General features: G+C 43.8%; 15 protein-coding genes across 26 annotated transcripts in view; 7 read left to right on the forward strand and 8 right to left on the reverse strand.

The window, feature by feature from the left end:
- PDP2 (pyruvate dehydrogenase phosphatase catalytic subunit 2) overlaps positions 1-15375 on the forward strand; it is a 259441-nt gene extending 244066 nt beyond the window's left edge. For both annotated transcript variants that reach the window (XM_083370756.1, XM_083370755.1), the window contains one exon: positions 15337-15375. The gene's annotated coding sequence lies outside the window, so the exon portion shown is untranslated. The remainder of the gene's footprint in view (positions 1-15336) is intronic.
- PSKH1 (protein serine kinase H1) overlaps positions 1-20771 on the reverse strand; it is a 24782-nt gene extending 4011 nt beyond the window's left edge. Inside the window, exons 1-3 of the mRNA XM_083370762.1 lie at positions 20703-20771; positions 16848-17866; positions 1-1942 (exon numbers count right to left, since the gene is read on the reverse strand). The exon at positions 1-1942 is cut by the window's left edge and continues 4011 nt beyond it. Of these exons, the coding sequence (XP_083226888.1) occupies positions 1625-1942; positions 16848-17768 (1239 nt within the window). The 5' untranslated portion in view covers positions 17769-17866; positions 20703-20771 and the 3' untranslated portion in view covers positions 1-1624. The remainder of the gene's footprint in view (positions 1943-16847; positions 17867-20702) is intronic.
- A 14217-nt stretch (positions 20772-34988) lies between these two features.
- NRN1L (neuritin 1 like) lies at positions 34989-44335 on the reverse strand (the record flags this gene model as incomplete). The annotated part of the gene is made up of 3 exons (XM_083370655.1): positions 34989-35274; positions 36452-36617; positions 44281-44335. The coding sequence occupies 3 exons, from the start codon at positions 44333-44335 to the stop codon at positions 34989-34991; spliced, it is 507 nt and encodes a 168-aa protein (XP_083226781.1).
- A 5212-nt stretch (positions 44336-49547) lies between these two features.
- On the reverse strand, positions 49548-82674 carry EDC4 (enhancer of mRNA decapping 4). Its single transcript, XM_083370631.1, has 29 exons — positions 82527-82674; positions 80263-80413; positions 79473-79584; positions 78373-78472; positions 77993-78182; positions 76874-77021; positions 75285-75389; positions 74528-74637; positions 74010-74096; positions 73469-73564; positions 73232-73334; positions 72887-73067; positions 72120-72192; positions 71849-71940; positions 70306-70502; positions 69171-69259; positions 67776-67929; positions 66043-66509; positions 64680-64778; positions 63230-63382; positions 62028-62064; positions 60263-60443; positions 58327-58482; positions 57704-57819; positions 56028-56193; positions 54658-54844; positions 53114-53333; positions 51721-51884; positions 49548-50558 (listed from the first exon to the last, which is right to left on the reverse strand). The coding sequence occupies exons 1-29, from the start codon at positions 82600-82602 to the stop codon at positions 50366-50368; spliced, it is 4203 nt and encodes a 1400-aa protein (XP_083226757.1). The 5' UTR covers positions 82603-82674; the 3' UTR covers positions 49548-50365.
- A 2399-nt stretch (positions 82675-85073) lies between these two features.
- Positions 85074-98936, reverse strand: NUTF2 (nuclear transport factor 2). The gene is made up of 5 exons (XM_083370875.1): positions 98820-98936; positions 93671-93794; positions 93293-93364; positions 91871-91969; positions 85074-87933 (listed from the first exon to the last, which is right to left on the reverse strand). The coding sequence occupies exons 2-5, from the start codon at positions 93767-93769 to the stop codon at positions 87820-87822; spliced, it is 384 nt and encodes a 127-aa protein (XP_083227001.1). The 5' UTR covers positions 93770-93794; positions 98820-98936; the 3' UTR covers positions 85074-87819.
- A 2157-nt stretch (positions 98937-101093) lies between these two features.
- On the reverse strand, positions 101094-104515 carry THAP11 (THAP domain containing 11). The gene has a single exon (XM_083370909.1). The coding sequence runs from the start codon at positions 104333-104335 to the stop codon at positions 103490-103492; it is 846 nt and encodes a 281-aa protein (XP_083227035.1). The 5' UTR covers positions 104336-104515; the 3' UTR covers positions 101094-103489.
- Positions 104516-106877: 2362 nt separating this feature from the next.
- CENPT (centromere protein T) lies at positions 106878-126174 on the forward strand (the record flags this gene model as incomplete). Its single annotated transcript, XM_083370263.1, has 15 exons — positions 106878-107073; positions 109223-109316; positions 111107-111240; positions 113596-113712; positions 113908-114465; positions 115642-115863; positions 117228-117461; positions 117922-118155; positions 119149-119382; positions 119849-120082; positions 120543-120776; positions 122157-122253; positions 123469-123633; positions 123913-124017; positions 125526-126174. The coding sequence occupies 15 exons, from the start codon at positions 106878-106880 to the stop codon at positions 125653-125655; spliced, it is 2988 nt and encodes a 995-aa protein (XP_083226389.1). The 3' UTR covers positions 125656-126174.
- A 90-nt stretch (positions 126175-126264) lies between these two features.
- TSNAXIP1 (translin associated factor X interacting protein 1) lies at positions 126265-145570 on the reverse strand (the record flags this gene model as incomplete). The annotated part of the gene is made up of 17 exons (XM_083370286.1): positions 126265-127603; positions 128787-128893; positions 129428-129545; positions 130796-130905; positions 131512-131673; positions 133588-133716; positions 135152-135282; positions 135792-135951; positions 136274-136443; positions 136791-136926; positions 138459-138655; positions 139499-139592; positions 140328-140451; positions 142635-142735; positions 143749-143836; positions 144911-144937; positions 145542-145570. 17 exons carry the CDS (start codon positions 145568-145570, stop codon positions 127345-127347), a joined length of 2142 nt encoding a protein of 713 aa, XP_083226412.1. The 3' UTR covers positions 126265-127344.
- A 1045-nt stretch (positions 145571-146615) lies between these two features.
- Positions 146616-186577, forward strand: RANBP10 (RAN binding protein 10; the record flags this gene model as incomplete). 2 transcript variants are annotated; one of them, XM_083370511.1, is made up of 14 exons in its annotated part: positions 146616-146844; positions 148413-148524; positions 155131-155183; positions 163590-163757; positions 169150-169172; positions 170993-171177; positions 172252-172364; positions 173833-173941; positions 175079-175227; positions 176164-176359; positions 177549-177673; positions 178907-179052; positions 180585-180696; positions 181680-186577. In XM_083370511.1, 14 exons carry the CDS (start codon positions 146616-146618, stop codon positions 181808-181810), a joined length of 1851 nt encoding a protein of 616 aa, XP_083226637.1. In that variant the 3' UTR covers positions 181811-186577. The 2 variants fall into 2 exon arrangements, with proteins under 2 accessions (XP_083226637.1, XP_083226638.1); XM_083370512.1 differs by lacking the exons at positions 146616-146844; positions 148413-148524 and adding an exon at positions 154737-154740.
- Positions 186578-192404: 5827 nt separating this feature from the next.
- LOC310645215 (C-signal-like) lies at positions 192405-207678 on the forward strand. Of its 2 annotated transcripts, XM_083370770.1 has the most exons (7): positions 192409-192598; positions 194850-194901; positions 195950-196137; positions 199803-199961; positions 201694-201756; positions 205683-205727; positions 207483-207678. In XM_083370770.1, the coding sequence occupies exons 1-7, from the start codon at positions 192443-192445 to the stop codon at positions 207594-207596; spliced, it is 777 nt and encodes a 258-aa protein (XP_083226896.1). In that variant the 5' UTR covers positions 192409-192442; the 3' UTR covers positions 207597-207678. The 2 variants fall into 2 exon arrangements, with proteins under 2 accessions (XP_083226897.1, XP_083226896.1); XM_083370771.1 differs by lacking the exons at positions 201694-201756; positions 205683-205727 and having other exon boundaries at positions 192405-192598.
- Positions 207679-208982: 1304 nt separating this feature from the next.
- On the forward strand, positions 208983-226642 carry LOC310644928 (uncharacterized protein). Its single transcript, XM_083370264.1, has 12 exons — positions 208983-209161; positions 210453-210504; positions 211306-211493; positions 212659-212817; positions 213941-214045; positions 215004-215092; positions 216455-216470; positions 221991-222072; positions 223145-223332; positions 224154-224312; positions 226082-226186; positions 226468-226642. The coding sequence occupies exons 1-12, from the start codon at positions 209006-209008 to the stop codon at positions 226579-226581; spliced, it is 1413 nt and encodes a 470-aa protein (XP_083226390.1). The 5' UTR covers positions 208983-209005; the 3' UTR covers positions 226582-226642.
- Positions 226643-232761: 6119 nt separating this feature from the next.
- GFOD2 (Gfo/Idh/MocA-like oxidoreductase domain containing 2) lies at positions 232762-244344 on the forward strand. 4 transcript variants are annotated; one of them, XR_014493436.1, is made up of 5 exons: positions 232762-232949; positions 234858-235203; positions 237971-238840; positions 243483-243811; positions 244147-244344. XR_014493436.1 is itself a non-coding variant. In XM_083370759.1 (4 exons), the coding sequence occupies exons 2-4, from the start codon at positions 234867-234869 to the stop codon at positions 243512-243514; spliced, it is 1239 nt and encodes a 412-aa protein (XP_083226885.1). In that variant the 5' UTR covers positions 232762-232949; positions 234858-234866; the 3' UTR covers positions 243515-244344. The 4 variants fall into 4 exon arrangements, 3 of the variants coding, with proteins under 3 accessions (XP_083226885.1, XP_083226886.1, XP_083226887.1); XM_083370759.1 differs by having other exon boundaries at positions 243483-244344; XM_083370760.1 differs by lacking the exons at positions 243483-243811; positions 244147-244344 and adding an exon at positions 239926-240325 and having other exon boundaries at positions 237971-238914.
- Positions 238562-248669, reverse strand: LOC310645213 (uncharacterized protein C16orf86 homolog). 3 transcript variants are annotated; one of them, XR_014493437.1, is made up of 8 exons: positions 248030-248669; positions 246547-246666; positions 245459-245616; positions 244358-244566; positions 243069-243230; positions 242602-242765; positions 238722-238880; positions 238562-238585 (listed from the first exon to the last, which is right to left on the reverse strand). XR_014493437.1 is itself a non-coding variant. In XM_083370769.1 (7 exons), exons 2-6 carry the CDS (start codon positions 246664-246666, stop codon positions 242611-242613), a joined length of 804 nt encoding a protein of 267 aa, XP_083226895.1. In that variant the 5' UTR covers positions 248030-248669; the 3' UTR covers positions 238641-238780; positions 242602-242610. The 3 variants fall into 3 exon arrangements, 2 of the variants coding, with proteins under 2 accessions (XP_083226895.1, XP_083226894.1); XM_083370769.1 differs by lacking the exon at positions 238562-238585 and having other exon boundaries at positions 238641-238780; XM_083370768.1 differs by lacking the exons at positions 238562-238585; positions 238722-238880 and having other exon boundaries at positions 241594-242765.
- ENKD1 (enkurin domain containing 1) lies at positions 238926-261120 on the forward strand. 2 transcript variants are annotated; one of them, XM_083370763.1, is made up of 8 exons: positions 238926-239988; positions 254111-254254; positions 254585-254809; positions 254984-255156; positions 256198-256356; positions 257892-258061; positions 258596-258732; positions 259558-261120. In XM_083370763.1, the coding sequence occupies exons 2-8, from the start codon at positions 254170-254172 to the stop codon at positions 259716-259718; spliced, it is 1110 nt and encodes a 369-aa protein (XP_083226889.1). In that variant the 5' UTR covers positions 238926-239988; positions 254111-254169; the 3' UTR covers positions 259719-261120. The 2 variants fall into 2 exon arrangements, with proteins under 2 accessions (XP_083226889.1, XP_083226890.1); XM_083370764.1 differs by lacking the exon at positions 238926-239988 and adding an exon at positions 248896-249372.
- A 2054-nt stretch (positions 261121-263174) lies between these two features.
- Positions 263175-276144, reverse strand: PARD6A (par-6 family cell polarity regulator alpha). Of its 3 annotated transcripts, none has more exons than XM_083370766.1 (3): positions 275700-276144; positions 271319-271541; positions 263175-264464 (listed from the first exon to the last, which is right to left on the reverse strand). In XM_083370766.1, exons 1-3 carry the CDS (start codon positions 275760-275762, stop codon positions 263674-263676), a joined length of 1077 nt encoding a protein of 358 aa, XP_083226892.1. In that variant the 5' UTR covers positions 275763-276144; the 3' UTR covers positions 263175-263673. The 3 variants fall into 3 exon arrangements, with proteins under 3 accessions (XP_083226892.1, XP_083226891.1, XP_083226893.1); XM_083370765.1 differs by having other exon boundaries at positions 263175-264467; positions 275700-276140; XM_083370767.1 differs by lacking the exon at positions 275700-276144 and adding an exon at positions 273002-273144 and having other exon boundaries at positions 263175-264467.
- Between the last annotated feature and the right edge of the window lie 7460 nt (positions 276145-283604).

The following is a 283604-nucleotide window of genomic DNA, read 5'->3' on the forward strand; positions in this document are numbered from 1 at the left end:
CACTTGGGCTGACGTAGAGAATTTAAAAAAGCATCTCTGGATGGTTATTTTCAAAGCTAGGTTCAACTACTGGTTGGTCTTTCGCCAGCCTTTGCTTCACAGGGGAGTCTTCCTATGCTGCAGAATGAGGTAGCAGAATTAATTGGACCACTTGACCATGCAGGCAGGGGGTGCCACTCTGCATCCATTCCCAGTCAGCGCCTCTGCTCCCTGATGGGCTAGCTTTGTACGTGCAGGTAGATGCATTGTCTATATGCAGCCATTAAAACCTGACTCTCCACGCCATTGGAAATTAAAGGATTCACGCTATCGTCAAAATTCCATTTGGCTGTATAATCAGGCTTTAAACAAGGATAGGAGAATTCAACTTTCCTTCAAGTTGGTTCGTGATTTTGAAGATACATTTTGATAAACGTGCAAATCTTCTTATTATAACCATTTGCATTACTTCACCTGACTTTATTTAAAACATGGCTACGGTAGGATTACTGCTTTTGGTTTTGGACTCTTTGTTTGCAACTGTACTTTTTTTTTTAAGTGGGTTAATCCTTTGGGGTCTGTGCAGTGAAGAGTATTTGTGGATCTCATTAAACTAGGTAAGTTAATGAGCCTAAGTTGTATTCTCTGCACATTCTATAGGCAGACATAACAGTCAAAACGTCAACCACAACATTTGATGAGAGTTTTCTACTGCTCATTCTGTCACTGTAATAGGACACCTACTAGTAGCATATGATGTTGGAAGACAAAAGTTGTTAAGGTTCTTGCAGTCTCTGGGAATGTGGAATGCCGAACCACATCCTGCAACTTTGGCTGACGTGGAATGATAACAGGGATTATAACAATTCATCCCAACATTAAGTGGGGGGAAAAAAAACACCAAAATGAAGATCAAAGCAATGCCACAAATACATAAGAGGCAAGAAGGAAGAACATCCCAAGCCATTTCCAGCTAAATGTTGGCCCAGATCTAGTGAACATCCCCCCGCCAACTTTAAATGTTACTAGAATCTTTAGGGGAAAAAAAGTTTAGCACAGTCCAAGAGGTCGCACTGATAAAGAAAATTGATCATCCCTTTGTGCACTCCCGGAAGTGCCTCAAGCTCCAGGTGATTCCAGAACTTAAGCATCTGAGCCTAGAGTGTATTCCTATACGCATCTATGCAGAAGTCAGCCCCATTAGTTTAATCAAGCTTATTTCCAGGTAAGTGGGCAGAAGATCGCCTTCTAAATCTCTCAACTATCAGACACTGTGCCACCAACCATTGACTTTTGGCATTAAATAAGCAGTGGTAGCACGGATTTTAAACTGAGTGAGGATTTTCCCTTCCATGTTATTTCCAGTATTTCAGACCATCAGATCAGAACTTGACCCCGGGAAGGTCAAAAGCAGACATTCCTCATTCCCCACCGTGGCAGAGGTACTGTACGGACCATGCCCAGGTAGGGCATTTTCCCCAAGGCACCAATGTCCCAATATATCCATTTCTTTCAAAACAGAAAGACAGACGCAAAGACTGAACTTTCGGAGAGGAAATAAGGCAGCTGGAGCACTGAGCGGACACCCTGCGGAGCGCGCCCCAGTGACGAAAAGAAGGAAGCAAAATAGTCTCTTGTTGAGCTGTCAGCCGTTGTACTGTTGCTGATACCGCAAATTCAGTTCTCGCAGTTCCCTCTCCCGCACCCGGCGAGACTTGTTGGATTTGGTGGAACGGCTGGAGCGGGTGGACTGAGCCGATTTGGTGCTTTGGCAACGAGACGACGCCCTCTTGAGGAGATTCTGAGAGATGGAGCGGTGCAGGTTCTTCATGGAAGAAGAGGCCGCCATGCTTACCACCCAGGGATGCTTTAAGGCTTGAAGTGCCGTCATCCGGTCACTGGGATCCACCGTGAGCAGGTGGTCAATGAAATCTTTAGCAAGATTGGACACGCTGGGCCAGGGCTGAAAATTAAGGAGAAACAAAGGGACGGGGAAAACATTAATTGTGGTTAGAATGCAGCAATGCAGGCTAACTCTGCCCACAGCCTGGCGTTCGATCCTGACAAGGCTCAAGGTGGACTCAGCCTTCCACCCTCCCGAGATCGGTAAAATGAGGACCCAGATTGTTGGGGGGCAACATGCTGACATTGTAAACCGCCCAGAGAGTGCCGTAAAGCACTATGAAGCAGTTCATAAATCTAAGTGCTATTGCTATTAAAATTGGCGATAAGCAAGCCAACTTGTTTTTCTTTAAATAAGGAGTTTTCTCCTTTGCACTTGCAAGCACCATATCATTTGCTCTACCTGAGAATTCCTTTGTCTACGGACTGCGAACTGTGACTTACGTTGGATTTTTCCTACCCAAGTGATTCCCAGGGACAACCATTGCAAACTGTAGCTCCAGAAGTCGAGTAAAACAGGGGTCCCCAAACCCTGGTCCGGGGACCGGGACCGGGCCGCAGCATGCCAGCAACCGGGCCACACAAACAAGCAAAGGCCCATCCGCAGGATGCAGGCAGCACACAAAACCAACACACAAACCTTCCGGTCTGTAGAAAAACCTCTCTCCACGTAACTGGTCCCTGGTGGCCAAAAGGTTGGGGACCTCTGGAATAAAACATCAGTAGGGACTGAGAATGGGATTCTGGTTAGAGTGTAGAATCAATGGATGTTCAATAACACCTGAGATTAGGTAAAAAATTTGTTTAATATCTATCGTGGTCTCTCCATGCTCCTTCCAGACATAGAATTGACCGTCTTAATTAGACGGATACACAATTTATACTACTGGAGCTGAAAAGTGGTTTTGTTTATCTATAGCACAAATTCATTTCCAGCAGCAGCAATGCCAAGAGGAAAAGGAGTACAAAGTACCACGCAGCTCCTGCAATTTCACATTTGCACAGAACCCATGCTGAAACATAACTCTTATCTATCATTTGATCAACTATGTTATTATTATGAGCAGTACAATAATATCCAAAATAAGAATTTGTTTCATCTTCAAGAATTTGGTATTGCCTTCTATCTGCAAAACAGTTCCCTATTCAGGAGTAATGAACAGTTTATACCTCTCTTCTTGATCTAGATTTTGTACCTAAATATAACAAAACAAAAATAAGGACCCTGTTTGTAGTTAGGTTTTAGGTGAGATCACAGACTGCTGCAATGTTAAATTTTTTAAAAAATGCTAGTTGTCATCATCGAATAATCAATGTTAATGTTTTAATGTTATTTTAACAATTTAACCGAACAGTATTATTTTCACCAAAATGTGAAGCAACTCCTGAACAGGGAACTGAGACCGGCAGCAATAAATTATCCCCTTCAATCTGACAAGCGAGTCAGCATTACCGGCTCAGTTAAGGGGCGCTAAACAGGAACAAATTCTCAAACAACAAAGAATTGGATTTCTTATCCTTTCAATTACTGTGCCATCCTCTGAAATGGTAAGCAGAGAGCAGTAGTAATTAGAAATCTCTTCTAGTCAGCAAACACAAATTGGTTTATTGATCTGTTTATCTTGCTGGAGGCTTCACCTGCTGTACAGTATGTATCTTTGGTTTAATTTAATTAAGCTACCCTTCTGAAGAAAAGGGAATATATATATATATATATATATATATATATATATATATATATATATATATATATATATATATATATATATATATATATATATATATATAAACCCTATTAAGGTTAGAAGTGAAATGAGCTTACTAGCTTCTTTGCCTACAGCCCATTAAAATGACCAGTTTCTAGGATGAAATAAATGAGAACATGGCAAGCTGGCCACAGAATCTCAGTCTCATGAGCTTAATATTACTTCTTTGTATTATTATTATTAGTAGTAGTAGTAGTAGTAGTAGTAGTATTTGCTCAAGGAGAGCTGCATTAGACGCAATGTTAAAACAGGCCTTTGAACTTACTCGTATATGGTACCACTTAAATTTCAAGCAAGGAAAAAAGGATGATTGGTATGCAACAAGTTCATGGATAGGAAAGTGGCTGGGCTCCTTTCCCCATCTGAATCTTAAACCAAAGCAGAACCCACACAATAATGTTGCTTGAATATCGTGGCTTAATAAGATGGTCTAGGTCCGTGGTGGCAAACCTATGGCATGGGTGCCACAGGTGGCACACAGGGCCCTCTCTGTGGGCACGCACGCTGTTGCCCCAGTCCTAGGCCTTCAGCTGGGTTTTATAAAACATTTTCGCTTTAGGCCGCTGCTGCCATGTGCACACAAAAGAAAAGGTTCAATCAATTTCAACTTCTCACAGGAAAAAAAAAAGATCTCACAAAGTTGGAATTGACTGATTGAACTTTTTAGTCCCACCCAGTCTGCCGTTACCACTGTAGGCACACCCACCCAATGGACCACAACCACCCAACGGGCCATGCCCACCCAGCACCTGACGATTCATAAGTGGGTTTTGAGTTGCAGTTTGGGCACTCGGTCTCTAAAAGGTTCGCCATCATTGGCTTAGGTCATACAACATGATGCCAAGACAACGGTTCGGTTCCAAAAGCAGCACCACAGGTTATTCAATGTGAACTTATCCTTGCCTGACTAGGTGCAGCTTGGCGCCTGGTCAACCATGCAAGGGTTTACATCCATTTTAGTCTGGAGCGGGTAAGCCCGTAGGAAAAAAATGTGCTACAGTATTTTGCAAAGTTGAGATATACCTTAAGGTTCTAATCAGCTGGAATTCCAATTCCAATTCCCAAAATTGACTCCTTTCTTCCTCTTTGTTGTTCCAAGCTCAAAACGTAGAACAAGCAAGCAGCAACAACAACAACAAAAAAAAAGCGGAATGGGACTCAGCAGCGGTAGATAAAATCCATAGCTGTTGCTATAAACATTCAGAGCCTCATTAACGGGCTTCTGTGTGGAGATACTGTTCCAACAGCAAGCACCAAGGACAGAAGAGGCTTGAAATTCATTATTTTACCTGCTGATTTATACTGTATTGGTCACGGTTCCCGATAGTCATGCTTTGGTTAGCGTTTCATAATGAATTTCCTGAAGAGCTATATCCAGTCTTTCAAAAACAATGTAATGTACTCATTCAGTTATTCACAATCAAAGAATGATCTACTGGAAACTACAGCCTGCATGACATCCCTAAATCCTTTGTTAATTCATTTCTATTTCACTCTTCTGCCTTTTTTTTCTTATTTCCTTATGTATCTTCTTTAAAACGCAAGGTTTTGCCAACGGGTTTGAGGAACCCAGAGTGGGATGGAGGCAATCAGGTGGCTTGTTTGACTGACTGCTGTCACCGGGTTATGGTTTTTATTGTTCTATGTTGGCTTTTTATTTTTTGTAAGCCGCCAAGAGTCACTGAGAGTGAGAGGGCAGCAATATAAATTTTCTAATCAATAAATCTCATATAAAAAAGCAATAAATATAGGGATGCGGTGGCTCAGTGGGTTAGGACACTGAGCTTGTCGATCAGAAGGTCGGCAGTTTGGCGGGTCAAATCCTGAGTGCTGCGTAGCAGAGTGAGCGCCTGTTACTCGTCCCAGCTTCTGCCAACCTAGCAGTTCGAAAGCACGTAAAAATGCAAGTAGAAAAATAGGGACCACTCCGGTGGGAAGGTAACAGCGTTCCGTGCGCCTTTGGCGTCTAGTCATGACCACGGAGATGTCCTCGGACAAGCACTGGCTCTTCGGCTTTGAAACGGAGATGAGCACCGGCCCCTAGAGTCGGAAACGACTAGCATGCATGTGCGGGGGAACCTTTACCTTTACCTTTACCTTTAATCAATAAATAATAGTTAACTGTCCTTTTAGAAGAGGGGGAAAAAAGTTCCATCACACCTATCAGAACATTCTTTCAAGGTTTCAAAGATGCTCCCGATTGGCTCAGTCAGTGGGAAGTTAAAACTTAGGAGCAAGGTTTAAGGTTGACTGAATACTGAAAACAGAACTTGCTGTTCTGTAGCTTTAACTCCTGGCCGGTCCTTCTCTGTCAACCTAATCCACTTCAAGCTGGGAGGGCGTGAAGGGTGTTCAATGAAATTTTAAGAAAGGATAAGATATAAATGTGACCAGTGGTGCATACATTTACAGCAGGGGTCTTCAAACCTGGCCCTTTTATGACTTGTGGACTTCAACTCCCAGAATTCCTAGAAGTCCACAAGTCATAAAAGGGCCAAGTTTGAAGATCCCTGATTTACAGTATAATATGAAACAGAGTAGAAGCTTCAACAAAAAATTGCCATTCTATTTCAGTTTGTATGACTGGACAGCTCAAGGCGTCCCAAGTTCAGGGGAAACAGAGGCTTAAATATATTGACTGAAACAAGCAATATTCTTGTTCTGCACACCGAAGAAAAGAAATAAGTACTACTAAGTAACAGATTGCCGGTGAAATGGTTGCAGTCAGCGAAAGACTTAGCAAGCTAAACAGTGAGAAATTGTATAATATACTGCCTGGGACATTTGGAAGCTACAGCTGATATTTGCAGTAGCTTAACAGGCACTATCTTCTAATGAGTCTTATATCCATTTTGTCCAGCTCACCTTTAACAATGCATATAGCTGACAATAAATAAATGACCGTGCCGCAGAAATGGCCAAAATCTCGGCATATGTGAAAGATCACTCGCAACAAAGATATATAGTGGAATGGAGAAGATGGATTGATTATATTCAGAATAAATATGGGACTACAAAGTATCATTTAGCATAGGAATAGTTTTTAGTCATTATAATTAGAGGATATATTATTTATCTTTTCTATGGTTAAGGAGAGTTAAAGTGCGATAGGATTTAAAGAGTAATTATAGTAATTAGAATATTTTAGATTGAGATTGTGTGATGTAATACCCTGTATTCAGTTCTGGGAAGTCGGGGGGGGGGTGTTGGGAAGGGAGGGATGGGGAGGGGGGTAGGGGAGATGGGGTATATGCTCTTAAAATGTATTTTAAAACTTTTCAATAAAAAATAAATAAATGACCGTGCTGTAGAGTAGCCGTATTGTACGTCCAAAATTGTCACAACCATGTTAAGAAACAATCTATAGCGCAAGTCACTTGGCCAAATCATCCGGAAGGCTTCTTTTATATTGGCCGCCCTTATTGATCTGTGAATGTTTTAACAGCCAAACAAACCAAAATGAAATTTTCACAGAGGCTTGTCCAACCGTATGTATTTAAAAGGAGGGGGGGGGCGAGAGATTAGGATATTTATTTAAGAAAATGTATATAGCCACCCAACTCACGGTCCGGAACTCCGGGTGGTTTTCAAAGATAAAAATCTCATATAAAAAAAGCAATAAAAAGCAATAGCCTTCCCCACCCCCCACCAAGTCCCCTAATGACAGCAATCAGTCAAACAAGCCGCTTCATGGGTTCTATCCCATCTCGCTTCCCCAGGCCTGATGGCAAAACCAGGTCTTCCGGTCTTTGTGAAAGAATTTCAAAATGGGGGCCAATCTTATTTTTGCGGGGAGGATGTTCCACAGGAAGGGAGCTACCATAGAGGAGGCGTTTCTTCTTGGTCCCATTAAACCAGGGGTAGGCGACCTTGGCTCTTTTATGACTCGTGGACTTCAACTCCCAGAATTCCTGAGCCAGCCACGCTGAGGGGAAAGGGAGAAGTTTCCAAGCTGAGCCATGCTGGCTCAGGAATTCTGGGAGTTGAAGTCCACAGCAACAGCAAACCCCCCCCAGCCCTTCTTTCCTCCTCTTTCTTTCCTTCTGTCCAATCCACACCCACCTCAGCTTCCCTCTCCCAGGGCAGGCTCCTGCAAAGCCTTTCAGCCAGCCCCGCTACACCTACTTCTTTTTTCTAACTATATGTGGGGGTGGTGGAAAGCGAGTAAATTTCAGCTAGTCAGACGTGGCAAAAGTGAATTGGCTGTAACCAATACAGAGACCCTGGCTCCAGTTTGCCATGTCAACTGATAAAATACTTTCTCCATGGGTAGTGTTTTATTTGGACACTTTTGTTGTACAAATACATTTTTCTTGCTCTACAAAGTGGTGAAGCTGAATGAATCCTTCAGTACTACTGTGTTTATGGTCAGGTTTGTAACAACTTGGAATTTCCTTAGTCTTTGCTAACATCATTTTACAACAAGTACCAAATAAGTTCTAAATCAGTCATCTGAAATACCTCAAAACATTGACTTACTTTGTAGGGAGGGACATTCTGTACACATGCTATCTAAACTGCCGGCATATGTCAATACAAGTAATTCCTCTTGTATTTATACAACCCAGCTTGTGAATGCAGCAGCAGGTGTTCCTATGAACCAACAGCCAGAAACCTCCTACGCACAATCAACTACCTGCACAATTTTATCAATCAGCCTTGATCACTTGATTGAAACAATTCTCATGGTTGAGGAGAAGCCTGCCAATCCTCCAGAAAAGCATTTAAGTCCAAACAGCAAAACAAAATCTTAACAGAGAAACATGTCTCTAAACTCAGCCCTTGCACTCTCCCAATGAGATGGGAGACAAAGTGACCCGCTGACATTAGCTACGTATACTGTAGACTGTATAATGGACTGGGGGGGGGGGATAAAGGAGATGCAAAAGGCAGAGCCTGAACAAATGGTTGATATTTTGGAACAATCAAGGAGATAAAGAAGAAAGAAAGAGAAAAAGAAAGAAAGAAAGAAAGAAAGAAAGAAAGAAAGAAAGAAAGAAAGAAAGAAAGAAAGAAAGAAAGAAAGAAAGAAAGAAAGAGAGAGGACTTCATGAATTCATTTTTACAAGACACCTTTCTTTGTCTCCTGTTTTCCCAAGAAATCATTGCCAAATACTAGAATGGTAATGAAATGACTTTTGACATGGTCATTTTTCTCCAGTGCTTTTCAACAAGCAAATTTACTACAGACTTTAAACAAATGAAAATAATAATAATACTGGAAACAAATGCATCAAAATATTCCAAAAATCCTAAAATTTGAACTGAAACCACAATATTCTTATCAGCTAAAATTCCAGAAAACATAAATGAAAAATATCACATTTTGCAAGATAAAAGCTGCAAGCTGCAAGAACTACGTAGTTGATACTACGTTGAAAAAAGCAAACTGTGGACGATATCAGATGGGGAGACCAAATTTGAACATCCATTTGGGATTCTATAAAGACTTCTGTGTTGGCCAGGAAGACCTCCAAGGTCCCTTCCAGTCCTATGATTCTATGTTACATGCATTTTAAGAGACAATGTGTCGACCCTTATAGATAATGAGGTTTGTTGTTAGCTACAAAGTCGTGTCCGACCCACTGCGCCCCATGGACAATGTTCCTCCAGGCCTTCCTGTCCTCTACCATCTTCTGGAGTCCATTTAAGCTCACACCTACTGCTTCAGTGACTCCATCCAGCCACCTCATTCTCTGTCATCCCCTTCTTCTCTTGCCCTCCACCTTTCCCAGCATTAGGCTCTTCTCCAGTGAGTCCTTCCTTCTCATTAGGTGGCCAAAGTATTTGAGTTTCAACTTCAGGATCTGGCTTTCTAAAGAGCAGTCAGGGTTGATCTCCTCTAGGACTGACCGGTTTGATCGCCTTGCAGTCCAAGGGACTTGCAGGAGTCTTCTCCAGCACCGTAGTTCAAAGGCCTCAATTCTTTGGTGCTCAAATGAGGTTTAAAGGTAAAGGTAAAGGTTCCCCTGCACATGCGTGCTAGTCGTTTCCAACTCTAGGGGCCGGTGCTCATCTCCGTTTCAAAGCCGAAGAGCCAGCGTTTGTCCGAGGACGTCTCCGTGGTCATGTGGCCGGCATGACTAGACGCCAAAGGCGCACGGAACGCTGTTACCTTCCCACCGTAGTGGTCCCTATTTTTCTACTTGCATTTTTACGTCTTTCGAACTGCTAGGTTGGCAGAAGCTGGGAAGAGTAACAGGCGCTCACTCTGCTAGGCGGCACTTGGGATTTGAACTGCTGACCTTCTGATTGACAAGCTCAGCGTCCTAACCCACTGAGCCATTGCGTCCCTAATTAAATGAGGTTTAGGAAATGGGAAATGCTAGAAGTCTTGGATTGTGGATGAGGGTATTGTAATAGAATCCTGAAAGCCTGTCAGAGCCCCTGTCTGCTTCAATTTATACCTAACACAATCCAGGCAGAGTTGGGTTTTTTCACACTTTCCACTTCCTCAGAATTCAAATATCTTTTCTGTAATGCTGGGTGCTCTCCTCTTCCTTCTCTGAGTCAAATATGCATTCTACCACACTAGTATGTTACAAAAATTAAGTCGAGAAATAATAAATTTCCTTGACAACATCCAGTCGGGGACTACCTTTCCAGTTACCACAACCTGAATCTAAGCAGTTGGAAGCAAAATAAATTAGTTTTATTGCTAGGATTAATCCCAGTTAAATAATTTCTGTTCTCATGGTCAACATGGAGTGGGCAAAATTCAAGTCCACAAAGGTTTTTTGCCCAAATGCAGCCTCCTCCACCCTCGTAGGAACATCTTACGTACAATCTTCTGATTTAACTGCAGCCAAGGTTGCAGGCAAACAGGCCTGTGGCCCGTTTCAACTTTGAAGGACCACAAATGCCAAATGAATCTGTACTTTCTCCCCACTGCCTCAGATCTGCAATCAGATCAGCACAAAAGGGAGCAAACTCTATGTACATTAGTTTGTGAGATGGACAGCTGCACTAAAGATAGGGGAAAAGGAGAAGAAAGCTTCAGAGTGAGCGTTTGTCAGGATGAAAGCAAAAACACATTTCTTGGTAAATGGATTTCTCTTCTAAGAAATGGTAGAATCCTCTCAAGGCCCTCTTAAGAGTAGAATATTGTAGTCTCCATTCCAGCCAAGACTTTCATGGATTTGTTACTTCATTCTTGCATGCACTTGAAAACTGAGCCCTCAGTCTAGGTATCTGTAACACTAACTGGAAGCCAAAGGCCCTCCAACTCCTGTTGGACTCTCCAACCTCCATCACTCTGCTTATTAATAGGAACTGGAAACTAACCATATCTATAAAGCAGGGGTCTCCAAACTTGGCAACTTTCAGACTTTGGATTTCAACTCCCAAAATTCCTCAGCCAGCCAGGGCTGGCTGAGGAATTCTGGGAGTTGAAATCCACAAGTCTTAAAAGTTGCCAAGTTTGGAGACCACTGCTATAAAGTCATTGTTTCTCATTCCAGAATGAAAAGTATCTTACAGGGGAAGAGCCACTGTAGTAAAGCAGTCTGATTAGAACAGGTAAGGGCCCAGATTTCAGCCCAGTGACTGAATTTGGATTAGTAACAAATAGAGTTGTTGCTATTAAAGCAAAATGAGAGGAGACCTCCTTGTAAGATACCTTAGGCATCTAGAACAGAGGTAGGGAACTATGGCCCCTTTAGGACGTGTGGACTTCAACTCCCAGAATTCCTCAGCCAGCCGTGCTGCTCAGGAATTCTGGATGGTTGAAGTCCACAAGTCATAAAAAGGCCAGAGTTATAAAATATAACTCTGGATATATATAAAAAACCTAATCCAGTCTCACAATTTAGATTAAAATTACCAAAATTTATGTATGATTTCTAAGGCGGCCTTGGTTTCATCATAGTATATTATCTTCTGTACAAATTTTACATTTGTGTATTACACCACCAAGTCAGTACTTCATCAGTGATGCACAACTGTGTGTTCAAGGCAACATCTAGACCAAAACTTTCTCAAGTGTGTTCTGCTGTCAAGGTGCATTAAACTTTGTATCAAGCGGAAGTGGTATTCATTAGAAATAAAAAGCGGTGAGTCACAAAATAACAGGGAGGGAATGACATTGGTGGACCATATTCCCAGACAAGATGACAAATGTAAATGACCAATTTCAACCACTCTTCCAGATGATGCACCCTCTGCCTTTTAAATGATGAGGAAAAGTTTATAAATTGCATTTTGCTTTACTTTGAATCTACCCTGAGAAAGATTCCAGGTGGGCTTTCTTCACTTTTTAGTTTTAGAGTAATACAGAAAAACAAATCCTGAATGAAAAGAAAAGCAGAACCGATGCATTTGTTTTATTTTACCTTCTTCTATAGCTTAATGTGTTATCCATAGCCTTTTCTCTTAATATCGTTATTAAATAACAGGTGGGATTTAATAGTGACTATTTAAAGTCAGCCGTTGAGCTTCACGCTTCCTGAGATTTGAAACCAGGCCTCTCTAGCCCTAATAGTCTTGTATAACATAATGTCTTCAAGATAATCTTTTGGTTACCTGCATGCTTGTCAATCAAGCTTTTGCTTTTGTGGGAGAAAGCAGGAAGACAGCTCCTAAAAGTAAAGTAGACAAACATAGCTACAACTACAACAGAATAACTGAGCTTCAATAGGAACATATGAGCATTTCTTTTAATGTCTGCAAACTTATTAGATCTGCAGACATTAAAAGAAAAAAAAATCATAAATCACATCCTAATGAGAAAACCACACAAAACCACACAATATTCAGTGTTAATTAGAAAGAAAAATGTCAAATGAAATGACGGAGTAGAATGGAATATCTTGGACGACGATATAATAGAACTATGTACATGAGCACTTCAAGTAGGACCTGTGGAAATAATTGCAACCTGCTACCGAAGCTGCACTTTTGCCACATATGGAATCTATTGAGCGATTTCAGATATTTAAAACATTTTGTGTCATTGTGAAGACTAAAGCTGGGGAGGGGAGGGCAGGAAATAAGCAATTAGACCAGATGTTATGAAAATAAGATGCAAGACTGAGAAACAAGTGGCCAGAAGTCTATTACCATGTAAGAATAGGAGAAAGAAACATGAATTTTAAAGAGGGTTCAGGAATATACAGAAGCTTATTATCATTAGGGCTTCTTGTGTCTGCAATACAAGCAACTTACCTATCCAAGTTCCCAAACAAAGATTTATTGCTTTGGGTGAAAATCTAAGGGGACAATCTTAGTGTAATACACCAGTATAAACAAAAACTAGCTGCTCAGACTGTTTGTGAAGGTTAACAGCATCATGTCCTGCTCTTTTGAGATGTGAAATACATGGAAATTGTAGTACATATTTAAAATCAATCAATCAATCAATCAATCAATCAATCAATCAATCAATCAATCTCTCTCTCTGTATATATGGGACGCGGTGGCTCAGTGGGTTAGGACGCTGAGCTTGTCAATCAGAAGGTCGGCAGTTTGGTGGGTTGAATCCTGAGCGCCTGTTACTTGTCCCAGCTTCTGCCAACCTAGCAGTTCGAAAGCACGTAAAAATGCAAGTAGAAAAATAGGGACCACTACGGTGGGAAGGTAACAGCGTTCCGGGAACCTTTACCTTTAAGTAAAGGTAAAGGTTCCCCCGCACATGTGTGCTAGTCGTTTCCAACTCTAGGGGCCGATGCTCATCTCCGTTTCAAAGCCGAAGAGCCAATGCTTGTCCGAGGACGTCTTCGTGGTCATGTGGCCGGCATGTCTAGACACCAAAGGCACACCTTTACCTTTACCTTTACATACATATATACATACATACATATATACATAGATTCCTTCTTTGCCCTGCTGTCCATCACTCCCTGTGATGTGGCCCCATTTATAAATTAGTCAAAGATACAGGAAGGTAATTTGAGGATAAGTCTACGTTGAGTTTTTATTATAGGATACATCCAACCATTTGATTTCTCATCTGGAATCAGCAGACACACCAGAAAGAGCTTTTCTGCTGCGTATTCCAAAAACATTTTTTTCCTATGGAAAAACAAAGCCTTCTGCTTATTTAAATAAGCCCTGATGAAGCAAAGAAGCTGCAGGGTGCAGGGAAAAACACAATTAGTTCCTAACAGATAAATTGAGCTGATGCTACTCTGATAAGCACTGTAACGCAGGAAGCTAAGATCATCAGAAGTGTTTGTAGTCTCTCTCCGAGCTGCATTAAATTTCCCTCCTTGGTCATCAACTATATATCATCCAGGAGCCAAAGAATAATAATTAGGGCAGTTGAAGTCAGCAGAACCTGGATGAGTTATTAGAGTAGTGGCCATTGATCGCTTAATAGCCTCTTGAAAATAGATCCTCACTTCAAGAATGGAACCACACTAGGAAGACTCCTGCTGCCACACTGGCAGACAGCAAGTGCAATACAGACAGTCCTCAACTTAAAACAATTCATTTAGTGACCGTTCAAAGTTAGAACGGCACTGAAAAAGGGACTTATGACCATTTTCACCTTCATGACCATTGCAGCCTCTCCATGGTCATGTGATCAAAATTCAGATGCTTGGCAACTGACTCATATTTATGACGGTGGCAGTGTCCTGGGGTCACGTGATTCCCAATGGGGACGCCAGATTCATTTAAAAACCGTGTTGCTAACTTAACAGCTGCAGTGATTCACTTAGCAACGGTGGCAAGGAAGTTCATAAAACGGGGCAAAATTTGCTAAGTAACTGTCTCACTTAGCAACACAAATTTTGGGGTCAATTGTGGTTGTAAGTCGAGGACTACCTGTAGCTGGTGTCAGATTTTTCTTGTCAATCTACACTTCAATTTTTATTTCGCTGACAACAGTCTCGGCAATTTTATTTACAAATTTGAGCCCAGTCTCATTTTTTGAAAAGGCACTGGTTTTGAACAAGTGGAAAAGGAGAAAGATCCCTATTGCTGAAATACTTCTTTGATACAAGAGCTAAACCTCTTGAATTTTTTTCTCACAAAAAGTGCATAGGAAGTTAACTCTGCAATGCAAAACAGGAACGATGCTGAGAACAAGCAAATGATAATCCTTTAAAAGAAATTAAACATTACGCCAGATTGTATGTAGTGCTAAGTCAGAGCAGATGATACCACTCTAATGGCAGAAAGTGAAGAGAAACTAAAGAGCTTCTTGTTGCGGGTGAAGAAGGAGAGTGCAAAACTTGGGTTGAAACTTAACATTAAGAAAAGCAAGATCATGGCATCCGGCCCTCTCAATTCCTGGCAAATAGATGGGGAAGAAATAGAGGTAGTGACAGATTTTATTTTCCTGGGCTCCAAGATCACTGCAGGGGACTGTAGCCAAGAAATTAAAAGACGCTTGCTCCTCGGGAGGAAAGCCATGGCAAATCTAGACAGCACACTAAAAAGCAGAGACATCACCCTGTCAACAAAAGTGCGTATAGTCAAGGCTATGGTCTTCCCAGTGGCAATGTATGGCAGTGAAAGTTGGACCATAAGAAAGGCTGAGCGCCAAAGAATTGAGGCCTTTGAACTATGGTGCTGGAGAAGACTCCTGCGAGTCCCTTGGACTGCAAGGCAATCAAACCGGTCAGTCTTAGAGGAGATCAACCCTGACTGCTCTTTAGAAGGCCAGATCCTGAAGCTAAAACTCAAATAGTTTGGCCACCTAATGAGAAGGAAGGACTCACTGGAGAAGAGCCTAATGCTGGGAAAGGTGGAGGGCAAGAGAAGAAGGGGACGACAGAGAATGAGGTGGCTGGATGGAGCCACTGAAGCAGTAGGCGTGAGCTTAAATGGACTCCAGAAGATGGTAGAGGACAGGAAGGCCTGGAGGAACGTTGTCCATAGGGTCGCGATGGGTCGGACACGACTTCGCAACTAACAACAACAACACTAAGTCAGAAGTTAGCAGAGTCTACAGACAATTATTTGAAAATATGGGAGAACACTAGGGATGGATATTTATCTTTCTGCATGCTAAGAGGAAGACTCTTAATAAACTGTGTTTATCTTTCTTCCATTCTTGGCTGATCATTAAACAGGAATCATGTTTTATCAACTGCTAAGAAAGTTACCAACAAATCCTTTGTTTTAAATCACATTTTGATTTAGAAACAAGAATGTGGACAGCCAAATTAAGTTGTACATAATTCTTCTTCTGACTCTCAGGCAGGAAGAGAAACAAATAGACAGTGCAGAAATCCGAAGCTTCACTTAGGTTTGTAAAGAGCCACTGCACCACAATTTAATTTTTTTGTTATTACGTAAAAATACAGTTAGTGAGAAAAGTCAGCTCTTGAATCTAAGAGAGGTAAGCTCAATAATCAAATAGTTTTGGCAAGACACTGTAGCTTTGTATTTTTGATATACATTTCATGGAATTCTGATTTAAGCCTCATCAAAGGAATTTAAAAGTCAATGTATTTTAATTCGAGTTACCATACTCAGTAGGAAGCTGGAGATCATCTATAAAAGATGTTTGCATGACATAACCTAGGAAAACATACATAAACAACTGGTCAAATGAAATATCAAGAAATCTGACCTGGCGCACACCTGAAAGGTATCTCCCACAGGCAAAATTTCAAGAACAAGATTAAGAAATACTACGTATTCGTGTATCACTGTATTTTGGTTGAGTATTAAGAACATTACAGCTGCACAGTGCTATTAAGTTCTTTCGTCCGTTACTATTTTGGAACTATCACACCGCAGCCTCTTGGGCCATCTGAACCATTCCCTGGCAACAGGCATATTCCTAGAAGAGACCCGCTTGTCAGAGCAAAGCAATTCAGAAAAAGCAGATTATCGCCTTTGAGAAGCGATTCAAATATCGAAGACGTCACTGCAATGACATTACAGAGACAGCACTATTCCTTTACCATTCCTTTATCTCCTTTAATTAGATTTGATCCTGGAAGAAGCGCCTCTGCCCTCTATCAGTGGGGATGGAAAGATTCCCCTTGTTGCGGTATTGATATACAAAGTATTAAACATATTGTGCAAGATTGCCCAAGTCGTGCGTTCTCCAGTTCCCTAGAAAATATGCATGAACCAACACCAGAGGTAATCGCTTGAATAGCTGAATTGGACATCCAGTTATGAGGCCAATGCCAAACCCCCGGAGTAGTTTTACTTAAAATTACGAGGTTTGTGTATATACGTTTACTTTTCTTCTGGCATGTCCTCATCACACACATCATCATCCATCAACTCTTTACTCACCTCCCCCGAGTAACTGTATTTTCCTTTGAGAATTTGCCGATACAAGCGGGTGCGATTATCATCCTCAAAAGGCATCGTCCCACTTAGTAGGATGTACGAGATCACCCCAAGCGCCCACATGTCCACAGAGTTAGTGTAAGGCTTCCTGATCAAGATCTCTGGGGCAATGTACTCTGGGGTCCCACAGGTAGTCTTCATTAAGCAGTCATCTCCTTTCTTCCGAGCACTCGCTAGCCCGAAATCTGTGATCATGATTTTGGAGTCCATACCTGGGTGATAATAGAGCAAGTTCTCTGGCTTCAAGTCTCTATGAGTTATGCCCAACGTATGCAAGTATTTAACCCCATCCAACACCATCTGTAGCACTCGGGTGGCGTCTCTTTCCGTGAAAGAGCCTTTAGCAATGATACGATCAAACAATTCGCCTCCTGTGGCCAGCTCCATCACCATGTAGACACGCTCCTGAGTCTCAAAAACTTCGATGAGTTGGATGATGTTGGTATGCCGCACCCGGCGTAGCACACACAGCTCCGATTCGCATACTTCTCTGCCCTCACGGTATTTGGTCTCTATCAGCTTGATTGCGTAAGGTTGCTTGGTAGCTTTGTGCTCCACTCGTACCACGCGACTAAAGCTACCTCGGCCAATCAGAGCTTTGATGTCATACTTGGCTGTCACTCTGGGATCAAATTTGGCTCGGTACTTGGCCACTCTGTTCTTACGGGGCTCCTGCTGTTCCACATAAGGATTGGTGTGACATGGAGGAGAAGGAATGGCAGATTTGATGGCATCTCCATCACCTTTGATGAAATGTTTATAGATGTCAATTTTATAACCAGTGTAGGGCTCGACCTTTTTAACAAGATCCAAATGAACATCCTTGGGAGGCTCGGGAAGTACTTTACTGGTCCCACAGCCCATCACTAAATGGTACTAGTCATCCATCAAAATGGTCTCCCGGGATAGCACCACAGCAACCATGTCTGGAACAATTCCAACCATTGCAACAACCCAGGAAGCTGAAGAGAAAGAAAGAACAATCAGTGTTTTGTGGCTCAAGCGAAAGCTCCCTCACCTAGGCTTAATTCAAACATCAGGAACTTTTTAGAACTATAAAAAATGCTGCAGCTAAAAAAATATCCAGTTTCTATGCTAGAAAGTGAAGCGGTAGGCGTGAGCTTAAATGGACTCCAGAAGATGGTAAGAGGACAGGAAGGCCTGGAGGAACATTGTCCATAGGGTCGCGATGGGTCGGACTCGACTTCACAGCTAACAACAAAATGCTAGAAAGCATTAGGGCTTCAGTGTTGATACAGGGAGCCCTTGACTTACCACAAGTCAGCACAAAATTTATGTCATTAAGTGAGACACTTATTGAGTTTTGCCCCATTTTACGATCTTTCTTGCTGCAATTGTTAAGTGAATCATTGCAGTTGATAAGTTATTAACCTGGTTAAGGGAATCTGGCTTCCCCATTGACTTTGCTTGTCAGATGGTCACAAAAAGTGATCACATGACCCCGGGACACAGCAGCGGTCATAAATATAAACCAGTTTGTCAAGCGTCTGAATTTTGATCATTGAGGCAGCCCTTCTCCTTAAAACAGTTTAGGGCGGGAGACCCCAAACTCTTTAGCTCATCAAACGCTTCATGAAGTCTCAAATTGTTTGTGGACCCCTAAACATTATATAACAACAATTTAATAAATGGCACTTTGATAGTATAAATAGTAACAGTGGATAGTTTCATCAATCCTTGGGGGGGTGTCAATATTAACCATTTTGGGAAATCCTGGTTTAGGAAGAGGATTAAAATTTATGTTATACATAGACAGGTTATTAGTTTAGAAAACTTTTTTAGTTTTTAGTTTTAACATTAATTTAAATTTTCTGAATTTTATACATATGCACTCATGCACAAGAAACGTTTGAATCTTTCCAAGTAAGTTTACCATACATATTTCAGCTATTTGCAAATAGACACAAAATCTGGGAAACTGAAAGATCACCCCATCTTTTGAGAATGGCAGAATAAGTACAACTTTACAAGCATATCAAAATGAAATGCAATACAGGTAGTCCTTGACTTATGACCACAACTTGTACAGGCATTTCCACTGTACGTTATTGTGGTTATGAGCTAAATCAGGCCCAATTTCACAATAATTTTTGCAGTGGGCGTTAAACAGAGGCTGCTCCCCCAATGGGGCTTTTTTGCTGAAAAATAGCAAAAAAGGTGCAAACTTCAATCACATGACTGCAGAATACTGCAATGGGTCATAAATGAGACTGGCTGCCGAGAGACCCAACTGCGATGATAGGTGATGTAACAGTTGTAAGTGTGAGTAAAGGTTGTAAGTCCTTTTTTTTGGTAAGGCCATTATAACTTTGAATTGTTGTTAAACAAAATGGTCATTAAGACATAGACTTCCTGAGGATGATAGGTGATGATAGGATGATAGGTGATGTAACAGTTGTAAGTGTGAGTAAAGGTTGTAAGTCCTTTTTTTTTGTAAGACCATTATAACTTTGAATTGTTGTTACACAAAATGGTCATTAAGACATAGACTTCCTATTTGAAAGCAAGCAGTTTTAGAAATTCAGTGTTACAAGTTTAATACATAAACCTAAACTTTTTTTAAAGCCAAACCCTATGTACAGGATTAGAATAATCATAAGGTCCAAGAAAGAAATAGCAATCAAATTTTGTAATGGATCAAAAAAGGTGGGAGACTTCTGTCTAGATTAGAACATTCCTGTCCTTTTCTCCCTTGCTGAAGCTTGATTAGCCCGAGCATCTGAATCCATCTCTCACTACACACTGAGCTGTGATTACCTTATTTTATCCAAGGAGACCCGTGTTAAAAGAGTTTCACAAGACACACTTAACCACAAACTAACGACACAGACTGGATCAGTATCTCACACACACCGCTAAAATGTGGTAGACCAAGAGCGTCATACACAAGGACAGGCCTGACTTCGCAACATCTCAAAAATTAATTTTTTTAAAAAAAAGAGACCAGAGCTTAACCATGAGAAACATATTTCACCCACAGGTTCAATTCCCAGTCTCCCTAAATCAGCGTTTCTCAACTTTGGCAACTTGTAATGTGTGGACTTCAACTCCCAGAATTCCCCAGCCAGCAATAAATAATAATAATAATAATAATAATAATAATAATAATAATAATAATAATAATAATAATAATAATAATAATAAATAATAAAAATAAAAATAAAGCTTTGGTAACAGGTTGTGTGAAAGGGTTTGTAAACTTTAAAAGACCGTGTTAGATGAAGGGAAGGGGGGGGGGAAAGAGAGGGGGGTTTATCTGGGACAGATTCCTATTACCCAAATATAAGATTTCTATATCTGTTTTTTAAAAAAGAGCTAATTCTAGACGTTTTTTTCCCCCCGGCAGGGATCCACCCCTCCCATTTCTCCTTTCTTGATATTTCCCATCCTGCCTGCTGAAGCATCTCCTTCCCAGACGGGTTGGGATAACGGGCCAGCTGGGAATTATGGGCACTGGAGTCCCGACACAACGGGAAGACAGAGACGGGCTGGGGGCAACCAGCTGTCAGAAGAATGCGGCGCTGTGTTTCCCAGACCGCCGCCTTGGGCGGGAAGAAAAAAAAAAACAACAACTCTGCCCGGGGGAACAAGGCAGCCTGAGGGAGCCCCAGACTCGCTACCAGGCGGCGGCAAGGGAAAACGGGCCTGGCCCGCGGACCCGGGAGAAAACAAGCGCAGGCCCGCGAGGACCGAGGCCACGCCAAGCAGGAGGAGCAGGGCAGCGAACGGCGCCCCGTCGAGGGCCGGAGCTCGCCGGGCCGCCCCGAACGGACTCACCTCAGCCCGCGGCCGGGAGGGCGCCGGGTCCAGCCCAAGCCCACAGGGGGTTCTGGCCTGGCGCTGGCCTCATGGCGTCATCAACGCGCGCGCTCGGAAACACAACGCGTGGGACGAGGCCGCTTTCCTCTGCGGTGATTGGACGGGCCGAGCTGGGGGCGGGACTTTCCCTGGTCCTTATTGCTTAGAGAGGGAGGGAGGGAGGGAGGGAGGGAGGAAGAGTGTGTGTTGGGGGGGGCAGAGAGGTAGGAACAGTTAGCGACGGTTGCTAGGGAAACTTAAGCCCCGCCCGTAGAGGGCTGTCATTCTTCTGTTTGCCCTGTCTCTCTGCAAATAGTTTTCTGTGTCGTTTGTTGCACGGTTGTTTTTTTTTAAAAAACGCCTTTATTTTTTTTGGAAACCTGATTTCTGCTTCCCCTTTAAAAGAAACCTTGCCGTTTTGGAACGAGTGGAGGAACACGTTCTTCGTTGTTGTTGTTGTTGTTTTAACGTTTGTACTGTTTGTATGGTTGCTTGATTTTGGGGAGGGTTAGTTTGTGCTTTAATTGCAAACCGTCTGGAGTCACGAATGTGTAAAAGGCAGCTGTTGAATACATGCATGCATGCATGAATGAATGAATGAGTCGACAAATGCGGAAAACAAAACTGCTGTGAAAAAAACTTAATTTGGATGCTGTGATATGTACATGCCATTTATTAGCCCAATAAACTTCTCTCTCTTAAAAAAAATTTTTTTGTGGCCACACAGTCTTATTGATGGAAATCCTTCCTCTGATTTCTTTAAATTTCAATGCCCAATTAATAGCCCCCTCTTTTTTTACACGTGGACTGCCTTATTTGTCCTTTAAAGATCTTTGGCATCCTGTTCTGGATTAAATCCCTTATTAAAATCCTTTTGATTGAGAGCAAGGCTTTATTTTTCATACACTTCAGTTTGATATCCTTCTGTTAATTGAGGCAGTTAATTTCTTTATGGGAAATAGTAAACTTCAGAGTCTCATGTGGCATCGCTGGAAAAATGCCTTTAATACAGTATACTCCAATATTGTCATGATAATTGGTAAAAAAGCAGTTCATAATCCCACTGATATCAAATCTAGAAAAAAAGTCTGTGAATACTTTATTGATGGGGTGGAAAGCTTTTATTGTGTGGTTTTATAAACAGTATTTCTGTATTCATCATATTTCTACACTGCCCATCTTTCCTAAGTGACTCCAAGCTGCTTATAATAAAATGATTACTGTAGATCCAGATTCTTTACAGCAAACACCGCTTTTTGCCAGGGTCACTTCTGCCCACTTCAGATTTTTAAAAAAATGTTTTTGTGGCATATTTTCTTTTTCCGTTTTGCGTAGTATCCTATATTTCCATATTAAGCTCAGATTGTGCATATCTTTATAATAAGGGTTACCAGTGGGGATTTGCTACAAGTGCTTAAGATCCACCCAGGAGCATCCACTCAAAATGGCTGAATGTGTGGCTATTACTAGCTCAAATAGTTTCCGAAAGAATTCAGGTTCATCCGCAAAGGAAAAGGTGATCAACAGCGTTTTGTTGGCAGAAACTCTCTTACAGCTAGTCCTTGACTTACGACCACCATTGTGCCCTAAATTTCTGTTGCTAAGCAAGACATTTGTTAAGTGGTTCTGTCCCATTTTACGACCTTTCTTGCCACAGTTGTTCAGTGAGTCACTTCAGTGGTTAAGTTAATAACACGGTTGTTAAGCTTCTCAATTAACTTTGCTTGTCAAAAGGTCACAAAAGGGGATCGCAGGACCCAGGAGACTGCAGGTGTCGTAAATAGGACTCACTTGCCAAGTGTCAGGATTTTGATCAGGGATACTGCAACGGTGGTAACTGAAAAATGATCATAAGTCACTTTTTTCAAAGTTGATGTTGAGGATCTCAATCCTCATCCTCATTGTAGAAGATGAAAAAGATTAAAACTTGAAAAATTCTAATACAAACATGGACATATTAGGTAGGAGAAACATTAAATCTGTCTGAGCTTCTCTCCAACACATAAATTAAGTATTGTGTTTGTGTGTATATATATATATATATCGCACAGACATACACAGAGACATGCAGGCAGACACAACCCAAATAATGATTCTTCCAGGGTCAGTATATACACATCAATCCTTCTAAAAAGTTTTCCAGGGCTCCTTATCTTGCCCAAGGGTCCACTTTCATCCACTCAAATTGTTATCGTCCTATTCCTTTTTTTCCCCATTGTCCTTCAAAAGTAGATTTTTCTGCTGTCTCATAACACAAAGGCAGAATATCTAGAGATGTGGCAGAAAATAAAGTATGGAAAGTCTTAGGCTCTCGGGAATAAATTATCTAGTAACCTCAACAGGACCAAACCATCAGCTCCAGTAGTATTAGCTCAAGGGATTGGTAAACCATTATAAGGATATCTAAATAGGAAAGTTCAACCAAATTGCCTAACAGTAACACTTGGCCACAAGTGATTTGTATCTTGGACTTCAAATTAGGTAATAAGAACTGGAGAACCAGAGCAAAAGGACCATGATGTTAATTATCCCAAAGCACCAGTTGCTTTTACAGTTCTGAATATGCTACCCCCTGACAGTTTCTGCTTTATTTTGTATGTTATATACTTCAGATCTGAATTGATATCTTAAAAGACTGTAACCAACAGCTTATTTATACATCACGGGCAGACTTTTTTTAATTAAGTCCCAGTATGTTGACCAAGCCACAATAGACTGGATTCAAATGACATAGTCAAGTAGAAATCATTGTTTACAAAGTGCAGCAGTTACACACAATAAACCTAACAAACAGGATGGCTTAATACAGCACATAAATTCAGTCTCGGTGTCCTAAATTGCCATTCTTATAAAGTCCAGCTGCTAGCTTTTCTGCCCAGGAATGAGGCTTTGAACTTACTGAGCTATTTCTTACGTATTTCAAGATTTGGAAGTCTGAGGTTTTATTTAGGACTCAATTAGAAGAGACTAAATCAGTCCCCTCTGGCCTTTCAATTTCACTAGAGATGGGAAGAAAATAATTTAACTTACAAACTGAATTTCGTGTTAGCATTATTCCAAACACACTCAACTGAAGAAGTTTCTTGGAGGAGAAGCGAAACGTCTTCAAGGAAAAAAAAAAGGCAGTCCAGTTACCTTTTGAAAAAGCACCTTTGGGACAACCATGACCTGGATGACTGAGAATCTCCACAAGCATATTCAAAATATAGTATTTTCCAAATTTTATAATGCAAATATTACTTTTTTTTTAAAAAAAAGAGTACAATAGAAAAATGACTGTACAAGAACTGGACAGATTCACACAAATATTATGTGGTGTGATAAACAAGTACAGGCAAATGTTTCCTTATGTTGGAAGAAATGTGCACCAAAATTAATACAGAATTTAGAGATTCTATTTTTTTTAAAAAAAGAAAAATCTTATGAATGAAGGCGAATATATATACCCCAGGACAGGGGTAGGCAACCTTGGCTCTTTTATGACTCATAGACTTCAACTCCCAGAATTCCTGAGCCAGCTATGGGAGTTGAAGTCCACGAGTCATAAAAGAGCCAAGGTTGCCTATCCCTGCCCCAGGATAATGTTGCAGGATCCAATCTGTGTAGGTCGACGGGACCAGAGATTTAATCTTCCGAGTTTTAAGACTCATGCTGAAGCCCATCCTCAAGGAACTTCTCTCTACCATTCTGGATGGGTTGCAGCATGAGTCCAAAAGCTTGGAAGACTAAATCTCTGATTTTGATGACCGATTTGTTCTTATTTTTTTTAAAAAAAGCTTACGTTGGATGATGCAAACTTGATATATGTGGAAAATACAAGAAACTGACATTTAGCTATCCTCTGAAGAGCTGGTGGTGCTGGAAAGCATTCCAACATTCCAAGTATCATTTGTAATTCATTGTAACTCAGAGGAACAGCCTTGGTCTTAACCGTTTACTGTGTTCACTAACTGCTGTCACACAGCTGCCTGGAATAGGCTACCCATCTGGTGTCTAATCTCTGAATAATAGCTATGGCAGAGCCTCTCTTTCTTCCCCACAACTACCAATTTTGAATCAGAGCATCATCCTCTTCCTTTATCCTCCATCCCTCCCCCAGTCTAGCATCTACAATCCTTTCCAGTTCAGAAAGAGCTTGTCCCTTAGCGAAGAGACAAGGGGTCAGAGAAAGAGATAATGTCTACAAAGCATTTAATCTTCTGCCTAAGAAGCAATAGAGAGCAAATTAGGATTGACTCCAATTAATTTGCCTTGATGGGCAAAATCTGGAATGGAGCCATTTCTAAGAATTAAGAAAAAGGCAGAGAGGATAAAGTAGGTCACTGGAGGGTTTGTTTTTTTTATGGACCAGGAAGGCAGTTCATTTCTGTAGCATCTACCCAATGCTCTTAAAAGAACTGTTTTTCTGGGCCAATTTGAATTATTTGTTCACCAAGCAATACTAGCTTTGAGATAGGTGGAAGAAGGGAAGACAATCTTTGCTCACCACAGTGTGGATTTAAGTAAGAAAAGTTGGAAGGAATAAGTATGAATGGGCAATGGGGAAACAAGATACATGGTAGGACTATGCCTGCACTCTCTTTGGTCTGGGATTACAAGCGGCTGTTTTCCCAAAGAGATTTCAAGTTCACTTTACAAATAACGTCCTTTCCGCTGTAGTTTTGCCAGAAATTATCAAAAAGGGGAAGAAAGGATGTCAGAGAGATAACGAGTATCTCCATCTATGCAGGAGAGGAGAATTTTAGAAAACGTTAGAGGGCAGATTTTGACAGATTATCAGTGTTCCAGTGAAGAACCCATCACACATTTTATCATGAAGATAAAATTAGAAAATTTAAAACCACAAAATTTGGCTAATTCGTGGTTCCAAATACATCAAATTCTGCATTCATTGCCGTCCAACCGTTGGGATATAAGAAACTAGAGAAAAAGTTTTAGTGTTGTTGTTTTCTTGAGTTGGATTCATGTAGTTTTGTTTCAGGAGCTTTGGTGAGTCCTGCTCCTTTGAGAAGTTATAAATTGCCTAGAACTATGACTAAGATGGCAGGGTGATGGTTGCTGTTGTGTAGATGAAGGTGTAACATCAGCAATGAGTAAACAAGCCTCAGTACCTTGGACAGCTCTCTATTAGCAAATGGAAACCCATTTATATTCCTATTCCGCCAGGCTGTCCTCCTTCCAAACTTCACTCTTGTGTATATGGGGATGCTGACTTTGTGCATTGTACACACCCAGTTTTTAACAAACTATGGTTAAACAAAATACAGCTTGGGGCGATGAGCATCTACTCGGATTAAGGCTTGCCTTACTTTCTCATCTCTGTGCTCCTAAAGCGTCCCTTTCCAAAATGTCTGCCAATGATTTGGGTATCAGCTGCATATTTGTTACAGCTTAGTGGTGTCTTCAGGTTGTGGAGTTGGCATTCATTATCCAAGCATACATTTGGCCCTTTTGTCGTGATTTAATTAAGCCGTGCCAGACCCAGGTTGTGTTATCTATACTGCATAATAGCCCCTCTCAAATCATCCTGCTTTCTACACAGCATATTCTGAGTATATCAGTATACAATTGGAGCCAAATGAAATGAAACTAGAATAGCTAAAAAGGAGAGCTCTCAGATCACTAGTCAATAACATCTGATGGGAATGCAGAAAGAGCGATGAATAGGCAGTAGAAAGGATTGTCATGGCTTCAGTTGTTTGTCCAGGCAACAAGGACATGAACCTCACTTGATCAGACCCTTTGCTTTGATTTCACATACAGAATTTAGGAAGCCCAACGAGAACTGACCGCTATCTTCCTCCTCCTCTTCCTCCGCTTTCTGTTTACTCAAAATTCTACCCAGGTAATCCAACAGTTTCATAGATGCTACATTCAATACACTATCAAGAATTCCAAGCTGCCAGGTTCTTACAACATTTTTACTTGGATAATGCTGCAGAAACTTATTACTTCCAAAAATGCACCAGATACCAATAAGGGTGAATTGAAAGCATTATGGGTGGTTGGGTGCATATACCAATGATCTGATACCATGGTAATAATTGGCAGGAGTTTGGGATAGTCAGCAAAATGAGACGAGCAGATCCTCAATTACCACTAAATTAATTTTTATGCCCATTGAAGAGAAATATTCCACACTAGCAACCTAGAAGTGGGAAGGCCATTGCAGTCTTAAATAACCTAAGATGTGGTGGAATTTAGAGCTGAGCTGAGGTAATGTAAGAGAAGGAATGGCAGAATCTGGTGGTGGAGTCAAAAGAGAAATCAGCCTAGAATCTCTACGTAGCCACAAATGGACTAGGTCCAAGCTGCCTTAAATTCTGTTAAACCCTAACACCAAAATAGTGCTAACCATTAGTTGAGTGGATTCCTGTGCATAGGCATGAACTATAAACTTCACGTATGGTCCTGATTCTTCACTCCTGATCGACTTTGCCTGAAACTTCCACAGTGTTTGTGTAGTAGCTCTGTAGTGACTTCATTAATCCAGTTAAGATTCCAGTCAATAGGTGAGTAGCAATAAATACCACTCTGATCAGCTCCTTGTGTCGTTTTTGGTTACTTGCACCTGACAAATTGCATTAATAAGGTGTAACGGCACTTCTTCTTCCAAGTCTGTAGGATTACAGATGAAATTTTACATTAATGAAGAAAGCTTTCCTGTCCTTTTATTGGGCACCTCGGTTAGATTGAAAGGATGCAGTGGTGTTCTCGCAAAACAGCTGCAACATGAACCCCTGGCTGCTCTTGAGGTATCTGCTTCCTTGGAGAAAGCCAACAGGATAATTTTATGGAGCAAGAAGGTATATTTTCAAAGAAAAAAAACACACCAGGCTGCGATTGCTGATACAATTTTATAAGAATGTAAATCTCATGTGGGACATAAAGACATGGCTGGGAATAAAGCTGTGCTGGAAGCTGATGCTTTTTGCTTTTCTTATTTTAAATTATTTTTCATTTTTAGAAAGTAAAATGGATCTGGATAGGCATGAAGGAAGATGTTGTGAACCGTAACATTTCAGACCCCAATATTCCATACACAGTAATTAGCTCTCCCTTCCTTTCCTGCCACTAAATTCTTCCCCAGCTTTGCACAGATTTTCTGTTATTACGGTGACCATTTTAACATCATCATGGTTATGTTCACCTTCCTTTTTTTCATTCATGATAGTTCTCCTTCCTGAAGAAGAGCCTGGAACATGTTTTCTCTGACTTCCTTCATCAAAACTGCCATGTCAACAACCACTCACAACTAGCAATAAAGCCACAATTGGAAGAATGACTGAGCACATGAGTTGCTAATTCATATGAAGCAATAGTGAGAATATCTCGAATTAGTAATAGGTCCAGGAAGTGGTATCCTCTGATCTTCACCCATATTTGCAGCTTAGCTGAATCCTTCTGGGATCTCAGATTAATTCACTCTTAAACACAGGACTGTCAGTCCTGTACGTGAAGAACGGGCAGATTATCTGGTCTGCCGGCTACCTTTAAAACATTGGATCTGCTCTATTGTCAGAGGACAGTGCCTGGGTCCTTCCTCCATGTCTCCAGATAGACATCTATTTCAAAATCTGCTAGTGGAAAAGTTATTGGGCCAGTTTAAAAAAGTGCATATATTAACATGAACACTCTTGTTAATAAAAAAAATACCTGACTACACGTACAGTGTGTGTGCAGAAATAAAAGGAGGGGGGAAATGTTGCACGCAGGGTGTATATCAGGGGTCTCCAACCCACTGGCTTCAGCCTGGTACCAGGTCCGTTGGGAACCAGGCCGTGCAAGTGGTGGGCCAGCGGGCAAGCGCACGAAACTCCACTTGCACAAATGAAGTTGCGCACGCCTGCTGCTTGTGTGGAACCATCCCCCTCCCCCTCCTCCCTCCTCCACCACCGCCAACTGGTCCATAGAGCAGGAAAGGTTGGGGATCGCTGGTGTAGATCAAGGATCCATTCCCATGCGGCCACTTGTACAATCTGGGCAAAAGACCCGCTCAACAGAATGAGCAAAGGAGGACCTGAAATGCACGGAGGGTGGTTTGCTGTATTTCGATGCAAGGCGTAGAATACAGGTAGTCCTTGATATACAACCGTTCATTTAATAACTCTTCAAAGTTAGCACGGCACTCGAAAAAGTGACTCTACAACTAGTCCTCACACTTAACAACTGACACAGTATCCTCAAGGTTACGGGATCAAAATGGGTTGATTGGGAACTGGCACGTACTTATGTCCATTGTAGTGTCCCGGCATCACGTAATCAGCATTTATGATCTTCCCATCTGGCTTCCAGCAAGCAAAAATCAACCTGGGGATGCCAGAGTCGCTTAATGACTGCACGTTTTGCCGCATGGCCAAAAAAAAAAGTCATAAAATTGGCACACTTAAAAGTAGCCTTGCTTAACAAGAGAAATTTTTGTGTCAGTTGTGGTCATAAATCAAGGACTACCTTACATGCTGCCATTTAAGGACAGGGCTGACTGAAAGCAACACACACACACACACAAACACACACACACACACACACACACACACACGTGTAGAGAGAGAGAGAGAGAGAGAGAGAGAGAAACAACCTGGAGCTTCCAGAGCTTGAAACTACTTTGTGAATATTGGTGAAGAAAGCCTGCGTCTCCCTTGCTGGTCCCAGCACACCTGATTCTATAATAAGGCCTAACAAGGAAGAGGCTGCTCGTCCCCGAAGCGTGCCAGCACAGAGCAAGAGATGGAAATAAGCAAGCTTCAAGCTCCCCGGAGGCCTCCAGCTCTTGTTTGTGCTTTCAGCAAACACTGAGCTCATGGCCTCCGGAGAGATCAGCCTGCCAGTCCATGTTTCTCCCACACTCAGACCCAAAGACAGCAGACAGGTGGACAGCCGAGGATTTGTGAACAGCTTGTCAGGCAATCAACAACATGAAGTCCCTCTTGCTAAACCTGGATGCTCAGACTGCATCTGACCACTTACTTGGTGTTGCTGGGACCACCGATGTGGTTCTGGAGGCCCGCACAAAGCACAACATGAATGCACTTGCAGGGATCCCTTGTTAACCTGGGCTTTCCTCTGCTAAGATTGCAAATTCTTTGTTCCTAGCACAACCTATAGAGAATGTTTTAACCATTTAACCAGCCCGGGGTGGATGGGTGGGTGGGGGTGGGAGGCAGTATGGAAGATGGTCTGCAGCTGCTCTGAAGCTAACCTCAAGTCAAATCATCCCATAAAATGAATTTAACCATTACGTGCACTGATTCTGAATCTAAAACAATCTCCCCCCCTTTCCTATACCCTTTTTCTCCTCTTTCTTCCTTTGCCTTCCCCAACTTCTGCTGATTTTATTCCTCTGCTGGTAATTTGCAGGGGGGAAGGGGGGGAGAGGCACTCCTGCTGGAGAACATTTTCCAGGATGATTTGTTCCTTTAAACTTTAAAGAGACGGGAGATTAGCTTCAGAGTAGCTGCAGAATTGTTTGTAGTGCTTTCTCTGACGAGGTTGGTCAAAACACGTTCTTGTTTTAGATAGTGTAGACCAGGGGTGGGGAACCTTGGCTCTTCTGGGAGTGGAAGTCCACAAGTCTTAAAGTTGCCAAGTTTGGAGACTCCTGCTCCATAGGATGAATCGCAAAAATCTGCCTCTTAACCCAAATTACCACAGAGAAAGAATTAATGCCCAAAGGATACAGAAGAAGCCATTTCTGTACATTTAAAGGCCACTGTGGCCACCACCTGATACCGCATAGCAATATTTTTTATTGCTCGGATTGCTGAAATAATAGAAGGAATAGTAAGTTGCTTGCATTGTTTCCCAGTGGGTGGATGAATTTTTGGAGAGAATCGACTGATTTCCCAAGCCAGATTCCATATGGAAGCCCTCTGTGCTGATTACTTTTCTAATTTTGCATCCAAAGGAAGCAAACATGACAGTTAAGAAAGATAATGAAAAATAGGCATCACAAATACTTTCTCCCTTCTCCATCAAACTGCACAACCAAGTTTATGAGGCTTGATCCTAAGCTTACAATAATGCCTGGATAGATGCAGCACCTAATTCAGGTGTCTACATCTGGGCGCATCAATAAATTTTGCAACATTCTGTAAATAAGATCTACCTTCCGGCTTCGCCAGAATTAAGCAGGTATCCCAAGCAATAAAAAGAGAAAGATGCGTTGGACTCTATTTGATTATTTCCCTGAGGCCCTTGACTCCCTCCAAACTAACTCATCATCAGCGACAATAACACTTGAAATTCCTGTTATAATAGATGGCAAACAACAGCAGGCACAAACACACACCCCAGAAAGTGCTTGAAAATGAACAGCATGGCTGCAGACCAAATGCATGGATTTAATTGGACCAAGACAGGGGTTAACTGCTCAGTGAAGGTTTTAAGCAAATAGGAAGATTAATTAAATTATGGAAGGGAGCTATGGCAGCACCAGGCCAAGAAACTAAGCCAAACTGTTAATACCCAGATGGGGAGGAAGGTATGTGTGAGTTAACTTTCCCTCTCCCTTGCAAATCAGTGCTTGAATGCATTCTTTTTGTGTCCTGTATTCCAGAGTACGAGGGGGTAAAGGACCTTTTAAAAGAAATTTAGCACAGATGTTCTTCTGCTGTGTCTTCTACATAATTCATGGGTGAGTGGCTTCTCCAGAAGTTGCTTTCTCTCCCTTTATTTCCGGACCATAAATGACAGATGAGAGATGCACTTTGACCTTCTGGAAGTCAACAGCTTTCTCATACTTACAGTTCAAAAAGCTGTGGTCCTATTCTATCCATCTTGAATAGTAGCTTTCTCAGGAAACCACGTTGCTCGTATGAGACTTGCTAAAATGCGAAATGAACCTGCAAGGTCCTCTTCGGGACTCCAGTTCTAAATTTACAAAATGTAGAGGTTTTCCAGGATGCACATGCCAATCTGAAATCTGTTCCACACATTATCCTGCTTGCTTTGGTCCCTAAGACTCCGATGGAGCTGGGAACAAATCCTGTCGAGCAATAGCAATAGAAGTAGCAGTAGTAGTAGCAATAGCACCTAGACCAGGGGTAGGCAAACTCGGCTCTTTTATGACTCATGGACTTCAACTCCCAGAATTCCTGAGTCAGCTGACTCAGGAATTCTGGGAGTTGAAGTCCATGAGTCATAAAAGAGCCGAGGTTGCCTACCCCTGACTTAGACTTATTTACTGCCCCATAGTGCTCCACAGCACTCTCTGAGCGATTGACATAATCTGGGTCCTCATTTTACTGACCTTGGAAGGTTGGAAAGCTGAGTCAACCTTGAGCCCTGTCAGGATCACGCTCCAGACTGTGGGCAGATGTAGCCTGCAGTACTGAATTCTAATCACTGCACCAAGGCCTAGAGCAGGGGTAGGCAACCTCGGCTCTTTTATGACTCATGGACTTCAACTCCCAGAATTCCTGAGTCAGCTATGCTGACTCAGGAATTCTGGGAGTTGAAGTCCATGAGTCATAAAAGAGCGGAGGTTGCCTACCCCTGGCCTAGAGAGCTACTTGCAAATAATATAGATCATTAGGGGCTTGATTTGGCACTAGATGGACTCACAATGACTTAGGATACTGATTACATTCTCCCTTTAAAGTTCTTTAAAGTTTAAAGTTCTTTCCTCAACTCAAAGTCTCTTTTTTGAGTTGTAAACCTTGGGCTTCCCTCCAAGCTTGCTGATATTTCCTGGTGGTTGACTGATGTGGTTTTGGTTGTATATACAACACTGAGATCACAAATACTGGAAACAGGAGAAAGGATAAGATCTCCTGTTCTTACATTTTTCTTGGCTTGCTTTCTTCATGACCATCTATGTCAAGAGCAAAAGAGAGAAAGCAAACGATGACCATGTACTCAACGAGAGTTTTACTGGCTTTTCTAATATTTGAAAAACGCAATTTTTTTGTAAACTAAGCAAAAAGATGATTTGCAGTGTGGTGCACAAGGTGAAGTGTATGAAGCCTTGTGTGCAGCACAGGGCAAGACCAAAATAAAAATAAAAATGCAAAAACGCCTTTTAATAGAAATATAGATACACATTTCAACAGCAGGTATGAATGAACAAGAGCTGAGGATTTCATTCTAATCCAACAAGAAGTGACGAGACATGAAAACGTCTTTGTAATATAGAAGGGCCATGTTGGAAAGATATCTTGGTATCTGCTCTCCCGAAAAGGATTGTGGCCACCAAAACAGTTAAGACCACCACATTTTACCCATATCCTCATATTATCTCACCTCTGTAAGGAAACAGAGAATGCAGAGTGCTCAAAATTAGACTTGCAAACAGCAGTGACATAATATTACATGCACCCTCTCGCTGGTAGCAAGGTCAATAGACAAGCTATACTGTCATCAACCATACAAGTGAGACTACTAGCTATGTCCAGTGGGGAGAGAGGTGGTCTGAAAAAAAATCATTCTTTTTTTTTAAGCACACACAGCACTGGATTCATTTTGCCTTCAGCTGGCCCAAAACTGGAGAACCCAAAATGGGAAACATAAAAGTACCAAGTGGGTAGAAATAAAATAATTGCTTTCCACAAAAAAAACCAACCTACAGATGACCTCTTCTTGAACAGGGAAAGCTATAAAATACGTAGCCACCAACAGATGTCGGTGCACATAGAATGACTAGCACACAGAGCTAAGTGGCTGAGCTCATTGAGGACCACCACACTGCCATGTAATCTGACATGGCCCAGATTGTCCTTCATAACGAGGTACTACCAAGAACATGGGAAACAAGGACTGTGGGACACTGGAACACGTTTGAGCACCTTTGAGACAAGTTCCCTGGTGCGGGTCTCTTGAGTAGGGCGATGGTTCAGTGAGTGAACACCTGCTTGGTATGGAGAATGTTCTGGAATTAATCCCTACTGTTTCTAGGGAAATCTGCAAAAGCTTTGCCTTCTCCCAATCCATATGCACATCAGAAAGTTAAAGGGTCTAATAGTGTGACTCAGTATGCAGTCCAGGGTGAAGGAGAAGAGGGTGAGAAACACGAAGCGGAGAAGAGAGAAGGACAAGACCAAACAGAGACCTGGATAAAAAGCTGCAACTCCTGGTAGGTGCTAGCTTCCATGATTAGCATGTGTAAGGAGAGAAGGTGCACCCTTAGCACAATCAAAGTTATTCATCCAAATCAGTATCTGGAGCTTATGGGAATCTGGATGGGGAGGAACAGGTTTAGGGCCAACCTTCGCGAGATGAAGTGACTATGGATTTTGAGACTTCCCAGTTCCAGAGCTTTGCCATCTCTGCTTCTGTACGGGATGCATTATTTGGGGAACCTCTCAAACTCACAACTGCTGCTTAGAGAGCAGGAGGTAGCCATGGCTTGGGGTTCTTTCACAATGTTCATTTATGCAACCATTGCAACCAATCCTGAACTGGGAGGCCCCGTTTATGGCCATGCCTTGGCTTATCTCCTGTCTGGATTTCTGCAATGCAACCAACGTGGCACTGCTCTTGAAGATCACCTAGAGGCTGCAACTGGCAGCAGCAGTGGCCATAGTTATCAGTGCAGCTTGGGCTCTCAATGAACACCACTACTTTCTGAGTGTGTTGGTTGCCAGTGAGCTTCTAGGTACAATTGAAGGTGCTGGTTGTCACTTTTAAAGCTCTTCATGGTGCAAGGCCTGATTTTTGTGAAATCACCTGTCTCCAACTGTTTTTGGCATCTCCAGTAAGATCGAACAAGGTTGGCATGCTCCAATTCCCGTCACGTAAGCAATGACATCTTATGGACGCATACTTTCACTGTTATTGCACCTGCCCTAAGGAAGAGTATTCTCCCAAGATCTGGATGACCCCTCCCTACCTTTGGTAAGGCTTCGAAGACCTGGTTTTTTTCCCCCCACAGACATTGGGTCAGGAGGTCTTCTGAACCTGTCCAGATTGGTTGTGCTTAGTTATTATATTGCCTCTAGTGTAATTTGTTTTGCATTTGATTATATTTTTATAGTGTTGTTTTGATTGTTTGCTGCCTTGAGTTATACGTTGAGAAGATACATTGGCTAAATACATACACCTGAAGTGATTTTACCTAGGCAGGTTCCAGGCAGGCAAGCCACATGGCCTCCTGTCCTCCTACACAAGAGACTAGATGCCCTACAATCAGGGCACACCAGGCATTGCCATCAACTCCTAAGCATGACAACCTTCCTCAGAAAGAAGCAGAACAAGGTTCTCGGTCCATACTGTGGTGGAGGGAGGAGGAGGAGGAGGAGGAGGAGGAAGGATTTCTCCACTGCTCCCAGACTAAGCAAAGGGTACCAAAGCCATAAGAGATACAAGAGTCAATCTACCCATGAGGCTGGGCCAGAGAAGAGAGGCTGCCCCCCTCAAGGTCTCTTGATTGGTCTCATCTACACCTAAAGCCTTCCCATCGCCGGCCAGTTGGGCCCGTGAGCTGCAGAGATCGTGCAGATTGCCTTGGAACTGGATCTTTCGGGACTCTTGCCGAAGGGACTCCCAGATGTTGGCTGCCTCTTCAGGACAATTGGACAAAACCTTGGTGGCACAGGCATGGAAGTCATCCCAGGACCTGTCGGAAGAGCAGGCTCAGTGAGGATTAAGCTCAACCTATACTGAAGCAACAGAGAACAAAGTGGGAGCACGATTCTATTTGTAAGAGTCAATGGTTACATGGCATCCTCTTCTATTTTAGGTTCCCCCCACCCCAGGAAGGGGCTGGTGTTAGCAACAGTCTTGGCTGCATGACTAGCAGCCAAGATAGCATTGGCAAAAATCCCAAAGTGAACACGAGTACAAAGAATCAGTTGTGGTTAGTGTAACTGTGGTGCAAAGTGACTGTAGACTGGGCCCAGCCAACTAAAATCCGGTTCCCGTGTCATTGCCTGTATTTCATTCTACTGCTCTGGCCTGATCTTCCTGGATGCATTAACATTGCACTGGGAGGACATGAAGTGTACTCTGCTTCCTCAAAACCTTTATCGTCTAAAATTATAAAGAGGCAACTCCTACAAATGCACACACTTCTCCCCTGCAACCAACTATCTGAGGAAAGTTGTGGGGTTTGTATTAATGCGTGTTAACAGAAGAGCAATTTGAAAATGCCCCACCCGCTCCCATCATTAAAAACCCTCTAAAGGCCAAAAATGGGTCAAAAGTTACACCACCACCAAATGGCCTCTCATGTCCACTTACAAAATTCAGAGGCTGAGCTCTGGATCTTAATCTTCAATTTTACCTAAGCAATATCTCAGTCGAGGATGCATTAGGTGAAATACCAATAGGACTGCTGATGGAAAACAAGCCACAAATAAATCCATTGCAATGTATGGACTTAGCTAGTCAAGGCTTATTTAACAAAGAACAAACCTTCACTTGGGCAATATTTTGACCCAATCTGATCACCTGGTCTTTAAGAGGTGGGTGCAGGTAAACTGAACATTGCAGTTCTGGGCCCTAGATGCTTCTGAAGTCCAACCTTTGGAACGCAGTGATAGCTTCTCTAGATTTAGGGATGACCTTTGAGTTCACCGCTGGGAAGAACAAGGGAGTTGTTTGATCTCTTTCTCAAAACTGGTGTCCCTATTTTTAAAGTTCTGTGCTGAAATATCAAACTTGGGAAGGCTGGAGTCAGCAATACCAATTTAGACGGATGAATAGCTGAAGGAATCTTCTTGCCTAAGCTTTTGAGATGGCTCCACAATAACGTTTCTACTGATGGGTACCAGAAGTGATGAACCTGCACTCACCTACAGATGGTGTTCAACTCCTCTTGATCCTGGATGGTGTCATCCTCCAGATCCTTCTGAACATTTTGTGCCATGCTGTCTCCAAGGCTAACCAGGCACTCTGCAAATCCCTTATAGATGGTATTGCACTTCCAGCCAGCTGCATTCGCTGGCTGTCCCACTAGCACTGCAAGGAAGTTGAAATTGAGATATTCAGACTGCGTTACCTCCAATAGCTTTTCCCAGTTCACGCCTTTATACATGTGCAAGACTATAATTCCCATAATTCCTGAGAACCATGCAGGATGGGGTGATGGAATGGTAATTAAACGTTCCTGGACTGTGTCCAATTTTTAGAGACTAGCATTCATCAGCCAGCAGAGCAGTGCTGGCAGGATAGGCCAGAGTGGCAAATTGAAAACTTAAGAGACAAAACATCTCATACAATTAAAATACATATTTTGGATAGCTTCAAAAGCTATTTCTATTCAAGAATCCTAATGTATCCTGAAGCACTTTAGGCTGGTACAAAGCTCTGTATTTTTAGCTGTTAATACAACAGTGAGGGATCATCGCCTAGAAGTGAAGTACGTACTTCATGTAGAAAGGGCACTTGTTGCATCCGGCATCCTTCTATTGAAATGTTTAGGCATGGATAATGATTATTCCAAAAATTATAAGGCAATTTTCTGTATTTCCTGGAAAGTATTTGCTACGGGCAATCCAATGCTGATGAAATAATTTTAAGCTGCATTAGGGGCCGGAAAAGGAGCAGTTAACTATCTTCTGTGTTTCTTTAGTTTAAATATTTGCATATATAGCCAGGTTTGATTTCTGAACAACCAAGAGTAGGACTCTGAGACTGTTTGATATGGACACTTATTGAATGTGGTGCAACATTTAGGATGCTGTTTTTGACAAATGGTTAGAACCAGCTTGGTTTAGTGGTTAAGGTTCCAGGCTAGAAACCAGGAGATCGGGAATTGTAGTCCTGCTAGAGGTGCAAAGCCAACTAAGTGATCTGGGGCTGGTCACTCTCTCTCAGTCCTACAAAGCAGGTGATGGCAAGCCACTTCTGAAAACTTGCCCCCCAAAACTTTGCAAGGACAAGTTCAGGCAGTCAACAGAAGTCAAAATTAAATCAAAAGGCACTAAAATGTTTCGATGTATAAAACCCTTAGTGGCTCAGCTGGATACAAGCAAGCATTCACCAGGACTTCTGTCACCCAAGACACTAAAAGCTGGAATGCCAGGAGGTGACTCAGAAAGACAAATAACAGAATGGAATAAGAGAGCTGGAAGGGACCTTGGAGGTCATCTAGTCCAACTCCCTGTTCAAGGAGGAGACCCTGGACCATTTCAGACAAATGGCTATCCAATCTCTTCTTAAAAGCCTCCAATGATGGAGTATTCCGACAACTTCTGAATGCAAGCCTTTTCACAGGTTAAGTGTTCTCACTGTTAGGAAGCTTCTCCTTAATTCTAGGTTGCTTCTCTCCTTGATTAGTTTCCATCCATTGGTTCTTGTCTTGCTTTCTAGTGCTTTGGAAAAATAGCCTCTCTTCTTAGTGGCACCTCATTCAAATATTGGAAGACTGCTATCATGTCACCCCCAGTCCTTTTCTCTAGACTTGCCATACCCAATTCTTGCTACCATTCCTCATATGTGTAAACCTCCAGCCCTCTAATCATCTCTGTTGCCCTTTTCTGCACTCTTTCCAGAGTCTCAATTTCCTTTTTGTAATATGGTGACCAAAACTGGATGCAGTAGTCTAAGTGTGGTCTTACTAAGGCACAGGTGTCAAACTCGCCGCGTACCGTGACGTGTCGTGACGTATCACAACTTTTTTTTTGCATTGCCGGAGCTGGGGTGGGTGCGGCCTCTGTATGATGCAACCAGCCTGCGGGCCGGAGTTTGACACCCCTGTACTAAGGCTTTATAAAGTGGCACTAGTACTTTACGTGATCTTGATTCTTTCCTTCTGTTAAAGAAAAGCAAGATTTCAGAACCTTGGACAGCTCCTAGAAAGCCCTGCAAGAAACTGCATTTGCGCTTAAATACCAAAGACAACTTTTCAATAATAAAGGTAAACTACTACCTAGGAGTAATCTGAATCTCCAAATCATGAACAAGATGAGTGATTGAATTCACACATCATCTCAGCTAAAAAGTCTGGTATTCCAAGTATCAAAACTGGGTCTGCACAATGCCCTAAGGCCTAAGCCAGGGGTCGGCAACCTCGGCTCTTTTATGACTCGTGGACTTCAACTCCCAGAATTCCTGAGCCAGCTATGCTGGCTCAGGAATTCTGGGAGTTGAAGTCCACGAGTCATAAAAGAGCCGAGGTTGCCGACCCCTGGCCTAAGCCAAAAGCAAATGATCACAATATGGTTTAACCTTATCTGGAAATTTAACCAAAATAGGGTGCCCAGCATTTTTTGACGGATTCATTTATTTTGTTGTTTTGAACCTGTCCCATTGCTGAACTGCACCCACAACAAACTAAAGTAGCCCTCAGAGGGGGAAAAAGTGCCCACTTTTAGGCTAGAAAGACAAATGATTTTTGCCTGTACACAAAGCAGCTGGCTAGCATTTCCCACCCGCCTACCAACAGCATACTTCTATTTAGCCAACGAGATTGAAAGTAACAAGGATTTATTCAGAATGCAGAATAAACATTGTCCCAAAGCAAATTGAGGTAGTTGTCTTGTACGGCAAATTATGAGCGTCTCTTGAGAAGAACTCAGAAAGATAAACAGCCTGTCTTACCTTGTAAAAGTCTAAAACCATGCCAATAATTACCACCTCAAGTGGCTATTAAAGATACATAGGCTGTGTTAGCTATATATTTAGAAGGTAAAGACTTAGTGTCTTAGTGCCTCAGTGATTACAAAAGGAAAAAGCAAAGCCCTTTGTCAATCAAAGCAACTTTAAGTCACTTCTTGTTATCAATGGGTAGATGGAATGCAGAATAACAGAACTGGAAGGGACTTTAGAGGTCTTCTAACCCAACCCCCTGCTCAAGCAGGAAAACCCATACCATTTCAGACAAATGTTGTCCAATCTCTTCTTAAAAGGGTATATACTGAAGTCACGGTTTCTATTAATTAGCTATAGAACCCTGCAGTAGTTTGTATGTAAGAGTGACAAGCAAACCACAAACAAAATAATCAAAATTGGAAACTGTTTCAGCCTAGCCCAAGGCCATCTACAGGCAGTAGCCACAGCAGTGGCAGCTCATATTTGTGTAAATTTTTTTGGCTTGCTAAAGGTCTCCCTTTATTCTTTGTTAGCAAGCCAAACATACATACATACATACATACATACATACATACATATATGTCAAATGTTAACTATTTAGATTACCTTGCTAGGCCCCAAACATGGGGCAAATCTTTATTTCCTGTTTTCAGCCTATCTTGAAGGCCATCAAACAGGCAGTAGTCACACCGGACAGCTCATATATTTGTGTAAATTACTAACAAAGAATTAAGGGAGACTGAAATGCATTTCTAACTTATTCGTTTTCATCAGTCAGCCATACCCTTCTGAGATATATATATATACAGACACACACACACACATTACAACAGATGGTTGTTTGATCTTGCAAGCTTGGAGGCAAAGAGCACACAGTTACGATCTTTTGCATGAAACTCTGAAAGCTACATTATACAAATTGCCATTTTGACACACTTCTCACCCTCAGAAGAGAAAATATTTTATCTGGACTGTATTACAGCAATCTTTCCCCAAGAAGGCACTTTCCCACACATTGCGTAACAAACCCATTCTGATCTTTGGTAATTGAAGAGTTTTCAAGATCATTTGGAAGACAGCCAGTTGGAGAAAAGTGACTGAAACACATGGCATTTTGTATTCAGATCCCTAGATAATGCCAATCACCCAGCTCATGTCTTATTTAAATTGCAATCATTTAAATACACACATTCACACACACACACACACCTTCTGGGTCCGCCAATAGCATCAGATATGAAGCATTAGGATTAATTATGCTAATTCTATCATCAAATCATAGACAAGGCAACATCAGACTTATTGCTCCAGACTTTTTCAGACCATGAGGATTTTAGTATCTCGTCTGATATTAAACAAGAAATAATGAGTTCCCCCAAAACCAAGACAGGAAGGAAATTACAATTCCACAGGGGCCTCCAGAAAGACTCGCTTGATCAGGATCCTGTAGAATTCATTTGTTTTTCTTTTCTTAACAGATTTTTTTTCAATAAGACAGGGAAAAAATAAGGGACGTTTACACACAGAAAACAACTTGGCTTGGGTGTTCCTTCCCACCCTTTGATTAAAAAAAAAAGTGAATGGAACAGGAAATTAAACATTTTCAATCTAACCGACTGTTAATTTTATTTTAATATTGCCAGTCACGTTCTGATGATGCTGTACTACTTCTAATAATAATTGAAAGAGGGGAAAAAGGAAACTCAGCTCAACTGATGCCAGAAAATGTAAAGCAGCAGAAGCTTATTAAAAGATCAGAAAAATAAAAGATCATAACATCTATTGGAAGCATCTTGGGATAGCTGACACCCCCTTACCAAAATGTATTCTCTTTTCAGATCTTTAGCCCCCTCACCCAATTTATCTAGTGTTCATCTTGTATTTTTCCCTCCTCCATGACCAAAACAGGAAAATGGAGGGCCTGCTGTATTTCATTCACACACAAAGAAACACACACACATACACAATGTTGGGGAACCCGTGCCAATCACTGTCTTTCTAAATTGATGATCAGGACTATTGCAAGGAGTGAGGTGGTACAGATCTTGGGGACTGTAGATAAGTATAAATTAACAAGTGCCAACTGGAGTTGGGAGACCTGTGGCCCCCTCCAGCAAGTCCCAACACTGGCTGCTCTTATGGGGCCCTACAGGTAGTCCTTGACTTACAACCACAAGGGGCCCCCAAATTTAAGTTGTTAAGCGAGACATTCGTTGAGTGAGTTTTGCCCTATTTTACAACCTTTCCGGCCATAGTTGTTAAGTGAACCGTTGCAGTTGTTAATAACAAGGTTGTTAAGTGAATCTAGTTGTCAGAAGGTAGCCAATGACCCCAGGACACAGCAATCGTCATAAGTATGAATCAGTTGCCAAGCATCCGAATTTTGACCGCGTGAGCATGGGAATGCTGCAACAGTCGTAAGTGTGAAAAATGGTCATAAGTCTTTTTTTTCAGTGCTGTTGTAACTTTGAACAGTCACTAAATGAGCTGTTGTTAGTCGAGGACTATCTGTATTAGCAGACAAGTAGTTCTGTTCTGTGCAATGCAGTTGATCTCTAATATATTGCACAGACCAATTGCCCCGTGGACACATTTTTCACCCACGAGAGAAGAGAAAAAGTTTTATCTGGACTCTATTACAGCAATCATTCTCTGTCCCAGGCTATCCTTTCCCCCACACCCAGGCATGCACAACCTCACACAGCCCCTCACCTGAAGCCTCAGCCTCTTTTCAAAAGCAAGACACTCTCCTCTTCCAATCATCCCATCCTTCCCTGAATTAAGGAATAGCAATCTTGCATCCCAAATCCTGAACCTAAATCACCCAAGCCGGATAAGACTCATCCCCAACATTAGCAGGAGGAAAATTCACAGAATTGTTTTTAGGATCCGGGAGAGGACTGGACCCACCCCTTCCAAACGAAGATGAGTTTTTTGTGAAGCCCGGTAGACATTTTCAGACTACGGTAGTAAATGCATTTTATTAAAAGGCACCAGCTTTTGTGAGCCGCAGCAATCTTTTAGCACAAAACTAATTTGCTTTTAAATTGCAGCTGAGGGTGGGGGAAAAAAATCTCCTTATCTTGACCATCCCTTCCCTCAGATATTGGGGGTGGGGTGGAGGCTGACTGCAACCAAGGCAGAATCTGTGAAAAGTCTCAAGCCCAATTCTGTCTTCTTCGTTTTGCAAGGGGTAGGAAAGCCGGAGTAAGAAAGAAGGAAAGAGAGGAAGGAGCGGGAGCTGGCAAAGAGGACACGTTGAAGTTCCTCCTTCCACTGGCAAGCAAATTAGGGGCAAACCCCAAGCAGCCCCCTCTTTAATTTTCAGCCAAGAAGGCAGCTGGTGCCACCGAGGTTGAATCGAGAGTGAGGCTGATCCAGCCCCCCCCCCCCGCCTCGAGGGCTCCCCTATTCAGTTGGGGGAAGGACTTTTGGAAAGTCAGCCGAAGGGCGTCTTGCCTCTTTCGCCCTTTCGCAGGATCTTGGGAACAAGGAAAATGTTGAACTTGCCAAAAAAAAGCAAAAAGCAAAAAGCGAGGAGAGGTAATCAGAGCGGGATGGGAGAATTCTGCAGCGGCAGCGAAGGAAAGAAGGAAGAGGGGAGGAAAAAAAAAGGGGGGGTCCTCGAGAAGCCGGGACGCTAGTCTAACCCTCCTCCGCCTTGGCGACGGTTGCAACTTCCAGCCAAGGGGAGAAAAAGCGCTCCCGAAGTTTGGGAGCCACGGTTCAGACGGAGGCTTAAAAGCCCTGCCCTTCCTCCCGCCGCGACCTCCAGACGCGCAGAGTTCCAAAGCCCCATCATCCACGGAGGGCGCCGCCAGGTGGGGGTGGGGGGATGGGGGGGTGGGGAAGCTCGAGATCTGACACTCCGGGACTTCAACGCATCCTTGGTGGAGCAGTGGGCTAATGCCTCCTTAAGTAACACCAGCTGCCTGCAATTAGTGCAGGTTCGAGTCCCACCAGGCTCAAGGTTGACTCAGCCTTCCATCCTTCCCAGGTAGGTAAAATGAGGACCCAGATTGTTGGGGGCAATAAGCTGACTTTGTGTGTGTGTGAAAGCCCTAATAAGCAGGCATATACATAGAATGAAGGCTATTGCTAAGCTTGTAAGCCGCCCTGAGTCTTCGGAGAAGGGCGGGATATAAATGTAATAATAAAAATAATAATAATAAAATAGTAATAATAAAAATAATAATAATAATAAAAAAGCCTTGGTGGAGCAGTGGGCTAATGCCTCCTTAAGTAACACCAGCTGCCTGCAATTAGTGCAGGTTCGAGTCCCACCAGGCTCAAGGTTGACTCAGCCTTCCGTCCTTCCGAGGTAGGTAAAATGAGGACCCAGATTGTTGGGGGCAATAAGCTGACTTTGTAATAATGCCGCTTCCCCCCCTCCCCCCCAAAGCCCTAATAAGCAGGCATTATACATAGAATGAAGGCTATTGCTAAGCACATTTGATTTGTGCTTCTTAGATTGTAAGCCGCCCTGAGTCTTCGGAGAAGGGCGGGATATAAATGGGATTAAAATAAAAAAAAATAAAATAAGGGAAGCTGCCTCGCCGGTGGTCCAGCGCTGCTCGGCTGCTGTAAAGCCCGCGACTCGGCTGTCTCGACCCGGCAGTCAGCCCCAACGCCGCCCGGACCCGCTTTTAATCCCTCGCCCCAGCCGACGCAGGGACCGAGAGAGGAAGAGCCTCGGTCGGTTTCCAGCCCAGGTTGCACGCCATTCAGGGGGTGCAGCGAGGAGGGGTCCGCCCCGCGCCTTAAGCCTCGGCCCAGCAAATCCAAGGCGTCCCCACGTGCCAGTCCCGTCCGTGCCCGGAGACGGATCCGCGCAAGTTGAAGCCGGGCATATCCTCGCGGCTCTTCCCAACTCGCTCGCCAGATGGACGGGACGGGCAGTCGGGGTCCCGGCAGACACGCCGCCCCGCAGCCCCCAAAAGGGACCCCGCATCACCCACCCACCCACCCATCCCGCCGTCCGCCCCCTTCGCCTGGAATGCCTGGGCCCTCCGCTTTGCGCGCTCCCGTCCCGCCCGGTCCATGTTCCGGTCCCGGTCCGGATCCCGTCCCGCTCCCTTCCCTGACGCACCCAGATGCAAGGCCAGCAGCAGCGCCAGGGACCCCAGCGACGCCCCGCAGCCCATGCTGCCTCCGCCGCCGCCGCCGCCGACCGACCGCTCGGGAGGGAGGGAGTCGGGCTGCAGAAACGCCCAGCGGCTCCGGGCGGCCGCTTCACCCCGCCTCCGGCTCCGCCCCGACCCGCCCCGCCGGCGGCTCGGGGGCCCGGGAGTGGCCGCTGCGGCCCGGCGACTCCGTTCGGCCTTTCGGGAAGTTGAGCACCCGCCACGTGGGAGCGCGTGTTGGGGGGCCCCGTGCACACACACACACACACACACACACCAGAAGTGAGTGCGGGAGATGGTTGCAGAAGACGGGCGAGTGTGTGTGTGTGTGGGGGGGGGTTGGACTAGATGACCTATAAGGTCCCTTCCAACTCTTGTTATTTTAATTCTAAGTGGTTATGAGCTGTGTTGGGGGGGGGGCCGTGCACAGACACACACACACCCCAGCAGTAAGTGCGGGAGATGGTTGCAGAAGACGGGGGTGGGGGGGGGGGTTGGACTAGATGACCTGTAAGGTCCCTTCCAACTCTTTGTTATTTTAATTCTAAGTGGCTTAAGCCTAAACTGGCGTGTCTAGCTGCCGACGCGTGCTTGAGTTTGGGAGGCTGGTTATGAGCTCTGTGTGTGGGGGTGGGCGTACACACACACACACACACACACACACACACAAACGCCAGAAGTGAGTGCGGGAGATGTTTGCAGAAGAGGGGGGGGGTTGGACTAGATGACCTATAAGGTCCCTTCCAACTCTTGTTATTTTAATTCTAAGTGGCTTAAGCCTAAACTGGCGTGTCTAGCTGCCGACGCGTGTGCTTGAGTTTGGGAGGCTGGTTATGAGCTGCAGGATGCCAGTGACCATATGCTGTTCACAAAAGCAAGTCCCGCGGTTCCAGTTCAGCCTAAACTGTGGGTTAACCCTGGTTTTTGGGTAGCCACAAGGAGGTGAGCTCAGGTGGCGTGCTAAGCCACAAACCGTATTATGGTTTATTATTGCATGTGAAACCCCTGCAGTGGTTTTTCTAGCAACACCCAGGCACCATTAGATCTGATTAGACATAGTTGTCTGGTTCACACCACTTCAAACTTTGGATTCTAGTTTCCGAACTAGACTGGCTGGGCTACAAACCTTTTGGCTTAGGGAAGTCAATGACCACAATGACCACCAAGAAGGATAGCCCAATCTGAAGGGATCTGTTTTGGGCAAGAAGGGGGGCAAAGTTACTCGCGTCCGTGGCAAACCTTAAGCCACATGTGCCTCCTGGGTGGTGCTAAATGAGTAAGGGCGGACTGGTAGCCAGACATCCGCGAGGATCTCCTGGCTTCACACACAACTCCACAGTCCTTTTAAGGACTAAAAAATCACAGAAATAAAACTGGGCAAGAATTAGTCCTTTCGTTGTCCTTGCAAATCTTGCACTCCTGAAGAAAGAGGCATTCCTTGAAGGCTTACTCCCCAGCCCCCCTATTCTGCTTTTCTCCAAAGAGAGTCAACCCAGCCCAGCCTTAGAAATGCATTTCAAACCCCCAGCCTGATAGGAAGCCAGCTGGCAAAGAAACACTGCCCTTCTTTAATCCTTAAAGCGCCCCCAGCATCCGTTTATCCTTCCAGCAGTAGCCCGGCAGGTGGAACTAGAAAAATAGGCATAACCAAGTGGGCCCCCCTGTCCCAATCTTAGCGGTATTTGCCAGCATCTCCTCTCCTAGAAGGGAAATCTCCTCAAGCTAGCCTGCTTTGGCCTTCTGGCTGTCCCTCCCCTCCCCCTTCCCAGATGTGTTTGCCTCTGACAAGTACTTAACCTCTTTAGCAGCTGTTTTCGTGGGCAGAGGAGATCAGAGGGGATTTACAAGGTGCTGTGCAGGACACACACACACACACACCGCCTCATTTAATCTATATACTACTAAAACTTTCACGTCTGTAACTATGAACTGGACAAGACTTTTTGAACCAAAATACCTCAAGTGGGCTAACGTACAGAATGTGTCCAAAATCTGGGACCTATTGACTCCTGTGGAATTGAAGTTTGGCCACTTTTATAAAGCCTTTTGTGGCATAATACAAAGTGTCACAAAGCATCTGCAGCGGTCAGCTCCTGATGTTTGACTGTGTTATACAACCCCACGTGGGCTACTTTCAAGGCAGATATCTCTAGAAGGGGGGGTAGGCAACCTTGGCTCTTTTATGACTCGCGGACTTCAACTCCCAGAATTCCTGAGCCAGCCATGGGGAGAGGGGAGAGGTTTCCAAGCTGAGCCATGCTGGCTCAGGAATTCTGGGAGTTGAAGTCCACGAGTCATAAAAGTGCCAAGGTTGCCTACCCCTGCTCTAGAACATAGACTAATAAGAGTTGGAAGGGCCCTTGGAGGTCCACTAGTCCAAGCCCTCTGCTCGAGCAGGAGACCCTGTGCCATTTCAGACATAGGGTTGTCAAGTCTCTTTTTGAAAGGCTTCAGTGATGCAACACCCGCAACTTCTGAATGCAAGCTATTCCATTGGTTGATTGCTCTCACCATTAGGCATTTTCTTCTTACGTTTTAGGTTGCTTCTCTCCTTGGTTAGTTTCCATCCATTGTTTCTTCCCTCTTGCCATCTGGTGCTTTGGAAAAATCTCTTTATCTCCCTGAATTTTTAAGAATTCTCCAAGTATATTACAAGCTCTGCCACTGTTGGAGGAATTGAGGAATCAGGTAAGGAAATCTCTCTGAATCGACAACCCATGAGATCATGGATTGTTAGTCTGATATTAAAAAAATGAGCCTGGCTCCTTCCCTGTTGATTTTACAGAAGACCCTTAAAATCTGGTTGTACCATTAGGCCTGCTGACCCCATGGGACCAAGGATATATTGAGGTGACTCCATTGTTATTAACATCTGCTGCTATCTCTCAGCCTCTTGTTTTTTAAACAAGTTTTAATAATCATAACTGCTTCTTATATATTGGGTTTTAGTCTTGTTGTACACCCCCCAGTCGCTTGCCCATATAAATTTGATGAGTAAAGAAATAAACACCCTTTGTGCGCACACAGCCTTTCGCTGAAATGCATCATTTTACCGAAAGAAATTTGCTTTTTAAATAATCACTCTGTTTTCAGGAATGGGATTTGCGTTGTTCCTGGAGTTGAGAGGATTGGTCCAAAGACTGCCCAGCTGGCTTCAAGGTCTAAGGTGGGAGTAGAACTCTTTTAAGTCTCCTGGCTTTTCACCCAGTGCCTTTAACTTTCCGGCAAACTGACTTTCATAGACCAGATTACAAAATAATAAATAAAACATTCCAGGCGTAATAGCAGAACTCTCCCATGCCGTTGCCAAGACAATCACATGGACGCATCCCTGGAGCTATGGGGAATCAAGATCATCTCCAAGGTGTTTTTACTTATCTTAAGATGATTCTACGCATAAGGTCCAACCACCCCATTATCACTTCCTCAGCCCGTGGCAAATGGTCAAAGCTTTTAGTCCCAGGGCTTAGTTCAAGAATACCTTCTTTGCACCTGAGAAGAGTCAAGAACTCTTTTCCAAGCAAAGCCCACTGCAATAATAATAATAATAATAATAAAAAGGGAAGCCACAACATGACACATCACAGCCGCTTCTAGAGCCCGGGAATATTAGATGTGGAAACTTCAGAAAAAGCCTGATGCTCGGATGAGATTAACCACCTGTTCAATGGCTTTCTGGCTGCTGGGTGAGGAACAAAGGGGGATCAGAAAGGGTCAACTGCCAGCGTGACAAACCCCACGTTGGGAGGGATGGCTTCAAAAGGACCATGGGGTAGAAGCTAAGGGGAATTAGCTTGGGAGGACCAACACGAGGGCACCTCAGGAAGGAAAAGGGTGATGCAAGGTGACTCCACTCAGGAAACGGGCCAAGGAACAGGCAGGGTTGGGATGACTTTGATCCCATGTTGTGTCTCTTGGAATAAACAGCCAGACTACTCCCAGACTGGAAGGAGGAAACCTTTTTTTGCAGTTGGTGCTGACCTCCGACAAATCTTTTTAACTGTTGTGTTTTGTATTTTTATACTTTTGTCGTATTTTAATTACGTCGTTTTCTCATTTTAATATTGTAAACTGCCTAGAGTTACCTTGTGGGAAAAAAGAAAGAAAGAAAGAAAGAAAGAAAGAAAGAAAGAAAGAAAGAAAGAAAGAAAGAAAGAAAGAAAGAAAGAAAAGAAAAGAAAAGAAAAGAAAAGAAAAGAAAAGAAAAGAAGAGGAAGGAAGGAAGGAAGGAAGGAAGAAAGGGATGAAGAGGAAGGAAGAGGAAGGAAGGAAGGAAGAAAGAAAGAAAAAGAAAGAAGGAAAGAAAGAGGAAGAGAGGAAGGAAGGAAGAAAGAAACGGAAGGAAGAAAGGAAGAAAGAAAAAAAGAAAGGAAGAAAGAAAGAAAGAAAGGAAGAAACGGAAGGAAGAAAGAAAGAAAAAAGAAAGAAAGAAAGGAAGGAAGAAAGAGAAAGAAAGAAAGGGAAGAGGAGGAAGGAAGGAAGAGGAAGGAAGGAAGGAAGAAAGAAAGAAAGAAAGAAAGAAAGGGAAGAAGAGGAAGGAAGAGGAAGGAAGAAAGAAAGAAAGAAAGAAAGAAAGAAAGAAAGAGAAGAGGAAGAAAGAAAGAAAGAAAGAAAGAAAGAAAGAAAGAAAGAAAAAGAAAGAAAGGGAAGAAGAGGAAGGAAGGAAGAGGAAGGAAGGAAGAAAGAAAGAAAAAAAGAAAGAAAGAAAGAAAAGAAGAGGAAGGAAGGAAGAGGAAGGAAGGAAGAGGAAGGAAAGAAGGAAGAAAGAAAGAAAGAAAGAAAGAAAGAAAGAAAGAAAGAAAGAAAGAAAGAAAGAAAGAAAGAAAGAAAGAAAGAAAGAAAGAAAGAAAGAAAGAAAGAAAGAAAGAAAGGGGAAGAGAGGCAGGAAGGCAAAGCAAAGAACAGCCATCCCTCATTTCTCCCTTCCTGCCCAGTGGACTGGCAGAAGCAGGAGCAGAAACCCCTCCCAAGGTCTTACCTGATCCCTCGAAGGCGGCTTGTCAAAGGAAGCCCAGGGTTGCACGTTCCCAAGTGTTCCAAATCTCAACCCAGAGTCACTGAGAAGCCCAGCGGTCGGTTGTCCCCACTGCCTGAGGTGCTTGTTTCCTCCTAACCATGACTTCACGAATAAATAAGCCAGAGTTTTCTGGGCTGATGCAATACACTGAAAATACATTGTATTTTAGGGAGCGCCCTGGGACCCAACCAGGACCTCGGGATGAGATGAAAGAGCTTTTTCTTTTTCTTTTTTCCTCCAAAAAAGTCATTTATTGAACTTGTTTTTAAACATTATTCAAAAATGAAAGAGTAAGATTCTAGATAAAAAGAAAAGAAAATATGTGGTGTGAACACAACCTCCCCTCCGACTAAAGCAGGGGTAGGCAAACCTTGGCTCTTTTACGACTCATGGACTTCAACTCCCAGAATTCCTGAGCCAGCATAGCTATGCTGGCTCAGGAATTCTGGGAGTTGAAGTCCATGAGTCGTAAAAGAGCCAAGGTTTGCCTACCCCTGGACTAAAGGAACTGTCTGATCTGTAAACATGCTCCACCACGCTGAGTAACAATGCCCCTTCCACGTCCCAAATGGGAAAGGGGGCCTTTGCAATCTGCCCCCCCGCCACACACACAGCGCAGGGGGAGGCATCGCTCACTACGGCTGCCGTGACTCGACGGCCTGCCCGCCCTTTGACCTTTCTCTGCCAGGCATGGACTCCTGCGAAACCCCAGGCGACCCCCCTCCGGGCGGCAGGCTCTCCAGCGCCTGGGACGTGGGACCTCTGAGCTCTGAAGTGGGAGGAAAGGTGGGATTCGGGTTTCTGCAAGTACAAAAAGAGACTTGCGCGGAAAGGAAGAGTGTCTGGAAGCGCAGGGGACTAACTCGCCGGGTTAGGATTCATCCCACCCTGCTTGGCGCGGAGACGCTTTTTTGTCAGCAAAGAGCTCTCGGAGGAGGAGGAAGAGGAGGAGAAGGAGGAGGAGGAGAAGGGCCAAATGGAAAAAAGAAAAGCAGCCGGGACGGGCGCCGTTGAGCGAGAGCCATCAGGCCCTGTTAGGACATGCTGGACGTGACCAGGCCTTGCAGCATGATCATCAGGCGACGGGCGGGCTTGCTCACGTTGTTGTGAGGCTCCACCTGTAGGAACTGGAAGAGTTTCTGGCGCACCTGGTTCATCATCGAGCCCATGTGGTCGCGGGTGATGGGGTCGCTGTGGTTGAGATGCATCACTGCCTCCTCCAGGTAGCTGCAGGGGGAGGGAGGAGAAGACAGCCCAGAGTAAGCAAGCTGTTCTGGTTGCCATAGAGACCGAGTGCCCAATAACCGCCCTGCCCCGCCCCATCCCCTGCCCCGCCCGCCCACCTACAGGGCCACCCACCGCCTCCAGGGCCTGCCGCAGATCACCCAGGCAGCCCTGTACGTGCCATAGTGGCCACACCTTCTGCCTGCACCCCACAGTATCATTTGTGCGCAACGGGGCGCAAGGGCGGAGTCTTGTCCCTGTTGCCTGGCTGCCCTTTGCTTGGCTGCGCTGCTCCGCTTAGGCCACACCCAGGGGCAACTCTCCTCTGGGTGGGGCTGCTGGTAAGGAGGGGGCCGTGGGGAAGGCAGGGCTGGGGCGATGGCGCGTGTGCCCACAGAGAGGGCTCCGAGTGCCACCTCTGGCACGTGTGCCATAGGCTCGCCACTACTGCCATATGGTCAAGGAGAGCCTGGGATGGAATGTGGGAGGGAGGGAGGGAGGGAGGATTGCCGAGTAAGCGGCAGCTCAACCCAGATATTATGTGTGAGAGAAAGAGGGTGAAGACGGCACCTCCCAAATAATTCTCAGAGTATATCGTAGATGCAAATAGTAGAGTGCTCAGTCTGGCCACATTTTGTCTCTAGATGTGAAACAACAGACAGCTCAGCTTGGAAGAATTACCGTCTATTATTTTTGGTTTGGGGTCTGACGTCCGCCTTTCAATTTGGAAGAATGGGTTTGCTTAATGCCTAGGTCACTTGCTTATAACGACCGCAGGATTCACTTAACAGCCGGTGCAATAAGTGTTCAGAAAAAAATGGATCCGGTCACCCGTGTGCCTCAACTTACAACCACGAAGGTCAGGTTTTCAATCGCAAACGTGGTTGTTTCGAAGAAATGCCAATGTGGGTTTGTGTTTGGCCGCTGGATTTTCAGCTCAGAAGCCGCCACAGAGGCAGTTGGCAACTGGTGCCTCCCGCCCAACAAAACCAAAATTGCACACAAAATAACACTGTGCATATACGGTTGCTCTCCCTTTCCCCAATTTGGATTCCCCCCCCTTTCTTTTTAAAAACCACAGTCTTGCCAGAGGAATTATCTTCTGTATCCTTTTGAGAGCGAGACAGGGCCCGCCTTCCTGTACACACCACCAAAGTTTACTCACTTAAGTTTGAGCTCTGTCCGGGAGCCTAAATCTGAAGAGAGCTGCTGGATGAGAGACAGGAGGACTGGCTGGGACAGAGGACAAGGGTGCTGTCCAAAGACTTGCTGAGGGTCAACTGTCTCGCAGACGTAGAGGACCAGATTCAAATCTGCCGCAGTGAGAGCCTGCAAGTGTGAAAAGGGGCATACAGGAGATCCCGCGGAATGCTGGGACATTCTGATCCAAACAGGGAAAAGCACTGGGGTGATTATTTCCCAGAATTGCAATCCCCCCACGCTCCATGATTCGAACGCTCACTTTTCTGCTCTCGAGCGCTGGTGGCATTCCTGTCCCAAATAGCACGAGCATTATGGAATTCTTAAAACACCCAGAGGTGCCACAGAGGAGAAGGCAAAAGAATGCCAAAGAGGCATGAAATTGTTTGGATTGATCCTAAATGCAAAAGGAGTCAGTTAGCCCAACGTGGCACCTTCAAGACTGCAGGCCCTACTTATGGGTGTTTGAAGGGTTAGGGCTGGAGAAAGGAATGCAAACAGATAAATCTGACACCAGCATGTTGATGTTTATACAAGGAATTATCTATTATTCTGCATGTGTACGTACTGTGTGTATGTACACGCACGCACGCACACACAAGCTTGACAGCATACAAACATCTGCACCTTAAAGCTGGAATAGGCAACATATAATCTTCCAGATGTTACATATTCCGGGGGGGGGGGGGAACAGAGAGAGACAGAGAGAAAGAGAGAGAGAAACAGAGACACACACAGAGAAAGAGAGAGAAACAGGGAGAGACAGAGACACAGAGAGAGACAGACATACACAGACACAGAAACAGAGAGACAGAGACAGAGAAACAGAGACACACACAGAGACAGACAGAAACACAGAGACAGAAAGAGAGAGACAGAGAAACAGACACAGAGAGAAACAGACACAGAGACACAGAAACAGAGAGACAGAGAGAAATAGAGACAGACAAAGAGAGACAGACACACACAGAGACAGAAACAGAGACAGAGAAACAGAGACAGAGATAGAGAGAAATAGAGACAGAAAGACAGACACACACAGACAGAAAAAGAGACAGAGAAACAGAGAGAGACAGAGACAGAAAGAAGACAGACACACACAGAAAGAGAAACAGAGACACAGAGACAGACACACACAGACAGAGACAGAAACAGAGAGAGAGAGAGAGAGAGAGAGAGACTCCTTTTTTAAAAAAATGACACCAGGAGCTGCAGCTCGGAATCCTTAGCCTTGAAAAAAAACCCAGTGGTTTTTCTTCCTTAAGCCCTGCAACTGGTGCCCAGAAGGCCCAGTGGGAAGGCCTTCCTGTGGGCAGTTGGGAGAAACTACCTGGCCATCGAGTCAGGAGGAGGCATACCTGCTGGAAGGCTTGGTTCAGGTGTCCCTGCTGCAAAAGTTGCAGTATGTGAGCCTGCTGGGACTGGAAGTCTAGGTGGGTGGCAGGGATGGGCGTGCCCGCAGCCGAACGCATGGCCTGCATGATGCTGGAGGTGACAGCCGCCTGCTGCTCCTTCATAGCTGTGCTCACCTCCCCCTTGATGACTCGCTGCACCTGAGCCAAGATGGACTCTTGCATGCTGGACAAACGGTGGAAAAGAAGAAGGTGAGGGGGGGGGGAAACGGTCACAGGGATCCGACAGCACAGAGGGTGCGGAACACACGGGACAAAACACATGTTTCGCACTCGCTCAACGCTTCTTATTGGGTATATAAGAAGATGCGGCACAACAGAATAACTGGCTCCAAACTTCCATCCAAACTTTCTATTAGGGCCTACCTACCTAGCGAATGGCTTCCCCAACCTGGAGCTTCTTTCAAAGTATCAGACTGAAATTCCAAAGAGAGCATCAAGTTTAATAAGAAGCTGCCACGTCTCCCTTTACAGGGATGGAATGGGCAAAAAGGAACAGCTTGATTATTCTATTTTGTGGAGCCACTGAAATTCTAGGGAGATTTAATGTCGATGACAGGCAGTAATTTTTCGCACCTTCTCCTAATTTAGGGGTCACCAACCCCTGGTCCGTGGACCAGCACTGGTCTGCAGCATGCCAGCAACCAGTCCGCACAAACAAGCAAAGCCCCATCGGCGGGATGCAGGCAGCACACAAAACCACGCACTCTCCGGTCCGTGGGAAAAAAAAACTTTCTCCACGGAACCGGTCCCTGGTGCTCAGAAGGTTGGGGACCTCTGTCCTAATTGCTCTGAGCACAGAGACTTTTGGCAAGATGAGGGAAATGTTTCAATTCTAGATGGAGGGAAGCTCCCAGTGCTGAGAAGTCTGGCTAATGTGAAGAAGTGGTAACCCTCCAGTGTACCAGGACAGTCAGTCAGAAAAGACACGGGGCTCCAGATCTCTCAGTAACATATAAAGGTAAAGGTTCCCCCGCACATGTGTGCTAGTCGTTTCCCACTCTAGGGGCCGGTGCTCATCTCCGTTTCAAAGCCGAAGAGCCAGCGCTTGTCTGAAGATGTCTCCGTGGTCCTGTGGCCGGCATGACTAGATGCCAAAGGCACACGGAACGCTGTTACCTTCCCACCGTAGTGGTCCCTGTTTTCCTACTTGCATTTTTACGTGCTTTCGAACTGCTAGGTTGGCAGAAGCTGGGACGAGTAAAAGGCGCTCACTCTGTCACGCGGCACTCGGGATTCGACCCGCCAAACCGCCGACCTTCTGATCGACAAGCTCAGCGTCCTAACCCACTGAGCCACCGCGTCCCTTCTCAGTAACATACCAAGGCTCTAATTGCATCAGTTGAGCTTGTGGATCTTGTCTAGGATCTACCAAAGGAACCCACAACTCTTAATCTGACTCTGTGTGAGTACACGATGGGATATTGCAACAGTAGGGGATAATCAACTCCTCCTACAGATGGTGCCCACCTAGGTTCCCATGAACTCACTTGCCCACAATGACGTGAAGCTGATGCTGAACCTCAGAATGCACGCTGGCTGTGATGGTGGATGCCAGTTGGTCAGTTGTGCTCTGGAAAGAGTTGACCATCTGCCGGAGCTGGCCCAAGAGAGTGTCCCGGGCTTCTTGTTCTCGCATCTTCTTATTCTTCAACTGAGCCTCCAACTGAAGAATATCTAGGAGAGAGAATGCATAAAAGTCCAGTGGTGTGACTGAAGCCAATTTTCCCCATATCTGCCGTCTCCCAATGCTTCTTTCTCATCAACTTTGCTTACAATCTCTGGTTGTAAAGTTTACAGCCGGTTGCTTATTTATTTTATTTATTTTATTTTAATCCCATTTATATCCCGCCCTTCTCCGAAGACTCAGGGCGGCTTACAATTTAAGCACAAACCAATGTGCTTAGCAATAGCCTTCATTCTATGTATATGCCTGCTTATTAGGGCTTTCGGGGGGCCCCAAGCGGCATTATCAACCCTTCGAAGTTACAACGGCCGTGGAAAGTAAATTTACAACCCATTCTCCAAGTAGATTTGGACTTATGACCATGTGGTTCTCTTCATGACCGCTGTCACGATTGTCGTAAAAATAATTGTAGAGTGAGTCTGATCGTGCGGTGACCTGGCCTACAACCACAATCATTTATGACCGCAAGGCTCCAACGTGGTTTAAGTTGGGGGCTACTTGTAATGTTTCTTATGCCCTCACTCTCACCCAAACATTGCACTGTTTTTCAAACTCTACCACAAGGCATAGGAAATTCATGAATTTACACGAATCTCACCAAATGTCTTGCCTGGATTATCTGCTGTGGATTTTCTGCTCGGACAAAAAAAGTGCAATCTCGGGAAGCCGTAGACCTTTGCCAAAATACTGGAAATGTTCCTTTGGCAAAGATTTCTCCTGAATATTCTGAGATCATTATTGGTCCAGAGAAGCAGGGCAACGCACCCTATTCAAAATCTCACTGGAAACCCCCCTTCCCCTTTCAAGAACACTGCATTTGAGTCTTGCTCAGCGAGGTTATCTTTCAAGCCAAGCTGAACAACAACAAAAATCTCTTTCAAAAGGCTCCCAGGGGAATTATTCCAAATGGAAGAGATTTCCATTACTGTGGAACCAATCATGATGTTGTTGGTGTTCAATAAATGGCCAGCTGGAGACTTCTATCAGCAGAAATAGCTGAGAGACATATGCCCCCCCCTCAGAAGCTCCACTCTTAGATCACGCTCTAACATCCCTAAACTCAAAAGCTGTTCAACTGACATTCTTTCCCCCTGCTTTAGTAAACCCTTACTCCCATTTCCTGGATTGGCAGCAAAACCGCTGGGAAACAGAAGGGCAGTGAAAACGACATACATTCTTGCGTGCCTTGTTTGAAGGTGTCGTTGATCTGCTGGAACATTGACTGGCAGCTCTTTTCAAAAGCAGGTAGAACTATACTTTGAAAGGCCTCCCGAAATGCGGTCTGCATGGGCACCTGTAAGGTATCGCTGGCTGCCCGAGCGATGGTGTCGGTAAGGTTCTGGAAACCAAGGAGGCAGAAATCCCCAAAGCTTAGATTAGATAACATTTATTGTCTTTTTGTTTTTTACTGTGGGCACAATGGCACACCTTAAAAATGAAATTTGGTTGCCTGCACTCCATGTGTGTATACAACACACATTTAAACATACCATAAACAACATACGTGTAGATCTACGCCCTTACGTAACATATAAATATTAATCACTGTCCACCTCGAATACATAACGGGAGGAGGAAGCTTTAGCATTCACAAGGTTTAGGCTGTATGGAACAAAACTGTGACCGAGTCGGGATGTTCTGCTTCGGATACCAGGGAGCCTCCTCCTCCTCCCAGAATGGAACAAGGAAAACAGGTGGTGGAGAGGATGTGTAGCGTCCCTGTTGTGATTCCTCGCCAGCCCGTGGATCTGGCAGCTGAGTCTGAGGACTCAGAGGAAGAGGAGGGGCCTAGAGTGACATCAGAGTCAGAGGAAGGCTGAGGAGCTCCAAGGCGTACAGTCGGACGAGGAACCGGGCCCCTCTACTCGCGCTCAGGCTGAGACACAGCTGTGCTGGGAGCCTGAGTTGGACAGTGGTGATGAACACTTGGGACAAATCCCGGGTGCATGAATGCGCAGGCAAGAGAAGCGAGTAGGACAGAGGAATGCAATGGGGCGGCTCCAGAGGCAAAGGAGAAGGCATTAGGAAGCCATGCCGTGGCTGCATAATAAAAGGGAAGGTGTGGGAGGTGCTGGTTGCCAAAGGCAACCGTTCAGGACTTGTGATGAACTGTGTTTGTTTTTCCTCAAGTCTGTGAGTAATAAAAGGGGTCTGGGTTTGTCCTGCGGTTCCTGCCTGCTTGATTTGAAGAAGGGTTTTCTCCTTGTGAACTTAACAAGAGCTCAAGTAGGCTGGGACAGAACAGTCCCAGACAATCTTACAAACCCCACTAAAACCCTGATAAAATGATCTCCGTGCAACCGAGGTCACTAAAGAAGTGGTCCCTGCTCTCTCGTTGGCTGAAGCAGTAACCCTGCCGATTTAAGGCTGCTTATGCGGGCGGTCCTTGACTTACAACCATTCATTTGGCGACTGCCTGAAGCCACAACGGCACGGAGAGAAGCAGAACGATGACTGTGGCAGCATCCGCAGAGGCACACGATCAAAATGCATGTGCTCGGCCGTCAGCGTGCACTTGACAATGGTGGCGGCACCCTGGGGGTCATCTGATTGCCGTCTGTGACTTTCTCGACAGCTTCTGACCAGCAAAGTGAATGGGGAAGTGGGGTTGGCTCAACCATTGTGTCGTTTTGCTTAGCAACTGCTAAGGGATTTGCTTAACAGCTGTGGCCAAAATAGTAAGGTCGTAAAACCCGGCACGACTCAAATGAGGAGCTGCCTTGCTCAGCCATGGAAATTCTGCCCCCAGTTGTGGAGGTTAAGTTGAGGACTACCTGTAGCTTCAGCTGAAAGAGGGGCGTAACCTGAACAGAAGCATCAGCAAAGAATGTGCTCGTACATGCTCTCACCTTCGATTTCACCAGTTTGGCAATGTTCTCCTTTAGTGTCCCTTCGATGGCTGTTAGCTTATTTGCAATAGTGTTACTCAGCTGTCCAGTGATGGGATCCAAGCTCTTAGATACACCTGTTTAACAAGAGAAGACCAAATCCTTTTTTTGGGGGGGTGGGGGTGGAAGGAGTTAACTGTGTAAGAAAGCCTGCGGGTGAACACTCTCTGAAAACCGAGGGGAAGGCAACATATACAACTCCTCGGATTGGAGAGCACCTCCCAGCGGCCTTCATCTGGCTTATCTTAGTTAGAATTCACAGGCCCTGGAGTTCAACACCCTCCGTTGCCCATCACAGCTATGAACTGTTAACATTCACATTTTTTTTAACTGCCATCTAATGATCTCTTGGAAAGAAAGGAACCAGGAAAAATAAAAATAAAAAAAGCTAATGGGCGCTGTTGAGAAGAATCAGAAATGCTTCTCCTGGCAATCCAAACCATGCCCTTGAACCGGATCCACCTTATTTTTTTTTAGCGTCTCTAACTCAAAATCCAGATCCTTGAGAGAAACGGCCTACGAGTGACATGTTCTCCCTGCAGGATCTTTTGCAAGCAATTCATCATCCGCTGGGCAAGACTTACACGGGGGAACTGTCTTTTTCATCTCCTCGCGGATGGTCCTCTCCAGTCGATTGCAGGCAGCCGTCGAGAGGGACTGGGAGAGCTGTTGGGAGAGGTGCTCCTGCAGCTGCCCGCTGCGCTGCTGACCTTCCGCCAGAGCCTGTTCCAGCCTCCGCTCTGAAACTTAAGAGTTAAGGAACACGGCGAGGAAAGGTAGGACAGGCTGGGCTCAGAGATGCCAAAGATAGCAACAGCAATGCCGGGAGCGCTTAGACTTACGTACCGCTTAATAACGCTTTACGGCCTTCTCTAAGTGGTTTACAGACTCAGCATCTTGCCCCCAGCAATTTGGGTCCCCATTTTACCGACCTCAGAAGGGAGGGAGGCTGAGTCAACCTTGAGCCGGTCAGGATCGAACTGCTGGCAGTCGGCAGAATTAGCCTGTGATACCGCATTCTAACCTCTGCGCCACCACGGCTCTGATCAGACTCCATGGCAAGACTTCAGATATACAACTTAGTAAGGCTTCACTTGAGAGCCAGTTTGGTGTAACGGTTAAGACACCACGCTAGAAACCAGGAGATGGTGAGTTCTAGTCCCACCTTAGGCACAATGCCGGCTGGGTGATCCTGAAATTTTTTCTCAGCCCTAGGAAGCAGGCCATGGCAAACCATTTCTGAAAAACCTTGCTAAAAAAAAAAAACTTCAGGGATCTGTCCAGGCAGTCTCTAAGAATCAGAAGGGGAAAAAATGGCTCAACAAGAGTTATATTTGGCTGAAGGCTCTCAGACACACTGTAAGCATGGCTAGCTAGTAATTTTTGCAACATATTAGGAAAAAAAACCACTAAGCAGTTCTGTGCAATTCCCTAGTCTGATCCTTCTTTTCTTTCAGAGCCATCGTGGTACAGTAGTTAAAAGAGCTGGCCCAGAAATTGGGAAATCCAAATTCTAGTCTTCTTTAGCCCCAGCTGCCAGTTGGGAGATGTTGGGCTGACCACTCCCTCTCAACCTTAAATAAATAACTGCAACAAAGAAGTCGATAAAACAAAACCTCTTGTTGAACTATGTCTTAAGAACTAGGAGAGCACCGTTAGGGGACGAAAAATAACCATAGCAAGTTCCTTATTCTCACCCTCTCACATTTTTATTGACGTACAGACTTTTTTTTTTAATCCTTTGTTCCTAGGCCTTGGAAGATAGCATTTCTTTGCTGGCAAACTTGGGCTGTCACTTTCACTCCCACACTGGCTACAAACCCCTGACATCGCCGGGTAAAAAGCCTGGGTGGTAGACAGTGTGGGGGAGGGGGGGGGAAACAAAAAAACAAAAGATGATACTGCCCAGAACAAAGAAAAACTGGTTGAGGGACAGCTGTCAGTACAGAAGGAGTCAGTTTCCTGCAAAGAAACGGCAAGTTCTTCCTCGCTAATCGGACTTAGCTAAAGATGAAATTCTTCATACTGTTTCTCCTTTTTTATTTGGTACGGAATTAAAAAAAATAATAATCAGTGCAGTCAAATTTTAACCTTTTAACCTTTCCTGCTTTCTCAATTTTTCAAGTTGTTTAGAGCAGCGTTTCCCAACCTTAGGAACTTGAAGATGCGTGGACTTCAACTCCCAGAATTCCCCAGCCAGCTATGCTGGCTGGGGAATTCTGGGAGTTGAAGTCCACGCATCTTCAAGTTCCTAAGGTTGGAAAACGCTGGTTTAGAGAACACTGTTTCCCCCCCCCACCCCTCTGTTTTATGACTCTAATCCCTTATTATCTGGTTATGAGGTGTAAATACAGCAAATAGGAAAGAAAAAAAATCAGTACTTCGAGCAAACGGGTCCTCCTCCTTCTTCCAGCCAAGTACATTTGTGTGTAGAAACACGAAAGTCTACAAGAACACAAAGACCACCAAACCCAGTGCTGAACGGGACAAATTCCGGTTAGCCTTTTCTAGGGAGGATACGTTCCTGCTCGTGCTGGGAGTCGATCACCCGCTCGATGTGACCCATAAGAGAGCTCTGGACAGCATCCAGGTGATCTGCCAGCCTCTGCATCAGCTCCATCTGATTCTGTCTCAGTTCAGCAACCTCCCTTTGCTGGGTCCTGAGCAGAGACATCAGCTCCTCCTGGTAGCCGGGAGCAGCCTAGAGGGAGAAGGCACAAGATAAACACCACCATGCTGTGGTTTTCAGTGGATCTTGCTGTTTTGTTCAGAGAAACCCAATTGAGTTTGTCCCTCTTTTTTCTTTTATATGTATTTTATTGATTTTTCCCATTTCACAATCAAATATTTAAAAAAGCAACGCATTGTCTGGGTCAATCAGTAATTCAGTGATCTACTTAAACCTTTCGTGTAAGTCTAATATTACAACATCCAGTATTTCCTCTCTTTTTCTGGCAGTACCTGGCAAATACAAATACGAAGATGTTTTTATTTAGTTGATAATAATAAGAGTTTGTCCCTCTTGTAGAGAATGAACTGGACTCGCCCACCGTGGTCATTTGGGAGAATGGCAGAAAATATCCATAAATGACACCAAACGAAGAAACATTTGGGAAGAAGTGTTTATTTCAATTAATGCTTGTGGCCTTGGGATCAGAGGAACTACACGGAATTGCCCATGTTCTAATTTGCTTTTGTTAATGCAGATTTCAAAGCTAATGGTGCCTGGTGCGCCAGTTGCGGCCCTATCTAAGCCGGGATGATCTATGCACGGTCACTCACGTGCTCGTGACCTCTCGTCTAGACTACTGCAACGCTCTCTACATGGGGCTTCCCTTGAGGACCACCCGGAGGCTCCAACTGGTACAGAATGCAGCCGCGAGAGTTGTGTTGGGAGTCTCCCGATACTCCCATGTCACACCTCTGCTCCGTGAGCTGCATTGGTTACCAGTTGTCTTCCGGGTGAGATTCAAGGTGCTAGTAATGGTGTTTAAAGCCCTACATGGCAGGGGTCCGGAGTACCTTAGGGAACACCTGCTGCCGGCATCAACTTCCCTCCGCCCTGTGCGTTCCCACAGAGAGGGCCTCCTCAGGGTGCCACCGGTCAGAGAATGTCAATTGGTGGCCCCCAGGGGAAGATCCTTCTCTGTGGGCGCCCCGGAACTATGGAACCAGTTACCGGTTGAGCTCCAGACGGCGCCCGATCTTCGCTCCTTTCGCCGCAATCTAAAAACATACTTGTTCGAACAAGCCGGCCTGGCCTGAGGGGGGATTGGTGGGGTTTTTACTGTCATTTTATTGGGGTTTTTATTATGTATTAACTGTTTTTTAATGGGCATGTATTTAATTACTTTTTAACTTTTGTAATTTTGTGTTTTATTCTTGCCCTGTACACCGCCCTGAGTCCTTCGGGAGAAGGGCGGTATAGAAATATTAATAAATTAAAATTAAAATTAAATTAATGTATTGTACTACTTTTAAAGAAATCCGTGTGGCTAAGTTTAACTGAGGCTTGACTGGGAGGCAATTATTCCAACAGGCTTACTGCCTGACTGAAAGAAGGAATCAGGTGAGCAGATCAACCCTCAAGTTTCAAATTCTTAAGACAAGCGTGATCCTGGGTGCGAGGGATCAGTACAAATCTAGGAAGAGAGCCCTAACCACTGATATCACTGCGTGACTTAATTTCATCCCACAATTCTAAACCTTTGCAAATCTGGGGCGGGAGGGGAAGAAGCAGAAAGGCAAATAAACAAATAAAATAAAATAAAGCGTCTGCACTAACCTGCTGATCAAAGGACCCTGGGGACTGTGTCGCGTCCCTACAACCAAAGAAAAGGGGTTAAGCAAGACATTGTCAGGAAGATCATTACAGCTTCAATGTCAACAGATCTTCTCTAAACGGAAAACGAGCTTCTTCTGATTAAATTTCTCACCCCAGTAACTTCGAGTCGTACCATGACGACAATAAATGGAAGCACCTAAGTTAAAAAGCCCAAGGACAAATTCCTAGCTTGACCCAAGATAACGGTCTTTTCCAACTTGGCCCCTCCCCAGATGTATGGCAGCGCAACTGTTTGCGCTCTAAAGCACAAGGAGATCGATAGTTTTAAAATAGGTTGAATGGTAATGGTGGGCTTGAATATCACACTTGAGATTGATTGATAGCTAGATGGCCAGACAGACACACAGATAAGAAAGTAGCTAGTATCTCAAAGGATTCCTAGTATTCCACATATGTCACCCCTGTCTTTTAATGTTCTAAACTCAGGGTAGAAGTATAATTCCAACAAATGTCTAATGGAGATTCTCAGTCATCCAGCTCGCAGTTGTTCCCAAGGTGCTTTTTCACGAGGCAACTGGACTTTCTTGTTTTGCTTTGAAGATGCTTCGCTTCTTATCCAAGAAGCTTCTTCAGCTCTTCTGTTCCCCAGCCATCCAGTCAGAGCTGAAGAAGCTGCCTGGATGAGAGGCGAAACGTCTTCAAAAAAAAACCCCCAAGAAAGTCCAGTTTCCTCCTGAAAAAGCATCTTTGGGTATAATTCCAACAGAAGACTTGCTGGTTGGCAATGCCCCCTTTTGGAGCTCTGGAAGTAAGGCAGTGTATGGTGACACTCCTGGTGAAAGAGGGTATAGATCAGGAGTCTCCAAACTTTAGGACTTTAAGACTTGTGGACACCAGCTCCCAGAATTCCTCAGCCCAGCAGCTGAGGTATCCTGGGTGTTGAAGCCCACAAGATTTAAAATTCCCAAGTTTGGAGACCCCTGGTAAAAGATGTGACAATGATGAGACTAAAAGCTTTTAAAAAATGGTTTGTATGTGTGTGTGTGCTTGTATGCATCTCTCTCTCTCTCTCTGCCAATCTTATCATCTTTCTTTTTCTTTTTTTCTCTTTCCTTTCTTTATCATCATCATCATCATCATCATCATCATCTACTTCTGACTGTCTGCCTATGACTGTCTACCTGCCTCTCTCATACACCAACCTGTCGTCTTTCTTCCCCTTCCTCTTCAGTTTTGGGGAAGCCCGAGGAGAGACTTTGGCTTTCCAGTCCTTCACCGGCAGCCGCTGGACGGTCATTTTGGTTGTGAACCCGCCGGAAGTGGCAGCCAAGCTCGCAACTTCATCGTCATGATCGCTGCAGAGGGAAGAGAAGGGAAAGAAGGCAGCTTGCCAGAAGTCCCCGCAAATGGTATCATAACGACAGTCTCGGATCAACTTTCGCTCAGCAGTGGAATACGGCGGCATTTATCCAGGGTGAATTTCGGCTATGATTCTGCCGTCCAAAGAAGCAGCTGATGGATCAGTTTTCCTTAACAGGGCACCCTGTTCTTTACCAAGAGAGCAGGGCATCGAGGCAATCTTAAATGCATTTAGTGTTTGGTTTCCTGCCATTACAATAGTGACCATTGGATCGATTTTCAGAGGATTCTATTCAGATCCTCTCCACCCAGATCCCAGTGCCACCTTGTATTAGCCAGCAATCCTAGTTTCTACTGACAAGCTGCCTCTGACAGGCAAAGGCCAAGAAGAAGAAAGCATATGCTGAGCTACTGAATCTCAAATGTTTCTCTGGCCAGGATGAGATTGCATTCATTTGGCCTCAGACAGGTGTGTGTGTGTGTGTGTGTGTGTGTGTGAACGTATCATTTGGAGATTCGATCTGGTCCAATCTCCAAATCAGATTTCCAGATGTCAAATTCAACTGATCCGAGGTAAATGGATCCATTTTCTAAATCGGATTTCAATTCCAAATCGAATGGGCTATTTGAATCAAATTTGGCCCCACAGGCGGCAGCCCTCAACTTACAACAGTTCATTTCGTGACTGTTCCAAGTTACAACAACACTGGAAAAAGTGACACAAGCATTTTTCACGCTTATGGCGGTTGCACTGCAGCATCCCCAGGGTCACGTGATTGACATTCGGATGCTTGGCGACCGATTCGTATTTACGACGGTTGCAGTGTCCCGGGGTCATGTGATCCCCTTTTGGGACCTTCTGACAAGCAAAGTCAATGGGGAAGCCAGATTCACTTAACAGCCAGGTTACTAACTTAACAACCGCAGCGATTTGCTTACCAAGTGCGGCAAGAAAAGTCGTAAAAAGGGGCACTTAAATTTCTCATTTAGCCATATAAACTCTGTGCTGAATCGTGGTTTTAAGTCGAGGACGACCTATATTTGCTAACTATTCCTCTCCAGAGCAGAAGTCACTTACTTTTGTAAGACCCTTTAAAATGCTGCTAGTCCTCTGAGAATTAAAGCCCTGTCTTTATTTCTGAAAATGCTGGGGAAGAAAAAAAAAGTGTGTCTCTAGACAGCCATATTCCCTACTACTGGGATTTTATACTAGACCGCATTTTCCTCAAATTCATTTGCTTTGCCTCGCCAGAAGCTTCAAGCGAGGAAGAGGGAACGGGACGCAGCCCATACCTCTGCTCGGCGCTAGCATCCTGACTGTCATGCTGCAGGAGGCGGTAGCTGTGCCTGTGGCAAGAGCTCTTATGCTTCTCTTCCACTTCATTCCTGGGGCTGCATGGAAAAAAAAACCATCAGGGAGGCAGGTTGCATCAAAGCCAAATGCATTCTGCTTTATTTTCAGGCACCGAAAATTAAGCACACAGACACCCAAGAGCCACTAGGGTTTTCTTTTCCAGCCAAAACGGCTCTGCAGGATCCATATTTTATTTCATGCTCATCCCAAATACAGTCCTTAGATGCCTATCTTGGATAACGGGGTTGTTTAGATAGAGGAGGAGGAGGAGGAGGAGGAGGAGGAGGAGGAGGAGGAGGAGGAGGAGGAGGAGGAGGAGGAGGAGGAGGAAAAACAGGGCTTGACTGCAGATCACAACCCAGAGGTACAGGTTGTCCTTGACTTATGATAGACCCAAGTTACAACAGACCCACCAAAAGGTAGGCTTTAATCCAGAGGCCCCCAACCTTTCGGGCACCAGGGACCAGTTCCCTGGAGAAAGGTTTTTCTGCGGACTGGAGGGGGCCTGGTTTCACATGCTGCCTGCATCCAGCTGTTGTGATTCAGGGTCAGCCTGTGGGTTTGGCAGTTGGGGAGGAGGAGAAGGGGTTTGGAGAGCCTGCAGAGGACAGTTCTGAGGCTTCGCAGGGCTCTCAGCCAGGCCCCTCTCATCTGGTTACTACCCAGACCCAGCTGTGTGAGCCTGACAGTGTGGATGAAGATGACCCACAGCTGGCCTTGTTCAAGGATGCCCAACACAGGAGGCAGTCAATCAGGAGTAAACAGAGGAAGGCAATGGGGCACCTCGGAAGGAGGCAGAGAGAAGCCACGCCTTGAACTGTTTAAAAGGGGAATGTGTGGGAGGGCTGGTTTGCTGAAGGCAACCGTTTGAATAGCTCCTGTTTTAGTGGTTCGTATTTTGTTTTGCTCAGTTTGCTCTGTTTTGGATCTGTTTTGTGTAAATAAATTTGGCGGGCTTACTTCCAGCCTTTTGCCTTTTGTAAAGGGGTTGTCCCTGCCTTTTCTGCAGGGCCGGTAGTAGGCTGGAACAGAACACCAGCAGATGGGGCTTGACTTGTTTGCGTGGGCCGATTGCTGGTATGCCGCGGACCGGTGCCGGTCTACGGACTGGGAGTTGGGGACCCCTGCTTTAATCATACCTCTGATTTTCCTAAGATCAGATCCCTGTCTTCTTCCACAGAGAAGTGGATTGAATAGTCCTGCACACTTTCTTTAATTTTACGGCGACTATGAAAAGCAAGCAAGGGAGGGTCAAGATGGGTATCCTGGCCCCGGGGAAGAGGGATGGCAACCCGGCCTTACCTGTCTGCCATAGTGTTCCTGGTCTCTCTGGTGATGTCAGGAGCGGCCGGCCAGGGCTGACTCACCCCGCTATCCAGCACCACGTTTTCCTGAGGTAAGGCTGCCTCCAGCAGCGAGGGGGCGGTGAGCATGTCCACCTCGCTGGGGGCCATGTCCAAGGAGTGATGGCTGGGCTCTGAGCTGTGACGGTTGCGCGGAGAAAGCAAGTGGAGAGCTGAGGCTGCCGAAGCCATGCTGTCCGTGTGATGGTTGGAGTCCAGAATTTCGACCGGGAGGCCAGACGGGGCTGTCCCGAAGCTGCGCTGCAGGGTCTCCGAGGCGATTTCAGGGATGTCTTGGGACATGGCGGTCGAGGCGGAGGAGATGACATCCGGGGAGCGCTCACGAGTTGGAGAGGACTGGGGCACCACCAGAGGCTCCACTTCCTCCTGTGCCAGGGCCAAAGGAGGAGGATTCCCTGTGGAAACCTTGAGAGGAAAGGCAAAGAGAGTGATCCGCTTGTAGCATATCTTACACCAGGGGTCTCCAACCCCCGGGCCATGGACATAGAATTGACCGTCTTAATTAGACGGATACACAATTAATACCACTGGAGCTGAAAAGTGGTTTTGTTTTATCTATAGTACAAATTCATTTCCAGCAGCAGCAATGCCAAGAGGAAAAGGAGTACAAAGTACCACACCTCTCTCCACGGAACCGGCCCCTGGGGCCCGAAAGGTTGAGGTCCTCTGCCTTAATACGATCCTGGAAAGTTAATCCAACATTTCCTGCCTACCTTCCCCTTTCCATTAACAGGCCTGGATGATAACGATGATGGTTTAGGTCACAAAATGTAAAACGAACATAGCTAATACAGAAAAAAATGGTTTTGAAATAGCTGGGCAGAATTTTCGCAACTACCTTATAACCACGTAAGCCTTTGTTAAATTCTATGGTCGTTCCACATTTTCATCCCAGCGTTCCAGACACGCCTTGTGGATCCCAAATATTATTCTGGCAACCATTCAGCAATAAGGGCTCATAAGAGACTCATTGCCAGTTTGAGTTTCATAGCTGAGCAAGAACCAGAATTCCAGTTATCAAGGTCGCCATGTAACCCAGATTCTCCCCAATTTGGCCACAAAATCCATGCTCTCCAGTGTGTGTACTGTATCTGTGTCTCTCTCTCTCTCTCTCTCTCTGTGTGTTAGTCTAGAAGGCAGCAGACTAGGAAGATGAAATCTCCTCCATCCATTGACTGCTTCTATTGCAGTGACTCTTATTCTTAGGAAAGATTCCCAAGTGATATGAAAGAACTGGCAGCTAATTGCACACACCAGACAAAATAAATAAATAAATAAATAAATAATGGCCTAATAAAGAGGATTCCAAGACTGATAGATCTGCCCTTAAAGCAAAGTCATCTTATGGAGCCCAGCAGGCCTTCTTCTCAACGGTGGTTCCTGCCCTGGCTCAAAACTCTGCAAGTCTTTGGAAAGATGGGCAGCCATATCAACGTTTCCAATCAGTCAGTCTCATCTCTTTCTCGCTGCAATTCCTACGGTCTACTTTTTAATTTTATATGCACAGTGAGGGTCTGCTTAAAAACCAACGGTTAAAAAGTGCAAGGAAGTCAAGGCCCTCGCTCAGCACGGCCGATTCGGCTTGGGCAAGGAAAGGCGCGGATGTTTCAAGGAAGGGCGTGGGGGAGAGTGGAGAAGAATCAGAACGGCCTTGAGGGGAATCGACCTTACCGGGATGGGGACCTTTGGGGTCAGTTTCTCAGGAAGGCCAGGGAGCAACACAGAGTGATTCCGCGGGCTTGCCTGGAGACTTCCACTGCTGCCACTCAGGGCGAGATTGGCATCGAGCTGGATCTTTGGGCTTAGGGACATGTCCTCCGATGGCCTAGGGCGGAAAGAAGGAGGAGGAGGAGGAGGAGGAGGAGGAGGAGGAGGAGGAAGAGCAGTGTTAACAGATAAGATCCTTCCATCTCTTCCCATCAGAAGCAACTTGGGAACGGAGTTCCCAGCTCTGCCCTCAGCCAGGACCAATGCTGGTGTTTGAGAGCATGCTAAGCGCTGCATTCCCAAAGCACAAACATAATACAGGCACTCCTCAACTTTCCAACCACAGCTAAACTCCAAATTTCTGTTGCTACAAAGCAGTGGTTAAGTGAGGTTTGCCCTGTTTTACGAGCTTTTTTTTTTTTTGGCCACACTGCAGTTTTTTAAAATGACTCACAGGGTCATTAAGCCAATCTGGCTCTCCCACCCCTCCCCCTGACTTTGCTAAGGTTACCAACGGCGACCCCAGGAGAGTGCAACCGTCATAAATAGGTGACAGCTGCCAAGGGTCTGAATTTCTATCACGTGATCTTAGGGATGCTGTGATGATCGTGTCATGGTTCCGACGGATGGAACTCTTCAAAGAACTTTGAGGCATTGTTTACCTTAAAGAATCTTTATTCGAGCAGCATAGCATCGGCACGTACGTGGTCGAAGCCAAAATCTGAGTTCCCCTCTCCTGAGCACATAGTATCAAAGCACAATTCCCTCCTCTGATTAACAGTCATAAATCACATTCTCCATTGAGTTTGAAATGCAGGCTCTCCCTCCAGTTCTCCAACCCAGCCATTTCTTATCATCTCTTATTTCAATAACCTTGGTTCTCACACTAGGTTCAGTATTGTTATGTCTAGCTAAACTCCCGTGCACATTCCTCCTCCTCCCCCCCAGCCCAGTATCATCTAATTCTAACTCTTAATTCTAAGAGAAAAACCTAAGAAGGAAAATGGTTGCATCTCCATACGTTGTCAAAGCAAAAACATCTGATGTTAGCAGCGTTGACAGATCGTATGTGTGAAAACCCGCAAGCCCCTTTTTTCCAGGGCCTTCCTAACTCTGAACGGTTGCTAAACAAATCGTTGTGAGTCGAGGACCGCCTGTAGCTGACCATTTCATTTGTCTGTGCGCTGATTATTATTATTTTTTTAACGCTGATTCTGGCCAGCTCCCAATGAAAAAAAAAGTTATTGAATAAGACACATAGTACAATGGACCCAAAGCCCTCTGAACTGGCCTCAGTCCTCGTCCTTAATCAAAGTCATAATTACACTTCAACCCACGAAGGAGGGGTGTGTGTCTTACCTGGGAAGGGGAGGCTCTCCGACGGAAGTGCTGCTCATGGTGGTCACAGCAGTGAGGGAGCTAATGCTACTTCCTGGAGACCCTGTGATCTGATACAGACAAGAGTGCATTATTTGGGAGGCAACCAGTGTAGAATCAATCACACGAAACTAGGTGTCAGAATCCATTTATATCACATTCATAAATGTATGTTTAAAATATTGTGACCTCCCTGGATTCTGCCATGTCTCCAAGGGGGAGAGGAGAAGAGGTTTATTCAGCCTTGGCCGGTGGCTGCATTCAAAGACCAGGGAAAACCCTTTTGATCTTAGGACAACAAAGGAGGGGAAGGGAGGGGGGATCTGGTTTGTATCTCCATTTGAATCTGAAAAGGAAGGAGGCAATAATCATAAAGACAGGGGAAGTTCCCTCTTTCCCATGAAAGGGTTGACACCGAAGTTTAATTGATGTGGGTCTGACCAAATGGGTTTTGAGGGGAGGGGGTTGAACCGGGAACTCTTTATAAAGCATAAGTTGTAACACAATGCCAGATCCTGTCTTGTATTTCCACAACCGATCACATCCTAGTAAAACCTCCTGTTGGACAAGCCCTGGCTCCAAGAGTTCTTTATTTTCCTAAGATGTGGATTGGGGTGGGTCCTGACACTAGGCCTTTGGATGCTACTTAGCAATGGGGGAGGGAAGACTGGGGAGTGTCGAAAACCAAAGCTTAAGAGCTATGGTGCTTTATGTCTGCTCTCTGACTTCCAAGGGGCTCACGATCTCCACTCTAGTACTAGGAGCCTTAGAATTAGCGGTGGCTTTGAAAATCAAAATGAAACTACCACCTCCCCCCAAAAAAATCAATTAGAATTTTTTGCCTTGAGCACCAGCTAATTCGCTCTTCAAAAAGCTTCTTAAATGACCGTGCCATCCATCCATCGAGGCCTCCCATTACCCCTCAGAGCCCTTCCGGGCCTCGATGGCTTCTTTTCTTGGAATCATTCGTGTCCAGGAAATAACGGATGAAGCCTAAACAGAATCTCGACTGGGTTCTGCCTTTTGCACGGGTGAAGACGGCCGGTGAAAGCGGCCACAAACCCAGCCCGGGAGGGGACCAGAGGCTTCTCCTTGAAAGCGTTCCGAAAGCGCTTACCTGCTGCAGGGACGCGCTGGGAGTCATGAAGGCGTCTGGAGTCATCAGTTTGGGCTTGGTGTCATTCGATGGCGGGAGGAAGTCCACGGGCACGGACAGTTCTGAAATGCGTCGCAAGTCCGGCTGGGAGCCGTGGATGGATCCTTTCTCAGAGCCCCGCCCTTCCATGCCTATGTCGGCCAGGTGATCAGGGAAGGCTTCAGCACCCAAAGGGACAGGTTAACACAAAGGTGTCGCAAAGAAAGAAAGATACACGGAAGCTTCCTTTCAGTTAAGTATGAATAAAGAGGAGTCACAGCAAGCTACCTATCCTGAAGACAGGGCAAATAGAAAAAAAACCCAAGACCTGATTTTTAGAAACCCAGCCTCTTTCTTCCCTTAACCCTCCTCTCTACAACCAACCAGGGAAGGCAGCAGTCTGTGTTACTGGGGCAGAGATTCTGTGATAATTTTACATTAGTAGTTTGAACTAACTGTATTGTGGTAGTGCAAGGGTCTTCAAACTTGGCCCTTTTATGACTTGTGGACTTCAACTCCCAGAATTCCTCAGCCAGCGTGGCTGGCTGAGGAATTCTGGGAGTTGAAGTCCACAAGTCATAAAAGGGCCAAGTTTGAAGACCCTTGTGGTAGTGTTACGATAATCACTGGTAGAGGACCAGTGACTATTGATCCAGTTTAAATGTAAGTACTTTTTTCCCCCTTTTCCTTCTTAGTTTGTATGCTTAGTTAGCTGGGATTATCCTCCTTTTTTAAAAAAAATAAAATAAAGCTTTCTTTAAACGTGTAAAAATTATTTTCTTAATTGGGTATGTATAAATTTTTTTTTAGTTAAAAGGAGGGAGAGAAAGGGAAAGAAGGAAAAAAGAAAAAAAACTCCTCCATATTGTAAATTCAAACTTGTAAACCAAGTATATAAACAGTACAAATGCTGTTTATAAATATATACACACACAGTAAAGGTAAAGGTTCCCCCGCACACGCGTGCTAGTCGTTTCCGACTCTAGGGGCCGGTGCTCATCTCCGTTTCAAAGCCGAAGAGCCAGCGCTTGTCCGAGGATGTCTCTGTGGTCATGTGGCCGGCATGACTAGATGCCAAAGGCGCACGGAACGCTGTTACCTTCCCACCGTACTGGTCCCTATTTTTCTACTTGCATTTTTACGTGCTAGGTTGGCAGAAGCTGGGACGAGTAACAGGCGCTCTCTCTGTTACGCGGCACTCAGGATTCGACCCGCCAAACTACCAATCTTCTGATCGACAAGCTCAGCGTCCTAACCCACTGAGCCACCACGTCCCTTTCTATCATCTATCTATCTATCTATCTATCTATCTATCTATCTATCTATATCTTTCTATCGATATCTATCTATCTGTCTATCTATCTATCTATCTATCTATCTATCTATCTATCTATCTATCTATCTATCTATCTCTGTCTATCTATCTATCTATCTATCTATCTATCTATCTATCTATCTATCTATCTATCTATCAAATTGCCAGTCTTTATAAACAGCAAGCAAGAAACAAAAGAAAAAAGCTCACCAAAGTCTTCCCGGGAACCATGGGGAGGGACAGGAGTGACCGTATCTGGACTATGGAGGGGCTGGAACCTTATCTGTACATCTTGAAGGGCCCTGTAACGTTTAGGCAAAGGACTTCAGGTTACACACTTTGCCTAGCTCCCCCAGGGCGCTCGCTCCCCTGAAATCTGCAATCGTACAAAGCTAGTGATGCCCCCACATCAGCGCCTCCCACTTTCATTTCAAGTAGAATGGAGGCCATAGAAAAAAAATGAGAGGGCGAAATAACTTACTTGGTGTGGACACAGAAGAGCTTGATCAGCACCCCTGCTGCCGATCCTGAAGCACCAGAACCTTGAGTGCCTTCTGAAAAAAGGAAGAAGCCGACGGAAGAAAATTAATCATCCCAACCTGTCATCACCAGAGGCAGCCAAAGCCGCAAAAGAATAGCAGAATCTCCCAGACCTTACATTCAAATAGGAGGAGTTTATGAACCTTTTTGGTTTAACTAAAGAGCCACGCAGGTGTTTTCCCCCCCCCCTCCCCTCCACCAAAATGCTAGAAATCATTTAAGATGATCCCAACGTTAACAGGTGAGGAATTTAGGACTATAAAAGCACGTTTAGCTTCACATTGTGCAGCTTTTGCTACTGGAAGTTGGACAATCTAAACAAAGGGGATCCTGCAAACTGATGGAAGAGGCTATTCGTGGTCTATACCAAGGGTAGGCAACCTTGGCTCTGATGACTCGTGGACTTCAACTCCCAGAATTCCTGAGCCAGCCACGCAGAGGGAAAATGGAGAGGTTTCCAAGCTAAGCCATGCTGGCTCAGGAATTCTGGGAGTTGAAGTCCACGAGTCATCAAAGAGCCAAGGTTGCCTACCCCTGGCCTATACAGATTTATGCAAGAAAACCACTGGCTGGAGAACCTGGGCAGAAGGTGAGAGTCTGCTTGGGCCAACCTGCCAACTGCACGAGAGAGGCCTCTGTCTTGATCACGCCCAACTCTTGTTCTGGGTCCAGAAAGGAGGTCTCCTGAGGCATCCATCACTTACTTACCAGCACTCAGGCCATCACTCTCCTCTTCTGCTGAGAGGACCTCTGTGTGCCTCAGTCGGCAGCGGCTGACCATTTGGATGCCGAAGCTCAGAACTGGATGGGTCAACAGGAACTCTGAGATGGAACTGAAGTAAGCTTTGCCCTCTTCTTGGTTCTGGACCAGTTCCATCACATATAAGACCTGTGGAAGGCAACCTGTCGCATCAGAGGCTGCAAGAGGAGGCACAGTCTCACCTTGACTCGGGAAATAGGTACAGCCCAGCAGAGCGGGAGAAAAGTCGATTCTTCTCCTCACTCCAGCTAGGTAGCAAGAGCACTTATATATACATATATACTGCTCCATACCTTTCTTTGCACATCGCTCAAAATTAGATACTCGGCTGAGAGATCCAGGCAGACCTTCAGACTGGGAGGGACGCTCACAGAGCTAAATATATCCGGAGAAAACCTGAAAATTGACCAAAGACAAGAGTGGCCATGACACCCTTCTGAACTTACTGATGTCCCTTCTTTTTTTTTTCCTGGAGATCGGATTCTCGTCCCTTAATTAAATAAAGCAATGTTGGCTACAGGAACCCTTACTGAATAGTCTGGAGGCAGGTCCACGAGACGGTGCACCACATCTTCAGTTCTTGGTTCTGATCTGCTCCAGTGATGAGAAACCTCCAAAAAGGAACCCTGCGGAGATGAATGGACGGGAAGAAAACTGACTCAAGTGCCTACAAAAAGGACCGTTGTGAAGAAAACGCGGCTTGCAATGCAACAGAGGGGAAAAAATAAATAAATAAATAACCCTCCTCCAGCCCCAGTAAATTAATATTGTTAATTTAACTTTAGCAAGGTTTGGGGTAAAACTTAGGAACACTGAAAGATCTTATCTGGGGATCTCGGATATTCTAGAAAGTTTTGCTAATTACAAAGAGAAAGATATCTCTTCCGTCACATTCGACAGGACCCACTAGAACAGAGCGCAAATAACGCTGTCGCAAATTCACTTTCGAGGCTCTTTCCGCTTTTCTGTGCCTAGGACCCGCTGATGAGATGGCAAAGGAGAGCGCAGCTGTTTTCTTGCCCTGGCAGTGGGTTCCTTACCCCCTTCACATAGACCGGGATCATTACTTACTCTGGATCTTGTTTTTTATGGTTGTCACAGAAGAGCAAACAGGAAAGAGGCTTGCCATCGTGAGGTTTCCATTCATGGAGGCACCGACTGGAGAAACAAAACAAACCGTGGTTGCATTCACAGATCAGCCCAAGCCAGAGTGTGTTTTAAACGAGCGTGCCACTTCCGGGTTTAGTGAGACGTGAAAATGGAGCAGACGATTTGACAAACCTACTTTTTAATAGTTGTAGCAATGAAATGGCTTCTACGCTTGTCGTACTTCTCTGGGAGGGGTGCTTGGTGCTCTCTGAGCTGGGTTGTTTTCTCGCAGACGTTTCATTAGCCAAACTAGGTAACATCATCAGTGCTAATAAAGGAGTGAAGTTTGCTTTTTACTGGTACTGATGACGTTACCTAGTTTGGCGAATGAAACGTCTGCGAGAAAACAACCCAGCTCAGAGAGCACCAAGGACCCCTCATTTCAAGCCTGAGCTACAAAACATTCTCCTTTGTTGACAGTTCTCTGTTTCCGAAATTACCTTGGCTCATCTTGTCCATCTATGTAAATCTGCCAGAATTTGACATAGCCATCGTGGCTTGCTGTAGCCAAGACAGTTCCATCAGGAGAAAGCGCTCCCTCACTCAGGCGCTATAAAAGAACAGGGGGTTAAAAATATAGCAGTTATCTTTAACGAAGCGGCACAGCACAGTTGAACTACAGCAATAGGCATCTTTCTGCTCATTTGACCCAGGGATGGGACAAGGCTATTTTTTAATAGCCTTTTTTCTGATAACACTTGGAAGGTCTGTTTGTTCCTAAAAAAACAGATATCCTGGCTGAAGAAGTCATAATGTTCCTATTGGTGGCATGCTTGTGCCCATTTTGGACAAGCAGTTACACAAATTGGGAGGTGAAAAACATCATACGATATCAGATCCAAAGGATTCAGGATCAAAAGCTAAGAAGAACCTCATCTGAAACGGATGATGTGAGGACCACTGATCCTGGATGATCAATGTGAGGACACTTCAGCAAAATCCTGAGTTTAGATTTAATATAAAACTCTTATTTTCTCGATCCCAACTCATTCACACTCCCGGCTTATCGTGTGCAAACACCAGAAAGAACTGCAGGAGGATTTCTTGCTTTTAGTGCCATCGGCCATCTAAATGAAGGCCAAAATGAACACTTGAGGTTCTTGAATTAAGACACACAGAACAGAGAACTATAATACCCCACTCAGAAATTATAACAGGCCATAGGCTCCTACACCAAGAGAACGGCCAAATATTTACCGTGCTATGACCCTTCACCACAATGTAGCCTTCTTTGATGTTGGTTACTTCCACTGGCCATGAACTGTGGTTGGCTCGGATTATGTCAAGGTCGCAGACTTCAGCCTGCAACACAAAGGGGAAAAAGTGAGCAAAAAGAGCACGCTGAAGCTCCATAAGGAATCATCCCAACAGGTTGATGTCTATGGTGATTCTCAGCCATCCAGGTCATGGTTGTCCCAAAGGTGCCTTTTTCAACTGGACTTTGTTTGTTCCCTGAAGACATTTCGCTCCTCACCCAAGAAGCTTCTTCAGTTCTGACCGAATGATAGGGAATAAACCATGGAGATAGGAATGAGGAGCGAAGCGTCTTCAAGGAAAAACAAAGAAAGTCCAGTTGCCTTTTGAGAAAAGAACCTTTGGGATGTCAACAGGTTTATTTACCATTCATTCATTCAGCCACCCATCTTGTTTCGAAGCAATTCTGGACAGCTTATAGCATAAAAAATATTAGAATCACCAAAGATAAATACTCCTAACCCAATAAAATAAAAGTACCCTCGAAGTTTTGCAGATTTCTCTTAAGTTCTCTAGATAGCTCTTCCTCATGGGAAACAGCTACACGAGTCAGTAAATCAGGGTGGGCAATTAATTTCCTCAAGAAACTGCTGGGACTGCTGTGGAAGGCTGAACAGGGCTGTGAAGGTGCATAGACGCGCATGCAAGCGCAGACGTAAGTTGGATTCTGTGCCAGCTTGTGATCCCGGCAGCTGAGTCCGGGGAATCAGAGGAGGAGGAGGAAGGCTCTGATGAGTTACCAGACTTACAAAGTGAGGAAGAACCTGGCCCCTCCACTTGTGGTCAAGCTGAAAACCAGCTGGGCTGGGAGGCAGAGTCAGACTCGGAGGAAGCACAGCTGGAAGACCTCAGAGACGCTTGGAAATGTAAACAGGTCACACGAGTAAATCAGAGGGAGGCAATGGGGCGACTCCAGGGGAGAAGGAGAAAGCAGTGAGAAGCCACGCCTTGGGGGCTGCTTAACAAAAAGGGAATGTGTGGGCAGGGCTGGTTGCTGGAGGCAATCGTTTGCAAAGAACTTCTGTGTCAAGAGATGACGGTCTATTTATTTTACCAATGAGTTATTTCCTGTTGGCTCGTGCTGTTTTGTTTGTGGACAAGGTCTGTAACTTCAATAAAAGGGGTTTATTTATCCAGTCTACTGCTAAATTAGGGGTTGCCTTGTGAAGTAGCAAGGAGGTACGTAGGCTTGAACAGAACAGGATGCTTGGCAAGTAGCTCACGGGGGCAGTGTCCCGGGGTCATGGGATCCCCTTTGGCGACCTTCCAACAAGCAAAGTCTATGAAGGAGCCAGTTCCTAACAACCGTGTTAGGAACCTAACAACTGTGATTCACTTAGCAACTGTGGCAAGAAAGATCACAAAATGGGGCACAGCCTGTTGAAGAACAGAAATGTTGGGCTCTGTTGTAGTTGCAAGCTGAGGGTTACCTGTATTCCCACCGCTGCTTTAAAAAAAACAACCAACTTTACGCTGAGTAGCCCTTTAGCACCATTTCTGAGGGAAAGAAGGAAAACCGCAGGAACGCTTACCCGATCCTCATGCAGCAATGCCAGAGTCTGGCTGCCTTCTTCACAGCTCTCCTCATTCTCATCAGGGATGAAGGGACACCATATTATCCTCCGAAAGCTGTTCAGAGGAGTCCCGTCAGGCCGTTTGATGTTCACCAAGATCTCTTCTCTGATCACCCAAGTTAAGGAAGACCTCCATCATTCCCCTTTTACAAAAGCCTCCCAGAAGTTCCATTTTAATGGCTTTCCAGTCGATCTCACATGGGTTTGGAAATAAATACAAGACTGAATGAGAATCTGATTTAATGCAACATCTTGTCCTTATCTTTTGGCAAAAGTAAAAACCTGCTTCCACTTCTAATGGTCGCAACAAAAATGTTAAAACTATCAGTGGCTGACCTAGCAGATTATTAAACCACAAAATCATTGGTTTAACGCACTGTGTGAACCTAGTCGCTGTGGTTTATAAACCATGGTTCATTCCTTAGAAGCATGTGTGAATTAGGCCACTAAGGACTGCGCAATACCGTAGTCAAAAGAAGCAAAAGCTTATGTGAACAACCAATGCATTAAGTTAGGGGTCTTCAAACTTGGCCCTTTTATGACTTGTGGACTTCAACTCCCAGAATTCCTCAGCCAGCATGTCTGGCTGAGGAATTCTGAGAGTTGAAGTCAACAAGTCATAAAAGGGCCAAGTTTGAAGACCCCTGCATTATGTTTTCATCACTGTTTTTTAGACTGGGCAGGAAAGCTCCATGTCTCCTATCTTTTTTTAAAAAAAATACTTGTGTAAAAGTCACAGTTAATATTGAGAAAAATTCTTAACAGGAAGACTAGAATGCAAGAGTCTAACTCTAACCCTAAGCAACTTAAGTCAAGATTTCAAATTTTGCATACTGAAACCAAAAAGTTCAATGACCAGTTCTGGCTTGGAAAATTAAGTAATGTAATAATGCATTACTGTATTTAAAAAAAAAACAAGAAGGAGGAGGAGGAGGAGGAGGAGGAGGAGGAGGAGGAGGAGGAGGAGTCAGCTCTTTACAACAGTAGTCAGGCTTTGCAAATTGTACCACGGACTAACTAGTTTATCTATCAATATTACGATCCTTTGCCATCAGGCTTAACATTGAAGAAAGATACTGGATTTTTCCATTCTCCATAGACAGACACCAGACAAAGACATTGCCAGCTTCATCCAGGCAGGCCAACTGGTTGGAGTTAAGGTGAGCAAAAGCCAGATCTGCCACACCACCGGTGAAGCCTTTCAGAAGCGTCCGCTCAGCTGTGCTGACACTCAGCACCCGCACCATGGCCGAGCCACTGCTGGCACCTGGAAAAAAGGGCAAAACAAACCTAGTCAAGATGGGTAGAGCAATGCTAATTCCTCTTTCTATTATAGAGATGGAACAAGGTCCAGCACAGGCTGCTGGGCAAAAGCAAGCTGCAAAAAAAAGAAAAGAAAAAAAAAGGCCAACCTGAAACTTCAGCATGGACAGTAGGAGGATGGGGAGATGTCTCACCTCGAATAGCATAGGCCAGGTAGGCATTTGAGACAGCAATGAGGTTGCCATAGTAATATTTCTGCTCCCAGTCATATCTGGCTACTGGCTGGATTTTAACCTGGTGGGGAAAAAGGAAGACAAGCAAAAGTTGTACCATAGGAATCAATTCAGTACCTATCAAAAAGGAATACCATACCTGTGGCAGGGGTAGGCAACTACGCCCCTTTGCAACCTGTGGACTTCAATTCCCAGAATTCCTGAGCCAGCATGGGAGCTGAAGTCCACAGAACGTAAAGGCGCCATTGCTGCCCACCCCTGATCTATGGGTGTTCTACGACAGTAAGCTGTGAAAGTGAGAAGGAGATGGCCAGTGTCTAATTTGTAGTAGAACGTGAAAAAGAAACAAATCAGCAAACAGGCAGGTTTACCTTGTCAAACCACTTCTTTAGAATATTTTAAAATGCTTCCTAGCAACGAGGAATCAGGAATGATACGAAGAAGGAAAGAATACTGCATGCAGAGATATTGGACAACAAAATAACAAACCTTTTGTTCCTTCACAAGACATAAATAAGAAGCTGACATTATTCGAAATTACAGTTGCACACGGATTGACAAGATGGGTAATATAACAGAGCGATTTTAAGGGACTTTGCTAAAGAGACTGACTGACTGGCAGAAATATACATGAAGGCAGAGTCCCATCATTAATTTAGTATTCCAAAAGATGTTAACATTCTTTGGGGTTTTTATCCAAATAACTCTAATGCATAGTGTTTTCCTACCGGACCGGTTTGTTCACAGATAACCTCTGAGGGGAGAAAGGCCTGAAGTGTGTGGATTGAAAATGGAAAGAGAATGGGGGGAAAAACTGCAAATCTCCTATGCATTAATTAAAGTGCCTTCCAATCAATCTACCTCTCTTGGACCACAGCCAGCCAATATATCAAGGCCATATTCTCTAGCACAATGTCTGAACACGTACCCAGTATAACATCTGCATCTTCTGCCAATGCTCAATTATTTTTTTACATATTTTACAAGCTTTTATATATATTTTTTTCTATTATAATACCAGGATCGGTATGAGCTACGAAGGTGGTGGTTTTTGTATTTACCTTATTGCTTCCTCTTGCTTTACTGGTGATGCTGGAATCACTGCTGGCCACTATTTCAACATCTTTAGCAACAATCACCATACATGTGGAATTATCATCTCCAGAGAGGCAGCTAAAAGGTGGCCGGGGGAAGGCAGTAGAGAGAAAAAGAAGTCAGTTTTCAAGATATTAAGGGTAATTTCTTTTCTGTGAATTGTTCAGAGTCAGGACTGCGCTCACCACACACACACAGAATCAAGCAGATGACATTGCTACTGCCTTGTAGAATTCCCAACAATGTATTTTACAGATCCAATGGAATAAAAATGGGCAAAAGAAAACAAACCAGGAGCAGCAAGAACAATAATCCAAAGAACGAAATGAACCGGGAAGAACAAGCCTCAACTGACAGTGACTGCTCTTTACAACGCTGGTTTCTCCTGTGCTCTTCTAAATCAGCCTTCCCCAACCTTACAAAGCCTTAATATAAGGGATGCCAGTTATGCTGGACTTCTACTAACAGAGTGCCTCCAAGCAATATGGCAGCCAAAGTTTATTTGGAGAAAAGCAGATTGGAAAATGTGGCATTACACATCGATTGGTGAGGCACGTCAATAGATTCAATCCTAACCCCAGAAACTATACACAATTTTACAAAGCCCTAATATAAGGGATACCAGAATGGATGGAAATCAAATCTCTGTAGGAGAAAACACTTGCCAGGATGCTTCTTGATAAGCTTATTCCAGAGACCACAAAAATCACACATATTCTGGCCTTTCACTTTTGCCTCACCAATTAAGATACCTACATAACTTGCTTTTCCTGTAGTGCTCCCAGAGGAACAGTTTGTGGAACAGGCTTAGTTGAGGAGGAGCCATCTCCAGCTGCGGTGGGATCTGGCACCAAAAGACCATTGAGGTCACCATTATATGAACTGGATGTTCTCTGGTTTTCATTCACTGACCATGAAAGATATGAAGAATGGGGAAACAGAGAGAAAAACATATTTATTTAGTCTTGTCAGAGTTGTATATAGTTTAAATTAGCCTGCCCTTACTGAAGTACTGTGTACTGCTGATTTATAAAACAGTAGTATTTTTCATAGAGCAAGGCAGATTTTAGGTCTACCTACAACACTTAATTCCAGAAGTCTATTTTGGGCAGAGAGAGGAAAAAAGAACTGTCTTTCCATTCTTGCTGATTTTTTTGGGAGGTAGAAACATTGCTTCTCTGTTACAAATCACCCATAGATTTAAAAGTATATCCCAGTCTACAATCTATTTGTAGGGCTTTTTAAAAAAATGAGTTTTAGATAAATTGTTTTAAATAGAAGCCAAGTGAACTTCAACTTTAATCTATAATATTACATCAAGCATTTCGTTCATGGCCAAATTATTGACTCTTTCTAGAACAGCTTTCCCCAACTTAGACTTTCTCCAGATGTGTAGATTTCAACTTACAAAATTTCCATTTCATGATTTCCTCAACTTTTCAAGGGCTTTAAATATTCCCACAAGACTTTCAAATGAAGTATATCAAGCTACTATTCACTTGGTTTCTATTTAAAGTAATTTTATCTAAAACTCATTTTTAAAAAAAACTGTACAAAAGCACATAATTTTTCACACAACACAGAAAGTATCAAAACAATTGTCCAAGTATTATCATATTGCAGTTTTTATAAAAGCTGCACTTATTATTACCACTCTAAATTGTCAAACAGCAAGTAAGGTTTGACAAAAGAGGACACAGAGATGAGCTAGCATTAATTCAATTATTCAAATGATGTATTTGTGGTTTATATTTACGATTTTACACTAAAAGTCAGTCCTCAAAATAAGCAAAATGATTGTTATTAACCACACAATGTTACAGAACAACACAAGCCATTTTCTAGGCTGCTAAGCATGTAAATTACAACATTCTGAGTACAAGTGGACAGAATAGTTTAATGAGGGGACTTTGGCTATAAGGATGAATATGCAGAAATGTATCAGCAATGCTTTCTTCTTAAAAAAACACCATTTTTAAAATGGCTTTTTTAAAAAGTGCAAATATCTAATTATTAGATTATTATTAAAACCAATAATTAAAACCAGATAAGCATTAATTATGTATGAAATCAGTACACTGACTTAGTATCTTTGCATGAACCCTTAAATTTGGGTGTGTGGAGGAGTCTTTGTAGGAAGCATGTTGTGTGAACAACTAAATGGGTTGGAGAGACAGCTAGATGAATTTAGTTAGCACCAAACAAAAAGGCAGGTGGAAGTTTAACCTTAAATTTGAGTGTGTGTGTGGGGGGGAAAGGTCTTCTTTAGATAGTCTGCCTATATTTTAACTGCTGTGGAATTCTGGTGTGTGTGTGTGTGTGTGTGAAGCCCACCCATGTTAAAAGAGGGCAAGGTTAAAATACGCTGATTTAGAGGATTGGATATAAACTAAAAAAAAGCTGAAAACAGAACAGAAAATATGGATTACATAAGCGAACATTCATCAACGACATCTGAACATATAGAATACTATGTTCTGTACAGTGCTAGGTATCGAAGATAAAAGCAAGGAATATATTGACGCTTTTTATTCCAGGAGATCTCCTGTGCCCTTTTTCATCGCAACCGGAGATGCTCTGGACTTTTTACCCCACTGGGTTTAGTGGGAGCTGCTCCCCAACCAGTTTGCACAGGAGAGCAGCCTACTATTATTACCCCATTATTCGCTTGGGCTAGGGCTGAGTCCCTGCGGATTTGCTCCCACGCAAAGGCACCGGGTGTTACAACCCCGAGGGCAAACCTTTGCCTCCGCCTGCCCGGCAACCGGGGCCCTTCCGACGGGGCAATGGCGAGGAGGGAAGGGCAGCCGGCTTCCCTGCAGGGCGCCGGATTGGGGAGAAGCTGCTTCTCTCCTCTCGTTCTTCCCGGACGGCGCCAGCGCATCAGCCCGGAGGAAGGAATGCCAGCCCGGGCACTCGCGCTGCCCTCCAGCCCCCCGAAGCGGAGCGTCTCTGCCGAGCACCAGACCCCGCCCGGAGCGCCGCAAAGGCCGCCGCCCGAGACCCGCGCCGCGGCTCACCGCCCGGCCGATCCAGCTTGAGGATGTCGCGCAGGTGCTGAGTCGCGTCCTCGATGTCGATGCTGGCCGAGGCCATCGGGCCCCGCCAAGGCCGAAGCCGCCTCTCACGTCCGCCCGCCTGCCGCCCAGACAGGCCGAGCCCGACTCGCCCGCCCCCACTTCCGCTTCCGGTCCGCGCGGCCTTCTCCTCCCGTCGGAAACCGCATCCCGGCGCGCGGGTTCCACCCAGCCTCGCCGCCGAGGGCGTTTACAGGAGTGGGAAAACACGCGTCGAGGGTTTGTGTAGAAAAAGGGGCGAAGCGGGAGCGGGGAGTCCTTCTTTCTCTGGCCTTACATGGCTGGGCTTTCCTTGAGCCCTCCAAAGCGACAGGAGACCGCCGGGCTAGGATTGCAGGGAGGCGTCTTTTTCAAAGAGTAGGGCGGCAGTCCAAAGCTGCCTGGTTCTCTCTTATTGCGGAGATGCCTTTGGGCTGCATCAAACGAAAATATAGGTATAGATTCTCCTTGCATATATCTATATACAGCCTCATACAAAGATGCGAACACATCCCGCCATCCCCTCCCGCCTTCACCAATGTACACGTTACTTTTTCAGACCGACCCATCAGCTGAGACTCTCAGATGTATACATTGATTTAATCAGTAAGTAACCAAGTACTTACAGATGGGGACTGTAGCCAAGAAATTAAAAGACGCTTGCTCCTGGGGAGGAAAGCCATGGCAAATCTAGACAGCACACTAAAAAGCAGAGACATCACCCTGTCAACAAAAGTGCGTATAGTCAAGGCTGTGGTCTTCCCAGTTGCAATGTATGGCAGTGAAAGCTGGACCATAAGAAAGGCTGAGCGCCAAAGAATTGAGGCCTTTGAACTCTGGTGCTGGAGAAGACTCCTGCGGGTCCCTTGGACTGCAAGGCGATCAAACCGGTCAGTCCTAGAGGAGATCAATCCGGACTGCTCTTTAGAAGGCCAGATCCTGAAGCTGAAACTCAAATAGTTTGGCCACCTAATGAGAAGGAAGGACTCACTGGAGAAGAGCCTCATGCTGGGAAAGATTGAGGGCAAGAGAAGAAGGGGACGACAGAGAATGAGGTGGCTGGATGGAGTCACTGAAGCAGTAGGCGTGAGCTTAAATGGACTCCAGAAGATGGTAGAGGACAGGAAGGCCTGGAGGAACGCTGTCCATAGGGTCGCGATGGGTCGGACACGACTTCGCAACTAACAACAACAACCAAGTACAGCAATTCTTATTTCTAAATGTGCACAGGGTTGCCCCATAAGGAGTCTCGGGAAGTCCTGCTGCTTAAGAAGTTGTATGTTAAAACAGCCATTTCAGTGATGCACTAGCTCCTCTCATTAAACACACTAGAAAATATTTCGTATTTTCTCTCTGCATAAAAAAAGCATGTAAACACTATTCATACAGGGAGTCCTCGACTTACAACAGTTCATTTAGTGAGTTCAAAATTAGACCGGCACTGGAAAAAGTGACTTAAGACCATTTTCCACACAACCATTGCAGCATCCCCATGGTCATGTGACCAAAATTCAGATGCTTGGCAACTGATTCATATTGATGACAGTTGCAGGGTCCTGGGACCGTGGTCATCTTTTGTGACCTTCTGACAAGCAAAGTCAAGGGGAAAACCAGATTCACTTAACCACGTTACTAATTTAAGAACTGCAGTGATTGACTTAGCTGTGGCAGAAAGGTCATAAAATGGGGCAAAATTCACTTCTCAACAGAAATTTTGGGCTGTCCTGTGGTCGTAAGTCAAGGACTACCTGTATTTAATTTGACAATACAATGAATTACCAATGATACTGATAATATTTGATCATGGCAGACAAGTGTAGAAACGATATGAAAATAAAAGGAGAAACTTCTGCATTATTGTACTTATTATCCAGCTTCTCCCATAGAAAGGTAGAACAGCTTTGCTGAAGAGCTAAAGACTGTTCCAGCAAACAAGTCTCTAAGAAACATGATGCACCACAGTTCTCCATTAATCTTAGATTTTATGTTCTTGCAGAAAAGTTGTGAAATCTTTGCAACAAATACAGGAATAGTTTTTTTTACAGTAAACTTTTCTTCAAGAACTATGAAATATTGAAAGCTGACCACCCCATTCATTTCTCAGTGGCTTGTGGCTTGCATAGAAAAGTGGAAACATTGTGGAGTTGGAGTAAGTCTAGAATGGTGATACTCTGTGGTGGAAAATTACAGTACAATTCAGTGTAGGACTGTACAATACTTGACCATAACATCCTAATTAGGACACATGTGAAGACTTAACTCTCTGGAGAAGGCTATCTTGCTGGGAAAGGTGGAAGGAAAACAGGACAATCAGCAGAAGGTGGATAGACTAGGTTTCAGAGGTAATGGAGATGACATTGGAAGTTTGAAGGACCAAGTTAGGCAGATTATTATGATTGGTTCCAATGTACTATTACCCCAACAGAAGGATCACAAACCAAATTACTGTAAATTGTTCAAGGTATGATACATGTAAGAGGTGCTAAAATTACCTCTTTATTATACATCACAACATATGTAACATAGAAATGGCAAACTTGAAAGTTTTTTTTACTAAACTATATATTGCTTACAGGTATATAAAGAATTATTTCTTTGGCAGGCAAGCACCAAAATTCAAAGAGGATAATTTAAAAGCATTTTTATTTTAGAGTGATTATCTCTCGCTAGATATCTGACCACCTTTTCATGGTCATTGCTTCACTATAGTTAAAACAGCACCTGAATGCCTACCTTCATTTTTATTTTTTCTTCAATTTCTAAGCTTAGCCTTACAAGAGAGTGCTTGTTGAAGAATTTTATTAGTGCATTTGCCACAGGTACAGTCTTAAACAAGCCAAGATTACACAGCCCATAACGGAATAGGTAGATAACCTTACTCCACAAAACTTCAGCATATTTATTGGTAAAACTAGCAATGCTCTGCAAACCAAGCTTCACAATATTAAAGTCTGCTTTCTTCACCATGTACATCAAGTATTTATTAAGCAGTGTGTAAACTGTTCTTGAATACATTGTTTCCGGCAACTGAATATTATACTAGCAAAGTTTTAGAGCACTTTTGTATCAAAGTGAAAAAACAGGAGAAAGAACTCTAGAGCCTATGACTTACATATGTGGGCCTTGAAAATGTGTTTGTTTCTTGTCCAGAATTTTACAAAAGCAGGTATGTGCCTGGTGAACCATAAAATACAGTAGATGGGTTGTGAGCATAGTGAGTCACATCTACACAGACCTGATCTACGCATATCCCAACAGAATATCCCATTTAGTATTTTTATAGAACAGTTTATTTAAACAGCAGTTCAATAACCTTAATCTATTTACATGTCTTCTATATTCCCAGACCAAATATTTTATTATCCTTTCTTGCAGCAACTAATGTCTTTAGGATACATTTTGCCCTTCCAGCATGCAAGTTTAATTCAGAAATGGTTTAGATGAATTTTCCTTCCTGCAGCTTGGACCAGGGAAGAATGCAGCCAGTTCTTGCCTCCAGCTAAAATCTTAGCTTCACTTAGGGAAGGGACAATTTCTAATCAAATGCCATGTGCTAATACTGAAAGCTGAAGTAGCCACAGTTCACAGCGCGTGGAAAAATAGTCATTTCTTCCTTATGGATGACAAAAGGCATTCCTTATTTGCTTAACTAAAAAGAATAAAGCCTCTTTAGGCAAAATGTGTTCCTATGAATACACGTTCAAGGTATTTTTCTAAGGCATTTTGTTTATGTATGGCTATTACATACTGCTTCATTAAGGCATATACCTATTCAACCAAAACATGATACCATGCAATCCTTCCAAACATTCACTAGCCAATTTGAATAAGGTGATGCTGAGATATCCAAATTAAACTTTTCTTCATAAAAAGAATCTTGTCACCAGCTTTGAATGCTATTCAGCTGGTGTGTACAATTGCAATTTCTTAACAGGCACAGGCCTAAATTAACAAATTTGAACTCTGTTCTTCCAAAATTGAGCATCAATGATTAAGAACTGCATACTTTTTTTTGCTGTTCATTAGCATGTGGAATTAAGGCTCTGTTAACCTGATTGCCAGAAAATAGAATGGCATAAGGCCTATGAATTCAAGATTTCCCAGCTCGTATTAAACATCAACAACAACAATCTGGCCATTTTGAAGATACATTTCTTTTCTGTAACTTTTATCAGCTTTGCAGCAAATGGTACTTCAAAAAGGACTTCAAATACTGACCCAACTGGACCATTAAAATCATGCTACTGATGGCCCATGGCTGTTGTTTATTGCAACCAGAATATAGCAGACACTTGGGACATCAGAATAAGTAGCAGGCAGTATGGAATGAGAGGTGGTACTCTACTGATCTGGACCAAAGTTAACATTTGAAACTGGTGCCCTGAAGATGCTGAATGCAATGACTCCTCAGCTTTTGAATATCAAAAACAGAATATCATCATGATGCCGACTAGGAAAGGATAACATGGAGAAATAAGCCTCAGAATAAGCACATGCGCATTGTTGGTCTTCACAGTCTTTTATCTATATCTGCATAATAGTATGAAAAAAAATTGACTTGAGGTTCAGTATAATAAACTTGCTGCTCATGTAGTTAATATAAATCTACCATGATTTTCAGGGAGAGGTAAGATTTCCCATTTCAGGTTTGAAGCCATTATTCAGTGCCACATCCACCTAAGCTTCCAACCAAAAGCAAACAATAGCACAAGGCATATGTGGAAATTTTAAAACTTATTATGTCTGGCCACATATTCCCAAAACTAAGAATTCAGAGAGTTGGAAATACAAGACTTTCCACTTACAGACTGAAGATCCAACAATTTAAACTGTTAAGAAAATCACATGGTTTTATTGTATAATGTAGCACTGTAACATGTGAACAACAAAAAAAAGATCAATTATTTGAGTTGGCTTCAGGCTGGCTATTCTTTAATATCCTTTTGTTTCTTTGGGTTATTAGAGAAACTTGTCAGTACAGAAACAGAATCTTTTGTATTATGGATTCTTCCCAAGGCATGCTGGTAAAACATACCCTTCCTTTGTCAAATGCAGCTAATTCTAACTTCCAAACATCATGCACAAGGAACTCTTCTAGTGGCACAACATAAAACTCTTCGGAAGGGTAAGTCACAAGTCTTGCTTGCTTGCCATGGTGTGCAGGTTTGTGTATGATATTTGGAATGTTCCATGGTGTGATTAATATTGGTAAGAAGGAGAGGAGGAAAAAAAAGACAGGTGCCTCAGGGATGCCATTTCAACCATAGTTGTGCAATGCTAGCCTGAACATGTCATTGGTGCAAACCCAAGCATCATTGATGTTCTTTAATAGAAATATCTGGTGGAATCCGATAACAGGATCTTCATCGGCCTGCCAAGACAAATTAAAAATAAAAATGTTAGATGCTTTTGAGCAGTACAACAAATTCCTGTAACTGGAATCAAATGTTGTCATGCATAATTCTTGCCTTACCAGCAATTCTTTTTGACAGAAGCTAACATTTATCATTTTGTCTCTGTGCAAGAACACAACATGCATTTTTAGTCATGATGATGCAGAATGTCATGAATAATTAAATACCGCTGGAAACTTAAGTGCAGTTCCTGACTACTGTAATAATTACTCAACGTCCCCCAATTTAATGTTTTTCAGATAAGTTTCCAAAAATTCTCAACCAGGAATTTGGAACAATGGGTTCACATGACTCCAGCATTCACTTAACAACCATGATGATTTAGTTAATGACTGCTACCAAAAGTGTTGGTCTGGTCAAGTGGATGCCCCAACTTAGAACTACAACAACTTAAATCCAGAAATCTGGTCTCAATTGCAGTCATAAATTGAGGAATAGCTTTAAGTTTAAAACTGGATAATGAACTAAAGTTTCAGTGATGTTTTTATGACTACCTACGGTGGAATCGTGTCTTCTCATAATCATTATGAAAATTAACTGCATACACTCCAGCAAACATAATACTTTGGGGTTTTGCAGTAGAACCAAGTAAAACCTTGATTTACTAGGAACTTCCTACAATGGACTTCACATTAAATGGATGAATTTTCAATCCAGACCAGTGTTTCTCAACCTCTTTAATGTGCAAAATTCCTGTACTAGCACACTGGCTGGGGAATTCTGGGAGTTACAAGTCCACACTCTTAAAGTTCTCAAGGGTGAGAAATACTGATCTAGATCATTTATGTACTAAATGACCAATTCAGTGCAATTACTCTCTAATGTAACATACATTTTATACAATAGACATTTCCCCAATTAGTCTGTTAAAACAAGGTTACACTGTAGCTATTATTAATAAGTTGAGGTACATGGCATTGCAAGACTAAGGCTGTATTTCCACATTGTACTAACTCTTATGCTTGTATGTTTTGTAAATCCAGTCAGTGCATATAAACCATATTTGTGGCTTAGAAGAGTGTAAACTCACCCAGCTGTGACTTAGATAATTATGGTTAAAGAAATTGTAGCTTAGCACAACAGATCGACTAGATCTACATGTTAAATATTTGCTAAAGATAAGAATGAACCATGGCTGTGGATAGCATGTTGTCAGCAACAGGCAGTCAGGGTTAAACCAAACTAATTTGTGTTCTGGAACTGGAATTTTTGTGCTGGCTTCATAAATCTTTCCAACTTCCCCCCAAAATAGCCTGAGACAATCCTTACAATTGTGTGCCTAGTCATGCTACCAACCCCTGTGGAAAACTCCACTTAGAAGTCAAATCAGCTTCACAGAAGCATCTTGATATTTCAGAGTTCCCAGTCGGTACATCATGTTGGCTGGGAACAGCTGTCCAACTTATTGGGATAGTGCCAGATTAGGGAAAGTCAACACAGAACCATAGAGGAGAGATGCAAGAGCATCTCCTAAAAGTTAGTCCTTCTGCAACCAAACATATTTGTTTCTCTCTGCACCCAACGTGGAAGAGTGCAGAACAGCATGTGGCCATTGCTTGTACATCCGAGCTATCTGAGTCCTTGTGGTTTCTGAGCTTAGCTGTTTTCTTGCAGACATCTCATTACATCACCTACAACTAGGTAAGATCACCTAGCACTGACCAGGCTAGTTGAATATTTAAACTTCTACAAGAAAAGAACCAAGCTGAGAGCACCAAAGACTCCACAGTTCAACCCTGAGCTACAAATACTCTTTTCTATCGATTCCAAGATCCATCCTTTTACTGTTCCACTCTGAAAACACCAGGCCAAATCCACTCTTTAAGCCCACCTTTTCTGTGACGCCTTTTGTTTAACCCTTGAGTCCTCCTTAACTGAGAGAAGGCAGTCAATACAATTGTGTTTGCCCACTCTTTGTTTTTTGCATCCCCCTTCCTTATGAATGAAACTTCTGGGCGTTGAGACAAATGTCTGTTTATGAACTGCATGCTCACAATGGATTGAACCGTTAAGCTGCCCTCCGCCCGGGGACCCTGGTGTAAGAAACAAGTTGCACAGCTGCACCTCTAGGCACGAATGCAGACAGTTTTCAGACATAACAAGGCAAGCTTTCATTGTATGCCACGCCAACGTTCCAGACTTCTAAGCAGCACTGTATCCTCAAGGTGTTAAAGTAGCAACCGACTGCTATCAAAACACTACATTAACTAATTGGCAGCTGCTTCTGCAAAGAAAACTCCACCGCTACTCATTTCGAGTGTCATCAACCTGAAGCAATCCACACTGTCATACTGCAACCCTCCTCAAGTAACACACAAGCAATGTTCATGCTGTTGCAGGATCAGGTGGGGCAGAGGAACAAGCAGAATGCTTCTTACTCAGAGGGGCAGCGAAGATCAGAGAATGAGGTGGCCAGAAGGCTAAACATTGTGGAGTGCTAGCCTGAAGACTTCATTGGTGCACACCCAGGCCCCTTGTAAGTTTTTCAACAAAAAGGTCTGATGGAAACCTAGAATTTGGTCATCATCTGCCTGAGCAGGACAGGAGAAAAACATTTATGATTTGAAAATCTCAAATGCCGGAATCTTGACAGAAATCTGACAGGGATATATTCTTGGCCCCTACTAACATCTACGGGGTTTTCTATTCTTACTGAATGTTCAGAAGAAGCAGTGCTGTAAAAAGAGGAGCAGGGGTCACACGAAACACTAGGGCACAAGAGAGCTCAGTGTGACTCATCATATTTATAGCTACTTACAAGCTACTCTCTCCAGTTAATTGTTTATTATTAAGAGCAGATGGACCGTGTTATTGTATTCAGTTCAAGTCTTGAAAACGCGTTAAAAAAATGGCCAAATGGGATGCAACTTTGTAAGCCTGTTGCAATCGTGTGTTTTTTTCCTGCTTAGTGACCATGGTGTGTAACAGTGAAGGTGCAGGTCCCAACTGTGGTCACTAAGCAAAGACTACTTGTAAGGTTTCAAAGACAGCAACGAACACCTTGAGTAGCCCTCAAGAGCAACCTGGCAACTAATTCTCCCACCACAGCACTGGTGTAATATGGTCATATCACAGCTGCCCAGACAGCACGTAGACGGCTACGTTTTGTATCAGCTGGAACTTCTGAGTTGTCTTTCAGGACATCATCATAGCCAGTGAACTGTAGTTAAAAAATTGCAGATTTTGCCAATTCCGCTATGTGGTTTGCTCAGCTCAGAATGTGCCCTCCTTATCTCCAAGTTGCACTAGGCTCATTTCTAATGTAATATGCTGTGCCCCATAGAATATTAGGAATCCTCTCTTCTGCCTGTTCTATCATGATGGGGTAACAGGATTTTTTTTTTGCACACGACTTCATTAAGAGACTCATTAAGAGGCTCGGAATGGTTTGCAAATAGCTCTGGCCCTGCTTTTCAATTGGTTGCAATAAAAAGATATTACTCTTGATTCCTTCCTAGCAGCCACCATAAACAGTCTTTGCAGCCTGTTCTCACTGGGCCCCAATTGTATGTTATGCATAAAGGAAGAGAAATTATAATAACCGCAAGGAAGAACCCAGTCACTTAATAGTTGAGTTGGGTTTGTGCACTCAGCTTTGCTGACAGAATCAAAAGCAGACTGGTTTATCTGGGATGCTGTCTTGAGACATTAAGGCTGGCTTAGGCTATAGCTGTCAAAGTTCTGGCAATCAAACTGAGCTATCAAACAGGTGACGTAAACAGGTTGTGAACGGATTCTTAACTAGCACTCGCAATCAACATTTCCAATCTGAACTCTCACAATACTGTCTGGGGAATTGGAAAGTGAAATTCACTCATTTGGGAAGCACCTGGATAAGAAAAAAACTGTTCCAAATATTTCTTCCCTGCAACCCAGGCCTGAAAGTGGACTTACTTTAAGTTGTCCAACTACCATACTGAGTATACAGCTGTCTGGAGTAGGCTGATGATCTTGGGATGTGATGCTGTGCTGTATTTTCTGAAAAGGAAGGCTCTGGAAGAGAAGGGAGAAACACAGAAGGATCTACGGGTCACCCTCGTTTAACAACCACTCATTTAGTGACTGTTCAAAGCTTAGGACGGCTCTGAATGAATTGCAGACACGAATGGTCTTGGGCTGGCTGCAGCAATCCCATGGACACAGGATCACCATGGGCAACCTCCTTTGCCAGTTTCCTACAAGTAAAGACGATGGGGAAGCTGGCAGGAGGTCGTATGTGGTGACCCTGTGATGGCCTTGAGAAATGATGTGCGATTCTCTTAACGATCTCAACCGGAAGCGTGGGGATTTCCCTCGTTAAGCATCCCGGTTGTGCAGTGTTGCAGCCTGCAACTGGCTCACTTCGCAATGAAAATCCCAGTCCCAATCACTGCCATTATGTGAGAACGACAGGGAGTCCTCGACTGGCGACCGTTCAAAGTTACAACGGCATTGGGGAGGAAAAACGACTCGCGGCCGTTTTTCCCACTTTCAACTGCTGCAGCATCTCCTTGCGGTCACATGAACAAAATTGGGCCGTGTGGCAAGTGACTCATATTTATGACGGTGGCAGTGTCCCGAGGTCGTGTGATCCCCTTTTGTGACCTCCTGACAAGCAAAGCCAATGGGGAAGCCGGGTGTACTTAACAGAGCAGTCCCAAAACGTTCCGGCTATGCAGACTGGAGGCAGCAGTGGGGGAGGGGATGGGTTTGCATGTGCAACCTAATTCGCACAGGCGCAAATGGATCTTTGCACGGTCATTCGCATGGCCATTTCCCAACAGGCTGTGGGGCCGGTCCGCGGACCTGGGGTTTGGGGACCTCTAACTTAACAACCATGTTACTAACAACTGCAGTGATTCACTTACCAACTGTGGCAAAAAGGTTGCAAAACGGGACAGAATTCCATCTCATTTAGTTGTTTTGGGCTCAACTGTGGCTGTAAGTTGAGGACTACCTATACCTGAAATGCAGAGGTTTACGGGGTAAATGGCACCCCTTTACCTCCTGGGAAAGACTCTTATCCAAATTTGTGGCGGACTTCTCTTTGTACATTTTAAATAAAACTCCCGAGTGATAATAGTGTGCCATGAAAACAATGGTGCTTACTTACAGGAGAGTAGATTTAGATGAAAATATTAAGATGCCTATGTCCAGGGCATAAAGGTCAATTAAGCCAAGAGAAGGCACCTCATGGCCTGCATGCAGCTGCCCGCCCAAAGAAATCTGACTTGCAAGGTGACATTTATTTCACTGTAGAGCTGGGACAATTTCTAGAATTTGGGAAAGGGGATATCTTAGGCTGAACATTAGGACTACAACGTAACAGAAACTTACTGAGAGTTTTTCAACAATAGCTACTTTGCCCTGAAATTGTAGTCCTTCCCATGTAAGGCATGAGGCATCTATCTGAAACAACAAAACAATCATCTGCTTAGAAGAAACAATATTTTGTACGCTAGAAATAGTAACATATTGTTAAAAATAAATTAGTAATTTCCTCAGAGTCAAAACTAATTCGAGGCAATCTTTATATATTAGATAAACACAATATATTAGTGACAAAGAGTAAATACAATTATGCTTAAGATTAAATTAATCGTAAGGTATTGCCAAACAATCTTGTGAGAGTGCCAGCATTACTGACCCCAAAGGAAGAGGGAGGTAAATGATAAAACAGCCCACAATAAAAACATCTGTTTCAGAGTTACTTACATATATTGATCCTAACTGAGTCCTGTCTGTATCAAATAACTGATAGTAATGCTGTACAAAGCTGGAACCAATCTGTTCCCAAATAGGTTTGTCTCCCATTCTGAATTCTCAGTGCAGCCAGCAACTGGAAGTAGAAGAAAAACATAGGATATTTGCCTTTATTATGGACAGGTTGATGAAACCACTGACCTAGTGTGTAGCTGTTGTAAAAGCAGACAAATTCCATGTAGGAGAACATAATGAAAAGAAGCAAATATTATCAACATCTATAATGTGACAAAACATAGAATACTGTTTACAGTTCTAGTCACGCCATCTGAAAAAAAAATTGAAGCAGTGGAAGGAATGTGAATATACAATGAAGTTGCCAGGTTTGAAGCCTGATGCCTTAACTACTACACCAGGGGTAGGCAACCTTGGCTCCTTGATGACCCGTGGACATAGCTGGCTCAGGAATTCTGGGAGTGGAAGTCCATGAGTCATCAAAGAGCCAAGGTTGCCTACCCCTGCACTACACCAAGCTGGCTGTTTGCAGTTAGCATAAAATGAAATACGGAATAGCATTCAGTTGGATGAAGATGCTTTCATCAAATTGATGGGTCAATTCCTTTTAAAGCAAGTACGTTTAATAAACATAATGTCAATTACCAAAAAAACCCAGTACAACTCTTTTCAAAAATAGTAAACTATGCCTCCTTGTGAACCGCAGCAAAGCTATCCAATCAAGTTATAAGTAGACAGTCCTCAAATTACAACCAACACTGGAACTGGAACTTCTGTCATTGAGTGACGTGACCACACCTCTTACAGTCGTCCAGGTGTGGCTGTTAAGCCAGGACGGTGTGATTGTTAGGCAAGAACCTCATGCTTCTTCTGCCCTGCCAGGCTCATCTTTTCTTTAACAATCTACCACTGAGGGGGGAAAGTAAAGAAGAGCTGAGTTGTGATGGCTGGGAAAGGAAGGCAAGCCACATGATGGAGAGGATGGGGGCAAGGGGAGCCAATCTGAAAAAGACCTTATGACACTTAACGATTTTTAAGATATTAAAAGTTTAAAGGCCAAATCCTCTTCTCCGTCACGTGGCTCACTTTTCCAATGGCCAGAGGTGTGGAATGGGCAGCTTTATGAAACTGAAGGAACCCCCTGGCGCGCACGGCTGCGGAAGAGAGCAGGCCACGAGCAAAGGTATTTAAGCTTTGATTGAGGGAGAAGGGCACCTGCTACCTTGCCTGGCCATGCTTGTGATTCCAGGACCCGTCTGTCACCACCAACGTCCTGAAAGATCGCCAGTCCTGGACACCATGCAAGAACCCGGCAACCTAGGTATCCCAGTGCTGACAGCATGTACGGCAGTGCCTGAGGATCTTTGTGAATGGGTGTTGCCTCAGGTGACATAAGCTGCAGGAAGCCTGTGTTTCTCCCCTTCCTCCAGTTGTTCTGCCAACACCCAAAACAGTCTCTCTCTCTCTCTGCCATCAACTCTCCTGCTTTGCCTGCTGATGGAGAGCGGGCAGCTCCCTTTGGCAAACAGGGCTCCGCGACCCCGCCATGCTCACCAAGCATATTCCAGGGCTGCCCCTTAGCCGGTGCGTGGATTCCAGGCCACCAGCAGGAGGAAGATGATGGTGGTCAGTTGCGGGCAATGAGGGTAGCAGGGGTATGTGGTGGAGTGCAAAGATGGTGGAAGACAGGTGGGGTTAGGGGAGCTGACATCCTCCCGCGGTCAGAAGTGCAGGGGCCTGAATTTTGATCACATGACAGTGGAGGATGCAATGGCCATAACTTTGGGGACCAGTCCTAAGTCCATTTTTTTTTCAGTAGCATTGTAACTTCAATCGGTCACTGAACAAATTATGGCCATAAGTCGAGGACTACCTGTAAACCTATTAAAGACGGAAATGGAAAAGAATTCCCCTAAGATGATCCTCAAAAAAATCCGCCTGATTAGCACACCGGAACAGCTGCATCATGTTTCCTGAAACGGCTACAACCGTTTAAAAAAAAAAAGATTAAGGGGTCAATTATTCTTCACAACTACTCAGGAAGTATTTAGATAGCTCTAATGGTGACAAATGTTTGAAGCAGAAAAGAACAAGGTAAAAGAAAGATTGTTGAGCGCTCAGAACAAGATAGCTTAATCTGTCCAGTGTTTTGCAACAGTACACACAGCTTGACTTGCACATTCATTTTAATCTGGGATTAATGTGACCATGGAAACGTGGTCAGACAGTTGAGAAAGGTTTTCAGATTCTGGCTAGCTGGCTGTTCTTTAAAATGCTGGGCAGCCACCGTAAAATATCAGTGAGCTTCTCCTACTTTAACCCTGATGTTTCTAATGAAATGTAATGTTACCTGTGCTTAGAAAGTTCAGCAGCGAAAGGAAAGCACAACCCATCTGCAAGGCTGACCAAACTTTTTCAGGGCACAGAAAAGTATGTAAATGGAAAGGCAGTAAGATTTTATCTTATGAAAAGCAAACGAACGTGCCAATACCTCTAGATTTTTTTGACAAACTGAAGCCCATGACATAGCTGTAAATTGCACATCTCTTCAGAGTGATTGTGTGTCTGGATGGAGAATAACAGACTTCTGCTGAACCCTGGCAAGACTGAATGGCTTTGAGTTTTGAGGCCTTACAATTGTAGGACTATTATTATTTTTGATGCTGGATGGGATGGCCTTGCCCCAGGCCTCATGTGCAATCTGGGGTTCTTTCTGGACTCATGACTCCCGCTTGAAAAGCAGACGGCAGTCGGGGCCTTCACCCAGCTTTGTGGAGTTGTACCTGCATCAGGGGACTCTGCTCACTGCCACTTATGCCTTAAGTCACCACCCAACTGGGCAACTGTAATTGCTCTACATTGGGCTGCCCTTGAAGAGTATCTGGAAACTTCAGATGGTGCAAAATGCTGCAGCGTGGACAGTTGTGTGTGCTCCTAGACTGGCATACAACACATCTCTCCTCCACAAACTGCACTGTTGGCCAGTTTTGCTTCCAGGGCCAATTCAAAGTGCTGGTTTGATCTTTAAAGCACTTTGTGCCATGGTATTTGACTATCCAAGAAACCATCTCTCCTCAATTACATCTGGCCATCCCATCAGATCTTGCAGAAAAGGCATGCTGCGGGTTTAAGGAACTACACTTGATAGATCCCAGAAGGCAGGCTTTCTCTGCCACGGTGCCCACCTTTCATGGAATTTCTCCTACACTTATAGAATCTTGTCAGGAAGTGAGGTTAGCTCCATCCCTGTAAACATTCACGAAATCTTCGGGTCAATTCCTTTCAGCCCAACCCACCTGAGAAGGATATTGTTTTGGGGGCGGCAGGGGGAGAAATAGGAGGGAGGAGCTTTATGTATGTTCACCGCCCAGAATCACTTTTTGGTGAGATGGGTAGTCTTGAAAATTTTTATTTATAAAAATCACTGTAGGCAAGTCCGTCAGAATACAGAAGCTCAAATCCAGCGATTTTACAATTCCATTCTAATTTTTTCCCCTAAAAGAAAATGCAGTCTAATCAGCCTACCTTCTGGTTACCTGCACTATATTGCTTCTTCCAATGTAGATACAGCAGCTCTACTTAAGAATTGCCAAATTTTGCTATCTGGATTTTTTTTTGCTATCCACATCAAGGAGCCTTATATTACTTTGCATTTTGTTCAGAGTTTGCTAAACTGGTGCTATTGTGACAACTCCTGAGATCCTCATCCAGCCAAATAACTATACTTACAGAGGGAACTTCAAGAGTTATAACTGATCCGTTCAAAAGGCATCTGATTGCAAAGGTCTGCATTAACTACCAAAGTGTTTGGCATGTGACTCTTCTGATCGTGTAACATTTATAGACATTTAGGTTTTATGTTCTATATCCCAAAAATTAGGAAGCTGCACATATTTACTAGTCCTTCCCTGCTTGAATATCTTTCGCATCTTTCTCAAAGCTTAGGATTCTCAAAAAATGGATGATTCTAAGCTGCCGATTTCATGTCCTAATTCATTTATGCCAACATATTTCTATTACATTTAGTACGGCAGCTCAATTTTATAACTTTGATGCAGGGTTTTTTTTTGGCACCTCAGCTTATACTCTCTTACTGTTCAGTCACTGCTAAGTTTAACCACTTTTATAGATCACTCAAGCATCCCGCTATTTTTCCTTAGAAACATTATTTAGGAACCCAATCTGCATTTGTAATTTATCTTTCCACGAAATCGAGAAAGAACCCTTAAGAAACTTCCCGTTAAGAGGTAGCTTGATATACAACCAAGGTTTCTCAAACTCGGCAACTTTTTAAAAGATCTGGAGTTCCAACTCTCAGGATTTCCCATGCTCTTTGGGGTCTTTCTGCAAAGTCCAGACATCTTAAAAAAAGTTGCCGAGTTTGAAAAGAGGCCCGATGCACACCTACTTGAAAAGAAGACGACAAAAAGAGGAAGAAACCCCAATTCTACGTCTAAAAAAAAAGTGGGAATCGCTTTGCCGAGAAGCGCGCTGCTCCCCCGAGATCGACGGCACGCGGCACCCGTCCACCACGTGCACAATCGACACCAGCCATTCCCTTAAAAAAAAAGATCCATTACTATCTTTTTAAGCCTTACAAATTTAAGGGGGATAACCCGAGGACTGGAGGGCGGGGGCGGCTTCGCACTCTGCCCAATTGCTCCATCCCGAATTCTGGAAAGCAGCGGCCGCAAAAAAAAAAAAAGAGAAGAGAAGGCGGAGAGGAGGGGGGGAAGCAATTCCCAGCCCAGCCCAGGGACTTTCAAATTGCGCGCCTCCAGGAAAAGCACGTGGCCGCCCAAGACCACCCGGGCGCGGACCTTGCCCGTTCACACGTGCATTTCCCCGCAGGCGCCGAAGGGAGGAGGGGGGCAGGTCTCCCGCGGCGGGCGGGGCAGGAGAAGAGGCGCCCCGGGATTGAGAGAGACTCTCGAGGCGGGGAGGCGCCGAAGGGCTGCGGCGCCCCGACACGCCCTTTCCCGGCCCTTCCCTACGCTGAGGGAGGCTGGGGGAAGAGGGGGCAGCGCCCAAGCGCAGGCCCGCGGCCTCAGCCTCTGCAAAGCGGGTCGCCTCCGCGGCCGGGCCTTCCTGTCGGCCTCCCCGCCCGCCTCAGGCGCCCCGCGGACCCCGCGCTGCGGCTCCTTACCAGGCGGAGGGCGATGGCGGCGGCGGCGACGAGCGGAGCCCGAAGCCCCCGAGCGCAGCCTCACTGTCTCTCTTGCCGCTTCGCCCGCCGGCCCGCCTCTTCCGGCCACGCCCCCCCGCCTCTCTCTCTCTCTCTCTCTCTCTCTCTCTCTCTGTGTCTGGCGGGCGCGGGGCACCATTCCCCGGGCTGCTGGGAAGGCGAGTTTCTTCGCGCTCCCTTTGCCGTCCAGCCTTCGGCGGACAAAAGGCGGGGCACTACATCTCCCAGCAAGCACCGCGCGGGGAGGCGCCCGACCCGAAGGGGCTGCTTAGGAAGGGGATTGGGTGCCAAAGGCTGGTTGTTTTATCTACGGCCTGATTAGAACTGGGAGCCCGGCTCGTTAGGAGGGTGCTTGGCTGGCTCTGAGAAAGTCCGGCTTGGAATGACCCGTTATAAAGCAGCAAAGAGGTAGCAAGTATTTGAGGGGAGGATATTTGCTGCCTGTGATAGCAAACACCGGAGGACTTCAAACTTGGTCCTTTTACGACTTGTGGACTTCAACTCCCAGAATTCCTCAGCCAGCCTGGCTGAGGAATTCTGGGAGTTGAAGTCCACAAGTCCTAAAAGGGCCAAGTTGGAAGACCCCTGGCAAACACGATATGCCAGCTCTTTGCTTCAGCTCCGCCACTTATGGGTAGTTCTCGACTTACGACCACAACTGCATATTGCATTTCTGTGGCTGAGGGAGACATTTGATAAGTGAGTTTTGCCCCGTTTTACGACCTCTCTTGCCTCAGTTGTTACATGAAATCACTGCAGTTGGTTAGTTAGTTACCCGGTTGTTAAGGGAATCTGGCTTCCCCACTGAGTTGTCAGACGGTTGCAAAAGGGGATCACGTGACCTTGGGACACTGCGACTGTCATAAATAGGAGCCTGTTGCCAAGCATCTAACCTTCGGCCATCACATGTTCATGGAGATGCTGCAAAGGTCCTAACTATGAAAAACAGTCATAAATCACTTTTTCCAGTGCCACTGTAACCAATTAAGTCGTGGACTACTAGTAGTGTAGTCCTGTGTTCTGAAACAAAGGTCTAGAAAGTAGCAAGTATTTGGGAAAAGAACATTTGCAGCCCGTGATAGCAAATACCAGGGGTCTTCAAACTTGGCCCTTTTATGACTTGTGGACTTCAACTCCCAGAATTACTCAGCCAGCATGCCTGGCTGAGGAATTTTGGGAGCTAAAGTCCACAAGTCTTAAGGTTGTCAAGGTTGCAGACCCCTGGTCTAGAAGGCCAACACCGCTATGAATATTTCTGCCTTGGAAAAGGATTGGAACAAAACTGATCTAGTTCCACAGACGATCTTGTAGCACACATTCGTCATTTTAACCACTATGTGATTAGGAGGCTTTACAAACCTGAAAAATTATGATTGAGAAAGGCAGGGTCTGTTAAACGAGCAAGAACGGAATGTAAACAGTCCCCACAGTGAGCATCTTTATTGAACGATCCTACCAAAGGGTCAGAAAATCACAGTGGAAACTTTTGTATTCTTCAGAAACTTTTCATCAGTTTGAATCTGAACTTTAATCATCCTGTCGTGCATTAGTACTTCATCTCTCCGAATTTTTTATCTGCTGTTTGCCATGCTGCCAAAAGAATTCTAGCGACTATAATACTAACATACTGTATCATGAAGATGAGCATGCTGGATGATGCAAAAAAATGGTAAGAAAAGGCTGATGGTGAAACATGGCAATTGCACGGGTTACAGTTTTCAGAAGAAATGTGGGAAGGGGTAACGCATTCAAAGCAGAGGTAATACATTCTTAGGTATGGTCATACATCTCTTCGATTGCTGAATATAAAATTCTTCCTAATATGATATCCAAATACATACGTTTGCAGGTGAAATGCATTGCTTTCTTCATTTACATCAAAGGGGGGAAAAAGTACTAAACCGCTTTAAACCACAACTGTATTCACAGAACTAGCCAAAACAAACTACATCATGCCTTAAAAGACAAAGAGTTTTCCTTAGTTTTGATTTAGCAATTGGGTTTTCTAAAACATGATTTGTTTGTTTACATTGTTTGAATGCAGACTTTATATATTGAACTGGCAGGCAATTTACTATGGTAAAAACATGGACAGTAACTTTACTGTTATTCCAAAGTTAAATTAAAATTAAAACGTTAAACTGGCTTAATTATCTATGCATTAGATTTGTCATGGAAAAGAAACTGGGATAACATTTTCTAGGCTCCATGGACAAATTGTACACTACAACGTAACAAAACAAAATAGATTTTATTCAAATTAAGCATATTTGTTAGCACCTCAGGATAACCAGGAAAATAGAACAGTCCAACATAGATAATCAGTTCAGCAGTCCAATCAACTGAACATGTTTTAGTGCATAATGATGGTAGAAAAGTACCACATTGGTCACAACACACACCTTCAAAACACTCTCAGCCAGCTAGAATGCACAGGCATTTATTTACAGAGAGAAAACCAATGTATTGCCCAAGATCCTAAAAGGTAAATATGAGCAAAACAAAAAGGTGTGTGCTCAAACCTGACCTAAATGCAACACTCAATAGCAAAGGTATTCTGTATCAGAAGTATAGGGCAGCACTGAAATTTGCTAAATTTGGAGTTAGTATTTAAATCCAAAATAATAGCAAAAAATGGACATTGTTCTTGGAACCTCTACTCACAAAGACTGGATAAGAGTTCTCAATGACTACAGCTGAGAGTTTGTACAACCCAATGAATGTAAATCCTAAATTTCTACTGTCACATCCTATACAGTCATTTACACCAACTGCAGAAGAACAAAAGAACTGGGTGAATCTTATGATGTAGTATAATAGGGAGAAAGAATAATCACATTAAACATATACTTTCATCATAGTATGTTTTCAAGCTTTAAAATTTAACTTTAATTGTGGATGTGTACAACATATATAACCAATATATGACTGTGGTTCCTATTCATATTGATGCTGAAAAAAAATACTATAACAGCTGGCCATTCTGTTCCTCATCAATGTCATCAAGTCACAGCAGCTCCAACAAAATAAACATTTAAGCCTGGAAATGCAAAAGTCAGTGTGCTTATTAATAAGATGATGCGAAAAAATGACAACTTAGGAAAAAAACAACCTGACTCAATGTTTTACTGTTTCCTTCCTTTTAATTTAACCAAAAGTTTGATATCTCCTAAAGAGCTGAGAAAACAATGTATTATGGTACGTATTTGAAATATATTCCAAACAGAGGCACTATGTATTTAGGTGGGTGGATGCAGAAAAATTAACGTCCTTTTGTGACAAAAGTTAAGTCCTTCTTCTGCCTCACACATCTTTTGAGACAAATGGCAACAGTTTTACAGAGATATAAGCACTGACTTCCCCAAATCAAGTTATATCAGGCTACAACCAAATCACTAGTAGGCTATATGATATTATGATTAGAGTTTTATAAGAGTTGTAGTTTTACTGCATCTGGAGAATGTCAGGGTGAAAAAACTGCTTAGGACTTGAACTCTGCACCCATTCCTCTCAAATTCAGTTTTCAATCTATGCGCATGGCACTTTCTTCAAGATTTGAGGAAATATATTGGATTCAGAAGTAAGAAAGTATGTGTCATTATGGGAGGTTAACCTCATTGCTCTTATGCTAAGGAGACTAAACCCCAGAAAAATATAAAGGAAGGCTACTGCTCCTTACTGGTTTTCCAAGGGAAAAATACATTTGTTGGAAACAAACAAGCAACGTTTGCATGCCCAGGACATGGATTCATGAAATGACAGAAAAGCCACAATAACTTTGACAGCTGAAAGAGAAATAGAAGCAAAAACTAACTCCAGTGGCAATATGGAGATAACAAACATCCTCCTCCTGATATCCTCTTTAAATATTAAGGATTTGTTTTGACAATAGAAATGGCACACTCTGCATCAAAAGATTCTCAGGGGTGGGGGCGCAGCGGGCAGAGAGAGAAGAATTGCCTACAACTCCCTTTCATAAAAAGGAAAGATAAATGCACTGATGGCTGTGACTTTTCACATGACATTTTCCGCAAAACCATCCCAGCACAACGCTGTGACACAATGCCCCGGCCGTCTTCATTGACTCCGGTATGAGCAGTTACAACTCGAGTGTGCCTCTCTAAGAAAGCAACCGATTCTTTCCTCAAACTTAGCTTTGTACAACATGTGGCTTGGCTGCAGGTGGCAGACGCTAACAGTCTAGCTACACGAGGGCAATGCTAAAAAGGGATTCGTTCCGTAGGAGCCGGTATCACCAAGAGTACCACAGCAGCCACGGACTTGCCACTGTGCTCAGAACAGTATATAATGCCAGGAGTATCAGCCAGAGCGACCAGAATCCCAGGCCATCTTTTTAAAAGTATCGCAGCAGAGTCTCGGTGGGATAAATGTGAAGGGCTTGTCTTTAGGTCCCGTGAATTAAATCCGGGCCACAAAGGAGCCTGGGCTTCGGAAGCAGAGAACCAGGGGCTCACAACTGGTCACTCCCTCGTGGCAGGGTAGAGCTGCCTAACCAGGGCGAAAAAAGTCATTCGGGCAGCTGCCTGGAGCACCATTTGTCTTTCTCCGCCCTTGCAAGTCTTTGTTGCCCAGATGTAAGATCCCCTCGGTCCGGACATATTCCCGGCGCCTCAGAGGCCGTGGCGCTTGCGGGCCCCCCCAGCCAAGCTGGCGGCATGCAGCAAGCGGTCCTTCTCCCTGATCTCCTCCCGCAGCTGAGATTCGGCTAGGCGGAGGCGCCGGATGCTGCCCTTCATCTCCTTCATCTTGACTTCCAGCAGGGCGATAATGTCCCGCTGCTCGTTCAGCTTGCGCAGCAGCTCGTCCGACGTGGTGCCCGAGGAGAGCGAGTAGGAATGATCCGGGGGAACGTTCAGCAGAGGCCCGTTCTCGGCCAGGAAGGCCAGGTGGACCGGGGGCCCCATCAGGGCGCCGGGACCCCCGAGCTCCACCTGCATCGTCAGGTCTATGGGCTTGACATCCTCCCCGGGGAGACCACCGGGCCCGACGCCCCCTCCTCCTCCTCCTCCTCCAACACCACCACCCCCCGCCGCCCGGAGGAGGCCCTGGCCCGCCTGGCCGGACGCCCCCTCTTGCAAAGTCAGCAGCACCGCGGCTTGAGCGGCGGCGGCGGCGGCGGCCGCCTTGGCAGCGGCGGCGGCGGCGGCTTGGCCGGGGGCGTGTCGGGGTCTCCGGGCGCCGCGGGCCCCTTTGCGCTCGTTGACCCCCCGCAAGGGGAAGATGGTGGGGACGCGCACCAGGTAGGACTTGCGCCCGCCGGGGAAGTGCTCGGAGCAGACGCGGTGGCCCGTGGTGGGCTGGAAAGTGCTGAAGCAGCCGCTCACGCCGGCGCGGGAGACGTTCTTCAGCCAGAGGCGGCGCAGCTCCGCGTCCTTCGGGAAGGTGTAGAAGTGCAGCGCCTTGTCCCGGTGCGAGTTGTTGTAGCAGCCTGGCACGCAGCACGTGAACCCGGGCATGGTCTGCGCGGGGTGCCTGCCTCCTCCTCCTCCTCCTCCGCCGCCTCCTCCTCCTTCCCCCGGCGGGCCCGAGGCGGCGGGACTACAGATCCCACAAGGCCTCCCGATTGCGAGTCCCAGAAGAAGGCGGCGGCGGCTGCAGCTCCTTCTCCGGCGCCGACGCCACAGCGGCAGCCTGCCCTCCCTGAGAGCCCAACAGGAAACGGAACTACCCGCCCCACAAAGCACCGCGGCGACACCGGAACTCTCTTTCCCACCGGGCACCGCGAGCCCAGGCTTGGAAAAGCGCGGGTTTCTTCCAGCCGGGGGGGGGGAGGAGGGGGCGGGGCAGGAGGGACCTTGGAACTACGCGTCCCAAGCGCCATCGTGAGAGGCCGCCTTCCCACAATCCTAGGGTTTATATTGTGTCTTTTATTAAAGCTGCCGTTCGTGAGTCTGTTCGTTATTATTTTCATCCGCGCTTCCTCGTTTTTCTCTTGGAGGCGCTGTCGGAATGGTTTGTTTCTTTATCTCGTTTGGTGCCTACAGAGTATAATGCCTCGTCTAGGAAAGCGCGGGAACTCTGCCGACGAATTGTGGAAACAAAACGGAGGAAAAGAAACTACGCTTCCCACAATGCAACGGGGCTCTCGGGTTCTATGCTTCCATAGACGTTCCATTCGCCTCTTACTGCATGGAACTCGGTTGCCGGGACAGCGGCGTTGGTTTTCCTCGTTGCCACGGCAACCCTTTATTAGCCGCAGCAGCATCTATAAGCCTCGGCCGTGGTTCCCTGAGGACCAGTTGATCGGCCGTTGTGAGATCTCCCCACCTGAAGCCCACCCCACACTTCCGAAGAATCAAATGAAGGCAAAGCAAGCATTGTTTTAAATAAAAGACAATGTTGCTGCTGACATGCTTTGGCCTCTGATATTGCTACATCACTTAGAAACAGTATCTGAGCTTCATTTTGGTGGATTTCTAAAGTTCTAAATGAGAACAAAAATATCTTTTAAATTTCTTTTATAAATATCACAACATCACCAGGAAGTAGCATGGATATCTTTCTTCTTCAATTAGAGGTCTCAAAAGTGCTTTTTCCAAAGGGCAATTGGACTTTCTTGGGGGTTTTTTTCTTTGAAAACATTTCGCTTCTCATCCAAGAAGCTTCTTCAGAACAAACTGAAGCCACAGCATGACATGACTTTTCTAATATTGAGAGGACAGCTTTTCCAAGAAAAACATTTTATTAATTTGCTTTTAATAATATGTAGTGAGTTTAAAAACTTCTATGGGTGAATGCACCTTTGAGTCAATGTTGACTTCTGGTGATTGTCTAGATAGGTCTCTGCAGTTTTTTTGACAAGATTTTGGATGTGGTTTGCCATTGCCTGTTTCCTAAGGCTGAGAGATAGTGACTGGCCCAATATCACCCAGCCTAAAGCAGAACTAGAACTTACAAGTCTCTGCTTTCTAGCCTGGTGCTTAAGCCCTTCATCAGACTGGCTCTCTAGCTATTTTTAATGCCCTCTAAAAGCCACTTCCATTACTAATTAATGATCTTGAATAATGATTATCTACAATTTCATGAAATTCTCCAGTTATTACTCAGTGCCTTTTCCTCCCAGTGTTCAATATTTCTATCTAGTAAGCATTTAATTAACTAGGTTTTAAATCTTGCATTAACCAAGTTTAGCTCAAAAGCAGCAATATATAAATACACAATCATAAAAGGACAAAAATACAGTCAGACTGTATTTACAAGCATAAAATTGTAACATTGAGGTATCTTCACTCAGCAAGAACTTTCACTCAGTATTTAATTACTTTGCTGACTCCTCTATTAATCCCCAGTCATTTCAGAACAGTCCTGTTTTAAAAAGTTTTTTAAAAAAAATTTAAAAAATCAACATCAATAGTGCAGATCCTATATTTCATGGAAGGCCTTCTAATGGAGCGTTCCAGCGGAAAATGCTTGCCTTCAAGCAGATGGACAAGGGTGCAACTGGTAACTGTAAAAGAGAACTGGAATCCCGAACCTTTTCAAGATTGCACAGAAGAGCAATTGCACAGTTACTGCGGGATGATTGGATGTCAGAATTCCCTCCTATTAAAAAAAGATGCAAGCCAGCTTTCTTCTTCTTCTTCTTCTTCTTCTTCTTCTTCTTCTTCTTCTTCTTCTTCTTCTTCTTCTTCTTCTTCTTCTTCTTCTTCTTCTTCTTCTTCTTCTTCTTCTTCTTCTTCTTCTTCTTCCCAAGGACCCCCTGTCTCCTTATCCCAGATGTGGCAGAATAGCTTTCTCGAACTCGACCCCACCCTGCGGTGCAAAACCCCGCGCTTTGGTGGGGAAACAAGAAATGTTAGGAATGGAAATAATCCCACGTCCGGGCGGGCTCTATCAGGAACTCCATCTCCCTGCGGCCCATGCGAGGCAAGGGAAGGTTGGAGCGTTCTCGCGAGAGTTGCTCAGCTGCGGCGTCTGCTTGAATTCCGACGCGGGAGAGGACTTTGCAGAGCGCCCGAGGGCTCGTTCCTGACTCGCAACGGTCTCGGTGGGCGAGCCATGGCCAGCCGGAGGAGCCTGCGAAAACAGCCGGAGGGGGAACCGCAAGGGCGCAGGAGGTCGCTGCGGTTGGCTAGCCAGAAGGTGCGGGGACTAGGAGGCTTGGGCGGCGCCGGCATCGGCTTCTCCCGGCAACCCGACCAGAGAAGCGTTGCTTTTCCCGGCTCGACGTGCCATAAGCAATCTTTCAGTATAGGTGGGGTGGGGAGGACTCCAGTTCCTATCATCCCCAGCCCTCCTCCCTCTCTTCCTGTGCTGTTCTACCGTTCCCATTCCCAATATGGCCCTCCTTGCGAGACTCCAGAAGGATTATATCTAGCGTGAGCATCTTTTCATGAAAAGAAAAACGAAGGTCCAGCCTGAAAAGGGGGCAAATCTGGGGGGGGGGAGGGGAAAGCTCATAAAAATTGAGGGGGGAAAATCCTAATTGTTTAGGTTTACAAATTGCTTTACAAAGGAACGTTCAAGAACAAAAGCAAGGAAAAAAATGAATCTAAATGACAGCCCTCCGAAATAAAGGAATATCCTTTATAATAGAGGGCATATGGTCACTGTAATTATGGTGGTGAGCCTTCTCCCACTGAGTTCTGAAATCCAGGAATAAGCCTGTCTGTCCATCTGAGTAAGCCTGAAAATCTGAGATCTGACTATTTATGGGCAACAATCTCCTTGTATGTTTCCAGAGTAAAGACAGAATTGTTTCTCACCTTGTGCTTTCTAGAAAGACATTGTCAAGGAGCAATAGACCCAGGCATAGTTGTTTAAGAGAGAACTCCAAAGCTTTCCTTTAGGGAAAATGACTTGCCTTGTATGATGTACTAGATTAGGCTAAAATAACATTATGCAGCCATTGTTTTAGCGTGTAGGGTGAAGAAAAAGAAACATATAAACTATAAGATGTATTCCATGGCTTTATATTACATGACAATATAAATCTCCACAAAATACAGTCTTGTTCGGCCTAATTTTTATGTAATAAGCAGAATAAGAGGTGATGTCCTTGCTTAATTGTTTGTATTCATGAATTCTGGTATTGAATTAGTGGAATGCATCATTGCCACTTGTCTTTTACAATTGCAATCACCTTCTCTGGGCTGTTTTTATTTCAGGCTGTACCCTTAAATCATCAAAGATCTGTGGCTTACCATGCACCTACCACCTCTGCATTGATGGATTTTGTAACACCTCGAACCGTTTTGAAGAAGGTCCTACAGACACGTAAGTAGGGCAACGCTTCAAGTCATGTTGCATTGGAGAAGTATAGAATTACAGATAAAACAGTCATTGCTAATTACAGGCTACTCACAACAACAAAGACCCAGAAACCTGTAACAACAAACACATAAAAAATGAAATGCTTCAGTGACAGTTTAAAATTTTGAAAGGATAACCTGCATTTTGAACGTTCACCATCTTAACTTGCACAGTGTTTATTAGCTACAATATGTTCCACATCCAGAAGGATGGCTAGCAAACTCTCCCCACCCAGAGTCCGTTGTGTCTTTGTTTTATAGCAAATGAGAGGAATAGTCTACGATATTGTTCCAAAGGTGCTTTTTCAAAAGGCAATTGGACTTCCTTTGTTTTTCCTTGAAGATGTTTCGCTTCTCACTCAAGAAGCAAACTGAAGAAGCTTCTTGGATGAGAAGCGAAACATCCTCAAGGAAAAACAAAGTCCAGTTGCCTTTTGAAAAAGCACCTTTGGGATAAACATAACCTGGATGACTTAGAATCTCAATAGACCAGGGGTGTCAAACTCAATTTCATTGAGGGCCGCATCAGCATTGCGGTTGCCCTCAAGGGGCTGGCTGGGTGTGGCCAGGGTGGGCGTGGCCTACTGGGTGGGCGTGGCTAGAGTGCATATGGCCTACTGGGTGGGCATGGCCAGCTCTACATCGTTGGCATCAAGGGTGCCTATGGGGGCCTGGGCAGGAGTGGGACAGATCTCAGGGTCTCTGGCAGAAGGAGGGTCTCTGGGCCAAGGCAGTGGGGGCTGTTCCCTCACTGTTTTGAGGATGGCTCGCGGGCCGCATTTAACCACTTCGCGGGCCGCATCCAGCCCCCGGGCCTTGTGTTTGACATGTCTGCCATAGACAATCTAGAATACTATCCATCATCCATCACTGTATGCTCAGTGTGTTTCTGAAACCAATATAATCCTCAAGTAAATAGAACAGTTTGCAACTTGAAGATTTAAAAATGAAATGTTCTTCAGAAGGTGACAGGATGAACGATAGTGTTTGTTTATGAGAAGAGAACTCATAGGGCAATGACAGCTGTGGTTTTGAAGCACTGTTGAATTAGAGCTCTTGCTGAAATAATGTTCAGTTTGTTTTTTTCCACAGAGACAGTTGTTTCTCCTCTTGTTTCTGAGAAACCTGATTCTCCAAAACCAATTGATACAATTTTCCAATTTCCCGAGAAGACTGATTCTTCCATGTAAGTAATTCCTTTGTGTAGTCAATTGACTACAATAAAGGCTACAATGTTCTGAGTAACACACTAGGATCGTAATGTAAAATTGCAGCTCTCAAAAGGCAAAAACAGAGAAATCCTCATTTCTCTGCAATGGGCATGGACCTTAAAAGCAGAAATTTTAAGGCCCCAAACCAAGTCTTAAATAAAATTATTTCTGTTTCTCTTGGAATCAGCCAAGAAATGGCTACTTAAATGCATTCAAGCAAGGAATTAATAATTTATTAGTTTATTACTTGTGTTATTATTTAATTAATAAATTTTATTGACTAAATTGTTAATAAAAATATGATACTTTTAATGGCCTGCTTTTGTGAGTTCTGAGAACTTAGGTTGCTAAAATCTCATTAGATTTTTTTTTTTTGTATTATGTGGCATCCACTGCAAATCAGTCAAATCACATCTTTACATAGTATGTGGACTCACTTACTGGCAGTTATGTACTACTCCTGAATAATAACTGCTTAGTTTGGTCCTCACTGAATAAATTATTTTCCCTGTTGTTGTTGTTGTTAGTTGCGAAGTCGTGTCCGACCCATCGCGACCCTATGGACAATGTTCCTCCAGGCCTTCCTGTCCTCTACCATCTTCTGGAGTCCATCTAAACTCACACCTACTGCTTCAATGACTCCATCCAGCCACCTCATTCTCTGTCATCCCCTTCTTCTATTGCCCTCAATCTTTCCCAGCATTAGGCTCTTCTCCAGTGAGTCCTTCCTTCTCATTAGGTGGCCAAAGTATTTGAGTTTTAGCTTCAGGATCTGGCCTTCTAAAGAGCAGTCAGGGTTGATCTCCTCTAGGACTGACCGGTTTGATCGCCTTGCAGTCCAAGGAACTCGCAGGAGTCTTCTCCAGCACCATAGTTCAAAGGCTTCAATTCTTTGGCGCTCAGCCTTTCTTATGGTCCAACTTTCACTGCCATACATTGCAACTGGGAAGACCATAGCCTTGACTATACGCACTTTTGTTGACAGGGTGATGTCTCTGCTTTTTAGTGTGCTGTCTAGATTTGCCATGGCTTTCCTCCCCAGGAGCAAGCGTCTTTTAATTTTTTGGCTACAGTCCCCATCTGCGGTGATCTTGGAGCCCAGGAAAATAAAATCTGTCACTACCTCCATTTCTTCCCCATCTATTTGCCAGGAATTGAGAGGGCCAGATGCCATGATCTTGGTTTTCTTAATGTTTAGTTTCAACCCAAGTTTTGCACTCTCCTTCTTCACCCGCAACAAGAGGCTCTTTAGTTCTTCTTCACTTTCTGCCATTAGAGTGGTATCATCTGCATATCTTAGATTGTTGATGTTTCTTCCGGCAATCTTAATTCCAACTTTTGATTCATCTAGCCCTGCCTTTCTCATGATGTGCTCTGCATATAAGTTAAATAGGCAAGGCGACAGTATACAGCCTTGCCAGACTCCTTTCCCAATTTTGAACCAATCAGTGGTTCCGTGTCCAGTTCTCACTGTTGCTTCTTGGCCCGCATATAGATTTCTCAAGAGACAAATAAGATGGTCTGGTATGCCCATCTCTTTAAGGACTTGCCCTATTATCCCTATATTTTCCCTATTATCTAACAAAGGGAAGTATTGTAGCTGTCTTTGTCAGGCTCTGCATGGATTAAAAATGAAACAAGACATATTGATGCACGGTATATGTACTTTCAGTGCACCTAGAATTAGTTAGGCTTTGGTTTAAGCACTATGAAGGCTTGTCCTTCGAGAACAGTATTCTGCTAGCTCTGTCTTGTCGATCTTTAGCAGTCTAGAAGTCAGCCCGTCAGACCTCTCTCAGAGACAGAAATCTAAGATTGCACGGCATCCAACGAGATCGAAAAAGGTCCGTCTCTCCGTATTTGAAAGAGATCTGAATAACCAGTTTCACTTCAGCACAGGTAAGTTTTGGATGTTTTTTTAAATGTTTTGCTTAAAGAAATAAAGGAAAGAGTCGCTCTTATGTTTTTGACATCCTATAAGTCAGGTTAAAGTGTTAAGAAAATTACCTAAGGATTTGTTAGCCTGGATCATAGCACTCTTCTTTATGGAGATCAGATAATGGTCAGAAGAAGTAAGAGACAGTAATGTCTATATTATGGCCAGCTAATGTATTCCAAGGAAGAGGACATGCCTGGCTTGTGAAATAGATAGCCAGTAAACATATTTATTACTGTAGATTCTCCTGGGAATCAGTATTACTGCTGATTACTTTCTCTATAAAGCTGAAGAATGCTCAAATGACATGCTGCAATGACATTGCTCAGATTAAAGCAGATCCAAATTATTCTCAGGTCCCCTAAAGTAGAACGGTGACGTGAAGTTAACAAAAATCCCGGTCCTGGCAATAAATAGAATAAACTATTTATCCTACTTTAGACAGTGATTTCATTGACTTCTAATGACTAGCTCTGCTTATTCATTAATTAGTATTTCAGTAGTAAGACTTCCACATAGAAGCAGGCCATCTAATATATTTTAATCTCTCTTTGCAGATCAGGGTTTGCTGGACCAAACATCTTTGACACAGTAGGTTGCAATTCTTTTTTTGGTTGCACTCAAACTATGGTTGCTTCCTTTGCCTCTAGATCAGGGGTGTCAAACTCAATTTCATTGAGGGCCGCATCAGCATTGCGGTTGCCCTCAGGGGGCCGGGTGGGCATGGCCTGGGTGGGCGTGGCCTACTGGTTGGGTGCAGCTAGAGTACGTATGGCCTACTGGGTGGGCGTGGACAGCTCTACAGCGTTCGCATCAAGGGTGCCTATGGCGGCCTGGGCAGGAGTGGGACAGATCTGAGGGTCTCTGGTGGAAGGAGGGTCTCTGGGCCAGGGCCAAGGCAGTGGGGGCTGTTCCCTCACTGTTTCCAGGATGGCTTCACGGGCCACATGAAACCACTTGGCGGGCCGGATCTGGCCCCCGGGCCTTGTGTTTGACATGTCTGCTCTAGATGCTTGGCAGATGGGGGTGACTTGTCAGGATGGCAGAAATTGTGAAAATACTTGTTTTCCTGTGATAGTGCCACAGTCAGTACAAAGAGTGGAGAGTCTTAGCCCATGAACCGTGTTTCCACTTTCCCAAGTCAAACAAGGCTTAAATTTAGTATATTCCTATATTATGGCAGGGTAAAAGTTGGTGGGCTACTGTGTAGCATTGAGCTTTCTATATGTTGCAAAGCAGCTGTAGGCACAGGTAATTTTGTTCCAGTTGTTGGTTATGATTTACATATTGAATATTGTTGACATTTATTATATTTCATTCATGGGTTCTATTTATATTTTGCCACCCTGCTCGGTTAAACTTTTACTGCTGTCAATTAAACACGCAAGGAAGTATTTGCAATAGCATTAAGCTGACAAGTGTAGGTAGCGCCCGACGTATGAGCACAGTTGAGCCCCAAATTTCTGTTGAGTTTTGCCCCATTTTACGGCCTTCCTTCCCACAGCTGTTAAGTGAATCAGTGCAGTTGATAAGTTAGTAACCCGATGTTAAGTGAATCTGCCTTCCTCATTGACTTTGCTTGTCAGAAGGTCACAAAAGGGGATCATATGGGCTCAGGACACTGCAGCCGTCATAAATATAAACCCATTGCCAAGCATCTGAATGTAAATCATGTGACCATGGGGATGCTGTAAAGGTCGTAACTGCAGAAAATGGCCATAAGTCACATTTTTCAGGGCTGTTGTAACTTTGAACGGTCATTAAATGAACTATTGCAAGTCGAGGATTGCCTGTATTCAAACTGGCATCATTTAAAAGCCCATCTAAAGAGATGCAACTCAGCTGATTTTTCAAAGGCATGGAAAATGAGGAGCAAATGTAGTTCTTGGGAGGTCGGCAATCTGTAGGCTGAGAATGATGCAGGAAATGGTTTAATCCTGGCTAAATGGATCTCAGAAAAGGGGTACCTTGAGAAGTTCTGCTCTTGAAGATCTTAATATCCAGCAAGATCCAATCACTGCTAGATGGACTGGATCTGATGTGAGTCATGATGGCGCAGTGGTTAGAATGCGGTATTGCAGTCTGACTCTGCCCAGTGCCAGCAGTTCGATCCTGACCGGCTCAAGGTTGACTCAGCCTTCCATCCTTCCGAAGTCGGTAAAATGAGGACCGAGATTGTCGGGGGGGGGCAATAGGCTGGCTCTGTAAACCGCTTAGAGAGGGCTGTAAAAGCACTCTGAAGCGGTATATAAGTCTAAATGCTAGCGCTGTCTGCTGTTCCGTTCTCAGGTCTCTTCAGATCTCTTTTACAACCCCAGCGCCATTGATGTCTGCTGGGAAAAAAGGCTTGCTGCGTAGGCCCAAACACTACCGAAGAGTTAATTTGAAGGATTTTGAAGGGGGTCTTGAACAAGACTTGTTGCAGATCAAAGACGGTGAGTCCGATTTGGGGTATTTTTGTTTTGGTGTGTTTGTTAGAGCACAATCTGGGAACTGAGAGATCAGAATGGGTTGCAATGGAGACAGAATCAACTGAACCTGAGATGGTATCGAGAAGCAACCCCCCCCCCCCGTGAAATCAGTGTTATATTTCCATCCAAAGGGCTAACTTTTGCTTAAATTGTTGCCAGCAGCAGAAAACTATCCCGAAGACCAGAAAACGACAACGCTCCAATCCAACAACACCGAGGCTCAGTCGGTGGAGACAGAACTCTTTCTCCCACCTCATTCCAGCGAGGAGAATGACATGGAGCTGTCTAATGTCCTGCCAGAACCGGATTTGGCAAGGCCATCTTTCGGTGGTAGGAGGGCGCCATCTCTTAGCCAAACACGGTTAGAAAGACAGGACAAAATATCTGACGCGGAAGTTGAAAAAGTGCCTGAAAGCAGCATCCCAAAGGAAATCCTGACGCCAGGAAGCAAAAGGACAGTTGAGGCAGAAACCGAATGCGCGGAAGAGAAGGACGATCGTTCCAAAGGAAGGTGCCAAGAGAGCCCAGAGGAGGCAGGAAAAGGATTGAGTCCCAGTCAGGGAAAGGAGAAGTTAAGTCCAGGAACTGAAGATGCCAGCAGCATGGAAAGCATTTCCCAGGAAAGAATAGTCATGCCTCAAAGGCAACAGCAAAAGTTTTTTCACGGAAACAGTCCTGATGAGGAACTCTCCACTCCCCAAGAGCCTTTGAAGACTGGTAGGTTAGTTGCTGGGCTTGAGGGGAAAAAAATGCCTTCATATATCACTCTCTGCCAGGGGTCCCCAAAGTCCGGACCGGGGCCCGTTGCTGGGCTGTGGGCTGTTCGGAACCGGGCCGTGGAAGTAGCGGGTGAGCGTATGGGTGCACACGGGCATCCCCACTTGCATGAGCAGCAGGCAAACACATGCCCGCGCGCTCCATTTGCGTGAGCGGCAGGCGCGCCGGCACGCCGTTCGTACAAATGCAACTGCGAGCTCACATGCTTCCCGCCCTGAGTGCGGAACCATCCTCTCTCCTCACCCGACCCGGGTCCACAAAGGCGGAAAGGTTGGGGAGCTCTGATCTATGCTTTGCAATTATTTTTCTCTCCACGTTGGTAGATGGCTTGGAAGCGTTTGTCTATGGAGATTCTCAGTCCTCCAGGTCGGGGCTGTCCCAAAGGTGCTTTTTCAAAAGGCAACGGGGCTCTATTTGTTTTTCCTTGAAGACGTTTGCCTTCTCACCCAAGAAGCGTCTTCAGTTTTGAGTCAAGACTGAAGACGCTTCTTGGGTGAGAAGCCAAACTTGTCTTCAAGGAAAAACAAAGCCCCGTTGCCTTTTGAAAAAGCCTCTTGGGGACATGGAATCTTCTCTTGCTTCCAAAAATTGAAAAAATGCCTGGAGTGGATCCAGAATAAGGTACTAGTGCAGGCAACCTCGGCTCTTTTATGACTCGTGGACTTCAACTCCCAGAATTCCTGAGGCGGCATGGCTCAGCTTGGAAACCTCTCCCTTTCCCCTCAGTGTGGCTGGCTCAGGAATTCTGGGAGTTGAAGTCCACAAGTCATAAAGCGGCCTAGGCCTAGGCCAGGGGTAGGCAACCTTGGCTCTATTATGATTCGTGGACTTCAACTCCCAGAATTCCTGAGGCAGCATGGCTCAGCTTGGAAACCTCTCCCTTTCCCCTCAGCGTGGCTGGCTCAGGAATTCTGGGAGTTGAAGTCCACGAGTCATAAAAGAGCCAAGGTTGCCTATCCCTGTAGTAGTGTAACCTTCAAAACCGCCTTTTGGTATTGGTATTATCATCATCATTATTATTATTATTATTGTTGTTGTTGTTGTTGTTGTTATTATTATTATTATTCATCTTTATGCCTGAATATTTGTGACTGTTTCTTAATTCTGCTAATCTAGGCCTGGGTGCAAGAAGGTCATCCACCCCAACATCAGATGCTGAGATCCCAGAAGCATTTCAAAGCAGTTTCTCAAATTGGCTGAGTAGAAAAACCGTCAGGCGTTCAGTGAATGAGTTGGTGGCACACATCACCCAGGAGCTGGATAACCTTGTCCCAGCAGTTGCAGGGCAGAGTCTGGCTAAGGTTGGCCTGGAGAAAGGATTTTCCCTTCATGAAAAAAGTAAGTGTACGTGGCTGATAGTTAGCCAATAGGCGTGTGGAAGCTTTTGCAAGAATTATGTGAAAAGCCGCTGTGAATGGAGGTACACTGTCTTGCACCACTCTGAATAATTGCCTTGAAACATGTCCTGCCTCCACGTCATTAATTAGGAGCCTCCACTTAATCCTTACATGTGTGGAACCCAGGTTCAGTTCCCATCATCTCCAGTTAGATCAGGGAAAGAATCCTGTCTCAATCACCGGGGAGTGACAGTGTAGAGAATACTGAATTTAGAGCTCTTAACTCAGGGCTGGAGTGATGCCTTGAACTAAGGTATATAATCATTTGCTTTTGGTTTAACTTTAATGTATGTTGTGAATTCAATCTTTTCTTTTTTGGTGGGATTTCCAGAGCAATTCTAAATAAAGCTCCTGAAAGTTGGCTTTGTTTTGTGACTTTGAGGATGGGAAATACTCCAGAAGTTTCATCTAAGACTTAAAATAAACATGGATTTAAAACAAAACAAAACAAAAAAAACCCCACCCCAATACCTCCAAAAGCCTGGGAAATCCACCTTCTGTATGCTTTTCATTATCTTCCCCAGAATACTAAAATCTGCCCAACTCCTAGCTTATGAGTTATGATATGAACCCAGGCAAGTATAATTTTATGGAGGTTAAAGAATCCGTACGTTAATGCGACAGAGAACCCAAGACAAGCGAGTGGCATCTAGCAATATCTCAATCACAGATTCACAGAGTTGCCAGGGACCTTGGAGGTCTTCCAGTCCAACCCCTGCTCAGGCAGGAAGCCCTGTATCATTTCAGACAAATGGTTGTTTAATCTCTTCTTTAAAACTTCCAGAGTTGGAGCGTTCACAGCTATTGGAGGTAGGTTGTTCTACTCGTTATTTGTTCTGACTGTCAGGAAATTTCTCCTTAGTTCTAGGTTGCTTCTCTCCTTGGTTAGTTTCCATCCATTGCATCTTGTCCTGCCTTCAGGGGCTTTGGAGACTAGCTTGACTCCCTCTTCTTTGGGGCAGCCCCTGAGATATTGGAACACTGCATTCATGTTATCCCTAGTCCTTCTTTTCATTAAACTAGACCTACCCAACAACCGTTCTTTGTATGTTTTAGCCTCCAGTCCTCTAATCCCTGAAACGGGGGTGAGTTGCGCACAGAAGGTAAAGCAGCAATAGCTCCTGGCTGTCTTCTGCCAGATGATACTTTGAGATGAACCTTTACACATGAATAAAGAGGAAGTGTGGACTATTGGGAAAGGATCTCAAAACAGTAATAGACTCAGTAACACATGCCAGCAGCCCTTGTTTTAAAAAGCTACTTGTTAAATGTGTCTCCTTTCTCTCCTAATTTTTCCCTCTTTAGCTGTTGGGATCTCTCAAAGTCCTAGAGTGGTAACTCCAAAGAGACGTGCAAGTGGAAAGACTCCAAAGAGCCTGGAGAGGACCCCATTTAAGGAAATGAGAGATCGAACAAATCCACAAACAGGCGGTAGAAATAAAACAAAAGAATCGAGGAATGTGGAAACTGAACAGATTCTGGAGTTTGAAGCCGAAGGCAATTCAGAAGCTGTGGAGATGTCAGAATCTGAGGACATTGGTAAGATAATTTACTTGTTTAATCTTATTTGTATAGCTGCCCATCTCACATAAAAGTGACTGGACAGCAAGACGTTGATAACTTGTAGAGTAATAAAGGACAGCTGGAGCAAACTTGGCTTATTCGATGCATATCAGACTGATTAATTTAAGAAATTGATCCTGGGGTGCCTCGAAGGCAATTTCGAAATTAATCCTATCCTGAATCAGGTCCGTATGTTGAGAGCGCCATTCTTTTAAGCCTGCCATGGTTGGGCTTCAGAAAGTATAATCCTCTCCCAAAGGATTCTCCGCATTATTTGGGTTTGCCCAGAAGCCGCCTTGCTAAATTTAATAAGGCAAGTGATTTTAACGTGAATCCCATAAAATTAATCCTTTAGTAACTTTCGGATTATCTGTGAAGGAGATGGAAGATCTTTCTCCTTTCTTTTCTTTTTTTCTTCTTTTTTTTTCGTCTTTAGCTGTTGGGATCTCTCAAAGTCCTAGAGTGGTAACTCCAAAGAGTCGTGCAAGTGGAAAGACTCCAAAGAGCCTGGAGAGGACCCCATTTAAGGAAATGAGAGATAGAACAAATCCACAAACAGGCGGTAGAAATAAAACAAAAGAGTCGAGGAATGTGGAAACTGAACAGGTTCTGGAGTCTGAAGCCGAAGGCAATTCAGAAGCTGTGGAGATGTCAGAATTTGAGGACATTGGTAAGATAATTTATTTATTTATTTAATCAGAACAGAACTGGAAGGGACCTTGGAGGTCTTCTAGTCCAACCCGCGGCTCAGGCAGGAAACTCTACACCATTTCAGACAAGTGGCTGTCCAGTCTCTTCTTAAAAACCACCAGTGATGAAGCACCCGCAACTTCTGGTGGCAAGCTGTTCCACTTGTTCATTGTTCTCACTGTTAGAAAGTTTCTCCCTAATTCCAGGTTGCTTCTCTCCTCGATTAGTTTCCATCCATTGCTTCTTGTCTTGCTTTCTGGGGCTTTGGGGAAAAAAAGTTGATCCCCTCTTCTTTGTGGCAGCCCCTGAAACACTGAAATGCTGTTATCATGTCACCCCTAGTTCTTCTTTCCTCTGTACTAGCCATACCCAAGGTTTGAAACCATTCTCCGTATGTTTAGACTCCAGACCTTTAATCGTCTTGGTTGCTCTTCTCTGCTCTTTTCCCAAAGTATCAACATCTTTTTTGTAATGTGGTGACCAAAACTGGAAGTAGTATTCCAGGTGTGGTCTTACTAAGGCTTTATAAAGCAGTAGTAATACTTCACATGATTTTGATTATAGGCCTTTGTTTATACAACGAAGGATTGTATTAGCATTTTTTTCTTTGTGCCCCACACTGCTGACTTTAGTTAACCAGATTAACGTAAGAAATTAATCCTGGCCAGAGTGTCGGGGGGGGGGGACTCAAAGGCACTTTTGAAATTAATCCTATCCTGAATCAGGTCCGTATGTTGAGAGCGCCATTCTTTTAAGCCTGCCATGGTTGGGCTTCAGAAAGTATAATCCTCTCCCAAAGGATTCTCCACATTATTTGGGTTTGCCCAGAAGCCGCCTTGCTAAATTTAATAAGGCAAGTGATTTTAACGTGAATCCCATAAAATTAATCGTTTAGTAACTTTCGGATTATCTGTGAAGGAGATGGAAGATATTTCTCTTTTCTTTTTTTTCTTCCTTTTTTTTTCCTCTTTAGCTGTTGGGATCTCTCAAAGTCCTAGAGTGGTAACTCCAAAGAGACGTGCAAGTGGAAAGACTCCAAAGAGTCTGGAGAGGACCCCATTTAAGAAAATGAGAGATCGAACAAATCCACAAACAGGCGGTAGAAATAAAACAAAAGAGTCGAGGAATGTGGAAACTGAACAGGTTCTGGAGTCTGAAGCCGAAGGCAATTCAGAAGCTGTGGAGATGTCAGAATCTGAGGACATTGGTAAGATAATTTACTTGTTTAATCTTATTTGTATAGCTGCCCATCTCACATAAAAGTGACTGGACAGCAAGACGTTGATAACTTGTAGAGTAATAAAGGACAGCTGGAGCAAACTTGGCTTATTCGATGCATATCAGACTGATTAATTTAAGAAATTGATCCTGGCCAGAGGGGGGGGCTCAAAGGCAGTTTTGAAATTAATCCTATCCTGAATCAGGTCCGTATGTTGAGAGCGCCATTCTTTTAAGCCTGCCATGGTTGGGCTTCAGAAAGTATAATCCTCTCCCAAAGGATTCCCCGCATTATTTGGGTTTGTCCAGAAGCCACCTTGCTAAATTTAATAAGGCAAGTGATTTTAACGTGAATCCCATAAAATTAATCCTTTACTAACTTTCGGATTATCTGTGAAGGAGATGGAAGATCTTTCTCTCTTCTTTTTTTTTTCTTCCTTTTTTTTCCTCTTTAGCTGTTGGGATCTCTCAAAGTCCTAGAGTGGTAACTCCAAAGAGTCGTGCAAGTGGAAAGACTCCAAAGAGCCTGGAGAGGACCCCATTTAAGGAAATGAGAGATCGAACAAATCCACAAACAGGCGGTAGAAATAAAACAAAAGAGTCGAGGAATGTGGAAACTGAACAGGTTCTGGAGTTTGAAACTGAAGGCAACCCAGAAGTGGAGGAGATGTCAGAATCTGAGGATATTGGTAAGCTAATTTACTTGTTTAATCTTATTTGTATAGCTGCCCATCTCACATAAAAGTGACTGGACAGTAAGACATTGATAACTTGTAGAGTAATAAAGGACAGCTGGAGCAAACTTGGCTTATTCGATGCATATCAGACTGATTAATTTAAGAAATTGATCCTGGGGTGCCTCGAAGGCAATTTCGAAATTAATCCTATCCTGAATCAGGTCCGTATGTTGAGAGCGCCATTCTTTTAAGCCTGCCATGGTTGGGCTTCAGAAAGTATTGTCCTCTCCCAAAGGATTCCCCGCATTATTTGGGTTTGCCCAGAAGCCGCCTTGCTAAATTTAATAAGGCAAGTGATTTTAACGTGAATCCCATAAAATTAATCCTTCAGTAACTTTTGGATTATCTGTGAAGGAGATGGAAGATCTTTCTCCTTTCTTTTCTTTTTTTCTTCCTTTTCCCCCCTCTTTAGCTGTTGGGATCTCTCAAAGTCCTAGAGTGGTAACTCCAAAGAGTCGTGCAAGTGGAAAGACTCCAAAGAGCCTGGAGAGGACCCAATTTAAGGAAATGAGAGATAGAACAAATCCACAAACAGGCGGTAGAAATGAAACAAAAGAAACGAGGAATGTGGAAATTGAACAGGTTCTGGAGTCTGAAGCCGAAGGCAATCCAGAAGTTGAGGAGATGTCAGAATCTGAGAATATTGGTAAGCTAATTGACTTAATCGTATTTGGTAAGCTAATTTAATTAATCATCATATTTAATATTGGTAAACTAATTTACTTCATCATCATCGCACATAAAAGTGATTCTGAATGGCAAGCTGCCGATAAATTGTAGAATGGTAAAGCTCAGCTGGAGCAAACGTGGCTTATTAGATACATTTCAAACTGATTAATATAAGAAATTGATCCTGAGGGACCTCAAGATCAGTTAAAAATTAATCTTATCCTGAATCAGTTCCACATGTTGAGAGCTTCATTCTTTTAAGGCTGTCATGGTTGGGCTTCAGAAAGTACAGTATATTTTTCTCCCAAAGCATGACTTCTTCTCAAATTATTCCTCACATCAGTTGGGTTTCTCCAGAAGGCTTCTTTCTAGATTTTAATAAAGTCATTTTAATGTGAATCCTGCCAAATCTAGTCCTTTACAGTTAGTCCTTGACTTACAGCAGTTTGTGTACTGACTCTAGTGAAATTACAATGACACTAAAAAAAAAGGGACTTGTGGCCATTTTTCACACTTTACGTCTGTTGAACTTCCCCCTGGTCATGTGATCAAAATGTATCGACTTATATTTATGACAGTTGCGGTGCCCCGGGGTCACATGATCCCCTGCTGCAACCTCCTGACAAGCCAATGCAACAGGGAAGCCACATTCACTTCTACAACCGGGTTACTAACTTAACAGCTGCAGTGATTCCCTTAACAACTGTGACAAGAAAGGCCATAAAATGGGGCACAGTTCACGTAACAACCGTCTCACTTAGCATCACGTTTTGAACTCAGTTGTAGTCATAAATTGAGGACTACTTGTAGTAACTTTGGGATTATCTGTAAACGAGATGGAAGTCCCGTCCCCGCACAGAAGCTATAAACAATTTGTCAACGCTGCTAACATTGGATGTTTTTGCGTTGACAACAGAAGGAGATGTAGCCATTTTCTTCCTTTCGCTTTTAGAGTTAGATGATGCAGGGAAGGGGGGGGGGGGAATGTGCATGAGAGTCCAGCTAGACATAATAACACTGAACCTAGCGTGAGAACCAAGGTTGTTAAAATCAGAGCTGATAAAGAATTGGCGAGCTGGAGGGCGCTTCAAGCTAATTGGGGAATGTGATGTATGACAGTTAATTGGGGGAGGGAATTGTGCTTTGATATTATGTGCTGCGGGCTTTGATTACCTTAGTGCTGATGTTATACTACTCAAAGATTCTTTGAAGTAAACAATGCCTCTAAGCTATTTGAAGAGTTCCATCTGTCGGAACCATGACACAATTGCTATGTCAGCTGTTCCTCTCTTGCCTGTTGAAGTTTCATGTGCTTTGGGTGAGTGATAATGAGATTCTACTTTCCTTTCTCTCTCAGAACCAACTGGCAACACACCAGCCTTTGTTCGGGCTAAAGCTTTTCACTGCACCCCATTGCTGTCCAGCCCACGGGTTCTGAAAGAGGCTGCATCTGTGTATGTATGCGGATGTAGGGAAGATAGATCTCTAGCCCCCTAACCACTGTGTATTTACAGGCCCTCCTCGACTTAACCATTCAAAGATGATCAGGGGACTGGAGGCTAAAACATATAAGGAAGGCAGGACAAGAAGCAACGGATGGAAACTAATGAAGGAGAGAATCAACCTAGAACTAAGGAGAAATTTCCTGACAGTTACAACAATTAACCAGTGGAACAACCTGCTTCCAGAAGCAGTGAATGTTCCAACACTGGAAGTTTTTAAGAAGAGACTGGCCAGCCATTTGTCTGAAATGGTATAGGGTTTCCTGCTTGAGCGGAGGGTTGGACTAGAAGACCTCCAAGGTCCCTTCCAACTTTATTATTATTATTATTATTATTATTATTATTATTATTATTATTATTATTATTATTATTATTATTATTATTATTATTATTATTAGACTGTTCCAAGTTACAACAGCACTGAAAAAGGTGACTTACAACCATTTTTCACACTTAAAACCGTTTCAGCATCCCCATGGTCAGGTGATCAAAATTCAGACGCTTGGTTCATACTTACGACGGTCGCAGTGTCCTGGGGGGGGTGTCCTGTGATCCCCTTTTGCGACCTTCTGACAAGCAAAGCCAATAAGGAAGCCGGATTCACTTCGCAATCTGATTACTAACTTACAAACTGCAGTGATTCACTTTTAACAATGGTGTCAAGAAAGGTCATAAAATGGGGCAAACTCACTTAATGAATATTTCACTTAGCAACCGAAATTTTGGGCTCAATTGGGTTCAGTTGAGGGCTACCTGCGTTACTTCTTCCATTTATATGCTGCCCCCCTCACGGTTCAGGGTGACCAGCAATGTAGTAGGAGGTATGGCTGGCATGAGGGCTTGGCTTTGCCTCCCCCTGACTGCCAGATAAAAAGACCCACAGCTTTCCATGACCCACTAGAGCCTTGTTTCAGATGTGTGGACTCCCAGATTGTTAGCTATGCCGTCTGGGACCACTTGGCTTTCTGCAACACCTGGCAGGTCCTTGGTTTCCTCTTCTTGCAGTAGACTCAGTTGTTTAGACCAGAGATCCCCAACCTTGGCCACTTTATGACTTGTGGACTTCAACTCCCAGAATTCCTCAGCCAGTTGAAGTCCACAAATCGTATGGTGACCCAAGGTTGAAGACCCCTGGCTTAGACCGTCTTTTTGCTATTTTTCTTGGAGGTCGCCGGTCAAACAGGATTCGGTTCGACGGGTTGCGAAGCCAGCTAAAAAAGCCTGCCGGAGGAAACAGGAGCCATCCTTGCCCAACAACTTGGTGAAAAAAATGTTCATCCACCACGTCAAGATGCCAGTCACCAAAGAAGCCTTGGAAGCTGTGGAGAGGTGGTGAGTCACCACGATCCCCTTTGGAGAAAGAGGTTTGCCAACGACACCGAGCTGAGAGAAAAGCACATACACAAAAAAAGTGTGCTGCTGTCTCTTTCTGTTCTCATGCCTGGCTTTCTCGCCAAGGAACAAATCTGCTCACGGGTGTTTTAACTGTGACCAGACTTTTCAGGTTTTCTTGAGGGTTTTGCATTGTAACCTGCCTTCAAAGGAGAGTTGGGAGGGGGAGCCTTGCTGTAACTCTCCCTACTGACTTGGGGCTTCGTTTTTTCCCCCCAGCGTGAACGTGTATTTCAAGCATCTGAGCGAGGACCTGGACGCCTACGTGTCTCACGCTCGACGGAAGATAGTAGAGCCAGCTGATCTGGAACTCCTCATGAAGAGGTAAGGGAGGGGTTGCAAGGTCTCAAGAGCCCCGTGTCAACTGAAAAAGATACTTGGGTGGAGGCTTCCCCACCATAACGCACTCCAGATGGTGGTGTTGGGGGGCGAGAACTCCTAGCCAGCGCAGTTCTTGGAAATTCTGACCGTCATAATCGCCACCTGTTTGGAGAACACCAGGTTACTGAGGGTGGTTCTTGAAAGCAGAGGAGGGCTTTCCTCAGCTGTTTCCTTGCTCTTAACATTATGGGTTAATGTTTCTCCGCTCTTTGCTTTCTGGACAAACAGCTGAACAACAGAGAGAACTGTTGTTGTTGTTAGCTGCGAAGTCGTGTTGGACCCATCGCGACCCTATGGACAATGTTCCTCCAGGCCTTCCTGTCCTCTACCATCTTCTGGAGTCCATTTAAGCTCACGCCTACTGCTTCAGTGACTCCATCCAGCCACCTCATTCTCTGTCGTCCCTTTCTTCTCTTGCCCTCAATCTTTCCCAGCATTAGGCTCTTCTCCAGTGAGTCCTTCCTTCTCATTAGGTGGTCAAAGTATTTGAGTTTCAGCTTCAGGATCTGGCCTTCTAAAGAGCAGTCAGGGTTGATCTCCTCTAGGACTGACCGGTTTGATCACCTTGCAGTCCAAGGGACTCGCAGGAGTCTTCTCCAGCACCGTAGCTCAAAGGCCTCAATTCTTTGGCGCTCGGCTTTTCTTATGGTCCGACTTTCACAGCCACACATTGCAACTGCCAGTGCAGAATTTTAGCAATTACAGCAAAGAAGAATACAATGGTACAGGGAGCTCTCAACTGAGGACAGTTTATTTAAGGGACCTTTCGAAGTTAGTGGCGCTGAAAAAAACAACCTATGACCATATTTCACACTTAATGACCATCGCAGCATCCCCATGGCCACGTGATTTACCTTCGGGTGCTTGATAACTTGACTGTTGCAGTATCCTGGGGTTCATAGGATCACCGTCTGCAACGTTCCGACAAGCAAAATCAACGAGAAAGCCAGGCTCACTTTAACAACCACGTTACTAATTTTAACAGCTGCAGCGATTCACAGAAACAGCCTGGGGCAAGAAAAGTCATAAAATGGGGCAAAACTCAACAAATTTTTCACTTGGCAACATCAGTTTTGGGCTCCGTTGTTGAGGTTATAAGTTGAGGACTACCTGTAGCTCAGGACAGTTGACAAAGCCATAAAGGAAACTGGAAGGGCCTGGGCTACATTAGGGCAGAGGTCCCCAACCTTTTGGGCACCAGGAACCGGTTCCGTGGAGAGAGGTTTTTCCGTGGACCGGGGGGGGGGCGTGGCATGGTTTTGGGTGCTGCCTGCATCCTGTGGATGGGGCTTTGTTTGCGTGGCCCAGTTGCTGGCATGCTGCGGCCCGGTACCAGTCCACGGGCTGGGGATTGGGGACTCCTGCATTAGGGAGATTTGTTGGAAAGAGGCAACCACTATCTGGTCTCAGGCGTGCTTCTTCTTGTCTTCTTGCGACCCCTTTCTGCACAGGCAAGGACTGATAACAGACAAGATGCCTCTAAATGTCCTGGTTGAGCGACACTTACCTTTCGAGTACAGGAAGCTGCTGATCCCGATCGCCACAAGTGGGAACAAAGTGATCCCTCAGAAGCCAAAGTGAGAAGCTGAACCACTTTGACGCCAGAACTTTTCTCGTTTGGAGTAAGCAGCGGAGGAAGATGTTCTGGACTAGAGTGGCTGTAGATTTATCCGTAAGACAGATCATTTACAGGGCATTTCACTTAAGCATGGGACCATCTGAGAAGCAAACAATGCTGAATTGCACTTATTTTGTGTCTCAGTTACTGTGGTACAGGAGGAGCCTCGTTTTTCTGCCTAGGCTAGGTTTGCAAATTCTATTTTGTTAAAAAAAACACAAAAACCCATATATTAATTTGGAATAAAACTGTTAACTTTGTACTCTTGAGCAAGCAAAAACGTGTGGTCTTATGCTTATTTTACTAAACATTTTCTTGTATCTGAAGATACCTGACTTATGACATTTTTGTAATCTCAGCTATTTTTCTTCCATTTCTTAGATTGTCAACGTCCAAATCTAGGTAGATGTAGTTCTTAAGTAGAACAGTAAATTAAGCTACAGGTGTTCCATGCCAGTTATGCAGCTATTCAGCTACACATATTCTGGACACAGGCTATCCTGATGGACAGATTTGTGTATATAAATTTATCCAACATATATGTTTTTCCAGCTGAGACTTACATGGCAACTTTGAAAGGACAATGTAAACTATTCTCACGATAGCGTGTCCCTTCCACATGCTATTGAGGGAAAGTACACATTAGATTTTTTTTTAAAAGGGACAAAATGATTTTTTCTTTCATCACTAATATCTTTTGATATTTGCTTCTCTGCAACATACTGGAAAAAGAATCCTCTAGCACAAAACCCTTTGATGTCAGATATAGGAAGGCTTATAAGGAAAGTTTATTTAATAGTTTATTGCATCTTAACAACACTGTTTATATAAATGAACCGTACATTTTTAAATTGCTAATCTGGAAACCATCAGTTTCCAAGACTTGGTAAGCTCCCCTTTTTTCAGTGCAAGTTGGAGCATAGCAAAAATGGTTTTGTTATTTAGCTTGGTAATTTAGTTTCGCTACCTCTTCAATTGCTTGGCTGCCCTGGTTTCTGTGTTAATAATATAATTCTTTCTATACTTTCTAGCCCCCAGTGGACTATGGATAATTCAAAAGTTATAAATAAAACATAAAACTTCTGAAACTGCACAGGTTTAAATTATTTTAGTATCCAGTTGGCTGAACTGTCATTTTACAATTTCTCCATGGGTTCCTGTTGTGGAATATTTATGGTTATACAGAGAGGAAATGCTGCTACTTTTTGCAAGCAAACCTGAAGCTCTGCCAGATTCAACTTCAACTCTTACTACATGAGTGGAAATTAGTTACCCAGTCTGAGAAATGGGATGCCCCATACTAAATGTTTTGCATGGATTTTAAAAGACCTTTTAATAGCGCATACAGTGGATTTTGTAATTACTTTTAAGCTTTGTCTAAGCCAGGGGTAGGCAACCTCGGGTCTTTTATGACTCGTGGACTTCAACTCCCAGAATTCCTGAGCCAGAATGGGAGTTGAAGTCCACGAGTCCTAAAAGAGCCGAGGCTGCCTACCCCTGGTCTGAGCCTAAGAAAATCAACTGGGATCACAGCTTTGCCCCTTGGGCTCACTTATCAGCTGCAAGCCCTGGAAGGGCAGAGGTTCTCAGTTCTACCCGAGCAGATCTTATTATTTCAATGCATCTCAGAGCGGGAGAGCAAGTGGGTCGAGTCAGTTGCTGGGATGATCTGCTTCTTCGGCCGCGTGAGATGGAGGCCCGTGCTGTGGCTGTCCCGAAGCAGCTCCTTGTCTGTGGATATCTCCCGTCATGAGCCTTTGCATCAGAATTTCTACGGGAATGGAGACTGAAGGGTCTAGCTGCTCTTTGGGAACTTGGAAGGCATAACAGAGGTAAGATTCCAGGGTCTGCTCAGTTAAGCCATGGTCAATTACGCAGAAAGCTGCCCTCAGATCATCAGGCCTCACGTCTCTGGGAAGAAGAGAGCAAAAGCCATTGCTGAAAAGGTACTTCTAATAAAAAAAAACCGCCACGTGATCTTATTGTCAACTTTCATTCTAAATCTCTAGCATTCTATTTTTGGAGCTGTCCATTTACAGTTGACACTGCTTGTTCCTCCAAGTTTAAATTCATCAAAAAAGAAGAAGAAGAAGAAAAGATGCAATAAAAATGTCAGGCAGAGTATATAGTACCTTGACTTATGGCCATTAGTTAAATCACCGTCCAGGTACGACGGCACTGTGAAAAGCGACTTAGGAGTGTTTTTCACTCGTACGACCTTTGCAGCATCCCTGTGGTCACGTGATCACAATTTGGATGCTTGACAAATGGTTCATATTTATGACCGTTGCGGTGTCCCGGGGTCACGTGATCGCCTTCTGCGACCTGACAAGCAAAATTCAGATTCACCTGACCACCATATTACTAACTTTTAACGACTGCAGTGATTCCCTTTTAAGAACTGTGGCCAGAAAGGTCGTAAAATGGAGCAAAAGTCACTTCACAACTGACTTGCTCAGCAACAGGAATTTTAGGCTCAATGGTGGTCATATGTCAAGGACCACTTGTACCTGTTTAGCTTATTCCTCTTCCACTATTGACTGACCTAATTTTGCCCTCATCCTTTGTTTTCCTCCCCTTTTCTTTTTAGCTAGAAACATCTAAAGATGAAAATGTCTAGTTTGGATCCAGACAGAGGCTGTTTGTAAATGCAAGTGGACAAGGAGAAAATTATAATGAATCTGAATTTAGATGTACTTAAACCATTGGGACACGGTGGCTCAGTGGGTTAGGACGCTGAGCTTGTCGATCAGAAGGTCGGCAGTTTGGCGGGTCGAATCCCGAGTGCCGCGTAACAGAGTGAGCGCCTGTTACTCGTCCCAGCTTCTGCCAACCTAGCAGTTCAAAAGCACGTAAAAATGCAAGTAGAAAAATAGGGACCACTACGGTGGGAAAGTAACAGCGTTCCGTGCACCTTTGGCATCTAGTCATGCCGGCCACACGACCATGGAGACGTCTTCGGACAAGCGCTGGCTCTTCGGCTTTGAAACAGAGATGAGCACCGGCCCCTAGAGTTGGAAACGACTAGCATGCATGTGCGGGGGAACCTTTACCTTTTAAACCTTTGGGAGTCACCTCCCACTCACATACTCACACCAAGGCTCCTAGTTCAGCACGTAGCTCATTCAGATACGTCTGCTTCTCAACCACATATTGGTTCTTAAGTTTTGCAATTAGGGGTTCTATTTTTCCTTCATCATCCTGTAAATGAATGTAAGTAGTTTAGCAGTGTGTTTGTTCATTGTTGCTATTAAGCATCTCCCTTCTCTCAACTGTAGGAAATTATTCAACATTACAAAGAGCTTGTTTTTTTCCCCACTGAAAAAATTCACTGTCTAGGTTTACATATTTCTACAACTAAGGCTTGTTTAACCATAGTTTATCTGATAAATTACAATAGGCTAGCTTCCTAAAGCATGGATACATGTCTTGTCATGTGGAGGAGCCCTTTGGCTTCCCACCAGGAGCAAAATCCCACATGCTGACATGAGAAAAATGAACAGTGAAATAACCAGAATCAATGTAATTTTATTTAATGAAATTGTTTTCTTTGCTCAGCCACAATTACAGACTGGCCAAAATCTTGGTGAGTTTTTTTCCCACTTAGAAAGGTAAATAATATTGTATATGCTTTCTCGGTATTAGTTCCAGTTTTGGAAATCCAGTCTTACTACACATCCCTTCCTTTCATCCCCATAAATACTGAACTGCTTCTTATCCAATGTTCCAACTTACCTCTAAGAATAAGAGTTTGTACATAATAGCACCAACATTTGGCCTGAAGCCAGCTGCATCAAGTAACTCCTGAATCTGTTCATCTGTTTTTAGTGGGAAAGCTGTCCTCAAGGCAAGGCTGTTGCAGGAGAGAGAAAACATATTAGCTTTGGATAAAATTGAGGCACAACGTTTTTAAAAAGGGCTAATATTCCTTATATTAGCTTTTTTTAAAAGGGCACTTATACCTCAGCTCCCCCAAAGCTGAGCAAATAGCTGTGCAAGATGCTGTCTTTCCCTTACCCTTTGTTCATAGATTTTTGTATATATGTTGAGATAGGTAGGTAGGCAGGCAGGCAGGCTGCTAGATGATAGAACAGATAAATAGATACGATAGATAGATAGATAGATAGATAGATAGATAGATAGATAGATAGATAGATAGATAGATAGATAGATAGATAGAAGAAGCAAGCCATGGAAAGATACATACAAGATACAAAGACCCGCGCAAGTATTAGAGAATAAACTAAAGTATACGATGCCATCAAAAGAGTAAAATTGGAATGGAAATGAGCTGATCACATAGCCAGAAGAACTAAGGGCAGGTGGACCAAGGCAGTCATAGAATGGATCCCACTTGATCAAAAGTGTCCACGAAAGGGACCTAAAACAAGATGGATCAACAACATCAGCAAGTATTGCAAGCCCAATTGGCAAAGGAAAACTCAAGACCTTGTTTGTTGAAAACATGCGGAAGAGGCCTTCAGCCTGCAGTGGATAGCCAATGGCTAGAATGATGATGATGATGAAATATATATATCAACTTTCGAAACTGCCCTTTTCACTCACAGAGTGATAATTATTTGCCCAGTGTTCTGCTACCAAGGGACCCAGTTTGCAAACAGATAGCAATATTGAGTGTTATCCCAATCGCCTGTTACAGTTAAGCTTTTATTATTTTTTTTTAAAAAAAGATTAAAAATGGTGGCAATCCAACTAGGATTGCAATGACAGTGGATATGGTGGGGTGAAATTTTACTTCCTCCTCTTACTCTTCGGCCCTAATTTTGCTTCTTGTGTGCCTCCTAAAAGAACAAAGCTACTTTAGCTTTCACCCACAGGTTGGAAGGCTCCCGCACATTTATCCCGGTGCAAGGAGAAAACTGCATTTCGTATAAAATATAAGATCCTCAAGAACAAAGCTTGGATTTGAACAACATACTTACATCTTTTAATCACCTTGATTAGTGCGTGGCCAGGATATAGTTTTTGAAATATTAAAAACCCCAAACATTGCCCTACATCAGTTTAAAATGTGGGTATTTCTAGGGCTCCAATTCTAATTTATTGTCCTGTTGCAGGTGCAGACTATACGGTGGCTCTTACGTGAATTGCTCCTCTGTCAAGTGGCCGGTATTTTCGGCATCGGCAGCAGTCAGCTCTTTTAACAGGTTGTTAAGTTCCAGGAGGTGACTGTGATATACGCCCTCATCCAGCTGTGAAAGAGATGGAAGAAGCTTTAAGACAGGGGTCTTCAAACTTCAAATCTATAATAGAAACCCAGCCAAGGAATGCTCCTGTTCTTTTTACCTATCAGTTGCCACCTTCGGCTTGCTGGGCATCGCTGCTGGGTGGTGACAGACTGTCATGAACTGTGACAAGGGGGAATGAAGGGTGCTGGGGGGGAAATGCTTGGGAAATAGAAAGTAGAGGTTGTACTTTCTCAAGAGGCTGCCTCAAGGCACCCCCAGGTGGAAGAAAGAGGGAGCTGCATGCCAACCTGCGCTGCGATTGACGGTTATGAAAACATCTTGCATGGATTTGATTGCTTACATTGGGATGGGCGATGAGAGACAGTTAAGGCAGTGAGAGTAGAACTTAGGGACTTTGGCATGCAGTTCTCAGTTCTGGCTATGCAATGCTGCAATACACTTGATCTCTAATAAAGCTATACCTTTGTCAATAAATGGAGCCAAGGATCGTTTTTTACCTAGAGATTCAAGCTATGGGCCGTCTGACACTACCACCGTCCCAGAGAAACCAGCTCTGGCATGAACCAATTCATGTATTTCTTTATTATCTTAAGCAAGGAAGATACTTACATTTCCTGTCAGGATATTAAGAAACAAGGCCATCATTTCATTCGACCGAAAGAGCTTGAGGTTTTCATAGATGCTGTAAGTCCAGTCAAAAGCAACAGGTTCACCATATTTTTTCTGAAAGAAGCTTAGGAAGAAATCGGACAGGCTCGATTGTTTCCCTCTCTGTAAAAAAGAAAAAAAAAGAAAAAAAAAAGAAGAAGAGACACTCAAAGACCAAATCGATTATCCTGAAAATGGTAGACTTAGCAATTATATTGCTTACTTGGGTTTGGCTAGTCTAAAGAAAAGAAGAAATAGGGGTGACATGATAGCAGTATTCCAGTATTTGAGGGGCTGCCAGAAAGAGCACCAGAGGGCAGGATGAGAAACAATGGTTGGAAACTGATCAAAGAGAGAAGCAACCTGGAATTAAGGAGAAACTTCCTGACAGTGAGGACTATTAACCAGTGGAACAGCTTGCCCCCAGAAATTGTGGGTGCTCCATCACTGGAGATTTTTAAGAAGAGACTAGACCAGGGGTAGGCAACCTTGGCTCTCTTATGACTCGTGGACTTCAACTCCCAGAATTCCTCAGCCAGGAATGCCTGGCTGAGGAATTCTGGGAGTTGAAGTCCACAGGTCACAAAAGAGCCAAGGTTGCCTACCCCTGGACTAGACATTCACCTGTCTGTGACAGTATAGGACAGGTTCTCGTGCTTGAGCAGAGGGCTGGACTAGAAGACCTCCAAAGTCCCTTCCAATTCTATTCTATTCTATTCTATTCTATTCTATTCTATTCTATTCTATTCTATTCTATTCTATTCTATTCCATTCCATTCCATTCCATTCCATTCCATTCCATTCCATTCCACATTTTCTATTCTATTCTATTCCACATTTTCTATTCTGTTGTGTTCTGTTCTATTCTATTCCACATTTTCTATTCTGCTCTGCTCTACTCTACTCTACTCTACTCTACTCTACTCTACTCTACTCTACTCTACTCTACTCTATTCTATTCTATTCTATTCTATTCTATTCTATTCTATTCTATTCTATTCTAATACAGGTGGTCCTCAACTTATGATTACAACTGGGAACAGACTTTCTATGCCTAAGCAAGGCGTTTTTAAGTGAGTCAAGCCTGGGTTGTTGGTGGGGGTTTTTTGGCCACAATTGTTAAGTGAATAACCGCAGTTGTTAAGTGGTGGTTAAGCAAATTTGGCTTTCCCCATTAACAATGCTTGTCCAAAGCCAGCTGGGAAGTTCACAAATTTTGATCACATGACCCTGGGATGCTGCAATGGTTACAAGTGCAAGAAACGTTCATCACTTTTTTCAGCGCTGTTGTAACTTCAAGCAGTCGCTAAAGAAATGGTTATAAATTGAGGATGGCTTGTACTAGGTACAGAAAGAAAGCAGCCTGAAGCACGTCGGGAAGGCAGAAAATGCCTGTTTCTCAATTAAAGGGTGGGCAGGTTGAACCCTCCAGTTTGCACCTGGGCTCCCATATTCTAGGATGCAGACCCCTCCCAACGTGGCTATTAAATTCTCTCTCGCTCATGTGACCACTTTACACAGCAGTGCAAGTAAAGACAGTTCATTGCAGTTTAATTTTAATTAACACTCTACATTTAAAGCCAATTAAATTAGATGTTGTTTACTCCTGCCCCCTCCGCTTTTTGAAGTCTCTGATCCTTTGTGCCTCCTCAGGACCGAAACCTTTTCTTCCCACCTAAGAAAGTGGGCTGCCCCCTTATGGCCAGGTGAAGGTGGTGCAGGAGGAAAATGTATTTTTTAAATTGCAATTTCTTGCTCTGGTCATCTGCCCTTCTTTCTGACTCAAGGCAACTTTCTCTGAGTCCTGCCTTCATTTTTACCATCTTATGGGGGGGGAGAGGGGGGGAAGAACAGGACTGGGCTGAGAAACTGACTCAAGTCACCCAGAGCACCCCATCTTCAGGGGGGATCCTGGGTCTCCCCAGGCTAAACCAACAGCTCAGCCAGCCCACATTATCCCGGATGTCAGCTCCAGAGAGATTCAGTTGCCCCGAAAGAGGAGAGAGAGAGAGAGAGAGAGAGGAAAACCAAAGAGACCTGTTGATCTGATATAATTTTTTCCCTCCAGATCTCCCTCAGAAGGGCCACGACTTCCTTCTTTGCCAGCTTCTTGTTTCTCACCAGGCCATCACACCTCAGGTACGGGGGAATCTTTTCGCTTCTTCCCTGTGGAGAAGGAAAAAAAAATGGCCCGCTGTGGGCAACCTCAAATGCCTACTGAGATCAAGACAACCCACCCAAACCCAACTCGTGGCATTAGGTTGTTACTCTGGGGGTCCCAGCGAAACAGCTGCTGTACAAAGCTGTGGGAGTGACGACAAGTGACCGTCAGAGGGCTTGCTGAGTGGGGCCAGGCTGCTATGAGGTTGGCCACCCCTGGCTCTGAAGGATATTATTTATTTATTAATTCAATTTGTACACCGCCCTATTCCCGAAGGACTCAGGGCGGTTTACAGGGCAAAATTTAAAAACAATACAGTATAAAATTAAGTTAAAATTAAATTAAATATGGCCCCAAGAATTAAAATCCCAATTGAAAATCATTAAAACCCCTCAGTCCAGGCCTGATAGCTCAAAGAGCCAGGTTTTTAGGTCCCAGCGAAACGAACGAAGGTCAGGGGCAATCCGGAATTCCGTTGGCAATTGGTTCCATAGGGCAGGCGCGCCCACAGAGAACGCCCTCCCCCTGGGGACCGCCGGCCGACAATCCTTGACTGGCGGTACCCTGAGGAGGCCCTCCCTGTGGGAGCGCACAGGACGATGGGAAATTGATGCTGGCAGCAGGTGCTCCCTCAGATATCCCGGACCCAAGCCATTTAGGGCTTTATAGGTCATCACCGGCACCTTGAATCTCACCCGGAGGGCAACTGGAAGCCAATGCAGCTCGCGGAGAAGAGGTGTTACATGGGAGTATCGGGAGACTCCCATCACAACTCGCGCGGCTGCATTCTGCACCAGCTGATAGCCAGGTCCACGATGACGGAAAGATTTCCCTGTACCTAATCCTCCCATCCCCCCACAATCCAGTCACAACTGATGAAGCTCCTTGGTTGAGAAGCGAAACGTCTTCTTCCTCAAAAAAAAAAACAAAAAACCCACAGTCCAGCTGCCTTTTCAGACAGCTCTGACCAGGATGACTGAGCACCTCCATAGACATTTCAGCCAAGCCTGGAAAGATTTTGCAAAGCCATTCAGAATTTGCTGAAGTAAAACACACATTTCTTTTCCGTGGAATAAATTCCCTTTCCGATCTCCTCCCCCCACCCCCACCCCTCTTTTCTCTGGAAGACCAAGAAGAAGAGATCTTTACATTTGGGGTCCTTGGTGCTCTCTGAGCTGGGTTGTTTAATTGCAGACGTTTCATTAGCCAAACGAGGTGACATCAACGGCGCTAACACTGATGATGTTACCTAGTTCGGGTAATAAAATGTCTGCAAGAAAACAACCCAGCTCAGAGAGCACCAAGGACCCTTCATTTGAATCCCGAGCTGCAAATTGGATCTCTGTTGGGGTTAGACCAAGATCCTTGGGGAAGCGAACCCCAGAAATCCATCTGCTGGAGTGGGGGAAGTCGCAGAAGGACTTGCAAGCCCAACCATACCCGCCCGACGAAGGTGTCGCGCTCTCTCAGGAGACCTCCGCCAATTTCCTCCAGAAGCACATCGACTAGCTGGTCGCTTGTCCTGCCCACTGACAAGCTTTTCCAGCGCTCACTTCCACCAAGAATCACGTCTGCAGGAACAAGAATGTAATATCAGACCGGGTAGGAATTTTGAGAAGAGGAGGAGCACTCTACCGAGGGGCTCCTATTTTGTTCATCGCACGCAGTAAAAATACGCCTAACAGAAAACCAGAATAAATGTGGGTAGCCCTCCACTTACGACCACAACTGAGCCCAAAGCTTTTGCCCCATTTTACAACTTTTTCTTGCCACAGTTGTTAAGCGAATCACTGCAGTTCTTGAATTAGTAACCCGGTTGTTAAGTGAAGCTGGCTTCCCCATTGACTTTGCTCATCAGGAGGTTGCAGAAAGGGGATCACGTGACTCTGTCATAAACATGAGTCAGTTGTTCAAGCATCCAAAGGTAAATCACGTGACCGTGGGGGATGCTGCAGCCATGGTCGTACGTGTGAAAAATGCGCACAAGTCACTTTTTTTTCAGCGCCGTCTTTAACTTCGGTCACAAAATGAACTTGTAAATCGAGGACTACACGTACACATCGGCCGCACTAAATTGTACCTGCACATTTGTTCCAGTCCGGGCGGGGTGTGGACGTCCGCTGGACATTGATGAGGTCATTGAAGTAGCGGTCTCGGTCTTCTGAAACTTGTTTGTGTACATCCAACATTATCTCATATTCCTCACGAAGGTCATCAAAATCTTTCTGAAGAATTGACAGCTGAAGGGCGAGGAACAAAGGATGGGAATGAGCACAAGATCTGAAGTTGTGGGTAAGGGATCTGCTGGACTGGGGAGGTGGAAATGAATTAAAATATCTACCGGGAAGATTGTTAAAATTTGAAAATGGAGACGAGAACTACAAACAAACTACGCTCGGGCGTAAATAGAATCACAAGAATCTCTTACTACACAAGGAGAAAGACTTGCTGACTTCTAGTCAAGTTCTACCTCTAGACCTGAATGGAAAAGACAGCCAATGCTGAATCTCCTTCTCCATAATGGAGAATCTGCCAATTTTGCCATGTTTCTGCCCTAAGTACCTTATCAGCCAAATCGTTATACTTTCGTTCCTGCAGTTCAAAATCTCTTCTGGGCACAACATCTCCGTAGTTTGCTTGCATGGTGTTCAGGTCCACTTGAGCTTTGGTGAGGTCCTGGCGGGCCACCCTCAGTGCAACCTTTAGCTTCACTGTGTCCTCCTCTAGAACATCTAGAAGAAAGAAGTCCAGGGACACTTCAAAATTACACTTAATTGGGAGAACCTTGATCCTTCAGATCACTAAGCAGGAAAAAAAATATCCACTAAACAGGAAAAAAAATCAGTCAAGAGTCAAGGACGGGGGAGAATGGACAAGCCAAGATCCAAACTAGACACTGCATGAAAGTACGTTTAAAAACAAAATGAAACAATGTAAATCAGTGCTAAGGTTCCAATGAGCAGGACTGGAACTGTGCGAGCTTGCTGATTGTCAACCCAGCGTCCCGACCAGGTGAGCCACCACGCTCCTCGGCGGAGACTGATGAATTAGTGGGAAAAACTGCATCTTTTTCGTCTACCTTGCTCCTTGATGAGCCTCAGTTCTTCCTTCTGACGGTACATTTCGTTGAGGTCCAAAAGTAATAGCTTGCGGGCGTCACACTCATTGAGATAGCGAAGATATTCCTCGGCCACCGTCTTTCGCAGTTTAGCCACCTGTACAATGAAAGGAAAGGGCAGGGGGGGGGGAGGCCATGTGATTAAAAGTCAGATTTTAATTTCAGTAGGGGAACCTTATTCTGAAACATTTTATTCAATACCCGGTAGGTAACTTTGGTGGGCTTAAAAAACTCAAGGAGATGATACCTCCTGAAAGGCAGGACAAGAAGCAACGGATGGACACTTAATCAAGGAGAGAAGCAACCTAGAACTAAGGAGAAACTTCCTGACAGTTAGAACAATTAACCAGTGGAACAATTTGTCTCCAGAAGCGGTGAATGCTCCAGCACTGGAAGTTTTTAAGACGAGACTGAACAGACATTTGTCTGAAATCGTATAGGGTTTCCTGCCTGAGCAGGGGGTTGGACTAGATGACCTCGAAGGTCCCGTCCAACACCACCACCACCATCATCATCATCATTATATACATACAGCGTTAATCACACAAGCATAGAAGATGGCGGATAGGCAGCAAAGACTATAAAGAGCTCCTCCAAAAGTAAGTTTTTTTAAAAAAAATAATTTTAATTTTATATTTACTTTTAACCCTTTTTAACCTTGCATTTTAACCTATTTTTAAACCTGTTTTAACCCCGGTTTGACTTTTTATAAAAGTCACAAGACTTTTTATAAAAGCATTAGGAAGGAGCCCAGAAGCCGGAGTCTAGTAGTGGAATTGTAATGCAGCTGACTAAACGGACTTTGGCCAGATTGGAAAAACACAGACATACGGGTAGTCTCTGACTTACAACAATTCATTTAGTGACTATTCAAAGTTATGGCAGTACTGAAAAAGGTGACTTATGACCACTTTTCACACTTAAAAACAACCATTGCAGCATCTCCAAGATCAGGGGATAAAAATTCGGATGCTTTGGCACCTGGGTCATATTTATGATAGTCGTGGTGTCCCTGGGTCATGGAACCCCCCCCCTTTGCGACTTTCTGAATAAGCAAAGTCAATGGGGAAGCCAGATTCACTGAACAACCGTATTACTAACTTACCAGCAGTGATTTGCTTAACAACTGTGGCAAGAAAGGTCGTTAAATGGAACAAAACTCACTTAACAAATGCCTCGCTTAGCATCAGTTGTGGTCGTAGGTTGACTACCTGTATGGGACAAATGCCGATAAAGGACCGATGTTTTTGTCCATTAAACTAAATCAGCCACTTGCAATTTTGGTCTGTTTTGGGGGACACCATATATTCTACAATGCTCTATCTCAAGAGAAATACTTTCTTCCATGAGGTATAATGAAATAGCTGCACTCTGTCGTAAGAACCGATCATCCGACACAAACCCGATTTCTTTCTGCCTGATAATTACAATCACATGTTCCATATTAATTACTCCGCGTGACTCTCTTCTTATCATGCTTTTCTTTTCACAAAGACAACCAGGGAAGCCCTCTGAGGAAGGCAGTCAGAAGAGTTTTGAAAAGGCAACAGCTGTGCCTGCAAGGATGCACAATCCAATTTCCGAAGCCCGGCTGCTTGAAATTATGAACAGGGCAAGTTGAAGACTCACCTGGGTCTCTAGCGAACATTTTTCCTCCTTCATTTTGTCAATCAGCTTCAGTAAATAGAGCCGTTCCTCCTTCAATTTCGCGATTTCAATTTTCTCCTGCCGTTGAAAAGCCAGGATTTGCTGAGTACATTGATCAGAGGCGGTGACCAGAACACCGTTCACTGATTCCAGAGTGCAGATCTTTTCCTGCAGATGGGCTAAAGGCAGACAAAGAGGCATCTCCGAGTTACTAAAAATCATAAAGACCGTTGGGTAGGGCCTTTTAAGAGTGCTGTGTTTAAAATCAGCTTAATCTCCAACTACTATTGGTATGGAATATTTCCTTAGGACAACCACGTACAACAATTACTCAAGGAAAACCAGCAGTTGGGATCTTATGTTCCCCACTACTCTGCTCAATGAACTTACTAATTAGAAAGTACTGTTTAGGATTCTCTATCGTTTACCGGCTGGAAAGAAAGTTAAATTTTTGGGTAATTCAGGAACCGTGTTTGCATTTAGAAACTGCTGTGTAGTTGAAGAGGATACCAAAATCAAGAAAAACAGTGTTCAGGGCTGTACGTGAGACTGACAGCTGGTTCCCTCTGCACTAAGTTGTGTGATGTCTTTGGCTTGATCTTAGCAGGATGCAGGAGCTCAGCTATAATCCTACAGTTTATATTATAGTGATCCTTGAGTTACAACCTGCAATTCAGCCCAGATTTGCCAATCGTTAAGCAGATCATGTAATCATCCCTCATTTTATGATCTTGGATCATAGTATGGCAGATATTGGAAATTTGAACCCGGGTCATTATAGAACTCTGCTGTGATATACAGATAGTCCTTGACTTAACAATAGTTGGCTTAGTGACCATCCGAAAGTGCAACGGCCCTGAAAAAAGTGACTTATGACCACTTATGGTTGAGAAGAAGAAAGGGACCATCTGGACTAATTGGCATCCTGATATTTTTCATTAAAATGCTGAGAACCAGCTGTGAAAATTAGCGGGTTCAATATCGTTCTAACATTTGGTAAAATGGTATCATAACTCTCTTACCTATTGTTGATTCATACTCCCTCTTGATGGAAGCCAGCAAAGGTTTGTAAGTCTTGAATTCTTCCATGAAACATTCAAATACTTCTCTATAAGGCTAAAAAAAAGGAAGTGGGTGGTGGGGGAAGAGAGAAAGAAATAAAAAATATATATGCTGGTTGGGCAATTCTGGGCGTTGACACTCACGCATTTAAAGTTGCAAACTTTGAGAAACACTGCATTAACAGTGATGTTCTGTTCACACCACAGTGGGATTCTGGATCTGCCTTTTTTTTACTTTAAAGAGATTCTTGGTGGAGTTAAATCAATTAAGCTTCACCACAGGGATAGGCATTGCCTTGAAAGCCAGTTTAGTGTAGTGATTAAGGTGCTAGCCTAGAAAGCAGTAGACCGTGAGTTCTAGTCCCGCCTTAGGCATGAAAGCCAATTGGGTGAGTTTGTGCCAATCACTAGGAGATGGTGAGTTCTAGTCCTGCCTTAGGCATGAAAGTGACTGACTTTGAGCCAGTCACTCTCACACACCCCAATCCACCTCACAGGTCTGTTGTTATGGGGCAAATAGGAAGAGGGAGGAGTATTATGTATGTTCATCATCTTGAGTTACTTATAAAATAAAGGCGGGATAAAAATCTAATAAGAAACACATTGGATCCCTCGGAGCTTGAATTAGTCTCAGGGATTCAGAGGGGTGTTTGGCCACGTCCAGGCCATAAAAAAGTTTGAATTTCTATTTTTCCTAGTTTCCTCCTTTCCTGGTCAGAGCAAAAAGCCGTGCTGAGGTTTAGCAACTGTGGGCAAAGATATTCCGTAGGCAGAACGCCGCTTCTCAAACCTGCAGCCTAAGTTCTTGAACTTTTCCTTTGGTCAGGTCGAGCACTTGCAGCTCCGTCCGCAAGTAGGATTCCAGCTCTTCAAGGTAACGTGGCTTCGAAATCGGCACGAGAGGTCTGTTGGCGCTGCAAGGCAGAATATTAGCATTGGCTGGGACATTATATTTTGCCCAGGTTGAACATGATTACGTTGCTGCCACGATGACAAACCCCACTTGTGGAAAGATAACCAACAAAGCCACCACAAGCAGATGTGGCAGTCAAAGGTCAAATTCTCAAAGCAAAGTCAAGTCCGCATTCCGGATAGAGCGGACCATTGGTTTGAAAGAGGGGTAAAAGAGGCCATTTATGTTAACGTTGGGCAGCCGTCTCTCAGGAAAGGGGGAGGGATAAGACACCCCCCCCATCTCCTGTCTACCACACAATCTTTTCAGCAGTTCCAAGAAGATTCCACAACCAATTCCACCCTGACTCTGAGGGCACACATAAGCTCCCAAGTGATCTCAAGAGTCTCAAGGAGAGTGCCAATGACCAGATGACTGCAAAGAAATACAACCCTTCCCTACACCCCCACCCACCCATGCTGCCAGAACCGATGAAACATCTTGGATGAGAAGTGAAATGCCTTCTTCTTCCTCAAGGTAAAAAAACAACAACCCAGTCCAGTTGCCTTTTGGAAAAGCACCTTGAAGTCAAATTCTCTTTCCGGAGAAGAGAATTCCAACTGGGGCAATTACAGACTTGTCAGAAATATTCTCAGCCTCCTATGACGTAAAGTTTAGTTCGTAAAGCCCGAGGTGACCCATTTTCCAAAACTGCCATCCAATTTTTCTGTAATGTGGTGGCAGGGACAGACGTTTAAATACATGGGGGATTAACACTGGATTTAAATTTCTATTTTTTCCTGCTTTTCTTCCTAGGCTTACTATAGGGGGGGGGCTGTAGGTCTCAAAAATGTTACACCCCCACTTCGCTGCCCTGTCTGGGCTATTCACAACCTCCTATGACAGAGTACAATGCGTTAGTGATTTAAACACTTATTTTTAAAGCAATGCCGTGGGAGTTGCAAAATGTCTACTTCAAAACCTCCAGGCGCACAATAGTAGGGCTGGGGTGAAAAAATGGGATAGTATCGTATTTCAGGATATGCTTGTTTAGCCTCCTATTTTCTCCTAGTGTGCTCAAAAGCTTCAGGCGCCATCTTCTTTCTGGCTCTGGTAGGTTCCCAATCTGATATGTAAACAGTAGTTGCCAGCTTTTCCATTATTGTTGAAAAGAAGGCAAAGAGATGGTTGAAATGAAAACCGAGAAATCAGTAGGGATATAAATGGTTCTGAATGGAAATAGCTCAGTTCCCAACAGCCGTGTGACCCCAATTCCTTTGCTTCAATAAATCTTGCTAAAAAAAAACACAACTCTCCAACAATCTTGCTCAGAAGGAATCACTTTTGGCTGGGGGCAGCTGCCCAAGACCCTGACACTAAGTGCCTCTTGCAATCTTATCCCTCCCTCAGAGATGCCACGGATTCTTCCCTTGTCAATGCAGCAACTGCCCTACTATAGACTTACAACTTCTTCCCCCGTTAGCAGAGAATCTGTCTCTTCTGAACAGATAGAGGAGAGTGAGCCAAGCAGCAGATGTCACTCTGGAGCATGAAATCTCTTTCTTTTATGTACTTATTAAAGACATTTTAAGAAAATAAAAGAGTCCTCAACTTACAACACTTCATTTAGCGACCCGCTTAAAGTTACATCAGCACTGAAAAAGGTGGCTTATCACCGTTTTCCACACGTACGACCATTCCAGCATCCCCGCGGCCATGTGATCAAAATTCAGACATTTGGCAACCGTCTCATATTTATGACGGTTGCAGTGTCCCGGGGTCATGTGATCCCCTTTCGTGACCTTCTAACAAGCCAGAGTCAATGGGGAAGCCAGATTCACTTAAAAACTGTGTTATTAATTTAAGAACTGCAATGATTTACTTAATAAGTGCGGCAAGAATGGTCGTAAAATGGGGCAGTGAAATTATTGCCCCTAATCAGGCAAATCAATTTTTCCATCCAGAGCCTTTCCAATATTTGTGCACAGAAAGTTACAGCAGTTATTACATACAAAAACAATCTTCCACAGCTCTTTTCTCATGGACTATCCATTACACCCAGCGGAAAAAACCTTTCCGGTTTCAGTTGAATGTGGATGTTTAAAATTCTTTGTCTCACTGTGTTTATTTGAACCCCAAATTTCCTGGCTTTTTTTTTTTTGGAAGTATGGAAATTTGACATTTCGACGCCATTTCCAGACCTACCTTTGCCAATCAGGGAGAGTGCACGGTTTTCGGTTCTGAAGGATCCCTTGGCCTGGTTCATAGGCTGGCCAGGTGGACAAGTGGTTGCTACTTGAATGGAACTGGGGAGGATGAAAATAAGCCATTCACCTTTCTTTCTATAAAAGAGGTTATTTCCTCATTTTTGTCTCTATATATGCCACTTTAGGAACAATGACTACAGTTTATAGAACCCAAATACAGTGTGATTTGTTTTTATGGGGAAGCCATGAAATGACCGGGACATGGTGGCTCAGTGGGTTAGGATGCTGAGCTTGTCGATCAGAAGGTCGGCAGTTTGGTGGGTCGAATCCCGAGTGCCGCGTAACAGAGTGAGCGCCTGTTACTCATCCCAGCTTCTGCCAACCTAGCAGTTCGAAAGCACGTAAAAATGCAAGTAGAAAAACAGGGACCACTACGGTGAGAAGGTAACAGCATTCTGTGCACCTTTGGCATCTAGTCATGCCGGCCACACGACCACGGAGACATCCTCGGACAAGCGCTGGCTCTTCGGCTTTGAAAGGGAGATGAGCACCGGCCCCTAGAGTCGGAAACTCTACTTCAGGGGTCCTCAAACTTGGCCCTTTTTATGACTTGTGGACTTCAAGTCCAACTCCCTGCCTGGCTGAGGAATTCTGGGAGTTGAAGTCCACAAGTCATAAAAAGGGCCAAGTTTGAAGACTCCTGGGCTAGTAGCTGTGTTGGCCTTCTAGACCAGGGGTCTGCAACCTTGACAACCTTAAGGCTTGTGGACTTTAGCTCCCAAAATTCCTCAGCCAGGCACGCTGGCTGAGTAATTCTGGGAGTTGAAGTCCACAAGTCATAAAAGGGCCAAGTTTGAAGACCCCTGGTCTACTCCAATGTTTGCTACTGCCTCCCAGCATTTGCTTTTGAAGGGGGCATCCTCATTTTTGTCATGGTAGAGGCTCTCCTGTAAGGCCCACAATACTTAAGATTACTACGTGGTTTCCAAGGCCTGAGTATCTGATGCTGAAACCTGCTAGGTTAGGCCACAGAGTTATGCAAACAGATGTTGGAACAAATATTGGCCTCTGCAAAAGTGAAAAGATGGGCTAGCTGAGCTAGGGCTACTTACCACATACTTCTGTTTCTTCTGAGATGAGACCTTCACAATAGGCAAGATTTTACCAGTTACACTTTGAGAACCTTGATGAAAGGAGACCCTGTGGTACAGCAAGAAACAGGAGTTGGAGAACTCAAGATAGGGAGACCGAGTTACACAAGCTCTCCAATCCCAATTCACACCACTCTTTTCAGTGCCCAAACTCTCAGATAATCCTCGACTTACATCAGTTCATTTAGGGACCGTTCAAAGTTACATCACTGACTTATGACTATTTTTCACACTTATGACCACTGCAGCATCCCGATGGTCGTCTGATCAAAATTTGGATGCTTGGCAACTGACTCACATTTATGACGGTTCCACTGTCCTGGGGTCATGTGATCCCCCTTTTGCAACCTTCTGACAAGCAAAGTCAATGGGGAAGCTGGATTCACTTAATGATGGTGTTACTAACTTAAGAAAGCAGCGATTCACTTAACCACTGTGGCAAGGCAGGTTGTAAAACGGGGAAAATTCACTTAGCAATTATCTCGTGGACAACAGAAATTTGGGGCTCAATTGTGGTCGTAAGTTGAGGACTACCTGTACAAGGTGACCCAAGTTTATCCCCACTGCAGCTGACTTACATTTTTTAATTCCCAACTTTTTCTAACCGGCCAAGCTGCTGCACAGAGCTTTTCTGTGGTTAGCAACTTAAACTGCCTTTCATACAACACTTCTTCCTCCTATTTGTCTGAGGCGGTTTGTTTTTAAATGGGAGAATGTCCATTTTCTTTTTCTTTTTTTTTCTATCTTGACCAAGCGGCGTAAAAAATGCAAACTGTTTATATATAGGAATATGTATATAATTTTATTTCCATTAAAAATTGTTGAGAATTTTTTTTTACAAAAGAAAGTTTTTTTAAAAAAACAAATGCTGATATTATTTTTTTTACAGAGTAGAACAGATGTTTAGCAGGCTCAGTTCAACGCCCCATCTAAGTGGCAGGAGAAACTTTTTAAACAGAGCTTGAAAACTATTCCTAAGATTACTTCTTTACACCCGAATCTCCAAATGAGCTAGGCAACCACTCCTGTTGTCGCCAGGCGGTCGAGTCCACGGTTATGCTGTTGATTATTACGGAAATTAAAAGTGTAAATATAGAATTAATGTTCTCTTCATTGCAGTTACCTTTTATCAGCTTCTGGACCATCCGACCTAGAATATTAAGAGGGATAAATATATAAGTTAATTTTGCCCAGGAGCTTTATTTTTAAAAGCTCCAATGCAACAGTGCAAACGAAACAAACCAGGGCTCTTTAATTATGCCTGGCTAATAAAAAGCTGATCATCACCTACGGCTTGCAGCCTGCAATTTGAATCCACCTGCCATTTGAATTCCCCGCAAGAAAACAGAAAGAAATGGTGGGCGGGGCGACCGCTTCCGCCAGCAAATCAGGAACGAGATACCCGCGACGGCCCCGCCCACAAGGTGGTGTCTCATGCAGAGGCGTCAGAGGGGAGGGCTTAGCGCAGTGAGGTCACCGGAGGGGCGGGGCTCGCCCAACCCGTCCTGGCTGGCTGGAGATAAAAGGGCATCCCGCCCTTTCACTGACGGGGGGACTGCTGGGAGTTGTAGTTCAGTCTTGCAGACGCGACGCGACAAAGCCGAAAGCCCAACCCCTTCAGGACCGACCGCTGAAGAAGCCAGCCAGGCGGAAAAGAAACGCGCCTCTCCGGCATGACCGCTCCCTGTTTCCAACCTGGACGGGGCTCTTTCGTCTATTCTTCTCACTTCAAGCGTCCCTCGAAGCGGACTCACCCGATAAAAATGGAGGGGCGGGCCTCCATGGCCGCGGACAGGGGAACAGCCGCGGAGGCTGTTGACTGGGGGTCGCCACGGCAACAGGCCCCGCCCCACGCCGCTTGAGCGAGGCTGCCGCGCCCTCTAGAGGCGTCCCGCGGTAGCGCGCGGGCCAGTTGTTCGCCGCGGGCTTTTTCCGCCAGAATCCCGGGCATCTGTCGGAGCGGGGCGGCTTCCTTGGACCGGGAGGGGGGCTGGGATGCTTGCGCGACGGATAGTTAGTTTTTATGGCGGGGAAAGGCGGGGGCGGTTAGGAGCCTTAACTGGCCGTGCCGCGAGCCCTTCGAGGAAAGCTTACAGGCTACTGCGCGCAAGTTGGAGAACCGGCGTGTCGAATCCCGAAATGGGTTGCTTTTCTTTACATTCGTCCTTCTGCAAATTGCAGCGTTGCAAGGAAGGAGGGGCGGCGGCCTTTCATAGCAAGCCTGCGTTTTAGAAGGAATGTCGATATTGCACGGGACGGGGAATAGGGTAAATGTCGTCTTCGGGATTGTGTATAGATGGATCTCGCTGAGTTGTTTCCCTTGTCGCAGCTGATTTGCTGCTAATTCTGCGATGGGTTTTTTTTTATATATATAAGAACATAGAATAACAGGGTTGGAAGGGACCTTGGAGGTCTTCTAGTCCAGCTCCGTGCTTAAACGGGAAACCCTATAACTCTAGTCACGTCATCGCCTCCCTCCCGCTTTCCCAAATATTCCATCCATGCAGCGCTTGCATGGTTTATTTGCTAAGGAATGCGGCCCGAACATTCAGCGCTGGCTTGGAAGCTCCCCGTCTACCTTTCCTACGCACCCTCTTACTCGCTATCCCGAAGGCCTTTGCGACGCCATCGAGCGGGCGGGCTCTCCCTCGCGGGCTTTCTCGGGACTTGTAGTCTTCGCTGACTCGAGCCAGCCCAGCCCTGGACCGGCAGCCGGACTCGTCTTCCCGTCATGCCGCGCGTCTCCATTGTGGCCGAGCCCGCCTCCCATTGGACAGCCGGGGAAAGGGAGCCCGCTCCCCTCCCGCTGACACAATAGTGGATCCAAGATGGCCGATGCGGGTGCAGCCAGCTTACCTGGGGGAGACTCGGCGCTGTCGCCGCCGCCGCCGCCGCCTCCGCCTCCCCCGCCGGAGGAGCAGGAGCTGAGCCAGCGCCTCCGCCGGCTCTACCCGGCCGTCAACCCGGCCGAGACGCCGCTGCCGCGCGCCTGGAGCCCCAAGGACAAGTACAGCTACATCGGCCTCTCCCAGGGCAACCTGCGCGTCCACTACAAAGGTGGGGGGAGGCCCGGCGGCCGCCTGAGGGGCCGAGGGGCGGGCAGGGAAGCCTTCCTCCGGCGGAGGAGCGAAGGCCTGGCCGCCCCCGAAGGTGTGAGGGGCTGTGGGCAGGATTGGGCAGCCCGGATTTCAGGGGGTCCCGCCTGGGAGGAGGCCTGGCTCCCCGCTAGGTAGGTAGGGCAGAGATCCCCTTAGGCAGGGGTAGGCAACCTCGGCTCTTTTATGACTCATGGACTTCAACTCCCAGAATTCCTGAGCCAGCTATGCTGGCTCAGGAATTCTGGGAGTTGGAGTCCATGAGTCATAAAAGAGCCGAGGTTGCCTACCCCTGCCCTTAGGTATTGCTGCCAGCGGGGCCTGTCAGGTTTTTCCCCAGGACGGGGAGCTTCTTTGGAGGCTGGTAGAGCAGCCCTTTGGCTTGTCCCCTGGGGTGGGGGTGGGGGTTACCCCAACGCAAGGGATTCTTTCCCCCTCCCCTCGGCAGCTGGAAAGTGGACTTCGGAACCCCTGCATTTTGGCTGGGGCAGTCCTGGGATTTGAAGTCTCCTAGGGCAGGGGGTCCTCCACCTTGGCCACTTTTCAGACTGGTGGACTGAGGAAAGCTGGCTGAGGAATTCTGGGAGTTGAAGTCCACAAGTCTGAAAAGTGGCCAAGGTGGAGGACCCTTGCCCTAGGGCAGGGGTAGGCAACCTTAGCTCTTTTATGCTCGCGGACGTCAACTCCCAGAATTTCTAATTTCTAATTTCTATGATCTGCATATTTCATAAAAGAGTCATAAAAGAGCTAAGGTTGCATACCCCTGCCCTAGGGCAAGGGTCCTCAAGCTTGGCAACTTTTAAGACTGGTGGACTAAGGAAATCTGGCTGAGGAATTCTGGGAGTTGAAGCCCGCGAGTCATAAAAGAGCCAAGGTTGCCGACCCCTGCCCTAGGGCAAGGGGTAGGCAACCTTGGCCCCCTTATGACTGGTGGACTTCAACTCCCAGAATTCCTCAGCCAGCCTGGCTCAGCTTGGAAACCTCTCCCTTTCCCCTCGGCGTGGCTGGCTCAGGAATTCTGGGAGTTGAAGTCCACCAGTCATAAAAGAGCCAAGGTGGTCCTACCCCTGCCCTAGGGCAAAGGAGAGAGCAACAGAAACCGCACAGCTGTTATTCTTGGGTGGTCCCAGAGAGAAGAAAAAGAGAGAGAGACCCACAGCCCCATCCTTTGAAGTAAAGGATACTTTGGGGCAATATTTCTCAACCTCAACCAGAACCACCTGCCGAGGTTGAGAAACGCTGCCCCAACGCTGTATACTTTTACCCTGAAGAATGGGCTGTGAGTCTCTTTGGGACAATAACAGAGGAAGATCAGCTATGTGTTTCCAATGCCATGTCTTGCTTGCTAATGTGTCAGAGCAACTGTTGTTTTATCTGTAAGGGACTGTATTCGATTGTGGGCTCTCTTGTGGCTTGGCTGGCTGGCTGGCTCTTGCAAATCCTTGCTGCGTGATTGTTTTCACTGAAGAATTAAAGCGCCTGTCTCCTGCCTGTTTCCTCCCTCCCTCCCCCTGTGTTTGTTTAAAACAGGACATGGGAAAAACCACAAGGATGCTGCTTCTGTCAGGGCTACCCACCCCATCCCTGCAGCCTGTGGAATTTATTATTTTGAAGTGAAGATAGTTAGTAAAGGAAGAGATGGGTAAGTATGTGGCTTAATGTAAATTCTTTAAAGTGTGTTTGTTGTCTTTGAGGAGAGTTGGAGCTGACTTTACCACCTGTACTTGTCTTTGGCAGGAACGTGAAATGTGGCTTTGGTGAGTGACTCATGTTCTTTGTAGTAGGGCATTGCACCAGCAGCATTTCAAAACAAGGAGTTGAGGTCATTTTTGGGAGTTTGGATTTTGGTTCATTGGGGAGGGTGAAGCTATGAATCAAGTTCAACGCCGGTTCAGATTTTTAAAAACTGGTTTGACTTCCTGCTATCAAATACCAAACCAGTGATATAAACTGAGATGAGACATGATTATGCCTCTTTCTTTATTGGTTGTTCTAGGTCAGGGGTAGGCAACCTCAGCTCTTTTATGACTCATGGACTTCAACTCCCAGAATTCCTGAGTCAGCATAGCTGACTCAGGAATTCTGGGAGTTGAAGTCCATGAGTCATAAAAGAGCTGAGGTTGCCTACCCACGTTCTAGGTAATTACACCATGTTTACCTCTTAAAATTCCTATGTGGATTTTTGGTGTATTAAATGTGAAATCCAATAATGCATAACAGTTGCTGAAAAGGAGGTAGTGGAAATCCATTCCTATAGCTGTTTAACTAAAATTAATTTCCTGGCTACAAAATTATTTTACATATTCCTACATGCTGGCCAGATTGATCGCAGAAACGTCCTTAGACAGTGCTGGTTCACAGCTTTGAACTGGAAATGAGTTCCTCTCCCCCCCCCCCCAAAAAAAAATAGTTGGCAACAACTAGTGAAGTAAAATCCACAGGGACTCTTTTCCTTGCTATATAAAATGATGTATAAAGGAATGGGTACACTTATGCTTGGCAATTCTTTGACATGAGATAATTGATATAGGCAGTTGACAACACTGAGCTGATTGAATTGCTGATTAAAAAAAATTAGGAACTTGCATAAGATATTTTTCAGTATGATATTTCTAGTTGTAGGTCTAATTATATTATTCTGGCATAGTATAGTTATCTTTATTACTACTATCTTACAGTAGGTTTTGAGCTAATGGCTAATACAGGTAGTCCTCAGCTTGTAACAGTTCAAAGTTACAATGGCAGTGAAAAAAGTGACATGACTATTTTTCACAGTTACGACCTTTGAACCATCCCCATGATTATGTGATCAAAATTCAGATGCTTGGCAACTGACTCGTGTTTATGACGGTTGCAGTGTCCCAAGATCACGTGATCCCCTTTGGCAACCTTCTGACAAGCAAAGTCAAGGGGAAAGCCTGATTCACTTAACCACCAGGTTACTAACTTATCAACTGCAGTGATTCACTTAACAACTCTGGCAAGAAAGGTTGTAAAAGACTCATTTAACAAATGCCTCACTTCACAGAGGTTTTGCACTTGATTGTGGTTGTAAGTTGAGGACTACCTGCAGTCTGGAAATTTTACAGTCTACCTTTCTGTTGGGAACACTGAGGGTTTTGATTTTGAAATGTAACATGTTGATAAGAGGCTTGAATGCTAAGCCAAGGCAAACCATCTTCAAGCAGATTTGGTTACTTGATCTGCCAGAAATTGTAGAATGACAGACAGTCGAGCAGTTTGGGAAAGTGGGGAAAAGCATGTTCACAATGTGAATTAAACTAAATTGTCTTGCTTTAAATAATTTGGGTAATGCTAATGATGAGATCAAGGGATGCGGTGGCTCAGTGGGTTAGGACGCTGAGCTTGTCGATCAGAAGGTTGGCAGTTTGGCGGGTCGAATCCCGAGTGCCGCGTAACAGTGAGCTGTTACTCATCCCAGCTTCTGCCAACCTAGCAGTTCGAAAGCACGTAAAAATGCAAGTAGAAAAATAGGTACCACTACGGTGGGAAGGTAACAGCGTTCCATGTGCCTTTGGTGTCTAATCATGCTGGCCACATGACCACGGAGTCGTCCTCGGACAAACGCTGACTCTTCGGCTTTGAAACGGAGATGAGCACCGGCCCCTAGAGTCGGAAACGACTAGCACGCATGTGTGGGGGAACCTTTACTTTTAATGATGAGATCACATATATGGCCACCAAGATACTGTAAATCACAAGGGTGGGGGAGATCAGAAATATATTTCCTCACTCCAGTACGCAGCAGTATTTTTATATGCATCTTTGCCTCAGTTATTACAGTGAGAAATTGGATTGATTACTCTTGGATATGTACTTATTTAAAGCTTTGCTAAATTGCAACAGAGGCTTTAAGAAACCATATAGTTTCAATTGTTTGGTATTTGGAGAAGAAATAGAAACAGCGATGGACATTTAGATTTGTTTTTTTATCACTTTTGTTATGTCTGGAAGGAGTTGCTTTTAATTGCCTTGATACTGTGTTTCATAAGCTTGTGTAAAGTGTAGCCCAAATCCAGTTTTTCTGTGTCTGTTTGATGTAGAGACTTATTTCAATATTGCTTCTAAATGCTCTTTTTGGTAACCTTTGTACTAAGGTTACAGCTTTGCTAAAATCAGGATGTGGGAAGCTGAGGGCACATTGACACATGTCAGGATGCTTCAGTTAGCTTCAGCCACCATCTTCATGAGTAATTATTTATTTACATGAATTGACCCTTTAGCACCTGGACATAGAGTAAGCTTTTACTTTGAATAATAGGATGAACATAGTTTTTTGAAAGTATTTGTGGTGCCCAGAATGGATTTGCGGTTAAAAAACAGATTGGAATGAGGACTCCATTGTATTTCCAGCAAATGTCACTCAGTTTTAAGTACGGCACTTTTCTTTACTTAAAAAGCTTGGGCTGGTTAATTTTGATGGATGTATAGAACAGCTAGATAAGTCTGGAAATTCAAAGGTAATGATAGCAGCTCTTCTAAATCAGCAGCAGTACTTCTGTGCTGTAAGTGTTGCCAGAGGGGGCAAATTTAATTCATTATGCAATTCCCAGAATGGTTATAAGGAATTATCATTAACTAGGTTAATACATTCCCTTAGGGGCCCATGATTGCTGTGCAGTTGGTTTATGACCCATGGTGATGTGAAAATTGTTCTACAAAGCAGTTTTAAATTGAAATCCTGTACATATCAGAAAATAGATGCATCATACTAGTAGTTCAATAGTCAGGAATGATGTAATGGTGAGACCTCCAAGGTCCCTTCCAACATTATTACTACTACTACTATTATTACTATTACCTGCATGAACATCTGATCACACAGGTGATTCTGATAAGATCAGGTGCAAGAAGCTCCCCCCAGTCCTTTCACTCAGGATCAATCACCTGGAACTGGGGTGTCAAACTTGCAATGTCATGTGATGTGTCGCAATGTATTGCGACTTTTTTCCTTTGCCGGCAATGGGGTGGGCACGGTTTCGCCATGACGCATCCGGCCCGTGGGCTGGCAGTTTGACATCCCTGACCTGGAATCTTAGGTAAACCTTTTCAATGGCTTCTCCCTTCTTTCTAACAATATTCCCCTGAGATTCATATGGGTCCCAGTTTAGATCCCCTGAGATCCATATTGGTCCCAATTTAAGTGGGCTTTACAAAGAAATTAAAACCTGGCTCTTCCAGCAGGCTTTGCGATAGAGGTGTTATGAAATGCTCTGCCTTGAAATTCAGTCTGCTTGAATTGAATTTGTTACCTGGCATAAAACAATGAATTGTTTCTTCTATCATTTTAGTGTATATTTTAACCTTATTTTATAGGTGCATATGCTGCACAGAGTGTTATGATTAAAGTGGCATGCAAGGCTAGTAAAATGAGATAATAAAAGGTAGCAGTTATTTATGAGATTGACAAATGAAACTTGTGTTTATTCGTGATTCTGATGCTGCTTATTTCTAGCCCTCTGCGTGAACACTTGATTCATTCAGGGCATTCTAAAGTCCCATAAATGAGAGCTAATTTAGAAAAGAATTAGTGCACTATTTATGTTTATTCTTTCAGTAATCAGAAAGTATCTCAGTCTTTTGGCAGTTGAATGGCTGTCTTAATCTTAAAACGGACTGTTTTTTGTCTTTCAAAATGATAAGTTACAAGTGCCAGATAACAATAAAAGCCAACAAATTTTGGCACGAAGCAGGAGCCAAAAGGTGTCGTAAAGAAGGCAAGAAGAATGAACAGTGAGCGGAAAAAGAGAGAGCAAAGCAAGAATATAGAAAGAGCTTCCTGAGAAAGGATTATCAGTTCTGTCTGTATATGTTCCTAAGGGTTTCTGGAAGGCTGAGTTGCATGAACATCCTCATTAACACAGCATGCTTTATGAGCTAGAAAGAAATATCTGGCTGCTTTATTGAGCCAACTCATTAAATTTAATATGATTTTTAAAACAGCCACCTCTATTTTTCAGTCTTGTGAGGGGGCTTGCATAGAGACAGACTAAGGAATAAAAGAGAGGTCCTGCACTTTTACATGCTTTTCTAAACATGTACCTCTAGTTAATATTCCTGCAAGTGGTGCGATAGCCTTGATAATCTCCTTTTCCCTCTGTAATTGTGGTAATATAGCACAGCTTTGTTTGTAGATTGCTTGGTTCAGAGCCTTGAAACCTGATTATAACGATAGTGGACTTTCATTACACAGATTATGATCTCACACTATGAGAGCTACTCTCCTACAGAACGAAGGTTGCTAACACCCTCTACAATAAACAACGTGAATTGTCTGTCTGAACTGTGCCATCTCTGGCATACAGTGTTTATAAACATTTGAGAAACATTTACACGTTATTCAGAGTTACAAAATCTGTGGCTCAAATCCTTTTTTATAGAACGATGTGGCATATGTGCTGTTTCTGATAGAGGAGGGGGTTGAATACTAATTGAAAAACATTTTAATTTTTCATATTAAGTGAGCAATGCTTTTTTTTTCCTCCTGTCATAGGAACCACCGTTCTGGCAGGCTTCTAATGATCTGCACATGAGCAGAAAGTGTGAAATAAGTGTTCATTTGACATCCACAGCAGCTTTGGAAACGAATGAGTTCTGGTGTTGGCAGTTTATAATTGGGCTTGGTGGTAGAAAGACATATTTCTGAAAAATGAACGTTCATATCTTTATGTTAGGGCAGTACAAAACCTCACGCATCTCCGGAATACCAATAATTGAATAATTCATTATGTTGACATACAAGTGAGAGACATAGGAAGACATGAAAATATGCAGATCATAGAAATTAGAAATTCTGGGCGACTTCTATTTATTTGGAATAAAAAAAAAATCTTGGGGTTTGTTGGTTTTAGAACATACTACTTCAGTGCTATTTTGCACCCATCATCAAGACGCTACCAGAATTTTTAGTGTACAACTAGAGTTCTAATGAGTCAGTGTTTCTGAATGTATTACTTGTAATAATAATAATAATAATAATAATAATAATAATAATAATAATAATAATAATAAACAACTTCCTATGCAGCTTAACTCTTTTAGTTTAGCCTGTTTGTCCTATGAAGCAGTTGCATAATCTACACCTTTATAGCCAGTCAATCTGAACTGGGACCCTCCAGATGGATGAACTTTAATTTCCAGAATTCCTCAAATAGACAGTTGCTGAGAATTCTGGGAGTACAAGTCAATACATCTGGAGAGTACACAGGTTGGAGTAGGCACCATATAGAGAAAAGCTTGGAAATAGGTGAGCTGAAGAACAGGATCTATGCATTTAGCACTATCCTTAACCCCTTGTCTTGCTATCTTGGGCACCTGAGAGTTGTAATTCAGCCACATCAGAACATCCTGTGCACCCAAGAAGACAGGATTTGCCAGACTGGCATTGTTCTGAGACAGAACAGAATAATTAAATTGGAGATTAGATCGTCTTGCGGAAAAACCTGTTTGTTCTGAATGAGGAGTTTACCTTCTGTGTGCCAGCATATAAATGCTTCTGACTCTTTGGGAGCACAAACCTCCAAACTTAAATAATGTCAAGAAAAATTCCAATCGAATATATTTCCTTCACGTTCAGTTACGTGAAAGTCTTTACAATTTGTAAACATTCAAAATTGCCCGAATCTTGTAAAGCAGTTGGTAAGAGGAACTGCTCCTGCCAACAGAAGATAACTCCTTTGAATTATCTCTAATGGATGATATATTCTACTTAGTCACTGAAGGAGGAAACATTTCACGTGCAGCTGATGAGGCAGTGTGCACCCTATGCTATATCAAGAGTTCCTTTTCCTGCATGTTAATTCTGGTTTGGGGCAAAGAAGCAGACTAATAAAGACAAGTAGGCTTAAACTACAATACCCCCCCCCCCCAATTTTTGTACCTGAAAATTCTTAAGCATTATTTTACAGTTGTTGACCAAAATAATTTTGATATTTTCTGGTCCATTTTAGTGAGGCATAGTATATTTGTCTCAGAGATAATAAGCTTTCCTACAAAGGGAAATGTTTAAGCATACAACGATGGCTTGATTACAAGCAGCTATTGTTATCCTCGTTAGACGGATATTTTGTGAATAACCTGAGAAAGAATTAGATGACAGTTCTTCACTGAATGATAACTTTAATGTCTTCCCACATGGGCTCTACTTCTAGTAGGGAAAAGGCCTGGTTGTTACCTTGTTTGGAAGTGCTCTCATTTGCTGAACTAACACATTTTTGTTTGTTTGAAGGTACATGGGAATAGGACTCTCTGCCCAAGGTGTCAACATGAACAGACTTCCTGGTGAGTCAGCGCTGAGAAGTATTTGTGTTTGCTCCTGAGCTGTTGACTGGATTTCTACAATCCAGAAAGAAAAGTAAAAACTTACCCCTGGAATCCACGGGCAGACTTTTTGGGGAGAACATTGCTTGAATTGCAAAAATAGGAGGAGTCAATATTTCCTTATAGTTGAAATACAGTTTAATAATTTGTTGAATGTAACAAATTGTATTGAAAGGCATAAAAATGAATTTGGCATCAGGACTCGATATCAGAGCATTTCAACCTTAGGAGTTCTTTAGGAGACCTCAAAGTGATTACTTAACAGCAACCTCAAGTGAAAAATTCCCGAGGTTTTATATATCAAAAGATTGAAGGCAGTCTCAGGCAAAAACAGCAGGTTTCGGACACATTACGATTGATAATTGATGGGAATTCGTAACGTCTGACATGTAATCCGCATAACCAACCTATCTTCTTCCTTTGCCCGTCCTCCACCCCAATTGAAGTCCTCTCTAAGCCTAGCCCGGTGTTTTTCAACTTTGGCAGATATGTGGACTTCACCTCCCAAAATTCCCCTGCCAGCCATGGGGAATTCTGGGGATTGAAGTCCACACATCGTCAAGCTTTCAAACTTGAGGAAAAACTGGTCTAGTCACGTTCTGTGCATCTGATGAAATCAGGTACAGTTTAACGAAAGCTTGTGCTTTAATATCATTTGTTAGTTGGAAAAAGATGCTCTAGTACCTTTTTTTTGCCACCAAGGATTAACCCAGCTTTCCTATAATCACTTGAGCCAAAGCTTTGTTTCTGTGGCTAGATATGATCTGGCCATCCTATATGTGTAAATTTATTACTTTGCCGCCCTTGTGGCTTTGGGAGTTTGTTCCAAAAAGTAAGTGAAGCTGAATGTGTCAAGCAGCTCTAGTTTTTTTTTCTTCTTCTCGACTTCCATCATCTGTTCTTGAATCTTTTGTTTCTGTGCTTTTACACCCCCCCCCCCTAGGTCAGCACTCCGTCCCCCACCCAGCATTGCTGTTTCTATTTCTGCACATTCATTTCTTATTGCGAAATGTAAAGATATTTTTTTTTGCGATTTTATACCCTCTCTAGACAGAGCGAGACCGGATAACCCTTCGTTAAATATCTTAGTTTATAATTATTATTTTTTGTGGGCCACAGTGGGTCAGGTAATAATGCAAAGTGGGCAGTGGGGAATGTGATAGCTGAGAGGCTCCAGTTTTTATTGGGTTTTGGGGAATAGGGGAATTTTTAATAGTGATCAAACTTTCTTGAAGTTACAGTTTATGCATGGACGGTTATAATGAAACATGGTCATTCTTTACTAAAGCTGGTATTGTAAAACCTTGTAAGCGTGTTAATATAATGATGAAACTTTTGTATATATGTAGATTGCATTATTTTTCTTTTCCTATTTTTTTTTGTTTTTTATTTAAATACATACATGCAATTTGCAAATAAAGCTACTAAATCTGGCTTTCACAAAAACCTGGACCAGTGGCTGTTTGCAGCTATCTAATGATTTTCTGGATTTTTGCAAAGTCCAGACAGCCACTAGACAGCTGCAAATAGCCCAGATTTAGGTCTTTTTAGCCCTAAAAAGTGCTAATAGTTTTCACCCATGATAATCCAAAGAGGCTCTAGGCCAAAGGTGTCAAACTCACAACGTCACCTGACGGGTCGCGACTTATCGTGACTTCTTTGCCATTGCCGGCAATGGGGTGGGCACGGTTTTGCTATGATGCATCCGGCCCGCGGGCCAGCGGTTTGACACCCCTGCTCTAGGCCTATAAAAAGTGGATTCAAGGATTGGATGCAATTCTTGGTCACCAGATTTCCCACAATGAATTAGGATGCTTGGATTAAACTAGATGCTCATATTTATAGAACTACCATCTGTGCTATTTATTGATGGCACTTCTATTGGATTGGCTGTTTTTCTGACATAACTAAAAAAAGGAAAATTTTGGTGCCAACACAAACTTTTCCCTCTACTCTTTTATTTTCAAAGAATGTTACCCTTCTCTTTAGTTAGAAAGCTTTGAAAGCAGCTTCAAGATCAGTAAGAAAAAGATGATCCCCTTGCTTTACAATCTAAAATAAGGAAGAGCGTAATAAAGAAAGGGGGAAATTGCCAAACTGAGATGCCATTTCTTCAACAACTACCTAAGATGGGCAAGGTTTTAAATAATGATGATCTAGCAAGCTGCTGTTTGGAGAATCCTAAATCTGTTATTTTTTAGCTGATGGAATACTTCTGCTTCTCTTGGCTTCTTCTTTTAGTCTCAAGGGAAAGCAGCTTTCCTACTGTAAAATGGAAGCAGATGGTACAGTAACACTACCCTAAATTTTCAGAAGATTTCCTAGTCTTACAGTTTCTTGTTTGGCATCTGCCCAGCCTCATTGTGCCTCCCTATTACATTTCCTCACATTTGGGTGTGAAACACTACTTCAGAGTAGAGGAATTTATTCCTCAGCTGGGCCAATACATGCATCGTGCCTCCTCAGCAAAATGCATGTCCCATTGGACATGATGCATATTTGGATGCTTGTCCCAGCATTAGAAAACCTTTGGCAACAGAAATGGCACCTGGCATTATAAAAACCCCTTGACGTTTGTAAGCATTGTGCAATTACTACAAAAGTATATTTTCATTTCCAAAATAAGGTTGAAAAGGTTTGCAAAACAGGCCGGCAGTTCAGTTCAACTCTCTTTAGATATTTAGATTTCTTTTTTATAATAATAATAATAATGATAATGATAATAATAATAATAATAATAATAATAATAATAATAATAATAATAATAATAATACAGATTTCAAATTCTGTTTAAACCTGTCTAATTTTTTACGTGCATGACTTAATTTTGGGTTCTTATATTTCGACATGTGGCTCTATGTTTAAATCCTGGCATCTGCCTCAACGTACTAACGAATAATTAGTCCTCAATGGCAGCTTCTTTCTTCATCTAAAATTGCTCATGCTTAGTTGCAAGAAGCCATGTAATTGACAGCATCAGGTGAGATCTGCAAACACTATTAAGAGATGCCCATGTGACGGGTGCTCAATGCAGGCCTTTGAGGCCGTCTCTGGAATTGCATATCTTTGAGGCTGACTACGAGAAACGTATTTGGTTGCAGCTTCTGACATAATGGCCAGTCATTTGTTCAGACAGTTGGGCCATCAGGCTTTTCCAGTAACATCTTTCTGACAACACATCGCTAGAAAGGACAGATGATGAAATGCCGCTGTTTGCAAAACACAAATAGGGCTACTGTTCTATATGCCCGTTTAAGCTGATTCAGAAAAAGGTGTTGATATACCACCAGCAACTCCGATGTGAAAACAGTTGCTCCAGTTACTGTTTGGGGCACCTGTGGTCTTTGTGGAGCTTAAGATCTGTAAATAGTCAGATGGTACAGTAGCTCAGTTTTTAACAGATTCTGTTAAAGCTAAATATTCACTAAATTTGAATTTACATGATTGGCATCATTTGTAGCAAGCTATATTATTTGCCTTATTGCACGTCATTTCCTGTTTGACATCATTTGCACGGCATAAATTCCCTCTGTTGTCTTGCTTTGGAAACAGTGCACCTTGTCTATTATTTGTGTGTGTGTGTGTGTATGTGTGAAATCCAAAGTTATGTATGTTGTCTCCGAAGATAGCTGAACGCAAGGCCACAAAATTGAGTTTTACTGTAATTTGGGAACCTTATTCCCCAAATATAAAGCAATTGGTGATCTAATCTAAGGCGCTTCGCGCGAAAGGAACCAATGATGGCCTCAGTCCCTTATAGGCAGAAAAATTTATCCTAACAATTGTCATATATTAAGAAGAGGCAGGGGTGTTGTTCGATAGCCTGCCAAGTACACCTTTTGTGTGGGTTTGTAAACCGTGTCTTAGCATGCCTGGGTAGTATATTTAATAGTGGCTATAGCATCCTGAGAGATTCATGGAGGCTGTGCCTGAATTTGTATTCTTTATCATGACAAAAAGTGTAAGTTGCTGACCCAGCAACTTCAGGCATAGCTGCCATGAATCCATCAGGATGCTATAGCCACCATTAAACATCCTGTTGGTGTAAGTAGAACTCAGAATGGCATCTGTCTTCATGTAGCTATTAACAGGGTTGCAAACAATGTTAGTCATCTATAGCAGCCAACATTTATGGATTTTTTTGGTTGATGAATTGATGGGCTTAGTATGACAGCTATACAGGTAGTCCTCGACTTACAGCAGTTCATTTAGTGACTATTTAAAGTTACAATGTCATTGAAAAAGTGATTTATGACTGTTTTTCACATTTACAACCATCGGTCACATGATCAAAATTCAGAGGCTTGGCAACTGGTTCATATTTATGACGGTTGCAGTGTCCTAAGGTCATGTGATCCACTTTTGCGACCTTCTGAGAAGCAAAGTCAATGGGGAAGCCAGATTCACTTAACAGCCGTGTTACTAAACAACTGCAGTGATTCACTTAACAACTGTAGCAAGAAAGCTCGCAAAATGGGGCAGAACTCACTTAACAAATGTCTCACTTAGCAACAAAATTGTGGTCATAAGTCGAGGACTACCTGTAATTCATAAAAAAGAATGCGTGGTAGTGTTTTTTTATATTGGAGTATAAATCTCTTTATCCTGTCTCTGAGTGGTTCTAAACGTTTTGAAGATTGTAGAAATGTGTATGGTACCATCTACAGTGAACCTGGAGCCTAAACAAGAATCTAATTTGGGGCTTTAGAAGTTCTTCATAATTTGTGGCATGATGAAAACTCATACTTTTCATGGTTCTATGATGGACTGTCTGTGAATAATGTAATATAGTAGTCCTCGTTTAGTGACTGTTCATATTGATGGTGATGAAAAAGTAAATTTGCTTCCTCGCATTTGTGATTTTCACAAGTAGGTAAAGCAAAGGAACGCTGGAGTAAGGTTGTAAGCACAGTCAGTTTTATTTAGCAACTGCTTCACTTAGTGACTGAGTTGCCACTCCCAATTGTTGCAAAAGAGGACAACCTCTAGTTTTCTGATGTATAAACTTGATACTTGTGAATTTTTTTCCAGGTTTCTCAATTTTTAGAGTTTCCCTTAGATTTTTTTTGTACTTAGGAAATTCTTACCTAAAACATACTGTTTATATTGCACTTGGCAAGTTTAAATCCTGGGCATCATCTTTGGAAGACAGCTCAGCCATTTTGTACATCCGTTTCTTTTCCTATCAAAGTTGAAACTTCATGATTAACAAACACCTCCCTTGCAGCCTTTTGTTGACGTAAAGCAGCAGCAGTCACTATTGTGAATAAGGCTTGGCAGGTACCTTGCCTCTAACGTTTTCAGTTACAATTTAATATAACAAACTATATCCAAGTGTCTGTTTTTTCTTGTGCTTGGTGTGAAACTGAAAGTTAGCCATAGCAGATGACTGAAGAGGGCTCCAAAAGGGCGGGGTAACGTATCCTGGAAAATGCTGGGGATTCCAATGCTAGGTTGTCATCTGGGTGTTTATTCCCCAAATCATCACCGTTTTAAAAGTAAGATGTATATACAAGCATTCCTAAACTGATAGTTAGGAGTTTGGGTGTGTAAGGATCAAGTAGGTCACCCTGCCTTTGTTTAATTCTGAACTAAATATAAGTTGTTTTCAGGTGGAACCCTTTAGGGTAGCTGTGTGTCACTGTCATTTCAGATAAGGGTGTTGACAGCAATCGGAGAGCATACTTTTTTAATGTGTTCCATCCTGGATGTTTGAATATAGTTTAATCTCCATGATATTTTAACCTTCGGAGTTCCTTTTGTAGTAGCGAGAAGAAAAACTGTTTGTGCTAGCAAGCAATTCTAGCATTACGTGATTATAGGACTACTTTGAAACTAGGTATTTATGAAATGGAAGAGAGTTACCATATTGTCAGATTTCATTCTGTGTGTGTCATAAATCTTAACTATGGCTTAAATCAATCTGGACTTAAAACACTCGAATCTCATTTTTATTTGTCCAGCTTTTGTCCTTAGGCAAGGTCCTAGTATTTTTGGCTTGAAGGTACGAGGTCTTTATCCTGAACATCCAGCTCCTGTGCCAGGCACTGCTTGTGGTACAGCAGAATATATTTAGTCTATGATTACTTGATTGTGGATTGTGCAACATGATGCTTCAATACTTCCTTGACTGGAAACTGTGGTTTATGTTCAAAGAGAATGAGAAAAACAACGTCTTCAGTAGGTGGCTAAACATAAATCTGTGGAAGCCACCCAAAAGCTCGTTCTGTGACTGTGATTCTTCAGAATAAACAAACAGGCCTTCTTTCGCCCAGATTCAAAAATACTGTGTAGGCTTCAGTGGAGGATCTTCGGTTTTTTAAAAAGAGGAATTAGTTACTTAACTGATTGGGTCTATGGCAGGCTGCTGGGATCAGACAGTGATCATCAGCCCAGTCTTCCCCCCCCCTTATTTATTTATTTATTTATTTATTTATTTATTTATTTATTTATTTATTTATTTATTTATGGGACTTATATCCCGCCCTATCTCCCGAGGGACTCAGGGCGGCTAACAACAACAAAACTTAAAGGTCTCTGTACAGTAAATTAAAATTAAAAATTGAAATAAATTAAAATAAATTAAAGAATAGAGTTAAAATTGTAAACATAATTAAAATCCCTGTCAGTCCAGGTCAGCCAGGTGGAAAAGGAGTGTTTTGAGGCCGCGGCGAAAGGACTGGACTTTTTGGCTGTCTTTTCCTTCCGTTTGCATGCACCTGCAGCAGATTTTCGTGTAACTGCTTGAATTGTTTTATAGGCTTGAAAAGGCTCCTGATTAGCTCAGACTGCCTGTATACCACCGATGAATGCCAACGTAGCTTCTTAATTTCTTAAGTACTAGTAAGTGATTACGAAGGGAATAGAGGATTGTGTTTCTTTCTAAGCCTCTTGTTCCCCTTAACCAGACCTTGAAATGCAAATCCTGTATTAGGTTGGATTTATGATTAAAACTGTCAAGAAAAGACAAATTCATGAAGAGGCAGCCATGCTGTAACTTGGGCAACTATCTGATAAAGAGATCTGTGGAAATGTAGGTTTTAGATTCCTACAGTTTTATTTGGATTGAAAACTAAAAATAAACCAGCCTGAATAATACTTTCTTCACTGGTTTATATAGCCATCCTGTAGAGCAGGGCTTTTCAACCTTTTCACCCTTTGTACCACTTTTAGGATATGGCAACATCCGAGTACCACCAGTCGCCTAGCTCCAGCCATCTCTCACTTAGGCTTATGCGGTGCTGCCACTGGTTCAGCTCATTCCCCTCCCCCATTACCACTTTTCTAGGATGGTCGTGTACCACCTGCCAGGTGCCAATGTACCACAGGTGGTACCCGTACCACTGGTTGAAAAGCCCTGCTGTAGAGCAGGGGTGTCAAACTCGCAACGTCTTGTGTTGCAACGTCTCACGACTTTTTTCCCGTTGCCGGCAATGGGGCGGGCGCAGTTTTGCTATAATGCTTCTGGCCTGCAGGCCAGCAGTTTGACACCCCTGCTGTAGAGAAAGGAGTTAGGGTTGTGTTGCAATTTGTAGAAATACATATACTCCCTGAGTTAAGACCACAATTGAGCTCAAACTTTCTGCTGCTAAGTGAGACATTTGTTAAATGAATTTTGTCGCATTTTATGACTTTCTTCTCACAGTTGTTAAAGTGAATCACTGCAATTGTGAATTTAACAACATGGTTGTTATTTAGCTTCCCTATTGGCTTTTTCTTGTTAGAAGATCGCAAAAAGTAAACAGGTGACCGTCGAACACTGCCACCTTCATAAATAGGAATCAGTTGTCAAGCACCTGAATTCTGATCACATGTCCGTGGGAATGCTACAATGGTTGTTAAGTGTGAAAAACAATCATAAGTCACTTTTTTCAGTGTTGTTGTAACTTTGACAGTCCCTAAACAAAATGTTGTTTGTCGTGAACTACCTGTAACAGTTTATTTTTTTTTAAAAAAAATCCATAGTTTTAGTCACTAAAATCTATAAACAGTTCTCTATTTTCTGTCTTCTGTGTGTTGGGAATAGGACAGCTTATTTATCACAATCACTTTCCCCCCCTAATTATCTTCTAAATATCTTCACAGAACATTCTGACCCCTAAACAGCTTTTCTAAGCACTCTGGGAGTGGTTCAGCCTTGAAAAGGGCCATGTTCTTAGTATTTGGTTTTGCGTTCCAACCCTTAGGAGTCAGAACATTCCATGAAGAATGTTTTGCACATAGTAGAATCCTCTTTCGTTACTAATACAAATGCTGGACATTTCCCAGTGATGTCACCTATGAATCTCTCATTTCCCAATGTCAAACATGTTACTTTCTAAACATGGGCTCTTTGTTTATTCTTTCTTTTTTCCCCCTTTTGTTTAGGTTGGGATAAGCATTCCTATGGCTACCATGGTGACGATGGACACTCCTTCTGCTCATCAGGGACCGGGCAGCCCTATGGCCCCACTTTCACTACTGGCGATGTAATTGGCTGCTGTGTGAACCTCATCAACAACACCTGCTTCTACACAAAGAATGGGCACAGTTTAGGTAAGCCGATGGAAGACTTGGTCCAGTTTTGTCTCACCTCCTTTGAAATGTTGATGTGTTCATAGGTTCCCTCTCAGAATTTGGTTCCATTCAAAAGAACAAAGAGATTGATTGTATAGTCAGAACAGAATTAACAGAATAACAGAGTTGGAAGAGACCTTTGAGGTCATCTAGTCCAACCCCCTGCTCAGGCAGGAAACCCTATACCATTTCAAACAAATGGTTGCCCAGTCTCTTCTTAAAACTTCCAGTGTTGGAGCATTCACAACCTCTGGAGGCAAGTTGTTCTACTGATGGTTTTAACTGTCATTAGTTCTAGGTTGCTTCTCTCCTTGACTAGTTTCCATCCATTGCTTCTTGTCCTGCCTTCAGGTGCTTTGGAGAATAGTTTGATGTCTCTTCTTTGTGGCAGCCCCTTAGATATTGGAACACTGCTATCATGTCACCTCCTTAATCTTTCTTTTTATTAAATTAGACATACCCAATTCCTGCAACTGTTCTCCATATGTTTTAGCCTCCAGTCCCCTAATCATCTTTGTTACTCTTCTCTGCACTCTTTCTAGATTCTGAACATTTTTTTTATTGTGGCGACCAAAACTGGATGCAGTATTCCAAGTTGGTCTTACCAAGGCATTAATACTAAGTGGTATTAACACTTCGTGTGATTATGATTCTATCCCTCTGTTAATGCAGCCTAGAACTGTGTTGGCTTTTTTTGGCAGCTGCAGCACACTGTTGGCTTATATTTAAGTCCTTGTCCACTAGGACTCCAAGATCCCTCTTGCAGTTACTACTATTGAGCCAGGTACCACCTCTACCATATCTGTGTATTTGATTTTTCTTGCCTAAATATAGAACCTTACTTTTTTCACCATTGAATTTCATTTTATTAGATAGCACCCAATGTTCAAGTCTCTCAAGATCTTTCTGTATCTGAAACCTTTCTTTTGGAGTGTTGGCTACTCCTGCCAGCTTGGTGCCATCTGCAAATTTAATGAGTTCCCCATCTATCCCCTCATCCAAATCATTGATGAAGATGTTGAAGAGTGCTAGGCTTAAAACAGAGCCTTGGGGTACCCACTACATACTTCCCTCCATGTAGATGAAGTTCTGTTGAGGATAACATGCTGAGTATGGCTGGTCAGCCAGCTACCGTGGTGATGCTGTCTAACCCACATTTTTCTATATTATCAAGTAGTAGGTTGTGGTCTGTTTGATCAACTTCCAATGCAGGTTTATAGGGTTTTTTTTTAAAATCAGAGAATGTACGAGTTTCCCGCGCTTTACGTAATTCACTATGATGCAATTGGTCTTTTTTGTTATAAAATTCATTCTGTGTTGGGGAAAAAATGCTACTATGTAACTTATGCCAGCATAATCAATAATAGAAATCTGGACTACTTTGTCCCAAAAACTACTTGAACGTTTTCTTACCAAAGCTCCTTTCTCGTGCCTTTACCATCACATTATATGACTTTTTTTCTGTTGTGTGGCCCATCTCCCACTTACTTCTGTACATGCGGTAGGTACTTCCATTCATTTGGAGTTAAAATAACCATCAATATCTTATCCCGTCCCCTTTCCCCGACAGAAAAGGACCTCTCTAACACTGGTTGAATGTAGTATATTGTGCTGAAGTTGGTGAAGGATCTTCCCTCCTAGGATATGCTTTTAACCTGGGAGAATCTCCTCTGTGCACAAAACAAAGACCATAGTATTCATAGTGCTGTGATGCACTGGTTGTTGTTGTTGTCTGCTACGTGCAACAGAAATACAGCTGTAGAAAAGATAGAAGAAATGGTTTTGTGGAACGTGAGATAAACCTCTCTGAATAATGTAGTACTTAAAACTAAGGTTCTAAAATTCATGAGTACATGCGTCAAAGCATTTGAGTTATAAAATTTGACAGCAACTCCCCTTTTATCCACCGTTCAATGTTTTCTTTCATGCAGGCTTTCAGGGAGTACAACTCTACCACAAAGCAAGGGAAACCTGTCTGCTGATTTTATTTTATTTCTTTAGAATTGCTTATTTTAAATTGGGGGGGGGTAGGTAAGTGAAATTGCTACTTACCAGGGTACTGGTACTGGGTACATTTTTGGGATTGCCTGCAGCAAAATGGGGTGAAAACTCTTGATTTAAATTGCTTTGAAGGGGAGCTATACAAACGCATAGTTTATAAGCAGCTTTTGAAAATTCTAGCAAAGTGGCCTTTCCCTGTTCAAAAGGCAGAATACCCTCAACGGCCACTTGTTGAGAAACACAGTTAGGAGACAACTCTTGTTTTTGTGATAAACTGGTGGGGTTCTAAGGAGTATCTGGGTTTTGGTTTGTTGTTTTTTTTTTAAAAAAATAGGCATCTATAGCCTGATGCTTCAGCACTCTGTCTTCATGCATCATGCATGCCAGATCTTTCAGCTTTGCTCTTCAGAATTGCTTTAGCAAGAATTGGATTTTTCTGGCTGGGCAAAGAAGAGAAAAATAAAATGTACAGAACTGTCTTCATCAACCTGGCATTCTCCGGGAGCAATTCCCAGAAGTTCCAGCTGGCCTGGCCCAAGAAATTCCAGTCTGCAGCATGACTGTCCTATATGTGCTAAAGGTGATGTGCATTGCTCATATGGTGGTGGTAGATTTATCTTGCCTATGGAGCAATTGTATCACCAGTGAGAAAAAGCCTATACCAGGGGTAGGCAACCTTGGCTCTTTTATGACTTGTGGACTTCAACTCCCAGAATTCCTGAGCCAACCATGCTGAGGGGAAAGGGAGAGGTTTCCAAGCTGAGCCACGCTGGCTCAGGAATTCTGGGAGTTGAAGTCCACGAGTCATAAAAGAGCCAAGGTTGCCTACCCCTGGCCTATACAATAGTGTAAATCCCACTTAGTGTGTTAAGCTTTCAGAAAGCTTTTTGCAGCGGGAAAGGAAAAGTAGAATCAACTCTCTTCCCGATAAACTCGAGATCATTCATATATTCTTGTGCTGGTGCAGATGGACCCAAATCACTCAGGGCAGTGAGATGGGCAGCCTATAAATTGAATACAGGCAGTCCTTGGCTTGTGACCATAATTGAGCCCCAAAATTCTGTTACTATCTGAGACATTTATTAAGTGAATTTTAGCTCTTTTTTTTAATCCCATTTATATCCCGCCCTTCTCCGAAGACTCAGGGCGGCTTACAATTTAAAGCACAAATCAATGTGCTTAGCAATTTTACAACCTTTCTACAGTTGCTAAGTGAATCACTGCAGTTGTTAAGTTAGTAATACTTAGTTGTCAGATGTTAAGTGAATTTGGCTTCCTCCACTGACTTTGCTTGTCAGAAGGTCGCAAAAGGGGATCACGTGACCCCGGGGATGCTGCGACCGTCATAAATGTGAATCAGTTGCCAAGCGTCTGAATTTTTGACCGTGGGGATGCTGCGATGGTCGGTAAGTGTGAAAAACGATCATCAGTCACTTTTCCCCCCCAGTGTTGCTGTAACTCCAGTTCCCATATGAATCATTGTAAGCTGAGGACTACCTGTGAATATAAGCGTAGCCCATATTCATAGCATTTTTACAGAGTATTGGGGGAGAAAAATCCAGTTCCCATCCTGCAGCTCACAATTTCATCGTAGCAACAAGTGAGTGTGGATGAGAAGAGGAAACGCCAGATAACAACCTTAAGTGCTCTGTGCACAACTACTCTTGCAGTTAGTTTGCTTTCCTTGCAGCAGGAAGAGGTGAATGCAGCCACATTTTAAAAATGACATCTCCATCTGGGAAAGGGTGGGGTGTTATCTTTGTGCCCAGAATTATTTGCTCCCTGTGCGTCGCACCAACTTACGTTTGCCACGTTCTGTCCTTTGATTCTGACTTTACACCACTGAGATTACAAACAGGTAAAATCCATTTTTTGTTTTTCCTGGTTACCTGAATGCACAGGTCTTCATGGTTTTGAGTTTTCTCCTACTAGGTGAGATAAATACGTAGCCTGTTCCTGCAAGATAGTTTAGAGGGCAAAGGTTGAGAAGCTAAAGTTGAAACACTAATTTCTACTGCTGATTGGGAATTAGCTTTAAATTCTCCTTCTCCAAAATGTCTGAAGACACTGAAGTAGCAGCAGAAGAAAAAATATTCCAGGCTTTTGCACTACTTGCTTCAAATTAAGATTAAAGTTCAAATCAACCTTCAGCACGCTTATGCTTCATTCTGTTAGCATAGATATACCAGGGTGTTACTTCCTGGAAAAAATGACAACCTGGGTGTGCTCAGTCATCTGTATGAATGCATCTTCTGTTTCCTTTGACTCACTTGGTGCATTTACTCAGTTGTAGGATCAGCAACGATACTTCCCTTGCATGCTGCTTTGTTCCTTCTCCCAGCAGTGGGTTCTTTCATTAACTCCTGTAAAATTATTTTAAAGCAACAAACTAAAAAACAAAAACAAACCCAAGAGGAATTGTTCTGAAAAGGCTACTTTTGAAGCACAAATTAAGAAATATATATTAAATTACTTCTCTCCCCCCCCCTTTTCTTTGCCTTTCCGTGCAGAAAAACACACTGGGGGGAAAAATCCAGCTCACATCTTCAGCCTTATTTTCAGAAGAGCTAAATATATTGAGAATTAATGTAGCTCTGCCCTTTAATGTAGCTCTGCTCATGAAAACACTTTGTAATTTTATTTATCAAATTTATAGACTTAAGTGATCGGTCAGTTTACAGTAGCTGCTTTACAGAAGATGGGAGTACGAAGTAGAATTTTGTACCTATTTACTCTGGTGAATTCCTAGATGAGCGTGGATAGGTTTACCAGACACAGATTTCAGAATTAAGAATACAGGTAGTCCTCAACTTACGGTAGTTCATTTAGTGACTGTTCAAAGTTACAACCGCATTGAAAAAAGTGACTTAAACGTCCATTTTTCACACCTACGACCATTGCACCATCTCTCATGGGATTTGCATTTGGATGCTTGACAACCGGTTCATTCTTACGATGGTCGCAGCATCATGGGGTCATGCGATTCCCTTTTGCGACCTTTCCGACAAGCAGAGTCAATGGGGAAGCCGTACTCATTTAACAACCGGGTTACTAGCTTATCAACCGCAGTTGATTCCGTTAATAAAAATGTGGCAAGGGAATACATAAAATGGGAAAAGCTCAGCACATTTCTCACTTAACCACATAAATGTTGGGCTCAATTGTAGCCGTAGGTCAAGGACTACCTGCACACAATAAATCTGAGAATGGATTAGAGATGTGGGTTTTTTTTTAAAAAATAAAATAAAATAAAATAAAAAATTGTCCACCAATGACATATTTGTTGCCATGTGGTGCATACGACAAATACGGGTTTTAAGGAAAGGCGGGAAAATCCTTTGTCTTGACTTCAGTGTTTTCTCTTTCACAGGCATAGCCTTCACAGACCTTCCTGTAAGTACAACTTTTGTTTTATATTTCAACAAAAGATTGAAAACGTGGCTGTGGGAAAGAGGGAGGTGCTTGGGACTTGCCTTCTCCTTGTGTACCATCTAGAAGGGGTTAGCGTTAGGCTAGTGCCGGGGTCTTCAAACTTGGCCCTTTTTATGACTTGTGGACTTCAACTCCCAGAATTCCTCAGCCAGGCACGCGTGCCTGGCTGAGGAATTCTGGGAGTTGAAGTCCACAAGTCATAAAAAGGGCCAAGTTTGAAGACCCCTGGTCTAGTAGCTTGGATGAAGCTCCCATGGCAATCAGAAAGGCAGGTTTTGTTAGAGTAATAAGTTCTCCCACAACCTTTGGCTTCAGAAAAGGGGAACAAATTGTGAACAAAAGTTTTCCCACATATTAGAAGAATTTTTTTTATTATTATGTTGTTGTTTTTTGAGAAGTGACTTGGTGAGGATGTGGTCTGCTTCTCTAAAATAAGCAACATGGGATCTTGAAATGAAAATAAGCCTTTTCTGCTGCTGCTTTAGCTGCTTCAGGTATACCCTGGTGAACCGCTAAGCAGAATACATTCATAACAAAAAGAAAAGAAATCCCTAGGTTCTCAATAAACCACATCTGGAGTGTAGACAGTTTTCTTAAATCACTTCTTGGAGTGGAAATGATTAATTTCTACCGGAAGGGGGGGAACATAATCAAGCCAGGATTCCTTTCATTCAGCAGTTTTAAGGGTTTTACCAAACTTTTACCACAGGTCATATGTTCCAACTGAGGTTAATTTTTGAGAGGATTCAGGAAGATGATTCTTGGAAAGCTGCTTATTCAGAATTGGAATGCCAGTAAAGAGACTGTTGGTTTGGAGTCAGATAACCACAGGCTGCACGCATAAATGATTTTAATCTTTAAAAATTACACATAAATGGCTGGCATATTTTTTATATATCACCCGGGCATGTGAGAAAAAGAAAGCAACCACGTATAATGTTCAGGCGTGAAACATTTGCTCTCTTTTGCACATCAGCATTTGATACTCTGGATTTGATAACAAAATGTCTTCAGGTGCTGAATGGGTCCCTGAAATCGGATAGAATAAAAAACACAACACTTTGCAAACATACAAAGAACAGAGGCCAGCCCCGCTGACTCAGCTACGCCCTTGCAGATTGTTTTGCAGCTCAAAATAGACGTATGAATTTTGTTTTGACTGGACGAGAAAGTCATGCTGATTTCCAAATTGGGGAGCAGTTTTGTTCCAGTTTCCTTTCGCAATGTGCCTTTCAAAGTGAACGTGCCGTGCGCCTTTCTAAAATTAAGTGAATTTTGCCCCCTCTCATGACCTTTGTTGCCACAGTTGTTAGGTGAATGATTGCAGCAACGTGGTTGTTAAGCGAATCTGGCTTTCCCCATTGCCTTTCCTTGTCGGAAGGTCACAAAAGGGGATCACATGGTCCTAGGGCACTGCAGCCGTCACAAATACATGCCAGTTGCCCAGTGTCCGAGTTTTGATCAGGTGACCCCGGGGATGCTGCAAGAAGTGTAAGCGTTGAGATGGTCATATCATTATTATTATTTTTTTAGTGCCACTGCAACTTTGAACAGTCGCTAAATGAATGGTTGCAAGTTGAGGGCTACCTGTATTACGCTGACTCTTCCCAAATGTTTTTCAGGGATGTGTTTTCTGCCCCTTGGGTCAGTCTGGCCTGGAAGCCCCTCGTTCAGGCTTCCATTAGCCACCCTCTTCCAAAGGGGGGGAAAACAATGTATGTCTCTGCTTTCTTTCTTAAAGAGCCCGGGTTTTTTTAACTTGGGCTTCGTTTTTTTGGCAGGCCAATCTCTATCCCACTGTGGGGCTCCAGACACCCGGAGAGATTGTGGATGCCAACTTTGGGCAACAGCCATTTGTGTTCGACATTGAAGACTATATGAGAGAGTGGCGAGCAAAGATTCAGGGCACGATTAAAAGGTTTCCCATAGGTGACCGGCTAGGGGAATGGCAAGCCATGCTACAGAAGTGAGTGGCAGTTTGGATTGCCTTCGAGATAAATCTTACGATCGATTCACAAGAATGTTCTGCTGTAAAATTACATCCCCACCACCACCACCGTTCTTATTTTATTGGTCTTCTTTCTGTGTCCCTGAAGAGCAGAGGTGGCCCTTACCTTAGGACGAGCAGGAGCTAGCTGCTTTCCTGGCACCTTGTTTGTAGCTGATTGGTAGCGCAGATAATGCTGCTTGCTTTGCGCCTGGTTTGATCGTTGCTTCTTCTCTGTTAGGTAGAGGAGTGAGAAATAAAGAGCGGAAGGGAAGATAAGGATTTGCAAAAGGCCATGCTCTTTCATATAGCCAAATCACAAAAGAAATGAAGGAAAATCAGACATCACACATACGTACGCCCTGAGCAGAAGACATGCAAAGCTGGTTGTTTCTGCTGCTCCTAGAGCAGGGGTAGGCAACCTCGGCTCTTTTATGACTCATGGACTTCAACTCCCAGAATTCTATGCTGACTCAGGAATTCTGGGAGTTGAAGTCCATGAGTCATAAAAGAGCCGAGGTTGCCTACCCGTCCTAGAGTATCTACATAAAAGCAGGACAGGTTCAGCTGATAGGTCAATTTTTATCTCTCTTTTTTTTCAATAAAGAAAATAACAGGCTTTATAAATCAACTGCAGATATATTGAAAAATTAGGCAGTATATTTCATTTCAGATGTATAAAAAGCTTCCCACACGTAGGCCTAGACGTGTTTCCAGGTCACTTCTGTAGTAAGATATTGACTGAACGCACCGATGTTCTTTCTTCCCATTGCTTTGGGATTCCCACAAAGAGGAATTAAAATCAAGGAAGTTGAACAGATTCTTCACACTTAATATGTAAAGATCTAGTCTCTTGATTTTTATGAAGGTCAGATGGGTAGCGCTGTCTATTCTCTTCCCGAGCCACCTTTTCTTGGCATATTTTGATACTGGGGAGCAAAATGTTAATGTGGCTGTCCTAGAGAGACTGTCCCCCTGCCTTGTTCCCCACTTTTTGTGGAATTTGTACTGACACTGATGCTCTTTCTGTTGCCTGCTTTTTATATTTCCTAGCATGGTCTCTTCCTATCTGGTACATCACGGATATTGTGCTACAGCAACTGCCTTTGCCCGTGTGACGGAAAGTACAGTCCAGGAGGAGCAGATCTCCATAAAGAACAGACAAAGTAAGCTTCTTTGCTGTATTACTGCTGTAGCTTTCCCTAAACCCTGAAATGTGCAGCTCTCCTCAGCTGCGCCATCACATTGATATATCTGTAATTACTTTCTGTATCCCAGCATTAATAGGCAGAACTTTAGTGTCCTCCATGGCTCCTTCCAGTTCTCGTTTATGGCTGATATTTTCTGTTTTTGTGCGTCTCATTTTTCTTTCCTTCCGTTTGCCAAATGAAACCAAACTATTTGATTGATCTGGTAAAGTGGCTAAGCTGATTGAAAAAGGTAGAATATAAGTCCATAGGAGCCATTTTCTGCTTTTTTAAGGAGATGTTATTGTATGGATGGGTAAAATAGAGATAAAACCAAACAGAATAGTAGGCAAAAACACCTATGACACAACGTCAGTAATGGTGGAACCATTAAACTGGAGCATTTCCAAATCAACACCATTGCAAAATGACTCATGGCAGTTGATAAGCCGATATATTTGCTTAATGCTAATGAGCAAGCTATATGCCAACATCTCCAAGCCAATTGAAGGAACTGGTTGTAGCAAGAACATCTGTTTTTTTTTTAAATTGAAAGGTTTTACAATTTTTAAATACAATGAACTCCCTCCTCCCCCTCCCCTCTCCCCAACCCTCCCCTCCCCTCCCCCCTCCCCGACTTCCCAGAGCTAAATACAGGGTATAATAATACAAACATAAACTAAAATATGCTAACAACAAAAATAAAACATTAAGTTCTATCGGACTTTAACTCTCCATAGTCATAATAATAAAGTAACAAATAACTAATCATACATCAAAAAAATCCCCTGCTTATTCAAATGCTAAATAAAACTTTTTAGTCCCATATTTATTCTGAATATATTCAATCCATCTTCTCCATTCCACAATATATCTCTGTTGCGATTGATAGCAAGAACATCTGTTAACTGGGAAGCTCAAAGCAGACTTCAGTGAAAGGTTGGAGCTTCGTCTGATGCTCCAGCACCTTATTAAGAAATACTGTTAATGCTTAAGACTCCTTATCTGCAGTTTTCATTGATATGAAACCAGCAGTTCATTCTGCTTTCCACGATGGGAAGAACTGAAGACTTAATTGAAAGCATATTGAAAATCATACCGTTTCATCCCATACAGAAAGAGATGAGCGACGGTTAGCTGACTTCCATGTGGAAGGACAGCCGTGGGTGGGGCCACTGCAGAAAAACCGCCTGCCATGAGTTGTCAATGCACTACAGGTGTCCAAAGATTTAACTAATAAATGCTTTGAGGATGTGAGAATTTGTCACAATTAATTTTGTTCTTTTTTTTTAACGCAGCTGACACACATCCTTCTTTTTATGTTCTCGCATCTGGGAGGGAAAATGCATTGAATAATTTGTCTGTTGGTAAATCCAGTTTTATTGCCCGTCTAATGTGAGACGGTACACAACAGCTTGCATCCTAACACTTCTGTTCTCTCCTCCAGGAATACAAAAGCTGGTTTTGGCAGGAAGAGTAGGTGAAGCCATTGAAGCAACACAGCAGCTCTATCCAGGCCTTCTAGAGCATAACCCTAACCTCTTGTTCACGTTAAAGTAAGTACGGTGTAAATGCCTTTGCGCGGAGAACTACGACATTTAGAAAGTCAGGAAGCAACATTAGTGACAGAGCAGTAGGTGGACTTAATAATCTCTTTTTTAGTCTATAAACAAGTGGTTGGGGGTCCAGAACAGAATGTAAGAGCCAGTTAGATTTAGTAGAGGGGTGTCCAATCTTGGCAACTTGTAAGACTTGTACTCCTAATATTTCCTAGCCAGCATGAGGAATTCTGGGCATTCAAGTCCACAAATCTTTAAAGTTGCCGAGATTGATCATCTCTGGTTTAGTAGTTAGGGTACCAGACCAGAAAGCAGGAAGTCATGAGTTCAGGTCCCTTCTTAGCCATGAAGGCCAGCTGGGTGACTGGGCCAGTCACTCTTGTCTTCAGCCCAATCCACCTCACAGTTGTTGGAGGGAAAATAGGAAGAAGGTGTGTTGGATATGTGTCATTGCCTTGAGTGATTCGTAAAAATAATAAAGACAGGATATACACAATAAATAAATAGGATAGTCTTTGAATGATGGGCAGCCTGTCGGAGAAAAGCTGGAGATGATCAATCTTCTAAGAAATACGATTTGACCTGACCCAAATAATTGAAGCTTGCTTTCGGAGTGCTGCTGTAAATAGCAGCTCTTGACATCTTTCCAGATGGAAGGCAGCTGAAGAGGAATCCCTTTTTAGGGAAGGTGAATTGGGATGCATTCTCAGACAGCTCAGAATAACTTCATTTTTTTGTCTCTCTCTCTCTTTTTAAATCAGGCAAGCAAAGACTATAGGCTGATGCCAGTGGTTTCACTTAGAGAATGTTTTCCTAAATGCCGCAGAAAATTTAAAAAGAAGGCCCTCAGATTCACAACATACCGTAATAACCTAGGTTGATAGATAGGGCAGGGATCTGATCTTGCGCCACTTTGGTGAACGAATTGTGCATTTTTGCTCCAGATCTTTGGAGCTGTGAGCCATTTGCTGTAAGAAAGTCAAACCAAAAAAGCTCTTATCTCTGGATGCTTCTCCTCATGCCATTTCTAAGATGTAATAATGCAGACAATGAGTGTACTACTGTGTTTATTTTTTCTGTATAATTTCCCATTCGCCTGTTTTCCCCCCCTACCCTACCCCTCGTGCATCCTAGATGCCGGCAGTTTGTGGAGATGGTGAATGGAACAGACAGCGAAGTTCGCTTTTTCAGTACCCGCAGCCCAAAATCACAAGACAGCTACCCTGATTCCCCCAATCTGAGTCCCCGACATGGCTCCAATAATTTGCACATTCACGTCACTGGTAGGTGTTTGCTTCTCTCCTTGGCTTTGTGCTAATTTGGCATCTACTTTTCATGACCTTTCTGGAAGCTGCTGTTAGAACTTCTTGTGCTAAATTTCTGCACGGTGCCCTTAGTAGCGAAGAACCCGCTTGCTTACCTGTTCCGTAACTTAGTATGTTTCTGGCACAAGTGCTTTCAACAAGAGCTAAGGTTAGTTAAGATTTTGGAAGTGACTTTGTCAAGTTTGGTTATCTCTCTCCTGATTTTTGATTTCTTCGGTGAAGTAGATTGTTACTTGCCCCAGCTCCTGCCCACCCTAGCCGTTTGAAGGCATGCAAATGCGAGTAGATAAATAGGTACCACTTCAGTGGGAAGGTAACAGCATTCCATGTGCCTTTGGTGTTTAGCCATGCTGGCCGCAACACCACAGCAGTGTCTTTGGATAATGCTGGCTTCCTCAACTAGGAAATGATGAGCACTGCCCCCTAGAGTTGGACACAACTGGATAGGATAGGGGAAACCTTTAAAGGTAAAGGTTCCCCCACATGTGCATGCTAGTCGTTTCCGACTCTAGGGGCTCATCTCCGTTTCAAAGCTGAAGAGCCAGCGCTTGTCCGAGGACGTCTCCATGGTCATGTGGCCGGCATGACTAGACGCCAAAGGCGCACGGAACGCTGTTACCTTCCCACCATTGTGGTCCCTATTTTTCTACTTGCATTTTTTATATGCTTTCGAACTGCTAGGTTGGCAGAAGCTGGGATGAGTAACAGGCGCTCACTCTGCTACGCGGCCCTCGGGATTCGACCCGCCAAACTGCCGACCTTCTGATCGACAAACTCAGCGTCCTAACCCACTGAGCCACTGCGTCCCTCAGGGGAAACCTTTAGTGGGGCTTAAAGTTTTAATCATTAAAAAAGCTCTGGGTTTCCCACCTTGACTTCTCTTTCTGTCTTCAGGAGCCGACAGCCCGAGCTGTAGCAATGGGGTGACCTCCATAAAAAGCAAGCAGAGCCACAGTAAATATCCTGCACTGAGTTCGTCCTCCTCCTCTTCCTCTTCATCATCCCCTTCATCCGTGAACTACTCAGAGTCCAACTCAACAGATTCTACCAAATCCCAGCAACACAGCAGCACTAGCAACCAAGAAACCAGGTGAGACAGGTGCTTTTTAGGGCAGGCCAGGTGATAATCAACCACAGGTAGTCCTTAACTTACGACCACCTTTGAGTCCAGAATTTTCCATTGCTAAGCAAGACACTTGTAAATGAGTTTTGTTCCGTTTTAAGTCCTTTCTTACCACAGCTGTTAAGTGAACCACTGCAGTTGTTAAGTTAGTAACATGGTTGTTAAGTGAACTTGGCTTCCCCACTGACTTTGCTTGTTCGGAAAGTCGCAAAAGATGATCCCATGACTCCGGGACACCACAACTGTCATAAATATGAGAGTTGCCAAACGTCTGAATTTTGATCACATGATCCTGGAGTTACTGCAACGAACAATGGTCATAAGTCACTTTTTTCAGTCCCGTTGTAACTTCAAACGGTCACTAAAAATGGTTGTAAGTCAAGCAGGACCTGTATAAACACATATCTTTCCATGGTTGTCCAGTTGAATTCACTTTCTGTGTAAATTGTGCTATGTGGTAACATCCCCAGCATATGATAGCAGCACCTTGCTGACCTCGGCTGATCTCTGAGGCCAAGTAGAGCAGGCCCAGCTGATGTATAGAATCATCAGTGAATCTCAGTGTGGTGGACTACATTGGAGATCCAAAACAATATCACAGTGGACAGCGCCAAAACCTCTTCCATGCTGCAACCAAGGAAATTCTGTGGATGCATCCAGGAAATTCCCCAAGAGTCAAAAGTCCACTTGAAAGAGATTTATTTTTCCTTTCCTGTATTGAGGATGGGTAAATTTTCAGCTACTTGGTAGATTCCATAATGCTGTACTACAACACGGGCATCCAAAAAAGACCGGCCGATGAGATTTGTTAGGCTGCTTTAGAATCATCCAAGATTATTTTGCTTAATTTGAATGCCATTTGAGGCTGGCATCAGATGCTTTGGTATACATTGGGGTGTCCCATCTTGGCAGCTTTTAAGTTTTGTGGACTCCCAACTCCCAGAATTCCCCAGCCAGCTGTAATTGCTGGGGGATTCTGGGAGTTGAGGTCTTAAAAGTTGCCAAGGTTGGTCTCCTTGCTAGATATTCTAAATTGAATCCATTTGTACCTCCACGGATCTATCCGCTGATGGTGAGGATGTGCCTTTTCCTCTATTGGCATTTCTTTCGTTCTCTCCTCTGCTCTTTCTCACGACCTCCACCATCTTTATTCAAGTGACAGTGAAATGGAGATGGAGGCGGAGCACTATCCCAATGGAATCCTGGAGAATTCAGCCACCCGAATAATGAATGGCACTTACAAGCATGAAGAAATTCTACAGACTGACGATTCCAGCATGGGTAGGTCTGGCGGGCCTGCGGGCAGAGGAAAGGCCCTTTTTGAGGAAACAGTTCATTATCCAGGGTGGGTGAGGTTCCTTGTGGAAAATTATTGCACATCAGGAGCTTTTCCCAGTCTTTTCATTCCTACACCAGGTGGTCCTTGACTTAAAACCACAATTGAGTCCAAAATTTCCATGGCTAAGCAGGGCAGTTGTTAACATGAGTCATTTTGCAACCTTTTTGCCCTGGTTATTAAGCAAATCACTGCAGTTAAGTGACTCATGCAGTTGCTCAGTGAATCTTGCAGGGGTCCTCAAACTTGGCCATTTTAAGACTTGTGGACTTCAACTCCCAGAATTCCCCAGCCAGCCATGCTGTGAAGGTTGCAAGGGGTGATCACGTGACCCCTGCAGCTGTGGTAAATACATCCCAGTTGCCAAAAGCCCAGATTTTGATCCCATGATCATAGAGATGCTACAGCAGTAATAAGTGCGAGGGCTGGTGGCAAGTCACTTTTTTTTCTATACTGTTGTAACTTCAAACTGTCAGTAAATGAATTGGTTGCAAATCAAGGATTACCAGTATTCTAGTTTATTCAACAATTGTATAGAATCCATCCTGGTTTAACACAATGGCTAGACCCAATACTTGTTTACCAAGGGTCCCCCCCACACCATATACGATCCAGTATAGAATTTAACTTCCAAAATTTTATGCCTGTAATATTCAGTGTTCATGGATTTGCAATCAGTTCTGGAATGCTGGCGGGGGTGGGGGGAAGGTTAAAAGATACTGGAAAAATGAAGGAATACCATCAGATGAAGAAATAATTTAAAAAAAATACTAGAATGTGCGGAGATGGATAGAGTGACAATGAGACTGAAAGAAAAAGAAGAAACGGAATATTACCAAACTTGGGACTTATTTTATCGATGGCTAGAGGGAAGAATAAAGGATTAGGAATTAAATATGTATTAGCCAATGTAAACTCAGCACATTTGTTGGAAAATTGTTACTGAATCTATGGGGGGAAAAACGCCCCAATAAAAAATCTTTTAGAAAAATGGTTAAAAGGTTTAAGATGTGCTTGCTTCCAGTCAAGGTTTCTTTAGAAGACTTTTGTACCCCGTGACTTACATGGCCAATAATTTGGGGGAGGGTTGGGGGGGGGTCAGTAAGGCTGAAGAAGGCAGATGCTTTGAGGCCATGCAGGTTGGTGACCCATGCTTCCGCTTTCCCCCTTCTCTCCAGAGGACGGCTGCCCACAGAGGCAACTCTGTGGAGGGAACCACGCTGCCACCGAGCGGATGATCCAGTTCGGGCGGGAACTCCAGATCCTCAGCGAGCAGCTATGCAGAGACTACGGCAAGAACACAGCCCACAAAAAAATGTTACAGGTACACAGCTTGACTGTTTCCTTCACTAGAGCCGCTCCTCTTTCGTGCAAAATGAGTTCTCTTTTATTTCTGTGTTAAAAAAATATACATATATTGAGGTTTGGGTATTATTTAACAGAATAGCAGAGTTGGAAGTGACCTTGGAGGTCTTCTAATGCTAGTCCAACTTCCTGCTCAAGCAGGAGACCCTATACCAGGGGTAGGCAACCTCAGCTCTTTTATGACTCATGGACTTCAACTCCCAGAATTCCTGAGCCAGCCATGCTGGCTCAGGAATTCTGGGAGTTGAAGTCCATGAGTCATAAAAGAGCCGAGGTTGCCTACCCCTGCCCTATACCATTCCAGACAAATGGCTGCCCAGTCTCTTCTTTAAAAACCCCCAGTGATGGAGAATCCACCACTTCTGGAGGCACACCGTTCCACTGATTTAATTGTTCTCATTGTCAGGAAATGTCTCCTTAGTTCCGAGATTGCTTCTCTCCTTGATTAGTTTCCATCCATTGTTTCTTCTCTTGCCTTCTGGTGCTTTGGAGAATAGGTTGTCCCCCTCTTCTTTGTGGAAGCCCCTCAGAATAAGTTGATCCCCTCTTCTTTGTGGAAGTCCCTCAGATAATGGAACACTTTTTGTTTAAAAAGATGAAACCAGGAAGACAGTAAAAGACATTAACAGTTCTTAGTGCTCTCTTAGCTTGCTTGTTTTCCTGCAGATGTTTCATTACCCAACTAGGTAACATCATCAGTGCTAATCCTTTATTTTCCTTTATCGGTATGTTAGATAGAATTCAGCAAAAATTGTCCCAAGGCATTCAGAGCTTGGGAAACCATCAGTGTCCTTGGCAAAATCAGTTAAACCACTCCCCACTAATAAAATAGATTTGGCCCTCTCTCTCTCTCTCTCTCTCTCTCTCTCTCTCTCTCTCTCTCTCTCTCTCTCTCTCTCTCTCTCTCTCTCTCTCTCTCTCTCTCTCTCTCCTTCTCTCTCTCTCTCTCTCTCTCTCACCTTCTCTCTCTCTCTCTCTCTCTCTCTCTCTCTCTCTCTCTCACACACACACACACACACACACCATCTCTCATGATTATTCCTCTGCATTATTTTCCATCTGTGAAAAAAAAACCTTTTCACTGGTCAGTAGAGGGAGCTGTTGCATTAGTATTCTGTACTTTTGAAGGGAGAAAAAACTGCAGCTTATTTCGTGGAGTTACTGTGAATAAAATTATCCTGCCTCCCCAATTTAAATATAACCTCCCGCAAGTCTTATTAATATTTAAAACAGTACTCAACTGGCTTGGGAAAAATAAACACTGGCCTTGGCCAGTTTACGAATGCAGCTCTTGGCATGCCCTACTAGCCCTTTGTGGTTCTCTGCTGTATTATTTGACAACCTCATGCCTTCAAGGCAAGGTAGGAGTACTGCGTCCAAGTGGTCTTGAAATCATGGGAATTGTAGTCTGAAGGGCACCTGCAGAAGAGTAACGCCGCTGGAACCAAGTGCTTTTTGCTGCTCTGCTGAGACCTCTTATTACTCTTTCAGGATGCATTCAGCTTGTTAGCCTACTCTGACCCTTGGAACTGTCCAGTCGGTCAGCAGCTGGATCCGATCCAGAGGGAGCCGGTGTGTGCTGCACTCAATAGCGCTATTTTGGGTAAGGAGATGGCAGGAGCCAGTTCTAACTCCGCTTTATGCACCGCTTGAGATGTCTCACGTGGCAGGAATCTTGCTGCATTTTTTTGCCAGTTTTGGCAGATTACCTGTGCTGGAGAGGGAACATTAGCTGTGTGTATGTAGGAAAGAGAGAAAAACAAGTAAAGAGGAGAAAGAGGAGGCAGTCACGAGAATGAAAAAGGAGGCAAGACAGGAGGATGAAAAACATACGTGCCTAAGTTGGCTGCTGCTGCTTCACGTTAGACAGACAGGTGTCAGCCAAAGCAAATGCCACACTCTGTGATTGCACGGGCTGACTGCTGAAAAAGAGTTTTTCCCTCATAGATTGCTCTGTGAGATAGCTATCCTGTGAAAGCTTTTTTTCCATTAGTATTTTCTTTCTATCCTGGGCTTTTTCGAAGGGTCTCCTGAACATTTGGCCCGGATCACTGCCATCTTTTTAAACAGCTACGGGCTAAGATGCTGAATTCCCTAGGCATTTTGGAGCAGCGACTGGGAAGCTGGCAGAAGTTGTAACTCTTCAGCCGTCGCCTTGAGAAAAACGGCTCCAAGTGTCCATCGGGGTCAGGTTTTTTTAGAGAATAGAAGTGGCTGCATCCCCATGTTTCTTGCGGAAGTGTACCACCTTCCCCTGCCTCCCAACAGACCATAACAAGTCGGGGTGCTGGAGAGCACCCTTGAGGTCTTAACAGTAGTGATGTCGTACTGCGGTGTCCCTAATTTGCCGGCTTAGCAAATGGCGATTCTGTTTGACTGTTTTGGAAATGCGTCCACCCTCCTACCTGCCAGGTTGCAAGAATGGCTACAAGAGGCTTTCAACATTCCCTCTGGGCCCATCAACCCAAAAAACGTTATCTGCCAACTGTAGGACTGTCGGGGGTGGGCGGAGGAGGGGAGGGGAGGGGAGCAAGACACAGTCTCTTTGCATGACCTGTGCATCCTCTGGTCTCTTTCTCTCCTCAGAGTCTCAGAACCTGCCAAAGCAGCCCCCCCTGCTGCTCGCCCTGGGCCAGGCCTCGGAGTGCTTGCGACTCATGGCTCGCGTGGGCTTGGGCTCCTGCTCCTTCGCCAGAGTGGACGACTATTTGCACTAGCCACTGAGTGAGGCAGAGTGACCCCCTCCAGTTGCTGCCCTTTCACCTCTTCCTGCCTTGCGGTTTCTCACCTGCGCCCGCCCTCTGCCCGCTGCCCAGCAGAAGGACACAGTGTTGACTGAGGCGGGAGGGGAGGAGGAGGAGGAGGAGGAGAGGACCCTAGACGCGCCTTCGTTGCTCACCCTGGAAACTGCTCGCAGGGGCCCCCACCCCAACGCCCCATCCTGCCCTCCCATCACGGCCTCCCATCCTTCTTTGCCCCACAGCACTTGGCCTTCTCACTGGTCCTTCCGATGTAGCGCCTTCTGACTTTAGGATTTTACCTTTATTTTATTATGTTATTTTATTTGTCTGACTGAGCCACCAGTATTTATACCTGGGGAATTTGTGCTGAGCTGGTTTCTAATTCATTTAGAGATAAAAGTGTATCTGAGTTGGTGATGGCCTGTTTTGCTTTTTTGTTTTAACTTTTATTTTTTACCTTCGGAGAAACCTAACTGGCACGTGTGCTCCTTGGACAGTATTGTTCACTGTTGCTGGTCCTCATAAAAAAAAAACAACAACCAAGCGTCTGAATGTGCTTGTTGGAATATTAGCCATGCTATCCAAACAAAAGAGTTTATCTTCTTTCTTTTTTTCTGTGCCTCTTGACACACAGCCCTGAGAAACCCTACGGATGCAGCCTGGGAACTAATCTGGGGAGAGGCTGAGATTGGGAACAACAAGACGATCTGTTCCCAACTGTCCCTTTAATAGGATATCCTGCAGTGCTTGGAAAGAGAACTGGTGTGACTCGAGTTATGTCCCCAAACTCTGTGGAGAAGCAGTAAGAGCTCTTAAGGCAATCAGACAGGAGGGCATCGCTGTGGGAATTTTGTTGCTGAGCTACAGCTTCCCAAACTGCTCATTATTGGCCATGCTGACTGGGTTGCTGGGAGCTTGGCAACCGCTGGAGGAACGCAGGGTTCCTCCATCGAAACAAGGGATCCTAGGCTGATGCTAAGGGACTTCTCCTTTGTCACATCTGGTCACATTTAGGCAACTCACCATCTAAAACTTGCCACAAAGAGGAAGGGAGAAGAAAGCTTCCTAATCCTGGTACCCAAACGGCTGCCTGGAATGGAATCGAGGTGGAATGGAAAATGGCAGCTCTGTATTAATCCAACATTTCCTTCCTTCCTTTTTAATCTAGAGGCTTCTTCCTAAGGTCTTTCCTTATAGAGTGGACATGCGTCTCCGTGTCAGTTGTGAACCATGAAAAGATGAGGTCTTCAAAATGTCAAGAAACCCCTCACTAGTCTTTGAGTTTGTGAAGCCAACTTTTTATTTCATCGTTTCGTTGCCTCCATGCCTTTGATATTACACTGATAGGACAATAGTACAAAAGCCTTGTTTTTATCCTGCTTACCCCCAATCGAAAAGAGGTCGCAAAGCAATTTTCTTTTTTTTTAAAGAAAGAAAAATGCAGTTTTACTCCAAGGAATAGCCTTTTTTTAAAAAAAAAAATTTGGGAATCATTTTCCAAAGTTACATATTGTAAGATCCTTACAAAATACTGCTGGAATAACAGGTTGGAAACTCCAGTCTAATTTAATTTACCCAAGTGAATTATAACCAGATATTTTTATAGTACAACAGAGGAATCCTGCTGTACTAAAAGCTTGTTAACATTTGAAATATAATTATTGGCTTGCCGGTACGTTTCAATATTTTGCCGAGCTTTTAAAATAGTTTTTTTTTAATTGGGAAGAATTTTTAAAAATCCATAAACTCAACAGGCAAGGCATTTTAATTAAAACCAAGCACTTGCAGCAAATAAAACAAAAGAGGTTTCTGATTTGATGAAGAAAATGCTTCCACGGAGGGTGAATTTTAATTGCAGTAGCATAGAGATGGCTTTTTTGGGGGGGGTTGTTAAGGTAGCTGTAACGGGGGAAAAATGCATCTATGCACAGATGAAGTACATTTGGAATATTATGCAAGCATCACCAGGTAGGTGGAACCTGGAGAAATAATAAAGTGGTGCAACTTCCGTTGATTTCTGCGAGGGTCCCTCCGGTTGCTCAGCAGGGACCAACTTTTGCTTTCAGGTTTCTACGTAAGACCTGCCAAGTTCAGAAGACCAAGCGTTACTGCCTCCTTGGCAGATCAGGACTGAATTTTAGTGCCAGATACTGAAAGAAAATATGGGCACATCGAAGAATTGACTAAACAGAAAAGACCGTTCCGGATCCTGATTACATTGCTTAGTTTGGCTATTATGGCTCCCTTGCACTGATTAGATCAAAATGAAATTATATATTTTTTTTGTTCGCACTTTTGACAAGCAGAAATATCTACCCAACATCCCTTTTGCTTGGATGGTCACGAAGTTGTACGTTTACTGTTATTGGACCTTAACTTTGCCTTCTACCTTTTAAGGACTTGTAATTATAACACCAAACATAAAATTACGGTAGCACCAAATACTTCGTGCCAGCTTAAAAGCAGACTGATTTGCCCAGCATCCATCTTTGGTAACTTCTTGCGTTTAGGCTTCATAAGAGTTCCCAGCATTTGAACTCCAATTTTAAATGTTCACCATCTTAAGATGAGCTTCAGCAAACCAATCTCTCGCTTATTCGGCAGCAGATTTTTTTTCCTGCTTGATTTGTTTTCTCCAATTTCCATCTCATCCCTTTTTCAAGTTGCTTCCAGAAGCTTGTTGTTGTTGTTGTTGTTGTTGTTGTTGTTCTTTGCTGTCTGCTGCTTTTTTCCAAAGCTGTGGCTTCTTTGCCATGCTTTGCTTAAAAGTCAACTGTTTTCATGGCAGTTTTTGCACTCCTAAGATTTTTTTTTTTCTCAGACAAGCTAGTTGGTGATGTGGTAACACCAATTTTGTAAAAGAGCAGGCCTAACCTTTGCTCAAAGACAATCTGCATTTGGTGGCTCAACATTTTGATGCCTCAATCCTGTAGATAACGGCAGGTGAAATTTAATTTAGGAAGCATTCGAGTCAACGCTATGCCTGGTTCAGAGGCTTATGAGTCACTTGGAATGTGATCTAAGATAATCAGATATTTGAATACTAGTTATAATTGCCCTAAAGAGACCACAGTACATATATTATGGGAAAGGATTGTTTGAAATCCTACGGAATCTTTGAAGGGAAGAAGATTTAAATTGCGTTTGCGGTTAAAGCCTTTCACCATTTTCAGGGGCACAAAAAAGCACATAATCTTGTTGTTCTCAATACTCAGATCAACAAAAAGGGGCGGAGGAGTGTCTAGCCTGAAAGCCACAGTTTACATTTAGTCTCAATTTTAAGATGAAACCTGACAGAGATAATTAGGTTCTGCCAGGTGATAATGAGATTGTATCAAGCGCATATCTTAGGATATACCATATGTCCTTTTTTTTAAAAAAAATTAGTTTTTATTAAAAAGATTTTACGTAGATAAGAAATTCAAAGAAAAAAAATATTTTCTTTCTGACAGCATCTGACCGATTTTGTCACCCTGCCAGAAACCTTTTGCAAACAATCCCATCCGATTTCAGGTTTTTATCAACCGTTAATCAGGACAATGGTAAGTCAAGGCCTGGCAACTTTTTTTCTGATTGTTTGCCATGTTGATCTTATAAATCGCTGCCCTTGGTGTCTGTAAAATGGATACTGGGAAATCCCGAATGCAAGAGTTGATTATCGTCTAGCGGTGGAATAATCTGCAATTATGCTTTCACAACTGTTGGAAGACAATGGCTAATTATAGCCCAACGTCTCTGGAGGAGTTAGAATGGGAAGGATTGTTGATTGGGAGGAATTTCAGAGCCACAGGTAGCTGAACCATCTCATTTTTCTTCCATGTAGCTTTTGCAACCAGTTCCAGGAGTTTTGGGCTGTAAATTAAAAAGTTCTAGTACCGGAGTGTCACCTACCAATGATTCAAACTGGCTAGCTTGATGTCAATCGTCACTTTTTTCAGCAAGGAACAGCAGTCACGTCAATAAGAATTGGTGCTTCATTTCTCCCCCATTATGGTCCTCAGCATTCTGTAACCAAATAAAAGTGCCAAATCCTCTTATCCAATGGATTTATTTACCAGTGTTGTTTTGGGCACTTCTTTTGGGAATATTTGAGATGTATAATAGATGTAGAAGAATGCTAATGGTCATTATCAAATAAGTTCGTTCAAATCTTTGGACTTGAGGATTGTTTTTTTTTCTTTAAAAAAAATTGGGCTGGAGATGTAAGATTTGGGTGCCATCTGCCCATCTTGAACTAGCAAGAAAGATTACTGGCAGGCATAAATGGATTACATTTTGGATCTGACATTAAAAAAAAAGAAACACAGAGTTCTTTATTTTTCTCTTCCTCTCGCTTGTTTGCAAACTCAGGTACCAGCTCTGGCATGGCATCTCAAACCCTTTTTGGTTTCAATGATTTCATTATGATACCAACTGTAAGGATTTTTTTTTAAAAAAAGTATTCTATCAAATAAACTGGCCGAGCACAATGTGGGGTTCCACCATGCTTCTGCTATCTCATTTTTCATTTTCCTGTTATTGAGGACTTGACGGATCTCCTTCCAAGCTATGCACATTGGATCAGTTTCTGCTTAGTATTTGTGAGTTCAGTTAAACCAACTCTAGCATGAAAACCTTCCCAAAAGGAGGACATTTTAACTGACAAAAAAAAAAGTGAGAGAAATTGTACTGGAAATATAGAAACCCACAGTCTGTTGTATTTTGACAGAATTATTTTTATTAAAAATATGCATCTGTGCACTTGACCGTGTCCTGTCTCACTTGCCTGTGCTCCATTCTGGTGCTTGTGTATGTGTTGCTTAATTGAGAGAAGAACTGGTCTTCTATATGGTAGTCCCTGACCACCATTGCGGCCAACGTTTCCACTGCTAAACAAGACAGTTGTGAGGTGAGTTGAAAGTCAGGAGTTTTATTGCCAGCTGGTGGTGCCTGAGCTACGCATGCCTTCACCAGCCTTTGGTTCCAAACCGCCTGGCCTCATCTTTATGTTCATATGTGTGCATTTGTTAGTTCACATCTGTATTCCCAGTTGTCATTTGTATCTGATTGTAGAGAAGTATAGTACAAGTGTTTTGTAGTGAGATCGTTTGGATTAAGTCGTCATCGGGAACAAGATGAAGGCAAGCTTGACCAGGTGGAAGAGCCATCAGAATGCACATCTAAAGCAGGGTTCCCGACCGGGGGTGTGAGACGATATTCCAGGGGGAATGAAAACTTGGGTTAAGAAGTTTCAAAATTATAGTGTATATGCATAATTTGTTTTGAACTTTTGTAAGGGGGTGCAAGAGTATATCAGAAGCGTTCTAGAGGTGCGGTGTATAGAAAAGGTTGGGAGCCACTGAAGCATTTGTTCCTTTATTTTTTAAGATAACCCAGTATGAGGGAGAATTTAGATCTCATGTGAGTTCCAGTCTTTAGAGGAGTTATGGTGTCAGATAAGAATCAAGGTAAGTATTGGCATTAATCTTAAATCAATGGAGCAGTTAAAATAAGGACTAAAAGCAAAAGGCATACATTGTTAGATCTCCGCACTCTCTCTTAGCTGGGAATCTTGTTCCTTCTCCACAAGCATTTTAATCATCCTGCTTGCTGTTAATGGGGAATATGGGCCTCCCAACCAGATGTTGTTTAACTGCAACAGCCAGCACGACTCACCACAATTGTAAAGGTCCGAGAGTGTGAGGCTGCCAATTTCCACTTTTTTAATTATAATGTTGAATAATAGCTTGTTTGGATGTTATGGCTTAAATGTATATGCCCTTCCCTATTCACCCCAGGTGCCCTTGGGGCAATGTAATTGACAAAGACAATATTTCACAGAACAGATCTAAAGCTTTTGGCAGACAAAATTAGATAAACGTGGAAAAAAAAATCAGGTAAGTTTTTAAATACTTAAGAATTGTTTCAAATTGAATTGAAGTTCAGTGCTGAAAAGAATATAGGCTTAGATTTTTGCATTGCAAAAATCAAGCGTCCTGCCAACATTCATGGTCTTCAGAATCAAATTTCTATCACAGTACAGAAAAAAGCATTTTTTATGATCTTAATAAATCAGTTGTTTATTTCTTTATTCCCCTTCTACAAATATGTAGGATATTAAAGCTAAACACCAGGACTTTAAATTCCTTTATACACCTGTTTATCTGATCATGGAAACGAGCAGATTTAATAGCTTCTTATTTCTTGCATATAGCCCTTAGTAGGTGTAGTTCTTTTTCATTTTTTCCTTTGAGCCCTAGTCTTGTTCTTCCTTTCACAAAATTTCAAACATCTGCATATATTGTAAAAACATTTTGTAAAGAAAAAAAATTGACGCAATCATGAATGATCAATGAAGACTGTTCTGGGTTTGGAGGTTGGGAAGACTGATGCCACAAATGTTACAAAACAAATATTTAGGATCGCATATGCAATGTCAATCTATGTCTTAAGCCAAAGCATGGTCTACCTGTTTCAACTATTTTTTTAGAACATAATTCTTTCAACATGCATGCACATCTGAAGTTTAACATTAATACCTTGACATGTATCTCTGATATTCATTGCTCGATCCCTTAAAAATCTCTTAATTTAGTCACCAATGTTTACATGAGGAATTTTTTTTCAATGTATGGTGATTTGCACAATAATGAATACGTATGGCTGAGGCAAAAGAAAAGCACACGTTTGGAGCCAAAAGGCACACGTTGCTAGATCTCAACAAATTATCTTAGTTGGAAATCATGGTCTACCACAAACATTTTAATAATCCTTGCTATTAATCCATAACAAGGAAGGGGAATATTGTATGTGTCCCCCAACTGCAACACTATCAGCCACGCTTAACATAATTTCTGAAGGTCCTAGAGTGTGAGACCATAGATTCTTCAGTGATGTTGAACAATGTCTAGTTTGCAAGTTATAGGTCAAATGATTATCCCATTCCCTCTTCATCCCAATGATCTCAGGGCAATCTAGATGGCAAGGACAAAACTTTAAAAATAAATAAATTAACAAATCTAAACCTTCTGGCAGACTTAAAAATAGAACAGTGTAAAAATAGGTAAGTTTTGAAACATTTAGGAATTGTTTCAGATATATAAGAGATTGGAATTTGATGCTGAAAAGAATATAGACATTATTGCACTGGTTAGCACTGAAAAGATTGTGGCAAATTGGTCTTCAGAGTCCAATTTCTCTCACTGGAGAGGAAAAAAGTAGGTCTTCATAATCTTAGTAAATCAGTTGTTTATTTCTCTTACAGATATTTAGGATAGCACCAGCACTTTAAATTCCTTTATACTCCTGATGCTAGAGAGGTTTATCTGATAATAGAAACAAGCAAATTTAATACCTTCTTATTACTTGTTTATAGCCCTTAATTTCATTTCAGGTTTTGCTTTAGGACATTTATGAATATCTTTATGAATGGCACATAACATGCAGCATTTTTTGTGTTTAGGTAGGCACTGATTATGGAAACTAGTGCAATTACTGAATGCATTTTGCAGAAGTTGGAGGTGACTCCCTTTAAATGCCTAAAGATCTCTTGGGCTGTCTCCCTCTGATGAATTCTGGGCCTCAGATGTTTGTTTGCTTATTGGTTTCATTTATTTTAGATTTAGATTTTGATGCTGCTCAACTCCAGACAACTTTGGCTGGCTTATAGTGTACATATAATAAGATAAAGACACCAATACCATCAAGGAAAACGGTTAACTCTGAGGTTTAGCCTTGCTTGGAAAATTGTCTCAAACTGTTCTTTCAAATTACATCTTATTTATTTTCTTTGCCTAGACCAGGGGTAGGCAACCTTGGCTCTTTTATGACTCGTGGACTTCAACTCCCAGAATTCCTGAGCCAGCTTGGCTGGCTCAGGAATTCTGGGAGTTGAAGTCCATGAGTCATAAAAGAGCCAAGGTTGCCTATCCCTGGCCTAGACGCTCCTTCCATTACAACACAAAATTTCAGACGTTTTGGGGCGGGTGGGGTGGGGTGGAAAGATGGTTTATAAACCCCAAATGAGTTTTGGGAATGAGTTTGAACCTGTTGGAGACATATAAAACCTGAGAAATGGCTATATTGCCTTTAAGATTAGAATTGCGCTTTCCTATGGCTTATGCTTACATGTTTTAACAGTTTGGGGTATTTTTCACTGTTTTTGTTGTAATTGTTTTGATATTTGTTTTTGCTATTTTATTTGTGCGAGCTTCCCAGAGTCATGTATTCAAAATGCATGAATACATCTTGAATACATGACTCTGGAAAGCTCGCACAAATAAAATATAAATACAAGCATAGAAACAAATAAAGGCTAAATAAAAGTATTTGCTTTCAACTCTTGAAGACTTCACCCTTTTCCAAAAAGAAAGCCAAGCCATAAGGGGGGGGGGGAGAAAGATAATTTAAGAAACGAGAATCAGAAAAGATCAGCAAGTTCCAACCTTGTATTCCAGTTTTCAACAAATTCAATTTTCCATCCACCCTCTTCGATAATACAAAATTCCCTTCTTCAGTCCTTTTTCATTCATTTCACTTTTTTCCCATTTCCATCGAAAAGTCCAGAAAGATCCCAGTCTTTTATCAAAGTATTTATTGTTTTGTCCCTGTCCAAATAGATCAGGGGTACCAGTTCTGCCAGTTTCGTAATCCATTCCTCCCCTGAGGCTGTTCCAATATTTCTCCATCATTGTCCATCTCTTAATCTTGGTGAATCCACCCATGTACCTGTACCTGAAGTGGTAAAGGCCGTGTAAGCAATGGAAGAGCGAAAGGCCACGAAGAGAGCGGATGTGCCACAACCTCTGGATTCAAATTGGCTATGACATGAAGTATGACACTGAAGGCAGGGACCCCAACCCCCAGTCTGCAGCCTGCTGCCCAGCCCGTTTGCAAGCAGGCTGCTGAAGTGGTTGGTGAGTTGCATTTGTGAAAACAGCACGGGCGTGAAACAATCCGCTTTCCCCCTCGGCCACCACCACCTACACCGGTCAGCCAAGCCGGAAAGATTGGAGACCGCTGATTTAAGGCAAGGCATGCTCTACCCATCCTTTTCCCAGTGAGGAATTCAGGAATAGGACTGTCCCATCCATTATATTGCAAGGAAATCATACAAACATTTTGCTGGGCTGTAGCTCATCTTCCTCAACGTTCCTTCAGTTATAGTAAGCAGGGCTGATTTGAATTGTATATTCAAACAGAAATAGAAAAACTCCTTTTCCTTAAACTCTATTCCCTTTACTTTTTATGTTTTTTTTTACTCTATAATCACTGTTGCTTTCCCCCCCCCCCATTTTGGACAAGATGCTTTCTTTTCTCTCATATTCAGCCAAAATATTTTTAGAAAGTGCCATTCAAAGCACAGGAATAGAATAAGCAGAGGAAAGTAGGAAGCAAACTAAATTACTATAAGGCATAATGCAAGAGATAAGTGTGACAATGAAAAGAAAATATAACGAAATCTAATTCACATCACAAACATTCGTGACAACTCTACTTGATTGTTTTGTCCTTGCAAGCTCCCCTTTGCTAGCACCGCACAAATACCCAGCTACGAGCACTGTATTCCTAGAAATCAAAATGTGAGTAGATCAATTTGCTTCCACCAATGGGCTGTTTTGGTCCTAATTGACCAGATAAACATTAGCAGATTTTTACAAGGTAACACTCAGAATTCCAAATCTGCCTGTTCTCTCAAAAGAGGATACAGTGGTGAGCCGTTCACCTAAGTTTACACCAGTATTGAAACCAAAGACTAACGAAATGACTTCCTATATTAATTAGCTTTGTTTATCTTCAGCCATGGTGTAGATGGACAGATCAAACGAGCTCTCTCCCGTGATTTGAAAGTATTTCCAAATATTTTGTAGGATGGTATATCTCCCAACCATCCATCATCACTTATAGCACTGCACCCTCAATCCACGCAAGCAAGCAAGGTTTCCTTCTACAATATTTAAATGAAGTGTATGAGAAGATATATTCATGGGTGTGGCATCTTTCTCATAATATTGTTGCTTCATCATAAGACTGATGAGGAAACACATTGGAATTAAGCCTTCAAACATGTTGGAAGCTGAAGTTGCAGGTCCTGAAGAGATTGCAAAGGCAACTGATTTCTCTGTTTTCAGCGTTCTGGTGACGGGATCCGATCAAGGGATCGGTCTGGGTCTGGTGAAGAGGTTTCTGGAGCTGCCTTGCCCTCCCAAGTGGGTCTTTGCTACAACCCTTGACCTGGAGGGAGAAAAAACCAAGGCAAGAATCAGTTCACAGATTATCAACCCATCCTTTTTCTATTGATGAATTCAGGAATAGGACTGTCCCATCCATTACAATGCAGCAGAAGATGCAAGTAAACCATATACAAATTTTGCTGGGCTGTAGCTCGTCTTCCTCAACGTTCCTTCAGTTCTAGTAAGCAAGGCTGTTTTCTGTAATCGCTAAGTTAAATTTGGTGAGCCAGCCATAGTCACTGGGAATTGGCAGCAAATTTAATAATAAATAAATAAAACTTTCTCAGAAGATGGGTGTTGCCTGTTCCTTTTTTCCTCCCACAACGAGAAGAGAAGAGGCATTTGAAAAAAAAAATACTTGAACAGGCTGGAAGCAGGAGCTGCAGGTGCTGAAGAGATGGCAAAGGCAGACGACTTCTCTGTTTTCAGCGTCCTGGTGACGGGATCCGATCGAGGGATCGGTCTGGGTCTGGTGAAGAGGTTTCTGGAGCTCCCCTGCCCACCCAAATGGGTCTTTGCTACAACTCTTGACCTGGAGGGGGAAGAAACCAAGGTAAGAATAAGATAACAAAGGATGAGGTGGTAAATAGTGGTTAAAATAGTGAACTGAGGCTAAATGTCAAGCTTGCATTTTGAGCACTCCAGGAATATTCTGACTCATGTACATATACACACCAATCATATTCTTTCCTTTTGCAGCAAGCAATGCTAAGTGAAATGAAAATTGAGTTCATTCTACTTAAACAGTATAGAGATCCCCTTTTCATTTCTTTTTTTCCTTTTCCTTAAATTCTATTGACTTTTGTTGTTGTTGTTATTATTATTATTATTATTATTATTATTATTATTATTATTATTATTATTATTATTATTATTATGTAGAGTTTATTGTCATTTCAACAATATACAGTACAGTACACAGTGAGACAAAACGACGTTTCCCCAGGACCAAGGTGCTACATCAGACGACACGAATCAAAAGAAGAACAAAACACAAACTACACATAACTCTAAACTAAAAACTTAAAAAACTGCAAATAGAAGTATTTATAGTTCCAGTTTCTTCATGTTGAGAATTCTAATGCCTTGTAGGAAGAAAATGTTACACAATCTGGATGTCCGAGCCCCAATGCTCCTGTACCTCTTTCCAGATGGCAAAAGAGTGAAAAGTGTGTATGAGGGGTGTGTGTAATCAGCCACAATGTTTCTGGCTTTACGGATGCAACGTGTAATGTAAATATCCATGACAGAGGGAAGAGCAACCCCGATGAGCTTCTCTGCCATCCTCACTATTCGCTGTAGGGTTTTGCGATCCGAAACGGTGCAGTTTCCAAACCAGGCAGTAATGCAACTGCTCAGGGTGCTCTCAATAGTCCCTCTGTAGAAGATTGTGAGGATGTGTGGTGGAAGCTGTGCCTTCCTCAGTTTCCTCAGAAAGTAAAGACTCTGGTGGGCCTTCCTTGTTATGGAACAGGTGTTGAGGGACCAAGTGAGATTCTCCGCCAAGTGAACACCAAGAAATTTGGTGCTCCTTGCAATCTCCACAGAGGAGCTGCCGATGTTCAGCGGAGAGCGGTCGTATTTTGTCCTCCTGAAGTCAACAACCATCTCTTTTGTTTTGTCTACATTCAGAGACAGGTTGTTGGCTTTGCACCAGTCTATTAGCTTCTCCACCTCCTCTCTATATGCTGACTCATTGTTCTTGCTGCTGAGACCCATCATCAGCGAACTTAATGATGTGATTAGAACTGTGCATTGCTACACAGTCGTGTGTCAGCAGGGTGAACAACAGGGGACTGAGCACACAGCCCTGAGGGGCCCCAGTGTTCAGTATGATGATGTTAGAAATGTTATTCACAGTCCAGACTGACTGAGGTCTTCCAGTCAGAAAGTCCAGGATCCAATTACAGAGGGAGGTGTTAACCTTTTTGACTGTATAATCCTGGTTCTTTTTCTTCTCTCTAGTATACGTTGTTTCTTCTTATATTCAACCAAAAATATTTTTAAACAGCAATGCCATTCAAAGCAGAGGAATGGAATACGTAGAGGAAAATAGCAAGCAAAATAATTCATATCAATAAAATTAATTACTCCTTGCAAATCATCTTTACTTCTACCCAGTGCTTTTTTTGTAAAAGAAAAAGGTGCCGGAACTCACACGTCATACAACCCGCCTTGCCTACCCTACAAGGTTCCATCCAAAAAAGGTGCCGGAACTCCATTCTGAGCGTTCTATAACAAAAAAGCCCTGCTTCTACCCCCTAAATAATCTGCTTCATGCAGTGTATTCCTAGAAAACAAAACGTGACTAGATTAATTTGCTTCCCACTAATAGCCTTAAGTGGCCAGATAAAAATTATCAGTTATTCTACAAGATAAGACTCAGAATTCAGATGTGCCCACTGAGTGAGGATTCCATGGCTGAGACATTTATCCAGATTTACACCTGTATTGAAGCAAACAAACAAACAAAAAAGAACAAAATAGCTTCCAACCTTAATTTGCTATGTTAGTCTTCAGCAATGGCAGTTGCTGGACAGGCTATCCGCATATAGTCAAGATTTCCACTTTAAAATGTTTGAATCTGCAGCAGAGTGTGGAAAGTTTTTTGGGGAAGCAATATCTTGCTCTAGAATGTCATGATGTGTTAAGCTTTAATATGGCTCCATACAGTTTGTTTCGTTCGGACAGGAATATTGCCCAGCTGACATCTAATGCAACAGAAATCGCACATCATTCCTGCTTATATCATTATCTCTTAATTTTAACCCACAGAAAAATCTATGATCTTTTTTTCCATACAGGAGCTAAGAGAGTTGGCTTGCAAATGTCCGAATCTAGTGGTCTTGCAATTAGGTGAGTTTCAAGACCCGTGTGAAAATGGGGCAAATTTGGTACAACTGGAATATCCAGAGCAACAAAATTCAAAGTAATTCTCACAGCTAACCAAAGCTGTAACATCATTGGTTGGGTTCACGAAAGTCAATTTCCCAGAAAGAAAAGAATTTAACTTACATGCCTCCACATGTTAGAACAGCTTCCTCCAGAGAACGTTTCGAACAACGAGGTATCCTGGGATGTATCTGTGGTTCCAGGTGTTCAATTGGAAGAAAGACTCTGTAGCTTTGGTACTGAAAGAATCAAATATATACTGTTGATATGATCAAATGGTTAATAAACTCAGTTGTTAGTGATGGGTTGTGGTTTGGTTCACTGTGGTTTCTTTGAGTTGGGCTAGACAAACTGCTCCCCCGTTCTGGAGGTGGGCTGTCAGATAAAGCTCCCTGCATGGGCTCCGTAAGGTAACCTCTGCATCTTTCCACTTTGAGAAGGGAAGGAGACTCTAAATAGCGATGCTTTTCAAAATCATCAGCTTTACGTTATGTGGATCTAACTCCCAGAACTGAACTGCAAACTAAAGACTCAGTAAACTGATGGCATTTCTTTACAGCCTGACAGATTGCCCCAGATTATTTCAGCAGGCAAACTTCACATTGGTTCGCAGAGTTATCAGGAAGACCTCATGTGTATCTTTGTATTTTAATTATTTTATTCAATTTCTACAGCTGCCCATCTCAATGCAATTGGCTCAATTGGTCAACTGACTTGGTCTGCGTTTCAGCATTGCAGAAACAGAGTCAGTTGTGTGTTTATGCAATACATTTTGGTTACTCAGCCATGACTTAGGTATAATGTGTAAACGCCATCTAACTTTAGCCTAGGTGGGAATCAGTTCAGAGCAGAGACACTAGATCAACTTGATGATCACAAAGGTTCTTGCTTTGAACTTAGCAGGTGGTTAGTTGCATAAAGAAACACAGAAACCTGTGGTTTCAGGAGGCTCTTAGCTTGCAATTCTGGAACTTCATGTTGCTGATGTTTCAACAACATTGTTTTTCCTTAGATGTTACTAAACTTGAAAGCATCCAGGCCGCGCTGAAAGAAGTGGAGAAGTGTGTTGGAGAAGGTGGGCTGACCATCCTGTACAACAATGCTGGCACTGGGACCTTCAACGATCTGCAAACAGAAAATGCCAAAGATATGATGAGAGTTTATTCTGTCAATACCATTGGCCCACTACAAATGAGTCAGGTTTGTTTTGTGAATAAAAGACCTTTTGATGCAAGGAAGACTACTTTAATTAAAGAAAAAAGATTGAGCAGCTTAATTCAGTATAATTTGGGAGTACGGTAATAGTGTAATGCTGAAAACAATGAAGTAGAAATCGTACATTTGTGGGATTCAGAGACCAGTCAACGCAGGGTGTCCCAAATATGTCTGTCTGCCTACACAGAGTTTATTGTATTTATACAGTTTAACAAGCAGGAAACTACGTGTTAGGCATATGGTTATAGCCTACCTGGTTGGGTTGGAAATATATAAACCATGATGTTATAACCTTAAGGTGCTAATTGGCCAATGGGTGTGTAAGTTTTTCCAATGGCCATAAGAGGCAGCTAGGAACGTGGCTTCTCTCTCTCTCTTTGCTCTCATTGTTTTTGCTTTTTGGCTTACTACTGTGTTAAACCTTAGGAACTGTGTACTTGACCTTCAGACCGGTAAGAAGACATTGTATTTTGGATACTCCCTGGACTGTTGCTGTTGCTTATCTCTTGTTATTCGTGTATGACCTGGACTGTTTATTCGGATTGTGTTTTTGTTTTTACACCTAATAGTATTTTTCTGTTTATCACAACTCAGTGTATCTGTGTGGTTACTGTGTGACTCTTACTATTCTCAGTGCCGTGCAGGGACACCCAAGATGGACAGGTCATAGCCGAGAGTTCTGACAAAACGTGATCCACTGGAGAAGGAAATGGCAACCCACTCTAGTATCTTTGCCATGAAAACCCTATGGACAGTATGAGCTTAAATGGACTCCAGAAGATGGTAGAGGACAGGAAGGCCTGGAGGAATGTTGTCCATAGGGTCGGACTCGACTTCACAGCTAACAACAACAACAACAAAAATGCTGGCATTTGGGACCTCAAAGATCTGCAAACAGAAAATGCCAAGAATATGATGAGAACTTATTCTGTCAATACCATCGGCCCGCTGCTGATGAGTCAAGTCTGTCTAGGAATAAAACTTCCTTCAAAGCAAGGAAGATTTGTTTTAATTAGAAAAAGATTGCGGGGTCAATTTATGACCACCAATGAGCCCAAAAGGTCTGTTGCTGAGCCAGACAGTTGTTAAGTGATTTTTGCCCTGTTTTATGACCTTTCTTGCCACAGTTGTTAAGTGAATCGCTGCAGTTGTCAAATCATTAACATGGTTGTGAGGTGAATCTGGCTTCCCCCGTTGACTTTTCTTGTTGGCAGGTTGCAAAAGGGGATCACGTGACCTCAGGATGCTGCAACCGTCCTTAATATGAGCCTGTTCCCCAAGGATCTGAATTTTGATCATGTGACCACGGAGATGCTGCGATGGTTGTAAGTGTGAAAAAGGTCCTTGGTCATTTTTTGTGACCTGTTGGAAGTCAAGGCCTACCTGTAACTGGAGAGCAAGGAGCAAGCTGAAAACACAAGTAGTAGAAACTAAAGTTGGAATTAAGATTGCTGGAAGAAATATCAACAACCTAAGATATGCAGATGATACCACTCTAATGGCAGAAAGTGAAGAGGAACTGAAGAGTCTCTTGTTGCGAGTGAAGGAGGAGAGTGCAAAACTTGGGTTGAAACTAAACATTAAGAAAACCAAGATCATGGCATCCGGCCCTCTCAATTCCTGGCAAATAGATGGGGAAGAAATTGAGGTAGTGACAGATTTTATTTTCCTGGGCTCCAAGATTACTGCAGATGGGGACTGTAGCCAAGAAATTAAAAGACACTTGCTCCTTAGGAGGAAAGCCATAGCAAATCTAGACAGCACACTAAAAAGCAGAGACATCACCCTGTCAACAAAAGTGCATATAGTCAAGGCTATGGTCTTCCCAGTTGCAATGTATGGCAGTGAAAGTTGGACCATAAAAAAGGCTGAGCAGCAAAGAATTGAAGCCTTTGAACTGTGCTGCTGGAGAAGACTCCTGCGAGTCCCTTGGACTGCAAGGCGATCAAACCGGTCAGTCCTAGAGGAGATCAACCTTGACTGCTCTTTAAAAGGCCAGATCCTGAAGCTAAAACTCAAATACTTTGGCCACCTAATGAGAAGGAAGGACTCACTGGAGAAGAGCCTAATGCTGGGAAAGATGGAGGGCAAGAGAAGAAGAAGGGGACGACAGAGAATGAGGTGGCTGGATGGAGTCACTGAAGCAGGAGGCGTGAGCTTAGATGGACTCCAGAAGATGGTAGAGGACAGGAAGGCCTGGAGGAACATTGTCCATAGGGTCGCGATGGGTCGGACACGACTTCGCAGCTAACAACAAGAAACTATATATTAGTTTGGGAACAGGCTAAAACATTGGGGTAGCTCTTCCTTTTTGGGGGAATATTGTGACTGTAGAAAACCACCTAGAGTTAGACCGCTGATCCCCTTCAGTGAGACATTTTGTGGTCAAAATCACACACCATTTCTCAGAGTTGGACGATGAGAGAATCTGCACAGAAACAGTAACATCTTGGAATGTCACCTGAGGTGCAGCAAATCTGCAAGTGACTAATTCATGATTCTCCAGAGCTCAGAGCTTTGGTGCCAGCTGAGTTTAATGGAGGTGATCCCTTTGTGCACTGAAACGCCCACTTCTTATGAGACCATCCTCCCTTTGACAAATACGCCCCTATCTTCCATCTCTCCCTTTTTGAGACATTTGAAAAGAATGTGGCTTAGAAGGCAAGTACAAAGAAGTGCAGAATAGGTGGATTGTCTGCATCACAGCCAAATTTGGGGTTGTATACTCTTGGATATACCGTATGCTGTCCATAGATCCATTTTGGAGGCCATCCAGACTCTGCATCAGCTGGAGCTCTGGAGCCCTCTTGAAGGGCTTACGTACGGTCAACTCATGCACTTGTTACCTCCCGTACAGATTACTGCAATGCTCTCTACATGGGGCTGCCCTTAAAGACCACCCGGAGGTTTCAGCTGGTGCAGAATGCGGCTGCATGGGTTGTGGGAGCATCCCGATACTCCCATATTACACCCCTCCTGCATGGGCTGTATTGGTTGCCAGTGCCCTCTGGGTGAGGTTCAAGGTGCTGGTTCTTACCTATAAAGCCCTACATGGCTTAGGCCCGGGTTACTTGCAGGACCGTCTGCTGCCAGGAATGACTTTCCATCGCCCTGTGCGCTCACACAGAAGGGCCTCCTCAGGGTGCCGTCTACCAGACAATGTTGGCTGGCGACCCCCAGGGGGAGGGCCTTCTCTGTCCGGGGCACCTGCCCTTTGGAATCAGCTCCCCCGAGAACTTCGGACAGCCTCAGATCTCCGGTCCTTTCGTCGCGACCTAAAGACATACCTTTTCCAACTGGACTGACGATGGGGTTTTTAATTTTGTTTTAATTTTTATTGGTTTTTAGTGGGGCTTTGTAAAATTTAATCTCTTTTAATATTTGTATTCATTGTTTTTTATTGTTGTTTTATTGTTGTTAGCTGCCCTGGGTCCTTCGGGAGATAGGGTGGCATACAAGTCCCATAATTAAATTAAATTAAGGGCAGCCCACAAAAGAGTGTTAGAACAGTGATCGTGAGAGTGGTGAGGCCTGCATGACTCTGTGAAGGTCCCCTTGCAGAAGGCGCCAGAAGACCTTTCCCTGCCATTGCACAGTTCCTTTCTCTAGACATGACTGCACCTGCTTCTCTCTTTCCTTCTCTCTACAAGGCATTCCTACCCCTGCTGAAGAAGGCAGCCCGGAGAAGCCCATGTCAAGGGCTGAGCAGCAGCAAGGCGGCTGTTATTAACATGTCCAGCATTGGAGGCTCAATTGAACTTATGGCTTCTTGGGACCAAGCTCATGTAATTGGATACCGCTGTTCTAAGGTACCTAGTGAGTTTTCTATGTGGATCTGCCTGCAGATATTGGGACCTCCTTTTTTATGCATGAATGCGTTTGCTTGTGCTTGTGTGTCCCTAAGTAGGCATATTAATCAATTGCTGAGGTGCCACACTGTCTGGTTCAGCAGTAAAGATTTCCTGCTGTCATCTGTGCCTTTCCACAAGCAGTTTTCCCAATTTCGGTGCAGACGTCTTGTATGAAAATGCTCACTTCCACTTTTGGGCTCTTCCTCACAAGAACTTGGTCCAAATTCAGTGGGAAAGGATTCTTGAAAAAAAAAGAGATTTCATTTATTTTTGAGAATGATTTACCTCTAATGTAAGGACTGAGATTAAGAAAAGAAAAAGGTAACTTGAACAGGTGGTTTTTGTACATTTTTGTACTACCGAAATGTTACCATTTTCATTTATTGTATAAAAATCAACAACTCATCAGGAACAAACAAAAACAAAACAATACAGTGGGAAAGTTTGCCTTGGGGTGGTGCAAATGCTTCTTATTTGTAAAAGGCAGCTACATTGGTAGCTTGGTACTCAACTGCTTTGAGACTCATCAAATTTGGTACTCGTATTTTGATGTGAACATTTTGTCCCAGTACTCATCGTTTGTTTGGTACTCAACACACAAGCTGGAACTTGTCAGTGTTGGCTGCCTTGTGACTTATTATTATTATTATTATTATTATTATTATTATTATTATTATTATTATTATTATCATCATCATCATCATCATCATCATCATCATCACATTATTCCTTAGGGGAAAAAAATCTTTTGTACTCATCAATTTTGGTACTCATCATACCTCCCCATACTAATTAATGATGAGTACAAACATACCACTAAATTGTTTTTACAGGCAAGACAGATTTATATAATTGATTTTTTTAACATAAACACCTTAATACTTGGTAAACAGTGTGTTGTTGTCTGGGCTTGTATTTGCAAGGCAATCACTAACAATCAGTTTCTATATTCCAAAGTCCACATAATAGCTTTGCTCAATTTTCTCTTCTTCCAATAATATTCTCTTTGCCAACCTTGAATTGATACAATTCTTATTAGTTTGATAGGTAACAATTAAATATAAAGATTTTTCTAAAATTTCTACAAATAATAATCACATCAATTTCCTGCTTCTTTTCTGTCTGGTCATCTTGGTTGACTCGTCCTAAATCCTGTTTACAATTCTTATTTAAATTTGTTTTCCCTACAATGTTCAAAACATTCTTACTGGTTAAGACTTTCTCAAGGTTAATTGCATTTAAGTATTTAAATCTATTTTCCTCATACAGGCCATCCCAACACTTTTACATTTCTCATGTCTTAAAAAGTAAGAAGAAAGACAAAAAAAAGAAGAGAGAAAAAAAGAGAAAAGAGAATAAGAATAATATACTACTTAAAATACATATCCCTCTTAAACTAATATACATTTATTTCAAAAAAAAATGTTGTTCTTTTTACCCATAATTAAACATATTATTAAGCAGACCTTGACACACATTTTCACTTGCATGAGATGCGGAATAATTAAGATACACATTTGTTCCCTTGTGTGATCTCAATTTTTCAGTTCATTGCTGGTGTGCCTTTCCAGCCCCATGTAACATTTAATCTACAGCATCCTATATATACTGTTTATCTCCACTTTATCCTTCCTTTTTTTCCTTCAATGCATTTTTTCCTCATGGTTCTTGTTTCCCCTCACTCTTGTAGGCTGCTCTAAATATGCTTACCAAGTGCCAGTCTCTTGAGTATCCGGCTGACGGCATTATGAGTGTTGCTGTCAGGACCCACCTCAATCCACATCTTAGGAAATAAGAACTCTTGGATGCAAGTTTAGTCCAAAAGGAAAATGTTTACTAGGAAGGAATTGATTGTGGGAATACAAGACGGAATCTGAGAAAAGTTACATTTCAATCCTATATAAACCATTCCCATTCCAGCCCCTCCCCTCATCCATTTGGTCAGGCTGTCGTCAGTTGCTAGGTGTCAGGTTCTTCCATGGGAAAGGGAACTCTCCTTGGTTTTATGGTTATTGCTTCCCTTTTTTCAGTTGTAAATGAAGACACAAACCATATCTGTCTGTCCCCCTCCCTTCCCCCGTTAAAACATCCCCTGTTGTTTGAAAATCGCTTTAGTAACCATCCTCTCCCCCCCCCTCGGAGAGATGGCAGAATCCCCAGTAATAGCACGTTGTTCTACCTATACAATTATGAAATGTGATATAAATGGATTCTGACATTCGGCTCTCCTTTCAGAAAAAAGATGAGTCCATCTGTGGGGAAAGAAAACATATAACTGTTAGCCTGGTTTGTTTGGATCTGGGTGTTTTAGGACAGGTTCAGCAGAAAAAAGTCTCTTTAGCCTCTCAAATGCTGCTTGACATTCCATTGACCATTTCAGAGGCTGGCTGGGTTTCACGGGTGACCCCCCCTTCGTTTTCAACAAATTTGTGAGGGGCATGGCTATTTGGCCAAATGCGGGGATGAATTGGCGGTAGAAGTTTGCAAACCCCAGGAAACTTTGCAATTGCTTCCGTGTGCGGGGGGGTGCCCACTCTAGTACTGCTCTGACCTTCTCAGGGTCCATTTCGATGCCCTCTGGAGATATGCGATATCCCAGGTAGTCGATTTTTTCCTGATGGAATTCACACTTCGATAATTTAGCATATAAGTGGGCAGCTCGCAACTTCTTCAGGACTGCTCTGACTAGTTTGATATGTTCCTCTTTAGTTTCTGTGAAGATAAGGATGTCATCGAGGTAAACCAGGACCCCCTTATATAGGTGCTCTCTCAGCACGTCATTAATTAATTGCATAAAGACTGCGGGGGCCCCTTGCAGTCCGAATGGCAATACTTTGAATTGATAGCACCCCATTGGGCAGTTGAATGCAGTCTTCCATTCGTCTCCTTCCTTAATCCTAATTCGGTAGTATGCTTCCCTCAGGTCTAGTTTGGTAAAAATCTTTCCTTTCGATAGGTGGGATAACATATCCTTCATTAGGGGAAGGGGGTACAGATTACATTCACTAATTGTGTTCAAATTTCTATAGTCCACAACCAAACGAAAGGATCCATCCTTCTTCTCCCTGAACAGAACCGGGGCGGCCACTTTGGGTTTGGCAGGCTCAATAAATCCTCTTTCTAAGTTTTTCTTTATGAATCTCTCCATTTCTGCCATTTCCCTTGGGCTCATGGCATACATCCTGGGTTTTGGGAGTTTTGCCCCAGGTTTGAATTCTATGGTGCAGTCTGTGGGGCGGTGGGGGGGAAGCTCATCTGCTCTTTCCTCACTGAAAACCTCAGCCAGGTCCCTGTATTCCTCTGGTATCTCTGGTAATCCCTTCTCTTTCCCCACTGCTGCTGTCTCCTCCCTCTGGGTTGGGGGGGTGCTTTTGGAGTCTACGTTCTTCTGCCCCCCCTTTGGGAAGTTGAGTTCTGCTGTCCTCCAGTTTATCCCGGGGTTCCATTTCTTCAGCCATTCCAGTCCTAGGATCATTGGGCATTCCATGCCTGGGGCCACTATAAATGTTATGTCCTCCTCATGGGGCCCCAGTGATAGGTGGATTGGTAAAGTGGCTAGGGTGGCTGGTCCTCCCCCTGCTATTGTCCCATCTAATTGACTAAAAGAGATTGGATGTTTTAGCCTCCTCACTGGGATGCTCAATCTCTCCACCAGCGTTGGGCTGATAAGGCAGCGGATGCACCCAGAGTCTATCAGAGCTTTTATTTTGGCTGCTTCAGGCATAGGGGAAGCTAATATAGTCACTGTCTTAAGCATGGGTGGAAGGGGTCCACTTACCAATGGTTCTCCCTCTGAGCTGTCTTCCGAGTTGTCCACCGTCCCTGCGGTGCAGGCCGGAGTCCAGTCCCAGTTCCTGGCAGGAATTGTGGACTCTACAGCCTCTGTCCCCTTCATGGAAGATTCTTTTGTGTTGCCTTGGGGCTTCCCCGGCTTCTTGGAGGATGATGCCTCTGGTTTTCGGGGGGGGGCTTTTGAACGACATTCTGCAGCACGGTGGCCCTCTCTCCCGCAGTTGAAACAACTTGTTGATTTTTTGGCTGTGGCTGGTGGTTTTTCCCCCTCGCGTGTTTGCTCGGGTGGCAGGCGGCCCCATGGTTTTCCTCTGCGGTGTCTCTTCAGTAGGTCTATTTCCACTTCCTCCGCCAGGATGTACCAGTCGTCGAGGTGGGGTGGGTCTCCTCGAGGCAGGCAAGCATCATACAGGTCGTAGTTCAGACCGTCTTTGAAATGGCTAAGGAGGATGTCTTCTGGCCAGTTCAGCTTGCTGGCAATGGCTCGGAATTCTTGGGTATAATCAGCCACTGCTCGCCTGCCCTGCCTCACCGTTTTGATTCTCTCCCGGGCCTTACGGTCAGCCAAAGGATCCTCGAACCGTCGCCTCAAAGATGACATGAATCGGTTGAAGTCGTTGAGTTCTGGGGCGTTGGAGTCATGCAAGTTCACCACCCAGTCTGCAGCCATCCCGTCCAGGGCAGATTGCACAATTCGGATGCGTGTTTTGTCACTGGGGATGTCCCGTCCATACTCTTCCATGTAGCTGAGGACTTGGGTTAGGAAAAATCCCAGTCGTGATGGCTCCCCCTTGAATTTGACTTCCAGGGGCGGGAGTCTTTGGCTGGAGCATTGTCTGCGCCGTGGCCGGTATCGCTCCTCATCCTGGTCCCCATCTGTGGTTCTGGGGGGGTGGGTGGGTACTGCTGAGGCAGCAATTCCTGTTCCATTGGATGGCCCCGGGGTTTCAGGTGTTGGATCCCCTCCGTTACCTTTCCAGTTGCGTCCCCAGGCGCTGCCTCGGTTGCGATTTTCAGCTCTCTCCTCCCTCAGTGAACTCAGGGTTGCTTTCATCAGATCAATGGCCTTTTCCAGGATCCGCTCCTCCTCGCTGTCGTGCAGGGAACTCTCCATCTCTTGCCTCCATTCCGGTTGGTGGTTACTACGCCTCAGGGTCTTTTCTCCCGAAGCCTTTTCCCACTCACTTTTCCTTCCAACGCCCATCGACCACCGGGGTTTTCGGTCGTACTGCTCCACCGCTTCTTCCCCGGGGGAATATGCTGCTTCAGTTTCCCATTGTCTCTGGGATTCCATTTGGGGGGAAGACTCCCCCTCCATGGGGCTTCCCTCCTCTCTTGCTTCGTCGCCAGACATTTGTATTTGTTGCAAAGTCCCCCGGTAAGGTTTTCCCTTCCAGGTTGACTCTTAAAGCAGATTCCGTCTACTGTCAGGACCCACCTCAATCCACATCTTAGGAAATAAGAACTCTTGGATGCAAGTTTAGTCCAAAAGGAAAATGTTTACTAGGAAGGAATTGATTGTGGGAATACAAGACGGAATCTGAGAAAAGTTACATTTCAATCCTATATAAACCATTCCCATTCCAGCCCCTCCCCTCATCCATTTGGTCAGGCTGTCGTCAGTTGCTAGGTGTCAGGTTCTTCCATGGGAAAGGGAACTCTCCTTGGTTTTATGGTTATTGCTTCCCTTTTTTCAGTTGTAAATGAAGACACAAACCATATCTGTCTGTCCCCCTCCCTTCCCCCGTTAAAACATCCCCTGTTGTTTGAAAATCGCTTTAGTAACCATCCTCTCCCCCCCCCCCTCGGAGAGATGGCAGAATCCCCAGTAATAGCACGTTGTTCTACCTATACAATTATGAAATGTGATATAAATGGATTCTGACAGTTGCCATCCATCCCGGATCAGTCAAAACTACTAACAACCCAATTGTAAGTTTTTTGACCTGGGAAACCAATACAGGACAATATTTGAAGCTCAGGGTTGACTTGAGGGCTCTGTGCTTGGTTGTTTTCATGCAGACACGTCATTACCCAAACTAGGTGACATCCTGAGAGTTAGTGATGATGTTCCTTAGCACTGATGACTAGCATTGACGATATTACCTAGTTTGAATAATGCAACCTCTACAAGAACACAACCAAGCTCAGAGAGCACCAAGGATCCCTTATGACATGAGAAAAGACATACCACATTCATATCTATTCTGCTATCTATGAATCAACATAGATGCACATTTTCAAAGATCAAGGAGAATATTTGTAGTTCAAGGTTGAAATGAGGGTCCTTGGTGCTCTCTGGGCTTGCTTGTTTTCTTGCAGACATTACATTACCCAAACTAGGCAACACCGGTACACTGATGATGTTACCCAGTTTGGGTAATGAAATGTCTGCCAGAAAAACCAAGCAGCTCAGAGAGCACCAAGGACCCTTCACATTTGAATGACTTAATGATGAGTCCCTGAAAAGATTCCTATGATTTGGGTTTTTAGTGCTTTGTGTGACAAAATAATGTGCTAGTGTAACAACAGATACCTCAAATACTTCTGTTAAAGTTACGCTGCAGTTTGAATCAAAACACCGAATTAGGTGCAAAGACAGTGAAGGAACAGAACCTTTAACAGAACCAGAAGAGCAACAAAGTTGATTAGGGAACTGGAAGCCAAAACATGTAAGCAACGGTTGCTGGAATTGGTTATGTCTAGTTTAATGAAGAGGAGGACAAGGGGTGACATGATAGCAGTGTTCCACTATTTCAAGGGCTGCCCCAAAGAAGAGGGAGTCAAGCTATTCTATGGAAACTAAGAGAAGCAACCTAGAACTAAGGAGAAACTTCCTGACAATTAGAACAATTAACCAGTGGAACAACCAGCCTTCAGTTTTTAAGAAGAGACTGCACAGCCATTTGTCTGAAATGGTATAGGGTTTCCTGCCTGAGCAAGGGGTTGGACTAGATGACCTCCAAGGTCCCTTCCAATATCATCATCATCATCATCATCATCATCATCATCATCTTCTTCTTCTTCTTCTTCTTCTTCTTATTATTATTATTATTATTATTATTATTATTATTATTGTTGTTGTTGTTGTTGTTGTTGTTGTTGTTGTTGTTGTTTTGAACAACCTTCCCCTATAAAAGTTAAAATCCATTTCCTCTTAAAAAGAAATCTACTAAATCTGACCTTCTCATGTCTGGATCTCTTCTACTGGTGATTCTCCCCAGTTGCAGAATAGTCTTTTGTGCTTATATACAAAATGATAAGGACTCAGTCCATGAGGTACCTGAGATTCAAAGCAGGATTGACCCTTTGTTTTGGAAATCAGAACAGGGGAAGGTTTGCATACTAAAGCAAATAATAAGAGTTCCACTTTGCAAATATTAAAGGCAATTTTATTGACTAAGTGCCTGCAACTTGCAAGGCCTGCTCATCCATGATTAGCTCAGCTAGCCGAAACTTAGGGATTTACATGATGCTTTGTAACCCATCACAGAGGATGTGCTTGCATACCGTACTTTTTATAAGCCCAAATGAGATTGGCCAGTTTAAATACAAATCCTTCTCTATGTTAGAGTTAAATATTTATGGTCCAGAAGCCGAACTGCCTTCTGCTGATCTGCTTCAGTGAGAGTTCTGGGTTGGCCAGGAATGATTCTCTAAACCTTACGAGGTCCTTTTTTGTGGCAGCCGGAAATCAGCGTGGAAGAGAGCACGCGAGGCATCATGAAGGTGCTGTCCAAGCTCTGCGAAGAGGACAACGGGACCCTTCTGGATTTTTTGGGTCATCGTCTTCCCTGGTGATCCATCAGTCTCACCTTCATGTCGTTGACTCATAAATAAAGTGAGAAGCAATAAATAAATAAATCACTGAATGTCATGAAAATCTTGATTTTGTTTTCTCTTTTAGAAGTTTTTTTTTAAATTAACCAATATTCTTCATGTCTCATATGCAATGTGAGAGGAAGAGGAAATAAGCCTCATATGTCATGTCAAGCCTATAACACAATCTGTTAGTTTCAAATACTTTTTTCAGAACATATTCTTTAAACATAAGCCTGTAAACACACATATGCAAATCCACACACATGCATACAGTATATAATATTCTATCTTCTGTATGTGTGTGTGTGTGTATTCATATATATATAAGGTAAAGGTAAAGGTTCCCCCGCACATGCATGCTAGTCGTTTCCGACTCTAGGGGCTGGTGCTCATCTCCATTTCAAAGCCAAAGAGCCAGCGCTTGTCCGAGGACGTCTCCGTGGTCATGTGGCCAGCATGACTAGACACCAAAGGCGCACGGAACGCTGTTACCTTCCCACCGGAGTGGTCCCTATTTTTCTACTTGCATTTTTACGTGCTTTCGAACTGCTAGGTTGACAGAAGCTGGGACGAGTAACAGGCGCTCACTCTGTTATGCGGCATTTGGGATTTGACCCACCAAACTGCTGACCTTCTGATCGACAAGCTCAGTGTCCTAACCCACTGAGCCACCGTGTATATATGTGTGTGTGTGTGTGTATGCAAAAGTAGAAAAAGAAAAGCAAATAAAAGAACATAAAGATCATTAAAGAAACAAGAATAAAAAATAAGCAACTTTCAACCTTCTTTTCAACAGCTATAAACAAACTCATTTTCTCTCTTACCTCTTCAGTATTACAAAATGAGTCATGTAAGGTATGTTGATGCTGTGGGTGGGAGCAAAAATATCTTCTTAAGTAGTGAATGAATGAATGAATGAATGAACCTTTATTGTCAAAGTACAACCATGTATACATTGAGATTAGTTGAGCCTCCCTTCATGCTCCCACCCCCCAACTCACAGTGACAACAAACCTCCATCTTATTACACCATGTGAACTAATTGCATCACACACCGGTCTCGCAAGTCAATTCTGCATAAAGTTTATAAAAATTATTTCCCGTTCAAAAGCCTAACAGCCCACGGATAAAAGCTGTTTTTCAGCCTGTTGGTGCGGCTGGCTATACTCCCATATCTCCTAGTATATCTTTCCTCTCTTACTATGCTGATTACTCTTTTGATTAAAAGAAGTGATGCTGCTGTGGAAAACAGGCTATTAAGGTTTTTCAAAAGATCTAAAAGTGGGTGTGTCATATTCCTTATGATAGTCCCTTCAATGAAAGGAGAGAGATATTTGAAGGAAAGGTTCCAAGTAGGTAGGGAACCAAAAGCTGCAGCTCCCGGAGAGATGGCAAAGTCACTGCATTTCTGCGTTTTCAGCGTTCTGGTGACGGGATCCGATCGGGGGATCGGTCTGGGTCTGGTGAAGAGGTTTCTGGAGCTCCCCTGTCCTCCCAAATGGGTCTTTGCTACAACCCTTGACTTGGAGGGAGAAGAAACCAAGGTAAGAATCACTTGATGTAGCAGGACAATAGTTATTGTGTTGAATGGAGATTGAAATGACCTTGGTTCAAGTCCTCAGTTGGCCATGATGCTCACAGATGATTGGGGGCCTCCTGACTATCCCCACGCCTACTTGCTCCCCAAGGTTGTTGTTGGGGAGAAAAGAATTGAGAGCACCATCTACGCTAACTAAGCTTCCAGATGAAAGACGGAAGAAGATGTGATCTTGAAAAACACGCAATTACATCACAATTGACTATCTTATCCTGTAGTGATGGTTGGAACGACAGAGGTGAGCAAGCTGGGCAGATTGCCCTCAGCAGCACCGGATTTGATAACTCACTGTTCCAATTAAGAAAATCAGAGGTAGCAGTGGGATGTGGACTGTCGGTTGGGGGCTCTATCCGCACTGAATGGATTCACACATTATGTTAAGCCTCAAAGTGGTTTGTTACCATTTCTTTCATTGGAGCTGTAATATTGCCCAGCTGCCATTTAATGAAAAAGACACGGCCTACTTTTCCTGGTTGGTCCTCTTTTTGATATTATTCTTTTTAGAATCTTGCTCAGCTTGTTGTTGTTGTTAGTTGCGAAGTCGTGTCCGACCCATTGTGACCCTATGGACAATGTTCCTCCAGGCCTTCCTGTCCTCTACCATCTTCTGGAGTCCATTTAAGCTCACACCTACTGCTTCAGTGACTCCATCCAGCCACCTCATTCTCTGTCGTCCCATTCTTCTCTTGCCCTCCATCTTTCCCAGCATGAGGCTCTTCTCCAGTGAGTCCTTCCTTCTCATTAGGTGGCCAAGGTATTTGAGTTTTAGCTTCAGGATCTGGCCTTCTAAAGAGAGTCAGGGTTGATCTCCTCTAGGACTGACCGGTTTGATCGCCTTGCAGTCCAAGGGACTCGCAGGAGTCTTCTCCAGCACCATAGTTCAAAGGCTTCAATTCTTTGGTGCTCAGCCTTTCTTATGGTCCAGCTTTCACTGCCATACATTGCAACTGGGAAGACCATCGCCTTGACTATACGCACTTTTGTTGACAGGGTGATGTCAGCTTGTTACTTGCTCCTGATATATAATTACAAGTTTTATTTCCTTAAGGTTTTGTTTTGTTCAGCTAGTAATATTGTACGGCTGCCATCTAGTGAGAAAGGAATTGCATACTTTTCCTGTTTCCTCTTCCTTTTGACATTGTCCTCTTTGAAATCCAGCTCAAATTATTACCAGCTTCTTGGACGTCGTTGTGGGTGTTACCTTACAAAAAAACCTATAATCTTTTTTTTCCCTCTAGGATGTGAAAGAGTTGGCTTGCAAACATCCGAATCTTGTGGTGTTGCAGTTAGGTAAGTTTCAAGGAACCGGTACAAATAGGATACATTTTGCACTGCACAAATGTGTAAAGTATCAAGCTAGAAGCCATTCTTGGAACTAACATGACTTGCAGAATCACTAGTTGGGCGGTGAACCCAACTAATGACTGCTTTGTTTTTAGGGTTTAGTTACTGTCAGTGTTTTTTTAGGGATTTGGCTGGTAAGTTGAATGACACCAGTTGGGTAGTTTGTCAGTTAGCAGAATGAGTTAGAGCTAGAAGCTCTGGGCTACAAAAAACCCCCAATGAGAATGACATGTCAGGAACAAAAGAGAGAAAAGTAATGAAGTATTTTTGCAACCCTGATAGGATAGCCCCAAACTTTATATCAGGATGGGTTCAGAGATCTCACAATCTCTACTGCAATATGATACTTTGGTCTAGGGTATTGGATAGATAAAGTAAGTTGTGAGATAATTCAGTTGGTTTTGAGTATAAAGTTATGACCTGAGTATGATATGCAAATATATGTGTCACAATTGATCTTTGATCTCACTAATCAAGACGAGCTAACTGTTTTTGTTTCAATTCTGCTTGGAGCCCAGTTTTTTAAGAGTGATTGGGTGTGTGATCTTAAAGTTCTTATATTTAGACAATATCAGTCTGGGTTTGCTGCTGACTGATCCATGCCTCAACTATTGGGGCCCGGTAGCTACCAAGATGGCTGGTTGCAAGGATGAATACACAAATCTTCTGAAGTTTGAAGGAAATTCCTCCCTAGCAATTGTGAAATGGCATGCTGGCTGCCTTACAAGTAATGTTATTGTTCCACAGATGTCACTAAACTTGAGAGCATCCAGGCAGCTCTGAAAGAAGTGGAAAAGTGTGTTGGAGAAGGTGGCCTGACCCTCCTAGTCAACAATGCTGTCACTAGGTTGTTCAATGATCTTGAAACAGAAAATGGCAAGAATATGATGACAATATATTCCACCAACACCATTGGCCCTCTGCAAATGAGTCAGGTTTTTTTATTTTAATTCCATTTATATCCCGCCCTTCTCCGAAGACTCAGGGCAGCTTACAAGCTTAGCAGTAGCCTTCATTCTATGTATATGCCTGCTTATTAGGGCTTTCACACACACCCCAAGCAGCATTATTACAAAGTCAGCTTAATTGCCCCCAACATTCTGGGTCCTCATTTTACCTACCTCGGAAGGATGGAAGGCTGAGTCAACCTTGAGCCTGGTGGGATGCGAACCTGCACTAATTGCAGGCAGCTGGTGTTACTTAACTTTTAAGTTTTCGGAACCATCCTTACAGGCAAACAAGTCTGATTTATTAAATAAGATTAAAATACTGAGCAATGAATTTCTATGTAACTGAAGTCATCGCAAGTAGAAAATGTGCACTGGTTTGGATGCAGGTTGTAACAACTGTGGGTTTGCGATTACACTGTCTCTTTTGCAGTGGGTTGGGTCAGAAGAACTGTTGTTAGTTGTTTGTGAGTCAGTTTGTGGTCAGAATAAACTAGATCCCTTCAGAAGACTCCACAGAGAAATGAAATGGAGATAGTGTCATGTCTTCAAAAGTTATGAGGGATTCATTTCAATCCACAGGAAACTGCCAGGAAAAGCATAGAATTGTGTGTGATCTCCAGAATCTACCACTTACCATCAGACCATGTTCTCTTTCTATTGACAGGCCCCTGCGGCTTGTGTAAGGTGCTTCTTGATGTGGTTTTGCAGAATGTTCTTCAATGGACTCTGCATCCTCCACAAACCACACAAAAGCACACTCCATTCTCACATGATATTTTTCGAGGGCCTGAAGGCCATATGGAAACACTGCTCTCTTGTACGAACTTCAGGTGGTCTGTAGTCAGCACATCAGAGTACACTCCATTCTCGTGTGGCCTTTTAGCCTCCAAAAATCAAATGAGAATGGGCTATGCTTTCGAGAATAGTTGTTGTTGAATGTTGGTGAATGCTGGTGTGTCACCCCAAATGTCATGGCATGTCCTGTGGCATAGGTTCACCATATCTGAGCTAGGATGGGGTCACGGTCCCCTAAAGATCATCTGGAGCCAATGTAAGACCTTCCGATAAATGTTGCTGCCATCCCGCAATCCCTTTCCCTAGCTCTAACTGCAGCCCATTCTTTCTTTTCTTTTCCTTCCTTTCTTGAAAGGCCTTTCTGCCCCTGCTGAAGAAGGCAGCCCGGAGAAGTCCACAGGAAGGGCTGAGCTGCAGCAAGGCGGCCATTATCAATACCTCCAGTTCTGCAGGATCAATGGAAGTGATGCTTCTTTGGGATAAGTGGAAAGGAATTGGCTATCGTTGCAGTAAGGTAAGGGGCAGTAATGTGGTGCCTTTATGAAAGTTCCTGCATGCAGACAAAACCTAATGGCCAGAAGGAAGAGTCTTTGCAGAGATGATTGAACCTGCATGTACTACCTGGGGAATAAACATGCCTTTATTATCCATCTGTGAGATAGAGCAGAGGGTGGATCATAACAAGAAGGGTTTTCACCTGTTCATTCTAGCCATCCTACAAATGGTGTTGCAAGGGTTTTAACTGGCGCAGCGTTGCTCTATATCGATCTTGCAGTCTTACAGAATATATCTCTTCTACCCAAAAACTCAACACATGAAGACCCAATTCTTCTTTTTGAGATCTCATTTGTGAATACACAGATCTAATAGGAAAGACTGACATTAAGGAAAAAAAACTATGTTGAATGGGTGTCTATTTGTTCATTTGCATACATAATTGAGTACTGTTTTCCGTCATTGTGTGTGTATGTGTAACTCAACAAATGATTAGAAAAGTTAACAGCACTTTTCAATTAGAATCGTCGTGAAGTTTGCTGTAAAGGGAGAACAAGTCCTACTTGGAAAAGGGAAACATGGAATCAAAGTTTCTTTGGGTAATCTGGGCAGAGACTGGGAGCCATTTTCCCTGTCAGAAATTCCCAGCCAAGCTGTTAGCCATATAGTCAAACCACCACGATCCCAAAACCCTAAATATGTTTGGGCAAAGTTTGAAGACTTTCACAGAGATTGAGGGTACCAGAATTCTAGCCTCTGCATTTGAACTACAAACGTACCCCAGAGGATTTAAGAAGGATCCAGAAAATTTAATAATTATGTTGTTAATTATAATTATAGAGTTATAATTATAGGGTCCTTTGTAGGGAGCTGGGCATTGTGTTAGTGTCTTACCCAAATTGTTTTTTTTTAAAAAAAGATTTAAATAAATAAATAAAACTCTTGCCACTCTGAAATTTCTCTTTGCAATTTGCATTACCTTTGGAATCACGGGGAGCTGCTTAGAGAAATTCTGAACGGCTTCCTACTTCTTCCATTTCCTGACTGACACACCTAATATCTTGCATTAGTTGACCGTATTTTTTCCTTCTATCATCTCTTCAGTCCGTTCCCTGCTCATCTTTGTTGCTTGTCCCCGACAGGCTGCTTTAAACATGCTCACCAGATGCCAATCACTTGAGTATCCCCATCACGGGATCCTGTCTGTCTGCATCCATCCTGGCTGGGTGAAGACGAAATACAAAGATGTAAGTACTTTAACCTGGGAAAAGGACAACCTATTCAGACATGCATCAATGACCTAATGATGAGCCCCTGATAGTTTGGGTGTTCCGATTATTTGTGTTTTTAGCATTTGGTTTACTATTGTAGTAATTAGGACAATACACTGAAGCAGAGACATAAATGCTCCTTGACTGTTAGGCAAATCCCGATCATCGCACAGGTTGAATTAGCAATTTGTGTTACGTGCAAAGATGATGGAGGTCTGGCACCCTTAACGATGCCAACTAAATAGATTCTAGGCAAACTTTCCTTCCCAAGAAATTGGTCTAATCTCTTCCCAACTTCCTTTCATAGAATCTCTGCCAGTTTGAGCTACTTAAAGAATTTTCCTATGTTCAGAAAACTTGAATAGGCAAATCTTACCCTGAGGCCAAAATCATACAGTAGAGCTTTGGAAACATCAGAAGTACTTAAATGCAGACAGACAGACAGACAGACAGACAGACAGACAGACAGACAGACAGGCACGCACACACACACACACACACACACACACAAACACACACACACACACCTTGAAAGGATGGGATAGGCTTTTGTCTGTACTTATCCTTTGTTACCTTCATGTAGTCACCACCATTTGTATAGTCACCTATAAAGACAAGAGAGGAGAGAGATACCTTCAGACTTGCAAGATTAAGGTAATCCAGACAGAAACCCACATCTAGCAAGGCTAGCCCTGTTTTATCAGAAGGTTATATTAACAGAATCCTGCAAGGCTAAAGGACCTTTACAGTCCAAGAAGGGAGGTAGGGAAGGTGCTTTCTGAGATGTTGCCACGTCGACACTACTTCTGCAGGTTCAGCTGCCTCTTCCCTGACCATTGACCGGTCTCTGGTTCTTCCTTCTGTCTCCCAAGGTTGATCCCACATGCCATTATAGGACGTTGGGTTGTGCTGATGAGTTTCTTTTTTGTTCCAGGCAGATCTAACAGTGGAGGAGAGCACAGAAGGCATCATGAGTGCGCTTTCCGTGCTTTCTGAGAAGGATAATGGGACCTTTGCGGACTGGTTGGGTTGACAAGTTCCCTGGTGAACCATTGGCTTCCTAATCCTTGGACATGTAATATATTCCCAGGTGATGAATCTCCAATAAATCACCGATTGTCATGAAACCCTTGTCTTCCTTTCCCCCTCTTCATTGCATATCTGTGTGACATTTGACTTCACTGAGGGGATGTTGTAGAATAACACCCTGGTACGTTTTTGCCTTTTTATGAGCTTTGCATGACTGATTGGGGCGATATGTGTCTCCATCTACTTTTATTTCTTCAGGAACAAACATAGGTGGTCAGTTCAAGAGGGTGCTATTGTCACCTTTCGGGTGTCCAGTAAAGATGTTTCATTCATTGCCATCTTTTTTTCCTATCCAGGTGCAAATTGTAATCCCCGAGAACCACAACATTTGGTGTCTCAGTATGTTTCAATTAAGTCCTTAAAGCCAGGCTAGTTTTTCAAGACATCAGCAGCTTCTTCGGCACTAACAATCTCAACAATTCCATCCATTATTTTAAAAATAAAGCAAAATAAAGGAAATTAAGTGCAGTTTACGTCAATAGAATGCATACACGTTTGGTTTTGTAGTCTTGCAAACCTTCATTGCTTCCCGTTCATCCACGCTCTGCTTGAATGCACTGCATTCCAAGAAACCATAATGTGGCCGGATTTGCTTCTCGCGGCAATTGGCCCATAAATCATGGCAGCTATTTTAGAAAATATCCAACTCAGATAAGGTACAAAATTCACCCAAACTTCCAGTGCTGAGGTTTTCAGATTACAACAGCTATAATGAAGACAGCAAATCACCCAGAGGCTTCACATCAGAATTAGCCATCTTAGCCTACCACAAGGGCAGAAAGGCTGAGCTGGCTGAGCTGAGCAGATTGTCCTCTGTGGAGCATAGGTTTTGATCACTGACCTCTACAGTTAAAACAGTTTGAAGCAGCAGTGGAGTGTGGAGAACTTGTTGGGAGACTGATTGGAATAAACCATGTTGAGCGAGTTCACAGAATGTGTTAATCCTTAATTAGGTCTCTTAGCATTTGTGTGGTTGAGTCTGTAATATTGTGTAGCCACTGTCAGATGTAAAATGAGGACCCAGATTGTTGGGGACAATATGCTGACTCTGTAAACTGCTTAGAGAGGGCTGTAAAGCACTATGAATTGGCATATAAGTCTAAGTGCTATTGTTGTTGCTATTACAAAATATGAATGAGAATGATTTATCAGGAACAAGATACCGAAAACAGACAAAATCTCTTTGCAGCCCTGACATGGTAACCCTAGTTTATTTAGACAAGCAAACTTTATATTGGGATTGATTCAGAGATATCAAGAAGACATCACGTGTATCTTAATATAATCTCTTAATAGGATGGCTTGGCCTCAGGTATTGGATAAATATAAACAGTTTTGGATTTATTCCGTTGCTTTTGGGTATAACGCTATGACATGAGTGTAATGTGCAAGGACAGTGTGTATTTAATTTCACAAATAACCCAACTCATCCAATTAACTTGATTTTAACCCCATTTGAAGCCGTGTTTCTCAGAGAGTATCTGGATCACTCTTTGCTGGTGATTTTATAAGTTCTTCTTTTGGGCAACAACGTCTTGATCTTCTGCTGATATTCCATGCTGTCACTGGAGTCATGGGACTCAACCACCGTGGTCTGGAAATTGTCCAGATGCTCCCTAGGTGATGAATGGCACAGATTGACTCAAAGATCCGATGCTCCGAGAGACTGAAACAAACTGAAACAGCATGTTGTTGTTGTCTAAACAACCTGATGGTTTTTCAGATGTGACTGATCAAAGCTGTTTACTTTCTTACATGAAATTAAAATACTGAACAAAAATACTGGTAGACCTCTCCAGCAGACACACGGAAGGCATCTGTGGTTCCTCTTAGTTGAAGCTGTAAAATTAATTCATTATTAGCTGTAATAAAGATTTCCTATTAGCTTCAGAAGTAAACTGCCTAGTTGGTAGCATAGCTGGTACAGAATAGATTTCACCTTTGGACCACACTTAACAAAATTGCCCACAGGGAATGTGATCCAATAAAGTCCCTGAAGATTGGGGATGAATTTCCTTTTAATCCAACAAGAATTGAAAAATGGTAGTGGTCCTCTTTAAAACTGGCTTTCTTCTCCCTCTTCCTGACACACATGCACACAGAAACATGTACACATAATTGAGTGTCCATATATTGGTGTTCCAAAGACATAGCTCAGCAGCATGGGTCTGGAGGCTCCAATGTCGTCAAGGATTTTGCTGGGGTCATCTCACTATCCAGGGTCTGCATCAACTGAAGCTTTGGAACCAACTCTAATATAAGGCTTGAGAATTCATAGAGAGGTCAAACAGATGCTGATCTGTTTAGGTGAGGATTCTGTGCTGGCAGGACCGATTCTTTAAATCTTATCAGATACTTTTTTGTGACATACAGAAATCAGTGTGGACAAGGGCACACGAGGCATCCTGACTGTGTTGGCTCATGAGATCTTTCTTTGTGACGGGGAGATATCTGTGGAACAGAGCACGCAGGGTATCATGACGGTGCTGTCCATGCTTTCTGAAGAGGACAATGGGACCTTTGTGGATTGGTTGGGCCAGTGAATTCCTTGGTGAACAAACATCTACTGCCATGGCTACAATATATTGACAAGGGAGGAGTCCTCAATAAACCACTGAGCATCATGATAACCTTGTCATTTTTTATCTTCATTGTATGCTTTTTTCCATGAGGCATTTGTCTTGCATGAGCACAAATGATCCATGGACTGGTTCTTTCTCTGTTTACATGTGCTGAAGATCAGGCTTTGGAATACTTAAGGGGCACATTCTGGGGTATCTGCTCATGTCCACCTCTAGCTACTTCTGTTCCCCGCTCAACACTCTGGGAGAAAATAAGCTCCAAGACAAACTCCCAAAACTTCTTTCTCTTGGGAGACAAAAGGAAAGCCATGAAAGGAATTGATCTGCCATTCCTTCGTTTGCACAATGGTCCCTAAGACCAGGGGCCTTAATTTAAGAAGCCCATTTTTCCAAACATTCACAGAATCCTTGACACCGATTTCCAGGTTTGCTTTCTGAAGAGGACAACAGGAACTTGGTGGGTTGGTGGGTCATCAACTTCCCCGGTGATCCAGCTGTCTCACCAGATTGTCATCATCGCTTAATACACTGAGGGGTGATGGGACCTCCAATAAAACCATGGAATATCATGAACATTCTGGTCTTGTTTTCTTTTTCTTTCAGAAGGTTTACAAAAACCCGGATGGTATGCATGAATGTGGAAACTACATAGTTGCCATTGAGAAGATGATGACTTGCAGGTATAGACCCAAAGATCTGAAGTTCTAAGGCAGGGGTCTTCAAACTCAGCCCTTTTATGACTCATGGACTTCAACTCCCAGAATTCCTCAGCCAGCGTACCTGGCTGAGGAATGCTGGGAGTTGAAGTCCATGAGTCATAAAAGGGCCGAGTTTGAAGACCCCTGTTCTAAGGGATTGAAACATGCTGAATTAGCCTGCTGTGTTCTTTAAATCCTGTGGTTGGTTCTTCAGATGTAACTGATCAAAGCAGCTTACTTTATTAAACAACATTAGTATACTGAAGAAGTACATATTAACTACAGCAAAATAATGCTGAAAATAGGCAAGCAGAAATGGCACACTTGGAAGAATGGAACTTATGGACACGGGTACATTGGTGTGTGTATGTGAATTACTCTGCAGTAATTATCTGGGCATCCCACAAAACATTATTAATATAGTCTTTAATGGGGTCTTCAACTCCAGAAGGAAATTTATGATGCCTGGAACAAAAGAAAGAGAAAAATCACTATAAAACTAAGACTGGTTTTTCTATCTAGAAATATTTACTCTTATCATTGTGTTTGTAAATAGTTGTCATTAATTCATTCTTTTTTGTCAGATAAATTCTTACCTATTTGATCCTATCTATGGTCGTATTGAAAATTATTATTTGATACCAATATTGCTTTTCTTCTCCTATCAAGTTCCATGTCAGCATTTAGGGATTCTGTTTATAGGCTCAAGCGATCAAATTAGAGTGTCTTGAGGTTAGTAATTTTAATTAAAATCTCAACCACAACTAATTTCAGATTATGCTCTGGCACTTCTAGTCTGAGTCAGGAAATTTTGTTTTAGAAACCTATCAGAAGAACTTAAGATGGGTGTGGTGTGATCCCAATAAATTGGGCTTCCAGTGATGAGAAAAAAGGAATTTGAAGGAAGCGCTCAAGAAGTTTGGAAGCAGACACCGCAGATCCCGGAGAGATGGCAACGTCAGTGGATTTCTCTGTTTTCAGCGTTCTGGTGACCGGATCCGATCGAGGGATCGGTCTGGGTCTGGTGAAGAGGTTTCTGGAGCTGCCCTCTCCTCCCAAATGGGTCTTTGCTACAACCCTTGACCTGGAGGGAGAAGCCAACAAGGTGAGCATCACTTCAAGTAGCAGTGGTAAGGTGGACCCCCAGAGACACCAGTTTAGCTAATTTAGAGAAAATGTGGCAGAGAAATGAAAGCCAATTTACTCACAACAGTAAACTGTGACTTATTTTCATTTGACTTTTTGTATCATGTTCCATTGCCCAGATTGAAGCAAAGATCTGGGCATCTAACACGATACCAAATATAATACTGTGCTCAGCACAATTTGGGGGATTTATCGGGTAGCCTCCTTTACTTATTTTTTTTAAAAAAATATATATTTAATTTTAAAATTCTGCGAGAAGGTAGATGCTGAAATTATCAATAATGATCAAATTATAAAATTACCAATGTGCAAATCTCAATGTTGCACTTTAAGCCCCTTACAACATTTTGATCCATATTCAGTCAGCCAGCCAGCCATCAAGCATTGAATTCATTCCGTATTAATATTGTATAGATCTCTCCCTTCCCTTCCCTTCCCTTCCCTTCCCTTCCCTTCCCTTCCCTTCCCTTCCCTTCCCTTCCCTTCCCTTCCCTTCCCTTCCCTTCCCTTCCCTTCCCATAGAGATGTATACGCGTAGGACTGAATAATGACGGAACTATTAGGTTTAGTAGACAAAATACACAATCTGGTATATTTTGGAGGTTACATGCAACCAAATAAGCAATGTGCGTGGCTGGGCTGCTTCCTGGTACATGAGTGGTTTCTGATTGGTCTCAAGCCCAAGGCCATAGAGAAGACTCAGTGGAGATTCAGTTGAGCCCAATCTCTATTTGGTTACACATACTAGAGAGAATCTTGCCAAACTGAAGCTATAATTTTCTAAGTTACTAGATACGGTATATCCTATGAGATTCTAGGGTATGATTATCCTGAAAACTCTTCCATCCTCCTTCCAGATTGGGACATTGCAGTCTCTTTAACTGTGACTCTTTCCGAGAAAGCTCTGAGGTAGCTAGATCCTGTCCCTCAGTTGCTACAGGTGCACAATCCATGACAGCCATATGAAGCATGACGATTATTTTTCAAAACTAGATTCTAATATTCATAGAGAATTCCAAATATCCTCACTGACTTTGAGGAGCTGCAAAGAAGTTGATTCCTGATTTTTTTTTTCTTCAGTTAAAAAGCTTTGAAGCAGCAGTGGAGAGCCCCAACTAGTTGAGTTAAGCCATACTTTCGGGGTTGTGATTTGGTGTTTAGCCTGAATGTGGTGTGTTAAGGTTTGTTTGTTTGATTCAATAATATTGCAGAGATGGCGTCAAAGGTGGGGGAAAATGGTGTATTTTTTTTTCCTGCCTCATCTTCCTTTTGATATTGCCCTCTTTGGACTTCAAGACTCCTCGCATGTTTTTTTTCTGTGAAACTCCAATTTTTACTCCAGAGGAAAGCTGAAACTCTGATATTTTCTTCTCCAGGAGCTGAAGGAGTTGTCACGCAAGTATCGGAATCTGGTGGTTTTCCTATTACGTATGTATATTATTTGTTAATTTGGTTAATTTATGTAGCCGTCCATCTCACAAATGTGACTGAAAGGCGTAGAAAATTCAAAAATACAAAACAACACAACCCACTTACAAAAACAAGAAATAACAAAAACTATTCCCATGCTGAAAGCAGAAAACTTGCATGTAAGCCCAGCGTGCCTCCTGATTTTCCAAAGTTAGGACACTCCCAATGACTGCGGTATGTGCAAAAAGAAGTGACTTGCCCAAACTATCTTTTTGAAGCTCTGGGCAGCATTTCCACAAATGGTGGATCTTTCCATAGGTGCTTTTCCTTGGAGATCAACTTTGCCTTCCTCTTAAAAATTCATTTTTCTCCATCAAGCTTCATCTCAGACAGGATATGGTTGTGAGGAGGCTAATCGTTTCACTTTGGGGGAGATGGGATTTATTATTTTTAATATTGTTTCTAGAGGAAAAACAGGCGAGAACCAAACTCTGCTATCATTTGGCACAAGGCCGCTACCAGGCAATAAGCAGGATTTAACCTAAAATTGTTCAACAATAACTCATCAAATTTGCAGACGACACCAAGCTGTCAGGAATAGCCAGTACTCCAGAAGATAGGCTTAAAATACAGGAGGATCTGGACAGACTCGAACACTGGGCACTATCTAACAAAATGAAATTCAATTGTGAAAAAAGTAAGGTTCTACATTTAGGCAGGAAAAATCAAATGCATAGGTATAGTATAGGAGGTACCTTGCTCAATAGTAGCAACTGCGAGAGGGATCTCGGAGTCCTAGTAGACAATCACTTAAATATGAGCCAGCAGTGTGCTGCAACTGCCCAAAAAGCCAACACAATGCTAGGCTGCATTAACAGAGGGATAGAATCAAGATCATTTGAAGTACTAATACCACTTTACAATGCCTTGGTAAGGCCACACCTGGAATACTGCATCCAGTTTTGGTCACCACGATGTAAAAAAGATGCCGAGGCTCTAGAAAGAGTACAGAGAAGAGCAACAAAGATGATTGGGGGACTGGAGGCTAAAACATACAGGGAACGGTTGCTGGAATTGGGTATGTGTAGTTTAATGAAGAGAAGGGTGAGGGGTGACATGATAGCAGCCTTCCAATATCTCGGGCTGCCAGAAAGAAGAGGGAGTCAAGCTCTTCTCCAAAGCACCTGAAAGCAGGACAAGAAGCAACGGGTGGAAACTAGTCAAGGAGAGAAGCAACCTAGAACTAAGGAGAAACTTCCTGACAGTTAGAACAACTAACCAGTGGAACAACCTGCCTCCAGAGGTGGTGAATGCTCCAACACTGGAAGTTTTTAAGAAGAGACTGGCCAGCCACTTGTCTGAAATGGTATAGGGTTTCCTGCCTGAGCAGGGGGTTGGACTAGATGACCTCCAAGGTCCCTTCCAACATTATTATTATTATTATAAAACACCCAGATTTCTGCTGCCATCAGATCGCCAAGAGCTTGGTGGGATTTCCGTTTAGAGTTTATCTTCTAACCGATGTTACAATGCTATCCTTAACCCTAACTCTAAGTGCCTAACCCATTCATATGGTTCACTCGCTGTCACTTGACTTGATATGGACTCGTAGGCCAAGCCTGAACCTTGACTGACTCCCGGATTTCTGGTTTTTGACCCTGGGACCCAGACTTTGTCTTGGAGGTCCTGACCGTTGGCCCAGGGGCCCTGACCTTCAACCAGGGATCTCCACTGACGTAAAGTTCATCACCTTTGGGCCCTGAAAACCTTACAGCTTTTCAGCTGGAGCCAGACCCCCCTGAGTGGTGACCCTGACCCAGACCCATTAGGGATTCTATGTCCCCTCTGCCAAGCTTTAGGTCATTTGGCTAGCATATTGAGCTGCTCCATTAGTAGGTTTGACATTTAGCATATAATGTTACAACTATATTACAGCCACATTTGAAAACACCCGTGTTGACATCCAGCCGCTCTGTCTAGTTGCTCTTTGATAAGGTAGCAACTTGCATAAATTGACACTAAGACCTATGCAAAGAAACACGGTTCCAAGAAAACCCTTCTAGCGATTCTGAAACAGCCTTTGGCCGATATTTGATGATGATGATGATGATGATGATGATGATGATGATGATTATTATTAGTTTCCTCAGATGTCACTGACTTTGAGAGCTTCCAGGCAGTTGTGAAAGAAATGCAGAAGTATGTTGGAGAAAATGGATTGACCCTCCTTGTCAACAATGCTGGCCTTCCGATGGGCAACAACCTGGAAAGTGAAAATGCCAAGGATATGATGAGGGTATATTCCGTCAATACTATTAGAGCCCTGCAAATGAGTCAGGTTTGTTTATTACTCATTTATCTTTTGGGAATAATTTTGGAGATTTTTCAGGATTTCACCTAGATGAGACTGCTATTAGAGACAGGAGCCGTGGTGGCACAGTGGTTTGAATGCAGTATTTCAGGCTAGCTCTGCCCATTGCTAGGAGTTTGATCCTGACCAGGTTACGTGTGCTCTGTGGTCAGCACATGTTACACCTCTACTCCATGAGCTGCAGTGGTTGCCGGTTTGCTTCCAAGTTCCATTTAAGGTGTTGGGTGAACTATGATCTCCTATGTGACATGGTACTACGTTACTGTGGTGTCCTCTCTCCCCAGATAGAGTGCCCCATTGATACCAGCAAGAGAGGCATGTAATGGGTCCCATCTACAAACGAGTCATATCTGGTGGAATCCAGGAAGAGAGCCTTTTCTGCTACATGCCCACTTTTGGAACATTGTCTTCCTGGGCCTTAGATTAGCCCTGAACCTGCCAGCCTATTTAAAGGCCCTGGAGATGTGGCTGTATCCCATTCTTGGGAGATCAAACGATGGTGTGGAGCTTTCACAATGGCTTTGTTGAGCTTGATACAAGAATGGACTTTGGGCTTCTGACCACGGCTGTTTTTGTTTTAAACTGGTTTATCTATATTTGTATATTGGATTTTTTTTTTTGAGTTAGAATGGACTGCAACACAGGAAATAAGGTCTTCGAGGAGATCAGATGAAGCTAATGGAAGTCCCTTCTGATAACCGAGTCTGTCTTTTGATCTTCACCGTTGCACCGATCTTTTTCCTGGACCTAATTGCAGCCTATTCTCTCTTTTCCTTCCTCTCTCAAAGGCTTGCCTGCCCCTGCTGAAGCTGGCAGCCCGGAGAAGTCCATGTCAAAGGCTGAGCTCCAGCAGATCAGCCATTATCAATATCTCCAGCATCTTAGGCTCAATTGAACTTATGGAATGTTGGGACATAATGCAAAGAGTCGCCTCCCGCTGCAGCATGGTAATGGGAATTATGTGGCCTGTACAGTGAAATATCCTGTCTGCAGAAAGACCATGAAACCTGATAGGAATGTTTTTTTCAGAGTCGATTGACTGCATTCGTACATATCCAAATAGGCAAAATAACCATGCATTGACTTGTTAGCTGCTAGCGAAATGCAAGAGAGATTGGGAACACAAAACAAAAGGGAAGGTTTGGTCTACTCAGTTTTGCTGATGCAAGCCAGGTTTGGCTCTGTAGCAACACATTCAGGGTAGATGTTTTCTCATGAAATCCCAGGGCAATTCTTTATACAAACTCTGCCCAAATTCAGATCTGATGTTTCTTCTGGAAGATAATTCAACTGGACATATATCTAGCTCCAATGCAAAGACTGCAATAAAGAAGAAACGACTGAATAGGAGGGGGCACAGTGGCTCAACAGCAAAAGATGTTGAGCTTGTCAACTGGAGAGCTGAGAGTCCGGGTTCAAGCCCTGAGCAACAGGATGAGCTCTCGTTCCTGCTCCACCTCCTGCCCACCCAGCAGTCCAAAAGCATCCAAACGCGAGCAGTTATAGCTACCGTTCCAGTGGGAAGGTAACAGCATTCTGTGTGCCTTTGACATATAGTCATGCTGGCCACATGACCACAGAAATTTTTTTTAAAATCCCATTTATATCCCGCCCTTCTCCAAAGACTCAGGGCGGCTTACAATCTAAGAAGCACAAATCAATGTGCTTAGCAATAGCCTTCATTCTATGTATATGCCTGTTTATTAGGGCTCCCCCCCCAAGCGGCATTATTGCAAAGTCAGCTTATTGCCCCCAACAATCTGGGTCCTCATTTTACCTACCTCGGAAGGATGGAAGGCTGAGTCAACCTTGAGCCTGGTGGGACTCGAACCTGCACTAATTGCAGGCAGCTGGTGTTACTTAAGGAGGCATTAGCCCACTGCTCCACCAAGGCTCCTCAGACAATGCTGGCTCCCTTGGCTAAGAAACAGAGAGAAGTACTGCTCCTAGAGTAGGACCCAGCTGGACAGGGGAAACCTTTTCCTTAGTGCATTTTATTTATTTCTTTATTTTACATACATGATTAGCATTTTCACTCATTGCACATAACTCCAAACAGACATTGTGAAACAAAGAAACAAAGCTTTATCAGTAAAAATATCTGTAATTTGGGGGTAACAAAAGACGCTGAACAGAGAAAGTGCTTCCCCAAACAAATGAATAGAGGTTTAGTATAGTAGCTGGGACAGGCTGATAAAAATTGTGTGGCAGACATTTTCACCTGGATGAGACTGCTGTTAGAGACAGGTAAGGCAAAGGGACAAAGCACTATGATCCCAAACACAGACTTCTCAGATACGTCGGAGCATGCTAGAGCCTTTAAGAGAGATTTAAAATGCTAATCCACCCCTGCAGCTCCCCAACCTGCAGATGGAGGAGTGCCCAAAGCCAATTGTAAGAAGATGGAAGGCTAGATCCAGAAAACACCATCAGAGAAATGTTGTTGATGTTTCTTTCTTAGCCAGAGATGTGTGCATGTTGTTATCCTCCTGTTCAGTTTCTGAGTGCATTTTGTCGTCACCTTAAATATTTCATAACTGCTTCTTTGCAGTTCTTATTATCTCAAGTCATGAAGAAACTGCGCAGAGAAAAATTAGGATCAGGGGTGCTCCCACTTCTCTTAGGGTCTAACACCTTGAAATGTATGATTTATCGTAATTTTTCTTCTACTGTCTCCTTAATGTATTCCCTACTCATCATTGTTTGTCCTCAACAGACTGCTCTAAATATGCTCACCAAATGCCAGTCGCTTGACTATTCATCCCATGGGATTCTGTGCGTAGCCCTCCATCCTGGTTGGGTGAAAACACCTAAAACGGAAGTAAGTGTTTTAACCCAACAAAAAGGAAAACTGACTCGTACACGCACACCTGTCAATATGGATGATCTAACGGTGAGTTGCGGTGTTCTAATTAGTTGCCTGTTTAACATTTGGTTTAGTAATTTGTCTTAGTAATTTGTCCAATGTACAAATGCAAAGTCATAAAAGTTGCATGACCGTTAAGCAAACAGGGATAATCATTTTATCATATCATTTTATCTGGTCACCTTGGGTAAGGATTTCAGGCTGTTTCCAGTTTATGAGGTCTTTCTTTGTGACAGGGGGACACATCTCTGGAAGAGATCACACAAGGCATCATCACTGTGCTATCTCTGCTTTCTAACAAGGACAATGGGACCTTTGTGGATTGTTTGGGCCGGCGAATTCCTTGGTGAACAATCCTCTGTCTAACGCCATGGCTACAATATACTAACAAGGGATAAGTCCTCAATAAATCACAGAGCATCATGATAATCTTGTCATTTTTTCCCCATGTGACATTGAAAGGAATCTGCCATTCCTTCAAAAGCAAACTGGTCCTAATGACACCTTTCTACTCAGATCCGGGGCCTTAATGTACACAAACAGATTCAGTTTACACACACGAACACTCAAATGTGTTTTTTTTTTTACATTTCTTACCCTCTTTCTTTCATTCTGGACTTACCAAAGTCGGGAAGAACGTGAATGGATGAAGGAACTCTGGACACATACAGCATAGCCTATAACTAGAAAGGATATGTTTTAAGTCTAACAAATCTCCATTTAGGGAGAAATATCCATCTAAATCATTAATGCAGCATCTTTCCTGGTCTTGGTTGATTGGAAAAGCCTAAGCAACATTGGACTTAGTATTTGAGGAGATACCGCCAACAAGGCTCAGGATGTTAGCCTGGGGAATTTGAAAGTGGGAGAAAAATTGTCCTAAAAGAAGAAATGGCGAGCTTACTGTGTCCAAGAATGAAGATGTCCAGGAATGAGATGTCTCTGAAAGAAGCCTTTATCTTAGGATCACCAAATATAGCACGCATTTTACATGTGTGAATAGGGTCTGCAGTAACAAGTTATGTATTGTAGAAGAAACTCAGATAATTCTTAGGTTCCAGCACGGACTCTAATTCCAGTCCAAGTGGAATTGCAGCAAACACTGTACTGTTTATAGGGACAAGAGCTGTATTCCAAAAAAATACATGTCAAACAGAATGTATTTTGTTGTTAGTTGCAAAGTCGTGTCTGACCCATCGCGACCCTATGGACAACGTTCCTCCAGGCCTTCCTGTCCTCTACCATCTTCTGGAGTTCATTTAGGCTCATGCCTACTGCTTCAGTGACTCCATCCAGCCACCTCATTCTTTGTCACCCCCTTCTTCTTTTGCCCTCCACCTTTCCCACCATTAGGCTCTTCTCCAGTGAGTCCTTCCTTCTCATTAGGTGCCAAAGTATTTGAGTTTCAACTTCAGGTTCTGGCCTTCTAAAGAGCAGTCAGGGTTGATCTCCTCTAGGACTGACTGGTTTGAATCCCATTTACAGATATTGCAGGAACAAAAAGATGAGAAATGTTTCTGATAAATCAAAATAAATCAAAATTCTTGAGGGTCACACACAGAGTAAAGTAGAATACTTTATTGGCCAAGTGTGGTTGGCACACAAAGAATTTGTCTCTGGTGCATAAGCTCTCAGTGTACATACAAGTAATAGTGATAATCATGATCATAAACAACATGAAATATATTCATCATAAATCGTAAAATATAACACTTCATCATAAATTATAGGATACAACACTTAGTGAGAGTCATAGAATACTAGCTAAGCAAACAACATAAATCATACTTGGATACTAAAAAAAATATAAATTGTAAGATACAACAAAGTTATAGTCATAAGATGACAGGTAGGAAAGATGAGTATCATCGTAATACAGATTTACTAAGTAGTTTGACAGTGTTGTAGGAATTAGTTGTTAAGCAGAGTGACAGCATGGGGGAAAACTGTCCTTGTGTCTAGTTCTGGTTTGTATATCATGCATATCAGTATATCATGATTAACATTTACCAGTCAAAAACATAACTTATACATGGCTAAAATTATTCCAAGATAGAAAATTAGAAATCTTTTATCAGTCACTGGCTACCTATCATTAAAAAGGACGATTGAGATTTTCTTCCTGGTTCTTAGAACCATTGCCATGGCTAAAATTATGCCTGGCAAGAGAACTATAACATCTATTCTCAGGCACTGGCTGCACCTAACATTAATGTGTGTCATGTAGTGTGTGCCATACCTATCTTAAAAAAGAGCCGTTGAATTTTTTTTTATGGTTCTAAGGACCATCAAGTCTAATCAAGGCAGGTGAGAAATCTACTTAGAGTTTCAGTGACCACATCTAGAATTAAAAAGGGCCAGAGAATTATTTTCTGATTCTTGGAATTAATGTCTGACCTTAGTAGAAAACTAGTGCCTAATTTATAGACTGATGACCATACCTCGTATTAAAGTGTGTCACCAGGTTTACTTTTGATTCTAAGAGGTCTGGCTGCTACTGGCATTATTTCTAAGGGTGTGAAGGTGGGAGAGAGGTGATCCAAAAGGATCCCTTTCCAGTATGAGTCATTTAGTGATCTTCAGGAACTGGGAGAGGCTTCTAGCAGAATGCTAGAATCTTCACACTCAAGTGCTTGCTCAGGGACTGAAAGGGTCACCCAGTGCAACCCCAGAGAGGACTTCCAGTGTGAGTCTCACAGAGTGTCAGCTCAGGGACTGAATGAGAAGGCAGCGGATCAACAACCAGGCTCATTCAGCGTGAGTGTCACCGAGTGGAGGCTCAGGGACTGAAAGACCTCTTCACAGTAGGTGCCTTGGCACCCCCTCCAACCTGTGTGGGGGTCGGCTGCATGTCTCGATGGCTGATGATGGTGAACCAAATCAGTTCTCTTCCAGATTGGGTCTTAGTGAGGGGGACTTCAGGGACTGGAGGCTTCCATCTGAGCACTGTTGACTCCTCCAGTGTGATTGTCGCTCAGTGCCAATTTGGGGACTGAGTCACCCAGTGCAACCCCAGAGAGGACTTTCAGTGTGAGTCTCACAGAGTGTCAGCTCAGGGACTGAATGAGAAGGCAGCGGATCAACAACCAGGCTCATTCAGCGTGTCACCGAGTGGAGGCTTAGGGACTGAAAGACCTCTACAACTAGGTGTCATGGCATCACTTCCATCCTGTGTTAGGGTCAGCTCTGTGTGCCAGTGGCTGATGATAGTGAGAAAAATGGGTTCTCTTTGGGTCTCATTGAGGGGGTCCTCGGGGATTGGAGGAGGCTTCCAGCTGAGTGTTGACTGCTCCAGCGTGACTGTACCTCAGTGCCAACTCATGGACAGAAAGTCACCCACTGGAACACCAGAGAGGACTTCCAGTGTGAGTCTCACAGTGTGTCAGCTCAAGCACTGAATGAGAAGGCAGCGGATTTCCTCCCAGGCTCATTCAGTCTAAGTGTCACAGAGTGGAGGCTCAGGGACTGATAGACCTCTTATAAGGAGGGCAATCACCACCATCTCCAGGCTAGGTTGGTATGGGGGATGTTTGTGGGGCCCTCTCCACTTCTAACACCCTCAGCCATGGCTAAAATTAGACCAGGCCAGAAAATTAATTAGTATTTCAAAAATACACAGCCACATCTAGCATCAAAAGGAGCTGTAGAGATATTCTCAACCATGGCCACATTTATACCAGACCATAAAACTGTACAATCTTTTATCAGAGACTGCCCACACCTAGCATTAAAAATGTAGGGTTCTGGGTTAATCAAACTGACATGTACTTTGAGGGAGTCTTTTACATGTCACTTTTGATAAACTTGCTGAAAGTGTATTCTTGATGAAGATCATATTCATTCGTCCTTTCCATTCCTCTTCCATTTTCAGCATCAGCACTGCAGGCTGACATCTGATTCTTCTGTCTTCTAAGGAGATCAAGCACATGCCTTTGGAGATTAAAAAAAAAATCAACATTACTTCAGCTGCCATTGTAGTTTTATTACTAAAAATACACAATCCACCAGTCACTATTACAGATCATCAGTTAGTGAAGATCACCCATCCCGCTTCCATATTTTAAAACTTGAAAGAATAAGAGACTCAACCAAAATTACCTCGGGTAGAAGGCCACTTCACAGCCAAAGGCTCAGTGGGCATAAGCTGCAGATATTTCCTTGCTCTGGTTTCTTCTTTTTTCCTCTATCATTTCCTCTCCTGTAGCCAACAAGTGTCTCTTTCCAGAAATAAGCTGTTTGGCTCATTCCACCCATCAGTATGAAGCCTGAAAGCTATAAAATCTTTGGTTGATCAACAGCCACACCTAGCATTAATAATGGCTGCTGAGGTCTTCTTTTTGGTTCTAAGAACCTTTGCCATAGCCAAAATTATGCTAGGCAAGAGAAGTATAAAATCTGTTATCAACCAACAGCCACACCTAGCATTAATAATGGCTGCTGAGGTGATCTTTCTGGTTCTAAGAATCTTTGCCATAGCCAAATTTATGCCAGGCAAGGCTAGTATAAACTCTGTTATCAATCAACAGCCATGCCTAGAATTAATAATGGCTGTTGTGATCTTTCTAGTTCTAAGAACCTTTGCCATAGCCAAAATTATGCCAGGCAAGAAAACTATATAATCTATTCTCAGGGGATATGTCTACAGGTCCATTTTGATTTAGTCGAAGTTGCATTCTCGATGAAGATCATATTCATTCTTTCTATTCCTCTTCAATTTTCAGCAGGAGATCATCTGATTCTTCTGTCTTCTAAGGAGATCAAGTACATGTCTTTGAGAGAAAAAAATCAACATTACTTCAGCTGCCATTGTAGTTTTATTACTAAATATACGCAATCCACCACAGTCACTATTACATATCATCAGTTAGTGAAGATCACCCATCCCACTTCCATATTTTAAAACCTGAAAGAATAAGACTCAACCAAAATTACCTCGGGTAGAAGGCCACTTCACAGCCAAAGGCTCAGTGGGCATAAGCTACAGATATTTTCTTACTCTCGTTTCTTCTTTTTTCCTCTTTCGTTTCTTCCTCTCCTGTAGCTTTAATAATGGCTGCTTCAATAATGGCTGCTGAGGTCTCCTTTCTGGTTCTAAGATCCTTTGCCATGGCCAAAATTATGCCAGGCAAAAAAAGTATAAAATATATTCTCCGGCATTGGCCGCACCTAGCATTAATGTGTGTTGTGTGATGTGTTAATGAAACTGAAAATAGATAGGCTAAGAATCTGAAGGAAGAAGACTGGTGAGCCAAATGGGATGTCTTCCAGTCTGAGACTCACTAAGAGGATCTTTGATTGATCAACAGCCACACCTAGCATTAATAATGGCTGCTGATATCTTCTTTCTGCTTCTAAGAACCATTGCTATGGCCAAAATTATGCCAGGGAAGACAATCATAATATTTATTATCAATCAACAGCCACACCTAGCATTAATAATGGCTGCTGTGATCTTTCTGGTTCTAGGAACCTTTGCCATAGCCAAAATTATGCTAGGCAAGGCAAGTATAAAATCTGTGATCAATCCACAGCCATACCTCACATTAATAATGGCTGCTGAGGTCTGTGCGCGCGTGTCTGAGCGTGTAATGCCTTCTCCAACCTTCGCCCCACCTGGAGGACCCTCTAGACTACAAATCCCATCCGCCAGCCAGTCGGCGGTTGGCCCTTTTGCATGAGAGGTTGGGATGGCAGACAAAAGCTGGCTTGAGAAAAATGAGCTAAAAGCAGAGTAGCAATTGGGTTCATGCGCCGTGTTAAGTCATGGCTTATTTTAACCAATATTTATTACATAAAACTCAATGGCCTGGATCAAAGCAGTCAGCATTTCCCTTTGATTCACTTGAATCTGTGTTAGAGATCCATTGTTCTTTGACCTTGTCATCACTGCAGTCCTGTTGCTTTTTCTTTTCTTTTCTCCCCTTCTCTTCAGTATATTTTGCACGGTTCCTTTTTCAAAAGCCCTGCTATGCAAACCCAGTTCAGAGGAACAAACAAGAGCGAGTTAAAGAAATTAAGGATAGCTTATTGATGTACTTATTTATTTGTTAAATGTATTTGCCGCCCATGGGGGGGCGGGGCTACTCTGGGCAACCCAGAGCAATAAAACGGGGAAAAAAAATAACAAAAAAACATAACATACATTTGGGCAGTAGGGCTTAACTTATTTTCAATTTTCTGCATTTGTGCATTTTGACATTTATGTCACTGTTCACCGCCCTAAGTCCTTAGGGAGAAGGGCGGTATACAAATCAAATAAATAAAGAAATAAAATAAATAACAATAGCAAAGCAAGAAAGCAATAAACAAGGAAAGAAACAATAACGTGAATCAAAAGAAGGGCAGCGTCCGTCGCATAACGCCGCTCCGCTTTTGCGGCAGGCAAAAAAACTCGGGCTAACTTGACTTCATCCTAGCGCTGGAGAAAAAGACCGGCGGCGCCTTTAAGAGAGAGAGAGAGAGAGAGAGAGAGAGAGAAGCAGCGCGCGCCAGTCTTTGTTCTGCCCCGCCCCCGTGCGACGGCGCACGCGCAAAGCGCTCCGCCCTCCCGCGGAGGGAGGAGGTGGCCGGCCGAGCCCGCTGCCGCCCCCGCCGCCGCCGGTGTCGGGAGCGAGCCAGCGCGAAGCCCGGCGAGGCGCCGCGGCCCTCCTTCGCTTCGTCTCGGTCGTCGGACGAGTCGCACGTGAGAAGGGGGGGAAGGGGTGCCGACAGACACGAGGTAGGCGGAGGGAGAGGGAGAGGGAGGGGGAGGGATCACTTGGCAGGTGGCCGTGTGAATGTGTGTGCACGTATTGGTGCGTGCATACGTGTAACGTCTGTGCCCCATCTCCCTCTGTATCTCCTTATTCCCGGGTATGGACCGCTGTGTCTACAGATCAGGGGTAGGCAACCTTGGCTCTTTTATGACTCGTGGACTTCAACTCCCAGAATTCCTGAGCCAGCTGCGCTGGCTCAGGAATTCTGGGAGTTGAAGTCCACGAGTCATAAAAGAGCCAAGGTTGCCTACCCCTGGACTAGACTTTTATGCCTTTGTCCGTATGTGGGTAGATGTGCATTTGTATCCCCGGGAGATTTAATACAGACGTATTTATGGGCTGATGCTGGGATTCGTAGGTGTGGGGTCCGCCGGACACCAAAGAAGGACCTGCCTCTGAGCCACGGCTTTTGGGCCGCCTTGCTGAGCTTCCTAGCTCAAAGCTACGCAACGGCTTCTCGGGGTGCCTTAACGCAAAGCACCCCCTGAGTGCCAAGGGGTCCTAAAGAGCCCCCCTCCCAGTTTTGCAGGAGTTGCTGTCCAAGGCATCTTTGAATCAGCCAAATCCTGTTTTAAAACACATGGCAGTGAAGCTTCGTGCCGGACCAGTCCAGTCTGAAATGGTGATAATAAAGATCTTGAGTCCTTCCAGTCTGAATTCTAATTGGAGTTTTTGCACCCAAAGCTCTTTGATCGCTTTGGTCATAGATACTTAATAGATGGAGCAAGTGGTCTCTTTGTTATCTTCTTGGCCACTCTCTCTCTCTCTAGGTTGGATGACGGAGTAGTAGGAGAGTGGCTTCGCTCTTCTTTCAGAGAACAGAGCTTTTACCAAGCAGTGTGTTGTGTGGAAGGGATCAAGTTCTGAGCCCTGTGGCCATTGTTAGCCAATGCATGGGTCCTTCCACATTCCCCATTTTGTTCATATCTACATGAAGCTCTGCTGGGTAAAGGCCTTGGGCAGGTGAGCCTGAGATGTGGTGAATGCGGTGGTGAGACACAGCTCCACTTTTATTTGTTCTCTGTGGGTCCAAAAAGAGATGGTGAGAATCTGAAATGGAACAGACCTTTGCGAGCAGGATTATCAGCCTCTCTGCTAATTATCTCACTCGCACAACATCCAATGCATACGGGAGTTCATTAAAGGAGATGCTTGCAGTGCATACAGGTAGTCCTTGACTTATACCAGTTCATTTAGTGAGCCTTTGGTGTTACAACAGCACTGGAAAAGTGACTTATGACCCTTGTTCACACTTACGAACGTTGCAGCATCCCTATGGTCACAGGATTTCTTTTTTTATTTTAATTCCATTTATATCCCGCCCTTCTCCGAAGACTCAGGGCGGCTTACAAGCTTAGCAGTAGCCTTCATTCTATGTATATGCCTGCTTATTAGGGCTTTCACATACACCCCAAGCGGCATTATTACAAAGTCAGCTTAATTGCCCCTTAATTTACCTTAGATGTTTGACCACTGACTCACATTTACGACAGTTGCAGTGTCCTGGAGTCATGCTATCCCCTTTTACAACCTCCTAACAAGCTGAGTGAGTGGGGAGAGCAGTTTCGCTTAACTGTGTTACTCATTTAAGAACAGCAGTGATTCACTTAACAACGCAGTGAGAAAATTATTTTAAAAAATGGGCAAAACTCACTTCACAAATTTCTCACCTGGCAACATAAATTTGGGCTCGGTTGTGGTTTAAGCTGAGGACTATCTGTTTTGCACATGGGCAGGATTCATACTTAAAAGTATATAGAAAGGCAGTCAAATTGAGAAGCTTCATCAAAATTGGATGTTGACCTTTATGTTAAGTAGAAAACTAGCAAACTTTGTGAATGATCGATTTTCTCCCCACTCTCCTCTTGTAGACACGATGGATGAAAAAAGATGCTGAGGAGATCGGATACCCTTTGGGATCTTCGCCCTGGGGGACTGGAGTGCGAAAGGAACACAAAATGAAAATGCTTCCCGGTGTCGGGGTATTTGGGACTGGAAGCTCAGCCCGTGTGCTGGTCCCTCTGCTGAGGGCCGAAGGCTTCTCCATCCAGGCACTGTGGGGGAAGACTGAAGAGGAAGCCAAACAGCTAGCTGAGGAAATGAACATTTCCTTCTACACAAGTCGAACAGATGATATTTTGCTGCACCAGGATGTAGATCTGGTTTGCATCAACATTCCCCCACCACTAACGCGGCAAATTGCTGTGAAGGCTCTAGGTATGGTGTTTTCCCCATAGCCAGTTTGGGGCATTGTATAAGATTTCAGCTTTCTCTTGGCTGGACGCCAACTGGAAGATGGTCACAGTCGTTGAGTAATTAATAGCAGAAAATTGAACATTTCAGCCTGGAACAAATTGTATCAGAGAACTGGGAATGCTCTTGTTGAAAGCCCTCGTGCTTGGTGAATTTTCATTTGGTAAAAGTAAAGGCCTGATGTTTGTTTCTAAGCACAAAGCTGGAGGATTATTGTTACTCCAAAAAAAATCAGATCACATGAATCTCCCATGGCGGGGGGGCGGGGGGGAAAATAATCACACCATCACAGGCCCTTGCAGATAGACCGATTATTTATTTATTTATTTATTTATTTATTTATTTATTTATTTATTTATTTATTTATTGATGGGATTTATATCCCGCCCTATCTCCCGAAGGACTCAGGGCGGCTAACAACAAACATATAATAAGTACAGAAATCAAGATAAAAATAAAATTGAAATCATCTGTGCAATAAATTAAAATAAAGATTAAAAAATAAATTAAAATTCTAAATATAAATTAATTGAAATGTCTGTCAGTCCAGGTCAGCCTGGTGGAACAGGAGTGTTTTGAGGCCGCGGCGAAAGGATTGGAGGTTTTGGGCCATCCGAAGCTCAGGGGGGAGCTGATTCCACAGGGCTGGCGCTCCCACAGAGAAGGCCCTCCCCCTGGGGGTCGCCAGCCGACATTGCCTAGCTGACGGTACCCCGAGGAGGCCTTCTCTGTGTGAGCGTACTGGACGATGGGAATTTGTTCCCGGCAGCAGATGGTCCTGCAAGTATCCCGGATTATGGGGAACACAAAGAAAAAACTAATACATAGAACATTTCCTGCAGAGGCTCAGATTCTTACATATGAGCTTGTAAATTATTAGGCTCTAGGGCAGGCATGTCAAACTCGCAATGTCACGTGACGTTGCGTGACGTATCGCAGCTTTTTTCCCTTTGCCGGCAATGGGGTGGGTGTGGTTTCAGTATGATGCACCCGGCGCACCGGCCGGCAGTTTCACATGCCTGCTCTAGGGCAATAGCTTGTGCCCAGATATGTTTCATTTCAGTATTGCCTCCAAGGGTTGTTTTGTTTTGTTTGCTTTTATGGGTTCAATTTTCTGATAAATATGTTTGCTTTTCCTACGGCGGATTTGCATAGCAGATACCACATATTAAACCAAAATGTATTGGGAGCAGAGAGGTTTTTGTTCCCATTTTTCACAGCCAACCAGTGTTAATACTATCCTGCTTCGTTTTAACCCAAACCTACAGATAGTCCTTGTCTACCAACCCACAACTGGGACCAGCAACTAGATCAGGGGTGTCAAACTGCCGGCCATTGCCGGCAATGGGGAAAAAAGTCACGACTTCTCACGTGATGTTGCGAGTTTGACACCCGTGAGCTAGATCATTAAGCAAAGGGTGGCTAAGTGAAATTGTGACTGTGCTTTCAGCCTTACTTCGGCTTTCGTCTGCTTTACAGACCTGCAAAAGTTGTAAATGTGAGGCTTGGTCCCAAAATTACTTTTTCATCGTCATAGCTATGAACAGATGCAACACAAGGTAGTCGCTACAATAGGACTACCTGTATTTCTGTATGGATTTATTTTGATGAGGATTGATACAAGGTGAATCTTTTCAAAGTTTCAGTAACACTATTGTTGCATGGTCTTTTCCTTGTCAACATAGCCAAAAATAGTTATGTTGACTGTTGAAGGAGTATTCAGGATGATTGCTTGCCTATGTTCATACAAAAGGTATATATTTCAGGAGCGTTACAAGCTGTTTTAATTCTTGGCTTGAGTCAGCTTTCGCTTTCTTCCTAGTGCAGTTCTCTGAATGCAGGCTTGTACTCCTCCTACTCAAGATATAAATCCAGCATTCCATCCTTGCTGCGTCTGGCAATATTTTCTGCCCAATGCCTGGGAGAACAGCCAGGACTTCAAAGTCTTTCAGACTGTCTCTGGTTGCCTAAATAGTGCAACTCAATAGCTGTTTCTCAGGGTATTTTTCAGCAACCTCATCCCTGCAAATTGCAGACATTATTGTGGCTGTTGGCCTATCCAGCACTACAAGCAGGAAGATTACTTAATAATTTATATAAATAAATAATTTAATAAATAGATAATTTAAATAAAACTGAAATAATGTCCCAGACCTTCAGAACAAAAATGCTTTTTTTTTTTTACAGAAGTGACATCTTCTGTGTATGGCTGAATTAACTTTACATGTTCTGAGAAGTTCTAAGGGATAAAATTATAAATAAACCTGCATGTTTCTGTAGCTTTGCCGAGAACTGGAAATCTACAAAGGCCTAGAACAACATCTTAACCCTTAAATGATAGAATGAACAACTTTGTATATCCTGAAAAATTCTTAACGGCCACATTTCTTGTTATCAGTCTAACTCACTGCTATAACATGTATTATAAAAACAAGCAGACAAGTTCATGATTCATGGATGAACTGCCAAAAATAACCAATGTTGCTTCCTGTTGAATCGACACAACCAGTTTAGGAACCTCTAGGTACTAAAAAGATGTTAGGAGGAACATAGAAAAAATATAAATGAAATGTGTATTGTCATGTGCAAAACTAAAATAAAAACTAAGTAATTGGAAATTGGCTAGTTGCAACCGCTCTGCTTTTGAAGGCTTTGTTTTTCTCCTCGTTTGGGTGTTGAGTAAAAAGATTCCCGTTGACCTCTGAATTAAAGTGCTGCCCTTTGTCTACAGGAATTGGAAAGAATGTAATCTGTGAGAAAGCCGCTACCTCTCTCGATGCTTTCAGGATGGTCACGGCTGCTAGGTATTACCCCAAACTCATGAGCATTGTGGGCAACATTCTGCGCTTCCTACCAGCTTTTGTCCGAATGAAACAGTTAATCGACGAGCACTATGTCGGCAACATCCTGGTCTGTGACGTGCGTGTGTATTGGGGAAGCCTCCTCAGCCAGAAGTACAACTGGATTTGCGATGAGCTAATGGGCGGGGGCGGCCTGCACACGATGGGGACGTACATCATAGACCTGCTCACCCATCTCACAGGCCAAAAGGCGGAGAAGGTCCACGGGCTGCTGAAAACTTTTGTCAAGCAGAACTCGGCCATCCACGGCATCCGCCACGTCACCAGTGACGACTTCTGCTTCTTCCAGATGCTGATGGCGGGAGGCATCTGCAGCACGGTGACTCTGAACTTCAACATGCCCGGGTCCTTCGTTCACGAGGTCATGATTGTAGGGTCGGCTGGCCGTCTTATTGCTCGCGGGATGGACCTATATGGCCAGAAGAACACATCTCCCCAGGAAGAGCTGTTGTTGAAGGACACCCTGAAGATCCACGCAGAGCTTTCTGAAAAAGAATTCAAAGACATCCCTCTTCTGTACCTCAAAGGGATGGTCTACCTGGTGCAAGCTCTCCGTCTTTCCTTCCAGGATCAGGAAGATCAGCGGACCTGGGATCCCAAACCGGTGGCCATGGCAGCTACCTTTGAAGATGGTCTCTATATGCAAAGTGTCGTCGATGCTGTTAAAAGATCCAGCAGGTCTGGGGAATGGGAAACGGTGGAGGAGATGATTGAAGAGCCTGATGCTAACCAGAACCTCTGTGAGGCGCTTCAGAGAAATAACTTATAATGCAGATATTCCTGCAAAAAAAGGGAACAGTTGGAAACGGAAGAGGTGGGTGGGTGGAATGGAAGCAGGAAAAAAGAGGAAAGGCGTGTGTGTGAGTAAAGGGGGGGTGTCTTTGGTTTTTAACCTCGGAGAGTTTTAAATGTTGCAGGTGTACATGTCTTTGGTTACTTAAATTTAATCACTTGTGTATCGTTAGGAAAGCTTGAATTGCCAGTTGCACTCAGCAGATAAGAGATCTGTCCCCCACAACAAGAGTTTGGAGGAGGCAAAACTCTCTTCTGTGGCCAGCTCTTGTATTAATGCAAGTTGAACATAATTGGCATGTAGTGGTAGAGAGTGAGGCTGATCCGTTGTTTTTAAAATAGGACTCAAAGTTATTTTTTTACAGCTGTTTGAGGGGGAAACGGCTTCCCCAAAGGAATACAGTGAGACACATCTTTAGAGTTGATCCTTAAGAGGATCAGAAGGGACAGAGGCAGGGGGTCTCTTTGTAGACAGCCCAAGACTTCGCTAGAATTCAGGGATAAACTGGTAAAGATCATGTTCGTTCCTTGGGTTTTCCTAACCCTTGAGCCCGTCATGTAAGCCCCACTGAAAGTCTGAGGCATGGATCTGAGAAAGTTGCATTGAATGAGTCAGATGCTAATTGGAGATGCTCCCGATTCTTTCCACCATTCCTCAGTCTGTCCCTGGAAGTACAAATGGAACAAGATGATTGGAGCCCAACGCAAAAGCAAGTGAAATGGGGGTATACAGTATGCATGAGGATGGGGGTGGAGGCAGAGAGGATTTGGAATTAAATTCCTGTATTCCTTCCCTTAAAAAAAGAACACACACACACCCAAATCTTGCTTTTTGCATGAACAGGGTGAACTTGGAAGTGACTATCTAATTTTGCGCCATCTACTTCAGTGTGTTTGCTTTATTTTATTTGACGGAGCGCCGGAGGGAATGCAGCTGCTGTTTGTGCATTATTGGTGCCCTTGTTGATTACGCGGGTTGTACAAGACTCTGCCATTTCTTTCCAATATTCTTTTCTGTCTTTTTCCATGCTAGCCAAACTCACCAATGTTGATCGCTTGGCAGTGCAAAAACCGTGCCCTGTACCCAGCTTTGATGGTGAGAATTTTTGGCTGTTTAATTAAAAAGGGAAGGAAAGCTGACTTGAAAATATGCCCGAGTTACTCTTGACTGTAATCTGGTAGGGCTTGGCATGTGTTGGAGACAATCCAAGATAAAAAGCAGTTTAGTGAATTGAAGCAAATTCTGGTTCCTTTGCCTTTCTCCCATTTTAATCCTGTTAAGATGCCTGGAGGAGATTTTATTAACCAGAACTGGAAGAAAAACAACCCTTTTTTAATGAAACATTTGTTTACTTGAATGCTATTTTATTTTTCTTACATGGTTTTCCTACTGGGTTTTAATCCTGTAAATTAAGATAAAGCATTAACAAGCATGCCTCAGTTGTGTTCTTTTAAATGATAGTCTGTAATGGAAACTAAGAACAGATACAACCATGTACCAGATCAGCTGCTCTGTGCTCCCTAAGGGAAAAAAATCTTAATTATTTTCTTCTCTTTTGTGACTTTGAAGCTATTTTTAGGTACCACACATATAAAGCTTAGCATTTCAGTTCTTGATTTACAGTTGGACCAACGGGGTCTGGGGTTTGTGCAGCTTCTATAGTTTTGTTTTGTTTTTTTAAAAAGGCAAAATCTCGAATGATGAATTTTTTCCCCAACAGCACTGAAAAAAACTTTTCACACTTAATTGGCTGTTGCGGCATCCCCATGGTCGCATGATCAAAACCGAGGTGCTTGGCAACTGACTCATATTTATGACGGTCGCAGTGTCCCGGGGTCACGTGATCCCCTTTTGCAACCTTCTGAGCAAGCAAAGTCCATGGGAAAGCCAGATTCACTTAACAACCGTGTTGCTAATTTAAGAACTGCAGTGATTCGCTTAACAACTGTGGCAAGAAAGGTCGCAAACTGGGGCCAAATGCACTTAACTGTCTCACTTAGCAATAGAAATATCGGGCTCAGTTGTGTAAGTCAAGGATTACCTGTACGTGCTTTGGCAAGGAGCGCTATGCTTAAAGCTTCACCAAGGCTGGGATGATAGAAATTGGCGATTAGATTTTGTCATAGAACACAAATAGCTTTTGAGATAGAAAATGGCGTTTAATTATCATCCCTCTTATGGTGTTTTTTTTTGGGGGGGGGTGTCTTATCTTTCTCCCCTCATGCTGCTATTTGCAGATACCCAAAAAGGGAGAACAGATTTAAAATATATCCCACAACCTGTAGTCTTTTTTTAAAAGCTGTGGTTGGGAAATCTGATCTTCGATTAGTCAAGAGCAGAAGACATTGCATAGTGTATTAAAAGTGAACCGCGCAGGCACGTAAGATTTGAATCCAGGAATTCAGAGATCTGGCTTCTGAATTTTTAAAGTGTATCCTGCTTATGTACTTTCACAGTAGGAGCACTTGGGATTTTGTTTTTGTTTTTTCAGATACAAGCTGAGAGCCTCCGTCAAAATAATACTTCAAATTTTATTGCCTGCAAATGCGCGAAGTAAACAGAGCTCCAGGTGGTAACTTCTGTTTGTATTTTGCCTTCCACGAAAGAACTGACTTTCTGAACCCATACATTCCCTTCTTCCTTTTAATGCAGACAATTTGATTAAGTAAGAACACTCAAAGTCTTTGTAGTTCAGCGTTAAGGAATCTTGCATGATCTAGCAAAATGCTGACGATTGAATTCGCTCTAAGAAATTCAGGATTCCTCAGAGATTTCCCGGGGACCTGTATTTGCCTTGGTAGATTCCCTTTCTTTTCTACCCCCACCCCCCAATGTACAATCTAGTGATGGGAAAATGGACAAAATAATTTATCCTGAAGTTTCCTCTTAAGTAAATACGTTCTAATTGGCAAAGGACAATGTAGTCCACCACCCTCTTCCCATATTTTAAGTCTTGTTTCCTTGTTTATTTTAAATGAATTAGAATAGCTTTTCTTCCTTGATCACATCTGGATTCAAGGCTAGAAATATCATTTCTGTTCTACGGGACTTCTTGTTCAACACTTGGTACTTGTACTATGTAACCCAACAAAATAACCCACATTTTGTATGTGCATCTCTTTCCTTTGTAAAGAGTAGACTATAAATGGTATGCACTCAAAACCTGCAAAAGATACCATACCATCTAGCAATGGTTAGCCAGATGTTCTGGAAGATCCCAAAGCTAGGTTAGATGGACAAAGTCCTTCCCAATTGCTATTAAAAATGCATAAAAATTAAGGTTGTGGCATCAGGAAGAAGCAGGTACAAATTACTACCCTTGCTTGGACCAACTATCTCATAGATTGCAATGGGAATAAAATGTGGGAGAAACCCGTGTACATCTTGGCCATTGTGTGTAATTACTCAGCGGTGTCCTAAGGGCTGGAGGATCTTGAGAGGAAATGGACTGTACTTCTCTGTCTTTTCTAACACTCCGTTGGGCACTGGTTTACAGTATTTAAATAGCAACAATTCCACTCCTACTTAGACTGGTCCCATTTCCCCCCCTCTATTTTACCGCAAGAAACAAGACAAAATACTTACACTTTGACACCCGACTATAATGAACAAAAAATGAACTACACTCTGATGGAATTCAAGGAGCATCTTCCAGTCTCTGAAAAAAAAGCACCGTTGGTCTCTTGAAGAAGGAGCTTGGCCTCTTACCAGATACGATTATCTATTCTGTGGTGACAATGGTGGGACTAAATGAGCTGCACAGACGCTGAGCATCTTATCGATGTCCACCTGAGTAGACTTATCTACCTCTGCTTTCACCATGGATGTGGCACTTGGTAGACTCCTTGGTTCCTTGCCTTTCTCTTCTGCAACTGCAACAGAGAACCGGAGATGAGTATGGAGTAATTTCTGTCTTGGGTAGATGAGGAAAGGCAATGATAGCAAGCAAAGTGGCTTTTTGAGTTCCACATCATAGAAACTTTTAAAAGGCATAACTTCAGATTTTCCAAAAAACAAAACAAAAGGAGGACATAGACTTCACATCACAACAAGAACAGGTTTTAGCCAATCACTCTGAGCACCAAATTCTGCCCAACCTATTTTTTCTATTCCAGCCCATGTTAGATTTGGAAAAGAAGCTAGGTCCCCACCCTCCTTTGTTTCCAGGTTGTTACCTATTGATGGAGTTATTCTCAGTTCTACGGGGCCTGTCTTGTTTCCTTGGGTAGAAGAAGCCTCCATTCGGGGCAGATCATGTTCCTTGTCCGATGGTGTGTTCATCTCTGGGTTGTCATAGTTAATGTATTGATATAAAGGACGCAAGCGCTGGGACTTTTCTAGAAATAATGAGACAATGTGAATGCTGGCGAGCAGGTGACCTCTGAAGTATAAGGATCTATTAGTTAGTACTACTTAAACATGACAAATGCAAACCAAGTTTGATGTAGTGGTGAAGGCTTCAGACTAGAAACCGTGAGATTGTGAGATGATTGATAGATGAGAGAGAGAGATGACAGATAGATCAATCCTTTGTTTAAGGTGGAAACTGAGGTAAGTACAGACCCTGAATCTTTATCTAACCTGTTTAGGTACACACCTTGCAAACCTGTCCAACTGGTAAAACCATAACAACTTGCAAAGAGTCTGCTTACAACTTCTAATGAAAAATTCATCCATCCATCCATCCTGTATGGCACACCATTTACTTAGACTTTGAGTCATCACTCCCTGAGTAAGGAACAAGAACTTTGGAACTGGAATTCCCATTCTCCCATGGGGGAATGTGTTTGAGAAAAATGTTCTTGGCTGTCCAAACAAGCATGATAACACTATTCTATCTTTCTGATGTCTACCTATTCATTTCTTGAAGAATATCACATACATTGTGGTATGTTGGTTATGGAGCTGATTGCACTGTGTAAGTAACATTTGTTACTATTGAAGACCAATTAGAAAAACACACTATGTCTGTCTGTCTATATATCTGTCTATATTATCTATCATCTATATCATCTTTCCTTATCTATATCTATCATCTGCCTATCTCTGTTATCTATATCTCTTTCTAGACGGAGAGAAAGAGAAAAAAGATGTATCTGTAACCGGATACAAATAGAGTTAATTAATTTTGGAGAGGGACTTCCATATTTACAAATGACCAAGGAAATACATTCATATTAACTCTTGATCAGTAGCTATTTAATATTTATTGATTTAATCTCAATTTATTTTTCTGTGCTGGTCTTTCTGCAGTGGGACTCCTGGCAGAGCAACAATTAGTCAACAGCGAATATGGCTCAATTAAAGAGTGACGCATCCGTAAACTGTCTCCTCATTTTTCAGACTCTCGAAATGCAGGACTTGCGTCAGAAAGTGATACAGTGAAATACTGAATATCCCGAGTATTGCCAATCCTGCCCCCCCAGCCCCGATTCATTCTTGGATGTCTCTTCTACCCACTCACTCTCTGCAGTTGCAGATTCTGGAGGCAGAGAACTCCCTGGAGTGGTGGGAGGGACTGGGATGATCTCTTGAGTTGACTTTCTTTTCTTAGCTTTCTTGGGCTGCTTCAGCACGAGGGATGTTTCAGCTTTGGCGCCTTCAGCCTCCTCAGCCCTCGGAGGCAGTTTCTTGAAGTCCGCATGCTGAAAAGTGAGCACCTCAGAATCACTTCTGTGGGGCAGGAAGAAGACAAGAGAGGAGCAAGAGGGAAGGTCCGGCCCCTCTCCCATCTTGGGAAACTCACATAACCCAGCAAAATTGTGGTTTGTCGGACTGACTTGCTGCTCTCCCCCCAAGCCTTTTTCTTGCAAGCATTCTTACCAAGGGCAGAAGAAACAGTGAAAAAGACTGCCCCCCCCCTCCAAGAAACATAGTCCGTATACAACTAGTCTCAAAATTCTTAGGACAAGAAGGCTGTTGGGTTTTACACGTAGTTCTTGACTTACAACAGTTCTAGTGACTGTTTCAACTTACAACGGCACTGGGAAAAGTGACTTTTGACCGTGTTTTACACGACCATTGCAGCATCCCCATGGTCAGGTGATCAAACTTCAGACGCTTGACAACTGATTCCTATTTATGACGGTCGCAGTGTCCCGGGGTCACGGGATCCCTCTTTTGCAATCTCCTGACCAGCAACGTCAACAGGGAAGCCAGGTTCCCTTAACAACCGTGTTCCTAACTTAACAACTGCACTGATTCACTTAATAACTATGGCAATAAATTTTGGGCTGAATTGTGGCCGTAAGCTGAGGACCACCTGTATTTTGCTGACCTAGGTGACATTATGCTTCCTAACCCATTTTGCGTAGAGAAGCTAGTTGACCTAGCCTTCAAATCCTTCGTCAATATCGTTTTCCCCCCAATTCGTGGTGGTCTCCATCCTGAATCAAGCTCACTCTCTGTAAAAGGGGGAGGGGGGGTTGAGTCCTTTCATTCGAGGCAGGTTTTTCTTCCACTTCTGCTTCCTGAAAACCTGAAACACTGAATCAGCCCTACTAAAAATCCTTTTCCCAGAATGATCTCCTTTTGAGTTCCAGGGCACAGAATTCTCAAAGCTTACTTGGTCATCCTTGCCTTGAAACCATAATTCGTTAGCCAAGCTTGCAAAACTGAAGCAGATTTTAGATTCTTGAGCTCGGGGAACAAGTCTTGATGTTGCTGAACTTCTTCCTCATACAGCTTGGCATGCAGGTTAATACCCTTGCCATCTTGGTGCCACTGGGAAGAAGAAAACACCATTGCCATTCATCTTGGGGGTGTGGGGGGAAATGTAGAAGAGGAAAGGAAAGAAAGAAGGCTGCATTAACAGAGGGATAGAATCAAGATCACGTGAAGTGTTAATGCCAATTTACAATGCCTTGGTAAGGCCACACTTGGAATTCTGCATCCAGTTTTGGTCACCATGATGTAAAAAAGATGTCGAGACTCTAGAAAGTACAGAGAAGAGCAATGAAGATGATTAGAGGACTGAAGGCTAAAACATATAGGGAACGGTTGCTGGAATTGGGTATGTCTAGTTTAATGAAGAGAAGGACGAGGGGGGGACATGATAGCCGTGTTCCAATATCTCAGGGGCTGCCCCAAAGAAGAGGGAGCCAAGCTATTCTCCAAAGCATCTGAAAGCAGGACAAGAAGCAACGGAAGGAAACTAATCAAGGAGAGAAGCAACCTAGAACTAAGGAGAAACTTCCTGACAGAACAATTAACCAGTGGAACAACCTGCCTCCAGAAGCTGTGAATGTTCCAATACTGGAAGTTTTTAAGAAGAGACTGGACAGCCATTTGTCTGAAATGGTATAGGGTTTCTTCCCTGAGCAGGGAATTGAACTAGATGACCTCCAAGGTCCCTTCCTCCTCCTCCTCCTCCTCCTCCTCTTCATCATCAACACCATTATTTTTATTTATTTATTTATTTATTTATTTATTTATTTATTTATTTATTTATTTATTTTGGAGAAAAGTAGTGTGCAACCGTCTAAAGTTGTGATCCATGTTTCTAGTGTTGATTGGGGTGAAGCACATTCTTCCCTCCTGCTGATTTCTGCAGCAAGTTATCCATTTGTTCCACCTTTCCAACATAGGGGTATTCCCAGTGTTTATAAGACATACACCCTTCTGCTCTCCTTTCCTGTGTTACTCATTTTTTACCTCCAGTGACTTGATGTTGGGATTTTCCAGGGCTGCAGCGAGCTGGGACGGAAAATGTGGGAGGCTGGTCTTCCCTCCCAACTTCTTCTCATTCGGGCTTCTGGCACAGGTTGCCATCATCTATCAGGTGGGAGGAGGGGAAAAACAAACCCAGAAATGGCACTGGCTGTCGTATGTATTTTGCTGGACAAATAAAATAGCAGATTTATAGTTTATTTATAGTTAGAAATAGTGGTATTTCCTGCTGTCAGGGCACCACTGAACTGTGGAAAGAAATATAGAGTTAAAGGGACTGGATTGATGCAAACAGTAACAAGGTAATGATGTTTCAGAGTTGTACAGGATTTTTGGATTTCTTCATGCACAACTGGTTACTAAACTGTTTATAGGTAGTCCTCAACTTACAACAGTTCATTTACTGACTGTTCAGTTACAATGGCATTGAAAAAAAGTGACTTATGACCGTTTTTTAGAGTGACGACCTTTGCAGCATCCCCATGGTCATGTGATCAAAATTCAGATGCCATGCAACCGGTTCATATTTATGACCATTGTGGTGTCCTAGGGTCATGTGATCATCTTTTGTGACCTTTTGACGAGCAAAGTCAATGGGGTAGCTGGTTTCACTTGACAACCGGGTAAGTAACTTATCAACTTGCAGTGATTCACTTAACAGCTGTCGCAAGAAAGGTCATAAAATGGGGCAAAACTCACTTAACAAATGTCTCACTTAACAATAAAAATGTTGAGGCCAATTGTGGTCGTAAGTCGAGGACTATCTCTATGTCTATGGAGATTCTCAATGATCCAGGTCATGATTATCCCAAAGGTGCTTTTTCAAAATGCAACTGGACTTTCTTCATTTTTTTCCCCTTTGAAAACGTTTTGCTTCTCATCCGAGAAGCTTTTTCAGTTCTGACCAGAAGAACTGAAGCAGCTTCTTGGATGAGAAGCAGAATGTAAGCCAAGAAAGTCCAGTTGCCTTTTGGAAAAACCACCTTTGGGTAAATTGTTTGTGGTTACCAAAAAGCCAACTTAGAGCAGCCTTAAAAGACAAATGGCTCAAAGAAGCTCTAGGTAAAAATTCTGATTATTATAGCACCTTCTCTAGCAAGTGATGTCAAGTGAACTTTAGCACAAAAAACAGATACTTCTGAGGTGCCAAGGACAGATACGTTTTTTGGTGTCCTTCTGTGTCCTTCTCAGTCACCAACAACTGTTCCCTCTGTTAATTCAACTGCTCCCGCTGACGATTTCATTTGGCTTCTAATTTACCACTGGTTCATGAATTATGAGGATTTTAATAAATCCTGAAACCCCGAATGAGGATTTATTTTAAAAAGTTAAGGAGGTTCCGTTTCCCATTTTCACTGAGGTACACTTGGAAGCTACGGGCCTCCGAGCATCACTTTGTTGTTATCTTTCAAACTGAGGACTTCAAGGGATGTTGCCAACTCAAAAACAGATAAATAAGAGTTCTCACCACAGCTCTCTGAGACAGTTTGTCTAAAGCGTTGGTGAGTTTCCACTGCTCTGTCCAGCAGTGATTGGTTAGTAGGCCTTGGAGATATTAGTCCGTCTTCTTTAGGGCCAGTTGCTAAGCTACCAGGTCCATAGCATTCTGGTGCCACTCCATCAGTGGCTAAGAATCTAGATCTTTTCTTCTCTGCATCCCCAGAAATGCCTGCTACGTCCTCCATTAGCCTCTTAAACGACTTAATATGTTAGCTACAGAAAACGTGGCTGCCCTTGTCTCTTTTGCCACACTGCTGTAATTGTGCGAGATCAATAAGCATGGAAGGGCATTGAGCATTGGATGAATAGGATGTTTTCAGTGGATCTTTTTCTGATTTACCTAAACCTCTGCCCAATTCTTCCAAAGAAGGCATTGATGCTAGGAAAGGTGAAAGGAAGAAGAAGATAAACAGAGGATAAACAGCAGACAGGGGAATGGACTCAATTACGGTACAAATCTCTACACTTTTGGAAGACCAGAGAGACCTAGTTAGGGACAAATCTTCATGGAGGAAATTTATGTGGTCACTAATAACGGCAGTCAACAACAACTACAAATTGATGGCACATAATATTCTAGCAAACTAATGAGCACCAAAATGAAGAAGATAGATGATGATGATGATGATAGATAGATAGATAGATGATAGATAGATAGATAGATAGATAGATAGATAGATAGATAGATAGATAGATAGATAGATGATAGATCAGGGGTCTTCAAACTTGGCCCTTTTATGACTTGTGGACTTCAACTCCCAGAATTCCTCAGCCAGCTTTGCTGGCTGAGGAATTCTGGGAGTTGAAGTCCACAAGTCATAAAAGGGCCAAGTTTGAAGACCCCTGTGATAGATAGATAGATAGATAGATAGATAGATAGATAGATAGATAGATAGATAGATAGATAGAGGAAAGAAAGAAAGAAGAGAAAGAAAGAAGATAGAAAGAAAGAAGAAAGAAAGAAAGAAAGAAAGAGAGAGAGAAAGAAAGAAAGAAAGAAAGAAAGAAAGAAAGAAAGAAAGAAAGAAAGAAAGAAAGAAAGAAAGAAAGAAAGAAAGAAAGAAAGAAAGAGAAAGAACGCTGGCTGAGATATAGGGAAAGAAACCCAGCAGACCTGGAAAGGCTCCATTTGGAACCGTTCCAAGCCTGTACTGTATAGAAAAAGAAAAACTACAATTCCCGGCAGCCTCCGGGAAGCGCTGTTGCTAAGAGACCGTAGGCGGGGAGTCCAACTGTCGGCAGCCGGATTTTTCTCGGCATCGCTGCACAGGAAGCGCCGCGCGGGGCTGCTGGAGAGGTCGGGCTGCAAATGTGAGTGGGCGGGGGGGGGGCTTGATGGGGACGCGGGTGGGAGTGGGAGGGCACCTGGGGGAGCTTCTCCGGGAAGAGGGGGGGCTGTTGCTGGCATGCACCCCAAAGTAGGGGGTGGTTCGCGTCCCAGGGGGGGGGGAAATCGGGGTCCTTCGGGCTGGTGGGAGCTGGAAGCCTCATTCCTGGGCTTGGAAGTGGGGAGGGTGGCTATTAGAGGGTTCCGTTGCTCGTGACACGTGGATTTTGCGTTTTCCCCCGGAGCTGGCTTTGCAATTTTTTTGTTCACAACAACCCTGTGAGGTAGGACGGCAAGTGGGACCGGTCCCAGGACCCCCAGCGACCTGGGTGGGGGGGGGGGGGAGCAACCTGAATCCGGGTTTAAAGACGGAGCTCTGCGTTGCAGTGCTTGTACGGGTGCCCAGAGTTGTTGAGAGCTGAGTGGTAGACAAATTTAATAATGATTATTATTGTTGTTGTCACGGTTGTTATATTGTGCCGTCTGTTCGGTATTCCCCAGATGTTGTGGCTGTTCGTTTTGAGTGGAAGGAGCCTTCAGACGCCTAGCAAACTCTTTGCAATTTTTCCCCTTTCTTTGCACTGCTTGGTTATTTTTCTCCAGGGCTTCCTAAATTCACTCAAGGGGCTGCCTTCGTGAAACATGCTGAACAATAAACTAAACTAACCATCCCGGCTAGGTTATCCTGAGCCACGAACTAACCAACTATGGTCTCCCTGGATATTTGGACTAGGAGGTTCTGCAAAGCTCTGCTGCTAGCATGTGTTTTCATATACAGTATATATGAAAACACACACACACACACACACACACACACACACACACACACATATATGTATTGTTTACCTTCGTTGATTCGGTCGTTGAAATTAGGACATGAAACGTAAAAATGCAAGATACCATAAATTCTTCTGTTGATTGATTCCTTTCTGAGGGGTCCTTGGCGCTTTCTGAGCCTGCTTGTTTGTTTTGTTTTGAGTTTGCTTGTTTTCTTGCAGACATTTGATTACCCAATTAGGCAACCTCGTCAGTGCTAGTAAGGAGTGCCATTTGCACTCCTCAGTTTATGCACGGGTGGCTTGCCCTGTCAGTATTGGTGGGGGTGGTCTTAGAGATTCTTTGCTTGGGCTTCTTTGGCAGTTTCTTGCTTGGGGGTATCCTTTACCTGATTGTTGGTCTGGTGTTATCCTTGGAGTTAATCTATGCTGATCTGGGTGCTGATTGCTGGTGCTGATTGCTTGGGTCTTTTTGTTCCTTTGGGGGGCTGGGTGATTGTCTCATTTGCGTAGTCTACAGATGTTGTTAATGTCTGTGTGTCTGTGTGTCCATTGATGGCTGATTAGTCAGAATGCCAACCTAAGGTTGGCATAGCATAATCATAAGCCCATCCAATGTTGACCCCATGCCAGGAATGATTCTGCAGTGTATGCCTCCCAGCATACACAAAGGACAGCACAGCAGGAGGTTGATGGTGCAGATCAGCAGAGGGGCTGGACAGCTCCGGGCAATGACTGCTCACTCAGGATAAGCCTAATGACTTAAGCTGTTGACAGCCCCAGGCATGGTCAGCCTGGTGGGAAGCCAGGATCTACACCCATTGTCACCTGCACTGGCAGGAAGCCCAGGTTTGAACTGATTGGATGCCATCCACCTGGGCAGGTACAACTCACTTAGCAGGTTTCTCATTTAGCAGCATAAATGTTGGGCTCAGTTGTGGTTCTAAGTCGAGAAGTGGCAGAGAGAGGATCGTAGAGGAGGGAGAGGCAGGAAAGAAGGGGTAACTAGTTAGTTGCGCTTTCTACCTGCCTTATAGCTATAGCAAACCTTAGGTAGGCAGGTCCCCATCAACTGCAACCTAGCCTCAAGATTCCAAATGCGCTGATTAGCCCCTGCAAGGTAAGAACTTTTTTTTAATTTAGTTTTATTCATTTATAACATTAAATGTGAAAATACAAAAGCAAATAGAAGGGGACAACAGCAGGAAAAGGGGTGAAGAAAGGGGTGAAGAAAGGGAGGGGAAGAAACAAAAGGCATTGACTTCTGACTCTCTCTGTTGTCCTAAAATCAGACATTAAAATCAAATCTCAACTTTTTACATTTTTATAGTAGTATGCCCTAGCCTAGCCATTTCTCTACCGGCAAATCAGTGTAATCGGTAAAACCCAAAATCGTGATATCATTTTTTTGTCCAGCCCCTGAGCACAAAGTCCAGAAGCGGTTTCCAAGTTCTTTTCTTTTGTCAGCACAGTCCGTTTGGCCATCTCTGCTCATTCCATCAGCTTTTGTCACCCTTCGTCCGTCCGTGGTGGCATCCTTCCACTTTTGTGCACAGAGCAGTTTTGCTGCCATCGCCATGAGGACCCAGATTGTTGGGGGCAATTAAGCTGACTTTGTAAATAATGCCGCTTGGGGGGGGGTGTGAAAGCCCTAATAAGCAGGCATATACATAGAATGAAGGCTACTGCTAAGCACATTTGATTTGTGCTTAGATTGTAAGCCACCCTGAGTCTTCGGAGAAGGGCGGGATATAAATGGGATTAAAATAAAAAAATAAAATAAAAAAAATGTATAAAATCAGAGTTTCATTTCCCCCCCCCCCAGTTCTCTTTCCATTAGGCCCAGAAGGAAAGTTTCTGGTCTAATCTTTATGTTCGCTTTTAGAACTTTCTCCGTTAATATATGAATCCTACTCCCAATATTTATTTGCAAGGTAAGAAGAACTCCTGCTACAACCGTCTTCCTGCTCCATCTCTAGGGGAGTTTCCTTACACCAGCGTAAAGTTTGCCTTCCCAGCATTTTTCCCAGGTCAGAACTACCTGCCCATGGCTAGCCCTCCAAGCATCCATTACAAACGGGCCTCTTTCCTTCCTTTTTAGATCCTTGCAGTCCCGTGATTTCAAGCCAAACAGCCTTCCAACTGTATGTTTGCACAGTATTTGGCTCTTAACAGCCGTTTACCCTCCAAGCTGATAGAATAAACATCTCTATGCTGCACCTGGAAGAAGGCCAAGAATTAATCCTCCTCCTCCTCCTCCTCCCCCCTCTCCCTCCTCTCCCCTCCTCCCTCCCCCTCCTCCTCTTGGTGAGGGCAAAGCATTTGGCAGGCCTGATATTGTGCCAGCCAGCCAGTTATTGTCTTTATGCAAAATCAGGGACCATCCATTGTATTTGGCTTCTCCTGCAGGAAGGCAGGCACAGGAGATATTTAAAATTTGCTTTTAGGATGTTTCAAGGGAAGTTCAGAGACAGCTGTGGTTTTGCTCACTGTCTTTATGCCTGCCTAGCTGCCGGGGCAGCTTTCAGATATCTGCTGAGAGATATCTGATATCTTTGATGGGTGTATCTGCTCAGTGGAGACAGATTACCAGGGTTCGCCAAGCATGCTTTGTACTTGGAAAAGAGGCTCACAAGAGGTCATTGGCACGGATAGTTTTAGGAATCTCCTAGTTTTAAAGATGGTGCCTGGGTCGTTATCAGGACTAGAGGCTGTGAATATTGGACTGAGCTGCATCTGAATTTGAATTTGAATTTTATTGAATTTATATACCGCCCTTTCCCGAAGGACTCAGGGCGGTTTACAGGGTACTTAAAACATCAATACAAAAGTTAAAAACAATTTAAAAAGATTAAATTAAATCCCTGAAAAATATAAAAACCCCAATTAAAAACTCTCAGCCTGGGCCGGAAGGCTCGAAGAGCCAGGTCTTCAGGTCCCGGTGGAATGACCGAAGGTCGGGGGCAGTCCTCAGCTCCACGGGCAGCTGGTTCCAAAGGGCAGGCGCACCCACAGAGAAGGCCCTACCCCTGGGTGTTATCCGCCGGCAATCTTTTACCGCCGGCACCATGAGAAGGCCCTCCCTGTGCATCTGGAGGACCATAGGTGTCTTATCCCTAGCAAAAGGGGGGAAGATGGATAGAAGCAGGGCAGGCCTCTCTCTGATCAACGGGGTCTCCAGCTATTCAGAGCATTAGGCACCAAACCCAGCAGACTTGATGTCAACAAAACATTGCGATTCCAACAGGTTAACAACGACAGTAATATATAGGTAATCCTCAACTTACGACCACAATTGAGCCCAAGCTTTCTGTTGCTAAGTGTGAGACATTTGTTAAGTGAGCGTTGCCCCATTTTACGACTTGCCCCATTTGTTAAGTGAATCATTGCAGTTGTTTAAATTAGTAACTCGGTTGTTAAGTGAATCTGGCTTCCTCACTGAGGTCGCTTGTCCGAAAGTTGCAAAAGGGGATCACCTGGCCCCTCAGGACACTGCAACCGGCATAAACGTGAGTCAATTGTCAAGCATCTGAAGGTAAATCCCATGACTGTGAGGATGCTGCAATGGTCATAAGAGTGAAAAACGGTCATCGGTCGCTTTTTTCATTGCTGTTGTAACTTTGAAAGGTCACTAAGTGAACTTCTGTAAGTTGAGGGCGTCCTGTAACCAGTGGTTTTTTAAAGCAACTGTAATTCCTGCAAACCTTCTGATTAGTAAGTAGCTATTCTGCTGCAGTAGCTATTCTGGGCATGATTGAGGCACATAATGTGCAATGAATACAGTGGAAGGGAAGAGAAATAAATCTAATTTGTGCCTGACATTTTTCACTCCTTAATGATACAGTGGTTGATGATTGCATTCTTCCTTCCAACTCCCTCTCCTTCCCGATACCCACTCACACTTTATCCACAGTTCCATAGCAAACTCGGTTCTTGTTTGCAACAGGTTCCCCCAAAAGATGAGATTTTGCCATTCCTGGTCAGAATCTATGAAGCAAGGTTGAGATGTCGGAAGGTCCCTCCAGGATCACGGGTCCCATTCCTCCAGACCCTTCCCTGTGTCCGGATTATTACAGACGCCCGCTGTCAGGTCAGTATCTGCTTGTGTCCGTTCACCAGGCTGGACGATAAAGACGTCCTCCATCTGCATCCTACACCCACGACGGAATGGAGAGAGCTCTCCCAACAGTTTCTCCAAAAGGATGACTTTCAAATTGCTGAACTTCCATAAAGCCCAATCTGGGTAAACATCTGTATGGCCACCTTTACTGTGCAATTGATTTCTGTTTCCTGATCCCTGCCTCCGGCTTGCTGTCCTTGAGGATTTCGGAGAGTTTTCTGCAGCCAAAGCTCCACTGGTTCTGCTCTTAAGCGACTGACCCTTTCCTGATTTTTCTTTCTTTCTTTTTCTATCTTTTAGCACGAGGAAGGCTAGAAGGGAACTCTCTGAAATTGGATTTGCTTCCTGGCCCCATCCCTCCAGAATTCAGCCTCTACCCTGGGTGCTACAGCGCTCGCTGTCCGCAACCTCCTCCACGAATTAAGCCCAACGCCAGGGACATCTTGGAGAAGGGGCAAAAGGGCACCGTCGGAGTTCTCCTGAAGCTAGATGAGATCTCCTTCTTTGAGGAACTGAGGCCCAAACGTAAGTGGAGCAGCTGCCTGTGGATTGCCAAATCCCACAGATGTTGGTAGAGTTTTGTCTAAGCTGCCAGTTAGCTCCTTAGACCTGTTCTACCTTCTGCTCTGGGGCTCAGTTTGGGCCAAGGTGTCTTCAGAGGACATCCCAAGAAGCCGCCTTTTTCCTTTCGGGGTGCAGGCAGGGATCAGAAAGACCACGAGAAGGAGAATCTGAGGCGAATGAGAGAGATCCAGCGGAAGTGCCGAGAGAAAGAACAAGCGCGGCAGCTGAGTCAACCCAAGCCCGTGAAAGCCCTGTGGAAGTCACAGAAGTATGAAAACGTGGAATCCAAAGTCAAGGCAAAATTGCAGGTATTGCCCAGGCCATTCCTTACTCCCCTTAATTAATGCAGTAGAGCAAGGGGTCTTCAAACTTGGCCCTTTGATGACTTGTGGACTTCAACTCCCAGAATTCCTCAGCCAGCGTGCACGCTGGCTGAGGAATTCTGGGAGTTGAAGTCCACAAGTCATCAAAGGGCCAAGTTTGAAGACCCCCTGCAGTAGAAAACAGTCCGGCATATCAGCTAAAGTGGTTTTTCTCCACCAGAGCAAGCTTTCCAGATTTGGGCCCTTTAACTCTCAGAATTCTTGGCAATAGAATTGGTTGCTTGGGTTAAGGAATTTGCAACTGTGGGGTCTTTGGTGCTCTCTGAGCTTGGGTGTTTCCTTGCAAACGTTTCACTATCCAACTAGGTAACGCCATCAGTGCTAGAAAAAAGTGGGATTTGCTCTCAATTTATATTCTGGTGTTTTGCCCTGTCAGTCTTGGTAGATCCTTGATTAGGATTGCTGTTAGCTTGTTTGCCTAACTTGATAGTTCCTTGATTGTAGCATTGTTTACCTCTTGATGGTTGATCTAGTATTAATCTGGAACTTTTTTTTTTCTGATCATGCAGTGCTTTCCCCCCCCTCCCTCTTTTTAAAAAATACATATTATATTGTATCCATGGGAATAAAATACAAAACAGAAACAAAAAAACATACGCCCAACAGTGACAACAACAAAAAATGAATATGTACAAACAAGGAATAAAAGAGAAAGAAAATGACTCAAACAATCAAATAAGTCCACCATTAAACATAGAAAAAAAATCTACCCTGGCTGGGTGCTAAAAATAAAATTTAAAAAAAAAACGGATAAATTCTCCTCCCCTTACAAAATGGGTCCGCAGATAGTTTTTTTCACTTTTATATATGTTCAATGTAGGGTCGATTCCATTATTAGATAGAGACCTGCTCATCTGAAATATTTGTTTCTATAATATATTTTTCGGGTTAAGTAAGGATATGCAGTACTTCCCCCCCCCCCATCTTTTTTCAAGTAGTTGTTCCTTCTCTTTGTGGGTTTTGCAGGAGAGTCCCAGCCCCCCAAATCCTGACACTCAAAACTACTTGAGGGCCTATTCTCGCAGTGGCACAGGAATTCGTCCACGGCGGTCGCCATCCCCAAACCCTTCCCGGTTGGGCGAAATGGATACAGGAGCTGCCCCAGCTCAGAACGGGAATGGCAAGGTTTGTGTGTGTAAATAATAATAATAATAATAATAATAATAATAATAATAATAATAATAATAATGATGATGATGATGATGATGATGATGATGATGATGATGTTGGAAGGGACCTTGGAAGTCATCTAGTCCAACCTCCTGCTCAGGCAGGAAACCGGAATTGTGGGAGTTGAAACACACACACACACACACACACACACACACACACACACACACACACACACAAAATCAACTTATAAGCAATGGGGAAGCCAGATTCACTTAACACAATTGTGTTACCAACTTAACAACTGGAGTGATTCTCTTAACAATTGTGGGCATCAAGGTGGTAACATGGGGCAAAATTCGCTTTACAAATGTTTCACTTAGCAGCAGACATTTTGGGCTCAATTGCGGTAAGCAAAGGACTGCCGATAATTGGGAGGGGAGAAGAAAGTAAGGGGCAAGGAAAGTGAGGAATAGGAATATGACTAATGTTTCTAAACTACAGTTCCCAGCTTCCTTCACTCTCGACAGCTATGGATGCTGGGAGATGTAGTTCAACCTCTGCAAAACATGACAAAAGGCAGGGAGCTGCCTCTGTCCAACATGCGGAACCGAAATAAAGTCTGCTCGGTGGCACTGTTATATATATATTACGGGAATCCAGATTGTGGTGTGTTCAGCAAAGCGTGGCTAAAACAAGTGAGACTTAGGTTGCACGTGAACTCAGAAAGCAGCATTGCTCACTAGATGCATTAAGCCAGACTTGCTTCTATTTGTGCACCTCAAGTGTTAATACCCCTTTATAATGCCTTGGTAAATGCACACTTGGAGTATTGGATCCAGATTTGGTCACCATGATATAAAAAAAAATGTTGAGACTCTGGAAAGAGTGCAGAGAAGAGCAAGAAACATGATCAGGGGACTGACGGATAAAACATGTGAAGAACGATTGTAGGAATTGGATATGTCTAGAGTCTAGTGAAAAGAAGGAGTAGTGGGTGAAATGATAGCTGTCTTCCAGTATTTGGGGGGGGGGGCTGTCACACAGAAGAGGGGTCGACCTATTCTCCAAAGCACCTGAAGGCAGGACAAGAAGCAATGGATGGAAACTAATCAAGAAGCAACCTAGAACTAAGGAGAAATTTCCTGTCAGTGAGAACAATTAACCAGTGGAACTCCTTGCCTCCAGAAGTTGTAGGTGCTCCAACACTGGAAGCTTTTGAGAAGAGATTGGACAGCCACTTGTCTGGAATGGGATAGGTCTCCTGCTTGAGCAGGGGGTTGGACTAGAAGGCCTCCAAGGCCCCTTCCAACTCTGTTATTCTGTTTTACAAACGCAGCCATCATGCTCAATCCTCTAAATGAGGCTGGACAACCCATATTTGACACCCATCCCTCCCAAAGCCCATTTATGTAGCCCCTGACTCCAAGATAGTGATCCACCCCTGCAGGAAGCCACCATTAAACAATCATGCCTTGGCCCAGTGGGTGGGTTGCCACCACCCAGAAGCTCTCTGCTTGTTATCGTCACACTCTCTCTTTCCATTCCAGGTCCCAGAGAATAGCAGTAACGTGGATTTTGTCAGCCACAATGCCCAAAATGCGAAACGCGCCTCCTTACAACGCTCACGTTCCCTGCAGTCAATCAACAAAGTCCTGGAGCAGAAGCAGAAAGATCTGGAAGAGTACAACACGAAGCAGAAAGGCCACGTGCCCCGCTAGTAAGCTCTCTGGGCTGGCTGAGGTGATAATGGGCTGCAGGCCAGCCTGTCTAGGGGGTGGGAGGTTGGGAACGTTTGTGCTGTCCTTTGGCAGAGGGCCACTCATCTCCGGTACTTTAACGGCTCAGAGCTTGTCAAATTCAGCTTTGGAACCATAAGGTCTAGAAACGTGAATTGACCAACAAATGGAAGGTGAGATTCTTCTGGTTTTACAGTCTGTTTTGCTGTCGGTGCTAGAAACTAAAATCGGTACTTATGGATCCAGTTTCAAAAAGGTGCTTCAGGACAGACCAAACGTTTTCTTGTAGCTATCCCCTCCTCTGAGTTCCATTGCTAAAAGGTTGGCTTGGTGACCATGCCAAAAAGAGAGAGCGTTTTGGCTCTTGGTTTATTTTTTTCTAAGAAACTGGACCTGGAAAAGGCCCTTCCTTCCTTCCTTCCTTCCTCCCTTCCTTCCTCCCTCCGTCCCTCCCTCCCTCCCTTTCCTGTCTCCACTTTGCCATTCTTTTGAGTTCCTCTTTCTGCTCTATGCAGCCTGGTTGAGCGGAAGGACCACTGGCGCAAAGAAGCTGAGGAACGCCTGCGTAACACACCTGATCCTGAAACGCCGCCAGGCCACGCCATGATGCCAGAGAACCAGCGCCTGGAAACCCTCAAGAACCTCAAAGAGAGTAAGAAGGGTGGAGGTGAAACCCTCTGAAACCGCTTCTTGTAGACGTCAAACACACACACACACACACACACACACACACTTAATCAGGATAAGGAAAGGGCTAAGGGTTATGCTAAGGTTAGGCTTAGGTTTCAGGCGTTACATTTTCCTCTTCCTTGCTTTCTTGCCCTATTGAGTTTTTAATCTCTTGGAATTTAAATAGAGGGTGGGTTTACTCTAAGATTTAAGGGACATGTTTGCAGCAAACCCGATTTTTCAGAATCCTGGCGTTATCCGATAAGCGTATGCAACCAAGGATTGGCATCATGCATTGTGCTGAGCCGTGATTCATGTAGTCGCGGCTCATTGAATATCCCACATCACTGGCTAGTTGTATACAGCATAACAGAGCCATAGAACCTGGCTCACAAATCCAAATGGCTGAGTTCGCACGACCAAGTACACCTAAAAACATATCTGTTTGAACAATCCGGTCTGGTCTGACAGGTTCTGTTGTAATTATTGTTTTAAGGTAACTATCTTCTGCATTTGGGCAAAATTAGGGTTTAATTTGTTTTCAATATCTGTATTTGTGCATTCTGATATTTATGTCACTGTTCACCGCCCTGAGTCCTTAGGGAGAAGGGCGGTATACAAATCAAATCAAATCAAATCAAATCAATCAATCAATCAATAAATAAATAAATAAATCCCAAATAAACCACATTACAGCTTGGGGGGGGGGGCAACACGTTTATGGGGCCAACTGGAGCCACTGAAGAAGACAGGCTGTTAGAATTGCCCACTGATGGTGCTCCTTTTCCTCCCCATCTCTTTCCTGTAGGCCAAGAGAAGTTCTTGAAGGAGTTCCTGTTGCTTCCGATGAGAATCGATACGTTGAGTGTTCAAACCCGTCGGGTTTCTTTAGAGAAGAAGCTGTCACAGATTGAAGAGGCTCTCAAAATCTTCTCCAGACCCAAAGTCTTCATCAAGTTGGACTCCTAAGCACAGAGGCCATCTGGCCTCTGGCCTCTCCAGCCTTTTGCACTTCAGGTCCCAGGTGGCTTTGCTTCCTCACACGGTAGTTCCCGCAGTGTAGGTTTGTCTCGTCGCGTTGTCCGTTGTTCCTGCTGTGAGTCCTGATTTTTTTCAGCCCAAGGGAGCAAATCTGTGTTTCTTGGTCAGGCGTGGGCAACCTGTGCAGGTGGTGACACTCCAGACCTGGGATGACGAAAGCTGGAACCAAAGAACTTTTGGTGGGCCGAGAGAGCCGTTTCCCAAACAAACCTTCTCAAGAATGTCTTATTTTTCAGGCAAAGGGGGAAGATCGTTCTCTTAAAAAAGGAAAAAGTACACATTTCAGCAGCTTCGCAAGCTTAAAGAGGAGTATGTGCATTTTTAACCTAGATGATTGGAGAGTTTAAAACAAAGCACATATTGTAAGCAAGCTTGTGAGTTGGAAGTTGTGAGGGGCCTTCCTAAGTAATTCTAAAGGATTCTTCAGTGTTGATAGCACCGGTCTTTTTTTTTTAAATGGTTTTTTAAAGCATCAAACAATTCCCTTTAAATCTCAATTAGGGTGATTTTTCTCCTTTCAAAGAACTTTCCAAAAAAAAAAACTTCATGTGCAACTTGAAGGAGAACTGGTGGAAGGAAGTTGCAGGTTTTCTCAACCTCTTGTCAAATTTAATATCTGAGCTTTGTTGATCTGGTTTGTGCTGCCATCTGCTGATGGACCCAATAAATGTTGGAAGAAGGTTCACTGCAAATCAAGGACCTAAATCAGGGGTAGGCAACCTCGGCTCTTTTATGACTCGTGGACTTCAACTCCCAGAATTCCTCAGCCAGGCACGCTAGCTGAGGAATTCTGGAAGTTGAAGTCCACGAGTCATAAAAGAGCCGAGGTTGCCTACCCCTGACCTAAATTAACAAGCTAAGTGTTTACTCTGAGGTTGGTGCCCTTGGCAAGTCTGGCATGACTTAAGCTGTGACCCACCACAGTGGTGATGCTGCAATACTTGTGTGAGGATCCATTGTAAGTTACTTTTTTCAGTGCCGTGACTTTGGTCACAAGTTGAGGACTATTTGTAAGAGATGCTGTCCTAATCCATCTCGATCTCTTTGCCATTCTCAGCAAAACGTGAGTTTACCCCTAGCTGTATATTGCTAAGCCAGAAGAGTCATCAAAACAGCACAGACTCCCTGTCTCTACAGGTGAGACTTGCAGCCCCAAACCAAAAGCCTGGGACACAACCCCCCACTGTCTTTGCATACATCGCCACTGAGTTGCGGTGGACTTGGGCCCATTAGCAGAACAAGAGAACTTCGGTCTTCCAAGGGGACAGTCAGAATGATTTAAGGTTTCGGGTGATGGATTTTTTGAGGGGCCGGGGGGGGGGCAGCTGAAAACCAACGGTCAGTAAGCTTGGTACTAAACGAGGCATTTATATGGAATGCTAATTTGTAAACGTATTAAATAACACTCATTGACTGTTATATCCCGGCTGCTAAATAGTTTTTTTCTGGAGCACTGCTGGGCAGCACAAATAATGAAAATGCTGGGGATGATAGTTTGGATGCATGAAAGATAGATAGATAGATAGATAGATAGATAGATAGATAGATAGATAGATAGATAGATAGATAGATAGATAGAGAGGCAGGCAGGCAGGCAGGCAGGCAGATGATAGAGATAGATAGATAGATAGATAGATAGATAGATAGATAGATAGATAGATAGATAGATAGATAGATAGATAGATAGATAGATAGACAGAGAGACAGACAAACAAACAGATATAAACACACTTCAATCTTTGCTGGTTTTGCTTTAAAGTGAACAAGAATAATCTGGGTCTTTGTAATTTAAAAAGTGAATGAAGTTTCCAGCTGACCAGTCATTCGAGTGCTGTTAGCCTGGCTGTAGGAGAGAAGCAGACCCTGACTTGCTGCGATCAAAAGTTTTGGCTTAAAAGAATCAGTCTGTCTCTGCTTCAGGTTTTTTTCTCCCCTTTTTGTTCTCTTTTGTTTGGCTGAAGAAGATTTAAGTTAAGCGCGTGGCCCCCATTTCCTAATCATTAATGAAAAGACGGTAGAGGGGTGTTTAGCAGGATAAGGTGACTTTAGCCTCTCAAAGACCCCCGTGTACATCAAGAACACAGTGTGGACATCAGGATCTGTCACCTTAATGAGAAATAAGATAATTTACAAACCTGCTGCCTTCCGGACAGATGGAACTACAATTCTATACAGGTAGTCCTCAACTCATGACCACAGTTAAGCCCAAAATTTCTGTTGCTAAGTGAAAGATTTAAGTGAGTTTTGCCCCATTTTACGACCTTTCTTGCCACCATTGTTAAGTGAACCACTGCAGTTGTTCATTTAATAACACGACAGTTAAGTGAATCTGGCTTCCCCATTGACTTTACTTGTCAGAAGGTTGCAAAAGGGGGTCACGTGACCCCTGGACACTGCAACCGTCATAAATATGAACTAGTTGCCAAGCATCTGAATTTGGATTACGTAACTACCGGGCTGCTGCAGTGTTGCAAGAGTAGAAAATGGCCCTGTGTCACTTTTTTCAGGACTGTGGTAACTTTGAACGGCCATTAAATGAACTGTTGTAAGTCGAGGACAACCTGCAGTCAGGCAAGTCTTTAAAGTGCTTGAAGGTTCCTCCTTACTGCAGACCACTTCTAAAAAATGAAAACAATTCCCCTTGTCTACTGCCCTTCCAACATATACCCAATTCCCGCCAGCAGGCATTGAATAGCATCCTGGGAGAAAATGAGACCATTTTGGGATCTTCATCAAGGTGGTCCTGGCATAAGCCACTTAGTTTTATTTATTTTATTTTAATTCCATTTATATCCCACCCTTCTCCGAAGACTCAGGGCGGCTTACAAGCTTAGCAGTAGCCTTCATTCTATGTATATGCCTGCTTATTAGGGCTTTCACACACACCCCCAAGCGGCATTATTACAAAGTCAGCTTATTGCCCCCAACAATCTGGGTCCTCATTTTACCTACCTGGGAAGGATGGAAGGCTGAGTCAACCTTGAGCCTGGTGGGACTCGAACCTGCACTAATTGCAGGCAGCTGGTGTTACTTAAGGAGGCATTAGCCCACTGCTCCACCAAGGCTCATCTCTATTATCTCAGGCAGATTTCTTTGCTGACTTGCTAAAAGCCCTGGGAGTGTTTTTGGCTAGTGGGGAGTGGGGCGTGGGTGGGCTTTTCCCCTCATCTGCCTGCCATAGAGACTGAGGAAGGGGCGTGGCGGGGGGGGGACTCCCCTCCGCTGAATTTGCCAAGCCACCACTTCAAACAGACAGAGCTGCCCCTCCCCCAGACAGGCAGACCAGCTTCTCTCTCTCTCTCTCAGGATGGTTTCCTTCTGCTGTCGTCTCCTGCAGGTTTCTTTCCAAAAAATAATAACAATAGTAACAACGTGAAGGAGCGCTACTTTTAAAAAAAAGCCATGGTTTAATAATAGTCTGTTGCAATATATTAACTGTGACACATGTCATCATAAAAACACCTAAAATCAAACACTTCAGGAGAAACTGGTGGAGGCAGGGCTAGGGGAATGAATGAGGCCAGCCCCGTGCCTGGAATCCAGGTAGAGGCTGTATTCAGAGGCCGAAGAGGAAAGGGGGACAGTAACAGGAGGCTCATCCCTTTAGCTCCCTGGACACGGTAAAGAAAGCCTCTCGGGCAGCCAAGGCTTGGGAGAAGGTGGGTTGGTCCCTCTCGTTCCACCTGCCACTGTCGCCTCGGTTGCAAGAAGCACCATTGGAGAATGAAGGTGGTGTGCAAGTCCGGGTCAGCGAGGGGGAACCTTGGTTCCGGTCTCTAGATTTGACCTCTGATGGTCAGGGATGGGGCCCTTCCCCACTGACCTCAGAAACAAATGTTTTTTTTTCAAGTAGAACGGGAAAGAGGGACGATGGCACCAATGGCTATAGCGTGATCATGGTGCCATCCTCTTGGAGGCTGCCCGCTCGGCTGCCACGCATGGGGCTCCCGCTGCCACTGTGACTGTTCAGGGAGGGCAAGGAGCCTTGGGAGCTATAGAGCGAGAGGCTGTGCTGGAGGCTGTCAAGAAGACCCCCGTTGGGGCAGCTGGCAGGCAAGTCACTCTCAATGACCAGGTCTCCCTCTTCGTCGCTTTCCCCGTCGGCTGTGCTACAGTTGCTCAGATACTGGGAAGCCGGGCTGGGCGTCTGCTGGCTGGGGGTGCTGTCCGTAGACATGCCGGAACTCCCCGAAGCCTTACTGCTGCGGATCACGTTATTGCGTTGATTGGCCGGCTTGACGGTGATGATGAGATTGTGGCTGTTGGCCACCATCATGTCGGTGACCTGGTCCAGCGACTTGCCCGCCACGTCAATGCCGTTGACTTCGAGGATCTCATCGTTCACGGCCAGCAGTCCGGTGCTCTCGGCCAAGCCTCCCTTGACCAAACGGGAGATGAAGATGCCGGGCACCTTCTCCACCCCGTGATGGGCCACTCGCACGCTGACCCCGTCCCGGATATAAAAACCCAGGGGCTTGTTGGAGCCGTGTTTGTGGAGCCTCACTCGCCGGTGGGTCTCGGGCAAGATGTCCACGTCGATGATGGAGGAGATCTGGCGGAAGTCCTGGGGCATGCCGATCAACAGGTGAGGCTTGGCCCGTTGGTGCGCTGGCCTCAGCAGTCCCTTTTTCTTCCGCTGCAGTGAGTTGGAGGCAAAGACGCTGGCGTTGGCTTCTGCTGTAAGGAAAGAATGGCAAACGGGTCAGGTGAGCAAGTTGTCTGCTCCAGCTATAGAATTCTTCAGCTTCGTCTCAGGGGTTGCTCGGCTTTTTCCTATTACTGAACTACAGTAAAAGACACAGGTGGTCCTTGACTTACAACTGCTAATGTTACAGTGGACATCCCTGGATACGTATGACCCAGTTCCAAAGTTCTGATGGCTCCCAGTTTATGGGAGTCAGCAACCGACCCAGATTCACCAGTGTTTGCTGCAATCCACGGTCACATGGCTTTTTTTTTTAATGATTCTTTTTTTGCTGAAAACTGAACCCGTTGGTTTAATAACCCTAGTATTTGAATAACCGAGTTGGGAGGGAGCTCGGAGTGGCTAATTTACTTAACGACCACTGGGGGGGAAAAAAGTAAAATTAAGCCAGTCACATGGGTGACCCATTTTATGGCCATCACAATTTATTATAGGTTCTATTATAGTTGTAAGTAGAGGACTATCTGTATTGTCTTTTTTATGTCACTTTTTTTAAAAACATAGATCCCAAATGTATGGCTTTCCAGCCACGTACCACCCCCCCCATGTGGCGTCTATACATGCGTGCACGTATATTTGTACACAAACATACCTATGTTACCCTATTAGGTGATAAATTTTTGGTTTCCATTTGGGATCTATGTTTAAAAAAAGTGACATAAAAAAAATCAATACAGATAGTCCTCTACTTACAACTATAATAGAACCTATAATAAATTGTGATGGCCATAAAATGGGTCACCCACGTGACGGGCTCAATTTTATTTATTTATTTTTGATGCGCCCTTTAGTGATGCACAAATGATTTAGCATTTTGGGATGTAGAGTATCTGAAGGCAAAGGTGGTGCTTGGCTGGCAAGGAGAAACATTAGCCAGCAGTGTCAGTTTTTGAGTTTCTCTTAAGCAAGGGGCAGCACCAGACCACATGGCTTAATCACCCAAGGATAAGCCTCTTATCTATGTTACGTAACAGAATGTCAGAATAAGAGTTATTCTCTTTGTGGAAACCTGCCTGGTTGGGGTGGGGATTGAGATAATGGGGTGCTTTTATAGTTACCCATTGGAATACTGACAATACTATGGCCAACCAGAGGAATTCTGGGAGTTGAAGTCCACCGGTCTTAAAGCTGCTCAGGTTGAGAAAGACTGCTGTAAGCACTAGAAGATAAATCCAATATTTTTCTCCTGCCCAGAAGGGTTGCTTCCTTCCTCTCACCCTACTTCTGAGTGACATTTGCTTCTAGGATTACGGAGCACCACCCTGGGAGGATTACAAAGGGGTATGAATAATTCAGTTTTAATCACACTTTGAGTTATGCCCTGCAGGCATTATTCTGTAGATCTCGGCTACAGAACACAAAGGGCCACAGCTCTTAAGCATCACCACAGCCAGTGCCCCAGACAAAGAAGGCAACCAATCCTGCAAGAATTCATTAGAAAAATCCTTTGCTGAAGCATCAGAAATATACACGTTTAGGCTGCCAATTGAACAAGGGAATAGAAAGGGGTAGGGGAGGGGTGCTTTGTGCTATAATGCCATAGGATTACTTAAGTGTTTGCTAATCTAAAATAATCTACATATTAGCATCTAAGCAGAGTAAAAGACACAAACACACACACACACACACATTGAAATTATTATTTAGAATTGGCACGCTCCAATGGTAAATAAAAAAAAACCAAACAGGTGCACAAAGATAAGGCCACACTTGTTATACTGCATCCAGTTTTGGCTGCCGCAATGTAAAAAAGATGTTGAGACTCTAGGAAGAGGGCAGAGAACAAAAATGATTAAGGGACTGGAAGCTAAAACACATAAAGGAACAGTTGCTGGAATTGGGTATGTCTACTTTAATGAAGAGAAGGACTAGGGGTGACATGATATCAGTCTTCCAGTATCTAAGGGGTTGCCACAAAGAAGAGAGATCAAACTATTTTCCAAAGCACCTGACGGCAAGACAAGAAGCAACGGATGGAAACTAACCAAAGAGAGAAGCAACCTAGAACAAAGGAGAAATTTCCTGACAGTGAGAACAATTAATCAGCGGAACAACCTGCCTCCAGAAGTTGGTGAATGCTCCAACACTGGAAGTTTTTAACAAGAGATTGGATAACCATTTGTCTGAAAATGTATAGGGTTTCCTGCTTGAGCAGGGGGTTGGACTAGATGACCTCCAAGGACCCTTCCCACTCTGTTATTCCCTTCTCCTGGGAAAGAAGAGAGAGCCATCTGTCTTGTAACTAATCCAAGTGTAATTTGCGAAAAAAGGTAACAACAAGGCCAAGTGCATATCTTTTAAACCTGGCTCCTCTCCAAAGCAACGGGGAGGTGCAAAAGGAAAATATCCACAACTCTCGCCTTTCTGCCAGTTTTTATGCCATATGCCATCCGAAGAGAGAGATGCCAGAGAGCAAAGGAGCTGCCTAGATCTGAAGGCTATCTGTAAAAGAATTTCTTTGTAAGGAAGGACGCGGAAGCCTCAGGGATCCGTCACTTAAAAATTCCCCACGCCTTGGTGGTTAGGGGAAGCGCAGTGGCCATCATCCAACCTTCACGGTCATGGCTAGTTTGGTGTGTGTGTGTGTGTGTGTGTGTGTAAAATCAAATGCATATGAAGGATGTCGGAGTGGAGAAGGTTGGTCTGATGACCCATGAAGAACCCTGGAGACAGGAACGGAAAGAAGCCTATCCATCTTATGACTTAGTGCGATATATGAATTGAACGGTGTTCTCTCTCTCTCTCTCTCTCTCTCTCTCTCTCTCTCTCTCTCTCTCTCTCTCTCTCTCTCTCTCTCTCTCTCTCTCTCTGCCTGCCTGCCTGCCTGACCTACAGCCTAGCCGTTTTGGAGGAGAAAGCAGAGGGTAGAAAGAGCTAAATGTCCCACAGAGAAACAACATGGAGCCAAAAGAAGCAGTGTACTGTCGTAAGATTGGCATGTTTCTCAAGTGGACAAGGCACTGAGATACGGGTAACGTACCGTCTGTGAATGAGTCCTGGGTATTAAACCAAAGACGAAGCCAAAAACGCAAGCCACAGGAGGGCAGGTTTGGGCTAAGGGCCCTCTTACATCATAACACGGATTCGAAGCCTAAGAATGAATCTGGCTGGATCAGTCCATGTCCCACCTCAGTCTTGCGTTTTCTTCATTGTGGAGCCAATGAGTTGCCTCCGGATCCACACAAGTAGCAGATGAAGACCCACAGGTAGTCCTCAACTTACAACAGTTCCTCTAGCGACTGTTCGAAGTTACAGCGGCACTGAGAAAAACTGACGGCTGATTGTTTGTCATACGACGGTTGCAGCATCCCACCCCCGCGGTCGCGGGATCAAAGTTCAGAAGTTTGGCAACTGACTCATATTTATGACAGAGGCGGTATCCCTTTGGCGACTCTTTGACCAGCAAAGTTAATGGGGAAGCCAGAATCGCTTAAAAACTGAACTTCAGGGACTCGCTTAACGACTGCGGCAATAAAGGTCGTAAAATGGGGCAAAACTCACTTAGCAAATGTTTCGCTTAGCAACAGAAATTTGGGGCACAGTCATGGACATAAATCGAGGACTAACTGTATCCCCATCATTCTAGGAGTCGGAATTGTGCTGCGCCCAGGCCAAGGTAACACTAAGCCTTCAAAACCAAGCGTGTTCATCGTATCTGCCCTTTGTGAAATTGTCTAATCCACTTTTGAAGCCACCCAAGCCGGTGGCCATCCCCACACTGTAAGGTAATGAATTCCACAGGTTAATTAAATTATCACGGGGTAAAACTGGAACAGAAATCCAGAGATTCCCTGTGAAGAGTAGGTAAGTCGGAGGGCACGCCCGAGGTGCCCTCCGACTCAGCCCAGCCAGAAATGGTTAATGGTAAGGGACCGCAGGCGATATTGTCCCCAACAGATGGAAGGTTAGCAGGTTGTCTATGCCTCATTTTGACTCTCCTGCTGTTTGCAATTCTTCCCCCCCCCACCCCCACAAGTGTTAAGTAAGAGGACAGATTAATCAACCTGAGATTTAAGAGTATTTTGTGACAAACTATATGGCTTGGGGAGAAACCAGACCAGCCAAATCTGAACAGGTTGCTGCCTTAGCTGGAAACCAAGTGGCATTCACCATCTGGACCTACAATAAAAATTGAAGAATGGGAACCCCAGGAATCAGCAAAAGGATATCTGCAATTCATATACACGATGCCTGGGTGGGTGCCTGATTTCACAAACAGAAGCACCGCAATGTAGCCTAGCACTGGCGATGTTACTTAGTTCGGTAGTGAAACATCTACAAAACAACAACAATAACAACAACCACGCTTAAGAGAGCACCAAAGCATCCTTCCAAATTCATCTCCCTAAAGGAGAAAGCTGCGATCGCTCAGTGCAATATTTTTCCTCTCTCTCATCCTAAAGGACGGCAGGAAAAAAAAATAAAGTACCAGCGCTGTTTCCATTATTGCCTGCATGGTTTTCTGGAGGAAATTCTTCCCTGAAGCTCACATACTGTTTACAGGTCTGCTTGACCAGAGAAAGTAGAGTGGAAAACCTCTTAGCAAAGCACTGTCGAATACAATCTTTGAATCTCCCCAAAACAGAGGAGGGAGGAAAAGGAGGAGGGCTTTCCATGTCTAAATGGAGCACCTTGGCAGACCCCGATCCCAAGTTATAAATATCACCCTGCGTTTTGGGCACAGTAGCTTATTTTTAGCCTGGGAGTCCGGGTTAAACAGCAGAAGCCTTTTTTTTTCCCCACTCCAGGAAGTGGTCCAAGTTACATCAGCTCCAGGTTTTGCAAGACAAGATGTCCTCCCTGGGGCTCCCGTTGCAAGTGGCTATTGTTCTCCCTATCATCTCTCAGCTCTGTGTGTACCATCGCACACAAGAGGCTAGAAACAGTGAATGTTTCCCTTCTCCCTGGGACCCTGAGAAGACAGGAAAAAAATGAAAGAAAAGAAATACGAAGACGAGCTGGTTTCTGGCCCGTTGTTGGCTGTGGCCCTCTCTGGTATGCACCCCGATTCCAAATAAATCACATGAATTGTCTCATAAACTTTACTGGATGCCGACAGACCGATGAGATCAAAACTTAACTGCAGAGAGATGCCAGCAATTTTTCCCAGCATCTGCCAAGTTCCCATTGCTCAGCCTGACGTTCTGTCACCATTGCCTACTCTAGATCCTCTTAAAAAAAAAAACTATTTTCAGATCTGCACTTAAAACAACCCCGGTAATCTACGATGAGCTAGATTTTATTTCTCACAATATATTGGAACGTTTAAAGGGCAACAGCCTGGTATTGTTTGGAATGTGATGCTCATTGTTGTTATTATTTCAACTGTCAGGATTTCAGTCCACAAACATCTTTGGATTCTACTGTTGTCTCAAAGTATACAAAATTATTTTCTCTTCTTTATGGCAAGAGGGCGCTGCTACTTCATAGATAAAGTCAACTGGGTCTCTGATGAAAAGACCCTCCCGAATAGGAGAATCTCCTCCAATGCCCCAGATTCAGAGGAAGAAGACTCTGATTATTGCTATTATTAAAAGATCCTAAGTTACAACTAATAATATTGCCTTATAAGGGTCATAAGTGACCAGTCCACATTTTTTATGGGCTGGCTAAGTTTTGGAAAGCAGATTTTTCTCCCATTGAAAACAGCATCTCCTATCAAAGCACCATGCTGATTAAAAAAAACCAAAACTCTTAATTTAGAGCACTATTCTCTCTTCTGACCTTTAAAAGATCTATTATTAACACCACATCCCTGTTCAGGCATTTGGAATAGGGAAAGATAAAGAAGCTGTCATCATTCAAATATTGCTGAACTGCAATTCCCAGCATTCCTCACCATTGCACATACTCCGTGGGACTGCCTAAGGCAGTGTTTTTCAGCTAGGCTGGCTGGGGAATTCTGGGAGTTGAAGTCCACACACCTTAAAGTTGCCGAGCTTGAGAAACACTGGTCTAAGAGTGATGGATCATCAACATCTGGAGTGTCCCAGACTCACTACTGTCAAGAATAAGTACACAGGTGATAATGTCCATTTAAGCTTCCGGTCCCTGGTTTCTTGTTCCCTGATCATTTTTTTCTTCTTCTCTGCAGTCAATGGCCTAGTGACTGCGAATAGGCAAAATGTTGAAATTGAATGGAATTGAATATTCTATTTGGCTAAGTGTGATTAGCCACACAAGAAATTTGTCTCCAATGCACATGCAGAGCAACAGAATAATGGTAATTACAATCTTAATAATAATCCCAATGCGAGGGGGGAGTAAAGAAGATAATAGAAGGATAAATGATAATACTACAGCCATATTACATGGGTAAATATGCATAAACATTAGACACCAATGTGAGAATTAGGTATTCAGCAGACAAGGGAAAATAGACTCCCTGTGTCTAGTTGTTTTGGCATATAATGCCCCATAACGCCATCCCAAGGAGAAGAAACAGTTTATATCCAGAATGTGAGGGATCTGCAGATTTCTTCTGACCTCTGCAATATACAGGTCTTCTATGGAAGGCAGGCAGTTGCCATTATGTTCTCTGCAGTCTTAACTTTCTGTTGGAGTCTGTACCTGTCCTGCTTGGTTGCTGTACCAAACAGCAACCAATATACTGTACATTGATCTCAGTATATAATAATTGATCTGTTTTACTATTCTGAATGAAGGTTATCAATCTTTCTCAGCATTTGATGGGGACCTGAAGCAGTTACCCGCACTTTTATTCTTAAAAATGCTTTAAATATTTTTTTTTTAAAAAGCACGCCTCCCTGGAAACAGAAAACATTAAAGAAGAGAGGGAGTTAATTCTCAAGGTGCGTCCTACCTCTCTTCTGGATGATGATCCGTAGAAGAGGATTGGCAGACGAGAGAGCCTTGTGATAGTTGTCATCATTGTTAATGGGGAGCAGATCTCCATGGATGTCTGTGTATCCCAGGAGGACATCTGAACAAGGGATCTGGTGCACCCTCTGGATCAGCTGATAGAATTCCTGGAAACCACCCACACTGGACCTCTTCATGGCGAAGCGGCGAAACTCAGCCTCAAACTGCCAGGAAGACAAAACCATCAGGCACACACAAAAAAAGCAAACCTTTCCAAAGCAGCAAAGAAGGTTGAGGCCTCCTTTGATTCATCGTTCTTTCTCCTCACACGAAAACTGCCTCTTACATCGTTTGGAGAAAACACACAGCTCACACGTCACACCAAGCCACAATGTGCTTGTTTGGTTTTGGCTTAGTCGCAGGGGGGTCAAACTCGCAACGTCATGTGACGTGTCGCGACGTATCGTGACTTTTTTGCAATTGCTGGCAACCGGGTGGGCGCGGTTTTGCTATGGTGCATCCGGGCCCGGCAGTTTGACACCCCTGGCTTAGTGGGAGGGGTAAGCAGAAGCTGGCTGGTAAGCAGTTTGGGGAGACAATCCATTTGTCAAACTACAGTGAACAGAAACCAGGGCTTGGTGTGACGTAATGAACAAAACAGTCTGTAGCAGTCTTAAGAATATATTGGAAAGTAACACTTCTGACAGGCAGGAGATCCAGCAAGGTAGACTCAACTTTCCATCCTTCCAAAGTCGGTAAAATGAGGGCCCAGATTGTTGAGGGCAATAGGCTGATTCTGTGAACAGCTTAGAGAAGTGCTGCAAAGCACTGTGAAGCGGTATATCAGTCTAAGTGCTATTTCTATTCAAAATTGATTTAACAATTTGGAGCTTCTGCTAAATACTACACAGGTAATCCTTGACTCACAAGAGTTTGTTTTAGTGACAATCTGAAGTAGCAACGGCACTGCAAAAAGTGACGTATGGCCATTTTTCACACTCACAACCGTTGCAGCATCCCCGTGGTCACATGATCAACATTCGGACGCTTGGCAACTGCCTCATAGTTATGACGGCTGCAGTGTCCCAGAGTCATGTGATCACTCTTTGTGACTTCCTGGCAAGCAAAATCAAATGGGGAAGCCAGTTTCACTTAACAACCGTCTTACTAATTCAACCACTTCAGTGATTCATTTATCTGTGAATCTGTTTATCTTGCTTAGCAACAGAAATTTTGTTGCTCAATTGTGGTTGTAAGACAAGGACTACCCGTAGCGACATGTAGTCAGTTTTGAGTAGATACATGATCTTGTACTCAAGGAGAAGAATGAAAGTTGTTCTCAGATAGCAAATATGTATAGCAAAGCATCTTCTCTTTGATATTTACTGCTTAAACGGAAAAAGAGGGATACAGTGGCTGGGCATGTTATTACAATTAGCTCATTTCCTGCTCTCAAAACCTTTGACTTTAACCTCAGCTAACTGCGAATTCATGCCTTGAATTTCTGATCTTTCCAGCCTGCGTTTAGCCCAGCAATCAACAGGATCACCAAAATGGAAAAGAAACGTTTTTTCCCCCGCCTTGACGAAAGCTTTTAACTAGTGCCCTCAGGATACGTTAGGACTATCTTCTAAGAATCTGCAGCCAAGTGCTCATAATTTGGAAAGTCATATTTCCAACACACCTGGAAGGCACCTGTCAAGCTTCAGCAACTGCTTGCCGCCTAAAACTAGATGTGTTGAAAGGGGGAAAAGATATTAGGTCAAAGAAAGCTTAGCAAATGGATATATTTGCTTTAGCTTTCATTTGGTCTCTAAGTTTGTTAGGGATTTTCTTGATCCTCTTGCTAACCACTTGTTGATTTCCTGGGGAGATGGAAACTCATTTTCCAGATGAAAACACATTCTCCATATGCCTTTAATATTTGGCAAACTAGCAGCCTCTTCCCCAGATTCTGAGAAGCCCATTGCAGTAACTGGCTAGGACAGGCCATTCTCTTCAAATGCACGGACACTTTTCAACTCTCTAATGCAGGCATGTCCAACCTGCAGCTCCCAGGAGACCCTGGACAGCTAGTAATCCAGCCCCACAAATTCATAAACTTGTATATTATGTGTTTTATAGGAGGCCCAAGATAATTCCTCTTCAGTCAGTATGGACTAGTCCAGGGGTAGGCAACCTCGGCTCTTTTATGACTCATGGACTTCAACTCCCAGAATTCCTGAGCCAGCACAGCTGGCTCAGGAATTCTGGGAGTTGAAGTCCATGAGTCACAAAAGAGCCGAGGTTGCCTAACCCTGGACTAGGCAAGCCAAAATGTTGGATACGCCTGATCTTCTAATACGCTACCTTCTTAAAAGCAATCACATTCAGTTCTTGCTATCTCTTCCTAATTATGAAATAGTATGTTTATCATATTATTTATGGCTACATTTGTGTCTTTTTCCTTATGTAGATTGTATTTTTTTCATCTGAAGAACTTTGGAGTTCTCCAGAGGATCCAAACAACAGAAGACATTTCTTTTGAAATAGGTCGACGGGATTGCTTTGTTGCAAGATTTTTATGCTCTCCAAAGACAAATAGGAACAAAGAGCAACATATGGCCCATTATTATTACAATAATTGAGAGCATACAAGATTTTTATGCAAAGTCTGAGCTCCTCCAGACTAATACCGTACAAAACTAGGTTCCTTATTCAGTGCTACTTCTAATCACTACAACAATCAATCATATCAGCCCATCAATTAGGAACACCATACATTAAACAGTTTGGAATCAAATATCAAACTAAATTAAATGACACGGTGGCTTTTAAAAAAACCTGCTGCATCTGAACAAACCACAGTTGCTTGGCACCACGTGTCAAATCACCCACCCCAGTTCATCCAACATGCTAAAATCAACCCAGTCAAGCCACCGGGTGGTTGTGTGAACCAGGTTACAATGCAACAGCCTTTCCTAGAAAGGTGGAAATGCACTTTCCACTAGCTGCAACCCATGTAAGGTCACCCTATAATGGTTAGCAAGGACCTGAGTCACAGTTGCACCTCTGGAGGTCCCAGATGTGGGGAGGGGGGGGGGAGAAGCCTGGTTTTCCCCTGACCAGGACACATTTTTGCACAGTCAAGCTTTTCCGTGAACTTGCAGGGTTGAGCTATTTGAGGGGAGAGGGTGAAGATCCTAAAGGCAGGGGTCTTCAAACTTGGGCAACTTTTAAGACTCGTGGACTTGGAAGTCCACGAGTCTTAAAAGTTGCCAAGTTTGAAGACCCTCCCCCCCTTGCCCTAAGGCCTTGCACCCTGCAGAGAAGCCATTCCCGATCCCACCCTACACCTCTACACCTCGGTCCAAGGTGGGGAGGCCCCTTTCCAACCCCGTTCTAGGGCGAATCACTTCAACGCTTCCTCTTTTTTTTTTTCCTTTCATGCCTGGAGGGGGGGCACACAACAAAGGACGACCCCCCTTTTTTTTTTACGAGGGGTCCCTGCAGAGTCCAAGCCAGCAGCATCCATGGGTCGAGAGCCGGTCGGGGCAAAGCTGGCCATACCTACCGCCTTCCCCATCCTTGGGTTGGGGGGGGGCGGCATCGGCGACCGAGAACATCAGCTCAGACGCCGTCCCCCCCCCCTCCCCGTTTCCAAACCCCGCACTATTGCATAACGCGGCGGCGGCGGCGTTTTTCCCCCCCCCTTTTCTTTCCTCCCCCCCCACCGCCTAGGACAGGGGTCGGCAACCTCGGCTCTTTTATGACTCGTGGACTTCAACTCCCAGAATTCCTGAGCCAGCGTAGCTGGCTCAGGAATTCTGGGAGTTGAAGTCCACGAGTCATAAAAGAGCCGAGGTTGCCGACCCCTGGCCTAGGAGGACAAACTCCGGCGGTTTCTCTCCCCCGTGCAGGCTGGCCAGAAGCAGCGCGCGGAAATCCCTCCAGACCGGAGCAAATAATCCCCATCTGGCCGCCGAGGCACCGCCGAGAGACAGGCGGGGAGGCGGTGATGGTGGCGGCGGCGGCGGCGGCGGGTCTGTCAAACAATCAGCCGGCACCGCCGCCCGTTAGGCCGGCCTTTACCGCCCCGGCGCAGCGCTGCAGCGCCAAGAAGCCAGACGCGTGGCTTCCCCCGGCAAGAGATAGCCGGGTCGAGAGACCCAACGCCCGCTCGGAGGAGGAGGAGGAGGAGGCGGCGGCGGCTCCTCGCTGCACCTGCTGCGCGGCCGATCCCAGCCGGGCAAACATTCCGCCGCTGCGCGCCTGGGCCCGGCCGCTCGTCCCCCGGCCTCGGGGGAAATTGCCGCAGCCTCACTCGGAGGGCTTCTCCGCTCGCCAAAGCCGCTCGGCCCCTTTTTTTTTTTTTGCACCGGGCGGAGGCGCCGGCGGCTCACCTTGCTTTTGACCTCAATGACCGGCTCCGAGCTGCGCGCCGGGGTGCGGTGGTGCTTAGCCATGCTGCGCCGGCCGGGCCGGGTTGCCCTCAGCCGCCCCGCGGTGCTCGCCGCCGCCGCCGCCGCCGCCGCCGCCGCCGCCTCCTCCCCGGGCTATTCTTGCTGCTGCTCCGCCGCCGCCGCCGCCGCCGACCGGGGCCAGGCAGCAGGAGGGGAGGGGGAAGAGAAACTCACCGTCGGTGACGTCACCCCAGCAGTCGGAAAGGGGCCGCGCCATTGGCTCAGGCCGGCCGAGAAGGGCGGGTTCAGAACCTCCGCGGCGGGTCGGATGGAAGGATGCTGACAACGTCGTCTAGGTAACCGCCCCCCCCCCCCGCCCGGCTGGTCCAAGGTGTATCCCGCGGCGGGAGATCAAAGGGAAAGCCAGCGGGACCCTTCAGCGCCGGCCAGACTCGCTGGGCGGCAAGGAGAGACGGGGAGGGGGCTTACCTGAGCCTTTGGACTCATCGCCGTGCTGAGGAGGAGGAGGAGGAGGAGGAGGAGGAGATTAGGGGCGGGGGGGGGCGTCTGTATAAGCCCGCTTTGCTCGTTCTTCGGAGGCCGGCGGGGATGGCGAAGGCAAAGTCCGTCCAGTCTTCGGGGATCCAGGCTGAAGCCCGCGGCTGCTGTCCGAGCGCAGGGCCGGCGAGCCGAGGCCGAGATGGGGTCAAGAGAGCGGCAGAGGACAACCCGGAAAAGGGGAGGGGAGGGAGGGAGGGGGACAAACGGGGCTGGGCTGCATTTTATTTTATTTTTATTTATTTTAATTCCATTTATATTCCGCCCTTCTCCGAAGACTCAGGGCGGCTTACAAGCTTAGCAGTAGCCTTCATTCTATGTATATGCCTGCTTATTATTTTTTATTTTTTATTTTTATTTTAATTCCATTTATATCCCGCCCTTCTCCAAAGATTCAGGGCGGCTTACAAGCTTAGCAGTAGCCTTCATCCTATGTATATGCCTGCTTGTTAGGGCTTTCACACACACCCCAAGCGGCATTATTACAAAGTCAGCTTAATTGCCCCCAACAATCTGGGTCCTCATTTGACCTACCTCGGAAGGATGGAAGGCTGAGTCAACCTTGAGCCTGATGGGATGCAAACCTTGGATTATTCGTTGACTGGACACAGAGAAACTTTCGATTCCCCAAGCCACATAGCGAGGCTGAGGGTCCACAGGAGAGAGGCAGTGCATGTTGCCCTCCACAGCCCCCCAGGGTAGCAGATTAACTCAAGAGTGGTTCATACTGTGAAGCGTATCATGCAAAGGCAAGTGATGCATATCATCCTATCTGGGTCTAGAAGGCCCTTAGTCCAGGGGTCTCCAACTTTGACTTGTGGACTTCAACTCCCAGAATTCCTGGCTGGGGAATTCTGGGACTTGAAATCCACGCATTATAAAGGTTCACAAACATTGCTCAGCGCCATCAGTGGCCGTGGAAAGACTTCTGTGCTATCTTATTCTCTGTAACTGTCCCAACACCTTCAGGCGGTAGAAGCGCCTGGGAGGAAATGGAGGTAGATCTCTATTTTGAACTGGAATTGTCCCTAAGAACTAACAAAATAATTTACGCTATTTTTGTTGTTGTTGCATGTTTGTAATTAAATATCAGGTAAGAATAGAGCAGGGGTAGGCAACCTCGGCTCTTTTATGACTCATGGACTTCAACTCCCTGAATTCCTGAGTCGAGTTTAAGTCCATGAGTCATAAAAGAGCCGAGGTTGCCTACCCCTGGAATAGAGCTACTTGTGAGGACTTAATTAAAGGTCACTCACTGAATTATTATTTCTTTTTTTTTAAAATTGAGCAAATGTACTAAAGGGCTGGATAGTTCAGTCTTCCCAAATGACCCACTTTTAGCTTGGGTGCAGCCTTGGAGATTTTTAAAAAAGTTTCCTGCAACTTATAAGGGTTACCAGGGAAAACCTGAATTTTGTAAGACTGAGTTACTTAAATTAAATCACGGTTAAAGGTTGTCCTACCCCCCCCCCCATACTTCTATTTTTAGGAGTGATCTTAAAAAAAGTTCTGTTTCCCAGTTTTAACTATATTATTCTTGAAGTAATTTTGGGTTAACAGACAATTCAGAACTCCCTCCCAGTTTCTTAAAAGGATAAACCCACATGTTTCTCAGCCTTGGCAATTTCAAAATAGGTGTATTTCAACTCCCAGAATTCCCCAACCAACAGTGGCACAATTATGTCTTTGCTGTTTGCAGCTAATGGAAGAGAGTAGAGGGTGTAAAAGCCTTAAAAACCTTGAGTAAATGCACTTTTCCCAAACTCCATGGAGTTTTTTTTGTGCCATGATATTTAATGTCTGATTTTTTTCCCCCTTGATGCTATTTCTTTATTTGTTGTGGATCATAGGCAGTATGGTGGGTCGAATCCCGAGTGCCGCGTAGCAGAGTGAGCGCCTGTTACTCGTCCCAGCTTCTGCCAACCTAGCAGTTCGAAAGCACGTAAAAATGCAAGTAGAAAAATAGGGACCACTACGGTGGGAAGGTAACAGCGTTCCGTGCGCCTTTGGTGTCTAGTCATGCCGGCCACATGACCACGGAGACGTCCTCGGACAAGCGCTGGCTCTTCGGCTTTGAAACGGAGATGAGCACCGGCCCCTAGAGTTGGAAATGACTAGCATGCATGTGCGGGGGAACCTTTACCTTTTATAGGCTTTAGAATATTTTTTCTTTGCTCAGTTTTTCTAACACATAAAGATTAGAAATGACCTTTTAAATTTTGGGGGGAAGGGGCAAGGCTTGCAGCCTTATGTTTTATTTTTATAGATCTGAAAAATACTTAAAAGGAACTTTTGAGCTTGGATTAAAATTTGCAGGAGCTGGTAACAACAGTGTGCATCTTATGTATCAATTTGGTCAGTGTACAAGGAATTTTGCCATTTTTTATCTTTATTCTTTATGAATGTAGGACAAGCTATTTTGAATGAAGCCTGTTTCCTGCAGAGACTAATATAGTGCTTCTGGAAACCCTATAAGCAGGCTATTAAACATACATTCTCCTCTCTTTCTATCCTCAGCAACCAATATGAAGTGACATATAGCACTTAACCTTTCAAACTACTTGCCAAGATAATAAATTATTTTGAAGACTAGTAAGCAAGTGACACCTTGTAGCACTAATTTGTCTGAACACATCTTTCGAATTATTTGAGCTGAATTTTACTGCCAACTGATCTAACGGGTGAGCATAAATTCTGCTATTATGCTCTAGTGGTTAAGGCAGCCAGGCTAGAAATAAAGGAGACTGTGAAATCTAGTCCTGCCTTAGCCATGAAGTTCGTCTGGGTGACTTTGAGCCAGTCACTGACTCTCAACCCAACCCAGCTCAGAGATTTGTTGCTGGTGGGAAAACGGGAGGAAGAAGGTGTGCTGAATATGTTTGCCGCCTTGAGTAATTTGTAAAAATAATAATGGCAGGATACAAGTTTGTAAAAATAATAAAGGTGATAGGAGAGAGGGGGGGGGGAAAATGTCCGCCCGATATTTCTTGATCACGTATAAATTCATGTAACGCTATCCCTGCACCCCTCACTTCCTTTATGAATTACAATGCCCAGCAAGCTATTTAAGAAGAAGGCTATGGCTGGCCATGTTTTAAAGGAGGTCTGACCTTCTCTGGCATGCTTTGCTCATTCAAAAATCCCAGATTTTTTTTTTAAATGTGTGGGAGGCCTTTACTAGTTTTTGCTCTGCGGCAGCTTTAGGTGTCCCTGGCTGGCTTAACTTTCCTTTTGTAAGGAGTGCCTTCTGAAGGAGGCTTTTGCTGTTCAAAAGGCGTGGAGTACGCCAGTGATTCAACATAAATGAGAACGTTTTGGTCTATTCCCTGCAGGATTTATGGTCAGCTGGTTCAGCTGATAGAGTAGATGCAAAAAGTAAGCTGTAATTTTTTTCCCCCTTTTCTGTCTCTGCTTTGCAAAGGCAATTTGGGGTTTCCAGTGTTCGTCAGTTCTCTTTTATTACATCCATGCTTTAATCCAGGGGTCCCCAACCCCCGGTCTGGGGACCAGTAGCGGGCTGCGCCATGCCAGCAACCGGTCCACACAAACAAGCAGAGCCCCATCCACAGGATGCAGGCAGCACACAAAACCACGCACCTTCCGATCCATGGGAAAACCTCTCTCCACGGAACCAGTTCCTGGTGCCCCAAAGGTTGGGGACCTCTGCTTTAATCAGTCCTGACTTTGGGTGACTACAGGGATCAGTCCCTTGCATATACATTTAATCATAGTAATCATTTTTGCGGGCAACATTTTCATAAGGCATTTTTCCTGGTGCCTTTTTCAGAGGGCTGACAGGGCGTGACTACGCAAAAGCAGAACGAGTAGTAGGACATTGGTAACTGCACCAGAGGCCTATCAGTGTAACTGTAGAAAGATGGAGCTTCTCAGAACACAGTTCCATAACAGAAGAACAGACTTGGAAAGGACCTTGCAGGTCTTCTAGTCCAAGCCCCTGCTCAGGCAGGAAACCTTATACCATTGCAGACAAATCTCTTCTTAAAAACTTCCAGTGTTGGAGCATCCACAACTTCTGGTGGCAAGTTGTTCCACGGATTAATTGTTCTGTCAGGAAATGTCTTAGTTCTAGGTTGCTTTTCTCCTTGATTAGTTTCCATGCATTGCTTCTTGCCCTGCCTTTCAGGTGCTTTGGAGAATAGCTTGACTCCCTCTTCTTTCTGGCAGCCCCTGAGACATTGGAACACTGCCATCATGTCACCCCTAGTCCTTCTTTTCATTAAACTGGACATACCCAATTCCAGCAAACTGTTTATATGTTTTAGCCTCCAGTCCCCTAATCATCTTCGTTGCTCTTCTTTGTACTCTGTACGTAGGTTGAAATAACTAACTGCAGATAGAAAATGATCTTGCATTTTTCCATAGCAATTTTCACCCAATTTGCAGCAGTAGAATTTGCTCTAGAACGTTTTAGAAAGTTACTTATACGAAATTCTTGAGGTGTATTTATTTAGTACTGAAAAACTATCTCTGAATTCCCTGTCTTTGCTGTATTATCCTCTCTCCAGTGGTCTACAGTTTTGCAAGCTCCCCATCGCTCCATTAATTCTCCAGGAAAGTTCTGATGAAGTGACTCATTCTCTGGTGAGTTTCTTCAATAACTAATCAAGTTATTCAGCGGCATGGAAGAAAGTTGCTCTTCTGAAACAATCCAGCCACTGAGAAATTCATGGGGAAATTCTCCTTTTATTGGAGAACTTTGAGGGGGGAAAAACAAATCACCCCCTTATTTTCTCTGTACACAGATCAAATAGAGGATTGAAAGACAAGGTGTGCCTCACTTAAAAGCCACCCTCCAGGTAGCTGGGCTGAAGTTTTAGTCATTTTGTCTGATGGCTCCTGGCCATTCCCCTTTCTTGAGGATCCTGCGTTCTGAATCTGCTTCACAACTTAAACTGCTCTTCCTAAATTCTCCTGCAGCTCTGTTATATGACAAAGAAGCCTCTTCTGTCAACAGGGCTGAGTTGAGATTAGGTTACTAGCTGAATTAGACTCTGGAGGCAGATTGAGGCCCCAAGACCAGCCAATGAACTGTGATGTTGCTGTAATCGAACTGGCTCCTAAATGCCATGATTTGTGATGGCGATGAGCACAAATAGTGGTTCTGCTATATTTGTGGTCTCACAGCGATTGGGAATTACTATGTTCCAAGTAGCTGGTTTTTGTGGCTGGATCTGGATAAAGTTTTTCTCCTTATGTCCGGTTTATGCCTGCAGAATTCAGGAAAGGCAGTCCAGTTCTTCACATTTAGCTGGTAACATCGTCTTCTGACCAGGCTGATGTTTTTTAATCGCTCGATACATTTTTAACAACTGAGCTGGCTGTGAACATGGAAGACAGTCTCTCCTTGGCAACTTGTCCAAGGTCTTTATCACTTCTGCCAAGAATGCGAATTGCAGAAAACCCACCCAGTGGCTTATCTTATGTCACCAGGCTGGTGCTGGGTGTGTTTGCATCTTCTCCCCCGCCAGATGTTCTGTCTGCTCTTAATCAGCAACTTAGCAGACATCTGCAACAGCTAGAAAGTTCTTCCCCTAATGTCGTCCTGAGAGCATACCACGTGCATCATCTCGGAGGATCAAATTAGATCTTGATATGCAGGAAGGTGAAACAATTTCTTTTGGGTGGTGGAAATTCAGAAGACTGATGAATGCAAAGATATGTGTATGCCTGAGTGGGAGGCTCACAGTGAGACCGTGGGCCATTTACATCAAAGCAGTAGACGCCTTAGATTCTCCACATAAAAACATAGCATTGGATCCCTGGCTAATCTGTCCCAGCAGCCTGTTGTCACAGTGGCCAACCAACTGCATTATGAAGCCCAAGATCCCCCAGCAGATGACTTTCAGAGGTTACCATCAAGATTGAGAACCACTGAAGGCCACGACTTCCATAAATGTCTCCAATTGGTAGCCAGCAACTCATTCCGGGGGAAGCAATAATTTTTTATTTATGTCCATCCTTTGTTATTTTATGAACAACTCAAGGCAGTAAAAGGTAAAGGTTCCCCCGCACATGCGTGCTAGTTGTTTCCGACTCTAGGGGCCGGTGCTCATCTCCGTTTCAAAGCCGAAGAGCCAGCGCTTGTCCGAGGACATCTCCGTGGTCATGTGGCCGGCATGACTAGATGCCAAAGGCGCACGGAACACTGTTCCCTTCCCACCGTAGTGGTCCCTATGTTTCTCCTTGCATTTTTTTTTACGTGCTTTCGAACTGCTAGGTTGGCAGAAGCTGGGACGAGTAACAGGCGCTCACTCTGCTATGCGGCACTCGGGATTCAACCCGCCAAACTGCCGACCTTCTGATCGGCAAGCTCAGCATCCTAACCCACTGAGCCACTGCGTCCCTGCAAGGCAGTGAACGTATGTAATATCCTTCCTCCTCCTATTTTCTCCAAACTATCCTTTGAGTTGGGCTGAGAGAGGGGCCAGTCCAAGGTCACTCAGCTGGCTTTCACCACTAAGGCAGGATTAGAACTCATGGTCCCCCAGTTCCTAGCCTTGGGCCTTACCTACCTAGACCAAACTGGTGTATATTGTGCAAAAAACCCGCACCAACCCTTTTGTCAGTTCTGATTCTGTCTGGGCCCAGTATTTTGGGAAAGGAAAATATTAGAATGCTTCTGTATTTATGCTGGGAACTGTTTATTCTATAATTTCATAGTTCTGTTAAACTATCTATTCTCTCGATTTTGCCACGAGGGTGAAAAGATGTGCTTTTTGAAGAGTGAAAAGCAGAGAAACTAAAATGTATATGCTGCACTTCCCCCATTCCAGAGACGTCTGGAGGTGAGAAAACAAATATGGACAACCATTAATCCAGAGTGACTTGATATTTCTACAAACCTGACCTGCAGGGGTGTATTAATTTAAGGTGGCAAAAATCCAGGGGAGTTTCATAGCACCTTTTCTGACTCACCAATTTTATCGAAAGGCATAAACTTGACTCTCATGTCTCCTTGCCTCCAGCTCTGCAGTTAATAGATTTGCACCTTGCTGTACACAATACACATCCTGCCAGTTTCAATTACTCACATCAGTTCACAGGGCCATCCTGCGAGGGTAAACTCTTAATATAATTTTAGCAGCTGATACCTGATTTGGTAACGGTCGCCTTTGCATCCCATTTGGTAACTCAGCATGATGGCCGAGCCCTGAATTATGATGGATTACGGTTGGGTGCCACTTTGTCCCAAAGGGCCCCCTCACCTGCTCCCCCCACCCAAAGCCAACTAGTTTAAAGTGAGCAAGATGTCTCAATAAAATTCAGTACAACCGTATATTGCTTGTAATAAAAAGTTTATTTTTCAAGACATGCCATAATTTAACC

This window comes from Vipera ursinii (assembly GCF_947247035.1).
Source record: "Vipera ursinii genome assembly, chromosome: 10".
Classification (NCBI taxonomy): Eukaryota; Metazoa; Chordata; class Lepidosauria; order Squamata; family Viperidae; genus Vipera; species Vipera ursinii.

Excerpts from the sequence above, each read along its gene's own strand:
- EDC4 (XM_083370631.1), bottom strand. The coding sequence starts at position 82,602 with ATGGCCTCGGCCAGCATCGACATCGAGGACGCGACTCAGCACCTGCGC. Across the intron at positions 78,183-78,372 it reads CCTGGCCTATGCTATTCGAG|GTGCCAGCAGTGGCTCGGCC; the intron begins GTGAGACATCTC and ends CCTTTTTTCCAG. Across the intron at positions 60,444-62,027 it reads CAGGGTCCTTTGATCAGCAG|GCTGCTCCCGGCTACCAGGA; the intron begins GTTAGTGCAGAC and ends TTCTCCCTCTAG.
- NUTF2 (XM_083370875.1), bottom strand. The coding sequence starts at position 93,769 with ATGGGAGACAAACCTATTTGGGAACAGATTGGTTCCAGCTTTGTACAG. Across the intron at positions 93,365-93,670 it reads CTCAGTTAGGATCAATATAT|ATAGATGCCTCATGCCTTAC; the intron begins GTAAGTAACTCT and ends TTGTTGTTTCAG. Across the intron at positions 91,970-93,292 it reads CTATTGTTGAAAAACTCTCA|AGCCTTCCTTTTCAGAAAAT; the intron begins GTAAGTTTCTGT and ends CTTCTCTTCCAG.
- THAP11 (XM_083370909.1), bottom strand. The coding sequence starts at position 104,335 with ATGCCCGGGTTCACGTGCTGCGTGCCAGGCTGCTACAACAACTCGCAC.
- LOC310645215 (XM_083370770.1), top strand. The coding sequence starts at position 192,443 with ATGGCAAAGGCAGACGACTTCTCTGTTTTCAGCGTCCTGGTGACGGGA. Across the intron at positions 192,599-194,849 it reads TGGAGGGGGAAGAAACCAAG|GAGCTAAGAGAGTTGGCTTG; the intron begins GTAAGAATAAGA and ends TTTTCCATACAG. Across the intron at positions 194,902-195,949 it reads TCTAGTGGTCTTGCAATTAG|ATGTTACTAAACTTGAAAGC; the intron begins GTGAGTTTCAAG and ends GTTTTTCCTTAG.
- LOC310644928 (XM_083370264.1), top strand. The coding sequence starts at position 209,006 with ATGGCAAAGTCACTGCATTTCTGCGTTTTCAGCGTTCTGGTGACGGGA. Across the intron at positions 210,505-211,305 it reads TCTTGTGGTGTTGCAGTTAG|ATGTCACTAAACTTGAGAGC; the intron begins GTAAGTTTCAAG and ends ATTGTTCCACAG. Across the intron at positions 211,494-212,658 it reads GCCCTCTGCAAATGAGTCAG|GCCTTTCTGCCCCTGCTGAA; the intron begins GTTTTTTTATTT and ends CTTTCTTGAAAG.
- GFOD2 (XM_083370759.1), top strand. The coding sequence starts at position 234,867 with ATGAAAAAAGATGCTGAGGAGATCGGATACCCTTTGGGATCTTCGCCC. Across the intron at positions 235,204-237,970 it reads AATTGCTGTGAAGGCTCTAG|GAATTGGAAAGAATGTAATC; the intron begins GTATGGTGTTTT and ends CTTTGTCTACAG. Across the intron at positions 238,841-243,482 it reads TGATGCTAACCAGAACCTCT|GTACACACCTTGCAAACCTG; the intron begins GTGAGGCGCTTC and ends TAACCTGTTTAG.
- LOC310645213 (XM_083370769.1), bottom strand. The coding sequence starts at position 246,666 with ATGATGGCAACCTGTGCCAGAAGCCCGAATGAGAAGAAGTTGGGAGGG. Across the intron at positions 245,617-246,546 it reads CCAACATCAAGTCACTGGAG|TGGCACCAAGATGGCAAGGG; the intron begins GTAAAAAATGAG and ends TCTTCTTCCCAG. Across the intron at positions 242,766-243,068 it reads GAGAATAACTCCATCAATAG|TTGCAGAAGAGAAAGGCAAG; the intron begins GTAACAACCTGG and ends TCTCTGTTGCAG.
- ENKD1 (XM_083370763.1), top strand. The coding sequence starts at position 254,170 with ATGTCGGAAGGTCCCTCCAGGATCACGGGTCCCATTCCTCCAGACCCT. Across the intron at positions 255,157-256,197 it reads AAGTCAAGGCAAAATTGCAG|GAGAGTCCCAGCCCCCCAAA; the intron begins GTATTGCCCAGG and ends TGGGTTTTGCAG. Across the intron at positions 256,357-257,891 it reads CTCAGAACGGGAATGGCAAG|GTCCCAGAGAATAGCAGTAA; the intron begins GTTTGTGTGTGT and ends TTTCCATTCCAG.
- PARD6A (XM_083370765.1), bottom strand. The coding sequence starts at position 275,762 with ATGGCTAAGCACCACCGCACCCCGGCGCGCAGCTCGGAGCCGGTCATT. Across the intron at positions 271,542-275,699 it reads TCATTGAGGTCAAAAGCAAG|TTTGAGGCTGAGTTTCGCCG; the intron begins GTGAGCCGCCGG and ends TCTTCCTGGCAG. Across the intron at positions 264,468-271,318 it reads GATCATCATCCAGAAGAGAG|CAGAAGCCAACGCCAGCGTC; the intron begins GTAGGACGCACC and ends CTTTCCTTACAG.